Here is a 288,358-nt window from a genome sequence, read left to right as displayed (position 1 = left end):
TGAACAGAAACTTTTCAAAATAAGACAGAATAATGGCCAGCAAACATAAACACTGCTCAACATCTCTAATCATTACAGAAATGCAAATCAAAACCACAATGAGATATTACCTAACCCCAGTGAGACTGGCCTTTATCAAAAAATCCCAAAACAATAAATGCTGGAGAAGATGTGGAGAGATAGAACACTCTTACACTGCTGGTGAGACTGCAAATTAGTCCAACCTCTGTGGAATAGAATTTGGAGATACCTCAAAGAGCTAAAAATAGAAATACCATTTGATCCAGCAATAGCACTATTAGGCATCTACCCAAAAGAACAAAAGACATTCTCTAATAAAGACATCTGCTCCCGAATGTTTATGGCAGTACAATTCACTATTGCAAGGATGTGGAAACAACCCAAGTGCCCATCAATTCATGAGTGGATTAATAAAATTTGGTATATATATGCAAAGGAATATTACTCAAATTTAAGAACAGACAGTGATATAGCACCTCTTATATTTTCCTGGATAGAACTTGAGTCCATCCTCCGAAGTGAGGTATCACAAGAATGGAAGAATAGGCTCCACATGTACTCTACATCAAATTGGCATTAACTGATCAACCCTACGGTGCTCACATGGTAGTAATATTCTTTGGGGATTGGGGCATTGAGGTTGGGTAAACTCACAACTAGTGGACGTGGTGACAGTTGTAGGGGAGAAAAGGCATGCCTCAAATCATGGTTTGGGTGTGGCAAAGTCATAACATGTACAAAATGTTTGTACCTCCATAATATCCTGAAATACATAAATAAATAAATAAATAGGAAAGATATAAAATTATATGTTCAATCAATTTGAATTAAAATAAAGACAGTTCTTCAGTATGTCCACTTAAAAAAAAAAGTGAGCAAAAGACGTCAACAGAAGATTTTTGAAAGAAGATAGAAAAATGGGCAACAAACATGAAAAACTGCTGAACATTGCTAATCATCAGGGAAATGCAAATTAATACTACAATAACATGCTACCTTATTCCTCTAAGAATGGCCATTATTAAAAAGTCAAAAAACAATAGATGCTAGCATGGATGCAGAGAGAATGGAGCGCTTGTACACTGTTGGTTGGATGGCAGATTAGTGCAACCTCTATGGAAAACAGTAAGGAGATTCCTCCAAGAAATAAATGTAGACCCACCATTTGATTCAGCAATCCCACTGCTGGGTATCTACTCAGTGGAAATGAAGTCATTTTATCAAAAAGATGCCTGCACTTGACTGTTCATTACGGCACAAGTCATAATAGCAAAGATGTGCAATCAACATAAGTGTCCTTCAATTCATGAATAGATAAAAATAAATTTAGTGTGTGTATGTATGTATGTGTGTGTGTGTGTGTGTGTGTGTGTGTATCATAGAGTACTACTCAGCCTTAAAAAAGGAAGGAAATAATGTCATTTGCAGCAACTGGATGGAACTGGAGACCATTTTCCTAAGTGAAGTATCTCAGGAAAGGAAAACACAACACCATATATTCTCACTAATAAGTGGGAGCTAATAAATGGGTACACAAGAGCACAAAGTGATATAAAGGACATGAGAAATGAAGAAGGAGGGAGCATGGGAGGGTGGGTGTGAGATAAAAACTGACCTGTTGGGTGTAATGAAAACTATTCTGGTGATGTGTATACCAAAAGCCCCAACTTAGGAATTATACAAGATATCTATGTAACAAAAACATTTTTAACCCCTTAATTAATATTTTGAAATTTTAAAAAGATAAAAAAGAAAAAAAATGCAGCCACTGATCTTTAGATCATATTTAACATGACTTAACTTTCATTCATTAACCTTTTATACTTTCATTATCCTTCTAAGGTTCTTTCACCTCGTTCATCAATTTGGATGCTCTGAGTTGTTGCAAGACTCACACTCCTAAAAGGTATAAGTTCTTTATTGCATCACCCTTGTCAGCCTATGGATGCTGTAATGTATATTTAAATTTATTGGTAGCCCCCAAAGCCTCAAGAGAATCTGAAGAGAATATCTTGGATGACAGCATATTCCTCTAACATTGTTTAATAGCAATTCTAATCCCTTGTTTTCATTGGAGTCAATTACCCCTGACAGTACAGTAATTCATTTCTTTGCTTGCTGATATAGTGGAATGAAAAGACCAAAGTAAATAGGGGATAGTGTCAATTTTCCATGGAACAAATAGTGTTTCCTCAAACAAAACCATCCTCCCCATCCCCAGGAACCAGGAGGTTTGACTGCAGCAGAGCCTGGCATGGTAGAGACAGAAGATGCACTGCAGTAAAGGCAGGTAAACTCCTGTCTGAAATAGATGTCAGATTTGTAGTTGCTGCCCCTTTTAGGGTGAGATTTGTGCCATAATCCCAAAAGAAAAGAATCACAGACATCATACACTAAATGTTGAAATTCTGAAATACAGAAATCCCTAAAGTCTAAAATCCTGAAAATAACCCCGAAAGATCAAAATCCTGAGAATATAATCCTGGAAAAAAAATTTTAAAAATTCTTTTAAAAACAGTTATTTACATTTCAAAAAGGAGATTTATTTAAGAAACATGAAAACAAGACAGAACATTTCATAGGCCACTTTACACAACAAAATAGCCAACAATAACATACATGCTTTTGTAAACATAAACACTCAGGTATACTAATGACAGTTGCATGAGTATGACAGTTGCATGAGTATAACAGTTATGAACAGATAGAGTCAAAAAGAAATAGATCAAAAAGCAAAATGTACAAATACATATCACTATGGCTGTGCACACAGCTATATAACTATAGTCATCTGAAATAGTGTGATAGACAACCTAAGTCTTTTGAAAAAATAGATCAAAAAGTGCCATGGATCACCCCAATATATACAGAACCCCAAAGAATGGTGATCTCAAGAAATTTTATCTTTCACAAAAGCAGATGTACAAAAAGGACATTTCTTCATTTACTAAGTTTCAACATTTTTCTGTACACATACAAAGCTTATGCACAACATTAATGTTGTGTTGTGATAATGCACTTTGGTGAAGTCAAATTTGCAAAAAATTCATAAAATAAATTCAAACTCTCTAAAAATCTTTACATAATTTATACTTCCAGTGTTGGCAATGATGCACGGATGAAATACATACCACAGTGAATTTTAGAAAATAATGCTGACAATTTAAAATACTGAGAAAAAACTAAAACAGAAAAAGAATAAAAACTAAAAAAATTCAGCATATGAAAAAGTCTATTATGGTGATATATTATGGGCAATTGCACAGAGATAGTCCAAAAGAGATGGCCGACTTTGACAATAATTAACTATATTTTGAAGTATTGATTTGCCATGCATAGCTGCTTTTTTTTCTTTTAAGGCATGGTTCTCCTTGGAGAATACATTCACGTTCACTTTCTACTTGTACAGTTTTTATTGAAATTCTTCTATAATTTTATATACAACAACATGAGCATTACCTATTAAATTTTCCCATCTTTTGTGCCATGTTTCTATGTTGTTTTAGGTGCAGAAATTCATTCCATACACAGTCATAAAAAGACCACAAATTTTGAAGAAACAGTAGTGGTGATTATATAGCAACATCATTGCATAAGTGTTTTTTTATTTGTGCACATAATTATTTTTTAACCAGTCAGTAATCTTTCTGGCTTCTTCAGGAAAATACAGCTTTAATTCACAAAATACTCCTGGAATTTCATCAGCTAGAAGGAATACTGATGCAGGCAAATGACATATTTTTAAGCTAAGATTTTTGCTGTTGCTGTATTACATGGTCAATCCACTCATCTGAATATTCCACTAAATGTAGATAAAAACAATAACAAGGTGATAGTTTCACCGAAAATGATGTAACTATTTGGCATACAATGTAAAATACACTAATCCCTGCCACAGAATACAGCTTTCAGTATTTCAACATTTGGGATTTTAATATTTTGGAATTGTGATTTTAAGGGATGTTAAACTTTAGGATTTTGATCTTCTGTGATTTTGATGTTTCAGAATTTCAACATTTGAGATCATGGAGTTTGGAATTGTGTTTTTCAATATTATGATCAGCACTGTCAAGGATGAAAGAATCTAATGAGATCAATCTGCCATTTAATGGCAGGACGGTGTCCTTGAGGACTGATGTTGTGAGAGCTCAACATCAGTCTCCAGAATGCAGTTTGCACATTCAGTGTGACAGTAGTTATATCAGCCTTGGAGAGAGAGGCACAACTCTGTTCTTATGGCCACTCACACCGATACTGCAGTGACTAAGAAAATAGGCTAATTGCCATCGCTAGGACAGAGTCATACTCTCTACATTGGTGCCCTGCTACTACATGGGGTCTTATATATGGTAGATAATTTTCTTTTGTAGGCATTAACTTGAGACACAAAGATATGGGCAGTTTGTGCCTATCCCAATAAATAGGCGCATGTGTCCCTTCCCAGAATTTCTTTTCCCTGATCTTCTTCTAATCTAACTCCTTTCAGAACTCTGACTGATCTGGCAAGTCATTCGCCTCTTTGCAGAAGTCTGCACATATCAATCCATACTTTAGTCCGTGTTTCATTCTCCAAGTGAAGGACAAAATATGATGCCCGATGCTCTACTAAATGGGAGAATTTCTACTGTCCTTTGGTATACCTGAGAGGGTCTGTGATACGTGTCAATATATCATGCTTTCTCATTTAGGAACCAGACTGATCGTTCCATCAGTTGGTCACAAAGTCTCATGGAGCCCTAAAAACGATCTGAAAAGGGGGGCTTTAGTGTGAATGTAGACTATCTGAGCATTTAATTAATTTGTTTCTTCTGTACCTTTTGGGGCCCAATATTGAATACACCATATTCATTGTAGAATGTATTGTTGTTACATCTGCCTGATCTTATGAAATAATGGATCTAGGTTTTAGGTTTTAGCGACTTAAGTATTTACCCATTATAGCCTTAGGGGAGGGTTTTCTGTTTTACGTAGTGTGTTAGCCTTTAAGTTATATCTGCTGCCTTAAAATAGTAGGCTACTACAATGACTTTTTTTCTTTCATTAGCCATTATTTATAAGAAACAAATTACAGATATGAGTAAGATAACTAAATTTTGTCAAATAATAACTTTGTATCCCATAACTAAGTACTCAGTCTTTACAGTACCCACAACATGACAGGAGCTAATTTTTCCAGTGATACTAATACAGAAGTTATGACTTTCGTACAGAATCCTCAAGGTCTATGCTACAAAGCTTCTATTTTTGTTCACTGAGAATATCTCTAGTTGTGCCTCATTGCCTGTGATTGTACCTCGGATCTCCTGCAGTGCCCTCTCTTTCTCTGGGCCCCACTTAAAACTGACAGTCTCCAGAGTCACTAATATAATGGATTGAACAGTAATAACATATATGTTGCCTCTAAAATCCAGAAAGGCCCATCAAGTTTTTCACAAGGTGAAATAACTTTCTTTTTTATCCTAGAAAACCCCAGTGGATGTTCCAGACCATTGGATTTCTATAAACTTTACAAATGTGGCAGGTAAGAGGGCTCACGCTCTCGTACGCATGTCTTCCTAAGGCTCTTAAGCTACATGACATTTTCCTGCCCTATGTCCAATTAATATGATGTCAAACCAGCATCACGATCTCTGGCATGTCAAGATGATCAAGGTCTGGTGGACTGTACTGTTTAGAGAAGCCTGAAGCAAGAGAATGAACATGCAGGGCTATATGTTCCATGTGCATGTAAATAGCTTTTAATTCACTTTGGTGATAGATGTTATTAAAAATGCTTTGACAAAATAAATATTGGCAAAACAAGTGCCAGGATCTGTGTTGATGTGCTATATTAAAAATACTAAATTAAGTATAGGTGGTACTACTTGATTAAACTTCTAGTAATCCAACCAAATCCATCTGTTTTTACAGGTGACAAACAGGTAGGAGTGGGAACCTGATGACCACCTTCTTTAAATCCTTTAATCTTTGATGGAGGCAGAATGTGGTATGATTTCTGATTTATAATCTTGACTGGGTGGGAAGCAATGAAACTTCTTATGCGAAACTTCCTAGTTAATTCGTTTTATTAGAGTAGGTCAGGAAACCTACCTGAGTGTTCTGCCACATGCTAAGTATATCTATCTTAATTATACATTTGGAAACTGTAGAAGTCACCACACATTTGTTCCACACTCCCATGTTATTCACTGACAGATGGACATAAGCCAGAAATACATTTATCACCTTTCTTCCATTAATCCCTGCTTTAACTAGAAGATCTTAATGGAATTTTTGTGTACCATAGTATTATGTTAAACTTAGATCCCATATCAAACAGTTCACAGAAGAATTTCAGTATTTCCCATTTCCTAGTGTGAAAGTTCTTTAGGGGGAGGATTGGAGAAATGTTCATCACAAATACTTGTCACCTTATTACTAGGTCATCCTTCTTCAGTCATTTAGCTCCAGACTTGTGAAATTAATCATATCTCAAAACCAGGGAAGCACCTATGATTTCCCATTTCAATGGTGGATGTCACACTTCTGCTTGCCAACTCTAAATTTTTTTTTTTTTTTTTTTTTTTGAGACAGAGTCTCGCTTTGTTGCCCGGGCTAGAGTAAGTGCTGTGACATCCGCCTAGCTCACAGCAACCTCAAACTCCTGGGCTTAAGCGATCCTACTGCCTCAGCCTCCCCAGTAGCTGGGACTACAGGCATGCGCCACCATGCCCGGCTAATTTTTTCTATATATATTTTAGTTGGCCAGATAATTTCTTTCTATTTTTAGTAGAGATGGGGTCTCACTCTTGCTCAGGCTGGTATTGAACTCCTGAGCTCAAACGATCCGCCCACCTTGGCCTCCCAGAGTGCTAGGATTACAGGCGTGAGCCACCACGCCCAGCCTAAATATTTTTTATTATACAAATTGAGCAACATATCATTAATGAACCATCTGTGACTAATCTTATAGCAAGAAAACCTGACAATCATTAAAATGTTTACCAAAGAAAATATAGCTGAAGTGCTAGTTCAAAATAAGCAGTGCCATAATATATAGTGTAGTTTGGTCTTCAAATATTGAGAGGCAAGGAGGAATGATTTTGTGTGATTACCTTACAATCTATATGAGCTAATGTGTTCTAATGTATCATATAAAAGTGTATGTGGAAATAACACAAGAAAGAAAAATTAATCCATACTATTGTATAATATTTAAAGTTAAAACTTATAGTTTTTAGGAAACTTTGAGCACCACATTTATTGAATCACATTTGTGCTATGCAATAATATCAAACAATCCCTTTAAGAATTTATAGAAAGCTATGTCTGAAAAGTCTCTTCTGCAATATCTATTGCTTAATAGTAGCTTTTTCAAAATATTAATGCTGAGTTTATTTTATAGTTAAAAAATCCTATTTTGAAAGGAATCTATTCTTAAAAAAAAAGGAAAAAGAAAACATCCTAATGTTAAATTTTAATACCTAAAAACATTTTACTAGTTATGGCTTTCTAATGTATTAATTCTGCATTTAAATACTTAATGCTTTATTAACTGTGGCTTTATATTTCTGAATATTAAAACTTTTAATATTGATCACTGTTGTATATTTTAATAAAACATACAGCATGTTTTATTATAAAAGGAAAAGTACCCAATAATTCATTGTTTATATCTAGAGAGCTTAAAGCATGAGTTTAGTAAGTTATTAAACTGTAACTTCAGAACAGGATCAAACGGGTTTACCACTGAAAGAAGACCTATGAAAATGTGTTTTGACCAAACTTAGTGTTGGGCAGGTATACAGATGAGTTATTTCCATTCTAACCATTCTTGCTGTAATGTACTACATTTGAAGCACCTGGATATGCTATCAAATGAGAAATTTAGCATTATACATTTGAAGCGATGAGAAACATTGGTATTTCATTTCCATTTGTTTCCTCCATCCCTTCCTCTACCCCACAATATGTTATCCATCTGGTTTTAATGCCACACAAATATGCATTGTCTCATGCCTGTTTTGCTTTGGATGTTGTGTGCTGAGCTGTAACCAAATGTTGCTTCTTTTGTTATCTGTATACAGCTGCTTGCTTTAAATTAATAGATTCTGAAATAGCTTTCCTTGCATGTCTAAAATAAAAGTATTGCATGTAAAAAAAAAAAAAAAAAAGAATGAGTACTGTGATGCTACTATTACTTCAGATCCCTGTCAGGCAAGGTAGACTGATTGTCACATTTACCTTTTCACTTTTTACAGTAATTACGTCACTTTATCTCTGAGGTTAAATGCTGCTATTTAGTCTCTGCCTCTACAAAATTCTATCATTCCCACTTATGTTAGGGATCTCAGTAGCATGATAGCCATCTCCCACAGCCAATCCTAGCTTTTAGAAGACAGCCACTAGTGAGCTTCTCAAAGATGCTGTGATATAACTCATCCATTTATTACTTTATGCCTTAGAGGAGGTAGTATTGCCTGGGCCCATTTACAGAATATGTCTTGTGATTGTCCTCTAGTCTTCTGTGATATATCTCATCTAAATTTTTGTTTTTCTAAGTTTTCTTACCCTTTTCCAGTGTTGCAGAATTTTCAGTGATTTTGCTTTTCTTACTAAAGGACATAATCATATTCAAGATTGAAAGAGCCATCCCACCAGAATGTTAACACCAGCTCCAGATGTCCTCACTGGAACACTGAATCCTGAGCATATGGGTGAGTGGCACTAGCTCAAAAAATTATTCCAGATAGAGGCTACTCTCCTGCCCTACCTTCTTGGTCTACCATCTTAAGTATCACTCCCACACATTCCTCTCCATCCTGACGACAAGTAATAGCTAGGCCCTACAATGTATTTGATGTGTAATCATTTTAATCCTGTAATGCAGACTGTATTTCTCCATCACTGTGCTATTAATAAAACATGATTTAGATGACTGGCCTAGAATAATGAGGAATGGCAGGGGTGAAGTTCAAGCATTATACTTGCAAGGCACTGCTTCAGTTGGGGTATTTAAAGGATCTCCAGGAACGGGGAGATACCTTTCCTCTTTCAGAAAGCAGGAGGAGGATATTTTCTTCAACAAATAAAAAGTTAAGGGAAATTTAGTGGTCTGAATTCCACAGAATCACCCACCAAAATGTCCCCATCCCATTCTCAGAATCTTACTCTTCCTACCAAAGCCTTGACCAAGAAGAAGGAGGACAAAAAAACACATGGCAAGGCTATGGATTCACCTTTGCAATTCTGCCTTCCTTGCACTTAGATTTGGGTCTGATATTCAACACAGTCTGTCTTGACACTATAGGAGATGTAGTAATAGAGACACAGTGATCTTCAGATGGTGGTTATATGATTCAGCCTATAATTTTCATTTTTGGAGGATCTGAATTCCAGCCTCTCTATAATCTTTGTAATATTTATTGCCTCCATACCTCCCAAGTATCACAGCCACAATATAGCATAATGCCTTACCTACTATAATACATACACTTCCTCCCAATCCAGCACAGACAAGAATTATAGAAATGGTGAAACTGATCTGAAGACTGGGTTTCTCAGCACTACACTTAACACCAGCAATAGTTTCTTATTGCCATATGGGCAAATTAGTGATCTCCCTCGAAAATTCCAACTGTCTAGGCAACTTTGGATAGCATTGTCTTACCCGGGGATTTATGAAAATCTAAAATGGAAGTTTATGTATAAGTAATTTACCGAGGAGTAAAATCTGGGAAGCAGAAGAGAGGGATGGGGAAAAAAAACAAAACAGAGGGAGAGACAATACAAGAAGGCCCCTGTAAATAGGCCACTGATATGGGTAACTTGTTGCTCAATCTCACAGTGTCATTTTTTTATTTCAAAAAATTTGGGGAGTACGAGTGTTTTTTGTTATGTAGATAAATCGTATAATTCTGAAGTCAGGGCTTTTAGTGTACCCATCACTAGAATAGTGTACGTTGTGCTTGATAGGTAGATTTGCCTTAACGATGTTTCTTAGAGTAGTACATCATAATGAAGAAAAGAGAGAATATGCATCGATTGGTTCCCATCTTCCATTAGTCATTCCATAGAGTATTAAATTCCCACTTCCCAATTTTACATGTGTGAGATCCAAGAGTCCTCTGCCTGTGTCAGCAGGTGCAGGGAGGAGGAAGCTAGAGGTTAATGAAATGAGGCCTGAAACAAGAAACTGCCACGTGGTCACTGTATGAAGCTGTTTGGAGCCCATGCAGAACTAACCACTGCTATGAAGCTGTTTGGAGCCCATGCAGAACTAACCACTGCAGCAGTGACTTTAATGGAAGACAGGGGGAGGCTAAGCAAATCTGAAATGGTACACGAGAAGTGGTTGATACAGGGGAAAGATAAACAAAATAAACAAATAAAATGTACAATATGATAGCTTGTGACACATGCATGGACAAATATATAGCAAGAAAGGAGAATAGAAATACCAGAGAAGGGCGAGTCAATTTAAAATAGGATATGGCTGGGCGCAGTGGCTCACGCCTGTAATCCTAGCAATCTGAGAGGTCGAGGCAGGAGGATCCCTTGAGCTCAGGAGTTTGAGACCAGCCTGAGCATGAGTGAGACCCCCGTCTCCTTTTATTAAAAATGAAATAAAATAAAATAGGATAATTAGAGAATGTCAGAAAGGTAAAATGTGGTCAAATAATGCAGAGCTTTGAGGGCCCTAAGTGACATAGGTAGTCTTTGGAGAATTTTGAGAGGAGCTGCAGTATGTCCTGACCTAAGTTTGTCTGCTGTCTACAGATCAGATTGTATGTAGGGAAAGAGTTAACATGCAGAAATATATCTGAATCTATCACCATAATCTAGTAAGAGAAGATTAAGTCTTAGACCAAGATGGTAGCAGTGGAGGTAGTAAGAAGTGGTCAAATAATGGATATATTTGGAAGGTAGACTTAACATAACTTTCTGATAGATTTTATGTGAGGTATAAGATTATGGGCTTGAACAATTCAAAAAATTGAACCGGAGAAAAGATATATTACATTTATTATAATATACTCCCTGCACAATTGGTGTTATTACTCCCATTTTCTAGATGAGGAAACACATTCAAAAGAGGTGAAGTGAAATGTACAAGGCAAACTAATAAGGGTAAGAGCCGGCAGTTTTAAAAAGCCAGATGATTTTCTCTCCTATATTACAATTTTATTATAAACGTCAGGTCTGAAAATGTGATCAAAGCAGCTATTCTGAGTCTCATAGCTTGAATTAGAGCCCTTTACATCCCTCTTGCTTAAATGCAGGACTTGGGAAGATATAGAATTGTAAAGTATGGATTAAGTGATTTCAATTTTAGTGGGGGTAGGGAGGCCTCATAATTATTTTGACATTATGAAAATTGGAGTATGAAAGTCTAAGGACTGTGAATTCAGTGACCATCTTCACAACCCAAATTTTCTAAGCCAACGGTCATCTCAATAGACACCGGAGTCCTGAAGATGCTGTAGCTGTCAGGTCTGTAATGCTGAGAGTCACACTGATCCATCAAAAGAAGAAGGGAACGCCTCATGCTTCATACTTTAACCAACAGACATTATCCTTTAATGAAAGATGGCACCTTAATGAGCAATCATCTTGAAAGAAAGGAGAGCTACTCTGGGTGTACCAACATTCAATTTATTGGTTTGGCAGGAAAGTAGGAAAAAAGCAATCCCATTGTTTGAAAAATAGATCCCTGGAGATTGTACAGTCTGCCTTTTCTCATTAAATTCACCTAGACACAAGGCTCCCACTGATTTCCAAGGGAATTCTAACCTTGCATGGACATCCGTAAAGGTAAAGAATTACAGGAAAATCTGGCTAGCTCCACACTGAGAATCTGTAGAGATGGAGAATGGTAAATATCTTTCCTTTGGGTTTATGATTCTGTAACTTTAAGAATTCCACAGATGAAATTGATAGCAGGACAGAAATGCAAATGTGAAAATAGAACATGGATTGATATCAAATTAAAATTCTAGAATTAAATTGGCATGTGCCATTAAAGAGATGTAGATGAAATCATAAAGTATTTCAGCAGAAATTCTACTTCCAGCTATGAAAAGGACAAGCACCATTCTACAAAGCTAATGACTTGGTATCCAGTGACTAAAAGTGAATTAAGTAATTAAGTAAAGTATAAAGTAAAATCTTGGCAATGTAAAGTCCTTCATTAATGACTCACCTGAGACATTTAGGTGAAATCATGGTAAAATCCACTATACATTTCCTTCTTGAAAGGAAATCCAAATAAAGAATTTTAAAAGGAGTTCAAATAACATAATATAGCTCTTACTTTATGATTCATTGTCTTTATTAAGTTGTTAGTTATTCTTATGCACTCCAGTGGAGTGTTACATAATGGTTCAGCTGAAAATGGTGTTGTATATAGTGTTAAAAGTTTAGCTACTACAATGGGAACTAAAACTCGATGTCTTAAAAAAGATATCAATCTATTTTTTTGTGATTTTTGTCTTCAAAGTGTTGATTAAAGAATGTTCAGTTTCATGAATTCCTAAGTTTGTAGCATAATTGTGTGTATGTGTTTGTGTTTGCGTGTATATTTATAGTGTCAATTAGATAATCAAAGCCAAAACCATCTTTCTCCAAATGCCTTTGTCAAATGTTTGACCCTTTTAAAAAAATAAAATAAAATAAATTTGATCATGTATATTTAAGGTTTGCAACATGATGTTATGGATACATATCGATAGTAAGGTGGTTATAATCATGAAGCATATCAACACAGCTATCATCTCACAGTTGCTTTTTACATTTTTTGTGACAAGAACAACTGAAATCTACTTATTTAACAAAAATTCCTAATACGGTGTAATTTTATTAACTTTACTCCTCATGTTGTACATTAGATCTCTCAATTTGTTCATTCTACATATCTGTTATCTCGTTCAACTCTTTAGCATCATTTTTATATTAATAGAACACACATGGAAAACTAGCTCTTTCCTCTGAGTCTGCATTTGTCATTCTGGTCGCTTGAAATGTGTCTGACCATGGTTATGAAAAATGGTGACTTTATTATTGCAAGAACTTGTCATAAATTTTCTTAAGAAAAGCATGATCTGAAGTTTATGTTTTTCATCGTCAGAGGTGGACATTTCTGTGTACCTGTTCTTAGATGTCTGAGTCCATTTTGTGCTGCTATAAAAAAATACCTTAGAGTGGGTAATTTATAAAGAACAGAAATTTATTTTCTTATAGTTTTAGAGGTTGGGAAGTCCAAGATCATGGCACTGGCAGGTTCTGTTGTCTGGTGAGGGCTGCTCTCTGTTTCCAAGATGGTACCTCAATGCTGCCTCCTCCAGAGGAGAGGAATGCTGTCTCCACACATGGAAGAAGGCCAAGCTCTCAATTCTGTGTGAAGGATCTTTAATAAAGGCCTTAATCCCATTCATGAAAGAGGAGCCTTCATGGCCTAACTACTTCAAAAAGGCCCTATGGGGGCCTTTTCATATTGTTATATTGCCTACATTTGAGTTTTGGAGGGGGCACATTCAAACCCCAGCCCTAGGTCATAATAATATTCTCTATACTTTCATTTTCAGTTTTAATATAAGTTCAGAAACAAAAGTTTGAAATATTGAAGTTCTTCATTAATATAGAGATGTAAACATGTATTTGTCCCCCAAAACATCAACTTACTCATTCAAAGTTAACAAAGTCCCCTGCTCAGTAGTCCTCTCATTTCTCTTTCTTTAGCCACTCCCTTCATTCAGATTTTCATTATTTTCACTTGGATTATTTTAATTCTTTTCTAATGGATAATCCAATCTTCAATCTCTCCTACCACTAAGGAGTATTCAACAAGATAAGTAAAATACATATCCTAAAATATGTTTCTGACTCTCCTTAGGCTACCTCATATGATGTATCAGTCAAGGTTTAATCAAATTGGTAGATACACACACACACACACACACACACACACACACACACAATTGTGGGAACTACTTATGCAACCCCTGTAAAGAGACTATCTTTGCATGTGATGCTAGAGCTTCAAGTCTGCAGAACAGATAAGCCTGAAGTGGTGATGGGGAGAAAGTAGGAACAATTTAGCATCTAGAAGCATAAGCTGGAACACACATGGATGCTAGACACTGTGTCAGGTCTCAGTTCTTCTGGCCTTGTTTGTATGAGTGCCCTTACGGAAACTGTCACACTTCATCATAGGAGTCGGAGAAGCTGAAAAAGGATTCAAGGAAAGATTGAACAGTTAGAAGACTTGCTATTGCCCCAAACGGATGAAGTGAGCCAGCAGATTGACAAGAACACGTGCATGCGAGAAAAGGCCTGATGCTTCACTTCTTCCTCTAAACCTTGCACAGAATTCTCACTTATGTTATGGCCCACTCTAATTGGAAATATATGCAGAAGGAAATTTTGGGTTATATATTTTGGCTTAGCCATTGGATATGACTTACTACTATCTTAAGCTGATGTTCAAACTCTTTAGCATATGAGGCTTTTAAAAAAATTTTCTGGCCTCTTTTTCTCCAACTTTTATATCCCTACCAAACTATGTCCTCCACCAGAGCTCAAATTTTTCTCTGTAAATATTAAATATTAAACGTTTCAGGCTTTGTGAATCATATGTGCTCTCTGTCACATATTCTTATTTGTTTGTTTGTTTGTTTTACAACCTTAAAAACAATCTTAGCCCAAGAGCCTATAAAAATGGGTCACAGACCAGATTTGGACTGCAGACTGTATTTTGCAACACCATCCTACTCCAACCTACAATATAGAGACTTAAAATTATATGCATTTTCCTCAAATCTCCACATACTTTCAATAAATAAATCTATCCTTCTTTATACAGGCTTTTAAGAGATACGTTTCTCAACTTTCTTTACCTGCAAAACAACTTCTTATCCTACGCTGATTAGACAAAATGTCTTTACTCCTAGGAAAACTTCCCCAAGCAATAAATTACATTCATTTCCCTCTCACAGGACATTGTACATAATCCTAGTATAATGTCTTATGATTATTAATTTTCCATACCTGCCTTCATCATTGAACTAAGAGTTGCATGAAATCAATATTTTCTGCATTTTGATTCCCCAAGGGCCAGGACAATGGCTTGTACCATGTGGGCTCTCACTTGACGTAATTTGAATTGTAATCACATTTATGTCCATCCTGCCTCTTTCCACAAAGAATTTGGGGTATCTTACAACAAAACTATAAGCAATGAAATGACAAAATAGAAATATAAGAACAGAACTATGAGAAAGGAGGATACTGCAGTATTAAAATACATATCAACACAGTTGCTGTGGTGAGTTTCAAATATGGATCTATTATTTTGAGGGAACAAGAAGAGAAACTCAGTTTGTTACACTATATTGTTTGTTTATAAAACAGAAGAAGCCGCATGTAGTTTGCTCATGAGACATATTTGCTTTCTCAGTATGGAATTCTAAACCAATCTCAAAAACAGCATTATAGAGGAGATTTTGGTTGAAAGATATGATTGATGAACAGTGTCCTCCAGATTTTTGTTTTTGTTTTGATTATTTTAGAAATGGTGTCTTGCTATGTTGCCCAGGCTGGCCTGGAACTACTGGGCTCAAGCAGTCCTCCTGCCTAAGCTTCCTGTGTAACTGGAACTACAGGTATGCATGCCATACCAGGCAACACTTTTACAGCAAATGCAATAGTGAATTGTATATAACTATAATTGGGAGCTCAAGGAGGATGGTACCTTCAGACGGAATCAGGAACCTTGGGTAATCTTCCTGTACTGTTTTGGAGTGACTATTTTCCATACAGACACTTCACGGGCAGTTCAAAAACTATCGGCATTCCCTCCAGGAGCACAGCCTGGCCCGTTGAGTTTGATCATGAAGGAAAGAAGACTTATAGGCTGGTTTGAAGGAAATAAAGAATGGAAGAATACATAAGAGGACTGCTCTTCATAGCCCTGCCTAAAATAAGAACTTGTAATAAAAAATGGCAGACTCTTCAATTTATTAATCTGATAACCACTCCTATGTGGAGGAGTGAGTATAAAGAGGCAGAGGAAACTGGCAAATCTTGTTACTTCAAAACTGTTGCTTCAATTCTGAGTGGCTGTGGAAGCTTTCTGGAGGAATACACGGGGACAAGAAAATAACAGCCTACCCAACAGCTACGCCTATAGGAAATAATACCCAAAGTGCATAAGCATAAAAATAAATTGTGTTAGGAGCCAAGTTAATGTGGTTGGTGCATGTAGCCCCCTAGTGATCATATTGATACAAGAATACCTCGAAGTATTCAATTGAATACGTCTAAAAAATATTTTCTAACTATGACTTTTCTCAGTTGGAGTGTGGATGAAAATGGGAAGAAACAATTTTCAGTTGTGTTTTTATGGAGGCAAAAAAAGATGATATTTTATGACACGTCTATATTTCTTATAGATGGTTGAAATGTAGGTGATTCCATCTCTTCTCTTGTCTGTGCCTTTACAACATGTTCTCTTTCCTGCTGCTCGTACTGCTCCTGCTCATGGCTTCCGTCCGTTTCTAACAAATGCTGATGCTGGTGCAGATCCTACTGATGTGTTTAGTAGGAGTCCGATGCCTCATTCAGTGCTTTTCTCTGACTACTTTTCCCAATCATGCTGTCCTACAATTTACTGATATTTATTTTTTTCAGTCTTTTTCATCTCTATATTTGACTTTGAGTAATTTCTACTGCTATATCTTTAAATTCACTGATCTTTTTTTATCTGCCACATCTAATCTATTTAATCTCACCCAGTGTATTTTGAATTTCAGATATTTTATTTGTTCTTCTCTAGAAATTTCATTTGCCCTTTTTTATATCTTCTTTTTTCATCATCTTATTCATGTGTTCCTTCACCTTTTATTAATATAACACACGGAACATATTTACAATACCTGCCTTAACATCCTTGTCTGCTAATTCTGTCATCTCTTTTATTTCTGGGTCTGTTTCTATTGACTGTTTTCACTTTAGGTGTGGATCATATTTTGCTGCTTCTTCCTATGCCTGGTAATTTGGATTTGGTTGCCAGATGTTATAAATTTAGCATTGCTGGATACAGTGCTGTATTCTTTAAAATATTGCCTTTTTTTCCTGGACCTCAGTTTGGTTACTTTAAATCAATTTGAGTCCTTTTCAGGCTTGATTTTAAATTTTATTAGATTATGTCTAAAGTGGCTTTTATTCTATGTCTTGTTCTGACCCCCAATACACAGACAATAGCCTTCTGAAGATTCCATATGAGGCCCTGGTATTACAAGGTATTTACAACCTGGGGGTTGGGAAAACAAACTATCCCCCATCTTATGAGAGCCTTGGGGATTTTGCAACCTACTGTTTTCTGGTGGTTTTTTACCCATCCTTGATCAGTATCCACTCACAACATTACAGTGAATCTCATATCCCAAGATTACAGTGGAACTTTCTGCAGGTCTTCAGAGTTCTCTCTCTGTAACTCCTTCTTCTTTGTACTCAGTTTTCAAGGGGTCCTCAAGGCTTATGTATGTCCCCGCTCCCTGTACCACTGACTGAAAACTTCATCTAGGCAGGAATTTGGAGTAATCATAGGCTTACCTTGTTTGTCTCTCTTTCTTTATTGAGCATAGTCCTGAGCTGCCACCTGCCCAGTCAGTACCTGAGAACTATTGTTTTTCAAATCTCACCAGAGCCTGAAGTAGAAATTCCTATCATAGTGTTTTACACAACATAATAGTACAAAATATTTGTGATATTCCTGTTTTACTGTAATAATTGGTGGTAAAGACATGCTCAGTTGTATGTCTGAATTATTGATTTGGCATCATCTTACCCTTAATGAACCTAAATGCTTTGGCTAAAATTTCCTGCGGGAGGTACAGATGTGAGACCACCTGAAGGGTAAACAGGAAGTGGAGACATGAAGGAGAAGCTAGAGAGAACATATTTGGAAGAAAGTCAAAAAGAATGACTTTCAGATAGATATTACAGTTTATCAGTTCATGAAATGCCCTCATGTTGTCCTCATTGCTTTCATTAGTGTCCTGCAAAGAGAGAAAAAGGAAAAGAAAATAAAGAAATAAGAAAAACAAAAAATCCTGATCTATTGGAAATAGGAAAGAACACTTGGAATAAGTTTTTCTTTGCCACTGTCAAAAGAAATTAAAAGTTGGGTCAGATGGTTTTTGAGGTCTTGAGGCTTCAAAACTCATGCAACACTTATGAGTCTGCCAAATGAATGATAAACAAAGCAGTTCCAAAGAAGTTACTGACCATGCTTTTTCTCTTCTAGTTTATAATTTATGAGTGTATTTCTTTCTGGTTAAATTCTCTAGATTACAGCTTTATAACTTGTCAAATTTCAACCACAACTCCATTTTTCTTTCAAAACCTCAAACATCACAGACATAGAAATAAAGAATAGTGAATAAAGAACATTTTAGAAAGGGCACCAGAATACTACAAACTGCTATGCTGAAATATAGTTCAATCTCAAACTAGACTATAGCAATAAAGACAAATGATTGCAAATCATTAAGGGCTGCTATAAAATCAAAAAGTAAGATTTTTGTGCCTAAAAATTTTATATACTATAAATATAAGTATCTATAATAATATATGCATAGAGCATAATATATAAATATCTTAATAAATTTATAAAAATATAAGCTACCAGCAAAAAAATCAGTTTACAATCATTCTTCCAGGAATATTGAATGCATGTGTTGTTTTACCTAATTCCAAATAACTAGTATACTTTTTACACAAAACTATTCAATCTGTAACACGTGTAGCCTACATATTTTTCTAGATTTTATAGTGACTGATTTGCACTGTTTATTCAATATCTCCTCACTAGTAAAATGATCCTTCATAGACAGAGAAAGAATGAAATCAGCACCCCCACAAAGATTCAATATCAGGACTTTTTGCCAAGGGATGTATATTATGATGACCAGTTGAGTAAATAAGCCACAAGCTAACTTTCAAAAAGAGTTCCAAATAAATGTCTTTTACATCTTTCCATAGTATTTTGTATTTGATTTTCATACAAGTATATAAGCTAGCAGCCATTTACTTTAAACACATCTCAGGAGGTCTCCCTTTAAATCCATGCTGGAAACAGAGTGCTACGAATGCTGTTTTGTCCACTGATTACATTCAATTCAACAAATTTCAACTTGCTAATTTCTTTAATAAACATTGTAAACAATATTATCTCTAAATATGTCTATATTTTTAAAAAACCCATCCCTCAAAAGATGTATTTAAAAATAAACAAAAGATAACTCTTTCTTTTTTTTGGTGAAAAACTATGACTTTATCTAATTAAAAACAACATATAAACAAACCAGAACTAAACAAACTGCATAAATGGATAACTCTTAAGGAGAGAAAATTCCTGTATACTTTACGGTACTTAGCATCTCAAACATATGAGAGCTTCTTCAATATATTACTATTCAAGAAGAAAAATATAATTTTGTTGGGGTGTAATACAAAGTAAAATTTGTGAGTGTTTATATTTTGCAAAAAATAATCTTATTCTTGGGTTTTTTGAATGATCTACTTTGACTCTATATAGCATCTAAAATAATCAATGTAGTTATTATAAAAACCTAATTTCTATCATTGCTTTGATGTGCAAACATAGTTATATTTAGATCGAATTTTAAATAACTTAAATGAAAATGTCAAAGATAAAGATTACCTGTTTAATTAAGTGAATATAATGGAAGACTGATATACTAGAAAAGGGACAACAAAGAGAGGTCATAAGAAAGTTAAAAATATATAGTTAACATTTTAATGTGCTATTTTTAATAAAAAGTGACAACTTAAACATCATTTTGAAGAAAAGCAAAAGGAAAATTGTTCTTCTTCAAAGAAGAATCTTTGATTATTGACTTAAAGAGATATAAATAAGCCATACTACTAGTAAAACCACAAGTCTCCCATGCATTAAATTTTGGACAAAATGTCATTTGCTTGGGATTGAAAATGATTTTCTAAAAAGCAATAAAAACATTATCTACTTGAAATCAGATGCTTGAAGTTATAAAATATTGCACATAAAATTAAAAGGACATATAAATTATTTAAACAAAGGAAGAAATATATTGGAAAAGATAATTAATTTTTCTTGCTTTTTAGACCTTTTGGAAGTTTAACTACTGGACTTGTGTGCCAGCTCATGGTATCATTCAACTCACCCCTCAAAAGATGTATTTTACAAAATACATTTATTCCATCCCCAATGCAAATTGAAAATATAAGAACTATTAAAATTTAAATATAGACAGTAATTTTGTAAATGATGTCTTCTCTTATAGGAATTTGAATATCTAGATATTTGAAATTTTAAAAAAAGTAGGATTTAAACCTCCACTGTGCCACTTGCTACCCATGTGACCTCTTGCCAGTCACTCACTATTCTGAATCTCTGTTTCTACATGTTAAATATGTGTAATATCTACCAGGCTTGCTGCAATAATAATATGAGATGATATACATAAGACACTTGGTGGGGTGATTGGCACTAAGGCCCCACCAAGCTGGTTCCTACTTGTGCTAAAAATTTCCAACAAATATTATTTCAAGAGATATTTCATAATTTATTTCATTACTCTTCTTTTTTAAAAAAATTTAAAAATTTAATCTTTAGAGCAAATGTTTTGTAATAAGAAAACCATTCAAGAGAAAACTGAGTAGTAACTTGTAACATCCTCAAAAATAGCTGAATCTTTATGATACGTTCATAACTGCAAACAGCACTGGATGTGTCAGAGCTGGAACCTCCAAACCCATGCTTCATAATTCCTGAGTAATCCTTAGGAGAGTGGTGGGAGGGCTTGGGGGAGATGGCTGGAGGAGGGGTCAAAATTGTTTAGTCTTCTGAACCTAATAGTTCAGGAGCTGTGGAAGATCCAAACTGCCTTATTGCAAGGCAAGCAAATCTTAACTTCTGAAGAAACACAAAAGTTATTCATTGGGATTGCCTCGCATCATAGTCTTTTCAGCACTACTACTTTTTGCACAACTCAGTCAACGTTTCCACAGGGAAAGGTGTGCCAGAGACAGTAATCTTCCAAAAGCAATGACTTCATCACTAACTACTAATTTCCCTTGCTAATCTCACAATATATATCAAAGGGAAATGAGTATTATGGGATCAGCACCAATTAACATGAACCTCTATTTTCTGCAAATCAGACTTTATTTTATAAAATTGACTTCCCCCCCCATCCAGTTCACATTGCTCTAAATAGAAAGTACTCCTACCCAAGTACTTTGCATGTTCTTTATTCTCTAAGTTTTTTGTAGGCAAAAGAAAATGTAGGAAACAGAAAAGAAACCCAAGCCTTCTCACTGCATAGCAGAAACAAAAAAATCTCTAGCTTTCTTCACATTGCATTGAAAAGTACTGCTAAAGCAGGGATATGGAATACATTTGGAAAGCAATTTAGCAATATGTTTAAAAACTTTAAATATGTTTATAGCTTTTGACACATTAAATCTACTTCTATTAATTTATTCTAAAATATAATACAAAATGCTGGCAAAACTTTTTGCCCTATATTTTTGTTGAAATATTATGCATAATAGTGGCAAATTGAAAATAGCCTAAATATTCAGTAATAAAATTATGGTTAGGGAAACTGTGGCATACTTACATTAATGAATTAAATTACACTAAATACATCAAATTTAGTTGGAAAAGTATTTAAAAAATTGTTTACCTATTGGGTAGAACATACACTATTTTAGTGATGTGTATACTATTCTGGTGACAAGTACACTAAACACCCTGAATTCAGCATTATACAATTCAACCGCATAAACAAAAATGCTTGTATGCCCTAAATCTATTGAAATAAAAGAAAATTGTTTAAACAAGAGAATATAATGTAATTTAAATGGCAGCTCCACACAGGCCCTGGAGCAGGATCTTAATCCCAATTAACTACTAATCAGCTAGATGCTGTTGGGTGGTTGGGTTACTCAATTTCTTAATATCTCATGTTCCTTATCTGTAAAATGATGACAATCATATGATCTATTTCATTGGGTTGTTGTGAACAATGAATGCCATAATGCACATAAAGTAATTACAGCATGTCTGATACATTAATCATTCAGTAATATTAGCTCATATCGTATTATTATTCATAGAAAATAAAGATACCTAAATCTGTGTGCAATGTGACAAGTACTTAGAAATGAGACATATAAATTGCATTTATATGTTAAAAGTAGTAAATTTTGATAATAAGCTTTTGTTCTCTCTTCATAGGACTTTTGCTAGATTTTCTACATTTATTGCTTTTTTCCTGAGAAAAATAAGTAAATTTCCATCATTATTTATGGTTAAATAAAAAATAAATATCTCAGAAAATTTTTGTAGCCAATCTCTACTTCTAAATTAGCAGCACTGTGTCACCAGGAAAATATCAATTGTTTAATTCTGTATTGCTCAACCACAAATTAGAATTATAGGTTATGTTAATCATAATTTGTAAGATGTTAGTATACTTCAAAGATAAAGATACAATTTAATATTCTCAGGTTTTCTCAACTAGGTTAATAGGTGTTTCTTTCTCTCTGTCTCATCTGACTAACAGTGTATAATGTCCATATGGCTAGTCATATAATATCCCAATTGCCATTGTTCAAAGACTACATTTCAGAACTAATCGGTATAAATGAAAGAGGAATTCAAGTACAAAATAACTTGTTACATTTAATAACTCTATGTTTTGACATTCCCTTTGCTATTTTGCAATGAATTTCTTCTTTCTTGGTCTTTGTCATTTTATGTCTATTTCTAATGTCATTTTTGAGAGTCTTAACCACAACTGTCTCTAGAGTTTCCAACTTAATTGGCCCACAGCGAGACTGTTCACTTACAATTACCCTATCCAGTGTTAATAAGTAATCCTTATAATTTCAGCATCAATTGCAACTTTAACTGGCATCGGCAAGAAGGTTTATAATAGCACTTAATTTTCAGAATGTTAAGCTGTAAAAGTCATTTCACCATGCAAAACCAATATCATTTATTATATGTGATACATTATTTTCTTTTTATTTTAATGTAACTGATGTAAAAATACCAAATTCTACCCTGAGAAAAACATGCACACCCAAAACAATGCTATTAATGCTGCTAAGAATCAGAATTAGTGAAAGTCATAAGATCCTAGGAGCAACTGAGGCTGGTTAAGTTTGCCCAATAGCAGGGGACACACTGCCTTTCATGTGCCTGCAGTCTCTTTAAGTTCCCCACAACTCCTGGTGCACCATATAACACTCCACTCACCTGACAGAACGTATTTTTCAAAATTGAAGATTAGTTGGTGAATTGGCGACACTCTTTTAAGCATTCTGCTTCTCAGTGTGGACCTGTTTTGAGATAAATATAGTCATTTTGTTTTTTGTTTCTAAAGATCCTTATTTACCTCTCTTTTGTGTATGACTATCACCACACTTGAAGTGAATCCTTGGGATGCTGTGGTTCAGAAAGGGGAGAAATTTCTAAGAGTCCCCCACCAAGGACACAAACAGAAGATGGCTATGGGACAAAAGCAAACAAAACATGAAAGCAAATCTGGGATAATGAATTGGAATTCAGTGAGTATCTGGAAGTTTACAGAAAGCATGGAACCCGACACCCGTGAACACAAAAAAGAAGCGCTACACACAGGAGTTGTACATCGGTAAAGCGTCCAGCCAGGAGACATGTGGTTGAATGGCAAGCAGAACACAATGGTCTATAGGAACATTAAGAAAATAAATAAATTTAAAAAAAAAAAGAAAGACAAAACAGATAGTGATACTAGAAACAACAGCAGAAGCAAGAAACTAGGGTAATAATGTCAGAAACTTAAACAGGAATATTATAATTAGATGATAAGGAACTCAAGAAACTGAATTCCAGTGAAATGAAATGATGACCTCATTCATAGTTACCCTGATGGTAAATGATCTAGTAAAGAACTGATTTCATAAATGTTTGCCTTGGAAGATCCTACTCTTGAATATCACATATACGGACAACAATCTCACCAGACTTAATACTATTTTTTTAGTGTGTTTATGTTTTCCTTCTACCTTCAGACCATCAATTATCTAAACTTTGGGATTAATTCTGACTCCAACAGAGATTGTATTAGAGAATCACTAGTTGGGCTCAAAGCTTGACTAAGAAATAACTTATTCTTGCCCGCTGGTACCCACAATGTAAATAGTACTGAATTTGAGAAACCCCATATTATAGAATTGGTGGCCCCACAATTGTTCTTATTTAGCAACTGGTACTTCTGAATTATATTTATCATATTGTTGTTTCTCCTAGCAAGGGTCCAGAGAAAGAAAGAAACAGCATGATAGCAGAAGAGGAAGAAGGAAGCCAAAGTCTGTTTTAGACCTGGGTCTCTAAAGCAACACTCCACCACTTTTGCCACATTTTATTTACTAGCATTGAGTCACTAGGCCCAGCTCATACATGTGGGAAAAGGATTACACAAGACAGTGAATACCAGCAAATTAAGATCATTGAGGCCATTTTGTAGGTTGTCTACCACAGTCCTCTTTCTGTCTTTTAACGATTTAATTCCTCCCTTATATAAACTACACTAACTCTCCATAAACCCTCAAATCTTATCCTATTCCAACATCGGCTCAAAACCAGAATCTCATCATCTAAATCAGATTCAAGTATATGAATGAAGCTCCTTGGCCTCAGTTATAGTTAGCATGTCCACATCACACTGTGAGGAGAGGACACATGCAAGTTTGCGCATGGTTTCTCTTGGACTTTGCCTTTTCTTTGACTATACTCACTTTCTATTTGCCGATACTAATCTGTATCCTTTCACTGTAATAAACTGTAATAGTGATTATAATAGCTTTCTCTGATTCCTGTGAGTCCTTCTCATGAAATAACAAACTTGAGGATGAATTTGAAGACCCCCAAAACCCATCTTAAACACTTTGCTTTAAAATATCTTTGGACATATACCCAATTAGACACACTTCCTATTTTTTATTTTCCTGAAGTAGATACTATACTGTCGCTCAGCTCTCTGCCTCTCTATAACAAGTATGTCCTTTCCTACAGTTTCCAGTACCATGCAAGTTATTTCCTGTGGAGGCCTCCCCGGAAAGGTCCTCAACCTCTAGACTTTTACTAACAGTCTTTCAAGACAACTTAGGATTTCTCTAACACTCACTTGAAGTTCCTTCCAGGCTTCACCACCGCCTGCTTCCTAAGCTACTTCCACACACTTAGGTATTTGTTAGAGTGTCATCCCACTCCTAGTACCAAAATCGATATTACTCATCTATAAAAATTTTTCCAAAATTTAGTGGCTTGAAACAATAAGTATTTATTATCACATAGTTTTTGTGGGTTAGGAATCCAGGCATAGCTTAACAAAAGTCCTCTGGCTCAGAGTTTCTCATGAAGTTACAATCTTCATGCTGGCTGGAACTGCCATCTTCCCAAGATTTGTATGTAGGGTGTGCTAACTCACATGGCTGTTAGCAGGCCTCAGATCCTTCATAGGGCTACGCAAACATGTCATTTTCCTTCCTTTAGAATGATGCATAATAGAGTAGGAGCAAGAGAGAGAGAGAGAGAGAGAGAGAGAGAGAGAGAGAAATGGCAAGAGAGGGAGAGCCAGATGGAAGCCAGAGGCTTTTTGTATCCTAATTTTAGAAATGACCTCTCATAACACTTGCTATACTCTATTCATTAGAAAGAAGCCATTAGGCCCAGTGCACACTCAGTGGGAGAAATTTACACAAAGGCATACATACATACAAGGAGGTATTGGTCAATGGGGCCATATTAAGGGCACTCTACCACATCTAACTGGAACAGAAAAAATGAGAGTATACACAATTACCAATATCATAAATGAGAAACTACCATTTTATAGAAATAAAATGATGGCTGGGTGCAGTGGCTCACGCCTATAATCCTGACACTCTGGGAGACTGAGGCAGGAGGACTGCTTGAGGTCAGGAGTTGAGACCAGCCTGAACAAGAGTGAGATACCATCTGTAATAAAAACAGAAAAAATTAGCCAGGCATGGTGGTGCACGCCTGTAGTCCCAGCTGCTCAGGAGGCTGAGGCAGGAGGATTGCTTGAGCCCAGGAGTTTGAGGTTGCTGTGAGATAGGCTGACATCATGGCACTCTAGACCATGTGACTCTGTCTCAAAAAAAAAAATTAAGAAGAAATAAAATGATAATAAGAAAATATTGTGAAAAAATTTATGCCAATATATTTAACAACTTGGGAGAAAAGTACAAAGTTTTTGAAAGACACAAATTACCTCCTATGATCTAAATGTTTGCATCCCCCCAAAATTCATACTTTGAAACCTAATCCCCAATGTGATAATATTAAGAGATGAGGCCTGTGGGAGTTGATTAGGTCATGAGAATGCAGCCTTCATGAATGGGATTAGTGCCCTCATAAAACAGTCCCCCCAAAACTTGCTTGTTCCTTTCATTTTGTGAGGACACAGGAAGCAGGTGACATGCATGAACCAGAAAGTGGGTCCTTATACATGGCCCCCTTCATCTTCAATCCAGCAGTGGCACTTTGAATCCTAGTCATGCTTTAATCTCTCTCATTTTCCCTTGCACTACCAACTGAAAAAAATCTCTACCTTGAAAAGGATTATGTGGTTAGTTTAGATCTGTGCTCTTTTAATTAATTCAAAGTCTTAATTACATTTGCAAAATCTATTTTGGCATACCCTACTCAGGGATATGATATTTCATCATAATCATAGTCTCAGTGATTATTATGGAAATCTTGGGTTGGACATTGAAAAATTCTATCACACTAACTCAAAATTAAACAGATAACATGGATAGCCTCACATTTATTTTTTTTTAAATTGAACTTAGAGTCAAAAACCTTCCCATAAAAAAAACACTAGGCTGTGATGACTTCATTGAAAGTTTGCCAAACACTTAAGAAAGAAATTATACCAAATCTACACAAACACTTCCAGAAAAATTGAAAATGAACAATATTTCCTAATTCATTCTTTGAGGCTAAGATATCAAAACCAAAGACATTAAAAGAAAAAAAACACTGAGCAATATACTTCATGACCATTGAAGCAAAAAAAAAATGGAAATAGAATTTCAACAAATGGAGCCAAACAATATAATAAAAAGTATAATATATCCTAAGTAAAATGGAAGTTTGGTTTAACATTTGAAAATTAATCAATGTAATTCACTCTATTAACAAAGTAAAAGAGGTGATCATATTTTATGATCCATTTTTGATAAAAACCTCCAACAAAGTGAAACTAGAAATAAACTTAAAAGGGCATTTATGAATATCTTAGAGATAAAATCATATTTAATAGTGAAAGGATGAGTTCTTTCCTCCTAAAATCAAAAGTAAGTCAAAATTATCTGCTCTGCTCCTTCTGTGTAACATTATAATAAAGGTTCAAGTCAGGGCAATCAGGCAAGATGAAGAAATAAAAGGCATCCAGATTGGAACAGAAGAATTAAAATTGTCTTTATTCCTAAATGACAAGGTCATCTATAAAAAAATTGCAATGAACTTTTCAAAAAAGCTACTAGAACTAGTAACTGAACATAGCAAAGTTGTTGAAAAAAATGCCAGTAAATAAACATCAATTATATATATGTACTGGTAATGGGAAATCGTACATTGAAAATTAGAAAAAAATAGCATTTAAAACACCTCAAAAATATGAACTACTTATAAATATATCTGACAAATGATGTGAAAGAAGTATACACTAGTATTTACAAAATGTTACTGAGAGATTTAAAGATCCAAATAAATGGAAAGATATGCATCTGAAGATACAATATTCCTAAAATTTCATTTCTTTCCAAATTTCTCTACCTATGCAATGCACCCCAATCAAAATCACAGCAATATTTTTTGCAGAAATTTACAAGAAAATTCTAACATTTATGTAGAAATACAAAGGACCCACTATTTGCTCTCAAGACTTACTTTAAAGCTTCAGTAATCAAGGTAGTATGGTAAATGGTTGAAGACAGATAAGTAGAAAATAGATCAGTAGAACAGAAAAGAGCTGCTAAATATATATTATATATATATATATATATATATATATACACACACACACACATACATGCACACACAACTGATTTTTGACACAAGTGCAAAAGTAGTTCCGTGGAGAAAGAATGAAGTCTTTCAAACAAATGGTGCTGGAATAATTGCACATCTACATACACATAGAAAGAAAAAAGAAAAAACAGAAAGAAAGAGAGAAAGAAAGAAAGAAAAAGAAGGAAAGAAGGAAAGAAGGAAAGAAAGAAAGAAAAGAAAGAAAGAAAGAAAGAAAGAAAGAAAGAAAGAAAGAAAGAAAGAAAGAAAGAAAGAGAGAGAGAGAAGGAAGGGAGGGAAAGAAACCGTGATTCATACCACACAGTTAATTCAAAAATTAACTCAACGTAGTTCATAGGCTTAAATATAAAATATAAAATGATAAAATCTCTAAAAGAAAATATAGGGGAATATGGGTAAACATATCTTAATACTAAAAGTATGATCATTAAAAGAACAAACACATGCATTACATTTTATCAAAACTTAAAAATCCACTCTATTATGGACACTGTTAGGCAAATGATAAGACAAGCTAAAAATTAGAAGAAAATGTTACTACGACACATCCAATTTAAAAAATCATCTAGAATATATAAAGAATACTCAAATTTCAATAATAAGATAATAAACAACTCAATTTAAAAATAGATAAAAGATTCACAGCATTACCAAAAATATGCAGTTATAAACAAGTACATAAATAGATTCTTAGCATTATTAGTCATTAGGGAAATACAAATTAAAACCACAATAATACCACTGCCCATTTAATAGAATATCTAAAATTTAAAATATCTAACCATACCAAGTGTTTGTGAGAACATGGAGGAACTTGCACTTTTATACACTACTCCTGAGAATGGAAAATGGTACAAGCATTTTGGAAAAAAATTGGCACTTTTTTAGACATTAACATACCGTATTACATAACCTCTCCAGATTATCTGCTTCTATGTATTTACTGAGAAAAAATGAAAGCATATGTCTATACATAGACTTGTACACAAATGTTGAAAGTAGTTTTACCGGTAATAAATAAAAACCAGGTAACAGCTCAAATGTCCATCAGCAGGTAAATGAATAAAGAAAGTGTTATATCCATACAATAGGATATTGTTCAGCAATAAGAAGGAACGCGCTATTGAAATATGCTACAACATGGATAAATCTCAAAATAATTATGCTGAGTGAAAGATTACAAAAAAGAGCACATATTATATAATTCCATTTGTATAACACACTAGGATATGTAAATTATTATATAGTGAAGCTTATCAATAGCTACATGTGGAATCACGGGAGGATGGTGATAACTGGCTTAATGGATTACAAAGATTCAGAAGGTAAATTTTAAGGGTGATGTATAAATTCATTACCCTGTTTGTAGTGATGGTGTCATGGGTGTATATTTCTGTCAAAACTTATCAGATTGTACATTTTAAATATGTGTGATTAAATGCATGTGAATTGTTTCTGAAAAATACTAAAAACTATTTTAAAAAATTATTTTAGGCTGGATGTGGTAGCTTACGTCTGTAATCCCAGAACTTTGGGAGGCTGAGGTGGGAGAATCACTTGAGTCCAGGAGTTCAAAACTAGCCTAGGCAAAATAGCAAGACCCTGTCTCTACAAAAAAATTTAAAAAGTAGCCAGGCATGGTGCTGCACACCTGTAGTCCTAGCTACTCAGGAGACTAAGCCCCGGAGTGCGAGGTTACAGTGAGCTATGATCAGGCCACTGCACTCTAACCTGAGCGAAAGAGCAAGACTATGCTTTCTAAAAACACAATATATTCTTCTGTTTAAAAACACAAAATAATATTCCAATTTATACTAACCACCTTGTCAAAATAAAAAACAGACAATATAATAATAATAAAAACTTATATACACTACTGTTGAACAACAGATTGTAAGCTCTGCAAGGGCATAAATATTTTAGTTTGTTTTGTTCACTAATTTTTCCCAAGTTTCTGGGATAGTGGTTGGCACGTAATTTATGGTTGATAAATATTAATTTAACATATGAATAAATAAATGAAGCATATATCAGTACATTTTTACATTATATAGTATTGTTGACAATGCTCATTTCACATGATCCAAAAACTTTATGTATCCTATACTTGTCCAAATACACCAGCAAACATATACAAAAGCATTCACTAGAAACCTTGCAATAACAAAAAAGACACAAGTATCCATCATAGGTGAATGACAACCTGTGACATATTCATGCAATGAAATACCATAAATCAAATAAAATGAATTATTACAGAACCACGCATCAGTCATGGCTGAATCTCAAAAATACAAAAAATGATGAATGAAGAAGACAATAACAAAAGCATATGGGCAGTAAGATGACAATGACATAAAGGCAAGAAAAATGCCTTATACATTTGTTTTACTACTAAAATAGCAAAACAATTGTGAAAAATAGAACTATAACAAGCCAAAATTCAGAATTGTGATTGCCCTTGGAGTAGAGAGGAGGAGGATATATAAAAAAAGCACAGACTCTAATGTTCTGTGTAACTGTGTGTATTTACTTTATGTTATTTTGCAATTCATATATATCAAATAGTCCATTAAGACAAAGTCATTTTGAAAAATAAGAAGGAAATGGGAAAAGTGGGAGTTTCATGTATAAGTAATAGCCCCTTGAGTGAGAATGTGGGGAGCTGAATTCTGGGGTGTGCGTGTGGTCGGGGGAGCTGAGGGATGTGCAGGGCTGGACCGAGGAGGCTGTACTTGCTCTGCCGACAGTACTTGTATTAACTTACCTCTTTCTTTCAGGAAGCTTTTTTGATGTTTAAGAGAGCATCCTTTTTTTGTTTGTTTTTGTCCTAAGGATAATCATTGGGCTTCTTTGCTCAGTGGGCCAGGGATACGTGAGAGGAATAGGCAGCAGGCGGTTCTCTATATAGATCTTTAATTAATCCCCTGTCCTCGCCCACTGCTGGAGTTCCAACAGTAGGACGGGCTTCCTCAGCCAACCTGAGAATGTTTCTGGTTCCCTCTCTTCTAGGCTGTGGTTTTCTCTCCTGTTTTACATTATTAACACACTTTTTAAAAATTCTTATCTTGTACAATTTTATTAAGACCTAATTTCCTTTGACATTCCTGCTCCCCTTTTTAATACAATATTCTTAAAAATTCATACCCTATAGGTTTAAGAGGAACACTAGAGGGAAAAATGAAAAGCTATAAACACATGTTCAGTCTGCCATCTTGAACTAGATTTCTGTAATTGTTTTCCAGTGTAAACACACACACACACACACACACACACACACACACACACACACACACAGGAAAAAATACTACATACAAATAAACTGGTTTTAAATAATTAGCTGTTTTAAATTATTTCCTTTTATTCTTTATTAGACTGTGGAGAATTGACCACAAAAAGCAGCAAGTTTCAGTGATTGCTTTCCACTATGTAGCTTACCTCCAAATAAGAGACATCAAGAGCAGTTTGTTCTAGTTTCTTAAATCAGTGTTTCAGATCATTTATTTCTTAGTTTTGGATGAAGAGTATCTACCTGACTATGATGACTTGTGAGAAAAACTTGATCTTTACCAACTAAGGGAGAGTAAGAAAATATATAAACCAAGTGTACATGGGCGCACAGTAGCTTAAGATTTATAAATGACCAGAACAGGTTCTAGCTGACAAAGAGATGACATTCTTATTCATTTTCAGTGAAGGAGCTACATTTCAGCTGGGTTGCTTTGGATCCGAACATGCAGCAAATCTCACAGGAACGTTAGTTACACCAAGCAAGACTTGAATTGAAATCATGCCCTAAGAAAAATGTAAATATATTTGTATTGGAGATGATATTAAAATAGGATTTTGTTCTCTTTGTTTTTTAAATTAATTTTAAAGTTTTCATTACTGTACTTTCCAATAAAAAACTGAGGCCTTTGATACCGAGGTTATTCATATCCGGGTCTAGTCATATTATTTCCATGGAAATTTTGTAATCAATAATCAAGTATCTTCCTTTTTAATATTCAAATTCAAATTAAAATAATGTTGTATATAGCCCCCCTCCCCAACCCAAGGTCTCCTTAGGAGCAGTGGCAATAGAATAGGCACAATGCTATGGTATTTACTAAAATGCATATTTTGAGTTTTAAGACCTGAATTCAAGTTCTGGCAATATTTTTTAGCTGTATCACAATGAGAATATATATTTATTTGGATTGCTGTGAGGATCAAATTAGACAAAATGTAGAAAAGTAGTAAATAAACTTTGCAAGTGTTATTTATATATAATATGGTATATTGCTTGATAAATGTTTGCTTACTCTAATGGAAAATCCCAGGGTGTTTGTATGGTAACAAGATTGCCAAATTGCATAGTGACTAATAAATTTATGATACATCATATTTCTTGGTAATTAAACATTTCAGTTTATACAAAAGTTCTGCATTCATTCGATCTCCCTGTTCTTTTTCAATTTCTCTGCATCTGCCAGATATCCTCAATAGTTCTTCCCTGTCACAACAATCAAATAATAACTATGCAGATTAATTTATCTTTAAGGCCTCCTTATAATCTCTACATTTTTGAAATGGCTCCAGAAAATTTAAACTTTATTTCCACATGAAATCTCCTGAAGATAATTGCAGAAGTTCAAATAAAATACCTGCAATGAAGTTGGCAATTGCATTCATTTTCTATTGATCCAATAATAAATTACCACGGACAGTAGATTTAAATAACACAAATTTACTATGTCACAGTTCTTAAGGTTAAAAGTTCAACATGGAGCTCACTGTGCTAACATTAAGGTATTTAGAGGACTGTGCTTCTTACTGGAGACTCTGGGGAAGAATTCATGTCTAGGTTCACATAGGTCGTTGGCAGAATTCCAGTCCACACAGCTGCAGGAGTGATGTCCCTGATAACTTGTTGGTTATAGGTCTGATCATTCTCCGCATCTATAGACTTTCTGCTTTCCTTGTCTCATGGTCCCTTTCTCTTCAAAGTCAGCCACAGTGGTTCAAATCTTTCCAACCCTCATCTCTCCTGTCTTCTAATCTTTTGATACGTCTTCTCTGACTGACTCTTCTGATGTTTTCTTCCAGTTTTAAAGGTCCATGTAATAATCCAGAATAATATCCCTATTTAAAATCAGTTTATTAGAACCTTAACTCCATCTGCAAAGTGCCGTTTGCCATATATCATAACATATCCACAGGCATGTGGTATCATTGCAAGAAGATTATGGCTCAAGTTGGCCAAAGATAACAGTATCTAATAGGTAAACCATCAATGAGAAGATAAGGAAAAAAGTAATATCCTACAAAATGATCCTATGAACACTTTTAGATACTCCAGTTCTAAAGAAGACATTTGTCCTAAGAAATACTGAAATAGGGCAATTTTGAAAGACAAACCCATATAATTCTGTTAGTCTTGATATATGTTAAAATAAAACTTTTCAATATAACATGTATACATGTAGTTTATCTTTTTAACTCTATCAACACATTTTGGATTATTTGCTTCCAATTATTTGACTAATGTGAATTATACCAAACTCTAGCAGAATTCAAAGATGCCTTAGACCTTACTTTTATTTGCAAGCAATAACTCAACTAGTTTTCTCCCAAAAGAGAGGAGAAAGACTGCATTTCTTCCATTTTAATTCTTTTGTTAATTACATTTTTATGCCATAGGAGACCAAGTTCCACATGATGGTGATGGAAAGGTAATGATATCAAATACTTAATCATTAAGTAATTAAGATGTTGGTGACTTTGTCAGTAAAATTTCAAATGCCTTTGTTGTTTCCCAGATTACATTTACAAAAAGATATTCACAATTTTTATGATTAGACATTTGAGAATGCCTTCTAAGTGAAATAAATAAAATTTTAAGACACTTGATTCTTTTTCTTCTTTATGAAGTCCCCCTTATCAGATAAAAATTTACCTCTGTCAAGAGTAAAGGTTCAATAGTGAAATATCCATATTTCCACAATTGAAATTCTGAATGTGTTCCTCAGTATCTATATAGATTAAAACATTATATTGCATATCTTAAATTATTTATATCATATCTTTAAAATAAAATGAATCACAACTGAAGACAGCTATGAATATAATACAATCCATTAAAAACCGATTTACTAACATATTTAATCTGAAGTCAGAACTTCATCTCTGTCCTAAATTCAGCACTAACTAGCTGAGTCATTAAGATCATTTGTTTTTCCACATGTGCTTATTTTTTTTTATGCTTTAAAAAATATTGCTGAGTGATCTTTATGCTTTACATATTTCGGGCTAAGTGCTTTAATGGCGGCAAAATAACATCTTGGTTAAGAGCAATAACGCTGGAGAAACCACAGGCTGCCTAGTTCAAATCCTGACTCTATCATTTATGAGTACTGTGACTTTGGGCACATTATTAAACTTCCATATGCCGCATTTTATTTATATGTAAAATGCAGGAAATTACACAAAATGAGTATGTACTTCACAGGATTATTTCAAAGATTTACACCGTATTATTTGTAAAGCATTTAGAAGAAAACTTGGCACATAGAAAATATCATAAAAGGTTAAAAACCATTATATTTTAAAGTGTATTTAAGTTTTGTGACCAGTAATCTTTTGAACATATGGCAATTTGTTTGGGCTTGATTATTAAATTTAGTTTATTATATAATCTAATAGTCTGGTTTATAATGATATCTTACATTTACCAATCATAGATTTCCAAGTGTCAAAGAATAAGAATATTAATATATAAATTTACCTGTATAACTATGCTAAATATGAGTTCCATCTCAGCTGATATTTAAATAATTGAATAATAGCTTGAAAAGTGGTTATTTTAAGCAGAGAAATTTATAAAAAAAAAAGAAAGGGCACAAATATAAAATGGTCTACTGTATTCAAGAAACTGCTAAAATTTTTATAGAAACCTTTGTTCTTTTAGTTATTCATAACAGACACCCAAATAAATCATTATAAGAATATCAGGCTGTTTCATTGAACCCAAAGTCCAAATTGGAGTTAAATAATGACAAGCCCAAAACTAGAACACATCAAGGTTGGGTGCAGTGGCTCATTCCTGTAATCCCAGCACTTTGGGAGCCTGAGGCAGGAGGATCATTTGAGTCTAGGAGTTCAAGTCCAGCCTGGACAACGAGATCTCATCTCTGAAAAAAATTTAAAAAATTAGCCAGACGTGAAGGCTGTAGTTCCACCTACTTGGAAAGCTGAAACATGAGGATCGCTTGAGCCTAGGAGTTTGAGACTGCAGTGAGCTATAATAGTGCCCCTGCACTCCAGCCTGGGTGACAGAGTGAGATCTTGCCTAAAAAAACAAACATATAAAAAAAAAAAAAACTAAAAAAAAAAAAAAAATGTCTACAACACATCAAACTCATTCCATCTGGCATAGCTGGTTTCTTCTTCCTGGCTTCATTTTCCTTTTTTTCTCCACATGACAAAGAAATGTGACCTAAAAAAAATGAAAGACAAAACAAAAGAAATATGGCCAATAAGAATTTGCAAAATGTAAATCTTTACTACTTTAACCAGCTGGAGAGAGCATGGCCTTATTGCTTTGTTTTACCTCTTGAGCTTTTATTATATATTGGTGCTGAGCTTTAGCTTCTGGGTGACTTGACACTGGTAAGTGTCTGTTGTGCTGATCAATGCATAATTCAGATCCGAGTACTTCCTACGGGGCCAGTCTGGTCTTGACAAATTCCCTCAGTGTTTGCTTGTCTGAAAAAGTCTTTTCTTCTCCCTAATATAAGAAACTTAGTTTTTTCAGGAGACAAAATTATAGGCTGGCCATGAATCTTTTTAAGAACACTGAGGATGGGCTCTAATCCCTTCTGGCTTATAAAGTCTCATTTGAGAAGTCTGCAGTTAGCCTGATAGGATTTCCTTTGTAAATTACCTGTTGTTTTTGTCTTACAGCTCACGGGAGTTCCTCCTTTGTACTAACTTTGGCCAGTCTGATGACATATGTCGCTGTTTGCCTGCTTGCAATGAATATCTCAGGTATTCATTGAGCTTCTTGTACCTGAATATATAAATTTTTAGCAAGACCACAGAAGTTTTTTCTAATATTCCCTCAAATAGGTTTTCCAACCCTTGTGTGTTTTCTCCTTCACCCTCAAGGATGCCTATAATTCTTATGTTTGGCCTCTTTACATAATTCCATATTTATTGTAGGCTGTGTTTATTCCTCATATTTTTCTGTTCTTTATCTTTGACTTGTGTGATTCAAAGATGTTGTCTTCAAGCTCTGAGATTCTTTCTTCTGTCTAGTCTAGTCTATTGTTAAAACTTTGGGCTGTGTTTTGTATTTCCTTGAATGAATTTTCATTTCCAGAAGTTCTATATGATTTTTTTAATAATTCAATTTATTTAGTGAATTTTTCATTCATTTCTTGTACTGTTTTTGTGGTTTCTTTGTGTTGATTTTCTACTTTTTCTTGTATTTTATGGAGTTTCTTCATAATAGAAATTTGGAATTTTTTATCTGTCATTTCGGTATTTTCATTTTGGTTGGTATCCATGGGTAAAGAGTTGTTGTTTCCTTTTGGGGGTGTCCTTTTGCTCTGATTTTTCATATTTCTGGAGTTCTTTTGCTGATTCCTTCTCATCTGGCCTCTCAATCGAGTCCTGAGGGTACTGGGTCTGGCTTGCAGGTCTGTTCCCGGGAGCCCAAAGGTCAATCCTTTACAGAGCCAGAGAGAAAAGTGCTGGTCCTGAGTTGCCTATGAGGGGTTCAAGCAGGTTTGATGATCCTCTTGTTTTGCCTCTCTCCTGCTGTCTTCACCTCTTCCCCGCAATGTGAATTGCGTTGGTTTCCCTGCTTAATCTATGACATGGCAGGTGGTACTTGTATGAATCAGTCACACCCTGTTAGCTTGAGTCGAAAGGCACTATGATGAGCTATATAGTTGTTCTTCCCAAAATTGCCATTTCTTGGACCCCCTACACCCTGTATAATTGAATCAGTAAATTCTGTAAAGGGTGTGCAAATTGACCTCCCTCTCAGTTGGTGACCTTTGCCCAATCCTTATTCTCTGCCACAATGGAGACAGGTGGGGGAGTGTGGCTGGCAAGATTTCACTCTTTTCACCAACTTCTCCCTACACATATATATCTTTTTGCTGGTATGACTTTTGTGACACACTAGGTTTATTTTTCACTTCAAAACACCTTTAAAATGTCTGGGTTTGTTTTATTATGGCTTTAGTTATTGTTGCCTACAATACCACCATGAATCGTTCTCCTCAAATTTTTCTACCTATATGATTGTTCTCACCCTGAAAAGCCCTATTCATACCAATAACACAGGTTTTATCATTTCTGATTGCTAAAACCTTTATATCTATCAAATGTGTATACGTTAACAAATGTATATTGTGTTACCTTCAGTATGTCTGTTGCTTCTTGAAAACATTTTCAGCTTCTTTACATTCACCACAACACATTTCTTTACACGAAAATCGAGTTGGCTTACATATTGAACACGGACATTATAATTTAATTGAAATTTGAAATTACTACATTATTGAATTTGATTGTATGCTTCCACTTAAATTAAATTACAGTAGGAAATTGGTGGTTCTCTGCTGTTTCTTTAAAATTTTACAGAATGTATTGTATTCTGTGGTGTGTGTAAACACAAAAGAAAAGAAACTACAGAATATAGCACCAGTTTTTAATGTAACATGGTGAAGACACTTTAAGGCAATGATATCACATTGTTTGTTTAATTTGAGAAATACGAATACATGATGCATCCTGAAATTTGTTCATATAACAAAAATACAATGAAAATTTTTAAATAGTCTTGTAGAAAGTTAAATTGCATTTTGCGAGAGGTTTATAGTGTGTGAGATTTTTTTAAATGCTAGCTTTACTTAATATTTGAAGAGTTGAAATATATTTTCTTCTCTGTAGAAAAAAGGCTTTCACTGTAACTATAAGGTCGCAGAGCAGCTATTTTCTTCGGTCTAAGAATTATTTCATAATGTGAAAGCTTGACTGAACGAGTGGAAGAGTAAATTTACTATTTCTTTACAGATTAGCAAAGATAACAGAATTTTATAAATGAGAGGTGTAAGATTTTATGTTACTGCTGAGCTTTGTTTTGGCAAAAAGAGATATATTTGTTCCCTTCAAGAATGTATAAATCCTTCTCAAAATTAAGCTTATCTTTACCTTTATTTTTCATGGATGCTTTGTTGGATGTAGCATCTGGATTGCAAATCTCTTTTTTAAAAAATTTTGTTCAGTACTTTAAAGATGTTACATTGTCTTCTGAATTATATTCTGATGAGCAATTTGTGTTATTTCTTAATTGTGTTCCCTATCCTATCATTTTTTTTCTTTGCCTGTTACCTCCTATTACACATATGTCGGAGTTCTGGATATTACCCAATGGAAAACTGAAGGACTATTTGTTTTTTCTAGCCTATTTTTGCTCTTGTGCTTCATTTTGGGTAATTCTATCTTCGTCTTCAACTTCACCAATCCTTTTTCAACCTTGTCTAATTTTCACATAAACCTACACTGTGTTTATTTCATTGCAAGTATTGTATATTTTAGGCTCCGGAAGTTCTATTTCTTAAGTTTCCGTAAGTCTCTTTATTATGTTATGCTTTTCTTTAAGTAGTTAAATATGTCAAAATAGTCCTTTTAAAGTCCTTGACTACTTATTCCATCTTCTTTGCCATTTTTTAGTCTGTTTATATTAAGTTTTCTCCTATTCATGGATCATATTTTCTTGCTTCCTCACATGGCTTATAGTTTTTATTAGATGTTAGACATTTTGTATGTTATGTTGTTGAGTATCTGGACTATATGGCTTTCCTATTAAGAATGTTAAATTTTGTTCAGGCAATTACTTGATTTCCTTGTGAATCAGCTCATGCCTTTTGAGGAGAGTTCAAAAACTGTGGAGGTTTAATTATTAGTTCCTTTGTCTAGATGATTATTTTTCTCTTATTTATAGGGTGACTGTAAAATCCTAAGATGTAACACAACCTTAGTAGCATGCATGTAAATGAGATATTTTCAGGAAAAGAATTATCTTCAGATTCTCGATCTTGGCACCGGTGCCTCACAACTGTGTGTGTGTCTGTCTCGTTTGCTTTGATTGTTCATGGTTCCTTCCTGCTTCTCTGTATCTTTGCCCATCTGCCTTGCTTTACTCTTTGAGTGTACTTATGGCTTTTGATGGCCTTCAAAATATTTTATTATTCTGACCGATATGATCTCTGTACATTCTAGACTTTGGATTTCTCAATGGCTTCATGATGTGACATCTCTTTTGACTGTAAATGTTGAGGGTTCTGTGAAAAGCCTGACAACAGATTAGTATTGAATCTTTTCATTTATCCTCCTGAGACCTAGGGAGGGCAGTGAGCATAACCGTCTTCCTTCCCATTTTTTGCTAATAGCATTAATATTTTTGAAAAATAAGAAACAGATTTCAGATGAATATCTGCTTAAAGCAATTTGGGCTCCTTGAAGTAATTGCTGATTCTAGAACACGGGCAGAATGGAAAAAGAGAGCCAAGAATATCTTGTGCCAGTAAGAGGAGGCTTTTCAAAGGCTAATTGGGTCATGTCAAAAGGACATAGGAGCCCAAATAAATAGTATCTCACTGGCCAAATTTGGAACAGTAAGAGGGATTTAAATAATAATTACTCCAATTGGATGAAAAGTTTGAATTAATAAAAAAATCAATTTGTCTGAGTCTACTTAAAGAAGGAAAAGCCCATTATGCTCAAAAAAGAGAAAACAAAATAAAAAAGTATTCCAACTAATGCAATTACAATATTAAAAGCTATTATAATGCTGAAATGTTATTGATGCTTTTATTTTATTTTCCTATAGAAATTCATATTATTTTCTATCCAAAACTATAATTCTTTTGAATTTTTTTAATATTTTCAGCAGCATAAAATGAAACTCTTAATCATCATCAGTAGTTTCTTTTAATTGATTTTCATGTTATAACAAAGAAAAAATTTAGCCAACCTCTTTGTTGGGGATAAACTTGTATTCAGTGACTAATTAGGCAGGTAATTTTTTGGCAAAGAGTAATAAATCTGAACATAAAATCATTGTGATGCTTACTGTACTATTTGAATAAAAGGGTTATCAGAGATACAGAGTAGTAAATGTGTGCTGATATTGTCTTAGAAATAATTTTAATCAGCAGATAGTTTATTCTTTGCTTTGCTTTCTAAATTAGTGTTGGTTTTCATAACTGATAAGCCCTAGTTGCCGGCAATATTTCCGGGAGCTTTCAATGGCATTACGAATATTAACTTAGGAAAGAAAAATATTAAAAATTCAGTTAGTTTGTTGAATTATAACTGCCCAAAACGTCATGATTAGATAAGCTTCTCATCCTTTGCAACTATCCATAAAGTTTTGCTCCCAGATAAACAAGCTATTGTATTTAATGACTATACATTTCCAGATAAGTAGAAGATGAGAGAATTTTGAATGAGCAGAGCAACATGACATGAGCTAAAGAAAAATTTTCAGGCTGAATGATTTATAAAATGGTAAATGTGAGAATAATTAATTTTTGATTTTTAATTTCTTTCAAATAATGGACTATTTAAAGCATAATTGATAAGACTATATTGTTTTAAACTTGTAGGAAAGTAAAATGTATGATAATAATAGCACAAAGGACAAAAAAGGGAAATGAAAGTATATTCTACAGGATTCTTTAATTTATATATAATGCTATAATACCTTCTAAAATCGTTCGTCATAAATAAAGGTATATATTGTAAGTCTAGCAAACATTAAAGCATAAAACAAAGAAATATAGCCAATAAGCCAGCAGAGATGTTTCTCACTCCCCTCATTTAGCTTTCTAAAATCCTTCTACCTGGAATAAATTTTCCTCAGTTTTCTCTCTTCCCCACCCCCTCTATACCTTTAACCCTAGCTTAGAATTTTCAGTCACTATATCATATACAAAATATTTCATATATTCTATCTCCAAGCCCTAGTCATGTAGCCCACCGTACTATGTGCACACACCTATTTATTGGAGTATAACATTATTTATAAGGGTTTTCTTTAATAAGCTAGATACTAAAGTAGGTATTAGAGATGTGTCAGTTTTAACATGAGTTTTGGATGGGACATTCAAACCACAGCAATCAGTGAGCAAGTTAGAAAAATTTCTCTTCTAACAAAGTTCATAGTCCATGGAATATTAAGTGTGTGATAATTATAGCTAAAGATAATTACAATAAATCTTGTTCTCATTTATCTCTGCTGCCCTATTGCCTAGGGAATGCCTGAATCATAGAAAGTGCTCAATAAATAATTATTGGATGAATAAAGAAATGGCATCATGACTTTAATGCTGTTCTCTGATAAGGTCTTCTCTGATTTCTCCAAGAAATATGAGCATCCACAGCTCTTTGTTCATGTCACTTCCTAATAGCATTTATCATCATATTGATAATAACTTATGTGCTTAAATAAGTTTGAATGACTGGAGGGTGAATTTTGCACATTTTCTATGAATAATCTGAATATTTTCACATTAGTAAACATTCTGAAGTCACCCTTTCTTTACTATTGTTCTGAATTCCATTTGACTAATTTTTTTAATGGAAAAACACCCTTGCATTACTGAAATAAAGTCTTCTTATTCATTATATATTACTTTCTATATATTGTTGGATTTCATAATGACTTAGAAATTTTTTCCTCTATTTTATACTACAAGAAAGAGTTTGTGTAAGATTGCTGTTAAATATTTAGAATATTTAAATATTTAGAATATTTAGAATAATTAGAATTATTAATATTTAGAATAATTCACTGGGGAAAGCGTCTGGACCTGGAATTTTATTTTTGTGAATATTTTTATGAAGACTTTCTATTTCTTTCATAGATAGGAGGTTAATCATACTTTTTATTTCTTGTATTAGTTTTGGGAAATTTTGAATTTTGAGGAATTTGTTTATTTCATTTAAATCACAAAATTTATTGTTGCAAATTTGTTCATATTACCTCAGCTTTTTAACAATTGTTGACAGTATTTTCTTTTTGTTCCCACTATTAAAATTTGTGCTTTTTTTCTTTATCATTCTTTCAATAATTTATAAATTTAGTAATTGTTTCAATAAACATAATTTGGGCTTGAAAATATTCTCTATTTCTCTATTAGACATTCATTTTTGTGGCATTAATTTCTGCTTTTCTTTTGTTATTCCTTTATTTTACTTTCTTTGCATTTGATTTACCATGCTTTTTCTAGCTTCTGGGGTTGGAAATTGATATCATTGGTCTTTAAACTTTTTTTTTATGATATGTTCATTTCATTCTTAAAAATGTCTTATTTATGTACGTGAGTTTGATATATATCTTCTTACAATTAGGTTAAAAATATTTTCTAATCTCCATTGTTACACTCTTTTGACCCTTGGGTTATTTAGAAGTGTATTGCTTAAATTCCAAGAAGTTAGGAACTTCATTCTTAATTCTTAGCCAATTTAAAGAAGGTCACAGATGTACTCTGAACTCTTGAAGTGCCCTTTATAATTCAGTATATAATCAATTTTGATAAAAGTTACACATAGTCTTTAAATAATATGGCTTTTGTCATTGTTGGATTCAGTTTCTAAATTTGTCAATTTGGTTAGTTTATAAATTGTGTAGGTTTTTCAAAAAGCCACTGATTTTGTCATTTTATTCTGTTAGCAAATGATAAAGACATGTTAAATTCCCCCATTCTGATTATTCTTTTGTCCATTTCTGTTTTTAGTTGTCAGATTTCGCTTTATATAAAACTGTGCTACTGGGTAATATAGATTTAAATTGCTTTATCTTTCTAGCAAATTGATTGTTTAATACATTTAAAAAGTCCTGTGAATTTGTAGTCATATGTCTTAACTTACATTTTACTTTATCTAATAGCAGTATACCTGCATAAGCCTTCTTGTGATCAAGGTTTACATGGTAACTTTTTAAAAATTATTCTTTTACTTTCAACTTTTCTATGTCTTTTCTCTGGATTTAGAGTTGTAGTTTGATATGAATAGTCTTAAAGCATTTTAGAAACGTCATTTTATTATCATATGGCTCCTATCTTTAGTGTTGAGAAATACTGTTGCTCCTTTGAAAGTAATTTCCTCCTTTTGGTTAAAGATTCTTCTCTTTGGCTTTGGTTATCAGCAGTTTTACTATGATGTGCTTTAGATTCACTGAGCTTCTAGAGTCTATTGGTTGATATTATCTTTCAGTTTGATATAATTTTTTGTTATTTCAAATATTGCATTTGTCACCTTTTTTCTTTCCTACCTTCTTGGACTCCAATATCATATATGTTAAGGATTCCAAATACATGTATAGTTAACTATGTTCTACATGTATCTTAAGATCTCTTTTCTTCCTATCCTTTTTATTTTTGTTTTTCTACCCCAAAATATACATTTTCTATTGAACTGCCTTTCAATTTATGAACATGATTTTTGCTCTTTCCAGTCTATTGTTAATCCCATATAATGAGATCATAATTGTGGGCACAGTAATTTTGAAATTTGAGAATTTCCATTAGATTTTTATATATTCTGTTTTATTATTGATATCTTATATTTTTAAATTCATTTGTAGTCTTTTTTTCCTCTATTTTGTTAAACATGTAAAAGCTATAGTCCCTATCTGCTATTTCTAATAACATAATCATGTACATCTGTTTCTATTATATATTTTTTCTCTTGGCATGTCTAATAATTTTTGATTAACTACTAGGCATAGTGTAAACAGGCGTTACAGGTTCTACATGCTATCGTCCATCAAAATGAGTTCACCTTTCTTCTTCTAAGCAGATAAATTGATAAGCTAATTGCATCCTATTCTAAATAGAGACTGAGATGAATTAAATTCGGTCTGCAACTTTGCTAAAACAAAAAATACTCCTACTTTTCCCCTATTCTTAGATATTGCTCTTCATACTTTCAACTGGTTTCCTGAGCACTATTAGACCATAAGATACTCTATTCTGCTTTTCAGAAGTCTTGAGCTTATCTGATTATCCTACCACCTTGTAGAAGTTCTGAAATGGGCAAATGTCTGGAAGAGGAAATCAGCCCTTTGCTGATTCTACTCAATTCACTTCTGTCATTCCAACTCCATGTAACTGCAAAAAGCTCTACCTTTTGCAGTCTGTTCTAGCATCACATCTGTCCAAGCCCAATTCTTAGTTTTCACAACTGGCAAACATCATCAAGGAAAAAAGAGTTATAGATTATCAACTAGTCTTTAAATATGACTCTCAGATATATTTAAACTGTTGACTTTTGTAGTTTATCAAAACTTTCTAAATGTTCTCAGTGGGGCCATTTGTCTACTGTAAATAACTTCATCCTACCTAAAAGCTGTTTCTCAATATGAAAAGAAAATCACTTCTCTGCTCTTCTCCACTCCACTCTTCTCCACCCAAACAAAATTCCAAAAGGTGCAGCACTCTTCTCAATGTTTCCACAAATCACTAGGTGTGAAATGCAATGAAGGATGCTGCTTTCATTCTCCTTATGTCTACGTGTAATCTCTTTAAATCCCTACACTCTTGGCTCATTTTTTGTCTTCTATTGTTAGCTGCCCATGATTATGCCTGATGTTTCCTTTGGTTAACTTTTTCCCAAAAACACAGAAAGAAAATACAATACACAAAATTAATTTTTCAGTACCAAAATCTCACCAACAAAATGTTGTAGAGTGTTGTGGATGTTTGACTGATGTTTAAGATATGATAGAGTGAAATCATAACATTTAATTTCTTTTTTTTTCCATAGGCACCATCTGGTTTTATTTTTATATGGATTACAACAGGAATAAAAGTCAAATTCCATCTTCTGTCTTCATATCATCATAAACATGCTCAAAAACAACAAAATATCAGTGTGTATGTTTGCATGTGTGTGTATGCACATATATATTTTGAAGTTTCCTAAAGAAGAAAAAAACATTTAATTTCTTTTTAATGAATTCATTAAAATGAATTCATTTTTAATCTCTTCTTCATGATTATAATTTAATTTCTTCCTCATGAATACATACATATGTATATAGGCATATACAAAACACTTTAAATTTAATATTATACATCATGCTTACTGAGTCCATTCACCTTCGATCCCATATAATCCTCCCCTATGTTCTTAATCTCTTAGGTTTTGTCCTTATGACATGTTGCCGGAATCCTCTTCAATCTTTCTAAAGAAAGTCTTAATTTTTTTATCTTCTCTCATTCTTAAGTTTGCCTCTCCCTTACCCCCACCTCTGATGGATATCTTCCCTGTGAGCCACTGGGTAAAAACTGAAAATTTCTCTTTCTATTTGATGTCGAATTATAACTGTGACCCTCTCCCATCACAATCCACATTGGACCTTATCTTTCTTAATCAAAAGACCTAGTAATATCCCAAAGAAAAAGACTCTTTTTCTCCCATTGTTTTTTGTTTTTTAACAATTGGTCAAATGAAGGTCAGTATTTAAAATAGTCTTTTTTGAGATACCTCTATACAAGTGAAGAGAAAAGTAATTATTAATAATATATAATTGTGAAGCTACTGAGTGAGATATGATTGATGTCACCGATATTTGTTATTTATAAACCATTTTTTTTAAATAATGGTTTTAGCTCACCAAACAATGGTATTGCTTTTCTTTCAAAGTCAATGTTCTTTCAATGGCAAAAACTGGGTAATGAGAAATTTATATAGATTTATTTCACTTGGGCATGCATTGAAAAGGAATATTTGTGTGGTAGCATTATTTAAAATCAGAGAGCTTTATTGCAATTTGGTTTTGCCAATCATTGGCTATGTTACCTTAAGTGACAAAAGAAGAGTACTCCTTGTTTTTGAATCTCTCTTTCCTCAAATGTAAAATAAGTTTTTAGACTACCTACTCTGAAGGGTTATTATAAGGTCTAAAGGCAAAATCACGCAACCATTTATCCTTCACTCAGTGCTTACTTCGAGCTCTATGTTGAATGTTGTGGGAAGAGATGTAAAAGATACAGTTCCAGGTCTGAAAGTGATCAGTGTCCAGTGAGAAAAACAAAGACACAGACACATGATTACAACTCTATGTGATAAATGTCATGGCAGAAACAAGCTTAGGATGTAATAGAAAACTCGACAAAGGCCGCCTAAAACAGCCTGAAGGGGATAGAAAAGAAAAAATGGAGATGTTAAACCAAATACAGAAGTTAGGAAAAGAAATTGAAGGTAGAAGGAGCTGATTGTGTAAAGGCCTGTTGCACGAAAGTGCATGGTATTTTGGAAGAGTTACAAGTAAATCAATATAACTACAATATTACCACCTAACAATTAGGAGAATTGATTCTAGAGAGGGTTGGGTCCAAATGCCAAAATGCTTTTGTGCCATGCTAAGGGATTTATATTTTTGTCATGAAGTCAATGGGGAACCACTGAAGGATTTTCAGAAGAATAAGATTTGCATTTTGGGAGGATCTTCACATTCTTGTTAAGTGCTCAGTCCTGATTATATAAATGATAATCTCTTTGCTGAACCTGAATTCATGGATTTGCAAAAGATTAAAGTTAATTAGAGAAAGAACCCATGGCATAGCCTCATTAGCCTAAAAATTTACCAGTCACATTTCTGTCATGTTTGACTAAATACTAAAGGGCTGGGCATTAAACTCCATGAACCATTAAAAATCAATGAATTTTCATGCCATCCGTATGGCAAGCTGCATGGTCTATACCAAACTTCAGCACATTTTATCTTCTTTTAGTACGTCCAAAATATCAAGCTGTGAGTTTCTTTACAAAAATCTATATCAAGGGGCTACCATAGGTTGGAAGAAGATATAAATGTTAAACAGAGCAAAGTGGGTAGGTAAAAAGTACGTTTTTTGATGGGTTCATGGATTTTTCTGCAGCATGCCTAACCTGGATTATCTTTTCTAAATTGATGACTTTGTCATCCAAGCCCAAATTAAAATTCTTCCAAAAATCAAGATTTTATTATGCTTTAATAGGTCCAGAATCCTGCCTTAAGATAAAAATTTTATTGGCTTTACAAGATTTTCTCTGTACACAATGTTGAATATTATCTGATGCCTGTGATCATCAAGGTCTTGTCAAAGTTGATTGATTGTTCATTCTTATATTTTTCTAGGTATCACATGGAAAATGACAGTTCTGTGACTTCAAAAGTTTTAAGAAGCTCATTCTAAAAAGGAAAATAGGGCTGGGTGAGGTGGTTCACGCCTGTAATCCTAGCACTCTGGGAGGCCAAGGCCGGAGGATCGCTCGAGGTCAGGAGTTCGAGACCAGCCTGAGTAAGAGAGAGACCTCGTCTCTACTAAAAATGGAAAGAAATTATCTGGACAGCTAAAAATATATATAGAAAAAATTAGCCAGGCATGGTGGCACATGCCTGTAGTTCCAGCTACTCAGGAGGCTGAGGCAGGAGGATTGCTTGAGGAGTTTGAGGTTGCTGTGAGCTAGACTGACACCACGGGACTCTGGCCAGGGCAACAGAGCGAGACTCTGTTTCAAAAAAAGAAAATAATATGTATTAGTTTTGTCTCTTTCTTGTTTGAAGTGGGGAGGTATTACAATAATTTTCAATTAATGCTCAAAGGTAATAGCAACAGAATTTAAAGACCTTGAAATGCATATTACAGTTCCTATAAATGAAAGGAGTCAGATTATTTTAGAGGAGTAATTTCTCTATTAAGAATGTTTTGGGGCTCAGAAAATGATACCCTAAAGGGAAGGCCTAAGAAGCAGCCTCAGTGGCAAAATCTCTCTCTGACCTCCTGCCCATCTACTTTCACTCCTCATGCTACCCCGTGGCAAGCCATAGAAACTAGAATTCCTCTTCACCAAGGCAGGTTGTAGAAACAAGAACCCATTTTCTCCAAAGCCAGCCATAAAGCCTAAGAATATTACTCTAACCTTCCCCTACCTTTCTGTATACCAGCTGGCCATAAAGAAATTAAAACCCTCATTCCAGAGAGGTCCTATCCCATACCCAGAGGAATGACTACTGCACAGAGAGGCCAAGAAAAATCTGAACAGACGGACTTTGCTGAATTTCTCCATATAGTCTATTAGCATTAGATCATACTCTTTTCGTCCAATCCTATTTCTACACAGCTGTCCATACTTCACTGAACCTAAGCGTAAAAATGAAGTGTTTCCTGTGTTTTGGGGTCTTCATTCTGAAGTTTCCCATGTCATGTAAAAGTATGATCAAATAAATTTTTTATGCCTTTCTCTTGTCAACCTGTCTTTGTTATTAGGGTGTCAGCCATGATTTTTATGAAGGCGAGAAAAGGGAGCACCCCCTTCCTGCCCCTACAAATGAATGCTTCTAAGGACAGACTGGCTCAGATCTGGTTATTTGATACTCGTTGAATTTTATTTGATAAAATTAACACATACAAATAAAGTATTACTAACCTTCATATCTGAGTATCTTCTGACATCAGTTTTCTCACCAACCACCACCGCATACCTCAAATTATCTTATTCTTGATTTATTTGAAGGACATTTTTTTTAAACTTCCATGAAAATAAATGTTTGCTGTTCTTGTTTCTTTGTGCATTTGTTTTTGGTAAAACTATTTCATTGAAAAAAGCCCTTGTTCTAAAAATGTCTAGATTTAATAAAATTATATAAACATTTGGGTCATATTATATAACAACCAAACATGGAAAATAATTTCAAATCAACATGCCATGCCAAGGTTTTTAGAAAGTACTATAGAAATGCTAGGTATCATCAAAAAAATGCATTTCAAACTTTCCTACCATTAAATAGCAGAATTTGGTTAAAATAAAAAAACTATCTTGTTTTAATTTTTTTTCCATTTTACTTATAGTTAAACTAATGCATTAAGCTATATTATGCAGTACCCAGATTTCCTACTGCTCCCTAAGATCAAATATATTTAAGAGATTATAAACCCCAAGTATTTAACACAACCTGAGGATACAAATAAAATAGCAAGTAGAATCCATAAAAAGATAAATTCTAATGTCTACATAGAAATATTTGTCTTATTATTAACAGAATGTATCAGTTTACCTTTGTCTAAGGGCCCCAAATATAAATTTTTCCATTTGATTTGATGTCAAAATCTAAGGATAGCACTTAAAAAATAGCAAGTAGAACATTGAAAGAAAAAACTGTAATTTTTCTATCTAAGTGATAGAGAAAGAAATGGCTGTGTGTGTGTGTGTGTGTGCTTTAAGAATGGTCAGTATAGTCTCTCTCGAGAAGACATTCCCAGTTGATGGTGTGTCAATATTCAGGAGTGTTATGCTTAAATTAAAGAAACTTCATCAGGCTGTTAGTTTTCCTCAAATAGTTTTTCACTCATTTTTTAAATTGTAAAATAAACATAACACAAAATTTTACCATTTAAATCATTTTTAAGGGTACATTTTAGTGGCATTAAGTACATTCAAAATGTACTATCACCACTATTCATTTTCAGAATATTTTCATTGTACCAAACGGGAGCTATGTACTCATCAAACATTCCTGTTTTTCTTAGTCCTGGTTACCTCTATTATAATTTCTGTTTCTATGAATTTGCCTATTGTAGGTACCTCACAAAAGTGGGCTCAAATATTTTTTCCTTTTGTGTCTGGCTTATTTCACATAGCATGTTTTCAAGGTTTATAGATGTTGTAGCATGTAACAGAATTTCATTCCTTTTTAAATCTTAATAATATTCCATTTTATGTATGTACTACATTTTTGTTTATCCTTTAATCTGTTGATGAATATTTGGGTTGTTTCCATCTTTTTTCTGTTGTGAGTAGTGCTGCTATGAACATTGGTGTGCAAGTGTCTGAGTCCTTGATTTCAATTCTTTTGGATACATACCTAAAAGTAGAATTGCTGGATCAAATGGTAATTCTATGTTTAACTTTTTGAGGAACTACCATACTGTTTCCATGGTGTCTACACCATTTTACATTCCCACAGCAGTGCACCAGTGTTCCAATTTTTCCACATCCTTGCACACTTGTTATTTTCTGTTTTATTTTGCTTTGTATGATAACAGCCACCTTAATGGGTGTAAAGTGGTATTTCATCATGGTTTTAATTTTGATGTCCCTAATGATTAGCGCTGTTGAGCACCTTTCCATCTTTTTATTCGCCATTTGTATGTCTTCTTTGGAGAAATGTTATTCAAATCTTTTGCCTATTTTAAATAGAGTTGTTTGTTGTTGTTGACTTGTAGTTCTTCTTATATTCTAAATATCTCTTGTCAGATTTATGATTTAAAAAAAAAACCTTTTCACTCTCTTGATAGGGTACTTTGAAAGGCAAGCATTTTAAATTTTGATGAAGTCTAATTAATCATTTTTGTAGTTGTTGCCTGTGCTTATAACGTCATCTCCAAATAGTTTTGCTTGGAGAAAAATCACACAGTAGCCTTGTGCAATCACATATTGTTAGAAGAGGAGAATAAGTTCAGCTTATTGGAATTCTTATATACTTAAAAGCTGTAAATAAATTTTCTTGAGTTCTTAATTGTTCAATTATTCTTGGGTCTTGGCATTTGGGATTCCATGTCCAGTTAATCCATTAGGTGTCTAAAGTACTATCTACCAGTTGTTAGGTATTGCCTGTCACTGGACATATCTGGGAGTATGTATTCTTAACTCATAAAATATATCAATTTATATAATCAATATAATCAATTTACTTTAACGTTTTAATGTTTTCTCTATGGCTTATTTTTGGTTTTTTTTTTGACAGGATCTTGCTCTATCGCCCAGGCTAGAGCGCAGTGGCATCATCATAGCTCACTGCAACCTCAAACTCCTGGGTTCAAGTGATCCTCTTGCCTCAGCTTCCTGAGTAGCTGGGACTACAGGCACATGTCACCACCTCAGCTAATTTTCCTATTTTTTGTGGAGATGATATCTTGCTCTTCCTCAGGCTAGTCTCAAATTCCTGGCCTCAAGGGATCCTCCCACCTTGGCCTCTCAAAGAGCTAGGATTACAGGCATGAGCCACTACACCCAGCCTGGCATTTTCTAATTCTTATCCATATACCATACATCTTCTAAAGGTCAGACCAAGTCTTTTCAAAATCAATTTAAAAAATTTTTATTCCTCTGAACTCAGAACTCTTATGAGCCAACAATGTATTCAATAATTGATCTTATACAGCACTGGATATATTTGGTTTTGTATGTTACTTAATTTTTCATATATTAATGCCAGTTTTCATATTTTTATCATATATATATCATATATTAATGCTTGTTTTCTCAACATGAGTCTTTATTCCCTAAATATTGGGATCTTTGTATTAAACACAACATAAGACTTTATACAGAATAGGAATTTAAATAAACAGTGATTTGATTCCCTGAATTAATCAATACCCACAATGTCTGAAAAAGCACACAAGTAAATTCATATCGGAAAAAAAAAAATCTTTGTATTAACTAATCACAGAAATACCCAGGGTTCAAAAAATTGTACCAACCCTTTTTTACTCTTCCCTTCAAGTTTATATAGAGTGGAACTCAGTTGACCAAGGATTCCTTTTTGGCTTGCTTTTCTTGAATCGAGTTTAGTCTGTCAACAAAGAATCATGAGGTTCATAAATTTGGAGAGAAGAACTTTATTTCTTATAAGAGGTTGCAGCCTGCAGCCTGGCCATCCGGCTAGGCTGGGAAGCATATCCTCTAGCAGATACTGAAAGGAGACACTTCAAAGGAGGAGAAAAGTGAGATAGGAATGTATGCTCGACAGGCTAAGTATACAAATTCAACAGGTTATAGGTGGAGCTATGAATATTCATTATGGGGGATGTGCACATGTAGCAAACAAACATCCATGTTACATGTGTCTCATGTTCACTTTGGGGTGGAAACTTAACATTAAATGCAGTGAGATTAGGATCTGTATGTCAAAAGGTGAAGCAGAAGACAGGAAGGCACCCCGTGTTCAGCCTCTGTCAACAGGCCAGAACCAGTCCGTGGTCGGCTGTCTCTTATTGGCAGAAAGTTACTGAACTCAGTCTCTTGCCAAAGAAAAGCTGTAGTTATGGCTTGTGGACGGGGGCAGGGGCTGTCAGGCAGCAAATGGCAGTTGGTGAGCTGCAATTGTTTTAATATTGCTTATCTGGAGGCCGCTGCTTGTTTAGCTGCTAGGGAAAGAGAAAAAACCTTGTGACAGTTAGAACATCGTTTATTCTTTAATTGTAGGAGTGCATGACTTAACCTTTGCCCGGTGTGGCCTTAGATCTTGTTTAGTGTTGAGCATCTGATGACCACAGAGAGTCCATTCTGTCAGTCTTATGGTCTCTATTTTAACAAGTACTTTACAAGTTCACTTTGCCCTCTGTCCAGCTCCACCCCTGAAAAGCCTACAAGACCCTTTAGGCTTTTGAGCTTAACTATAAACAAGTGTTTCTCAACATCTTTATTTTTGCTCCTCCCCAGAAGAAAAATTAGGTTAAATTTAAATTCTCATTAATGTAATTGTAATATGAAGGAATAAGATTTTATTGGCTAATGTTGAGTTTGTAAGGCCACAAAATATTGCAATGTCTATAATTTTTTCTTCCCTACAAAATCGAGTTTTTCTCCACTAGGGCAATATTAGCTCTATTGAGAATGCAGGCTGTATACGTTTTCTAAGGTTCCTGGAAGTTTCAATTTCGGGAGGCAAGGCTTTAACTTCTCTTAAAAGTAGAGTGCATGGGAGGACAATAAACCTTTATCACATGACTTAAATTTGACACATACTTATGTTAACTAAGTCCTCCCCTCTGTATCTTATTTATAAAGGACTCTCACCTCAACTTGATAGAGGGAAGGGTGGGAAAGGGAGGGTATAAATAAAGAAAAGTGCTGTCCTTTATCATTGTCATTTTTTAATTTTCTCAGGGTATATTTTTAAACATTTATATGTTTAATCATTTTTAATAGCATGTTTATTTATGAATTTCATTTCTCAAAGAATATGTACAGTACAGATCCTCTCTTTGCACAGTTCTATGTGCACAAATTTCAATTACTGTGCTTTAGCTAAATAACACTAGTCTCCCAACAAAAAATTTCAGCTCCCATGCTGCGATAGCTCTGAGTAATTTTATAAAGAACAAGTCCATTCTGGCTCTTCAGTCCACAAATCACTTTGCAAATAATAGATGCACATTGTGATCAGTGATCAATCACATCATTTCTTTCAAAGTCTGTCAATTATGGGTTGCTGTGCGTTTGTTATTCAGTTCACAGCAAAGAGCGTCATTGTGTTGTCTCCTTTTCTCTTAGTGACAAACTTTAACGAATGGATACTCAAAAGAGGGAATTGGCCGGTGAAGAGGAAAGTGCAGCAAAGAAATAAAAAGTGATAATCCTGGAAGTGAAATTCAAATCCAGTGCAAAGCGAATGCTGGAAGACCCTGGGATTGCAAGCATTATCACAGTTCAAGAGACTCTAGAAAAACAGCCAGAGGAACTTGGTGAAAGTAAACTTATTGACATAAACAAAAACAGTGATTGTGATGAAAAGGAAGTGACAACATCAAAAGTAAAAAGCAAAAACCTTCACATTAAAGGAACTCTGAAAGATATTTCAGGATACTGAAAGTGCCAAGACCAAAAAAATTCTGAAAGCTGTTTCAAAGTTAGAATGTAGTGTGAGAATAACCCAAGGCATAAAAAAGATGCTCATGCTCTATCATGTTCTACCACAAGAAGAAAGGAAGTACTGTTTCAACTACTTTTGATAAATTCTTTACAAACAAATCATTTCAATTCTCATTATTTTTATTTTAAATTACAGCTTACTAAATACATATTAGTTTTACTATTTTTTAAATTCCACTATACACCTACAGCCAGCAATAAGAAAGTTTCAATGTTTTGACAAAAATGTTTAAAGGTGACATAATAATTATAATTTTCTCCATCGACTGTTAGATTGCCCTAAACAGATTTAGCTTGCATATCATTTTTACCATTACACACTACCTAGCAAAGCAAGGACTGCCTATACTCAAGTTCTTTTTATTCAATACAAGGAATTTTGCACATTCATTCACCAAGTTCCAATGTCTGATCCCATACACTTATTTATACTATTTAATTTAAATTAGTTTCATTGTTGGAATGTGTTAGTGGACCTCAGGTATTTTTTAAACCCTGATTTAGGTGTTACGATGCTGATGACTGAAAGAATAAACTATGTTCTAACTGTCACAAGGTTTTTTCTCTTTCCCTAGCAGCTAAACAAGCACCGGCCCCAGATAAGCAATATTAAAACAACTGTAGCTCACCAACTCCCAGATGCTGCCTGACAGCCCCTGCCCCCTTCCACAAGTTACTGGACAAGTAACTACAGGTGTTTCCTGGATTTTTATCTCCTTCTATTTCCTTTGCATATGAATGAACACTAAAATATGACTGGTAGCCCTATAATGTTAGAGAATTTTTTTCCTTCATTCTCTTTCCTCTTACTCTTCTGCTAGTTGATGCTTGTTATGGTTTCCCCACTTAATTCATCTCATCCCTTTTCTTATTGCGAGGCTGATAGAGGTGATAGAACTTTAATAGTAAAGGTCATAGCTATAAGAAAAGAAACAAGAGAGAAATTCTAATGATATTCTAGAAAGATTCTCAAAAGGGAGAGGGTCAGTTACTGTTAAAGAAAAAAAATATTCGATGATACTTATTACAGCACAGTAAGGCAGACTTTATTCAGGACCATTGTGATAGGTACAGAGATCACTGAAATGGGATTTTGCAGAGAGATTGGTCTGAACTCCAAATACAACATGTGCACATTGGAATTTACAGCCAAGGAGCAGGGCAGGGGTCAGTGGATGGAAAATTACTAAGCGGAAACATCAAGGGTAAGGGAGTTTAAACTGACCTGACAGGATTCTTGCTGAAGACAGGTGAGAGTATTTAGCCATCACCTGAGGGAATGGTGAAGGATGAGGAACCTGATCAGATATCAAAGTTGATCATATCTCAAGGGTGGAGGGCTTCTTGCTACAGTGATTAGCAGGGTTCTTTGCTAAAATGGGATTTCACAAGGAAGTATGCAGATGAGTTTAGAAGTTTCAGAAGCCTGACTAAATTTTGGCCAGGCAGAGAATATCAATGCTAGCAATGCCGAATTAGAATTGGATTTCACATCTTCTGTCCCGTTAGTCCTTTTTCAAGCAGAATTTCCAAATTATTTCTTAACTCAACTCAACATTTGTGATAAAATATTTGGCCTAATCTATTTTTCTCCTAAAATATAGATAACTTTTACATATGACCTCTGTGTAAAAAGACAACCCATCAGAATCCAGTGTAATTTTTTCTTTCCCTGTAGGATCAAAGAAAAATGGGAGAAGTCTGTTAGTATGAGTAGGGCAAATTTTTACTCTTAGTCTATGTCCTTTTGGAAAATTTACAGCAAGATGATGTAAAAGACTTAAAAAGAATTGTATGTGTGTGCGTGTGTGTATTTGTATAAAATGCAGCAAAGTCAGACAGCAAAAAGTCTTGCTATGTTAACACTAAAAAAAAAATTTGTTTCCAAAATATTTCTCTCATGGAACCCAAATATTTGTCTGCAACATGTGTATTTCTCTATCTTGGGTTTTATAAAAACAAACTAAGATTACATAAAAGTGCCTGAACTCAATTCCATGATAGCACTATTCTGTTTGGTATACTGAAGCATAATTATTACCAAAAATATTACTAATGTGCATTAGAAATCTAATACTAGCTTTTGGATATATTAATATTAGAATCCTTAATCAGAATTCACTTAAGTGTTTCTCAATCATTAGTATCCATGATTAATATGTGGAGAACTTGTTAAAAGGAGAGATTGCAAGTCCTGACCTGAGGAAATTTGCTCTTTTAAAGTGTCTTGGATAATTCTGGTGCCAGTAAACTGAGGAAATACTTTGAGAAACATTGAAAAAAGAGAACTGTCACTATTCTATTAAGTCCACTGAGAACTGGCAGTCTATGGAGTCAGCTTGCTCAATGTTGACTCCTTGGCTCACTAAATGTGTGACTTTCATTAAGCCAAAAACTTTCTCTGTGCCTTGGATCCCTCATTTGTCAAATAGAAAATAGAATAGCATCTCTTTCAATGGGCTTTGTGAGTATGATATGAGATAATCCTTCCAAAGCGTTTAGCATTGTGCCGGACATGCGGGAAGTACTTAAAAGCGGCTGATTTGAATTGATTTTCTTCTCCTATTTTCTACACAGGTTCTGCGGATCATCTTCATTGTGTTCCCTGAAGTTCTAATTCCATGTGCAAATACACTTTAAGGTGTTCTTTTATCAGGTAGAGCTAATTTCAAATTATTCTCAATGTTTCAAAATTTACTCTGTTTGAATTTTAAAAGTCAGAGACTTTTATTATTGCTTTCTTCCAACTGTAAGGACCAAAGTTCTCTTTGACTCTCTGAAGTTTTATTGAAAAAAATCACTGACAAGATGAAGATTAATTGGAGAAAAGGCACGCAAATTTATTTAACATGTATACATGGAAGCCTTCAGAGTGAAGACCCCAAAGATACAGGGGAAATGTTTATTTTTATGCTTAGGCTTCACAAAGTGTAGACAGTCACATAGAAATATGATTGGATGAGAAGGGCTTGATCTAATGCTAACTTTTGCTGCTGAGGCCTTCATTTTGGAGTACTGTTTTCTAAGCCCCAAAACAATGCAATCTTTTAAATGCCCTTGGTTAACTATTGTGTAGAAAATTGCCCCTATGTAACTGCATACCCCTATATCTTACTGCCATTCTCACTTCTCCCTGTGTTCTGCCACACACGTGGCTTTAGTGTGGGGAGATTATTTTCTCAATGAAGATAGGGCTAAAAGTACTTTTTTCTTTGAGCCAAATCATGTAACTCTATTAAATATTAATATTTCTATTACTGCAAAACCCCATAATTATGTTGGCACACTCTATAGGGAAATGTATATGTTCCTCAGTTGATCCTTTTGGTCCTTGGGTCTTTAAAGCATCCGAGTTTTGATCCAAATAAGAGATCAGTAGAAGAGTAAGGCAGATCTTAAAGAGATGAGAAGAAAGGGGTTAAATAATCATGAATAGTGACATACCCGAAACTCAAAATTCAGATAATTCATTCTTCCTTCCATAGAGGTTAAGTGAATAAGCAGAGTCAGAAGGAACAGTCATGTTTCTGCAAGAAAGTCCTTCTTTATAGAAATGCAAAGAAATGGAATGAGCTGAACTAATTAACATTCAGTTAGGTAATGAGCAACAAGTATACTGGTAGGCAGGGCCCATCAGTTGTTGAACTATTGGACTGAAATGCAAATATTAATGTAACGTAATGGGTCCTAGACAAGGGAGCTGCTGCCTGATACTTAAAGTTCTATGACTGGACTGAGAGGTGGAAACATTCTCCTTCCCATTGCCACCTGAAGATAGATCTTCAGAGTACAAAAAGTGAGCTTAGGAGACACTTTACCTTAGGTATATATTTGTGTATGGTGGCTTATTATATTGCTATTGGCAGAGTATTCTCCTTCAGCAACCTTGGATGACCTGAGATTCTAACAAATTTAAAAATATTTGTAAATGGAAAACTGAAAATCATGATGTTTGAACGTTTTGGTTACTCAAAAATTATAGGATCGTTATGCAATTTTTCTGGTGGTAGTTATAAAAATTTATAAGATTATTGTTTGAGAAGATCATGCCCTAATGTTTTTGACGCTTATTTTTATTTAATTCATACAATTTTTATGTATATTTTCTCCACACACTTATTTTAAAAATGTTTTCAAAATATGCAGAGCGGTACAGAAAATAATACACCTAATACTAACATTTTCCTGTATTATAATAGTTGTTTAAATTTTGTGTACATATCTAACATATATAGAAGAAACATTACTAATCATGTTGAAATCCTTATTTTTTCCCCTCTATTCTCAGGGCAAAATCATAATTATAGCTTTCTACTTTCCAAAAAACTTCATATATATTTATATTTATTAGTGTCTATAAATAATAGTAATATTTTGCATATTTCATTTATATAAATTGTATCATACTTGACATATTATTCAACAGTTTTATCTATATTATGTTGATATATTTAAATCAAGTTTATTTATTTAAGAAATGGATATATGATATTTTCTTTGTTTTATGTTGAGAGGCATTTAGGCAATTTCTCTAATTTTCCTATTACCAGCGATTATACATAGGGCTTCTGAGCAGTTCTTCTTATGCACATGTGTTACAGATTCTCTATAGCTGTGGTCCCCAACCCCTGGGCTGACTGGTACAGGTCCACAGCCTCTTATGAACCGAGCCACACATCAAGAGGCGCTCACATCACCTCCTGAGCTCTGCACCAGCACCCCGCCAACCCCTCCACCCGCCCCCCGCCCCCATCAGTGGAAAAATTGCCTTCCATGAAACTGGTCCCTGGTGCCAAAAAGGTTGGGGACTGCTGCATAGTATCTAGACAATAGAAGTTGTATGTCACAGGCTATGTACGTTTTCAACTTTATATTGCTTAATTATTTTCCCCACTGATTTTTCAGATTGCATTCCCATTAGCCGTATATGAACACCACATTATTCCACATCCTATTCAACATTTCAAACTTTTTCCTTTTTTTCAGATTTAGGAATATAAAATTTCCTCTCATTTTTGTTTTAATTTTCATTTCTCTGTTATTAGTGAGGTTGAATATCTTTTCATTTTTATTGTTTTAGCAGAGCATATAATAAAATAAAATGTTTCTGCTTCCCCATGGGGGGAAAAAGCTATGTAATTAATATTAAGTACTAATTGATATTAAGTATTTTGGGAGAGATTTTAAATCATGAAAATGGAAACTATGATCAGAAGGTGGGATACTTGAGGCTGTAGAAATTGATTGTTCTATGCTATGGACTATAGAAGTTTTCTCTATATGTACATAATTTATATCTTGTTATTTTTTCATAGTCAAATTTTACATTTTAAATCATAACAGATATTTCTGACTCTCTGTCCATCCATTAATTCAAATTCAACCTCATTAAAGACAATAAATATTGTGCCTACTCTCTCAAAGAGAAACAAAAATACAACACAAAAGATTTGCCTTATGATTTTGTTCTTATTGCTGATACATCACTTTGCTCCCAAGATTGAAAACTCAAGTATCCTACAATTATCCACTACCAGTCAGGCACAAAGTTCTGCTGAGTCATTCTTAAAATACGTATAGAAAGAAATAAATACCTACATTAAGAATAGGAAGCCAAAATAGATTACCTCCGTAAGAAGGCTAGGGGTACTAGTAATCTCAGATCATCTTAATACAGTGTCAGAGATAAAGGTGATCGGAAGCTGGTCATAAAAGTCCCTGTGAGGACTGTTCTATTTTGAGTTCACTCTTACAGGCATTTAGCACTTCAACATCTTAATCCAAAGTAGGATGAGGGCAAGGTTCCTACCTTGGCAGCAAAACCTCGAATTCCAATTTGTGTTCCCTTAACTCTGTGAGGTTGTCAGAAGCTCTGATAAGTTTCTTGGTCTTTAGATAGCCTCTTCTGAAGATGGCAGATGATCTTAATAAAAAAGTGGTCTTACCTGCCCGGCTGTCTTCTCTCTATTCCTTTACTCTCCCAGATCTTAATTCCATATTTCATCATTGCCATTGTTGTGCTCTGATGCCTTCAAGTAGTTGTAGTTATATTTTTTCTGGCTCTTCCAGTCACTGTCAGTTAAAGACTTGGTCCAAATCACCTAGTCTTGCATTACTAAAAGCACAAATTTTTTTTTGTAATATTGGCATTTATTTGTAAATATGAAATTCTTCCTTACTGAAATTGTTTCAATTTACACCTGCCAAATTATATGCAAATCAAAATTTACATTGAAAACCCAACTCAGATTAGTGATTGGTAGGGGCACCAAGGGCATTTTTAAGTAAGTGTGAAAAATAATTCCTTTTGTTATATAATTTCAAATATGGCTGTCATCAATTTCTTCCCTCCCTGTATGCACATGCTATGCTTTACATTGAGAGATGAAGTCTAATAATCTGCCCTTTAAATATGGGCTGGTTTTAGTTACTTACTTAAACAAAACAAAACAAAAAAATAAAAACAATAACAAAGAAAACACAACAGAGCTGAATCCTGGGACTTCTGAGTATAGTTCATAAGAATTCTTGCAGTTTTTGCCTAAGTCTTTTAGAATATTGCCATCCCCCCAGAACCTAGTTGTCATGCTGTAAGAAAGCCTAGCCAAATAGAAAGGTAACATGGAGGTGATCCAGTCAGCAATTCTACCTCAGCTCCTAGCTGACAGCCAGCATCAACCGTAGCCATGCAAGCATGTTCTCCTGAATATCCAGTTAAGTTTGGCGTTAAGGTGACTAGTCTCCATCTGACTGCAACTGTATAAGAAATTTCAAGTGGGAATGGTGACAAAAACCATGAGAGTTAATGATATATTTTTATTTTAAGCCACTAAATTTTAGAAGAGTTAGTTATGCAGCAATGACAACCTAAACATATTAAAGAGCTTTACAATCAAATGAAGAAGCAAGACACAAAAGTAGATTCTAACAATCAAGTGTGGTAAATACAAGGATGGGAGTGTACACACGCTATTATGAAACTTGCTGAAAAGAGACACCTTGAGGGAGGGTACGAGGGTCCAGTACAGACCTTCTAGATGAGATGGCATTTGAAGTGAAACTTAAAAGCAGAATAAGAATTATTAAGATATAAGAAAAACTGTTATTGCCATAAAGCAACAGTGTTAAAAGAACTACAAGTATTATTAATAACCTTTTGGTGGATTCAAATTATTGGGTGAAAATGGTTAGAAATGAGGCTGCATTGGAAGACAGGGGCCATGTCATACCAAGTCCTGCATAAACCATTTTAAGGAGTCTACACTTGATCATGTAGAAGATAGGGATCCACGGAAGGGCCTTTAATCTGACAGGCAAGATAATCAAATTAATCTTTAAATAAATCACTTCAATTTATTGTGTGGACCATAAACTGCAGGTTGAAAGTAGCAATAAAAGAAAAACTGGAGAAAAGGCAAAGAGAGAAAAACTATTGTAAAACTTCAAATGATATAAATGAGATCCTGAATTTGGTATGAATGGAGAAGTGAAATGGATTTGGAGATATTCTAGAGATATTACACAATTAACAGTATTTTTGATGCATTGAAGGCAGGAATAAAGATGAAGAAGAAATCAAGTTGGACTTCCATGTTTCTTGCTGTGTCACGGGTAGAAGACTGTGCCACAAATGAATATGATTTAGGAAAGATATTCATTTGAAATATTGAGTTTGAGATGCTTATATGCCTATAAAAATTGAGTAGTGACATCTAGTAAACTTTGGGTATGTAAATATGCATGAAAGACTTAAGGTGGGAAAATTCACTCATTCATTCATTTATTGATTAAATCATTATTGAGTAAGTGACTGCTATGTCCTGGGCACTCTTCTAGGTTCTCGAATTAGAGTAAAACACCAAACAGAAAAAGACCCTTCATAGAATACATTCTTTAAGAGAGACAAACAGTAAATAAATATCATAGAAAACAGATATTAAGTATAGAATTATTGGGTTGTTATTTTTAGACAGGGTAGTTAGGAGAGGTAGGAGATCTAGATGGAAATGTCTTAAAAACAAGCAAGGAAGAAAAGTTACCCCAAGAAAGTAGAGAGCAACAGGTTAAAAAATCAAAGTGTGAAAGTAGTCTGACAGGTCAAGAACATTAGGAAATGAATCAAAGCAATATTTATTTATATAGCAAAAGGTGAAAAATTGCCCATGGGTTTGTATTAGCTGCTGAATTATTCTTATTTTTATTCTAAAATAAATAAGTCTCAAATGTTAAATAATAGATGAAACCAAAGTATGTAACAGCACTTTTTAGCATAATGGAACATCTCTAAAATGCTGAGGATGGGTAAAATATATGAAAAAAGTATAATTGACCCCTTGAGCAACACAAGTTTAAACAGGTCTACTTATGTGCAGATTTTTTTCAATAAATATATTGGAAAATTTTTTGAAGATTTGTGACAATTTGAAAAAATTCAGACCAACCATGTAGCCTAGAAATACCAAAAAATTAAGAAAAAGTGAAATATGTCATGAATTCATAAAATATATGTCGATACTAACCTATCTTATTTACTACCATAAAATATATACATATCTATTATAAAATGTTAAAATTTATCAAAACTTACACACACAAACACAGACTCTACATGGCACCATTTGCAGTTGAGAGAAATGTAAACAACAAAAAGATGCAGTATTAAATCATAAACTGCATAAAATTAACTGTAGTACATACTGTGATATTTTTGTAGCTACCTTTTATTGCTATTGCAGTGAGCTCAAGAGTTGGGAGTATCTACTTGACACTAATCATCTCTGCATGAGCCATTATGCCTCTCCAGCAAATTTTGTATCACAGTAAGAAGTTCTTTCTCATGGTTCTCACATTATTATTCATCATGGTTAGTGCAGTATCATAAACCTAAAATGTCACCGTGGGACCCATATGAAGTGCCACTAGTGATGCTGTAAACTATCTTAAGAAGCAAAGAAAATCCATAGTATTACAAGAAAAATTTGAATTGCTTGATATATTCCAGAGATTGAGGTATCTGTGGGTGCCAGCCATTTCAAGATAAATGAATCTAGAATGAGCACCACTGTGAAAAAGGAAAAGAAAATTCATGAAGCCATCACTATAGCTACACTAGCTGGTGGGAAAGCCTTGAAATTTTTGCAAAATACCTTTTTTATCTCATATTGAAAATGCAGCTTTTAGGTGGGTGCAGGATTGCTATGAGACAGGCAAGCCTACAGACTTTAACATGATTTGAGAAAAAGCAAAGTCATTATATGACGATGTAAAACAAAAGGAATGTGAAGGATTTAAAGTTGGAGAATTTATGCCAGCAAAGGATGGTTTGATAATTTTAGAAAGAGGTTTGACTTAAAAATATCAAGATAACAGGAGAAGCAGCTTAGGCTCACCAAGAGGAAGAAAACAGGCTCCCAGACACCATTAAGAAAGTCATTGAGAAGAAAGGAAGGATAGCTTCCTGAACCAAGTTTTAATGCAGACAAAAGTGCCCTATTCTGGGGGAAAAAATGCCACAAAGGACATTTATTAGTAAGGAAGAGGCGTGAGTACCAGGATATAAGGCAGGTAGGAATAGGCTAACTCTACTGTTTTGTGCAAATGCAGCTGAATTCATGATCAGGACTGACTTTATTCATCAAGCTGCTAACTCTTGAGTCTTGAAGGCAAAAGGTAAACACCAGCTGCCAGTCTTCTGCTTGTACAACAAGAGGGCCTGGACAATGAGAACCCTTTATCTCCATAGATTCCATCAATACTTTTTCCCTGAAGTCAGGAAGTACCTTGCTAGTAAATGACTGTCTTTTAAAGTTCTTTTGATATTGAGCAATGCCCCTGGTTACATAGATCTCCACGAGTTCAACCCCAAAAGGCATGCAAGTGGTTTACTTGCCCCCAAACACAGTGTCTCTAATTCAGCCCCTGGTTCAGGGGATCATACAGACTTTTAATGCTCATTACACACAGTACTCTATAGAAAGGATCATCAACACTATGGAAGAGAACTCTGATAGGGAGAATTTCATGAAAGTCTAGAAGGATTACACCATCATTATTATAGAAAATCTATGAAAGATTTCAAGCCAAAACCAATAAATTTCTGCTGGAGAAAACTGTGTCCAGATGTTGTGTCTGACTTCACAGGATTTACAGCAGAGAGAATAAAGAAAAGCATGAAAGAGATTGTGAATATGGCAAAAAAAAAGGTAGTGGGTGAGGATTTGAAGTCATGGATCTAGGAGAAATTCAAGACCTAATAGGCACCACATCAGAGAAATTAGCATAAGTTGGCTTGATGAAGATGACTGCTTCCAAACCAGTGCCAGATGGTGAGGAAGAGTATGTAGGAGAAGCCGTGCCAGAAAGCAAATTGACATTAGGCAAACTGGGAAAAGTGTTCCAATTATTCAGGATTGGTTTTGATGTCTTTTATAACATGGGTCTTTCTATGATAAGAGCACTGAACTAAAGCAAACAATATAAAAAAAAGGTTAGTATGATATGGAGACATTTTTAGTGAAATGAAAAAGCAGAAAAGTCTGACAGAAATTGCAATGTATTTCTGTCAAGTTATACAGAGAGTACCTGCCTCTCTTGCCTTCCTTTCCATCTCTTCCGTCTTTTCCACCTTGGCTGCCCATGACACACTCCTCTTCCTCCTCCTCCTCAGTCTACTCAACATGAAGATGATGAGCATGAAAACCTTTCTGATAATCCACTTTCACTTAGTGAATAGTAGGTATATTTTCTCTTCTTTATGATTTTCTTAATAACATTTTCCCTTCTCTACCTTACTTTATTGGAAGAATATAGTATACAATGCATATAACATACAAAATATGTGTTAATCAACAGTTTATGTGATTGGCAAGGTTTCCCGTGAACAGTAGGCTATTGATAGTGAAGTTCTGAGGGTGTTAAAAGTTATATGTGTTTCTTGACTTCTCTCTTGATCAAAAAAAAAGTTATGTGTGTATTTTCAACTGCACAGGGGCCTTCACATTGTTCAAGAGTCAACCATATGTCATTCAGTCTCTTATTTAAAGAACACTAAAACACATAAAACATTCAGCTAAGAATATAATCTGCTATATACTTAAGACTTTACTTATTGCACATAAATGTTTTTTAAAAATTTGTATTATTTGTTCTATGTGTTGTACATGTATACAAGTCCTTTTAGGCTTATTTTTATGCATACCTCTGTAGATAATACTGGCTAAAATTTTTATAATGCCTTATAAAATTCAGAGTAATACTAACATAGAAGCTAACTTTGACTAGACACATAAATGTCAAATATTTTCTCATGCTTGCATTGTAGAATGCAAGCTTTTTAAATCTATGCTATGAATCACACTTCATAATTTTGTTATAAGTTACAGTTACCAATTTGAAGTGACAGTGAAAACACAAGCAGATAGATACACCATTTCTTACCTTTAGCAGAACTCTTCTGACTAGCTTGTGTAAGATGCAAGATACAAAGAACTTCATGGACTTTCTTCCTTGCAAGGAGAAATGCCCTATTGACTGCTATGCACAGTAATATATAATATGACCTACAATTTTGTCAAATTGATTGCATAGAAATACATCACAAGAGGGCTTTACTACAAAATAAATGACTAAAAGCAATAGTCATAATCATATTTAAAAGAAACTTTGTAATTTTATTGTACTATTTTCAAAGAGAGATAGAAGAAGTAGTAGAATATTGGTGGATTTGTGTTAATTTGCACCTTTTGTTGTTCAGTTTAATATAGCTTTGATTTATTACTGAACTCAATTGTTCTCTACAAATGACTAAGCTTCTCTTATGGCAAGTATGTTGTAAGTATGCTAAGATCATCCATTTTCATTTGTAACTTAATTACCATACATTACTTACTTTGGATCTCTAAATATTATCATCCTCTTCCATCACATTTTTCTGGCAAGGTTTCATAGAATTTATCTTCTTATTAACTTCTTGTTATACATGATATTCCAATGCCATAAAATATAGAAAAATGGAGAGTTAAAGAAAAAAATATGCCCACATAAGAGTTTTATTCCAATCACTAATATTGTGGAACATCTTTGAGATCAGAATAATTTTATTTCCAAAAAAAGCCACATTATTCCATCATAACAATATCTGTTGACCTTGAAGTGATAAAACTGATATGATTGTGTTTTCATATTACTTTTTGTGTCTGTTAATACAGCTTCCTTCCACTCAAACAAGTATGCTGTACTGCCTGTTAAGAGGTGGAGGTATAAACAAGATGGCAGAAAATAACTTGGGAAGAGAAAAAATCAGTGGGAATACGAATAATTTTTTAAATGTTGTATTTAGAGAATGGATAATAAAAATACACTACTATAATCATTCAGCTACCACATCCAACTTCATTTTCAAACTGTAGTCATATGAAAGATTTAAAAATGGGAACTGAATAAAATTTTTAATAATTTTTATTTAGGAATCATTGAAGAATTATGCTGATTTTAGCCTACAGTGAAAGATAAACGATGGATATAGACAGACAGAAAAAGTTCAGATTAAGAAACAAATGTAAAAAGGGGAAAAAGAAAGTTAGTTGCAAATATCCTCTAGGAAGTTATTCCAAAGAGGGTCAGGCACAACTCTGTGGTTTCATCTTCTACCTCAAAAGGAATTTTTATTTTCTATTTCTGCTAGAAAATAATGGAATTTCTAAAGGTAACTATGGTTGATAGGGATATCATTAAATTAACAACATGCTAAGTAATTCCACCTTCTTTATATTATCCCGCAATCTCTTTTTTATGCATAATCTATCCCTTCAAAAATTTTCAGAATTAGTTTACTTCATGTCATTTATGTTTTGTAGAAAAAGAGGACCTCCAGTAATCATACACACTTGCATACATCTTTATAACATCAGAATAAAAACAGATGCAATATGATCTAAATTCTTGGGGACTATAACTTACAAGAGTATTTAAATCTGAATTGATATTTTCTTATATTAAATAAATGGGGTATTTTTAGTGAAAGATTGGTGGAGATTTTATACAACAGCATGTGTCTGATATCTCAAACAATTCATCTTTTTAATGTGGAAGTAAAAGAAATCAATGTCCATAGCTCCAGTTTGCATATTTTTATCTGTAGGAAACATCATTTCTAGAAACATCAACAGAAGATGGGAGCATTAAAGGCATAATTGTGTGAGAGGGGTGTTTCAGAGTGGTTGCCAACTCCTTCCCACCTTTTTATGTTATTGAGAACACTTGCTTTTTCTAGCTTCAAAAAAAATGACTTTGCTCAAGTATAATTAAATGATGCATGAGAGAGTTAGTTTGCCATTTACCCTTTCTTTGCGCTTGTGAAGCAGCTGTTCTGCCTCTTCTTTTGAGCTCTAGAACACAGAAGTATTTGAAAGCTTAGCAATAACCACTTTTTCCATCCCACTGTCCATCTATCACTGGATTCTTCCTCAAGTGTAAACACAAGTCAGACTGACAGGAAAACTACATTTCTGGGTATGGCCGTGTTTATGAGGGGAGATATTTCACTTAGGGGAGCACTAGTGGATTATACTATTTATAACTAAAGGAAAAAATAATCCTTTTCATTTATTTATGCATACTATTTTCAGATGGCCAACTGCCTTAGATGGATAAATACCCATTAATCCTTAACCAAAAAATATTATTCCAATAGGCTATTCCTAAATGGCCACAAACATCTATTCATTGCCATAAACATCTATCATGGCTAAAAATTGTGTGCCTTGGATAGAGACCATACACCGACACTCCGTGCGGCAAACTTTGTTTAAAACACCCGATACGCTATCAAGTCCTCTGTCAATGACCGCAGAAGGTTCCAGAGCACCATTGGTTTCATAATCCTGTTTCTGGCCGAGTCTCTGCTTCTCTGCAGCTCAAGTTGCCGGCAAACGCCGCACTGGAACACGCGAGTCAATCTTTGTTTGGTGCACACATTCCCCGCAAAATGTTCCCCCCCGAGCCCCCCAGGAGCTGTAGTGATGTCACATCCGTTGTCCAGGGCTCCACACCCCTCTCAGCAGTTACTCCTCGTATCTTTTTCTTAGGCGGAAACTTTTGAGGAGGGCAGGTTCTGCAGCCGCGGGGGGAGGGCGGACCGGGGCGCGGGGTGCGGGCGCTTCAGCACCTCGGCCAGCGCCCACCGCAGCCCGGCCCCTGTCGTGGGCTCCCCGGCTCCCCGCGCGAGAGCGCCCCGGCATGATCGCCCCCCAGGGCGGCTGCCGCTGCTGCCGCCGCCGCTGCTGCTGCTGCCACTGCTGCTACTGCTGCCACCGCTGCCACTGTCACCGCTGCCGCTGCCACCGCCGCCGCCGCCGCCCGTGAGTGACAGGCGGAAAGTGCAACTGACGAGGGAAACGTCCCCGCGGTGAGCGTGGAACGGCCACACGACAGCGAGCGAAGAAGGGGCCACAACCCAGACCAGGATGCAGGCTCCATCCAACCTCCTCAACCTCCTGCTGCTGTCTTTGCTCGCCGGGCTAGATCCCTCCAAGGTACGTGCGATATTCTGACTCTTGGTTGACATCAGTGTGCGATACGTTGCAAACCGACCCCAAAATGCAAATAGATATGCCCGAAACGGCACGGGGAGACACAGCTCTTCCAGGTGCCTGGCGTCCCCCCGCTGTTGGGCGGCTAGCAAGGTGAGCTGCCCGGGCGCGGCTCCTCCGGGGAGAGTCCCGGGGCGACGGGGGGCGGGGGGGGGACCGGGAGAAGATACAATGTGTCCGGGCAGCGGGCACTGCGGCTCTCGGGGGAATGTGCCTGATGCCGCGTCCAGCCGCTTTGTGCTCTCTTCTGAAGTCGGACGGGGAATGCAAAGGAGTTTGCAGCTGCAACGGTGCAATTTATAAGCATGTCTTAGGAGACGGTGAACCGTTTCTTTGTGGAAAGCAGGGGAGCGTTTTCCGGCTGATGCTGGTCAATAATACTCCCATCGCAGACGTGCTGCGGTTTGTGTCCAAAACATTTGGGATGCTGCTTGCTGAACACACACGGCGGAGCAGCATGGCTGAGAGGCGTCGGTGAAAGGGGCTTGTGTTTTCTTCTTTCTTTTTGTTAAGGAAATTAGGGGGCACCGAGGAAGTTCTCATTAATAGTGTTAAGAAACAGGAAGTTAGAAGCCTGTCGAACTACGGAGAGCATTAGGAAGGATGAGTTATCTCAAAGCTGTTGAACTCTAAAAATTAGCCAGTACTGTCAATTAAAGTGACTGCTAAGCTCCTCTGATAAAAAAAAAAAAAAAGACAGAAGAGGGAGAAATATTTTTAGCGAGGTATGAGAAAAGTAGTGATGACAAAGAGAGGTAATTTGAGAGCTTCGTCATTCTAAGAAAATCATAATTATAGGGGGTAAGAGATAAGGCATCTGGTCAAAAAGAGTAAGAGATACAATTTATTTATTTATTAGTTTACTCATTTAATTGGTCAACAGCAATCTAGCACTATAGGGAAATGATACCATGCTATCAAACCCATAAAAACTGTATTTAAAAATATTGTAAAGTTATTTTTAAAGCTTTACATCATCTATGTAGTATAGAGAAATTAAGTTTCCTCTCATAATTAAATAGAACTAAGATGTAACCAAGCATAATATAATACTGTGGTTGTGATATTATGGGCCTAACATAGGATACAGTGAAAACTTATAATCATGTCATATATGCTTGTAATTATTTCTATACACTTTCATATTTAGGGAGACTTGATAAGAAAAAAATTATTTTATTTTAAAGCTATGGTTGTACTGATACTGTGATTGTGAAAGCTTCACACAGTGTATGAATGCTATCTTAATGATCTTAATGTCTTATTTTATATACTAAGGGATAGCTTTAAAGCATTTTAAACCTAAGTAAAAGCGTTGATTTTGTTTTTATATTTTTAAAATCTTTTTTTTTTTCTTTTTGCCTCTGCACCCTGTAGTGATATATTCTATCCACTGCCACTCTCATTATATGATGTTGGTTAAAAGTTTTGAACACATTCTATTATATATCTCATTTGAAATATTTTTAGTAAAACATTTTTAAAAAGCAAAGCTAATCACTGAGTTACTACAGAAAAAGTCACTTGATTTAAAGTGAGTTTTATTTGTCATTCTTTAAAATGAATTCAGAAATGTAGAGCTTCACTAACAATTGTATGTTGATGTGATTGGTCTGATATCTTTAATGCATAAATATCTTGATTGTACCCCTTTCAAAATTAAATATATAAATAATCTTTTGTTAAATATAGAGATAAATTTTCCAAATAAACAACCTATGTTTGGTCAATATGATCTTTTCTAGTTTTGATGAGTTCATTTCTCTATATTCAATGCTATGAAACTTTCTATTTGCTTCAGAATGAACTGTGGATGTACAATTGAGCTGAATGATCCAGGGAGGGCACCCATTAACTTTTCAAACTGTCCATCTCAGCTTCTAGATACTGCAATACGGTGTGCGAAGAATAAAAGATTTTTTTTTTCAAAAGATGATATTTTGTTCTTTACCACAGATGATATTATAGGGAATGTTAAAATGTTCAGAGGAAGTAATTTTAACATTGTAAAAAGTTTTTGGACTTGTAGACAAAATATTACTTTTAAAAAGGTGAATAGAAACTACTTTTGTATATTTTATCAAACTATTTTGATCACTCAGAATATGATAAATGGCATCAATGTTTTCTCAAAATAATTGTCAGTTAGGTTACAAACAATGAATTTAGGGTTTAGAGTTTAAAAAAATCAGAATCCATAAAGCAAAATATGTCTGGTGAAATTGAAATTAAAACCTCAATAATATAGCACAAAAAACACACAGTTTTTGGAAATATAAGTAACAATTTAAGTGATGACACTTAAATAGAAATTCTAACCTTTTTTTTACATACTAATATGTTATGATTGATATATGTCATAATCAAATTTCTAATTAAATGTGTTTAAATATTCTATATTGTTATATTATGTTTATGGCAAATATATATAAAAATATATATATAATCACACATGGATACACAGAAACTGGGAAAATAGGAGAGCTCTTAAAATTGAATTGATTTTTTTTAAGGTACAGAATTTCACATATATCAAATATTGGGTACCTAAATCTTAGAGAGCACTTCTTGCGTATTAATTTACCTGAAGACAAAAAGGTTTTCTAACAGCGCCAATTCTATTTCATGGAAGAGCATTCATGTTTATGTTTATAATGGCTTTTTTTTCCTATGACTGAGGCTTCTAGATTTTATATGACATTTTGTAAAATGCTTAAGTATCGCCATCTTATGGTAAGATAAGTTACTTGAAAGCCAATTTTGTTTTTAAATTAAAAAAAAAAGTGGGAGCTTCATTGTTAATAGGGTGAACTTACTTTCAGCATGCACATACTTTCTTTTCTCTCATTTAATGTATCATAAAATTGAAAAACAGTATTTTTTTTAGAACAAAGGAAGAAAATTCTCTGCTAATTATTTACATTTTTATATAGACAGATTGCCAATTTTCCTCTTAGGAAAATTATTTGGATTATGTTTTCTTCATTAAAGTATAATTAACAGGTTCACAGTCCCTTTTAGAAAAACTCAGGGGTATATCACTTTGCCTTATTTTAAGAGACATCAATTAATTTCATTTGTAATGGAGTGTCTGGATTATAGACAATAAGCCAAATAACATTCAGTAAGTAAAATTTTAAAAACTGAAAGCTTACAGGAAGGCAATTATTGTTCAGTTTTACAGGGAAAGGACTATTTCCATGTGGGAAATTTCTGAGGGCTGCTGCTAGATGGCATCTCTGTGCTTTTATACTGAAGGCATTGAGTTCAGTAATGACCTTGATAGTATGAATGTGGACTTTTATCTTTTACAAGAAAAATTTTTAGCAGATCTTTATTTGAACATTATAACAAAACAGTAAACCCTGTGAATCAGAACCATGAATTTCTCTGCTTTGCAATACTGAAGTCTAAAGATAGGAGGATATAAATATGGCTGTGCAGGTTTCAAACAGCATGTTTACACAGTAGCCAGACACTTGGGGAACAGTAAAACGAGGTAACATGGCCATATCCACATATCCCACTGACTACTCAAGTTTAAAAGAGTCATACTTGTATGATAAATATATCAAAAAATGCCCTAGCAGGAGAATCATGCTTAGACTAAGGAAGCATTCAGTATCTTCCTACCTAGAAATATATTAAACTTGTCACCATGATATTTGCTCACACTACAAACATCAAATATAGCAATGATTCAGCAATAATCTCCAACACCAAACTGTTCTTTCTGTCCAAAACAACCCAGTCATTTAGAACTCTTGCTCTAAATTAGACACTTGCTTTAAAGCCATGAAATCTGATGGAAACCAGGAATATTTCGATAATTATATTGTTGAATGTTTCCAGTGTTATATTCTGTGCCTTGATGTTTTGGCATTGCTAAAGAAAATAACCAGAGACCTAAATTGCCTAAAAGCAGCTTTTGCACATAAATCTTAAGTCCTTGTTATCATTATAAACAAAATTGAGATAAAAGCAAAAACAGTAAGCAAAATAAACTGAGGTTACTATCAATTTGAGCTAAAACCCACCTTAAAAATCTGTCTTCTCCTGTTTCTCCTGTGTGCTACAGACATCCTCTACACTATAAGATCAACTCAAATTAGAACAGAAAGTATGGATCAATGACATTTGGCAAGAACCTATAATTATGCACGAGTAAACCCTGATATGGTAAAAACTAGAGTTCAAGGCAGCCCAGCTATATTTTGAAAGAGCAAATAGCTTCCTGCTCTCATCTTTTCTCATCCTCCTTAACCTAATTAAACTTTTATTATATTTTGGAAAAAGTAAATATTCTTTCTCACTTTTTCTCCTGGCAGCTTGAAAAGGTTAAAATGATACTACTTTTCTCCATTTTTTCTTTTAAAATTCTTATTCCGTATAACTCTGCAACTATTCTCTTTAAAAAGTGACTACTGTGATGATCAATGCTCGGTTGGGAGGGAAAGCAGTAGAGTGAGAAACACAAGGGACAGAATTTGGGCTCCCTCAGTTCTAGTCCCTACTTTGCTGCTGATGATTATCTATCTATCTATCTATCTATCTATCTACCTATCTGTCTGTCTGTCCGTCTATCTATGACTTTGAAGAAGCTGTGATTTCAATGCCCATACCTATAAAAATGAATTGCCTAGATCTTGTTAAAACTTCTTTGTTAAACTCTAGAATGACTCTTTTTAATAATATTTGATCATACATCAAAAATAACCAATTCTTTTGTAGGGCCTAGTTAGTAAGATCATAAACTTTGTGAGATCTGAGAATGAGCCTCCCGAGGTAATATTACGAAGTTTTCATCTTCTGGGTTTGGTATTCAGAGCCTTCGATTTACTACTTCCTGCTACACCACTCTTTTTCTCTCTTGTACCCAAATACATGTTCCATGTGTTCAGGCATCTATCCATTCTCGTATCATAATTTGCTCCTCTAAAAAGATCATTTATCAATCTAATGGGACGAAAAGCCAACATGTTTCCTACTTCAGCCATAAATATTTTATTTAATGAAAAGTTCTCTAGTGAAAAGTAGAGTGAAAACTTATTTCCCCTATAAGAGGAATTGCTCGGTATACTGAAGAGATGTGAGAGGTATTTGGAAGGGCTACTTATAGCACGTATGCTGTTGCAGACTCTTCTAAGCAGGCACATCCTTAAAAATTTTAGATTGGCAATTATTTTTAAAACTTCAATTTTCGTACTACAGAAATGTATAAAGAAAAAAGGATGACTGGATAAACATGCAGCTTAGAAAATAAGACTTGACATCTGATTTACTTAAGTATCAATTAACCATAATTTTACTTAAAAACAAAACAAAATTTAATTGGCAGTAGTGAAAGTAAGGAAGGACATACAAAACCAGACTGTTATCTTGGTAGGTTAGGTAAAATTACAATGAGTTATTGGGATTATCTGTGCATTTGCATATATGTAAATGAAATTATTTCCTGCTGTCATTAAAGTATTGGGGTAATATCAGAGCTATTTAAACACTCAATACTCTGGTTTAAATCTAAAATATGATGTTGAAATGGTGATCTTTGAACATTTTAGTCCACCTCATACTGGTCATCATCAATCTATTCAATCTATGTCATTTATCTTTAATTTTTTATAAAGCTAACACTATCATAACAACATTTTAAATACAATTTTTAAAATTATACTTCCTAACCAGTGTAAAAGCAGAGGCTAGACATGCAGTCATAAGAACTGGCTTTAAGTCCTAACAGTACAACTTTTCAATAGTCAGTTAATCTTCTGAAGCTCCGTTTTCATAACTGTTGAATAATATGATAGCAATGAAACTTACATAATTATTGATGATATTAATACATGTAAAATTTTAATCATAGAATTCTATGCAAATATTCCACTTACATCAATCAACCTATAACCAAACCTAAAGTCTATCGTGGACCATATGTTAAAGATTCATAATAACAAAAAGGGCCTTTCATGTTCCTTTACTTTTGCCATTCCTTCTTCTCTGCTTTGTAATAAGTGGATGCTGTATAAGGTTATCAACATAACTCCAGAGAACCAGCTTATAATGTTGGTCAAAGCTCCAATTTATCACCTTACAAATTTACATCATACTTACCTGAAAAAAAGGTACTTCTTATGAGTTTCTTAGGAAAAAACTTAAGACACAAAAATTGGTTCTATAATTTCAAAGCCAAACCACATCAAGAAAAGAGCTTTTAAACTAATCATGGAAAAGAGATCAGAAGGGATGGTTATATTTAAACAAAGAGTCTACCAACAGATAAAATTGCTTTTTTCCCCAGCATGCAAAGTATGAGCTTCTTGTGTCTTGGCAAAATATGCTAATGAGAAAGTAGTTTAAATTCTCTCAAAGATTGAGAAATAATATTAAAGAAAGAAGGTAAGGAAAGGTATTTTCTCAAGGTACTCAATCTAAAAATCTTCAGGGCAGAGGGTCACAGAGAAAGGACCACACTTAGGAACATAATTTTTCTGTTCTTTTCTCTTGAATGGCTCTTTCAGACCCTCTGCTTATCCTGGTTTTCCTGCTCTTCTCAATAGAAACTTCTACAAAGTCCTCGAAAAGACTCTGACCCTCAATTAGCCACTGTAATCTTTCTGTTGATGTTGCTCATCCAGTAGCAAATCTACCTGAGTAGCTCATGAGTTGACTCGTTTCTCAATTCTACACATGTAGGTAATGTGAAGGTTAAAAAAATACATGAAAGCAAGTGCGTACTATCTAGGATAGACTCTACTCATGAACAACTAATATTTTAAAAAATCTATTAGTTCTAAAATACTTGCACATTATACCATAATGAAATTTAACTTATCTCTGTTACTTACTACAAGAGTTTGCAGATTCTTTGGGGGAACACAAGATACAGGAATAGCATAAGACGGTTTCTATCTACAGTGCCAAGTAATCTGAATGGCACTAATACAAATATTCAAAAATGTTGTTGAAATAATAAAAAATAGAGTTTTCTAAGAATATTGATTTTTTTTTTTGCTTTAAAAATAGGATACTGTAAAGCCTGTATCACAGAGCTATGCCTTCTGTCATTCTCATACCAAAGTTTGCTTCAGAAGAATATAAATAAGTTCAGAGAGACGACTGCAGATGCTGTTGTATTCATGGTTTTGTCTGTCCCTGGAAAGCTCCTTTCCTTTTATCCTTATGGCAAAATTTTACCTATATTTCAAGATGCAACTCAAGTATCACTTCTTCCATAAAATCTTCTGTGACATTCCTCACACTCCAAGAGGAGATAATCCTGATAAACTAAAAACTCCTAGAGGAAAAGAATCATGTTTATTTACCTTTGCATCTTAAGGTAAAGGTACTGTATCTGACACATAATAGTTGTTCATGAACACAGGTTAAATTGGATTTCTTTCTTCCCCATATTTGTGAAACAAGTAATTTCTAACCACTCTTTTTTAAAATTGGTATTTATTGTACACTTTTCTCAGTGCTATTGTACTTTCTTTTATATTGGTATTTATTTTATTGTATCTACCTTACTAAATTGGAAGGTATTTATTGTATTTCATCTCTTCTAATAAATTATAAGTGTGCATTCTTTGTTTTGGATCATTATCTTAATGTTTCCTATCTAGCAACTAGTACAGTGCCTTATTCAGATAAAATATTTAATAAGTCATTTAATAAGTATTTTCGTGTTTTTTTTTTACTTTTCTTTTTTTAAGAGAACAAAGTCTGATACTTTTTTATTCCAATAAATTTAGGGGGTACAAGTGATTTTGTTACATGTATGAATTGTATAGTGGTGAAGTTGGGGCTTTTAGTGAGTGTATCAATACCCCAAATGGTGTATGTTGTACCCAATAGGTAATTTTTGATCCCTCACCCCCACCCCAGCGCACCCTTTCCCTTTCTGATTCTCCAATGTCCATTGTACCACTTGGTATGACCATGTATACCCATTGTTTAGCTCCCACTTACAAGTGAGAGCATGTGGTATTTGTTTTTCCATTACTGAGATACTTCACTTAGGTTAATGGTCTACAGTTCCATCCAAGTTGCAGCAAAAGACATTACTTTATTCTTTTTTACAGCTGAGTAGTATTCCATGGTGTGTGTGTGTGTGTGTGGGGAGAGAGAGAGAGAGAGAGAGAGAGAGAGAGAGAGTTGTGCTGCAATAAACATAAAAGTGTAGGTATCTTTTTCAGATCATTACTTCTTTTCCTCTGGGTAGATACCTAGTAGTGGGGTTGCTGAATTGAATGATAGTCTACTTTTAGTGCCTTGAGAACTCACCATATTGTTTTCCATAGAGGGTGTACTAATTTACATTCCCATCAACAGTGCATAAGCATTCCATTATCACCACATCCATACTAACATCTGTTGTTTTTTGACTTCATAATAGTGGCCATTCTTGACAGGGGTAAGGTAACATCTCATTGTGGTTTTAATTTGCATTTCCCTGATGATTAGTGATGTTGAGCATTTTTTCATGTTTGTTGGCCATTTGTATATCTCCTTTGGAAAAAAAAAATCTGTTCATATTTTTTGCCCACTTTTTAATGGGGTTATTTGTTGGATTTTTTGCCAGTTGGTTTGAGTTCCTTGTAGAATCTGGATATTAGTCCTCTGTCAGATGTATAACTATTTTTTGAATGTGGAAGTGAGTATATGAAGAATAAATAAGTCAAGGAACACCTAATAAACTTTAAATCATTGGTTAAATGATGCATGAATATAATCTGTGTTTTTGCTCCATTCTTCCCTTAGACAAGATATTAGGGACAGGAAACTAAGAATGATTTTAAAAACCTTGAAGGTCTGAGAACTCTTATATCAGGTTATTTATCTTGACTAATGCTAACAAATTATGTTTCTTTAAATTTCTTATTAATTCTCTGCCCTATACCACTACCTTTAGTGCTATTATTGACTTGTGGTAGCTCTCTGGGATGCTACAACCTTAATAATTCTGTGAATTACTTGCTATGTTTCATGATGCTTGGTGGCAAAGTTAGTATATCCTCTTATTCCTTGGTTAATATATCCTCTTATCCCAAAGTGGCCATTTCATTTGCATGGGCTTATAAGTCTAAACATTGTATTCATGTGTGCATAATATTTTGATTATTTTCACAATGTCTTAGCTTTATTTGATAAATTAGTATATTACCTATATTTCTCCATCTCTTTCTAAGGACTGTACTATTTTTTAAAGATCTAAAATATTCTGTTGAAATTATTCTCTTATTATATATTATTATAATGGTACCATATCATATAAAGAAAAGCCATATTACCTCCATATTTCTAGTGCATTACTATATGAGTACAGCACCACCATACAGAATAATTTTTAATGATTAAAAGAAAATGTAGGTATAGTGGAGTTATATTTATCTGAATTGTAACATCTAGATATTATCGGACATTAAATATTTTCATAATTAACTTTTTTAGGTTAAAATACTCTGGAAAAAAGTCCGTAATAAAATTGTTAAACAACACAAATAAACAGTTATCCAGATAACCCCAAAGGCAGGGTATAAATTGAATAGACAATCCTTTTAATTTTTCCGACTAAGTTGAAGGTGATTAAGAAGCATTATCCCATGGTGATTTAAATAGCATTACTAGAGGGACCAATTCCAGATGGCAGGATTTCTTCAAACAGAGAATCAGTATTGGAAATGTTGATTCACTGGCACCAAAATGTCACTGGTGAAATATTGGCTTACAAAGATACCATCACTTCTGGGAATGATCTATGTCTGTGGCTGCATAGGGAATTGTTTACCTGGAATTAGTACATACATGAGTATTTTTATACCTACATATGTTTTGTGGCATAAGGAATATATCTTAGTACAAATCATTGTAGTACAAAACAAACTGAAGTATTATTTGGCTCAAGAAACACTAAAGACTTTTTATTATACTTATTATTTATATAGGGATACAGATATGCTCTACTCTTTACGGGTTGAATCCTACACACGGAGAGAGAATAAAATGACTCTTGTTTGATTCACTTCTTTGCTATCAGAAGACTTTTAAAAGCACTTGATGACAAATTCTTTTTATTGGTTTTGTAATCTACCTTCTTTGGCACTGAAAATACAAATAAATAGGCGGCGATCTATGATTCAGTACAGTGATTCCTATGACCTTTTCTTCTCTTTCATTTTCATCAGTCAAAAATTTGATCTACCAAAGGTACTGACATGTCTTCAGACGAAAGCATTTTGTTTAGAAAACCAATGCATATTACAAAATTAAGAATAGTCAGTTATATGAAGATTGCTTAGTGACAGTCCATAAAATGTAAGCACAATTTTCTCTTTTATGTGCAGTTAAGAAAAAATTTTATGCTGTTGAGTTTGCTTATTTAATTTTAAATAATTGAGATTTGCATTTAGCTTTAAGAAAATTTCTAAAGTGAAGAAAATAATTTGTCCAGAAATGAAAGATTCTCAATAATCTTAATCATCACATGGGATAGAGTAGACCTTTGACATTCATATTATAACCAGTTTTTCAACAAATACTCATGACTGGCATTATTCTAGAAGTTAAACATAAAATATTTTTTAAAAGATACAGTTTCTACGTTTAAACAGTCCTTAACATTTTCTACTGAAGGACACACAGAGGTTTATTAATCATTGTAGTTCTGTATGATTTATCCTACAGCAGAGACTTGTATAGAACACAAGTGGAGGATGGGGGTTGCTATCTACAGCAGAATGGAGCATAAGAGAAAATTCCCTGAGCTAGGGGATACTTAAAGAAAGATTAGCCAGACAATGAAAGGAAGAAAAAAATACTCTATTAAATGGCAACAGCATGTATGAAGTCACAGAGATGCAAAATAGCATACGGAGCACTGCAGAGATTTTTTTTTTTTATGTGACTTGAGTTCTTTTATTCCTAATTATTTGAGAAGCAGGAGAAGCTGATGCAGATGAAAATGAGAGAAATTGGTGGCATTAAAATGGTAGAAAAATTATTACCCAAAGGGTCCAAGACTTGATGTATACCATATTAAAAATATTTCTGGAATTTAGTTATCTTAATACCAAACAACAAAAGGATAAATCGAATAAACAAAACACAATTTAGTTGTACTACTCAGGTTTCTCCATAGAAACAAAACCAATATATAAAGAGTGTGTGTGTGTGTGTGTGTGTGTGTGTGTGTGTGTGTTCACTAGTCTAGTCTAAAACTCTGCAGGATTGAGACCCAGGAAGAACCAATATTTCAGTTCAAGTATGAATGCAAGAAAAAACTGATAGCCTAGCTCAAAAGCAGTCAGAAAGGAGCAATTCTCTCTTAGCATTTTTGTTCTATTCAGGCCTTCACCAGATTGGATAAGGCCCACTCATATTAGGCAGGTCAATCTGCTTTACTCCATCTACTGATTAAAATTTTAATCTGATCCACAAATACCCTCACAGACACCCAGGGTATTGTTTGTCCAAATATCTGGGAACTCTATGACCCACTAAAGTGGACGCATAAAATTAACCACCACAGTAGTAGTAATTTATCTAATAGCTGTATATCTAAGTGTCTCTATATTATCAATCTTTATCTATCTCTCAGCTATCTATATCTACCTACCTACTTAGCTTTGGGACCATCTATTTATTTTAATCATCAAAACAAAAATTATTGAGAAGACCCTCAACACATATCTTACCTTAAGATCTCTATCATTTCATTGTGATTGTTTGTCCCTGTCTTGTTCATGGGGCTCATTGGGCCCCAGGGTCGTCTTATGAAGGTTCTCTGCATTGTGGATTTCATCACCACCACCATGCATAAAAGTTACTATCTTACACAGTTATTAAAGTTATTATAAATCCTTCTACAACAAGTCTGTTGTTGGGATTATTTCTCCCAAACAAAGAATATTCTACTATATTCTCATTTGGTTACAAGATAATTCTGCCCTGATTACATTGGCTTTCAATTTCACGTCACCTAAAACTTTTAGTCTGTTGCATGATTTCAGATTCTATTGACCACTGTTTTCTCATGATTCCAAGTTTATTTGTCTTGGGCTAAGAGGAATTTCTTTATTTTGTCTTTCTTATTCTTCTCTTCTCTCCCTTCCTTCCTTCCTTCCTTTGTTTCTTCCTTCCTTCCTTCTTTCCTTCCTTCCTTCCTTCCTTCCTTCCTTCCTTCCTTCCTTCCTTCCTTCTTCACTTCCTTTCTTTCTTCTATTCATTCAAATATACAATAAAATTCCATCATAATGTTAAAAATGAGGCTCAAAAGCTCAAATCATGCAAAATGGATTGATATTACAGAAAAAATAACAAAACGACCAGGATAAGCCTGCTATAGAAATTTGGAGCCAATCACCAATTACATGATAATTGTGTTCCCAGGGACTTATGCTAAAAATTTTTTAATGTATTGCCATGTACCTGGCACTATCTAAGGATAAAGTAGTGATAAACAAGACACAAATGTCTGCCCCTATAAAGCTTACAGACTAGTTGAAAACAAATAATAAACAAGCAATATATACGTAAGATGATAATGCATCATATGGAGAGAAAACAAAGTACAGAAGAGTGAGATAGAGCCATGTTGCAGGATAGGGACAAGTGGTCAGAATAGGCCCCATGGTAAGGGTGCTACTTGAGCAAAGACATAAACAAGATGAGGGAGTGTTATGTATATATTTGGGAGAAGAAAGTTCTAAGCACAGAAAATTTTAAGTATAAATTCAAAGAAGGGCATATATGGTACGTTTGAGAAAAGAAAAGAAGGCTAGTGAACTTCCACTGGAATGGGCAAGAAAAAGATTAGCAGGAAATGAGATCATTGATTTAGCAGGAGCCCAGATCATGTGAATCCCTGTAGGTGGTTTTAAGGATTCTGAGTGAGATGGGAAGATACCACTTGGTGTTGAGCACAGATGTGACATAATATGATTTATGTCTTAAAAGAACCATTTTTTTGTGCTGTGTGAAGTATTTACTTTTGATTTTAAGGGAAGAAATAAAGAGACCAGGTAGAATAAAATAACAAGATTAATATTGATGTTTGCTAACAGAGAGGCGTCATGGATGACTCCAAGTTTTTTGGCTTGAACAACTGGACGGAAATATGTTTCCTAAGATAAGAAACGCTGGTAGAGGAGAGAGAAGATCCGGAGTTTGATTTTTGATGTGTAAGTTTGAAATGTTTGTCAGTCAACCAAGTGAAGTGTAGAGTAGGCAGTTTGTATGTGAAGTTCAGGGGAGAGGTCTGAACTGAATATATCATCTTGGGAATCTTGAATATGCAGGAAGTCTTTAAACCCGTGAAACTGGAGAAATCCGAGGAGTTTTGCTGTAAAGAGAAAAGAAATGGAGTATACCTAGAGGAACATATAGCATCAGACACGTTTGTTTTTGTTGACGCTTAAAATGGGAGAAATAACACTGTGCAATGTGGCTGAGTGGAATGATCTATGAAAGACTAGTTTTAAATGAGAACACAGAGACTTGCTCCATGGAAACAGGTGAAATGACAAAGTATATGGTGAAAATGCTGCTGGCAGTTTAGAGAAGGGAAGCACATGGAAGCTCTCTTGTAATTGCTTTCATTTTCTCAGTGATATGGGAAGCATGGTCAGCAGCTGAGAGCAAAGATGAGTTTTATCAGTAGAGAGAAGAAAAGGATAATATCCTGAAAGCTGCTCTTAGGAGCAAGGAGGACAGGATTCGCACTGCCAGGCTCGGGAATAGAGGAGTGTGGCAAAGGGCTAGAGCGTGCTTTAGGGGTAGCTGCGTGTTCAGAGGAGAACCAGAGTTCAATAAAAGTAAAAAGGTGAAAAAATGTTTCAGAGAAGTGAGTAGACAGTAGGGAATCTCACTAATGATTGATTGTGAGTTTCTCACATGTTGCAGTCTGCATTAAATCGATAATGAATCATTCATGTACATTGAAAGACAAGTCTAAGTTTTCCTCCAGGAACTAGTTATTTTTTCACTGACCCTATGAAAAGGTTTAGCTAGCCCAATTCTCTTCTGATGTGGAAAATGTACAAAGCCATAGACTAGTTGGAGGGCATCCAACACAAATTATAACACAAAGTGGGAAAATGTATTACTTTTTCCCCCTTCACTTAAGGCCAGATTTATTCTAGATGGTCACATCGTACTCAAGGGAAGACTCATTTATTAAGCCTTGGAAGTGGAAATGATACTATATAACTAAGAAAGAAGGGTAGAGCTGATAGCAGGATGGACTGTACATTTTAGCTACGTTGAGTTAAAACTCTACTCTGAAAATTTCCTTGGAACATTTTTAAAGCAATATAAGAAAGTTGTGTTGCTGAGTGACGTGGGGGCTATCAACTCCAAACAGTGATTACCCCACATCCAAGAGTACACATCGTTTCAGCCTCACCAAACACAGACAGGAGAATTTGGTTCACTTTTGTTTCTTCCATAAATCCTGAGACAAGAAAACAAAAACTAATTTCAACATACTATATTAATAGAAATAAATTTGGAGTTTGTTACATTTAGCAGTTTATTTCTGCTCTAGCATATGCCTAAGGAGACATGGCTCACATATGGCTCTTAATCTATTATACAATGTCGTTCTAATTATCCAACAAACATAAAAGAAGAAAGATGTTAAGTTTAGTTTTATGTGACTAAAACAAGAAAAAAAAAAGATCTATGTGGTATTCTTCTCATCTCCCTTGCTATGAGATAACATTATAATATAGTAAAAGCAGTGCATAAGCCCATATAATGTTATTGAACTGGGAATCTGGAAATGGAAAGATTGAGGTGTTTACCTGTCTGTGTGTTCACATACATGTTTGGTGTAAAAGAGCAAGAGTTTGATCAGGTAACTACTAGAGAGAAAAACCTCAACAATTGAAACTAATTACATTAATTGTAGAAGAACTAAGTTAACAACACAAATTACAAAATATTTTTTTAAATGCAGCTTTATTATTTCCAAATCTCATAATAACCTAAGTTAATCCTACAAATTTCATTTGAGCTGCTGCTTACTAGAGATCTTCAGAGCTAATTGTAAAATTTCTCTTTTAAGATGACTTTCAAGTTATACTATAAATTAAATAAACATAGGTGATTTAAAATTATTTTCTCATATTATTTAAAGTCCTAGTGAAAATTCTGTTTACACTAAGCTCATACCTTTCCTTCTTTGCTTCCTTTTTTCCTTTTATGCAAAGAAAATGTTATCTTTAACCTCTGTTACAGTTATTAGATGTTTCAAATTATAGGAAATTGCAATAAATAACTTTTTTTGTTTGAAATTGCAATAAATAATTTGTCTTGCATGAAGTGTGTTACTTCTCTCCAAATCACACATTTCTCAGTAATACAATGGGGAAAATATCATGGGACTATGTGAACATTAAATAAGATAATGTTTTAAAGCACTGAGTCTGCTGCCTGGCATTTAGTAAGTGCTAGATAAATAGTAGCTTATTTTTTAGTAAATTAGTATTCAAAAAAATACTGCTTGTGCTGTATGTTCTACTTCTTAATTAATATACTAAATCTGTAACCTGACATTATTCATTCAGTTTTTCTTGTCCAACTTTACATGATTTCTAGTATATGTTGTGAGACAAGGACAAAGATCTATTTTCCTGTCATATACCCTCTACCTGTTCCTAGTCCCTCCTTATAAAGTTTAATGTTTTCAGATTATTTTATAAGACAATGGTGTTAAAATGTTTATATTCACAAGACCAAAAGAGAGAAAAGAAGCCACAAAGATCCTCCTAAACAGAAAAGTCTATAAGTATGGGAGTAAATCAAGAAAACAACTATGAAAAGAAAAAAAAAAGATGACAACCAATGATTTGCCATGAGATTGACAAATGAGGGAGAAAGGAGGCAATTTTAACTATTCTTTCTTCACACACAGATCATCTCTGATCCCTTGAGCATTGTTCGCTTCTGGTGTTAAAAATTCTTTTGCATAAAGTAGAATAGAATTGGATTAACAAATGACCCCTAGTGTGGCCCTCAATTCTGAAATGTATTTCAATTTCTCAAATCTTTGCTGAATACATGTTCAGCTCAGTTCTCCAGGATGCTGTGATTTCAGTTTGTTTCCGTTCTCTATGCCTTTTTTGTACTCATGCCCCATTTGGTATTTATTCAGAATCATAGCAAGTGTTCAAGGAAAAAAGAAATGCAAACAGATCTAAATTTCATTTGACTTTGGTCCCATTCTTAAGCAAAGTAGAATCCCTCAGTGAATTCAAAAATTAATTAAAAATGACCAGAATAGAATAAAATCAGTTACTGGATCAGCTGAGAATTTTTTCCAACTGTCACAGTGAAAATGCTGAGAATGAGAAAAGGGTTGATTGTAAACCCAAAATGAATTTTACTTAATTATAAATATGTTTAGACTCTTCTACTTTCATAAAGAATGTTAATTATACCCCTTGTACAAATTGTTAAAACACATAGTTTTTATAACTACCATTGAGATTTCCAAAGAGTAAAATTTCTAGTTTATTATTACCCAATTTTTATTGAAAAATTATTTAGAGAAAATTATTCAGGGAAGTTTTTGAATATACTACTATCTCAAGCCAGATTGTCCACAAGCTAGGGGGAGATATACTGCCATAGCTCACCCTTCCACACTGCATTGTTCCTACAAAAATATACTTTACTATCGTGCCAACTAAATCTACAAATGAATGTGTAAAAAAATTTCAGATCCTCAATAAGGAGGGAAGAATGGAAAAGTTATCTTTCTTAGAGTCCAACAATTGGTAAGGGCTTCATTTTTTTTTTAATTTAGAGAATATACCACAGTGGTTAAAAATTCGTGATAGGGAATTTGAATTTTATTCAGTGTTTACTTATTAGAGGTAGAATCTTGAGAAATTATTAACTTCTTTTTTTTTATTTTTTTCCCTGTTTAGTCTTTTTTTCCCCAGCATATTATGGGAGTACACAAGTTTAGGTTACATATATTGCCCTTGCCCTCCCCCCCAATCAGAGCTTCAAGCATGTCTATCCCCTAGACGGTGCACATCGCACTCATTACGTATGTATACACCCATCCCCTCCCCGCCCCACATCTACCCAATTCCTAAACGTGCTCTTAGGTGATGATCAGTTTACAAGCCTCAGTTTACTTATGTATAAATTCGGGAGAAAATGAAGCATGCCTCATAAGATTATTATGGGTAGTATATGAGAGAATATTTTCTGGCGGGTCCTGAAACACAGCAAGACAGAGACAACTAAAAACACTAACACCGATAATACAGTCTGATAGCTAATTCTGTTACTGGTATTAGTATTTGTATCTGTGTGCAATTGTCTCTTTTTAGGTTACCAATTATGTAAGTCCTCTGTATTTGGTAGAAAAGGCATGGGTGCAGCTAAAAATTAGCAATGGTCTGTCCAGTCCTGGGCATCTGTCCAGTGACCAGATGGTCACTATAGTCCACCTGGATACATGCAATTCTCCTGCAAATAATACCAGGTCAAAGTTCCTTCAGTGGGGCTTAAACACAAAATAAAGTGATTGGAAATTATCTAATCATATATTAGCTAAATATATCTTAATAATTAAAAAAACACAAGTCACTAATTATAACGTGACTGTATTTTTTCATAGTGTTTTGAGGACATTTGTGTCTTAATCTCATGTTCTTTTCTGTCCTTTCCTTATTAATTTTTCAAAGAGTTTAAAATATCCCATTGGAATTTAATAATGTCCACTTAACTACAAAGGATTTATAGAAAATCCTTTAAACTTTGCTTCTTTTGTTCTCCTGCCCTTTCTTTCTTACTTAGCTCTGCTTTTATGCTTTTTCTCTCATTTTTACATATTCTTTGTTGCCTGCTCTTTTCAAGTCTCTCTGCGTGTGTATTCCACTGACTCTACTGTTTTCATCTCCTGAATATTCTTTCCTGAAGATAGCACCCTCTAGGCAATGAGTTATGTTCTGCTGTTTTCCTCATACTTTTGCTATCGCTTCCTTATAAATTTGAGCTGCATGGAAGTACCAATTTCTTTTGAAATCATTGTACAACTTGTGTTGCAAGCATTAATAATAAGTGGCTTACATTTTGTGTGGCAGTGGTCACTTGCAGTTCCAAATGACATTTTGCTGGCTGGAATGAGACTATTTTTATCCTCAAGGAAACATTGATATTTTGGCAGAAAAAACTGGCTGTAAATCAGAAAGCCACCAAAAATCTTTTCCCCTTAGAAAGCACAGCAAATTATGTCATATGTTTTGCAGATTTCTTTACCTACAGCAAAAAATGACAGCAATAAATTTCAAAGGCTGAAAACCTTTGTTTAGTGTTTTTGCTATTAATTCTTTAATATCTACAGGATGTTGCTTGTATTTCTGTAGAGATAAAAGCATTAGCACACAAATAATAAGCTTCATTTCATTTTTAAAACTAAAAGCATGTGTGTGTCTTAGCCAGATAATTACTTTCTATTCACAGAATTATGTAGGTATGTTGCTGTGTCACTTTAAGTGTTAATCTAAATATTTTCTGACAATAGCCACACCACCGTCCCCAAAATGCAATAGTTTGCCAGGGAGACACCAGGATATAAAGTTAATTTTAGATAATTGAAATAAGTTGCTTCCTGTGGAGCAGGGAGAATTACATGATTCACTTTTTTCTGTAAAGCACATCCCTCCTCAGAGCACATGTTGATGACTTCATCTTGGCTTCCCATTGACTGAGTTAAAGTCATAGTCAACTCAGAAGACAAGTTCCATGGTGAAGAGTGACAGCAAGAGCTTTTCTGACATCACCAACAGTGGCATCAACCACACAATAACAAAAACACGAAGTTCCACTGAATCTTCTCTTTTGTGAAAGCTAGAATGAGGGACCCTGAAGAGCAAAAGGAGTTTTGTTTTACACTTCCTATTTAGCCTACACTTTGTTCTAGAGAATATGGTTCAAAAGCATATCATGAACATGCTTCAGAGGTCTTATAATCTAGTTGTGGGCCCAGGACCAAATAAAAGGTAGACAAATAGCAAAACAACATAGTATTTGCAAATTGTTTGTCAAGATACTGATTCAGAGCACAAGCATCAGTAGTCTGTAGGATTATGTGGCATTAGTCAACACTGTCAGAATTAGATTATAGTGTTGCCTTGCATCATTATAGGTTCTTATCACCTAGGTAAGAGGGAATTTATAGCATCTCCACAGTGATATAAAATTATGAAAGAAGAGCCACTTGGAAAGAATTTCCAACACTAAAGAAAGTAAGGGTACACTGGTACACTTGAATTTTCTGAACCCTGAGGCACCACGTTGGTAACTATGAAATTAGAGATCTGGGGAATGATACCAAGATATTTATAGTCTAGTTATGACTCCTAAAAATAGCTATAAGCAGGTTGATTTCCAACAGTACACTTTGTATGAAAATACTAAAAACCCTAGAAAATCAATTTACCCACTTATTAAACCATGCATTTATGCACTAATTTATCCCACAAATATGAATGAGTAAAATGGTAGTCATTCCCAAAGAAACACAGACCCAGCAGTGAGTGAAAATATCTGAGCAATAATTGTTGAATTCGTCAAATTTTTTTGGTACACTGACTATGTTCCAGCCACCAAATTCTTTGTTAGTGGTATAGAACCCCTACAAGTTATGGAATGACTAAAGCTGTCTATTAGAGGATCAAGAAGAACATTATATATATGCAACATAAACTGGGTCTTGAAGCTGAACAAAAAGAAATTTGGCAAGTGAATAAAAACCCTTGGACCATAGTGATCTTTTATTAGGGTGGATGGTCCAAGCTATATGATTTCAAAATTCCTTGGAAAATAGTAAATCACATCAAGTTTATTTTCCATGTTCCTCTTATATAAAAACTTTTAATAATCAGAAATTTCCTTTGGGAAAAAAGTGGCATTCCATGTAAAATCCTTCACACTGTGACCTCAACTTTTTAGTCTTTTTTGACACTTTTTACTGTAGCCCTATTAAAAGATATAATATTCCCACATCTATGCTTTGGAGTTTCTATTCCTTTGCTTTATCATATTTATTTTGCCTAGAGGACCAATCTTTCTACTCTTAAACTCTCAAAGCCTACTGATCTTTCATGGTTTCAGTCAACTATTTCTTCATCTCCCAGACAGAGTTAGCTTTTCCTTCCACTGTCCCTATGATGGTTAATTTTATGTGTCACCTTGACTAGACAGAGGGATACTTAGACAGCTGGTAAAACATTATTTCTCGGTGTGTCAGTGAGTGTTTCTGGAAGAGATTAACATTTGAAGCAGTAGACTGGGTGGGGAAGATCTACCCTCACCAGTGTGGGTGGGCTTCATCCAATCTTTTGAAGGACCCAATAGCACAAAAAAGTGGAGAAAGGGTGAATTCACTCTCTCTTCTTGAGCTGGGACATCCATCTTCTCCTGCCCTTGAACATGGCACATTGAACATCTAAGCTCCTGACTCTCAGGTCTTCGGCTCCCAACAGAATTACACCACTGGCTTTCCTGGTTCTGCAATTGCAGATGACGTGTCATGAGACATTTGGGCTTCCATAATCATGTGAGCCAATTCCCATAATAAATCACCTCTTATATATCTAAATATATCTATTGGTTCTGTTTTTCTAAAGAACTCTGACTCATACAGCCACGTAGCACTTCACTTTTATTTCTGCTGTAACATTTCAACAGCCTGATCTTTTAGGGTCATTTGTGTATATGTCCAATTCCCTCATGAACTCCTCAAGACCAGAAATTCAATCCTCTTAATTTTGCAATTGCCCCAGGGGAGGCGCACTGTAGCTACTCAATAATTGGTTGTTAAAGGAATTGAGATAGATAGATCTGTAAGTTCATTTTCTGTGGTACTTACAGTCTATATTTAATACACCATGCAGCTTCCTCTATAAGTGAGAGGGGTCTAAGCTTTTGACCATAGAGATGGATTTAGAAAACAATTACATTTATAAAGCAGAATGCAGACCTGCCAAGCAAATAAACAAAGCCTTGTTTCTTATAGTTCTGAATCTTTTAGTAACATATCAAGGACCCAACCTGAGAAAAGTACTGGATTGTGCTTCAGAGCACTGAAGTTCTAGCTCTAGGCCCACAATGTTGTCTAAGACATTTATTCCTACGGAGCTCTCAGGACTTCAATGTCCTCATTTGGAAATTGAAGGGGTTAGGCATAATCATCGCTAAAATGCTTTCCAGACCAACATTCTGAAGTCTAACCTCAAGAATTAACCAATGAAAGATATCAGGCATTTCATCCTGACAAGATAATCCACTGGAAAATACTATTGATCAAATAGCCAAAAATGGATGCATTTTTAATGTCAAGATCAATGTACTAATTTTCAGTTTTTGCTACTAAAATGTATAAAGAATAGCAGAGCATACAGGATTATGATAAAGGCATTCACAGAGGCACAATTTCTAACATAAAGAGACATTTTTCATATCCTTCTGGAAATATCACAAAGCCGTCCTCTAATGAGATAGAAACCAACCATCTGCCCAAGGAGCCATAGGTGACGCACCATCATTACTTTCTCAAAGAAAGATGAAAGCAGTAAAATCAAATGTCAGAGACATGAAACAAATTGTATAATAAACTTTAAAAAACACTAATTATGTCACAGTTATGGATCTGCAAAGAGAGAAAAATAAATCTGAAAAAAAAATTTTATTGAACTATGACCTCAAAAGTTGACTTTTAAAAAAATTATCTTAAAGTCAAGTTTATATTTATATATAGCATATACTTATATATAATATGCATAAAATATATAAACACACAGACATATACATCCTAAAATGCTTACAGCAAAACTAAATTATATTATCAACTTATTGTTACATAAAGTACACACACACAAAAAGATATTCCTTTGTTTTTCTTTAGACTACTCCACATAATCCTGACAATTTGCTTGATGATAAATCAAAAAATATAAATAAAAAATTATCTGACCAAATTGAGATTTTCTGTCAGCTCTGGTTCTTTTTTTTTTTTTTGAGACAGAGTCTCACTTTGTTGCCCGGGCTAGAGTGAGTGCTGTGGCGTCAGCCTAGCTCACAGCAACCTCAAACTCCTGGGCTTAAGTGATCCTACTGCCTCAGCCTCCCGAGTAGCTGGGACTACAGGCATGCGCCACCATGCCCAGCTAATTTTTTCTGTATATATTTTTAGTTGTCCAGATAATTTTTATTTCTATTTTTAGTAGAGACGGGGGGGTCTCGATCAGGGTGGTCTCAAACTCCTGACCTTGAGCGATCCACCCGCCTTGGCCTCCCAGAGTGCTAGGATTACAAGCATGAGCCACCACTCCCGGCCTCTGGTTCTTGAACTATTGTATCATTTTGGACACCTTTAGGTCGCTAAAGGCTGCCGTGATTGGGCTTCAAAAAATAACTTTAATATTGAAAACAATACCATATGTTCCAATTAAATCACTTATTTATTTCAATTCAACGTGTTTTTCTGAACTTCATTTTGGGATTTTTGAATCTTTGTAAACCATTAAAAATGCAGTCTGGCCATCAAAAGATCTGTCAACAGGTGGGGCTGTTCTCTAATTTGCAACAAGAAAATGATTTAACCGAAAGAGTTGAAAATGCAATTCTAGCATTCTGAAGTCTTCACAAAATTTTCTGTATAAATCATAATTTCACATTTAGCAGAAAAGAGCTGAAATGAGAAGCCTCAAGCCATCCTAATTCCTAAAGCAAGAGTTATTCCAAATCCCTCTCTCTCCCTAAACCCATATTCAAGCAGTCACCAGTCCCTGTATCTGCACCAATAATCTGAATTAAATCTGCCCTTCCACTCCAATTCTTTTGTCACTGCTCTGGCTCAGAACCTCAGCTCTCACCAGGCCAGCATAACTGATGTTTACTTGTGTCCTATACTATATTTTCATACTATGTCATCAACACTGCTTGCTGTCAGCGTAATCTTTCGAACAGGGGCTAAAAGTGTAATTCTTTCAGAATCCCACTCAAAAGTCTTCAAAACATTTTCATTATCTCATAACAAAATCCAAATTCCTTTACATGGCATGCAAAAGCTTCATAAACTGGGTCTATATTGCTCACCTCCCATCACTCAGCTACTCTACACTTTACGCACAGCAGTAATGTGCTTTAAAATTCAAAACATAATTTTTGTTATGCCACCTTATATTATGTGGGTGCTATTCCTTAGGATGAGAATATCCTCCTCTCCATGTTCATCTACCCTATAAACTCCTTCTCTTGCTTTAGCTCAAACTCTTCTTCTTGTGTGAAACTTACTCCAGCAGAAAATTTGGAGGGTTCCTTTTCTCCCTTTCTATTGGGAAAATCATTGTAAAAGCTAATTTTATTATGATTTTCCTAATTATGTTTGTGTTTGTCTCCCCACTAGAATGTGAGCATCTTAAAAACGTAAATCAGAACCCTGTCTTTATTTATTGTCTAGATTCCCAGAGCCTGGCAGAATGCCTGACAGGAAGTAGGTACTCAGTAAACATTTGTTAAAGGAGTAAGGAAAAAAGGGAGAAAAAGAGAGAGCAAAGAGGAGAGAAAGGAGGAATAGGTGAAAGGGAGAAAGAAAAAAGTAATTCTTTAACAGAGAGTAGTGTTTAGATAAATCACTTTGTCTTCTTTGCACTTCTCAACTGGTACTCCAAGTCTTTTTCCATGTTGACATCTGAAGTAAATAAACACCAAGGATAATCGTAAAATGAAAATAAAAGAAGACTGCCATCACAAAAGGGCAACCTGTAGCCTGAAGGGTGCATGAGAGGACCCAGAGAAAACTGAGAAGCCCACCCACCAACTAATCACTTCAAATCTCCCCACCCCCCTTGATTTGCAGGTAAAGATAAAAGGCTCCCCTTTTTATTCAAATCTCCATTCAGAAAGGCCACTTTCTTTAGCCTAGTCTATACCTTCCCATAGCTCTGAATCACTTATTCTCACTACCATTCTGAGACTGATACCCCTTTCTCTGACATCTACACAAATATATCCTAGTGATGGCATGGAGAAAAAAAACAGCCCAAAGCAGAAAAAAATTCGATAAGAAAGCAAATCCAGAAAAGATTTGTGCTCAAGGATGATACTAAAGATTGCCATACCTAGAAATAGAAAATTCTACCCAACATGTTAGAATTGGCTGCATATTATTGAAGACTGAATAACATGGGAAGGAAATGGATCATTTAAATGAAGAAAAAAAGCCTATATACTTTGACACAATTATTCCATAAACCCTCTTTGAGTATATCCTTATATAGGACATCATGCTTTGGCCCTTTATGAAAACAAAAGTAAATATAAGATATTGTTTATCTACTTTGCAATCCAGCTAAGTAAGATAATAATACAAATAGTCCTGCCATGCAAAGGCCGTTCACTCTGGCTCACTAATGCCATTGCTCATAAAGCAATTGAAAAACTCAGAGAATCTGGAAATACTGAAGTAGGGACAGGAAAAGCATAAAAAGGCAGGAAAAGCCCAGTGGGCATATATCAAGCAGGAATATCCCCACTCTTAATTTCTGGTCTCTGTGTTTCCTGATTTCACTTGACTTCTTTGTTATCCTTACTAAAATTCTATTCATCGAGAAATTTGTGACATTTTACTAATCCACTCATGTATTGATGGGCATTTGTGTTGTTTCCACATCTTTGTGATTGTGAATTGTGCTGCTATAAACATTCGGGTGCAGATGTCTTTGTTTCCCTGATCATCACCTAAGTGCACATTTGGGAATAATACAAATTGGGTGTCGGGCAGATGTGGGGGGGGGGGGGAGGGGCTGGGTGTATACCTACATAATGAGTGTGATGCGCACTGTCTGGGGAACGGACATGATTGAATCTCTGACTCAGGGTGGCGGTGCGGGGCATGGGCAATATACATAACCTGAAATTTTGTACCCCCATAATAAGCTGAAATTAAAAATAAAAGAAATTTGTGACAAAATCATCATCCTTTTACAAACTACAATTATCTCTAAGAATGTTAAGGAGCTATTGCTTTTTCTTCACAGATTAGTGTAGGTTATTCAATCACATAACATTCTATCAAACTGAAGTCATGGAGAGATTATGGCAATTTGATACAGCAGGAGTAGCTAATTTGAGGGGAATGTGAAAACTCAATAGTGGAGTAGGAATTAGTTTTCTTTTTCCTTTTCCATATAAGTGGCCTTAAAACAGCAAGAGTATATGGAATACCTCTGGGATATATGTGGAGATAAGAAAGGGGTATTGCAGACATTGTTTTTTCCCTGAGCAAAAAACAAAAAAGAAGTATTCTTTCATCTAAGTTTCTTTTACTCAATGATACCCTATTACTAAAATCCAGAATTGAAATGAGTGCCACAAGTTATCTATGCTACTGATTACATATGATTCTGTGGGTTGATAAGAAAACCTAAGCTCTCTTTGGAACATTATTTCTATGAAAGCTATGTTCCCTGAGTTCCAAGCAACTAACTTGGATCTCTTAAAACATAACTCTTCATGATGAGGAGTTTTCCTCTAGATAAGGAAAGAAATTGCAGAAAGAATGTTATGAGACCATTGAAATGAGTGCCAAATGTATAATGTAGATAGAGAACTCACAGGAATAGGAGGTTTTAAAAATATATGGAATCACACAAAGGTATGTGTCATCGTTTCCAGTACACAGGCTCGTAGGGAATAGGCAGCATGGCAAGCCACTTGCTGTTGCTTCTGCCACTTTGTTAAAACCAAGGCACCATGAGACTCCTGTCACATGAGCAAAATAAACCAACTGACTAGTTGGCTTCCCGAAACTTGAAACATGCAAGAGGAGAAGTTAAGAGCTTTCTTAGTATGCTTAACCCAAAGGTAACAGGCAACCAACCTTTAAGGAAAAGAAACTGTGGTAGAAGGGAAAAGACTGAGAGCAGACCCTGATGACTGAAGACTACTCTGAAAAGTGACTTCTACACAGCCTCCCCGCAAACTTCTCTAAAGGAAAAAGGGTTAGACTTATATTAATCTTGCTTCTCAGGATATATCAGAATGAAGAAAGGCAGCCCAGGGTGGGAAGAGGGTCTGTATCTTCATTACTATAACTGTATCACACAATTCCCAAGCACCTTCCTTTTCTATTGCTAAGTTGTTCCACTTCCGGGCCATGTCCCTAAAATGGTTGGTGTGCACTCCTCTTGTCCTTTTTTTTCTTTTTTTTTTTTTAAATTGACTAGGATGCAAATGAGAAGGCAAAACCTTGCACGGCCACCTTGGGTCCCCAAATGGAAGCAGTGTGTGAGGAGTTAGCAAAACCCTGTCACCAACCCTGAATAATTAATCTTTTGACTGCTACATAAAGGAGGGATAAACTTCTGTCTTGCTTAAGACAGTGTTTTTTTTTTATTTCATTTTATTTATTTATTTATTTTTATCTTTTTGCTACAGCGGCTTAGCCTGTACCCCAACACAGGAAAGCAGAAGGCAAATTATATATTGCCATAAAGGCCATGGTATTTGTGTGGGGTTTTTTTTGCCAAAATGAAATGAGAAATTGTCAGAGTTTTAAATAGGGAAGACGTTTAGGCGTAGACACCAGTATACAAATGGACGGCAACTCAGAGATATAACAAAGAAATTCAAATTACTGAACGATTTGAATATAGGTAATTATTGAAATCCTGGGTATGTAATAAATCCCAAAGGAGGTAGGTAGTATAGAAGACAAAAAGATGGAGGTCAGTATGTAGCCTGGAGGAACTTTCATATGAATAGCAGCTGGTGGAGATTAATGAGCAAACATGACAGACAAGGGGGAGCCAGAGAGGTAGAGAATAAAATGCTACTGAAATAACCACAGTTACCCTAATTTTCATAGTAGACATTCAAACTATTTCCCTTTGGGGAACTTACATTTTACCCTTTTTTTTAATATGTGAATTTTATGCAATTATCTGGTATAAGAAATGTAGTAAATTCAAACTAGGCTAAGGAAAAGTATTTGCAATATACATAGTCACCCCAAATTTCAGAAAGCTTCCAAAATTAAGCTTTATATGAAAGAATTAACTAGAAATAGGAGAAAGTCATGCCAATATCTCAGTAAAAACCTCTCCAGATGCTTTGGAAAGCATAAAATAGAATGTCAGGGCTTACGCCCTGTTGGGCGTAACCAATTGCTCTGACCAATTGGTTTTCTGTCATCTGTGTGTTTTCCCCACACAGATCAGCACATCACATGAAAATATTTCCCCACAAGCTAAGCCTTTTACCTTTCAGTAAGTGGATGCCTATCAATCAATGTCCTGGAAGGGAACAAATGGCAAATTCAAACAAGGAACTTTAATGAAGGATTCATTTCTCAAGTATGAGAAGGTTAAGGAAAATCAATGAGAAATGGTCCAATACCTTGGTGCTGGTAGCAGAAGAGAACCACTACTGCCCTAAGCCTAGAGAGAGAAGGGGAATTAGCAGCTTCCTAAACTGAAGAGACACATACCTGTAGGAAAAGCTCACCCAAAATAAACTTGGACTTTTGGTAAAGGTGGAGAGTTAAGGGAATAAGCATATGAACTTCATTTTCTTCCATGTCCTACCAGTAACTCCCATTGGCCAAATCCAGCCAAAAGCCAGACATCAGTCCCTTCCTCCCAAACACAGTGCAGGAGGTAAAGAGTAGAGAGAGGATATGGAGATGCAAATTAAAAATATATTTTTCTTTAGTATATATTCAGAAAATATATAACTTCTCCAGTTTGGTTATAGTGGAGTGACTACTATAAATAAATATGTTGTGTTATTTGAACTCATGATAAAGAGTGAATTTAACCTATGAACAATATCTTAGCTTTTCCCCAGAATGATATATTTATGGTTCTTGGTTTGATATCCAGTGACTCTAAACTATGCATAAAGACATAGGACATCTGGGCTTGTATGTGTCTGCCAGATGGTGTGGGATGCTCAAAGATCTGGATAGCTAATTTTACACAATAACTGCTTCTAATAGGAGTTTTATATTGAAACCTCTGACATGCTTTACCATCAGTTGTACTGCCAAGTCTGGCTATAATAAATGTGCATGATTTAATAGCTAATTTTCCAGAAATACCACTTTTTTTTCTTTCTTCAAAATATTTGCCCTGTTCAGCAGTCCACATTTTAATTCTACAACATTCATTGTTCTTCTGATCCTTTTCTGCCCCAAAGTGGTAGTCCCCATTAGCCTGCATGTTAGTGTACTACTGTGCATTCATTCAGGGGACTTCAAGATAATTTTTGCCATAAATAACAAAAGTACCATTTCCTAAGTACTGAGGAAATTCCAATTACTACTTCTGTATTTTCCTAAGGTCCTTTAGTGGCCTGTAAACAATTGCTGCTTCTCTAAGAGTTGCTGTTGGTGTAATTTTCACAGCTTTTAAACTTCATCACAATTTAAAGAGCTTTGAATGATCTTCCCACTCTGAGCCAGAACATAGATTTTATTCTCTTGCACTGACTAATTTGCTATCTCCAAAATGCTACTTGATACCTAACCCACATGACAGGGCACACCCTCACAGAAATGAGAGGGAATATAGCAAAATGCCAGTCACCTTGCAGTTTTGCTTTTTATCTTATGAAGATTCTACTTTTCTCTCTTGTTTTCTATCAACTTGTTTAAAATAAAAATGAATTTCTCCTGTATACTTGCATGCTGATGTTCCTCTATTGAGTTTTACTTCTTTTCACTCAGTATTAAGAGAGTGCTTGTGGAAAGAATTAGTTTGCAAGGAGTAAAGAGCACAATTCCCAGATCCTTCCCTTCATGGTTGTGAGGTGAAAACAGCAATAACTTCCATAGTTTAAGCAACTACTTTTTTTTCTAAAAATGGAAGTCAGAAATTTACAACTGCTTGATAATGGTGAAGGTGATTTAAAATTTTACATACCTAATCAACAGAAACATGATGCTTTATTGATGAATGTTTCAAAACACATTGTATTTTCAATTAATAAATTTTCTACTTTCAGTTTTTATATTTCAATTCATAAAAAACTTATTCTATTCTCAACTAATGTGTTTTCTACTATAATACTTCACAAGTCCTTCATTATCCTAAAGACAAAATGCAAACCCTTTTATGTGATATATAAAATCCCTATGCTGTTTTCTAATCTAATCTCTTGCCTTTCTCATTCTACCATACATTCCAGCAAAATTCAAGGTTTCCCAACATGCTCTTCCTCACACCCCCATGTTTTAGCACTTGCTGTTCTCTTGGCCATGCTTCCCCAAAACTTTCTTCCACATATATTTACAACCACCACTACCACCTACAATCTGCTCAAGACTAATTTAGGAATCCCTTCTATTATATAAAGTCTTGCTCAGTGTTAACTGAACTGAGAAGACAAACAATGATCAAACTTGTATTAATGAAAGTGAAAGCCATGCAATATAAGCATAAATTTTGTTTTTACTACTATTTATTGAGTATCCATATGCTCCAGGCACTGTACTAGTTACTGGCAATATAAACATGAGTAAGAAGAGCCCATACCCTATAGGACATGGTTATCCTCAGTCGAATAAATTTATTTATAAATCAATATTTACAACACATTTAATAAATGTTACGTTGATCGTGTAAAAGCATGCTCCAGTGAAACTCTACTTCCTCACTTTCTACTGAGAAACCAGCAAGACAGATTACAGGGTAGATCTCTAATCTCATATGCAGAATTTATAAAAGGGATGAATTAAAATCTCCTCTCGGCTCTTGGTACCCTTATCAAAATTGAGGATCACAGAAGAATATAAAAGAATTCACAAAGGAGTGAAAAAAAAAACTTGCTTGCATCTTTTGGACCTCTTATTAAACTCAAGGACATAGAAAGAGTCTGAGAGGGAATTTTTTAAAACAAAAAAAAACAAAATAACAATGAGAAAAGGAAACTGGTAGAGATATTTCTCCTGAGAGGCAAGCCGGGCTGTGATCTTCAGCCTACCTCCCTCCCCGTATGTTTGTGATGCTACTTTCTAATACAAATCCTAGTGAAGAGCATTTCAAAAGGACCACTTGCAGAACTGTGAAATGGATATTCTCCAGTTAGACATATAAAACTGACACTGGACCCTGGAGTAGCTGACTGTGGACTGGGGTTGGCCCCTCACCTGAAAAGAATTTAAAGGACAAAGAAAAAGCTAATTATCTGCTTTGGAAGTAGAATAAGAAGAATAACAGAATTTGCCTATACTCCTAGAGTTTTTCAGGAGAGGGGATACTTGAGAATTTCCTACATACTATGTGTGATGATGGGAAAGAAATGCATTATGGTTCTTGGGTCCTGCCCAGTAGGATGTCCCAGAAGCACTGAAGAGCCCTTAGCAGAAAGAGTCTGCAAGTGTACTGCCAGCTGTCCAGGGCTGAGAAAGGAGCTATCTCCCTTCTGCACATGGTGCATCCACTAATATCAGCTGAACTGCAGGAAACACCCTACTTGTGAAGATCCCAAAAAGTTACACAATGAGACAGTCAGCTTCAGTCAACTGCAGCTCCACATAGGGGTACTAAATTTAACTAGCAGCCCAGTGAGAATACTACTACTCAAGTAAGTAAGCACTAGCTTTTGCCTACCTCTGCTCCGTGTCTATGCACGACCCCCAACCTTCAACTTTGGCAGTAAGTTAACTATTGAGGAAGAGTGGAGAGGAGCAGATTGAAAGGTTGAAGAAAAGTTGCCAACCATGCTACAGGATTCCACTTTGAATCCAGATTGAGATGGGAGATGGGAGGATATTTAACACAGAACATCTTCTGTTCTTTGATCATTACAAGCAACATCAAAATTTCTGAATCAAGACTATGTTTGTCTCATCCTTCTTAATGGTGCAAAAAATAAAAGAAAAAAAAAAAAGACCATATTTGTTATTTGAAGTAACTTAAGAGATGTTTTGTTACTTTTGTCAAAATGTAGGGCTTTTTGCCCTAGGAACTCCAAGAACTTTCATTTAGGGCCAGGGAAACTCACCCCATTGGATAAAGTATCAAGGATCAATAAAAGCCAAGAAGTTGCATTTGGTCATAATCTATGCATCATTTATGCTCAACAAATCAGTTAGAAAATAAAACCCAATTTATTCTAAAATAATTACAGATGATTTTTTAATTTTATTTGGTGTTTCTGTATTTAAAATAATAAAGGAAACAAAAGAGCCTATTTTATTAATTAATATTTATATTAATTCATCATTTGTCAAAGTCCCTTCTAGAAAAAAGGTGTTTTGCTAGATACTCCAGACCAAAAGGGGTTGGGATGTATAATATCCAGTCAAAGCTCCATACAGGTGTATGACATTGAATTATAGATTCAAACATCAACTGCAAACTACAACTTCAACAAACTATAAACTTCATAATTTTGATAGTTCTGACCAGCATTCCTTCCCTTTGTAACACTGAACCCTGCTTTAAAAAAAAAAAAAAAAAAGAATATGCTGATGATCGATGAGACATGAAGAGTAAACGTTTTATTTAGGGTCACTAAACACCTCTACATCTATAGTATTACATAGAAGGCAAAAATAGTGCTTAACAAAAGTGGGTAATATAATAACCTTGGTGAATAAAATGAAAAATGTTGACAGGGGTGTTAATCAATGAAAGTGAAGCTGTCGTGGGTGTTAGAAAAGAAGCCAAGAAGAGAGAGGAAAGGAAGCTGAGACACTGAACCCCAAGATCCTCTCAGAGTTCCCCATATCCCTCAATATACACATTGCTATATAATTTTCTTTCTTTAGATTTTTTAAAACCTATTGGCTCTAGAAAACTCACCTCTTGTCTGAACTTCATGCCCAGTGTCCTGGATCACTTTATAAGTTATTTCTTTCAGTCCTGAAAATATATTGGTTACCCTGCAGCCTATTATGGGAATTTGCTTTTTACTAACGCGTGGTCTCCCCTCACTGTCTGCAGTAAATCTCTCTCTCCGCTATTGTGAAACACTGCAAGGTTATAAATCAGATCAACAACATTAATGGCTTTTTATTACATAGTCCTTTAGTCTGTCAGGGATCAGTATCATTAAGAAAAGGATTTCTATAGGTATTTTCTTCTATCTCTAATTTTATTTTAATTTTAGACTTTAAAATTTAAAAAAAAATTCTTTTTTAGCAAAGCTATTGTCTAATTTTAAGAAAAATGATTTCTTATAGGCTCTGTTCTTTTTGATTAACAAAGAAGGCTTGGCACGGGTATATAATCGGTTCTAGGAATAAAGCATAAAATGCAAAATTTAATAGATTGCTAAATACAATATTCATCTTAAATATGTTACTATAATTTACAAAAGACTTAAATCATCTGGTTTACTGGATTTAATTCCCCCATTTTCAAATTATATGTAAAATTATATCTGATTATAAATTAGTTTCTCCTCTAGATTCTTTATGTAAAATCTATCATTAACTGCTTGAGAAATTTACAAAAGACATTAATCCTTTAAAAATACACTGCAGAGAAATTTTTATTGTCCTCATTGCCTTCTTTGTCAATTGTATCTATAGGCCTTCCTATGATAAGTTGCCACATCCAAAATGTATATAGGATGTCTCCTATAGCTATTGAACTTGCTATGTGTGTTATACAAATAATCTCATCATAGTATCCTAATAATTAGAATCACAATCTTCTTTCTGTTCAATTTATTCTTAAACTTAAGACTTATTTAAATAGATGATGCCTTCTTCAAACACTCAAAATATTAGAAATATCATGATCATATGTGTTTTTATAAGAAGATCGAAAAATGGACCAACTTAGGGTCAATGAACTCCCCATCTCTGTCAGAATTCAAGCAAAAACTGGTTAGTGTGGACTATGGATGCCGTGGTGGGGTTTCCTCAGTTGGACTAGCAGAGCTATAACGTTCTAGTTAGCGGTAATCCTTTCTCTCTGTATAGGTGACAATGAGATACCCTGACTGAAGATATCATTACATAGCTTACAAATGTGTCAATCAAATGTGTTCAGTCTGTATAAATACAAAAGGAGAATCACTCAGGCAGTTGGGCAATGCTTACCCAAGAACTGCACGTAGTGAAGGGTGCTCCATGAGGCCAACACAGACAAGACTGCTCTGTTCCAACATTTCCTCTGTGACACTAAGTAACTCATATATTGGCAAATACAGTAGTAATGCTAATAAAGAAGAAAAATCATGGAAGTTTACAGATCTTTCTTCTATGAAAGTGAAGCTAGAAGAGTGAGAATAAAATGATAATGAACCACTGACTTAAATCGCCCTTTCCAGTAGGACACACTCCCAGCCTTGCTCTAGGGTTGTGGCATGTTACACTTATTTCTGTGTCCATCTAAAAAGCAGCCACAATGGTTCTGAATTCTGCTTCTTTCTGCATTGTCCCAGAACCCCAAAATCGGCATTTCCACTCAGTTGCTTTCAGCATTTATGATATTTCATGGTGCAAAGTTTTCTTGAGCTGACTCCCCAAGTTATTCAAGTAATCTCTTGAGGTACCAATAATTGTTTTTGTTAGTGCTCTGGGTATACAATTATGTAGGTATTGAGCAGTTTGCCCTCACCACATTTCCCCCATAAGCCCTGTTATTTTATTATTACACAGTTTTGCAGAATACAGGGTTTTCAAAAATGCAAGTGTTTTGTTTCAACAGAAACACTTGTACCCTCTGTAAAGAGATGTAAGCGTACAGACATTGGTGTTATTTGACTTTTATGACTAAGTCTTCTCACAGAGATTTTCTTTTCTGATAATTATGGGTTAGTCTAATGAAAACATCCAAGCAACTTGTCATAATTCTCAGGGGGAATCATAAACTTGAGTTTTTATTATGTATGTCAATCTCTTATCAGCTTGGTTGACATATATCAGCAACCCACAGTTCAGTCAAGTCCAATCACTGACAGATACTGACCTTGAAGGAACTAACAGAGATTAATGCCACCTTGTTAGATCTTGACTCAGCAGCTATCTAGCCTCATTCCAGATGGGGCCACCTTTTTATCTTGCTGTATAACATTTTTAAATGTCTAATTTTTGCATTGCAACACAATGGAGACAGATCTTTATTCAAACTCCAACTCTGGATAAATCAGTTAACATCTCTAAGACTAATTTTCTGCATTAAGAAATGATAATATTCATATACCTATTGCATAGGGTTGTTGTGAATGTTCTATAAGCCTAGCACAATGCATGTCATGTATAAGTGCTCAATGAAGTATGCCCATTATTATCATTATTATTATTATTCGTGGTGAGCAATGCACCCAGGTTGTGCCAGTCCTTTTCCACCTTTATGCCTCCAGATTCAAAAGAGATTTTAAAAAGTAAAAGAAAAAGAAAAGCACGGAGATGGAAGGAAGAATGTAATGGGATTTTAGAAGTATTTTGTTTTGAGGTCTGAAACCTATCTAGTTCAGCTTTATATTTCTCACCTTTAGAATATTTAACAGTAAAAAAAAATTATTCTGTAGTATCGCTAAAGAAGAAAGCAGTAGAAATTACATGCCTATATGCATTATAGCCTCAGATGTAATTCTTAGGTGGTCCAGAGCGCCTCTTGAGGCCATCTCATTGGTAGAAAGTTTTATAACTATATTATCTAAAATTGCAGGCTAATACCAGGGGCTGGGGCTGAGGGGTGGGGGAAATGGGGAGTTGTTGGTCAAAGGACACAAAGTTTCAGTTAGGAGAAATAAGTTCTGGAGATCTATCGTACAGTGTGGCAACTGTAGTTAATGATATATTGAATCCTTGAGAATTGCTAAGAAAGTAGATTTTAAATGTTCTCATCACAAAGATATGATAAATATATGAGGTGACAGATATGGCAATTACTTTGATTTAATCAGGCATACATATATGCAAGCATCACATTGGACCCCATAAATATATACAATTTGTATTTCTCAATTAAAAATAAATAATTTTTTAAAAAATGAAGTCACTTAAAAGACTATGCCACTTTATCCTAGGAGAAAAATACCACTTTACCTTGAGAATCCACTTTCATGCTCAGACATTTTATCCAAGATATCCTTCCTGTGTCTTCTCCAAATCTCCTCTTCATCTTCTGTTTGGAGATAGCAAACACAGGCACACTCTAAAATTATGATGATAAAAAGCCTACCTGCCCTGAAGAAAACTTAAGATGCAGCTTATCCTTATGTTCTGCTAGCCCCCAAATCTACAATGTAGTATTGCAGAAAGAATTCTCAATTAGTGAAATAATCTGGACTTGAACACTAATGAATTGCATGAATTGGGAAAACCATTAGACATCTCTGAATCTATATTCTCCCAGTAAAATGGTAACAATAACATCAGCCATGCCTATCACCTCAAAATAACTGCTAAATGACTTAGTTGAAAAATTTATGGTGGGCTACATAGATGAAAGGTCTATAACACTCTAAAATTGCAATTATTTTTAGACGTGGATATTTAATAAAACCTTCCAAGCTAATAAAAGCAGTGGACACAATTAATATATAATTCAAACTGTCAGTATTAAGTAAAGCATACATGTTTTTTTTTTTTCACCATACTTTGAAAAGCTTGATGTTTCAGGGAAATCAGGTTGTCTACTGCAGGCTCGGAAATTAGAGACAGAATAAGTCAGCTAAACCATTCACCTGCCTATGCCTTCTTCAGAATGCAATAGCATCTCTACAGTTCATTTATTTAGCCACATAAATCATTGTACAATCCCCTAATCATGGCATCCCTTCCTGTTTTACTCATAGGTTTTGCTCTGTTTGCCACTTAAATGCAAACATTATTTTATCATTCTCCCTATCCTTTGGGATATTTTCTGAATTAAATACACTTAGGAAGAAAATATAGTCTAAAGTTTCTCTAATTTCCATTCTCACTTCCTTACTATTCCTTGATAAATGATGTTTGGAACTGGTGATTTGTCAATTTTAATAGTCTCTAATCTTTTAAAAACCCACAATGTTATCCTTTTACTTCCTAATTATTCAGTTTCTTCCCAGAGAGACCTCATTGATGTGACATCTAGTTTTTATAATTTTCTTAAATTTCAAGGAAGGAAAACAAAGTGCATGTAACTTATTACCCATTATTTAATTCCTGTAACCATTCTTTGGTGCAATAACCAATCATAAACATTATCATTTCAGACATATTTGTCAATAAAATTAGTAACAATCAGATTTTCAGGTTATGTTTTAACAGATCATTGTGCTGGATTTTTTATTTTTAATCTGAATGCCTCCAGGTGCTTTACCATGAAGGTGAAGATGTTTCTCATTTATATTCAGTTTGCTATGTAGCTTTCATACTGTCCCTTTAGTGTTTCTTAATCTGCTTTCTTTTTGATCTTCATTGTCTCGGGCACTCTGTTGGAGTACATTACATGAGCATTCAGCCTCAGTGTTCTTGAAACATCTTCCATTTTTCCCAAATCAAAACACCACGTAAAAGGCTTTGCTCACTGTACTTTGAGTAGTAACTCAGAGATAATCCCCAAGCCTGTCACAGCAGCAATAAAATTACCTTGTTCTTATCAGGCAGCAATTAGTCCCGGTACCATTCTTTGAATGCACACCTACATATTTTATATTATTGGAAGTACATGGATTCCCTGCTGAAAATCATGCACTGTGATAACAAGTCTCCCAAAGCACTACATAAGCATTTGTATTGGATGCAATCAAGCTGCCTAAAACCACAGAATATTCACAAAGACATAGTACAGGCATGAAAGGATATAATTGAGCCTAGAAGTTTATCAACCTAATTTTGTTATCATGAGAGAATTGGTTGAATTACAAAATCATGATTATCAGAAAAAGAAGAATTTATGAGTAGTGCTTTCAAAGATTCCTCTTCCCAGAAATTAGAGATGCAGGGAAAGCTCACTCACCTGACTATATTCCTCTCACAAAGGACCATTTGCTGATTTCAAGTACGTTATGAAGTTTGCTGCCTCTGAGAATTAACTCATTCTGTTCAATTATGAATGACATTGCTCAATATTCCTATAAGATCCAGCAAAAATTTCATACTTTCTGTTACATTTTATCATCCTTATACTCCAGAATCATTCACTAAACAGAATTATTTGCTTCCTTATGTATGGCCTCATGGCATTTGGCTTCTCCCTCTAGTATGGCCCTTATGGTATGGCTAAGAAATACTTGTATATTTTGTATTATATACACCTGTCTCTCTGAATAGGTTGTGAGCTCTTAGAAAGATAGAATTGTGTTAGCCACCTTTGTACCTTCAACACTGGCAAAGTTTCACAAATTATCAATATAAATCATTTATCAGTAAATTAATTCAAATGTCATAATCCTATTTTTGATTAGTTAGCTATCTAGCTAATTAATTAGTTATATTTGCCGAACCTACTCTGAACACTAAACCAATGTTTACATTATTGACATCTCCTTGTAGATGTGTCAAAAGTACATTATATTTATTATGTCTAAAAATAAATTCATGGACATCCAGTCCCCAACATTAACATTTATTTAGCCTAATATTTTCTGTTTTTTTTTTTTTTTTTTTGAGACAGAGTCTCACTTTGTTGCCCGGGCTAGAGTGAGTGCCGTGGCATCAGCCTAGCTCACAGCAACCTCAGACTCCTGGGCTTAAGCGATCCTCCTGCCTCAGCCTCCCGAGTAGCTGGGACTACAGGCATGAGCCACCATGCCCGGCTAATTTTTTTGTATATATATTTTTAGTTGGCCAGATAATTTCTTTCTATTTTTAGTAGAGACGGGGTCTCACTCTTGCTCAGGCTGGTCTCGAACTCCTGACCTTGAGCGATCCACCCGCCTCGGCCTCCCAGAGCTAGGATTACAGGCGTGAGCCACCGCGCCCGGCCTTAATATTTTCTGTTTCAGTGAGTATTACCATCTATCCAGTGGTACAAAACAGAATCCCTGAAGTCACTCTTGACATCTTCTCCTTTACCATCTCCCTTTCCATTTCATTTCCATTTCTCTTTATTTTGCCTGCTAAATATCTTGAGTATTTCTAGTTTTTCCCCATTTTTACTACCCCATTATAATCTAAAACACCACCACAAATGTGTTTAGGGATGGTGAGCTAAAGGTAATAATTAAAAGATAAGTGGAATATGACTAGATGAAGGGTTTTTGCTAATCAAAAGAGAAAAAGAAACCCCCCAAAAAGACAGTATGTTAAACAATCACAGAATCCTCACCCATTAGCATTACCTTATAAAGATATGAAACTGGCCTCCAAGACTATATCCCTCATCATAGCCCCTACCAAATGATATCTTCAGAATGACAGTTGTGCAATTGGCTTTATTTAGCCTCTCAAAGAACACTGAATACCAATCATAGAATGTATTATTGTTTAGAGAAGGAGAAAGATGCCTATATGCATCATGGCAGGACAGATTTTATGGAACTAAAAGAAGGGTTGAGATTTTAGCACTCCTGAGTTTTTCCTCTAATGATTCTCCTTTAATATTATCAAGTTCTTTTACCTTTAGTTTGAGCCATGGCCACATTTCCCATTGTCAGAGGAACTGGGATGGACAATCTCTAGTGGAGATCTCCATCCCATGGGGAAGACAGAGCCATAAAGCATTAGCTATTATACCACATCATAGGATTATGTATGCACAAGGAGTTAAGATAGTCAAAGATCAAACATATCCCAAAATACCTTCTCTCTTCCCTCCATTTGCTATAGATTGTGTTTGGGGAAATCCGTCCATTTGTAGATGCATTCCATTTTTCCTAAATCATCAAAATAGGCATTTGAAAAACTACTAAGGGCCATTCAAATTATCAGGACTTTCCATTGACATTAGTCTGGGTAGAATAAATAAGTTACTATCTGTTGACTCCAAATTTTCAAAGCCAAATTTATATTTAATGTTAAATGGATTCACTAGCCCATAGAAGATAGAGCTCTGGCAAGGGTGTGCAAAAAATAATGCTTGGATACTGAAAGGTAAATAGACGTTTCTGAAGATGAGAAATAGAGGGTAGAGGATCACCAGCAACAAAATAGAATGAGAAAAGGAATGGCTTTTTAAACAGGTGATGTTTGAGGGTTCAGTGGAAAGTGTGCTGTAGATGGGCCCAAAGACAAATGGCTCTAGGGACCAGAGTGAATAATGAGAGATGGGATTGACTGACTGAGTAAATCAGGACCAGATTATAATATAAAGGTCTTTATATGACATATTAGAGAGTTTTAATTTCATCTTGTAATCAAAGAGCTAAAAGAGGCTTTTAAACAGATTTTGTTTTTAGTAAGATTGCTATGGTAGCACTGTAAACTTTAGATTGGAATGGAAAAAGACTCGTAACAGAAAAGAGAGAAAATTCTAAGAAAATCCTGAAAGGGTATGTTTGTAAAACTGTGATCATGCTGAATTGAGAGATGGCAGATATAAAAAGAATCATGAAGTAAAATTGACAGAAGTTGGTGACTGGTATGTGTAAACTGAGAAATACAAAAGATTAATAACTGTGTGATTTGTAGCTTGATGGTGGATGGTGAGACCATTAATTGAGATAAAAAATACCAGAATAGAAATAGACTTTGGAGGTGGAGGTGGTGGGAAATCATGAAATTTTCCTTTGGTACCTATAATATCTGAAGAATCTGAGGTATGTTCAAGAAACAATTAGATATAAATATGTACAGAGTTCAAGCCTGAAGCCATCAATCTGAGAAACATTGACACAGTGAAGGTAGTTGAAAACATTGGGTAAATAGTATTATCCCAAAATATATACAATTAGAAGTGAAAAATAAAGAACCCAAACCTGCGGAACTCTAATGGGTAAGGAGAAGACTTCAGTTAAGGGAACTGAGCACTAAGGGCCAGAGAAATAAGAAAAAAGTCAGAAGAGAGAATTGTCTTAGAAACCACAAGTGGAAAAAATTTAAAAAATAAAGAATGAGCAATAGTAGTAAAAACTGTACACAGATGTCAAGTAGTGCTGAAAGTTATCAAATATGGTAATCCTGAGTTTGTGAGAAACTTCAAAGTGTTTCCATAAAGCAGCAGAGAAAGGTTAAAGAATAGATGTCAAATAAGTGTGACAATCTATTAGAATCTTATTTGTACAAGGAACTAATGATATAGTATCATAATTTTAGTTGGAAATAGCCCAGAGTGAAACGGTTTTGGATAAGAGAGATTATTTTTTATAAATTAGGTTAGCATCTATCTCCCAATACCAGAACAGCTGAAGTGGCACCATGATGATGTTTAGCAAACCTAGGGATGCCTGAATCCTGCCTTAAATCCAATCTCTTCTTTTCCCCTTTGGATCCCAGCAGAGATATAGGTACCATAGCAGAAAAACAATTTAACATTTTAAATCATATAAGCTAAGATTGCAATGTAGAATTTTAGCATGCCAAAATGAACCATATGGAGAACTTACTTTATATAATACTTGATCTACTGAAATAGTCTCACAATGAAACAGGAGATATGATCGGCTCAGCCTCCCCCCGCCCCCAGCACTGAAACTGCTGGAACTGAATTTGGTATGCAGAAAAGTCACACATCTCTATGATGCAGTGTATTTTGACCCAAAGCATGACTGGGAGGAGGGCAAACTTGCATAAGGGAACAACCTTGAATATAGTCATACTTAGCTGTCTGAGATCACCTGAATATGTCACTTATTAGCACAGTAGCCAATAAAATGTGTTAAATTTGGCCAAACCCAGATCACCACTCCTTTTCCTTTATGATAGAATGAAAGAAGATTCATTTCCTTGTTGAGAAAAGGAATTTATTGATAAAACTTTAGAAACAATGTTATTTACCTTTTAATTTGATTTATCTTCATGTTTAGGTGACACATTTAGTTTGAAATGTTGAAAGTAGAGTTGATGCTTTAATGAAATCATTTTTGGCATTCAAGGTTAGAACTCATCTTAGGAAAGCCGTAAAATAATCAAGGGATGTTTTAAGCCTAAATTAAAACACTTTAGGGGACATGTTCATTACAAGCAAGAAACAGTGTGTCATGTCTCCAGAAATAGAATGGAATTCACTTTGATTTCACAATAGTTATATATATTCATCTGTACTATCAAATTTTGCACATTTACTCATGTTATTTCTAAAATAAAACTTATAAGGTAGAAGAAATGATACATTCCTACATCTAAATTTAAAATAAGTATTCTTACAATGAAAGTTGACAAGTTAATTTATGTAATTCTGTAACAGAAGATAGAAAAGCAATTTGCTTTGAGACTACAATTCTATTCAAATGAATGGGACAGTTCTTAATTAGAAAAGAACTGGTGGTATCATTAAAATAATTTTAAATAGATAATCTAAAGTTCATTTTAAATTTATGTTAGAATGCATATTTTAATACTTATACTCAAATATGAATGTATCCTAGGAATAAACCCCATTTTAAATAAAATATCAGCACTACAATTTATGAAGATCAAAGTAGGAAGAAGTCAGAAAGCAGAATAATTTCCCCTGCTTTCTTATCTGTCGACCAATCCTCTCTCTTGCTTCAAAACTTTCTGTTAAAGACTATCCCCCATAACCCAGATTCTGAGCTAGTTGAGTCCTATTATATGTATCTATATTTGTCACTCTCCTTAGTACCTTTTTTACCCAGGGACTAACATAGGGCTAAATGTACTGGGCACATAAGTCACAGAACCTGCCGGGTCTGGCATCCTGTTCTGTCTGCTCACAGAAATCTGTGAAGGGTAAAAATATTAGGTTGCTTTTTTTACCCAGGGTTAGACATTTGTTGGACTGAACTGAGTATTTGATCTGTGGGTTGGATAAAATGGCCTGGCCAAAAATACTCTGACAAAATAGGATTAATGGTAATTGGATAAACCAAAAGGTCTGTTCTCTTCTAGAATTTAGAAATCTAGAATTGAGAAATTATATATTCATAGCAACAAGGGGCAGAATGAGCACATAAGGAGAAACAGAGATATCATGAAAAATGACCCTCTAGAGCAGGGATCTCAAAATTTTTCTGGAAAGGGCCAGATGGTAAAGATTTTAGTCTTTGTGGGCCATATAGTATCTGTAACAGCTACTCAACTATGCCATTATAGCAAAAAATCAGGCATGAACAATATGTAAACAAATGAGTGTGGCTATATTCCAATGACATTTTATTTGCAAAAAGAAGTGGTAGGCCAAATTTGGCCCACGAGCCATAGTTTGCCAATCTTTGTCTCCAGAGTACTCCTGTCGATTAGAAATATGATGTGAGCCACAGATATAATTTAACATCCTAGTAACAACATTAAAAAGATAAAAGAAGCAAGTGAAATTAATTTTATTAGTATATTTTATTTAAACCAATGTGTCCAAAATTCTATCATTTCAATGTGTCATTAATAAAAAAATTATTGAGAAGATATACATTCTTTTTTTTTTTTAATTTCAAAATATTCTGGGGGTACAAATGTTTTTGGTTACATGGATTGCTTTGTTATGCTTGAGTCAGGGCTGTAAGTGTGCCCATCACCCAGATAGTGTTCATCGTACCTGTTAGGTAGGTTTTCACCCACTCCCTCCTCCCACTCCCTCCTCCCACTCCTTCCTCCCACTCCCACCTCCCACTCCCTCCTCGCACTCCCACCTGCTTGATTTCCACTGAGTTTTACTTCCCTCTGTGCCCACGTGTGCTCATCTGTTAGTTCCTATTTAATAGCAAGTATATGTGGTGTTTGTTTTCCTTCATTTAGGATAATGGTCTCCAGTTCTATCCAAATTGTTGCAAAAGGCCTTAATTCATCCTTCATGGCTGAATAGTATTCCACAGTATACATGTACCACATTTTGTTAATCCACTCATGAATTGATGGGCATTTGGGTGAATTCCTTATCTTTGCAACTGTGAGTTATGCTTCAATAAACATTCAAGTGCAGGTATCTTTTTAATAAAATAACTTCATTTTCTTTAGGTAAATATCCAGTAGTAGGATAGCTAGATCAAATGGTAGGTCTTCTTTTCATTCTTTGAGGTATCTTTTTACTTTTTCCCATACAGGTTGTACTAATTTTCAGTCCCACCAACAATGTATAAGCATTACTTTCTGTAACCATGTAGTATCTATTGTTTTTGGACTTTTTAATAAAAGATATTCTAACTTAGGAAAGGTGATATCTCATTGTGGTTTTAATTTGTATTTCCCTGATGATGAATTACATTGACCATTTTTTTCATATGTTCATTGGCCATTTATCTATTTTCTTTTGTAAAGATTCTGTTCATATCTTTTCCACACTTCTTAATGGGATTATTTGTTTTTATTCTTGCTGATTTGCTTGAGTTCTTTGTAGATTCTGGTTATTAGCCCTTCTCCCATTCCATAGGTTGTCTATAAACTCTGTTGGCTATTTTCTTAGCTATGCAGAAGTGTTTAACCAAGTCAAGTCCTATATGTATTTTTGTTGTTGCTGTGATTGCCATTGGTGTCTTCTTCAGAAATTCTTGCCTAGGCCAATATCTAAAAGAGTTTTTCCAACATTTTCTTTCAGCATTCTTATGGTTTCATGCCTTACATTTAACTTTTTCATTCATCTTGAATTAATTTTTGTGAATAGTGAGGGATATGAATTCTGTTCCATTCTTCTGCATGTGGCTATCCAATTCTCCCAGCACCATTTACTGAACAGGGCTTCTTTTCCCCAGTATATATTGTTGTCTGCTTAGTCAAAGATCAGTTGGCTGTATGTGGATGGTTTCATATTTGGGTTCTCTGTTTCATTGGTCTTTGTCTCTATTTTTGAGCCAGTATCATGCTGTTTGGGTCACTATAGCCTTATATTACAGTTTTAAAGTCTTGTAATGTGTTGCCTCCAGATTTGTTCTTTTTTGTTTTAGATTGCTTTAACTATTTGGGCTCTTTTCTGTTTCCAAACAAAGTGTAGAATTATTTTTTCTAGATCTGTGAATTACCAACATCATATTTCACAGATCTAGATAAAATAATTGTACATTCTTTTTTAATAATAAGTCTTGGTAACCTCGTGTCTGTTTTATACTTAACAGCACCACTCAATTTAGACTAGACACTTTTCAAATGCTGAATAGCCACCAATGACTAGTGGCTATCATATTGAACTATGTAGATCCAGAGTATAAAAGAGATTATGAGAGTAGTACCTATGATTTTTAGTTGCATTATATTTTAAAGATAGCCTGAGAAGATCTTGTTATTCAAAGCCCTAAATGCCTAACCTAAAGTATGAATAAATAAATGAGTGAATGAACAATAAAACAAATGCTAATTGGTAAGTAGTTATCATCTCCCACTATATATATTTAATTTAACTTAACATTTTCATTATTTTTAGAAAAAAATTTTTAAGGAAAGGGGTTCTGTCTTGCATATATTTGTAATTCTATGTCTCCTTTATACTCTTTTCTCTATTTTATTCAATAGAGATGCTCAAAAATTATTTATTGAGTAGTATTGAATGTATTCATCATTATATCTACCATGTACTCACAAAAAATGTTTGTGTTGCTTTAAAATAAATCATTAAACCCTAATATAGAACTGTGTTAAGTAGTAGGTAATTGAGACAAGAGATGAAATAACTCAAGGATTCTATAAATTAGCCAAGAAGACCAATGTGTAAACAAGACAGTCTAGCAAAGCAGGAAAGAAGCAATCATATTTTCTTCAGAGAGGCAGTCTTTCTTTAGCTAAGTCCTGAAGGCTAGATAAATGTATTTTAGGCAGATCAATCTTTTTATGGTGGTAAACAGCGAAGCCAGGATACTGTTCATAAACACTGACTTCTGATCAAGAGTACTAAGGAGAAAGTAAAAGAGAAAAAAAAAGTAACTATAAACTAGCTAAATATTGGGCATTTAAAGTCTTTGCAGGTCATTTTAAGAACTTCAAATATTTACATATTTTAGTTTTACTTAAAAGAAACAATTATCCAAATCAACATCTCTCAACTTAGAATCTGTCTTCTCTGTAAGGATGGAAAAAAGAGAAATTACTATCTCCACAAAGTTTCTATATCCATTTCAGCAATGGCAATCCTTTTACTATTTGAGACAAAGTAAGTTGAGTTTGAATGGTTTCGCTGACTCAAGTTCAAAATATGATTAAAGATTGGAAGATCTTATAATTTACAATCCTGATGAAACCTTTATAGATGTAAAACATTTCAAAATCTGTCAAGAATAGAGCATGTTTGCTGAGGAAATGACATCTTTGAAATCTTGAATCTGGCTGACCTTTCCCTTTTTTTGGCTTATTCAAGATAAATGGCTACAAAGAATGACTAAGTGGGGGGGGGGGGGGGCAAAAAAGAAAAGAACCTAAGAACCTTCAGAATTCGGAGACACTTACAGACAGTAGATCATTTCCTTTTATTGCAGGAACACCTGCCAACATCTGATCACTCTGATGATTATTTCAAACTAATCATGAATGATTCATTAAGTCAGTCTTTAGTTTATAATGAGGTGTAAGCTTCATATATCTGGGATATTGAGATAGGAAAAAGACTATTGTGTTTTACTTAAAATATTTGCCATAAGTGTAGGTTAATGCCTCAGATTTCCTTATGTATCTCATGGTATAAACAAACATAAGTGAAAAACATGTTATCAATTCTCATAGGGCATTCACAATCATTAATTCAACAATATTTCACTTGTCCCATTTGATCTTTCAAAATATATATTTGTGGCAGTCATTATTAATTTTTCAGGTGAAATTGACTCATAAGCAAATTACAATAGGAAAACTCAGGTGCTAAAACACCATGCTAATCCAAATAGTTCCTGGCTAGACTGTCATAGCAATATAAATTATTTGTTAAGACTTACTATATGCTCAAGTATCCCCATAGCATATAGTGCTGTTTAACCTTAAATAGATTCTGTAAGTTAGATTTTCTTTCTTTTTGCTAGGCAAATAAAGAAACTGGGACATGGAAAGTTTACATAACTTGCCCATATTTTCAGTAAGTGGCAGATCTGGAATTCATTTATTTGTTCAATCAATAAATATTTATTGAATTTCTTTTGTGAGGTTGGCACCATTCTAAGGAATATAGCAATGAACAAGACAGACAAAGCCCTTATTCTAATAAAGGATACTAGTAGACATAGTGCATTTTTTTAAAAATACAAATAAATATATCACTAGCAATATGGGTGTAGTAAGGTGAGAAATCCATCTGCATGAAGGGATAAAGGGTAAGGGGTTGATCTGGCCTGTGATTTTACATATGGAGGTCATGCCTGGCCTCTCTGTTAAAATGACATTTGAACAGAAATGTGAAGGAAGCAAGAGAGTGTTCCAGGATGGAAAAGGGTAAAAGGGCTTCATGGTGAACCAGGAAAGTGTGGCTTGCTCTAAACTTTTGCTGTAAAAAGATTACTCTTGCTACTCCGTAGAGAATAGAGTTATGTTTGAGATGTAGGGAGTCAAAAAATAGAAATATATATAAATGTAGATTCATCCAAATGGATAGAAATCAAAGTGTAAAAAGGATTCTGATTTTGAACGTAACACCAATATCATTTGTGACCTATCATGGGATGAGGTGTGTGAGATAATTTTGTGAAACCTTAGCATGTACATGATATTTACATGATAGGGCTGAATGAACTCATGTCAGGAGTGAGTATAGGCAGGTGGGAAACATCTACCTGCCTTTCGTGGCCTAAGGACTGAGCACTACAACAGTCAGAAGTCAAGAAGATGAAAAGAACCAGCAAAGAAGGGTGTGGATGAGTGGGCAGTAAAGTAAGCAGGAACAGAAAGGGTGGCGTCTTGGAAACAATGAAACAAAAGTGTTTTAGAAAGACTAAGTTCTGAATTTTTACCATAAATTATTGATTCAGATGTGATTATAATAGTGTTATTATGTATTATAAAATTATGTGTTACATTATACCATTATATATATTATTATATTTTATAAAATTAAACACAGCCAAAATAAAAGAGAAAGAGAATTTTCTTTTGTATAAGTGACATTAAAAGGTATAATTAGAAATCACTTTTTCATATCCTAATTTCCTGCATAGTTTGTGTTAAAATGGCAGGCATGCTTTTATTGTTGTTGTTAGTTTTATTATTTTTATATATATTCACAGAACTGCTAAAAGAAAAGACTCATTTCCTTCATACTAAAGATAACTAGAGATATGAAATCAGTATTTATGCAGAAGTGGGGGGAAAAAAAGAAAACCCTGAATGTTTTGACATCAAGTTCTTTCAGTACCTGAATTGATGGAACAGAGAATGGAGGTGTGTGCATGCAAATGTATTTCAGTGAAACTTATTTACACAAAAGTTTAGAAAATTCTAAAGTGAAATGTGAACATGGAAAAGTTAAGAGGAATAGTAAATAATGTGAGGAATCAAGTAACATTTATTTAGCACTAAACTGAGAACTAATTGACCAAAAAACTACCTTAAAAAATACGACTCAAGTCTTAAGTTTAAAAAAAGAAAAAAAAAAAAAACACAAAAAAACCCTCACACAAGTCTTAACATAGGTTTTCAGAATAAAAACAAAGTGCAACCTATTCCCTGAAGTCTTCACTGATAATGGATATAGAAAGAAAAGGAATGAAGGGAGAATGGGTATCTGAAATTTCTCCTTCTTGCACAGACGCTCTGGCTAGTGGAGTTTCTCGTCTACCATTCGAGACACGCTTGTAGCTCTGATTCGGGCAGGGCAAAGGCAATATATGTAACCTAAACATTTGTACCCCTGTAATATGCTGAAATAAAAATAATAAATAAATAAAAGGCATTGGGCAGTGAGTATACCTAGAGAGAGAGAGAGAGAGAGAGAATGGAAAGAAAACTTACTTTATAAAAGTCTTTCTATACATTTTCCATCTAATCAGTATAATGTAATTTCATAGGTTAAAAAACAGGCTGAAACGATTTAGATCATTTATTATCAACCTCATAGATAAAAAAGGGCAGAACTGAAATTGAAATACAGGACAACTTAATTCTAAATTCTTTCTTTCTGTTTTACTAATAAATATATGTTTTTTCAAGTATCAGAACCTTGTTTCAATGTTTAAAAGGTTTGCATATGCCATATCTTAATAATTTTGCTCATAATCTTTAGACTTCAGTTATCATTTGGTTTGCAGTTGAATTTTCAGATCCACTGTGATAACTCATGTGCCTCTACGATTCCCCAAACACACAGGTGGCAAACCTTGGCTCTGTCACCTTCCTTCCCACCAAATAGCTCATTGATAACAGTGAGCACTTACTTGTGCCAGGGACTGTTCTAAGTATTAATAACTTTTATACAGAAATCTAATTAATTCCCTAGACGATACTATGTGCTAGCGACTATTACCAGACTGTTATTATCTATATTCTACGTAAAGAGACATGGAGTGGTTAAATTGCTCACCCCCATCACACACCTATTAAGTGACAGTACTGGGATTTGAACCCAGCTCTTGACCACATCATCTCACTTTGAGCAATTACTAGAAATCTCTAAGCAATTTTATACCTTTGCCACTTCTATTGAAACTTAATTCTATACTATATTTTATCTTTACTTTTAGAAACAATTTTGTGTATAAAATGTTACTTTTTTATCTCCCCAATTGAAATATGGACTTTTACAAACTATGTCATAATTTAAACTTTGCTTATATATACCCTTTGATTATGGATATGGTGAATGCTATGTTTATAGTGAAGACTTGATACCACTGCAAAAAGGGAATGCAATTATTTTCATATTCAAGTTGGTTTTCTCCTGGTAAAATTCAAATCATATAATAAAATTTTAAAATTATATTAAACTAGCAAAGCCTTCTAAGGCAATAGAATGAATGACCTAAACATTTTTTACCGTGATTCATAAGAATTATAATTTTCCGTCTTTGAGAATACGCTTAAAACTGAAATAGAGACTCTTAGGAAAGTATACCAAAAAATTAGCAAATCATTTCAAGGAAAAATGAAACCATGCAATTGTTCAGGTGCTGAATATTCAAATAGCCATGAATTTCTCACTTAAAAATCAGTTATTTAACATTAAGGAAAACACTTAATTTATCTTCCTGTAATAATGTGTTGTTTTTCATTTCCCTATGGGCAATAAACAAGAATTGCATTTTTAATTCCACTCTGTGCTATATACTTACATTTTAGTAGTTCAATCATTATATATGTCACTACAATATGATGTAATAGAGCTTATTGGCTTATTTATATATTATAGATTCCACTTTACCTACCAAATAAAGTTTATAAGGTTCAATTGAACCATCTGCAATCTCAGTTCTTCCTAGCACTGCTTAACATACTATGTAATAGTAAATATTCAGTATAATGGTTGTTGAATTAATACCTAAATGGCTGAATAAGAATACTTAATTAATTGCATAGAGAATTGCTACTTGTGATCTTTGTAACTTTGCTTTCCCAATTATAGCTACTATAAAAATATAGGTTGAATGACTCTACCAAGTAAATCTGAAAAGAAGTTTTAAATTATGTATGTACTTACCTGCTTGCTTATTTAAAGGTATGAAAATAAATAAAGTCCTAACATTACTGACTTGCTTAACAACTTTGCAAACTTCTGTTATTTATACAAGTTATATCTCTTAATCTCTGGGGTTCTCAGAAAATATGTGCATCTTTCTATCTCCCTTATGTTCATCACATTCACCAAATTCCTTCTTTGTAACACATACATATATTTCACAGAGGAATCACATCCTCACATCCACCTTTTTCTCTTTTTCTTTTGGAAGACAATTGGATACTCAAAATAACAATACCAATTTGATTAACTTGTATCCACCAGAAAACAAAAACCTTAGTAATTAAGAATGATGAGTATGGATGTGGACCATCTAAGTCCAATTCTCAGTCCTTATTAGCTTTTGGACTATGGACAAGTTACCTAACTTTTGTGCTCCTCTGTTTCCTCATCTGTCAAATTGTGTTGCAATTGTACTATTTTTCTCAAAGGATCCTTGTGAGAATCAAAAAATCACATCCAACACATAAGTATTATTTGTATCATGAACATCTTCACATTTGCAGAAAAAATTAATTCATTACTTTTCATGATAGGCATCTGGATAAATGTTGAATCAAATTGGGTTATGATTAAGGGAATGTCTAAGCAGACATTCATGCACTGATTTTCTCTTCTACCTTCTGCAGTACTTATCAGTGGTCTGCAAAGTTTAAGAATGGTGTTGATCAAGGCACCAAGCTGAGATTTGATGATAGTCCCAGGAATACACTGGCCTCAACAGTTTTCTGAAAAAAGGATAGTATCAGTAATGTCACTCCCAGAAGACAAAATTTTTGGCACATGATTCTATTTGAATAACATTCAGACTCTTGCCATGTCCCTGCCTCAATGTTATCAACAGGAAATACATTCCCTCCATTATACTCCTGATCAATATTTCTTTATGCTCTTCTTTTTTATTTGTTGCTACTGTGTTTATGGTTTTCTTTTCAAAAGAACTTTATTGGGATATAGTTGACATACAATTACATATTTTTAAATGTACAGTTTTATAAGTTGTATAAATTTTGACATGTGTATTAACTCCTAAAACTATCACCACAATCAAGATAAAGAATACATCTATCACCCCCCCCCAAATTTCCTAGAGCCTCTTTATAATTCCTCCCTCAATACCTTCCTCCTGATCCTCCCTCCACAAAAAACACTGATCTGCTTCCTGTAAATATAGATTAGTGTGAATTTTCTAAAATCTTATATAAATGGAATCATACTGTATATACTCCTTATGTCTGGCTTTCTTTATTCAGCATTACGATTTTGAGATTCACTGATGTTTGTGTATCAATAGTTCATTCCTTTGTATTGCTGAATAATACTCCATTGCACGGACACACATTTGTTTATCCATTTACCTTTTGATGAACAGTTGTATTGTTTCCAGTTATTAGCCATTACAAATAAAGCTGTTATGAACATTCATGTACATATCTTTGTATTGGACTTATGATTTCATTTCTCTTAAATAAATACCTATGAGTAATAGCTAGATAATATGGTATGTATATGTTTATTTTTTCCAGAAACTTCCAAACTGTTTCCAAAGTTGCACCATTTACATTTTCACCAGCAAGTGTATAATTGTTTTTTTCATATTCTTATAAATACTTGGTTTTGTACATCTTTGTAATTTCATGCATTCTACTAGGTGTACAGTGGTATCTTATTGTGGTTTTAATTTGGTCTTCCCAATGACAAATGATACTGAGCATCTTATCTGGCCTCTGGTAATTTCCTCCCATGAGTGTGCCGATCCACATCTGGTGAGTACTTGAGGGACACACATTGCAGATCTCCAGATGTCTCTCTCTGTGTGGCTCTCTCCTTTCTGTCATCTGCCCTAATAACTCTGGTCTTCCATGACTCTCAGTTTCCTCTACTCAGCTCAGGGAGTTCACTGCAGTCTGGAAAATTTTCAAGCCAATAAGCTGGGGCAATTTTAGGCTTCATCTTGATTGTTTCCTCTCTTCCTCTGGGATTATGGTGTTTTACTGCTTAGTGCCCAATATCACAAAGCCATTGTTTCACATATTTTGTTCAATTTTAAAACTTTTCAGAAGAGAGTTAATCTGTTTCCTAGGATTCCAACTTGATCAGAAGCAGAATTTCCCTTGTATGGTCTTATGGTTCACTGTTTATATATCTATTAGGTCCTATATCACAATAGGACTTGCATTATTATGTGCATTTATATCTTTTCACTATCAGCACTGGATTTAGACAAAGTTTCAAATGCCAGATAACCTATCAGCTATGTGATCTTAAGCAAGTAACTTCTCTGAATCTCTATTTTAATCGTGAATTTAAGATAATAATATTTATCTCACGGTGGAATGAACTTTAAATTTGACATTCATACACAGTGCTTTGCACAATGACCAGAACATAGCTAACAATAGACTAGCACATATTTTAATACATGATCATCAGCAGCACATGTCCCAGATACTATTAATGGTAGATTGGAAAGTCTCAGGAGAAGAAATGGAGGAAGATGGACAGATACACATGTTGAATCAAAATAAATGGAGTTAGATTCATCCACATCTAGATTAGAAATGTTTTTCTCCATGAGTTAGGCTCCTTCTCTAAACAACACTTGAGCAGGCACTGCCTGAATTTGTCTGGGTCCTTTCCTTTATCTCTCTTGACCAACCATCACCACCTCCTCCTTTCATTTTCCATATCCTTCCTTTGGATTACTAATACAAGAAAAGTGTGTGCAATTCTTGCAGGAATAATAGCCTTAATGTGTTAATTTTTGAGTATATGTTGAGATCCATGATAAGTTGACCCTAATGCTTAATTTTCAGAGTGCATTTTTTTAGGTATGGTAACAATTAAATATAATTCATATGCAATAATAAAATATAAAATAAAAGTGTCCATAGATTATTTAAAGTCACTGATACATCAGTAATCCAGTCACTGTCATATTATTAATAGTAAAAGTAGTGGCAATATAACTTTTAATAAAATATTATATTGGGGTACTTTAACAGAAATTATTAAGCAATGTTGTGGGAAAAAATTTCTCAATCAGAAAACTCAGAATAGTAATATGAGGCAAATGGATTGTATTTCTAAGGTTTTATGAATTTAACCAGATATAGGGTTATTAAATATACCAATATTCAATAATTTAGTGATTCCTCTTTGAATATCCATGTATAAATACATGTTTAGGGCATTAGATATAAATATAGAAATATGATAGATGGTATATAAATATATAGATGCATACCTCTATATATTTTTACTTAAGAAATCATTCCAACTAAGACAGACAATATATTGGCAAATTAATTTAGAATAATAGATAACAGTATAATCTAGAATAACAACTTTCAGATTCAGACCCATTCAATACTTTGAATTCTTCAAGAGTATTATCACATTTTTATCTAACTCAGGGTCACTTCTTATGTTGAGCTTATAAATTTTTTGAGAAGTAAAGAGATACCTAAAAGTATTGCTTTGCCTCAATTGACATTTGCATGTGTGATCGTCTCAATAAAAGTTCAACCAGAGAAGGAGAACCAATAGGAGGCCTATAAAAAATTTATTGCCAATAATTTCCTTACAAAAATGTAGGGCTGGCTAGGCAAGTTCAAAATGTGTAAGACAGGCTGTCAGGAAGGGGAGGCTGAAACACACAGCTCGGGCTGAAGGTGCTATCCACAGGGGGAATTTCCTCTTCTTGAGGGAAACTTCATCTGTGATTTTTAAGGTCTTTCAATCAATTGATTCAGTTCATCCAGATTATCTAAGATAGTGTCCCTTACTAAATGTCAATTGATTTTGAGCTTTCATCACATCTACAAAATATCTTCACAGGAACATCTAGATGCATGTTCGAATGACTAGCTGAGGACAGTTACCTAGCCAAGTTGACACAACTGAAAGACCATCACAAAGCTCCAGCGTCCTGTCAATGGGACAAGAGACCAGAAAGCCAAGGGTTTTGTCAGTCCTGTATGTCTGAGCTCAGACATCCACCGATCATTCAACCCTAAGGTAATATAAAAGAGTCAAAGTTATAAATAGCTGCTCTCAGCAGTCACAATACTTAGCCAAAGAGGAAATTATGATCTAATTGCTAAAAGGGTAAGGGTCATTCTTAATTTTTCCCTCTGTTTTTGTAAGAACAAAGCAAGAATGGAAATTTGGCTCCTCTTAATGCAATGCTATTATTCAAAGATTACTCTCCAGTAACTTATTCATTAACTGTGGGAGGAAAATAATTTAAGAGTCCTCATATTGTACCACATGCATCAAAGATCAGTTCACCCTATGGCTACCAATTATGACGGGCAATTGTCTAGTAGTAATTGGAAAAACCATAGCAGGTACATAAAATAATGGAACTATAAAGTACGGTTCTATATAACAATGATGTGGATTACTGCTATAGGAACAGAGAAATACAAAAAAGTATCTCAGGGACACATAGAAGGGAAATAAGAACTCTAATATATATAAAAGGAAAATCCCTTTCCCCAGTATGAATATATAAATTACATTAGAAGAAAACATTTAGTAACATCACCATGGAACTCAAGATATGAGACTGCAATTACAAAATTAAATGTCGTGAGTTTGTTTTGCTTTTTCACATAAACTCCCTGCTTATTTAACCTAACTGTTTAGCATGCCAATATACCACTAGCATTCAACTCGAGTTTTTTACGCTGAGGTCTTTTGGTATGTAGGGTATCCCTGAATATGCTTCAGAAGTGTTTCTGAAAGAATATTACAATTTTGCATATGTGTGTATCTGTATTGTTTTCTAGAGAGAGGGCTTACCATTTTTCTTTAGATGCTCAAATACTCCATTACCCTAAAATGATTAAGATGTACTTTGTGCTTATATACTCATAGCTAGGCAGTTGTAATTGGAATCCAAATAATTAAGTTCAAAATCCCTGTGTCCTAGGGTGCATTTTTATCTCTCTGAACCTTGCTTTCTCATCTACACAAGTGGGGTAAAAATATTTTCTGAAAAGGGCTATTGTGAATAATAAATGAGATGATGAATAAATGAAGTTTGCAGATTATGAAGTGTTTTACATAAATTAGTTTTACTGGACTATTTTTAAGAGTAAAGGAGCATAGAACTGGTCTTCTATCTGAGAACTCTGACAGCCTGGAAATACCATGCAGCTTCCTCGTGGAAGCAGCTGATATCAACGCCTCACTTGTTTGCACTGAGGCTGTGCCTCAGTTTTAGCAAATGTTACTTCTGTTTCAACTCAGGCATTTCTTTACCCTCCTTAGTAGATTATAACTTCTGAAATGTCATATGCTTTTTAAAATGGCGTTTCCTTCCTTTTATTACCTCATTATTAAGTAACAGCATAAATAAGTGAGGTAACAGAGATAACTTAAATTCACACTGGCCTTACCAGCCTCAGTTATGGCCATGAATGAGGTCACATGCATGAAGCTGTTGTCCCCAAACAATATGACTACAATCTCTCAGCTCTCTCTTTAAAATTCTCTCTCTGCTGGCAACAGCCAGGAGACCTCAGTGCAATTCTCACATTCAGCATGTCCACGTGGAAGGCCAACTGCTCTACCCTCCCTGCTGAACCACACCCCGGGCCACTATTTGTCAATATCATGCCCCTGTGGGTATGAATATCCATTTTTAGTCTCCCTGCCACAATGCCGTGATCAGAGCCTTGTCTTACCACCCACAGCCACCATTCTGCCAACAACTCTGCTATTGCTGTGGTTGATCTTCATTGCTCTGCTCTGAGGGAGACACCAGGCAAACCCTTAGAGACCTGGGCTCTCAGTCTGCTGGTCCCTTCATCCTTCACAGTTTTCTGTGAAGTGAAATGGAAAACAGCACGTTTCTTTCTATTATGATATTCCACAGAAGGGCTCCTTGAGCCTCATAGTGCTGCACAATGTAACGAGGCAACTCTTTGCACTTGACTTACTGCCTATTGTTCCACAGAGTAAGAACAATAGAAAGAACAGATTCAGAAAACAGATACCGGGGTGTAACCCCAAACACCGCTTTTGATTGCCAATTCCTTAGGCTGGGATGGTGAAATAGGTAGATTTAGATAAAAGAGAGCAGATTAGGTATGAGTATGGATAAGGATATGGACATAGCTATATAGATGGCTATAGCTATAGCTATACATATACATACGCAAATCCATAACCATAAACATATCTAGGTAGTTACTGGTGTTTGGGGAATGTCAAGGGATCTGTGCCTCCTGACTCCTCCCACCTACCAAACCTGCATTGGCTTCCATTAGCTAGGACTTGCTGTAGCACAAAAGTAGGTAGATGATGGATGGATGGATATGTAATATATAGGTAGATGACAGATATAGATAGATCAGATAGATAATAGATAGATGGATAGATAGATGTCTATAAATAGATAAAACTTTTTTAAATATCAAAATTTTTTTCAAACTTCAAGAAGAGAGGAATGTGAGAAAGACTTGAGTGCAGAATCAGAAAATAATGTTCCAAGACATATCCATAGACCATAGATCCTGAGAATAGTACAGCTGTACTGTAGTTCTGTCAAATGAGTCAAACCCAAGAAACAAAAGAAAATCACAAAGTTCCACGTTTTGTTTTTCATTCAGTCTTTTATTGACCCAGGTCTCACTGCCCTATGTGACTGGCTGGTTACCTTTCTATCACTTCTTGTTTCCGAAGATGACAGAGAACACACACAATTGCCTGTCACAGATGCACTCCATCATACTCGTTTGTCCCATATGAATTCCCACGCCTATGGGTAAATAAATGCTTATTTCATCCTAAATAAAATTAGGATCAAAATGTGAAGCAGATTATACATTTTTCACTGATGCTGTTGCTTGATTCTTGCCAATTTCATAGACTATGAATTAATGCTCTTTTTCATGACTGATTTACAAACTAGAGGAAAACAATGTAACAGAAAATAAGCACTATATGGATAGAGGCTGTGATAACATCTGATTGTCATGAAGTTTGATCATCTAAAATACCCTAAAGGTCATTTAAGTACAACCTCTCGCCAATACAAAACAAAACAACGAAAGACTTCTATCACAACGTTGTTTGAAGACTTCCACTAGGAAGCTTTCTTCTGAAGGAAGCCCATCTTATCGAAACAGTCTACTTGATTTACCTTCTTCTCAGTGGTCTCTACCCTGCCTCTTTTTAATTTTTCCTCTGAAGCCACCCACATCAAGTCCACTGTTTTGTCCACATGACAGCCTTTCAAGTACTTGCAGAGAGATACCCTGTGCCTCCTGAGTTTTTATCTTCTCCCTCTACTGTTCCAAACAGCCTCAGCAGTATTGTCACAGTCAAGAAGATACACGGATACACTCGTTTGTCAATAAGCCTTTTAACATGTGTGATTTAGATTTATTAATATATATCTGCTACGTGGGTCTGCGAGGGCACAGACTGTGTATATTCATCTCTGTAGACCCGACATGTCTGACCACTAATGAGCAATGAACACATTTGTTGGATGAACACATGAATGGAAGAAGCACCTTTCAAAATATCTTTTTAATATTAGTTATGTTTAGCCATTTACTTTTCTATATGTTATCATTTCTTCACCTAATTTTAGTTTCCTGATAAGACTGTAAACAAACCAAAAAAGTGAAGTTAGTTTCTTGGGAATAAAAATTATGAGATTTAATATAGGAGCTGCAATCTCTCTCTTTACGTGACTGTAGCCCTGGATGGTGTTTGTGATAGTTGTGAAATGGCATATTTTCTAAAAAAGGATTTTCTGTGTTTATTTTTTTTAAAGCAATCCAGGGATTTTACAAAACGAAGCCTACCTTAGCATTATAATTTGTAAGAAGTACTGAAATTAAGACTATGGAACAAAACAGGGACAGAAAGAGCCACCTTCTCACTTCAGTACCAGTCTCTGAACGAGGACTCCAGGTGGGTGAGAAATTTACCCTAGATAGAGAGAGACAAGCCATCTGGAATTTATCCTGACAAATATGCTGATTCTCAGCATGGGAGGATGATTTGGGTGAATACTTGATGGAGACATTCCAATTCTCTCAAACCTCAGGGGAACTTGTCACAAATACCTTGAGAGAGGCAGCTGTAAGAAACGAAGAGAGTGAGATTAATAGTTTTTCTCTAATACATGCCAGGGAGCAATATACAAAACTGAGTGAATGGCAAAACTCAGCAGGGACCCCAATAACCTTTAACACAAGTGGGCCAAAGCTTCTCCCCTCTGTAGCAAAAGCAGCCTGTGCTGTGGTGCATATAACATTAAGGAACATTTCCACTGATGATCTTGATGGGAATAGCAATAATCACGTCACCACCTAGTGGCCAGATAAAGGCTGGGTTACACGGCAGACCATCAGAAAGGCTAAAGGGGAAAATACGTTGTTAATGGTCACTTAACGATTCACATTTCAGGGGAAGAGGAAAACTTGGTAGATCATCAGTTATTCAGCTGGATAGAGAAACTCAGAGGTAAAGGACTGTTTTAGTTTACACTGGCCATTCTAGTCATGGACTGTGCTGGAGTTGGCTTAGTACCAAGAAAAATACAAGCAGCAATAGGTCGTATATTAATAGAGAGCTCAGTGAAATAAAAGGCACAATAAGCCCTATTCGTTTAAGAATCATTTCAATGATAAAGGATGCGATACAAGTACTGGGGAAAGAAAGCACAAAGCACGAATCAGTGAAGAGTGTTTGAGTAATTTGTTAACAAGTTGCAATGAAAAATATTTAATTTCTACATTCAAGTTTTTACATCTCACAATGGAAACCAAGAAAAAAGCCATAAGTGTTCATTTACACAATAAATATTTATTGAGCAATTACTAAGGATCAAGCACTGTTCAGAAAGCTCAGGAGAAAGCAGCAAATAGAGCTCATAAAATCCTGCCCCTGGGGAGTGCATGTTTTAGTAGGGAGAAGCAGCCATAAAAAAGTAAATAAGCAAAATACATAATATGTCAGATATTAATAAATGCCTATAAGAAACTTGATGCCAATAGGGAGAAAAAGATATTGTGTATGTAGGAGGTGGTCAGGAGGCACCTTTCATAAGGAAATATTTGAGATATAGAGGAAGTGTGAAAGTGAACGTTGGTATCTCTGAGATAGAGCATTTCAGGAAAAGACAACAGAAAAACAAAAAGACCCAACATGGGAGAATTTCTGTACTGTTTTAGGAACAGCAAAGAGGCCATCTCAGCTGGAATGGTTGGACGCAGGGGTAGACTGGTAAGAAATGCAGTTGGCAATATACGAGTGGGTGGGGTGAAAAGCAAGGCCCCCTCCAGGCCGGATAAGGATGCTGGGGACTACTCGGAGTGGTACGGGCAGACACAGAAGTTGTACGACTGAGAAGCCGCAATGAGGTAGAAGAACAAAGACAGAGTGGTGTCTTATAAATCAAATGGAGCAAATGTTTCAAGGAGAGACTTAAACGTACAAATATAGTCAGAGGAAAAACTGACATAAAATAGAAGAAAGTGTTTATCAACTCCATGGGAAAAAATGATAGCTTTCTTACCTCTGAAGTAATAGAATGAATCATACACTTAGTTTTAATCGTATAACCATTTGAAACTTCTAGAGAGGCCATTAAAATAAAATGTGAAAAATGGTTACATTAAATACAACCAAGGAGTCATAAATAATAGCATACAATTTACTAGTTCAAAATAAAAGAAAAAACATTGAGACCCAACAAAGGATGGGTAACATAGGTTAATAAGAAGTAATGTGAATTGAGGTAAAATGTGTTGGAAATCTATTCATGATTTCTAGATAGTAGAGATTAAAAGTCACCGAAAAAAAAAAAAAAAACTCTTGTTCTTGAGGAGGTCACTGAATAATGATTTAGAGATTTTAGTTCAGGGAATATTTTCTAAATGTCTGTAAATGTGCCATATATTATATTAGATGATGAGGTTAAAGAAACAAAGAAACAGAAAAGAAAAACTACATAAGAACTACTAATTGTCAACAACCATACAGAAAATATTTTAACTCATTAATTAAAAAACTTACTAAATTTTCTTTTTTTTCCTATAAAATTCACATCCATTTTCTCATGTTAGGCAATATGATACAGTAAATACAAGCTCCAATTCTAGAGTCTGATTACCTGGCTTTGGATCCAAATTTTTTGCCAATTACTATTCTTATGACCTGGGAAGAATTAATTAACCCCTTTGTGTTTGTTTCCTCATGTACATAATGGGATAAGATGTTGCCAACATCAGAGCGTTGTGATGAAAATAAGGGAGATATAACATGTAAAGTGCTCACAACTTGACTGGAACACATTAATCACTTAACATAGTACTAAATGTGGGCTACTATGAATATTATATTACTCTCTGATTTTTCTTCAATCATTCTGTGAAATGTGGTGATAATATAATGAAACTTCATGAGTAAGAAACTGAACCTCATGGAAATTCAGTGTTTTACTCAAGGACATGCAGCTAATAGGTAGCAACACTAGGAGTCAAATCTGAGTCTTCTGACTCAAGATCCTATTTTAAAATGCATCCTTCTGGGTCTCACTACAATCTTGCTGAATTAGGATGTCTGGAGGTGAACCCATCAATCTTCAATTTAAGCATGATTCCAGGAGGTACTTGTGCATAGTAAAGTTTGAAAACCACAGAAACTAGTAAATAGAGAGAATGTAATATTTCCACAAAAGAAAAATTAAAAATCAAGCTTTTTTTTTTGAAAGCTTTACACTACAGCAGGGGAAAAAATCACTGTATGCATCTTTCATATTCATCATAAGTAAAATAATTCAGAGCCATGCTGATCTTGCCATGAGATTCCCCAAATCCTTTAATACATTCATGCCCTATGAAAAACAATTGTTCCATGATTGTAGATCACCATTAATTGACCATGTGAGAACAAGAAGATAAGCCTGCCCGAGGTGATAGGCTACCCTGTTGCTTTTTTGCAAAGATAAATTGCCCTAAGTATTTTAATTCTATTTATCTGGCTGCCCACAAAGCTACAAAAATATTCTTGTGCCTGCATTACAGGGACAGAAAACTCAGGTAATCCCAGTGGACTGAGAGTTATTATTCGGAGATGCTACTGTTAAGCTCCCCACAAGCTATATTAGGGGCACCAGTCAAAGCACCTGTGGATTCTAGTGAGCATGCGCAGACTTTGATCTTTTCCCACCTCTCATTAAAAACCAGGCAACTGCTCAATAGAGCTGTGGGCACCCGTATCTCATTTTCTCTGTGAACTCTTAACTTGGAATCTATTGTACATACTACTTGTGATTGCTAGTACGGTAATGCATGAACCATTATCACATCGACAATGGAAGCAAAGGGAGGAAGACAATGAGAGAGGCACTTACCAAGGAACACTTACAGTAAGATCAATTCTAGCAGTTCCTCAGCAGCTCTGCCATAGGCTAGTAGCTGCCTCCAAATGGCAGGGGAAAGTGTCACCAGCATTTTCAACACTGTGTGAGAGCAATGAGAAAGGGCAGAAGGAGAAGAAGGTACAGGATAGATTTCTCCCCACTGAGAGAATTGATTTGTATGAATGTCCTAAGCAATGGAGGAAAAAAAAAAAAAAAGAACAATTGTGTTTTGGCCTTATGCATCTGTATAAAATCATAGTCCCTTAACATAAGATAAAAGTGTGAATTTCATGGAAGTCATGAGAGCTTACTATTTACACACTGGAGAGAGTTTATTTCATTTTCACTGAGATGGTCTGGAGATGTAAACTCTTTGAAATTAACCTAAAACCTGAGAGCCTTTAAATACTTCCATATACTATTTAAAAACTTGATTTGCATGGCAGTTATTGAAATGAGTATATTTCACCATTAATTATGAAAAGCAATTGCAAAACAAATTATCACTATATCTGAAATCCTCTGTGAGACTACAATACACACTCCCATCGATATAAATTATTCCTTTAGGTCCCATTATTTTGATAATCCTTCTCAAAGCTAACACAGAATTGATTTCCTCATGTAAAAATGCAAGAGCCCTGGCTCCTGGCTCAGCCACTTGCTAATAACTGTAAGTGGACAGTTGGGAAAATTAATCAAATGTTCTTCTCTACAAAGAGAGGATTGTAATGGCAGTCTCCTCTATATGAGATACTGGATCTTCCTTGAGTGATATTGACTATAGTTTTTTTAAAGCCCTACTAAAACCTGCATGTCCTTTTTGTCATAGCACTTACCAACTTACCGTACTTTCTGCTACTCACTCATAGTATACACTGTATAGCTGTACAACCAGGCAAACAGTGTACACTCAGTATATTCTTGCGTATGGAATTAATGAATGGATGAATCAGAGAATCTGGTGCAAAACACTTATGAAGTACATTATCACCATTTAATAGAAAAAGAAGCTAAAGCTACAAAACTTTAAATAATTTGCCTAGGACTGAAAACTATAATAGAAGGTAGAAAAGCCAGGATTTATACCTCAGTTATACATCTTCTCATTCTGCAACGCAGAGTTCAACATGATGTAGTTTCCCTTCAGAAAACTCACAGAACATTTTATGCTTTGCCTGCGGCCACTATTATATTCTTCCTTACATTGTAAGATGCTAGTACTTGCCTCATCTATTAACTAAACTGTAGATTCCTTAAGGACAGGACCACACATTACTGACCTTTATATTTGAATTCATAATGCCTCGTTTAATAAATATTTGTGGCAGTAAAAATTTAGCTTCTAAAGAGACTCTGGCAGTCCCCTTGATTGGTTTAAGTCTAGCTCTATGTGTGGCAAAGGAAAGGATTAAATGGTTTTCAGCAGTAGGATTATTATGCTTCTTTTACAGCAAATGCAAGGTCCCTTTCATTCTCTTACGTCCATCATAGAGTTTGTGGTTTCTGCACAAGCACCATTCTTTCTCCTCCATAGTCTGTATTCTATATTGAATCATCATTTTCATAGAATTATTATTAATGGAAATTATAAAGTAATTTCTTATAAGTTTATCACATGCTAAAGGTCTTTCAGTATGTACTTGATAATATGTAAGCAATCTTTAATTAAGACCTTAGAACATTTACAACAAACCAAACAAGAAAACATTATTGGGATTAATTGTTTTGTAAGACTTAAAAAAAATCTGTCCTCTCTAACTTTCTGCTAATTTTTGGACAATTCAAATAAAGTACATTTATTTTTTGTGGCAGAAAGTTTGACTGGGTGATTATTTTTTTATTTCAGAATATTATGGGCATACAAAGGTTTTGGCTACATGGATTGCTTTTGTACTGCTTGAGACAAAATTATAATTGTGCCCATCACCAAAATAGTGTTAGGCATCACCCAGATTGTACTGGTTAGGTATGTTTCCACTCATCCACTCCTTCCTCCTCCCTTGCTTGATTTCCACTGAGTTTTACTTCCACCTATGCACGAGTGCTCTTAGTTAGTTCCAATTTAATAGTGAGTATAGGTGGTGGTTGTTTTTCCATTCTTGCAAGACTTCACTAAGGAGAATAGTCTCCAGTTCCATCCAGATTTTTACAAAAAGAATTAATTCATTTTTTATGGCTGAGTAGTGGTATACATATACCACATTTTATTAGTCCATTCATGAATTGATTGGCATTTGGGTTGATTCCACATCTTTGCAATTGTGAATTGTGCTGCAATAAAAAATTGAGTGCAAGGGTTTCTTTGATAAAATGATTTTATTTCCTTTGGATAAATACCCAGTAGTGGGATTGCTGGGTCAAATGGGAGGTCTACTTTTGGTTCTTTGAAGAATCTTCATACTATTTTCCATAGAGGATGTACTAGTTTGCAGTCCCACCAACACTGTATAAGTGTTCCTTTCTCTCCACATCCACACCAGCATCTATTGTTTCAGGGCATTTTGATAAAAGCCATTTTCACTGAAGTTTGGTAATATCTCAGTGTGGTTTTTGGTTGCATTCCCCTTAGAATTAATGGTGTTGAGCATTTTTTTATATGGTTACTGGCCATAAGTCTATCTTCTTCTGAAAAGCTTCTGTTCATGTCTTTTGCCCACTTTTGAATAGGGTTAATTAATTTTTCTTGCTGATTTGCTTAAATTCATTGTAGATTCTGGTTATTAGCCCTCTATTGGATGTATAGCATGTGAATATTTTCTCCCATTCTGTAGGTTGTCTGTTTACTCTCATAATAGTTTCCTTGGCTGTGCAGAAGCTTTTTACAGTGATCAGATCCCATTTATTTATTTTTGTTGTTGCTGTGGTTGTCATTCTGGCCTTCTTCATAAATTCCTTGCCTAGGCCAATATCTAGAATGGTTTTTCCAACATTTTCTTGCAGCATTCTTATGGTTTCATGTCTTAGGTTTAAGTCTGTTATCCATCTTGATTTAATTTTAGTGAGAGGTGAGAGATATGGATCCTGTTTCAATCTTCTACATGTGGCCATCCAATTTTCCCAGCACCATTTATTAAAAAGGGATTCTTTTCCCCAGTGTATATTGTTGTCTGCTTTGTCAAAGATCAGATGGCAATATGTGGATGGTTTTATGTCTGGGTTCTCTGTTCTATTCCATTGGTCTATGTATCTATTTTTGTGCTAATACCATGCTGTTTTGGTTACTACAGCCTTGTAGGATAGCTTAAAGTCTGGTAATCTGATGCCTCCAGATTTGTTCCTTTCATTTAAGGTTGCTTTGGCTATTCAGGCTGTTTTCAGGTTCCAAAAGAAGCATAGAATTATTTTTTCTAGATCTGTGAAAAAAGACACTGGTATATTGATGGGGATTTCATTGAATCTGTAAATCACTTTGAGTAATATGGACAATTTAACAATGTTGATTCTGCCAATCCATGAGCATAATATGTTTTTCCATTTGTTTACATCATCTACAACTTCCTTCATCAGTAATTTGTAGTTGTCTTTATAGAGATCTTTCCCCTTCTTGGTTAAATATGTTGCCGGGTATTTTATTTTCTTTGTAGCTATTATGAAAGGTATTGAGTCTTTGATTAGGTTCTCAGCTTGACTGTTGTTGGTATATAGGAATGCTACTTATTGTGTACATTGATTTTGTAATCTGAGACTTTGCTGAATTTATTTATCAATTCCAGGAGTCTCTTTTCAGAATCTTTGGGGTTTTCCAGATATAAGATTGTATCATCTGCAAACAGCAATACTTTGACCTCCTCTTTCCCAATTTGGGTATCCTTAATTTTCTTCTCTTTTCTGATTGCTCTGGCTAGGACTTTCAACACTATGTTGAATAGAAGTGGTGACAATGGGCATCCTTGTCTTGTTCCAATTCTAAATGAAAATGCTTTCAACTTTTCCCTATTCAGTATGACATTGGATGTGGGTTTGTCATATATGGCTTTTATAATTTTGAGATAAGTTCCATCTATGCTTATGTTGTTAAGAGTTTTTTATCATAAAAGTGTGCTGAATTTTGTCCAATGCCTTTGCTGCATCTATTAAGATGATCATATGGACTTTGTTTTTGTTTCTGTTTATATAGTGAATCACATTAATGGATTTGCAAATGTTGAACAATCCTTGCATCCCTAGGATGAAGCCCACATGGTTGTGTAGATTATTTTTTTGATATGCTGCTGAATTAGGTTGCTAGAATTTTGTTGAGAATTTTTGCATCTATATTCATAAGGGATATTGGTCCATAGTTTTATTTTTTTTGTTATGTCCTCTCCTGATTTTGGTATTAAAGTGATACTGGCTTCATAGAATGAGTTAGGAAGGATTTATTCCTTATTGATGTTATGAAATAATTTCCATAGTATGGGTACCAATTATGCCTTTAGGTCTGATAAAATTTGGCTGTGAAACCATCTGTTCCAGGACTTTTTTTTTTTTTTTGAAAGATTTTTTATTACTGCTTCAATTTTGTTCCTCATTATTGGTCAGCTGAGGAGTCCTATTTCCTCCTGATGGAGCCTTGGGAGGTTGTGTGTTTCCAGGAATTTGTCCATTTCATTAATGTTTTTGAGTTTATGTGCAGAGAGATTTTCATAGTATTCACAGATGATATTTTGTATTTCTTTGGTATCACTTGTATTATCTCCTTTTTCATTTCTGATTGAGATTATTTAGTTCCTTTCTTTTCTATTTCTGGTTAATCTCATGAGAGATCTATCAATTTTGTCTCTTTTCAAAGAACCAACATTTTGTTTCATTAATCTTCTGTATTTTTTCTGTTTTGTTTTCAATTTCATTTAGTTCTACTCTGGCCTTAGTTATTTCTTTTCTTCTGCTGGTTTTGAGTTTTGTTTGCTTTTCCTTTTCTAGTTACTTGAGATGATTCATTAGATTGTTGATTTGTGGTCTATCTGTTTGATGTAGGCATTTAAAGCTATGAATTTTCCCCTTTGGACTGCTTTTTTGAATCTCATAGAGTTTGATAGCTTGTGTCCTCTTTTTCATTTAGTTCAATGCATCTTTTAATTGCCATCTTAATTTCCTCCTTGCCCAATAATTGCTGGGCAATAGGTTGTCTAATTTCCATGACTTTGTGTAGAATTAAGTGTTTCTGTTGAAGTTGGTTTCTAATTTTATTCCACTGTGGTCTAAGAAGATACATGGCATAATTTCTATCTTTTTGAATTTGTTGATACATGTTTTGTGGCCTAACATGTGATCAATCTTAGAGAATGTTCCATGTGCTGATGAGAAGAATGTATATTCTGTAGACTTTGGGTAGTATGTTCTGTAAATGTCTGCTAAGCCCATGTGCTCTAGAGTCCCATTTAAGTCCGGTGTTTCTTTGTTTATTTTCTGCCTAGAGAATATGTTCAGTTTTTTCAGTGGGGTGTTGATGTTTCCAACTATTACACTGCTGTTGTTTACCACTTTGCTTAGATCTAGTAGAGTTTACTTTATGAATCTGGGCCCACCAGTGTTAGATGCATAATTATTTAGTATTGTTAAGTCTTCTTGTTGAATTTCTCCCTTTACCATTATATAATGACCATCTTTGTCTTTCTTTACTATTGTTGATTTGAAGTCTTATGTTATCTGATATGAGAATGGCTGCACCTGCTTTCTTTTTATTTCCATTTGCATGGAATATTTGTTTTCATTCCTTCACCTTGAGTCTAAATGAGTCCTTGTGGCTTAGATGGATTTCCTGCAGACAGCAGATACTTGGCTTGTTTTTTTTATACATTCAGCCAGCCTATGTCTCTTCAGTGGGGAATTCAAGCCGTTCACATTTATTGAAAGAATTGGGAAATGGGATACATGTCTGTTCATTCTGTTGGCTAGAACATTATTGTTTTGTTTTACCTCTTGAGATATTATTATATATGGTCTCAAGCTTTTGTTCTGGGTAATTTTACACCCATGGGTGTCTATTATGCTGATCGATGTATAATGCATATCTGAGTACTTCCTGCAGGGCTGGTCCGATCTTGACAAATTCCCTCAGTATTTGCTTATCTGAAAAAGTCTTTATTTCTCCCTCATATAAGAAACTTAGTTTTGGAATATACAAAATTCTAGGCTGGCTATTATTTTGTTTAAGAGTAGGAAAAATACCCCAATCCTTTCTGGCTAGCAAGGTCTTAGTTGAGAAGTCTACAGTTAACCTGATGGGTTTTCCTTTGTAAGTCACCTGATGTTTTTGCCTTATGATTCACAGGAGTTCCTCCTTCGTGTTAAGTTTGGCCAGTCTAATGACTATGTGTCATGGTGATTGCCCTTTTAAAATGATCTCCCAGGTCTTCGTCAAGCTTCTTGTACCTGGATAACTAAATGTCTGGCAAGACCAGGGAAACTTTCCTCAATTATTCCCTCAAATAGTTTTTCCAGCCCTTGGGTGTTTGTTTTTTTTTTCTTCACCCTCAGGGATGCCTGTGATTCTTATGTTTCACCTCTTTACATAATCCCATATTTGTTGTCGACTTTGTTCATTCCTCTTATTTCTCTGTTGTTTATCTTTGACTGATCTGTTTAATTCGAAGATATTGTCTTCAAGCTCTGAGATCCTTTATTCTGCCTGGTCTAGTCTATTCTTAAAACTTCCCACTGTGTTTTGTATTTCTTTAAAGGAATTTTTCATCTCCAGAAGTTCTATTTAATTTTCTTAATAATTCAATTTCTTTAGTGAATTTTTCATTCATTTCCTGTATTGTTCTTACGGTTTCTTTGTGTTGGTTTTTCCATTTTCTCTTGCATTTGATTGAGCTTCCTTATAATCCATATTTGGAATTCTTTATCTGTCATTTCGATATTTTCATTTTGGTTGGTATCCATTAATAAAGAGTTGTTTTTTCCTTTTGGAGGTGACCTTTCACTCTGATTTTTCGTACTTCTGGAGTTCTTTCACTGATTCCTTCTCATCTGGCCTATTGATCCAGTCCTGCAGATACTGGGCCTGGCTTCCAGGTCTGCACTCGGGTCCCGGAAGATCAATCCCTGACCGTGCCCAGGAGAAGAGTGCTGGTGCCGAGTTACCTATGGGGTGTTCAGACAGGTTTGATGATCCTCTCGGGTTGTCTCTGTCCTCCTGTCTTCACCTCTTCCAAGCAGTGAGAATTGTGTTTGGTTCCTTAGCTTAATCTCCAATATGGGTGGTGGTACTTGCAATTATGAATCAGCCACACCCTGTTTGCTTGAGTTGGGTGTCATTGTGATGAGCTATAGAGTTTTTCTCCTTGTTGTTGGTTGATGCTTGTATGAAAGAGCCAGCTGCGGAGATGTTCTTTTGTGTCCGTGGCAGACTCTGGTCCTCCAGGTGGTGTGCTTGAATGCCCCAAGCTTTAGGAGAGACCGTGCAGCTGTCAAGGGGTCGCTTGATCTCCACCACCACCGAGGTGAAGGAGGAGCAAAGCAGTTTGTGGCTAGGTTGCAGGAGCCCGAAGGGCTTTGCAAAACCTTGGTGATGATCAGGAAGTTTCTTTTCCAGCCACTAGGATGCACCACTGGTATGAGGGTCAGGACAGCTCTCCAAACCGTGAAGACTGTTCACAGGGCAGGGGCCTAAATGCTTGAATGTTAAGGCCCTGCACTGGGCTCCTTCTGCCTTTATCTGGTAGCACAGTTTTTCTGGGGGTGGAGTGGGCACTCCTCCAAAATGCCACTCCTTGGACCCCCACGGCACACTCCCACCGATTCAGTCCATGCGTGCTCCTCACAACCCGAGCCCAGTTCTCAAATCTCCCTGGTCTGTGTGTCTGACCCACTAGCCTGCATCCCCATAAAATGCCTGCGGGCAGGGAGTTCTAAAATCGTTCACCCCTGTTCTACTTGCAGTCCTTGGAGGAAGAGGGGTGGGACCCAGTATCTGTGGGGACCTCTGCCTGTGGCACATGTCCACCAGAGAGGAACAGCTGCTCAAGAACGTCTGGTCTCCATCTGCTGTCCCTGTTGTAAGGAGTGGGAGAGGGGCCGCAGCACCTGGTCACCCGCAGTGCCTGAGTGACAGGCATCCAGTGGCCATGGAACCGGTGTCAGGCTTTTCCTTCCCACATGCCACACCCTTAGCCTGGATGGAGGTTCTCCAGAGGCGGGAGATGGGCAAACTCCCGATCCCCTTTCCTCAGCACGGCACCACACTCCCCCGTGGGGTATGTCCCCGCAGGCGTCCTTGTCCCCGAGCCCAGCTCCCGGACTCTTCTCCTGCAGCCCCTGCACCCCTCTCACTGGGGTGCGCTGGGACCGGCATGCTGGTCTGAGCCCGCGGGTGGGAATTTCCCAAATTGTACCCACCGGGTCCACCACAAGGCCTCAAGGGGAAGAAGCGTGGGTCCCCCTCTCCGAGGACATCTCGGCCCAGGATGTGGCCTGCTGGAGAGAAGAGGCCATTTGCAAACCTCTCGGCTCAAACTATGCTAGCAGTCCTGGCGGGTGGGGTGGCGGTGAAGGTCCCGGTCACCCCGAGCTCAGACTGCTTTCCCAGGTGCAGCAGGTGGGGACGTGCCGGGGAGGAAAAGTCTGTGCATGCGCTTCCCAAGCGAGCCCAGGGGGAGTGCGAGCCTGGGTGGGGGAGAGCTGGTACCCTGGCCCCGCGTGGCCCTCTCCCGGGTGCGCCCCTCAAGGGCAGCCCAAACTCCCGGGGCTTGCTGGCTTGCCCCACTGTCCCAGATTTGCCACCGTGCCTGGGCTCCTGGAGGGTGGGAAAGCCTTCAGTAAACTCAGGGTCCCGCTCTTCGCCCAGGGCACGCATCAGGGGGAAGGGAATCTCCCCCCCCCCCCCAAGCCTTTCGGTGAGCTCTGAGTCTCTCTGGGTTTGATCCTTGCCAATAGTGTCTCCTCTTTATTTTCTTCCTTCTCGGCTTTGCAATTTTCTCCGTGGGATCCCGAACATCTCTGACTTCTCTCTCTGTGATTCACACCTGAGCTGCCACTCTTGTCGCCTCTCCTCTGTCCCCTATCCTGCCTTCCGGCTAGTACAGTCCAACAAGCCATGTCTCCAGTTGGCCATCTGGGATGTCTCCAGCCTCGACTGGGCTAGTATGACCTCTGCGTGTAGTATTTTAAATTTGATTTTATAGAACCCTAAATGGTTTCCTAAGTTCTTTTTAATTCATGTGAATTACCTGAACTGGAGGTCCGTTAACTTTCATTATGCTGTCTCAGGAGCTGACTGGGTGGCAAAGTTCCAAACTCCTCGGCCTGGGGGGTGGAGGTGGATACGGGACTGCTGGAGTGGGGAGAAAGGAAATACAGGGGTACCTCCACCAAGAGCTGAGTCCCTTTACTCTTCTGCATTCAAATGAATGACTGCAATCCAACTAGCACTTTGGGCTTTAAATAGCCAGGATCCAGGAAAGCTTAGTGTAACACAAGAAGCAGGTTTCCCAAAATGCCTCTGTGTTTGGCCTATACTTTTCGTAGGACTTGGCATTATTTTAATGCTTCCTGATTTTACTCATCCAAATGTAGCAAAGAAACGAAAAGATGATTACACTGGGAGCACTTATGACATTTTACAGTGCCAGAATGATTGAGTATCTGCTTAGTTAAGAAGTTTTACCTGTGCAGTTGCTGTGGCTAGGAATCCATCACTAATGAGTTCAGGCCCATTTATCATAGCTAGAAAGCATGTGACAGTTTGAGTATAATCCAAATCCTGGCATTTCAGGATTGTACTCTAATTTCCGTTGGAATTTCTCAGGGTATGTACGTTCTTTACATAGACGCGGCAGCTGGCAAGTGAAACCATAAGAATAATGGATTATAGTAAAGTTGCAAAACAAAACAGCAATAGCAATAAACATCTTTAGATGCAGAGCTACCAGAATTTGAATCTCAGGTGACTCTTTTCCATACAAGCCTTGTGGGAGTAAATTTAATATTTCTGAGGTTCAGTTTCACTATCTAAAAAAGGGGGGAATAATATCTACCTTACAGTGTTTTTAGAAGAATTAAATTAGAAAATGTGTATAGTGCCAAGCATGTAATAGGCCTTCAGAACACAGTAGTTGCTGCTGCCTCTGCTGTTACTGTAGACATATCCAAACAAAGTGCCACTCCTTATCATACCTTTAGAGTCTGTGTGCCAGAAGAAACCACCAGGAATGACTGTGAAATTCTAAGACTCAGTGGACTTTCCAAGTTCTCCTTGTTGGATAGTGGAAAACGCTGATGAATTTAAGTAAAAGAAAACATGTATCCTGTGCAAGTGTTACTGAGTAGATTTGCCAGTAAAATATTCTCCCAGAGAAGGAAGATACACATAGATGAGGAGGAGACAGGATCTATTCCTTTCATTCAGTAGATCTTGCCAAATTTTATGTGTATTAAATCATGCACAATAAACCTCTGTATTCCTGCTAAGAGAGCCAGTCTAGCATACATAGAGAACATGTTATTTGTTTGTTTATTTTTCCCCCACTGAATTACCGCATTTCCAAAGGCATGAACCTGTAAGTATTTTGAAGGCATTTATTTCCCATGGCAATGGCCAAAGATGTATTATTCTAGTCTAACAATGTAAATGTTCCCATATGAAGCAAAGATTTCATGTGGTCTCTAAAGACAGCTTCTAAATTAGTTGTGGCAGCTTCTTTAATGTTTTCATTTATGCATGCAAGAAATATTTATTAACTGCCTTCTGTGAGGTGGGCCCTGTGAAACACAAGAGTGAACAAGATAGAAGCAGAGCCTGTCTTTATGGGGTTTACACCCTCTCCTTTACATCTCACTCTCTTCTTATGTTCACCTCTACTAATTTTTAATGACATCTTTTCTAATTACTGAAAACACGTATATTCTCACACAAAATTCAAAAGATATAGCATAGAGAGAAAACTTCCTCTATCATGTCATCTATTCTCTGTGAAACCATCACCATCACTATTCTGGTATGTGTTTTTCCATATATATATATTGCTTTTGCAAAAACGTTATATAATAAAAATCATTGTTTTTTAGCATAATGACTCAGCCATAGTAGTTACTCAATATATTTACTTTTAATAAAGTTTTCAGCCTCTAAATGAACTTAATTTAAAATAAAGGGTGTTGGGAACAAGACTATAGGCTTTAGAAAAGCCAAATAGCCCTTATAGACTCATGAAAGGAAATTTTCTACAGTGCCGCTATACTAGCTTTCACCTGATTATCCTCTTGCCAGATACTCATTATTCTCCAAATCTTAAAAATTGACTGACTGTATCAGACAGGGCTTCTTAGAGAAAATTTCTCATGACATGACAAGCCTTCCTCCATATTGCCAAGAAATGTTTGAATGGACTATTTTTCAGAGAAGGATTAAAAAAGCAGTCTAGATGAATAGAAAGCTGGTTCTTTTCTATTTCATTCAAAAAAATTGAAAGACAAGTCAGAAACATTTTAGAAAAAAAATGCCATTTTATTTCAAATCATTTCAGGCAGTTTTTACTTATTTTCTCACAATTCTCCTCTAGGCCTTTACACCATAGAGTTATAGAAGACTGTAACTTTCAGTCTCCTCTATTTTTATAAAAAACGAAAGTGGTTATACGTAAAAAATGAAAACCCCTCTTCCTTAGAAGTAAGGCTAAGTAATTTTTAAAAGATTTCAAGCTTAGTGTGGCTCTCAAACGCTTTTTTAATTCCAACGAATGCTGTGTCATTCATTTATCAATAGACAAAAGCGATTGCATTATTTTTCTAATTCTCTTATTGTTGCTATTCTTTCTCAGAAGGCAACGCTAGTATTAAAGAAATTCTTTTTAGAAATGCATTAAAAGTAGTAAATCTTTTTTTAAATCTGCTATAAAGCTTTTCAGTTTTTATTTTTGTGTTCTGCCGTAGTTGAGAGATAATCATCTACCATATCTGAAATGTAAACAACTAGTTTTATAATCCATGTTTGTAGAATTTTACACTCATGACAACATTAGAAACGATCACAACTAACTCTCCTGCTTTAGTAAGTGAAGAAACTCAGGGAGGTGACCGGGGAGGGGCCCAACACCTCCAATGTGTCAGTTACTCTACTAGATGATTTATATACATACATTAACGCACTTAAATACAGTAACCAACTTGAAATCAGAGCCGTTAGCTCCAGACTATGATGACTTGCCCGAAGTCACAAACCAGTTTAATTGCAAGGCTGAGACTTTTGCTGAAGACTTCTATTTCAATGCAGGGCTCTTCCTGCTATACCAGACTTCCCTGTACCATTGGTCTACCAAAGGCTTGCATGAATACAGCGAGAGCCTGAATGAATAAAAATAACTTAGGATACTGAATCTCACAGTCAAATCTAAGGGATTTATGACAAGACATGACAAACATGACTTTGTCCGTGATACAGACTACCCTGTTAGACATAAATTCAATGTCATCCATATGTTAGTACCATCTCTATTGCCATAGAAAAAAAAATTATGACCAAATAATTTAATGTGGTTGGTTGCATACTGCTTAATTGGCTTAAGCCTATTGTCAGAAAATTTTAATATTTTAATGATCTAGTTCTATTATTCACCTAAGAGTTTACACATTGTGCTGTTTATTAGGAACAAGAGCATAGCATACTGATGACGCTGCACTTTAAAATAATCTCTCAGGTTCAAATCCAGACTTTGCCACCTTCCTTGACCACTGTCTCACCTTACTTTTCTGCATTCTTGACACTTGTGTCAGACATCTTATTTTAAAAATGTAATTAATATATTTACTAAATATTTTCTAAGCATCCACCATAAGCTAAGCCAAGTGCTAGCTACTGAGAATACAGCAGAGAATAAAGGATATCAGAGTCCTCCAGAAGCTTATAGTTTAAGATACACTACAGATATATATATACAATTACAAAAATTTTTAAAAAGTACTATGGTAGAACTAAGTTCAGCATACTATGGGATATGGGAATACATGTGTAGGTACCTAATTTAGGGGTGGAGAATATGGTAAGGCTTCTTAAAGAAAGTGATATTCAGTTTTAAAGGAAGTGATATTTAGTTTTATTTAAACCCTCTAATTTAGTATAGATTAATACCTATCCATTTCCTACAAGGTAAATACAAATATCTAAGAAAACAATTGAAAGAAATATTTAGACCCTTCCCAGTCTGACTGCATTCCATCTTTCTAACATTATCTTCCATTGTTTCCTCTCCTGCACTCTGTAACCATATACCACCATTCTACTCTCCTTCCTAAGCGTGTTCCGTGATAACCCGTAATCTGGTCTTATGCCCTGTTTCCTCACCCTTACTCACCAGAATAAATCTATTAATCTACTGAATCACAAATTGAATGTTTCATATTCTATTTAAAATCTCTCTTTTTTTTTAATTCAGGACATTATGGGGCTACAAACATTTTGATTACATGAAATGTGTTTGCCTCACCCAAGCCAGGGCTACAAACTCTATTCAATATCTCTTAACCTCATTCCATCCCAGGATGTTTATTCATTTTCCTGCAATCCACAGCACTCTGTATATATCCATACTATAGCGTTTCTCACACAGCAGTGTAAAAATTGACTTCAGATTTCTTGAGCATCTTATTTGTCTTTGAATTCCCAGCTTCTTATCACTTTCTTTAATCTATACCAGAAACCAAATAAATATTTATTGAATTTGTAATAGTTGACTCTTGGTTGAAGAGCTTTGATTTGACTGGAGATACTACCTTTACAGAGCTATAATGAAGTGAATAAATACAAGAATTTAAAATTAACCATCATGGGAATTAAATTTAGAGTCTCAAAAAGTAGGCTTTTAAGTATGACTTATGGGTGCGACAGAAATATTTCACCAGATTTGAATGACAGTGTTACAAAGAATTGACAGACAGATGAGAATTAATGAGAAAAACAAGTATCCTTTGTGAAAAATATATATTGTTGTAATATACAAATAGGATCTGGTACAATGTGGTTAATTTTCCAGAATCCAAACCAGTAATGTTACATTGCACATCCATAATACATCTGAGATCCATTTTAAGTTCTATGTCACTCTTGCTTCATCACTTCTTTGTTAGTACTGATTGAATGTTGAAACAAAAGGAATGTACTTGATTACTCAGAATCAAGAATAAAAAGTAAAGCTATAAGAATTGTGAGTTCCTCTCTGGTTTTGGTAGTAGGCTTTTTGCTTCCATGTGTATCTGCTGAAAAGACCACAAAGCCAGTCTGTATTAACTATTATTCAAAGACCTCACTATAAACACTTTGATAATCAGTGCAAAATTGATAGAATCATGTCTTTTTATGTTTAAATTTAACAAAGCTTGTTGTTGACTTTCTAAGCCAAATATACATAATAAAAACATGTCCATTAAAGATTGTAGACAGAAGGTTTATGATTTACCTCTAGTAACATTTCTTAACTAATATAAATAATTTTCAGTTCTGAACAATGGTTTACTGCACTTGGGCCAATATTCAGGCCTCACAGGTAGTGTTAACATTAAAGAGATGAAGTGGCAAATTTCAATTCTCAGTAAATTAAACTCAATTATTATTTTTCAAACTTCTATTATTATAGTTTTATCTTTACGTGGAGAAAAGGAAAGGAAAAATTTGAGGAATGTTAAGAGATAAAATATTTTAGAATAAAACCACCAGGTAACACAATCCCAACCTACATTGAAAGGAAACCACTGTAACTCTAGCTGCCTAAGTGCTGTACTTACATACATAAACTGAATTAGAAAATCAAAGAAACTAACCAGAGAATAGTAAGTCAAGAAGATCAGATAAGTAAAGAAATTTAAGAAATTTAGATCTTTCTGATAATTGATTCAATTTTTCTTTTCAAAGTTTGTGCATAAGTAAAAAATATACATTTTATTTGTTAGATTTAAATAGAACTTTTCCCCCAAGCTTTGCTAATTACATGAAACTTTAAACAGACTTTACCCATGCTTTAATTACTCCACTGGCAAGATGAGGCTAAGAATATACTTGAGACATCCCTATTTCCAGGTTGTTCAGAATTCAGAAATGCTGAAGTGTTTTGAAATTTCCCTGTAGAATTTGATGCAAAAAATATAAGTTAAAAATAAGCAATTGGATTGGGATTATAAATGTACTGATTTAAAAGGACATGGCCACAGGAGAATCTTAAAATATTTATAAATTCTACCATATCTCCTTATATTATATTCAGGAGCAAATATTCAAAAGCAAAGGAATAGTCACATAGGAAGGAATATATCCTTGTGTAAATTTTAAAATTAGCATTCACTGGGGCAATCAGGTTAAAGTCAGTCATTCTACAGAAATATGCCTACAAAATAAAGGGCATTGTCTGCAGCATAAGACCACCTGGCATCCAGAAAATATGTGAGCACAATCCTCTAAGGTTCACGGTTAAGCCATGAGGCCCTGTAGTCAGACTGTCTGAATAATATTCAGACTCTACGACTTTGCTAGTTTGGGCTAGTTACCTTCTGAGCTGCAGTTTTATTATCTGCAAATTGGGAGAAATAATAGCAACTATTTTATAGGGTTTCTGTGAGGACTAAATGAATTACTGAACGTGATGTGTTTAGGACAGTTCCTCCCTCATCATAAATTCTAAATATGTTAGCCATTATTTTTGTTTAATTTCACAAGTTACTCTTCACCTTTTTACGGGTGTTGGTTTAAAAGACTGGTTTACATATTCATAGAAACATTTGATACCTCTGCGGTAAAAATATTCTAGGTAACAACACATTTACAAGAATTTTAATAAATCTGACTCCAGAGAGGACAAATACAAGAGATCTCTGGCAGGTGTTCATAGGAACAATTGGTTCTAAATGGCTTCATCCACAGAAAGGATGAAGAAATGAGGAGGTAAAGTCAAGCAGAAGACAATCCTTATGAAAGAAAAGACTGACCCGCCAGCTTGAACCTCAACCAGCCCTGCTTAGCTAGAATCACGGAGATGCTATTCTTGAAGGTCCATGTTCTCTCCTTCCTCTCCAATCGTTATAATAAGGAGATCAACTGGGGACGGGACTCGTGTTCAAAGCATAAGCTGAAGTCTGAGGAGCCTCAGTTTAACTCCTAATTCTGTTACCTAATCAATTAAGAGCCAAAATTTATTAAGCACTTACTGATTCAAGCATTTTACATGTATTAACTCATTTAATCCTAATAAGAATCATATTAAACAGCTATGATTGTTAACATTAGCAATGAAGAAACAGGCACAGAGGCACTAAGTAACTTCTGGAAGGCACACAGCTGATAGGCAATGGAGTCTGGATGAACATGCAGGCAGTCTGACTTGGAGACCACAGTCCCTCAAGTGGTACAATTTCAGGCAGGTTTCTTAAATTCTCTCAATCTCAGTTGCCTCATCAGTTCATACAGAGTTGTTACAGACATAAATAATGTAACATCTTTAATGCATTTATCATGCTCAACAAATAGTGACATTATTTATTATGGATCATTTATCCCCCTGTAGTTGAATGACAGAACTCTAAGACTTGCTAACTCTTGGTTCCAAATGGAAAAGAGCCCAGGCGTCCTCTGTTCAAGATGGCCCAAGCATCTCTGGGGATTTTAGCATCACTCCTCCTCACAAGGGGCCTAGTGTGAGCCTGTTCTCAAAAATACTAGTTTTAACTACAATTCCCTACTAAGTAAGGTTCCTCTCTTTCCAGCCCAGGGAAGCTTAATATTGGGAGGGGATGAAGACACTTGCAGCAGCCTCTGTTCTTCCAAATATGTTTCTTTTGCATCTATTTGCAAAATCAGATTTTAAACCTCAAAGTCAATCATTTGACTCCTTTACTCTTGTTCAGCTGTAAGAACCTTGCTCTAATCAAGGGATCATCATGACCACTAGCCTTAGAAGATGCTGATGGAATAAAAGGAATATTAGTATAAATATATGTAATTTTACATATTTGTATATAATCTTATATATATAATTTAATTTATTAAGAATAGGTTAGTATAAACTATCTGATAATTTAATGAAAGTGTATCTAATTGAAAAGATTATCAGACATTTTACTATATTTTATTATCAACTCTTACCCTATACTTCCACTCACCACTGAGCATCTCTAAAACAGTGAGTGACGTGGTGGGAATGAGAAAGCTGTCAAAGCATTTCCATTTGGGCATATGGAGAATCCTTAATGGAGAGAGTAGAAAGTGAATAGCAGGAAAATCTGATTAATAGAGCATTGTACCTGTAATACTAGAAGTAAAGAAAACACAAAGAAGAAAGCAAACCTCTGAGAAAAACTCATAAGGTAAATGCAATGGTTTTGAGATGTTTAAGAAATTAAGTACACACAGAAAACAAACAAACAAACAAAAATTAGGACCCACCTCCAATGCTGTTCGCAGCAGCCAGACTGACAGTGAAAAAGAACTGGGAAAGGGTCTCTGTTGTTTACTAGGGCACCAGAGCAACTCTGCGGGTTGGCTGATGGGAGAGCTCTGGCAGGAGAGGAAATGTACTTAACCCCGTCGTACCTCCATCACTTGTCAAGTGGACCCTGATTGGAAAAGTATAGGCGAGTCACTGGCTGCCCACCATTGCCCAGCCTATGAACTCCCTTGGAATCAGATGCTGAACACAGCAGGAAAAATAAACCCTCTGTGTTTTTGCTGTCATCAGATTTTCTAAATAGAAGAGTGAGTAGTGAATACATTTTACTTCACATTAAGTTTTGGACTAGCTATGTTCATCCATTTAATAAACATTCACAGAATATCTTTACTGTGCCACAGTCCATTCTTGAAACTGAAAATATAAAACTGAAAAATACCCCTGCCTCATGGGGTTTACCTTCTAGAGAGAGAAGGCCCATCAAAAAAATAAATAATTGCAATAAATGTAGAATACTATGTTGTATTGATTGCTATAAAGACAATTAAATCATAGAAGAATAGGAAATACTGGATTCATGAGGGAAAGGTCATGATTATCAGGAAAGATTTTATATTGAGACTGACATTTGAGCAAGGGCCTTAAAAATACTAGGGACCAAGCCATGAAGATATCTAGGAGAAAAATATTCCAGAAGAAGAAAAAATATATGAAAAGCCATGAGTTGAGCTCTGGTAGGTAACAAAGAGCCAAGAAATGCACGAGTTTATAGGCCACTATAATGACTGGATTTTGCTCAGAATGAGTTAGGAAAATTCTATAAGACTGTGCACAGATCAATTAAATTATTTGACTTCCATTTTTCAAGGTTCCACTCTGCTGTGTTTGACGACACACTGTAAGGAAGAAAGACAAATGGGGAAAATAGTTAAGAGATCAAAAATTATCTAAGTGAGAGAAAAACGGTGGTAATGGATGTGGTGAGAAGTGTTCATATTCTGGAAACTATGGCTAACATAGAGGTAGCAGGATTTGCTGATGGATTGGATGTGAAGTGTGAGGAAAAGGAAGGTGTCAAGACTGATACCTGTGAAGATCCAACCGGAAATACTAAATAGCGTGTTTAGGTAAAGGAATTTGGAGCTCAGGGAAGAGATCTAGACTGGAGATAAAATTTTAGGCATAGACAACTTGTAGGTAATATTAAAGTCCTGAGGCTGGATAATCTCACATAGGCACAGGCAGAAGAGATACACAAAAATAAAAATCCAAAGACTGACCCTGAACCAAGCCATCATCAGAGGTCAGGGTTTTAGGAGGAGCAGCAAAGGTGGCTAAGGATTGGTTGGTGAGATAGCAGGAAAATCAAGAGAGCTGGGGTTCTGCATGTCAAATTGAGAAAGTTTTTCAAGAAGAAGAGAATGATCATTGCTTTGAATGCTGCTGAGAGATCCAATAAAATGAGGACTGAGATTTGACCTTTGATCTAGCAGTGTGGTGATCACTGGTGACGTTAACTAAAACAGTTTCTGTGGAGTAGTGGGAAATGGGTTAAGAGTAGAATGGGAAGAGGGAAATTGTACATAGAAACTTTAGAAACTCAGGGCATTTTGGTTTTGATAAAAGCAGAGAAATGAGGTGACAGATATGTGAAATCAAAAGATCTTTATAAAGTTGTTTAAAGATTTATCATTAAATTATTTAATCATTAAAGTCTCTTTCAAATCTAGTATTTCATTGTTTTACAAGTCATCACAAGGAATTTCTGAAGGGCTTTCTAATGATAAAATTTTGCAAATAAAAATTAAGATAAATTTAGGTAGTTGACATGTGACAGTGAACTGAAAATACACATGTAAATTCATTAGCTAAGACTTGGTCTGTACATTAGCAACAGATTTGCTGCCTTCTTTTGAAACCTGAGATAGAAAATTTTCCTTGCCTACTTAATTGAATATGTTAAACTTTTGGCCTTATAATCTCCCCTGTTAATATTTAAATGTTTGTAATAGGAATAGATTAAAGCAACTTACATGGTGAATTTTTCAGTACATCGATGTCTACATCTAAAATATAAGGTATTCATCTATTCACCATAGTCAAGTGTCATAGGCAGAAAATAATGCTCCCTGCCCCCCCCAAAAAAGTGATTTCTATACCCTAATTCTCAGAATCTGTGAATACATTACCTGATATGGAATAAAAGACTTTGCAGGTATGGTTAAGTTAAGGATTTGCGATGGTGAGACTATCCTGGAATATCTAAGTGGGCCCAGTGTAACCACAAGGGTCCTTATAAATAAAAATTAACCAAAAAAAAAAATGAGGCAGGAGAGTCAGAGTCAGAGATGGGAGGCGGAAACAGAGGTGGGAGTGATGCAATTGCTGGCTTTGAAGACCGAAGGGGCCACAGACCAAGGAATGCAAGCAGCCTCTAGAAGCCGGAAAGGGCAAGGATCTGGAGCCTTCCCTAGAGCTTCCAAAAGGAACACAGCCCTGTCAGTACCTTGATTTTAGCCTCATGAGTGCCATTTCAGACTTCTGATCTAAAGAAATATGAGATAATAAATGTGTGTTGTTTTAAGTCACTACATTTGTGGTGATTTGTTACAGTAGCAATAGAAAACTAACACACTATTTGCTAAGATAATTGCTGTGTTTATCTAGATCCCTTTAGTAAATTGAACTCCTGGAAGACAGGTTCTGGTTTTGATCATCTGTTTATTTCCTATAGATCTCCACAGTACCTCGCTTATAGTAGTTGTCTAAAAAATGGTTATTGATAGGTCTACTTAAGCTTAGTTCCTTGAGGAGTCTCTATACTGTTTTCCATAGAGGTTGTACTAATTTACATTCCCACCAACAGTGAATAAGCATTCCCTGTTCACCACATCTGCCCCAACATCTGTTGTTTTTTTGACTTTTCAATAAAGGCCACTCTGACAGGGGCAAAGCAGTGTGTCATTTTGGTTTTAATTCGCATTGCCAACCATTTGGACCCCTAAATCTATTAAAATAAAGTAAAAAATAAATGGTTGTTGAATTTCTTTGAATAAATTAATTAATATTTAAATACTGTATAAAAACCAGAACAGAAATTATAAAAATGTCTGTGCAGAAGGAATTCCTAAAGGGAAGAATGATAAATGTGGTATTTATTATCAATATTCTTTCCAGAATAAATGAATTTATCAACATAAATAAAAGCTATCTTGGGTAATTAGAAATTATGTACCCTTTTCTGCTCAGGAGAATGCTACTATAATGCCTGAACATTAGAAGAAATACATTATTTCTACAAGTTTGTCATATAATTGCATTCTAGGATTTATATATTTTTAACCAAGGGAGAATAATAAGGTAATTCATTATTTTTTAAAACTTCAACAATAGTAATTATGATTTTTAAAACATGATATATTTATTATTTTTTATTTTTGGTATGATGCCCAAAACAAGAAGAGTAATAACAATATATATAAAATATATAAATATATAAAACAATATATATAAAAATATAAAAATTAGTTTTTTTCTGAAAACGACTTACTTATTCTACAAAAAAATAATTTGTAGCTATTTTCATAAACCATGCCCTATTCCATTTCAACATTCACTACAACAGATGATATTGCAATTTAGGAATAGTATTAAAAATATTGACATCTTAACTCTTGATTCAACTCTAAAATATGCTAACTTTTCCTCTCAGCACACAAAACAAAATATTACACTCTCAAATAATAAATAACATGAATATCCCAAAATAAAGTTGTCCAAATGATTATTTTACATTTAACAAAGAATGTAAATGTATTGAGCTGCTCTCCTATTTGTGATTCCTTTATACCCATGATGGAATATTAAATTATTTTTAGCTTAGCAAAGGATTTTTCCTCATAGTGAGCTTAAAATGCATTAAAGATTTAATTTGATTTTGTTCAGAACTCTGATGCTCCCAGTATCATAAAATCTAATGTATATGTTTTGTTTGCTCATGTGCCTATTCCCTTTGCTATAGGTATACGCAGTATATGGCTTAGTATCTGGATCATAATAGGTGCATAATAATAAACCAATTATCTAGATCTCTCAAAAAATCATAAAAACTCTTCAACATTAACGATTTATTTTTAAAAACAATATTCAATCATGTATGACTGTCAGGACAGATTCAAGCCAATCTACTACTTTCAATATCTACACAAAAATTTTGTAAAGTAAGAATAAAAATAATAGACCTTAGGAATTGAAAGATAGCCATCTTCAACAAGAACTCCAATTGTTCTCGATATATTCTATTTAGTAAGGCAGGAAATTTAACCGTATATTTTAAAAGTATTGTCAAAAATCATGAAAATTGAAAATTCAGCCAGCCAGAATGATGATTCCCCAGTGAGTCTCTCCTTGTAATATTAACTCTCTGGGATCATCTCTAAGACTATAAAAGAGAAGAGACTACTTCATAGGGATAGTGTGAGAATTAAATGAAGTAATATCGCAGAGGGAAAAGCTTAAACTTCTAAGTCAGATAGACATGAGTTTAAAACTCATCATGTCACCTCTCTGGGCTTTTGTATCCTCACCTAGAAGAGGAGGATGACAATATCTGTTTTTGAAAGTTTACTTAGATTTTTAAAGATAGAGTATGTTAAATTATCTGACACAAAGTAAATACACAGTACACAATAACTATTATTAAGAGGAGAGAGTGATTGCCCGTAATAAATGTTTAATAAATATCTCTAGTACTTTTTTTTTATTCTTATTTCAGCATATTGTGGGGGTACAAAAGTTTAGGTTATGAATATTGCCCTTCCCCCCAACCCCCTTTTTATTGGAAAGATTCTTGATCTATGAATCACAATTTCCAGTTTAGTCTTTTTGACTCAGTTTCCCACACATACAATGAGGACGATAATACCAGTCCTTTATACTTCTTAGAGTTGCTGAAAGAATGAAATAAAGCAAGACAAATAAAAGCTGTTCGAAAATTACAATGTGGTGTTATTAATAGCTGTGCTAATACTCATAATAATTTTAACAGCACAGATAAATCTGGCATTAATTCAACAATAGGCCTTCTAACCGAGGACATTACAATGATCTATTTTCAGGATAGAAAGTTCCCAGTGAATTGGCAAGTATATAGAAATAGACTTCTGAATGGATGCCAAAGCTGGAATATCTTCAATTCTGTGCCATTTCCAGCTATAGGATGTGAAACCATTCTACCTTGCAAAGATGGTTATTACTTTATTTTAACATTCATCAATTTCTCCATATTTTGAATATTTGCCACATTATTTTCTAGAAGTTTTGAACTATTTCTACTAAGAGAAGAAATTTATTGTATTTTTAGCTCTAGCAAATGATTATCATTATCTTTAAGATCTTCAAGAGTAGACAATCAAGCTTTTAAAAATAAGCATGAATTGTAAGATAAAGTGCTTCATTGTTTCAATGGCATGATTCTTCATTTATCTTAAAATAATAGAACCTTCTTTATCAGTGCCCTTTACTTGTTTTAAAAATGTTTTCTTTGACCAGATCAAATCCTAATAGAATTATAGTCTAAAAATTATTTACAGCAAATTTTCAATAAGCTAAGAGATATCATTTTAAAAATAATAATTAAAGTTGGTTAAATGAAAGATGCCGAAAGAATTCAAATAGTTTCTGTACCCTGACAGCATAGTGGTTAAATTGTACATAAAATATTGATATTCGTCTACCTATCTTGCCACTTAAAAATAAAATTGGCTATTGACTCTTTTGTGTACATTAAATGTACACAATGTACAATGTATATAAACCTAGATTACATAATGTTGGTACCTGCGTAATTTCTGGAGATCTTGGAATTGTTAATGTTTGCTGATTTTACTTGAACTATACCAAGTGAGTAACGAAATGGAGACAAAAAGAGATGTAGTCTCCTCAAGTACCAAGTGATGAATAATACAAACCTTAGCCAAACTGTCAAACATTTAAATTGCTATTCTATAGAGAAATTTTCCAACTTGTTCTTTCTGTCAAATATGTTTTCATAGCTGGACTCCATGAGTATGCGTGCATATGACTTCAATGATTTTGCTTCAGACCACTGAAAAAACTCTATTGTTTTGACTGTGGCAGCAGATTAAAGGCTGGAAAGAAAGCCACACAGACTTCTCCCGCGTCATCTATACCCACTTAGTATTAAATCCTGCTACTCGATCCCCATTTCATTATGTTCTCGTCCTTGAGTGATTTCCAGCATCACAGCATGATTAGATGTGATACCTATGGTGGCACAGGACACTGGACTATCACCCCGTGCAATGAGCTAGTTTAATTCTATTGAAATAGTATTCTAAAAATTGGGAAATCAGGGTGGAGACTCAGTCAGGCTAAATTCTGAACTTGTGACCCAGTCCATTTTAACAATTGTTGTTGGATGCCAGACACTGCCATCCAATAAGCAATACAGGTACAGCAGAGTATTACCAACTTGTGTACAATATGATCACTACCCTCAGTGATGCTCCCGGTCTACTGGAGGACATTTAAACAGACAATTTCAAAAACAATATGGTAAATCCGAAGAAATTGGATATGAACAGCGTGACATGGGAGCTAAGAGATGAGAACTCAGTTCAAACAAAGGCATCCAGAATGACTTCAAGATGATGTGTCAGCAAGGCACACTTGCAGGATGACTGAGAACTATTTGATGTTAGTTCACGACAACATATAATAAGCAATTTTAGCTTTATTTAATTAATTACACATTATCCCAATTCATTCTGAAAAGGCAATGATACAGGTAATGTACAGCCTATTTGGAAAATATTGACAAAAAATAATTAATTTTTTTATAAGCCTCACTGTAAATATTTAGTTTTATATGTTTGATTTTCAGTTTTGCACCTCAAGTATTTAAGTCAATATACAGGGACTATATTAATATTTGGAGTTTCACAAGGAGTTCTATGAGCAAAGTCTATATTTAGTAATACATTGATCTTTCCTTTTTCCTTTTATTAATATTTCATATTTACTTACCTAAGTCATTTCTTCTCCTGAAGCATTTAAATAATTTTATTTAGTTGATAAATTTTTAGACGATTTCCAATCCTGGTGGTGATGGGAGTTATTGCTTTCTATTGCTACTTAATGGCCTTGGAATATCAGTATTTTTGACAATTGAATAGTGAGTATCGATCTTTTGTTCTGTAGGACTTTTGAGATTAAGGATTGAACTCTTAACCTCTGGATGCCAATAGTTACTATATGATCATCCTGACATCATCTTCTTCACCTGAATATCCTAAATGTCAGCATCAATGTCAATGTCAGCAAAAATAATGTCAGCTGTAAAGTAGCAGTAGGGTCTGGTATAGTCTACATCACAAACTATCAGCAAAAACAAATAATGGCAGAACGTTTTGATTCATAAGCTAAGGTTATATGAAGTTCATGTCTTTTATTTCAGTGAAGGCTTTAAACATTTTCTGTTGAATGGTAATAGTAATACTCCTTTTCCAAGAATTGAAATCTTTCTTATAAAATTACTGGCCTCTTGTCTGTTGAAGAAGTTTAAGTCTCAAATTATTTAATGCAGAATTAGTAACCTCAAACTTCGCTGATCCAGCTTCCTCTTAACCTTTCAATTAAAATGTCTAATGCGGAAAATCAATAGCTGCAGTTACATAATCTGCATGTAGCCTTTCATGAGAGGGAAGATGGTGCAATTATGACTAAGCCAGATATATAATTATTTCTTTATATCCTAACTAAAGTTAGAAAGCTAAACTTGGAGCACTGCTTTAGAAATTGCTTTCCTCCTTAAACACTTTCAAGACTATTCAAATAAGAAGGCTTTCCTACTAATTAATCTTCTTTGCTTTGAAATTTCATTCTCCTTATAGTCACTAGTAGGACAAACCTTAAGGAAAATAAATAAAAGTGAAATTTGACTTGTAGCTCCTTTACCTCTTCTAGTTTCAGTTCCTTCTCTGTGTTTTTGGTAACCAGGCACCAGATTCTACCCTTTCAAAGCTATTACTATCAGATAGCTGACCACTAGCTTTTTTTGAATTTAATTTATAATGATTTTCCAAAAGGTACTTGCATTTGAATAGATCATGAAGAGCTAATAAATATCTAATGGAGGAAATTTAGATTATCATGGATGGGGGCAAATTAAAAATTGTGAGTAGAAGGCATTACCTGGATGTTCTTCAAATGATACCAAATTGGAAGACACCAGATTGGATGTACAAGTGTGTGATTCTCTCTTTCTTCCTTCAGGCATCCCTGTGGCTTTCTCTACCTCTGTCCTATAGACCTATAGCCAGCGGAGTCAGCCCTATTGCGTTCTGCAGTAAATAAAAGCGTAATTCAAGCTCCAATTTCTCCATTAAGAAACTGTGACTTTGAGCATTTTGCATTACATCTATAAACTTCAGTTTTCCCTTTTTTTTTGAGACAGAGTCTCACTCTGTTTCCCAGGCTAGAGTGCTGGGACGTCACCCTAGCTCACAGCAACCTCAAACTCAAGCCATTCTCCTGCCTCAGCTTCCCGAGTAGCTGGGACTACAAGCATGCGCCACCATGCCCAGCTAATTTTATATATACATATTTTTTTAGTTGTTCAACTAATTTCTTTCTATTTTATTTTTTTAGTAAAGATGGAGTTTTGCTCTTGCTCAGGCTGGTCTGTAACTCCTGAGCTCAAACAATCTGCCTGCCTCGGCCTCCCCGAGTGCTAGGATTACAGGTGTGAGCCACCACGCCCAGCCAGTTTTCTCATCTTTAACGTAGAGATAATAATGGAATTCATGTCCTAGATATGTTTTAAAAGTTCAATGGATGGTAAATGGGGCTCAATATTGCTGAAGCACCTTTGAGAAGCCATGTTGAATGCAGCTCAGACTGCTTACACTAGAAATTGAAAGGCAGTGTTTATCCTTTGCCTCAGGACTCCCACTGGTTGAGATTTGCAACATTACACTCCTTGCACTTCCAGATTTGCAGGTACATGAGTCCATATGTGTGAGTAGATTCTCACAGGCATTCCAAAATATAGCTATAGAGACCCTAAAAGGCATGGGATACAGCCAAGAAAAGGTGCTATCAGGTTATACCTGCACGGGTCACTGCCAGAGAAATAACTCGAATAAACATGGGGGCCAAGAGACTGCCAGGCAGAGGCAAGAGGTGTCCAGTAAACCCTCTTCTCCTCCTGGCTGAGAGTTGTCATACCTCGTTGCCAAATCTTCACTGCTTGCAATATTTTTAATATTAGTAACTTACATATTAATATAAAAATTATAATACAACTTGAACTTTTAACTAAACGCCTTTTGGAATTATCTAGTTAAGTAAGGTTAGAGAGTCAAGATAGGGGTGAGAGTTCAAAGAAGTAATTTGAAATCTTATAAGTTTAAGGTAAAGTGAAGACTCAAATAAATGTCTAGATGCAAAGGAAAAATCTTCCGTCTGTAATTCACAAACTGGAGGTTTGGTTTTGGCTTCTTAATCTGACTTAACCTGGATTTCTTTCTCTCTAAGAACTGGGAAATTACATTTTTTGAGTGAGTGTCAGCTCCTTAAAACAATAACTGTGTCTGTATAGCTCATCACTGTCTCTTTACCATAACTGTTCAATTGGTATTTGTTGTCTTCCTGACAACCTTAAAGGAATGTTGTGTTAAAATTGGATAAATTGTAAAAGTAGAGATGCAAAGCATGTTAATTTCACTTATTTTTCTTCCAGTGGATCACAGCTAAATAGGTAGCCATATCATCAGAGTCCTTTTCTACCTACCAAAAACTAGTAAGGGGCCCATGCAATTCCAGTCATTTATCTGTTTTATCACAGAGCCTGAATTTGCCATGGGGCCTCAACTCAGAGTCTAGGTATGGTTGTTGCTCTTCTGTTATTGTCTCTCCTTTTAAATAATTATTAATTTTCTCAGTTTATATTAAAAATCTCATTCTAATATCCTACTAGCCTTTCCTTTTATCTCCTATTGTCATTTTCCAAATATAACCGTATTTACTTTACCTGGTTTTATCTTGCAGGAGATTATGTCTTTGCCTCACCAGATATTTGCTTCCATTTTGTTCAAAGAATACCCACTGAGTTCCCCAGTAAATCATTGACTAGATTTATGATGCCTTTACTCAGAGGGCAGCTATGCATGAAATAATAACGAGATTCATAAAATATTAGCCTGTGAGTCACTACTCCATTGTGCTGTTTTCCTTTCAAATATTTTAACACTACAATGCTAATAACTCTATTGAGTAAACATCCTTTCTAGATTGTGACTAAAAAAAAAATGCTTGGAATTCTAAGTTTCCCAAAGGCATGACTAAATCTTAGTTTTTACTAATTGCTCTATTTCAGAATCTTTAAGTATAGCCATTATGTAATTTGGAAATAGTAGTGATTTCTATCAGGGATTTAGGCATAACTTCACTACCTCATCAAAAAGAATTTTAAAGTACTAATTCTGCATTGTGCTATTTTAGGGTCTGTACAAACAGAATTATTTAAATATGATCCCAACCCCTCAGGACTTCACAATCTAAGAAAATACTGGCAAGAAAAAATATAAAAAGACATGCAAACTACTAACCATAGAAAAAAGCCAGGAAATTGAGACAGCTGACCATGATTTTAAGTCTAGTTTATGTGTATAGTACATATTTTGCACTGTGCTGTTGACAAACTTTTGAGTTCAGAAGACTGAGTTTATACTTTTTATAGTCCATTTGGAATGTACTTTTATACATGATATATACACAATAAATATCCGGTGATGACGAAGATTATTTAACTGTAGAGTTGAAGATTCTTTGAGATAAGAGAGAAGAAGAAGAAAAAGACGAAGAGCAAGGAAGTGAGGAGGGAGGAAGAAGGGGAGGGGGGAGGAAAAAGGGGAAGATGAATAAGAAGAACCTTGATATTACAAATCAAGGTCAGATGTGGTCTAGTTATACTTACATGGTGCAAAGAACATTACTGGATGATTTTCTACCATTTACGTGGACATCAAGTCTGCTTTACAGACATCTATCAACTCAGGGAATATTAATATTTTTCAGACATATATATATACACACACACCTTTTTTATTTCAAACATTTTACCACCCCCAAAGCAATTCTTTAAATTATAACCTATCAGCCTACACCCAAAATAATATAACCTATCAACATTAATATTTAAAACTCAATATAATTACTTAACTATAATATAATTGAAATATACAAGACAAGCAATTATAATGAAATAATATGTATTTCAATATTAAGAAGACATAATTAAGTAATTAGGTGCTTGTACCTATATGTAGAATGAACGTAAGTGTGAGAGTTACAAATGAAGATTAATCAAGTGTGTGGCAGGGGTAATTTACATATTGTTGCCAACAAAACACACTTGATTAGTTAGGGGGCAATTTTAAAAGTGTTTAACTAGTCTTGGTTAAGTTCCAGACCAAACAAAATACAATCATTCCTCAATTTACACATGGTGAATATATTCCTAGAAAACTCAGTGCATATTCTAAGCATGCCAAAATACTTTTCATTCATATTAAAAAAAACTGTTATTTCTAGAACCATTCATTACAGGTAGGATTTGTGCTTATATGAATGTCTATTAAAGCACTTGAATGTCTTGAGGGATCCAGGAGATTTTTGTTTTTTAATTATCTAGGACCGTCCTTGGATCTGCGAGACCCATGTCCTCTCTGTTGGTTAGCCACTCCAAGCTACCAGAATGACTGAGTGGTTTCTCACAGATGTACCTCAGGTGGCAGCAGAGAGGCGCCAGGGCAAAGTGAGAAATGTGTGTCCAGCTGAGAGGAGGCAGCAAATTCATAGCAACAGCTAAGGAAAGAAGCTGAGCAATGTGGAAGGGGGGACTCAAAAATTGCCCGATCCACTTCTATATTAGTTTCCCATGGCTGCTGTAATGAATTACCACAAACCTGGTGTCTTAAAATAACAGAAATTTAATCTCTCACAGTTCTGGAGGCCAAAAGTCTGCAATCCAGGAGACTGCAGAGCCTGTGAGGCCTGTGGGGGAAACTTCATTTCTTGGCTGTTCCAGCTCCAGGCATTCCTTGGCTTGTGGCGAAATCACTCCAATCAATCTCTGCTTCCAGTCACAGTACCTCAAGTTCTGTATGTCTCTTCTAAGAATTCTTGTCATTGGATTTAGAGCCCATCTGGATAATCTGGGTTGGTCTCATCTCTAGATCTTTATCTTAATTACATGCAAAATAGGATCCAAAGATCCTTTTTCCAAACAAGGCAACATGAACAGGTTGTAGGGTTTAGGACAAGGACATGCCTTTTAAGAGGTCACCATTCAACCCACCACAGCTCATTTCCATCCCATGCTGTGGCTCTGTCATGCCTCATTGTGACAACACAAAACACACCTACAAATATTCAAAATGCAGCTATGTGTGCAGTGTTGCCTCATTGACCACCTAGTCTACCTAGTTTTTCTGTCTACATCCTCTCTGTCTAACAAAAGGTGCAAAGCTATTAACAAGCTTCTAGCACACATCATTTACTCTCTCCCACTATTTACTGATTTAGTCTGGACTGTTCCTCGTAATGCTTTGCCTTCATTGTTTCAGTTATAGACATTTTTCTGGTGTTGACACATGGCATAATCAAGAACAATAAGGCAATTAAGAAAGGATTTAATTCTACCTATTTTTCTGGTCTAATCATTTAAACTTCCTAAGACTCATTTTTCACAACTGTAAAATAAGAATAAAAGTTTTTCCTCACAGGCATATGCTATTATTAAATGAAATTATAGAGGCAAATGTGTTTATAACATGTATAATAGAACAAAATGTAAAAATAAATTGTATGTGAGTGTTAGATTTTGAATTTAGTGTTAGTATCTAAATATTTGGTAAGGCAAATAAATTCTAATTAGATTATTTTTCAAATATTAAATGTTGTGTCTCCATCTAACACCTTTTTACAATTTAGTGCATTTGTTGTTGTATACAGAGAAAACAATATGTGAATGGACGCTGATAGGAATGTAGAAAATTTAATCTGAACTGGGAAAAAAGTATAAATATTTTACTACTACTTGCAAGAACTTTTATTTTCTAAGGAAAATAGAACTTTCCAAAAATCCCAAGTACTGTCCACCTTTTGCAAAAAGAACCTTGTGAACTCAAAAGAGGTAACCACAAAATCTCCCAGATTGATCAGGAACTTTTGCCTCTTTTCATTAGAAGTTAGCCTTAGAGCAGACAACGTCCAGCAGAGCTTGGCACTGCAGTAATGTTAGTGATGTGTGATATAAAAATGCTTTAAAATGAATATTTAGAAATGTGTGATTTGGAACCCACACGAAGACCTTCCTTCTCCCCCCTTTGCTAACTCTACTTGGTGGCCTGAGTCACTTCTGCAATTCCGTTAATTAAAACACAGAAAGAACAGTCAAAGTCAGAGTGACCTGGGTTATTTTCCTATATATTCTACACAAATAAGAAAAAGTAAAGGCAAGCAGTCAGCAGGAATAAGGCAGATTTTTAAAACCAGCATCCCATTGTCTGTATTTAATACCACCTGGGCAGAGAATACCATTGTCCCCAAGATGATTTTGCATTTAGGACATACATAAATATAGTCCTAATAATTGATAAGTAATTGATGTTTGTGTATGTGGTTGGGTGTATTTTAACTATATTCTCTGCAGAGATGGAAAACTTAAAATTCATTTTAGGATATTTAAGTGATTGTCCAAATATCTCAATCAGTATTTAATTGTATCTGAATCCCACAGCAAAATTTTAAAAAAAGGCATGTCAAAAATCTTCAGTTGCTAGTATAATGGGAACCTGGTCTAAGATCACACATCAGATAGTAACATTTCTATTTTAGTTCAATTTTAATCCTTTTTTTATTTGTCACAGAGAACAGTTAGAAAACTGAACATTTTTATTTCAAAATTAAGGGCTTAAAATATGAAAAATATAAAATGTGAATACTGAAATATAACATGTGACAAATAATGTATATCATCCTAATCAAACACTTCTCCTAGTTTAGTTTAAAAATAATGTATATGTATGCATGTATGTATACATATGTGTGAATATATGTTTTCATATATGTCATATTCTAAGCACATGTATGTAAATGATTCATATATATGTATGTACATCATATTCAAAATCTGGTCACTGATGATGATGATGGTGATTGTTGGAAGTCAAGTGAATGAGTGTAGCTGTCAGATTTCCAAATGATTATGGTAGATTACCATTTCATCTTTCAAAATCTTAGCTTTTGTGAAGAGGACTATGTAATCTCCATGTACAAGCTCCCATTGCTTAGGATAAGAGATTTATTCTTGCTCTAGCTTTGTGAGCCCTGGAAGGTCTTACGTTTGTCCACGGTTTATTGTTTTGTTTTAAAACATGACATGACTCACGTATAATTATGAAAAAATTTAGTAAGCTAGAATCAAAAGAAGCTAAGTCCTTGACCCAGCTTTTCCTTTGTCTTTCTAATCATGGAAATCTGCTTAACTTCATTGGTCCTCAGTTTTCTTATGTGTATAAGGACAGCATTAAAATAAATTATCTCTAAATTGATCTCTGGTAATATAAAACACATGAGATAAAATATGAGAATATTTATCAGACAATACACACTGGGAAATGTTGAGGCATACCATTTGTATTCAGATATTTGAATTTTCTCACTATTCTAGGCTTTAAATTAAACTTAGACCCATGTCATTTGTAAATAAATGCTTGTTTCTATTCAATAATTTAGCAGAGATATAAGAAATCGGATGTATTTTATAAGTACATTTAACAGCAAAGAATTTAAGGAACTGTGGCTATAAAAGTCATTTCTCTAAGAGAGTCTGCACCCTGGTTTCTATGGAATTGATTTACTAGTCAAGGAAACACCTCCAATTTATGGGGGAAAAGATAGCTATTTCTCCCCTGCCTCTTAAAGGAGAAGTTGTTCAAAATTCAGCCCTATTCTTGCTCTACTTAGAAAATGGAAGAAATGTGAGAAGATGAGTTTTCCCTGAGCCTCGCTGGTTACTACTGATTTAACCAGATAATAAAGGTAAAAGATGCCCATACAAAAAGTTAGTATGATGAGAGTAGATCATTCTCTGGTTACACTGCTGAGAATTGTGGTCCTCTGCTCTAAGTCAGAGGTAGATTATTTCTAGTTTTGAATTATTCATTCAACCTTAAGGGTAAATTTGGGCCAATCCTTGTTTGTTCTCATAGTTCCTTGCTGCTGCCAGTAACTCTGCCCTGAAAACAATGACTGCAGCTGTGATTTTAGCCATTAATGGCCAATCACAATTCTGAAAGCCAGTGATCACAATTTCTACAGTGCCTTCTCCTTGTCATGTAGTCATCACAGTTCCAGAGGCTTTATTTACTCCCTGGAAACCGGCTGTTAGCTTGATGATCACTCCCCACTGAGAAATTTACTTTACAACTTTCTTAAATCTGCAGGGGAACCCTTACAGAGTAAATTGTAGGCTTCCTCCAAGAAGTAAATAGATCTAAAGTAAAATAACTCTTTTGGCAATCTAACACCAGCATGAGTTAACAGTTTCTCACAACCAGTCTGGATACAGAGTATTAAATTACATTTGGCCTGGGTCCATCCTTGAGTGTATCTTAAGTGATATTCTTATTCAATGGCTGCTTCTAATGAGATTTTGATATTTTAGGAAGTTTAGTTGAGTCAATTGCAATCCAATAAATGTTTCCTTGTCTTCAGGTTACTTTCACTGTTTTGAAACTGGAGGAGATGCTTTCTTGCTCAGTTGCGTTAGAGTTTTGTGGTATGGAAGGAAGCATGGTATGGAGAGTAGAAGAATGTACACAAGAGTAAGGAGTGATTGATTGAAGGCTTACTAGCAGAAAAACAAAAACACAGAAATATGCAAAAAATATACTCTGACAAGAACGCAACATCAAATTCCTTGTTGTCACAACCTCACTACCAAAACCTTCTGTTGGAAATCTTTGGAAAGTTTCCTTTTATCTTACCCTAGAAGAATTTTTGACAAATATTTCCTCTGGCCTTATATTGTACCCAAAGATTACAAGTTTTGTCTGTCTACTACATGCTGAAAGGAGGTATTTGAGACATTAGCTGGGTGGTGTTACTGTGAGGAGTGGAGGTAAACAGGTGGGAGGAGAATTGATCTCAGCAATTTTATTTTTTCTGGATGGCTGCTTTCCATAATTGTAGGAGTTATTTTCAGCAATAAGGAGAAAGTTGCTTGCCTTGATTTGTTTGCCATCAATTTTCACCTTGCAGGAAGGAAATCTCTTAGGAAAACAGTCATTTGTCATCACTGAATTGTATTACTGGCCACCAGCTTTTTACAATTCTGTTCACAGCTTGGTGTATTGCAGTTTTCATGTATTTATCAACCATTTATTCAAGTGCTAAAACAGATTTAGCTTTCCTCCACATATTAAAGGATAAACAATATATTCCAAGTTACTTAAAAGTTAGATATTGACAAACACATTCCCATCCATTCTTTCTATAGAACTATGGACCATGTGTCAGGCTAGCACTGGCAGCTGCATCTTCAGAAATGAAAAATGGAACTTCCCTCTCTTCTTCCACCCTGCTAAATGTTACAAATAACTTCTGACTAGTTCCTAAAATAAAGTCAAGATATTTTTTCCTCCTGCCTGACATGATTAGTTTTGAAATTCTGTTCCAACTTGCCCTGACCGTACCCTCTCCCATCTTCAATCACTCAGGAACATTTCCTTTTAACTTCTTCCATTTATTTTTTGATGATCTTAAATAGTTTCTTCAAGGAAGTATGTGATGGTGGGCTATTCAATATAAAGAACTATAACTTGGCAAACTATGATAACTGAGCCAACAGAAAAAAATTCCCCACAATTTCCCATATTCTCTAGTAAATAATGGTTGTTTTAGAAAGGGGAAGATTTGAAAAAGTTTGATGCTGTTGCAATAAACAGATATCTTCTTCCTGTATCCAGAGCCCTCGGCATAACAAAGTAATTTAATCCAGCAAAAGTGAAGTAATGTGTAGAGGTGTCCAGCATCATGTTAATAAATATAATATATAATGTTTCATTATTCTCATCAAAATCATTTCAAAATAACAACTAAAATTAATTTATTGCAATGCATAATTATTATTATTATGAAAAAAACCTTTTTATCTGTTTAAACTATATTTTGTTTCAAGGAGTTTTTGGGATATCAAATTCCCTTGAGAATAACATATATTGAAATATATAAACTACATGTTCACAAATGATTTTTTAAGGATTGTTTTCCCATGATAGGGCATGCAAGAAGTCATAGATTTAAGCAGCAACTATAAGCAAAAAGTTCATAAGTATCATTAATCATAAAGTACAAAACAACAAAAGTAAAAGATATATAGTGTAGAACCTTTCTAATGTCAGTATTATCGGCCTTACCAACTCAAGAGTTGACATAATGCACAGACTAAAATTTTTGCCTATTTTTGGCCTCATGTTCCTTAATTCCATGACTGTATTAACTCCCATTTCCACTTGATTTCAGCCATGTTACATCTTTTCTTTCAGGCAGAACTATGTCTAATTAAACTTTGTCTATCCTGGGCTTATCACAGTGGTACCTATTTGGCACATATATATCTCTGAACGAAAGCAATTCCTCTCTTAACACAAATTTCCATTCTGTCAACCTAATAACTGTCCCTTTTCTTCTTGTGTTGCCCAGATCTGCACTTATCCCCTGCACTTTCAGTTAGCCAGTCTTTGAGCTTCCCTTCTTTCCCATCCAGACTGGACTCCAACGTCAGTCATTTCAAACATACGTCAACCCTCACCTCTAAATTTCCTACCCTTTATCCTTTTGCAATACTTGTATGCAATTCCTGAAATTGTCTACTTACTGTCTTCTTTGTCAAATTCTGCTGGAAGAAGTCAAAAACCACACTCAATACAAGATATACCAAAGCCATGCTCTCAAATGGATTACTACTGCTGCTTGGAAATTCCTTTCATCCTCCACACTGTGGTGAATCCCTATCTCCATCATCCTCACCTTCTCAACCCGCCTACCTAGCAAGTTGTCAAGAGTATAGGCTTTGGAGTCAATCTTAGGTTTGACTCACAGACCTAACTCTCACTGAGAGCCTTGAACAAGTTACATTATCTAAAAATTCAGTTTCCTACATTTAAAATGAGAGTATTTATAGTACATATTCAAAGAACTGTTGGAAAGATTAAATGAGTGAGTACATGTAAACAAATAAGCACTGTTCCTGGCAAATAGTAACCCCTAAACAAATAGTAGCTATTTTTTAATTGGTTACTACAATTAGAACCAACCAACTGGTGTTTCCTTAACACATCAATTATTTCCAGAACTTCCGCTTCTTTTTTTGTATAACTAATAACTGAGACCTTCTTTCTTGCAAACATTCCTCTTTTCATCTGTACTTTTGGCCCCTGCCTATTCTAAATTTTCTAGTTCCTCTTAGTTTCATTTCTGTGTTCAATCTCACCCTCTCTACTACATAGTTCCTTCTTTTTTGGGTGGAAAACATGCTCAATTTCTTCATTTCCTCCATGTGATGCTACTATTCCAAGCTTCCACACCATCTGTCCCCCTGCCTTGCTGCCAAACTTATGGAAATAGATTTATCTTGATGTCACTGCTTTCTCAGAATTACTTACTTCTCAATTTTAACACTTATAATCAGGGTTCCACATGAACTTATTCTGTCAAGTAGGTTTATTAAATACTATATTGAAATTATCCTCTCTAAACTACAACTGACCTCCTAATCAACAACCATACCTTTCTTCTACTCTTTCCCCATTTGGCTTCCAGGTTGTACCATTGTTATTTACCTCTCTTCTTTCCAGCCATTCCTTGGCTGTTTCTCATTCTTCCTTCAACCTTCCAATAATAATCTCTCTTATCAAAGATGGGTTCTTTGTTTTAGCCCTCTCTGTTCTTCTCTTTGCTAATTGGTAATTTCATTCATTCTGAAAGTTTTGACTGGCATCTCTATTCAGATGACTCCTGAATTTGAAATTCTAATCATAGGTTCATTTCTGAATTCCTAGCTCAAAATTCAAATTGAATATTGTACCTCCCCACTCTGATTTACTGGTAGCGTTTTAAATTAAATTGGAAAATATCAAATTCATATTGCCTATTACTTTTCCACTGACTTTCCTATTTCTGTTAAAGCACCACTATTCTCCCAGATGAAATCTGGGAGTCATTTTTTACGTCCTTCTCTCCAATTGCCCCTGCAGTCAAACATCTATCAGGTCTACAAATCACCATATATTTCTCAAATCCACATGCTCCTCCACTCATGCTTTCATTATTATTAGTCTTTGCTGACTGTTGCAATGTTCTTACTGTTTCCTTATCCATTTCACATTTTGCTGATAATGTCACTAGACATCTTGAAAACTTTCATGAAATCATTAAGTCTAAATTCATATTCCTATAGCCCAATTCTCTATGTATCCCACCTTTTCAGCTCTATATATCTGTAACTCATATATAAGGACATCCGATGCTCCATGTGAACTGCTCATTCTTTCCCAAATTCCTGCCTCATTTGATTGTCTCTACTGCTTTCTCTCAAGTTTTTATGTCCTTCTGAAACTTTACTGCACCCTATGTGATTAGTGAAATTCTTTGTTTTTTTTCAAGATCCCACCCAGGCATAATTTATCATGATGTCTTCCCTGGTTCTTCCAACTATTGTGACAACTGTTTATTTTGCACGCCCCCAACAATGTAAATCTCTTATAATGTTGCTTGCCTGTCTTAACCAGTAGTAGTCTTAATCAGTTTATTAAATGAAGAGATTTAATTTTTTATCTTTGTATACCTTATATCAGAAAATAGGCTATAAGGAATAATAATAAATTGAATTGTTGAATTGGACTTATATACAGAAATACAATCAAAGATAAATAGAAGTGAAGATCATAGAGAACCCCAAAATGTCATGACCAATCACTGAATTTCACCTTGTTTTTGAAATATGTTTAACAATTTATCTAAATATAGGCATCCACTTCTGAAAGGGATCCCTAAATTTTCACTAAGTCTATAAAGTTAATATTTTAGAATGTTCCCAAAATAGATTCTGTTAACCTTCATCTCCAACTCACCTTAGCCACCCTCATCCGCGTCCCATTCTGGCTTTGTCACCACAAATATCCTCCACATCTCAATCATAATATCCAAAATTCAACTCTCTCTCACCTATTCTTTTGACTTTTTTGAGCTTTCCAATCTACCAACCTTATCATTTTTTTCCATATTATCAACCTGTTCCTGGATTCACTTCTTTTAGCAACTAACTCTGACCCCATGATTTGCCCATGCCAGACACTTTCTTGCCTTTACACTCAATTAGTTTGCTTCCCCATTTTTATCTCCAGTAGCAAATCGCAAGCCACTGAATACCTTTTCCATGCCACTCAGATCATGAGCTGCTATGCAAGATCAAATATATGTACAGACTTATATCTCTATTGTTTTAGGGAAGCCTTCCCTTTCTCTAACTCCATCTTGTTTTAACTCAAGCATTACTTCCTCTGGGGAAATTTTCCTAATCAAACAGGCCAAGGGCTTGCAGGATGGTTAGCTACATTTCTCCTATATTCCTGTAAGAAATTCACGTGCATTTCATTCATTTCTTTGGTAAGTATCATATTTCTTAAATCTATGTCCATAGATGTGGGATGATTGATACACAAGCATAAATAAACAAACTTCCTGCCATCTTGAAACTTACATACTAGTGAGGGAAATATCAGACGTATAAGTAAATTTTTGGATAGTATAAAGCAGACTATGATAAGTGATAGAAAAAAATTAGAGTAAGGGAATATTCTATTTCAAATGAGGATTTTAAAATTTCTTGAGACAATTCAATTTCTATGACCTAACTATGATTCTAGGGTCATGAGATGATAGAGAAATCTTCTTTAAGAAGGTAATATTGGAACAAAGACTGGGATAAAGTTAATTTAAAAATTGCTATATTAAATGTTAAATTAAATATATAATATATAAATAAATTTCCAGAATTAAATTATTTATTTATATATTATACCTATAAATATATTTATTCAATCAATTTTATTGAAAATTCAAATTGTTTCTTCAACGTTTTGCAATTCAAAATTATTCTTGGCTAAGTATGTTTAGAAAATTTTCTTTTTCATCTTTGTAGTTATTTCCTCTATAGAAGAGATTCCTATAGATTAAATTTTATAAGAGTCTTAATTCATATGTCAAATGTTTACCAGCAACTAACACATTTTTATTATAACAATAATTGCTGGGGTAGGCAGTTTCTACATTATCCCCCCAAATCCCTACCTCCTGCTATTTATTGCCATTGTGTAATTCTACTTGCTTGAATATGGGGCCCCATCTAATGACTCCCTTTTAATGAGTAGAATATGCAAAAGTGATAGGATTACACTTTCAATATGAGTTACAAAGAGACTGACTACAGTCTTGCCCTTCCTCTCTTTCTTTCACCCACTCTTGTTCTCTCCCTTGCTTGCCAGGAGGGAATCCAGCTATTATGTTGTAAGCTGCCCTAGGGAGAGGTCTATACAGCAAAGAACTAAGGCAACCTCTGGCCAATAGCCAGTGAAAAATTGACACCTTCAATCCAACAATTTGTGAAGACCTGAATCCTGCCAATAACCACATAAGTGAGCTTAAAAGCAGATCTTCCCCCATTTGAATATTCAGATGTGATCACAAACCCAGTTTTGACTGTACCCTTGTAAGAGACCTTGAGACCCAGGCACTCAGCTGAGCTGTACCCAGATTTCTGACACAGAAACTGAACTATTAGGTCATTAAATATGAAATGTCCGATTTTGAATCAAAAATGTAGTTTATTGTCTCTCAAACAAGAAACAGTACAATATATCAAAGTATCTGTCTAAACTATCAACACAGTATTGCCACCTTAACGGTAGTAGCTTGTTTATGCCATCAACGAAGAAGCCTGGAGAGCCAGTGGTGAAGAAATCGTGAAAGGCATTTTACACAGCTTGTTGAGAATTGAATATTTTTTCTTGTACGAAGTGGTACAAAGTCTGGAAGAAGTGGTAGTCAGTTGTTGTAAGGTCTGGTGAATATGGTAGATGACAAAGTGTTTCTAAGTCCAGTATCTGTAGTGTGAGCAGCGTTGTTTGTGCAGTATGTGGTCAAGTGTTGTCTTGCAAGAGGATTGTCCTGTCTCTCGACCAATCTCGGCTGTTTAATCTCAAGCATCCTCATCATTTCATCCAGCTGGTTGCAGTAGACATCTGCTGTAATCGACTGACTAGGTTTTGTGACGCTGTAGTGGATAATACCACTGCTGGACCACCAGACATCATTACCTTTTTTTGATGAATATTTGGTTCAGGACTGTGTTTCAGCATTTTATCTTTATCCAGTCATTGTGCTGAACGTTTGTGATTGTCAAAAAGAATCTATTTTTTTATCACACTTAAAATATGGTGTAGAAATGATTCACACTTATGTTATGACAGCAAAGACAGGCAAGATTTGGGATGATTTCTTTTGATGTTTGTTTAATTTATGTAGTACCTATCTATCCAGCTTCTTTACCTTGTCAATTTGTTTTATTTATTTTTTTTTTTTGTCAATCTGTTTTAAATGATCTACTATTATTGGAATAGTAACGTCAAACCTTGTTGTTAATTTATGTGTAGGTTGAGATGAATTCACTTCCACACAATTTTTAGTTTATCATTATCCACCTTGGTCTCGGGTCATCCATGTGACTCATTTTTAAGATTAAAGTTATCAGACCAGAACTTTTTAAATCATCGGCGTACCATGTGTTCATTAGTCACATCCTTTCCAAATACTTTGTTGATATTTTGAATTGTCTGTATTGTATTGGTTTTATGACGGAGCTCATATTTGAAAATAATATGAATTTGTGACCTATCTATGGCTATACAAAAATTGTTCTATTAATAAAAAAAATTTGAAAGATAGGTGGCCGGGCGCGGTGGCTCACGCCTGTAATCCTAGCCCTCTGGGAGGCCGAGGCGGGTGGATCGCTCGAGGTCAGGAGTTCGAGACCAGCCTGAGCGAGACCCCGTCTCTACTAAAAATAGAAATAAAAACTATCTGGCCAACTAAAAATATATATAGAAAAAATTAGCCAGCCATGGTGGCGCATGCCTGTAGTCCCAGCTACTCGGGAGGCTGAGGCAGGAGGATCGCTTAAGCCCAGGAGTGTGAGGTTGCTGTGAGCTAGGCTGATGCCGTGGCACTCACTCTAGCCCGGGCAACAAAGTGACACTCTGTCTCAAAAAAAAAAAAAAAGAAAGAAAGAAAGATAATCACAAGTCAAAATGTGTGTTTGAAAGAATGAGGATGTACCTTCATAATAAAAATAATAAAAGAAATGTCAAAGGGAAATGTCACAGATATAAACCGTCAAGCTTAGTGCTTACGGAAATCAGACACTTCATACTTAATAATCTAATATTAAATGTTGTTTAAAGCAAATAAATTTTAGGTACTTTGTTACATGACAATGAATACTATAAACTGCCTTTTTAAAATTTGAATACTCTATGGCACCTGTATAATGAAGGACTGAATTGTTGAATGAGTGAATTAAATACATGTTCAGGATTTTCTGTCTTTTATTTCATTGGAAATGCATACTTGCTGATATAAATTAGTTCCCCAGATTGCTCAGTATTAAATAGAATCACCTAAACATGGAGGAGTCAATTCTGAACACCATTTAGAAATATATTTAATCACCCATTATAATTGCAAATCTTCTAATCACTTCATAAATAAAGCCGCATGTATTTGGAATTAGTGAAAAATCAAATCCTGGATCTGCCACTTACTAGTTATGGGATGTTGGTGAGATTCTCAACCTAATTAAATTTCCTCAGTTTCTTAATGTGTCAAAAAGAGATTATATTACCCACCCCAGAAGGTTTTTATGAAGATTAAATTCAACAATATTTTAAAGCAATTGGCACAGTGTTTGACCAAAAGTCAGCAAAAATGTAGCTGTTATAATTAGGCTCCAAAAAGACATCCTGGAAAAAAAAATCTTTTTTGCATAACCCTGAAACTTAGAGTACATTTTCCTATTTATGCTGCACTCTGAAGTGTATTTGACCCAGGTCATATAATTTCTATTTGAAAAAAAATCACAACTCAAGAGTCTGTAACTTAGATTAGAATATAGAGGTTAAATTGTCACAAAAAATTTTACACCTATTCATTGTAAGTGTGTTATTTGTTTGTTTGCTTATGGGCCCTGAAGCTTTAAGAAATAGGAAAACAAATTTGTTTTTGTCTAGCTTGCAGAAATGCCAAAGCTCACAGAATTACTATTAATTTTCCCCAACTGGAATGTCCTTAACCATCAAGTTCTTCATTTAAAGGGTCATTTTGAAATTGTGATACAGTTTGAAAATGCCCAGCAACTATTTTTTTAGGTCCTCTGTGATTTTCCCTGTATCCTGGAATAGTCTAAAAACATATTACCTAGTTAAGAAGTGCTTTTATCTTGGTCCGGTGCTCTGTATTTCTAAACTATAAACATAAGGGGAAAATCCTACTTGTGAAGTAGGAATGCTCTTCTCCAAGTAAAATCACACGAAGGAAGTAATACAATCTCTAACAAAGAAGGAAATGAGATATTTCACCCAACATTATCTCCTACATAATAGTTGCTCAAAAATATGAAATATTTAAAAGTTATCCTCCTAAAACTGAAAATATGTGATAAATTCTCCAAAACATTTTTGTACTTTTTAGTAAGCTAAGGACATTTCTAATATAAGTAACTATTAGGAGAGAGTGAATCATTTCTTTCAAAAATGTTCTTATCCTAAAACAAATAAGTAAATGTCTAGAAGAAAATAAAAAGAAATTTTGCCTTCAGACATATAATAGTTTCTCAAGCTAAGAGTCAATACTCATTTGAAACATATTAATTGTTAATGTGACATAAGAAATTTCAAAAAATGGCCTTAGAAACAAGAGGGTAAAAAAAACCCTCTTGTTTGATGATCTTATAAACTATACTCCTAATCAAAATCACAAAAGTTGCATTTGCTTTAGAAATGATGATTTTCCACCTAACATCAGATGGGTTGCCTGGATTATGTTAATTGATATCCTCATCTATGTATTCCAGACTTAATCAACAATAGATTAATTTAATATTTTAATATACAATAATCTTTCTTACTTCTCTAAAGGCTGATAAATATACAACTGTTTCTAATATTATTATGTAAACTTTTAATGCTGTGTTTCCTGATGTATACCTCACCACCCACGTGGATTGCTGTGGTTGCAAACTGATTTTTTAAAAATACACACTCTAGTACCATAAACTTCCCACTGGTGTTGACTTTCAATTTCACTTGAGGGCTACACTAGTAACTTGCTAAAAGAGTAAATAGAGATTATTATAATTTGGCATTCACAAACCATAATTAGGGAGTAGAGTTTACTTAGCATTATAATTTAGTGTTCTCCTGCATTTCATATTCAACCATTTTACAAAGCTCGTGTGTACATATGTAAATACAAATAATTGGAATTCTAATAAGTTTTAGAAAGAACATTTTGTTATAAGTACATTATAATTGCTATTTTGTGTTGGTAATGATGTCTATTTTTTAATATTTTATAGTCATTTATATATTTCTAAGGTAACTGATAGTATAAATTTTGAACATGGATAATTCCTGTATAAACATTTTGTTTCTTTCAGTATTTTTGTTATCACAGATTATTTTTCAGTAGTTGGTTGGGGCATGTGAAACACACACACACACACACACACACACACACACACGCACACACACACATCTGCGGTAACAGAAGTTGGGGAAATTCTCTACAGCAGATTTTCCACATTGAGGTCTGTAGATCTTCAGAGCTCCATGCATACATTCTGGAAAGTTCTATGACAGGTTTTTAAATTTTATATTCTTTCTTTCAAAGATAAGCTAAAAAGAAATTAATCCAAGCATGTATTGGATCATTCTGTGACTGTCTTTTGTCCTAGTATTGACCCAGGATTTTATTGCTGGTATATACCTTTGTTACTGTTTTCTACTGCATTTGCTCTCAGTAAGGGTCAAATGCATTCAAGAAATGACATAAAACAAAAGTTTTGCATCAGTTCAGATTTTAAAAAGTGATCAGAGAATGGGGATATTGTATGGCCATAGAGTGTGGGAGTATGTTAAATCACACACACACACATGCACACAAATCCCTGCACAACTGCAGGATCGTGTGTAAATTGTGAGTGCACAAACTGTGCCCACTCTTAGAACATGCCAGCTTATAGCAGTTCTTTAATGATGAGTATCATGGTAAGTGTGCAAAATAACTACAATGACTTTGATGGTGATTCAAAGGATGACACAACATTCTCAAAATTAAAAGATAAAATCAATATCAACTGAAAATTAAAAGATGCTAATGTATCTTTATATTATTAAACCCAATCTGGTCATTTAAATTCAGGAAAGCAGGTACATATGCCACATTAAGTATATTAATTAAAATTTTTTTATTTTAGTTTTAAAATTTAACATAATTGGTTGGTTTTTTAGCTATATAAGGTAAAATGAATAATAATTTTATTGCTAATCTTTATGCACATTTGTTGTATATGTGTGTATATGTGTGTTTTATTACAAGATTATTCTAAGTAAACAATATTATTTACATTTTATTACTATTATTATCTATATATATGTTATTACCTATATATTATTATCTATCTATATTATCTATATCAAATGGGTCATTTGACAACTCTTGCACCTGCTCTAGGCTTTAAAGCTTTTCATTGTTTATAGAGTCTTATGGGTTTTTTAAAAAAATTTTGTTTCAGAATATTATAGGGATACACAAATTTTGGTTACATAATTTGCTTTGGTACAGTTTGAGTCAAAGTTTAAGTATGCCATTTACCAAGTAGTGTGTATTGTACCTGTTAGATGTGAATTTACCCATCCACGCCTCCCCCCTCCCACCTGCTTGATTTTCATTGAGTTTCACTTCCATATGTGCACATAAGTGTTGATAGATTAATTCCAATTTAGTATTGAGTTTATGTGGTGTTTGTTTTTCCATTCTTACTATACTTCACTTAGAAGAACGGTATCCAGTTCCATGCAGGTTATTACAAAAGATACTAGGTCACCATTTTTTATGGCTGAGTAGTACTCTGTAGTATACATATATCACATTTTATTGATCCATTCATGTATTAATGGGCACTTGGGTTGTTTCCACATCTTTGTGATTTTGAATTGTGCTGCAATGAACATTCAAGTACAAGTGTCGTTTTTATAAAATGCCTTTTTGTCCTTTGGATAAATACCTAGTAGTGGGACTGCTGAATCAAATGGTAGGTCTACTTTTAGTTCTTCTCCCTACTACTTTCCATAGAAATTGTACTTACTAATTTTCAGTCCCACCAACAGTGTGTAAGTGTTCCTTTCTCTTCATATCCATGCCAGCATCTGTTGTTTTGGGACTTTTTTTTTTTTTTTTTTTTTGAGACAGAGTCTCACTCTGTTGGCCAGGCTAGAGTGAGTGCCGTGGCATCAGCCTAGCTCACAGCAACCTCAAACTCCTGGGCTCAAGCGATCCTTCTGCCTCAGCCTCCCGAGTAGCTGGGACTACAGGCATGCACCACCATGCCCGGCTAATTTTTTCTATATATATTTTTAGTTGTCCAGATAATTTGTATTTCTATTTTTAGTAGAGACGGGGTCTCTCTCAGGCTGGTTGTTTTGGGACTTTTTGATAATAGCCATTCTCACTGGAGTTAGGTGATATCTCATTGTGGTTTTGATTTGCATTTCCCTGATGATTAGAGATGTTGAGCATTTTTTTCATGTATTTATTGGCCCTTAGTCTAACTTTATTCAAAAAGTTTCTGTTCATGTCTTTTGCCCACTTTTTAATGGGGTTGATTTTTTTCTTGCTGATTTGCTTGAGTTCTTTGTAAGTTCTGGTTATTAACCTTTTGTAGGATGTATAGCATGCAAATATTTTCTCCCATTCTATGGGTTGTCTATTTGCTCTATTAATTGTGTCTTTGACTGTGAAGAAGCTTTTTAATTTGATCAGGTCCCATTTATTTATTTCTGTTGTTGCTGCAATTGCCTTTGGGTTCTTCTTCATAAATTCTTTGCCTATGCCAGTATCTAGAAGAGTTTTTCCAACATTTTTTTCTAGAATTCTTATAGTTTCAAGTCTAGGTTTAAGTCGGTTATCCATCTTGAATTAATTTTGTGAGTAGTAAGAAGTGAGGGTCCTGTTTCAGTCTTCTACATGTTGCTATCCAGTTTTCCCAGCACCATTTATTGAATAGGGCTTCTTTTCCCCCCGTGTATGTTTTTGTCTACTTTGTGAAAGATCAGATGGCAATATGAGGAGGGTTTCATATTTTTAAAACTTTCCAGCACAAACCAGAGTAAGTAATATAAGTACTATCTTTACCAGAAGCCAAATATATACATACACACATACAATGAAAAGTTCACAGGTTTTACATTTATATTGTAATGTAAAATTATGGAATTTAATCTGATATATTCTATTCTATTTCATTTCAATTTCAAAATCTGTTCATGACCCACTAAATTAATTTAACAGTCTTGTAATTGTGAAACCACACAATTTTTAAACCACTGCTTCAAGTGCCTTTCCAAACTGTTCAACTGTCAAGAGGTACCTTGACATGAATCAAAGGTCCAGAAATGGGCTAAATAAGAGGAGATAGAGATTTCAATAGAGGAAAAGGAAATTGTTAAGAGATCTAATTAATGTATGGGATTAATATAAGATTCTTGGAAAATGGAGCATGTAATATAGGGGTGATTTAATATAAGCCCCCCAAAATCTCCTTGAGATTTACCAACTTAGAAAAGTGCACAAGTCCAAGGTCAAAATCCTAGCTTGAATAAAGAGTAATGTTGTAAGAATGTGCTGATATGCATAACTTATCTCTAACGACTGAATTGGAGGTTTGAGGTTCTAGTAAAATCCAACAGAAGCAAGACAATAAGTTGTAAATCAATAAAGGAATTTAGTCCAGGTCTATGGTAAAACTGATGAAGAAATAAATCCTACTGAGGTTAGAAATAAAGGTTATACAGCATGTCCAAGGGCATAATGTTTCTCAGAAAAGTGTCTAAAAATAAAGATGTTAAAACCTTGAGGGTATTCATCTTTAGTCACTCCACCCACAGTTGAACTGAAAGTAAACAGGGTGTTTACATCTATTGGTATTAAATTTATTCTCTCTACACAAGATAAGCAGTTCAATACTGGCATCATGTCCTCTGTATTGTGAGTACTATGAAAAAAAGAAGTCTCTCAGGTGTTTCCACACTATATATAATTATTTCAGCTCCATTCTTTTCCAAATATGCTAATGGCAAGCTTACAGAAGGCACCTGTCCTTTCAATACATATGATTTTTCTCTTAGTCTGGCTAAAGATTTGTTAATTTTGTTTATCCTTTCAAAAAAACAACTTTTCATTTTGTTGATTTTTCATATTTTTGTTTCAATTTTATTTATTTCTGTTCTGATCTTTATTATTTCTTTTATTCTACTAATCTGGGCTTTGGTTTGCTCTTATTTTTCTAGTTCTTTGAGATGCATTGTTTGTTTATTTGAAACTTTTCTACTTTTTTGATGTAAGCACTTATTTCTACAAACTTTCCTCTTAGTACTGCTTTTACTATATCCCATAGGTTTTGATAGGTTGTGTTTTCAGTTCCATTTGTTTTGAGAAATTTTTTAATTTCTTTCTTAATCTCTTCATTGACCCGGCACTGGTCATCCAGAAACACATCGTTTAATTTCCATGTGTTTGTATAGTTTCCAATGTTCCTCTTGTTATTAATTTCTAGGTTTTTTTTTTCATTGCGATGAGAGAAAATACTTATGATTTCAATCTTTTTGAATTTTTTAGTACTTGTTTTGTGGCCTAATATATGGCCTATGCTTGGTAATGATCCATGAGCTGAGGAGAATGACATGAATTCTGCAGCTGTTAGAGGAAGCATCCTGTCAATGTCTGTTAGGTCCGTTTGGCCTAGAGCACAGATTGAGTCCAATGTTTCTTTGCTGGCGTTCTGTCTCGATGACCTGTCCAACGTTGAACATGGGATGTAGGCTGGAAAGGGTGGCAGGGAGGGTGGGATAAAGTGGAGTGGTTAATGGTGAAAAAATATAATTAGATAGATAGAATGAAGAAAATTTGATAACACAACAAAGTGACTATAATCAACAATAAGTTACGGTATACTTTATTTTTTTATTATTATTTCAGCATATTGTGGGGGTACAAAAGTTTAGGTTACGTATATTGCCCTTGCCCCCCCCTGCCCCCCGCCCCCCGTCAGAGCTTCAAGCGTGTCCATTCCCTAGACAGTGCGCACTGCACTCATTATGTATGTATACACCCATCCCCTCCCCACCCACATCTGCCCGACACCAGATCAATGTTATTCCTAAATGTGCTCTTAGGTGATGATCAGTGAAACCAATTTGATGGTGAGTACATGTGGTGCTTATTTTTCCATTCTTGGGGTACTTCAGTTAGTAGAATGAGTTCCAGCTCTATCCAGGAAAATACAAAGAGTGGAATTGGGATGTTCCCAAACAAAGAAATGATAAATGCCTGAAGTGATGCCAATTACCTGGATTTAATTAATATACATTGTATGCCTGTATCAAAACATCATATATACCCATGAATGTACACAACTATTATGTGTCCATAATAATTAAAACTGAAAAATTTTAAATGTGAAAAATATATGTGATTTTCATTAAAGATGCTTGAAGTTACATTGTTATGGAACAAATAGTTTAAATTGTTGAAAGCCACTTACAATTTGCAGTATTGTTCCATTCACTGGACTGTGAAACACATTTAAAATAAATTTTAGGTGGAAAATTCACATATGACATATAGACAAATACTAAACTGGGCATTCATTATACTATATGTGCTATTTCTCTTTAAAATTGAAAATATAAATGACAGCCTGAGAAAGCACAATTCTCTTAGAGTTTATACGGCAAAAATATACATATGAAAGCCAGTCTACCTGAAAAATTATTCTTAGGGTTTAAATTATCTGCACTAAATATCATCAGTGATTTAATAAATGAGATAGTTTATATACCTACCATTTTATGGGTCCCAGTATATATTTATTAATAATACCTCAAAAGATATTGCTTTACAAAATATCAAATTAGAAATAACCATTTCCCTCCTAACATCTCACTAGCAGAGTTCTGAGTTCATATTTCTGGTTATCTGTGATGTATCTTCTATTAACTTACTCTGGAAACCAAATTTAAAGCTATTTGAGGCCAAAGTGAAGAGAGCTTTGTTGACCATGTTCAACCTTGTCAGTTTGACAGTTTACTTAGAGACAAAAAATTGCCTCACACAGACATTTAAGAATCCTTTCACCGAGTGGAATAACAAACACTGGAGACTCAGAAAGGTGGGAGAGTGGGGAGGGGGCGAGGGATGAGAAATTACCTCTTAGGCACAGTGTACATTATTTAGGTGGTGGTAATATGAAAAGCCCAGACTTTGCCACTAATGATATATTCACATAACAAAACTTCCCTTGTACCCCCTAAATCTATAAAAAAGAAATTAAATTTAAAGAGGCTTCATTAAGAAAACAAAGAAAGAATCCTTTCACCTATAGGAGAGATCAAGGATGCAGGGATTGAAGTTCATTAGTAGAATGAAGGAATGAAGGAATGAAAAATTTACTATACAATCTACTTGGAAAAACTCAAATCCTATTTCTCTGTTAGCCTTCACCAAAAATATTAAGAGCAAAAATTATAGCAAAGTATGCCTACAATTACCGTTGATTTGTTGAATAATAAAAACTTGAATTGAGAAGACAAATATTTGTGTATAAACAGACTTTCTTTTTTAGAGTTCACCAGCCCCTGTGGGTTCTTGGCTGAGGCTGTGATCATGGGAGCTACTCATAGGTGTTAGAAAAGAAGGTTTGGACATTAGTAAAAATAGTCACCACACTTTGCGTTCAATGTAAATTTTTTGATCATTTTTAAAGTGTGAGTAGACAAAATTATTTAGTTTCTTCCAATAATCTTGGACATTAAAATGAAAAACGGAGGGGAGGGAGAGATGAGTGAGAATTAGGAGGGCAGGGGAGGGCAGGGAAGAGAAGGGGAAAGAAAGCACGCCGTAAACCAAATTTTTCCAAGTAAAATTTTCTGATTTTCTAGAGTAAAGAGTGACTACTCTTTTCTACAAAGGTTATATTTTTGACAAAGAAATTGGGGGAAGAATGATTGTCAGATAAATGTGCAAATTTCAGTTGAAAATCTGCGGTTTAGTTGTTGCTGCTCATAAGCTTCTGTAGATGAAGTCTTTGAATGGAAGCATAAGGTTGACCAGTTATCTGCCTGAGTCTCATGTTCACCAGCCTGTTATTAATATCACAATGGCCTGTGGGGGATGCAAACACTTTGATCACCTCCAAGGCTGTTCTAGCTGTTCTGCTGCAGAGCTGAGGCCAGAACTTATGCAGTTACTGTCTTGCTTGGCACATCTGTATAGAGTTTAGGTAGTAAACATAAATTTCAGAATCATTTATTATCAAAATTAATAGAGTCAAACAGGGCAGAGTTTGATCTGTGTCCAGCGGGGCCATAGAAAATATAAGACTTGAAATAATGAAGAGCTGCAAGGTTTACATGATTAAAATTACTCATTAAAAAAAAGAAGTATTGTCCCAAGTACGCCTAATTCTCTGATCTGTAATTCACTTAAAGGCAAATTTAACATTTAGGGAGAAATAATTATTAGGTTAAACCATATCAAATCTGCCATATTTAACATTTATATCTCTTAAAAATGGCAGTTTCATATGGTTCTAATACATACACAGTAAAATATAACTACATTTCATGATTTTCATGGTAGACAATGTCCATGCCAAACCTGAAATTTTAAACATTAGTAATGAATATTAAATGCACACACTTATTGGAAATTTGGCTACTAACACCTATTTTCTTTAATAGCTAAGTACCAGGGTTGGCTTTACAGAAATGAAATCGATATTACTGTAGAGGATCTAAGGCATATAAATACTAGTCTTTATTGTTTATCACATCATGAAATATTCAGTGGTCTTGTGAACCTAAGTGAAAAAATAAGACTTTCCATCTAACATGAGATACTATACAAGAAACTGCTCCAAATGTCAGAAAAAAAAAAAAAAAAACTGTGCTCCATATGAGTAACAGTAGTAGGTGCCTCATCATTTTTGCTTTTTTCCTCTGGTGCTTACATTTTATTACTTTTGTTTTAATATTCGTCTAGTAATAACTAACCTGTTAGTCATATAGTATCTGTATTCTTTATATGGAATGCTTGATAAAGTATACTACTATTAATATTTCTTTCAAAACTAATGACCATTTTAAGTTTCCTCTTTGAATCTCTGCAAAAGATTTAAATTGCTGTGCTTAACCCAACCCACTGCATATTTGTCATACTAAGTTAGATTAATGGTTGGGTTAACTAGTATAAATTTAAAGTCTCTAGCTAAATCCTTTGAGACTCTGAGGCCTAGAGAGAAGTAATATGCTCTCCCACCAAGAGCTATCTGCAGGGTGCTGACATTAGTTCAACCAGAATAATTAGAAAGATAAATTTGTTAAATCACAGTGGAAACTAATGTTACTAATAACTTATTGGAAGAGAGGCTGTTTCATTAAATCAAATTCCAAGATTATTCAAATATTTGGTTAGGCTAAAATTAGGCTATATTAGACAAGTCCTGAAAGACCCGTGAAATCAGCTGGAAAATGGAAATATCTGCTGTTTGAAGATTAATTAAAGGTTAACAAATGTTAACCTGTTCTGTTGTCTTGAATCTGATGAACCGCTACCTCTTTTTATTAGTATAGAAATTCAAATCTTGACATATTATTTCTTGAACTGCATTTTATAATGATTGAAACAGTGAATCAAGTAATTCTTTCTTCACTGAGTTTTATGATCCAGGATTTTCTCCATATTTAGTACAACTTCATGGGATTGTTTCTGTTTGTTTAATTTTGTTTTCTGCATAATGGGCAGGGTAAATAAGCATGTGAAAAAAATAAGTCTTTTATTACAAGGTAACAAAATTTTACCTTGTTGGAAGGATAATAAATCCTCATTTAAATAATTTGCAAAATTCCTGACTCATTCCAATATTTTCAGGTTGGCTGTGATATATTCTTTTGGAGAATTATGAAATCACTAGATGCTTATTATAAAAATTGCAGAAATTAGAGGAAAGTTTAAAAAGTAACATGAAAATAATACTTATAATCTTAGTGAGATTTCATCATAATAGTTGTCTTCTAGATTGTTTTTCTTTCTGCGTGTTTGTGTGTGTGTCTATGAGCATAATTGCATAAGGATGGGTATGTTTTAAGGTTGTTAAGATTATTACTTGTATGCAATTGCTATCCTCCTTTTCCCACTTTATACTACACCATAACTACTTTTCAAGATAATTAAAAGCTCTTTGAGAGATCCAATTTTAATATTCATGACTATCAAATTTAGGACTGCAACACGATTTACTTAATCAGTTCCCCTGTGATTGAATTTTTAGGATGTTTTCAACTTAGTTGTCTTATGTAATATGGATAACAATATTTGCTCTACACTTTTTTTCTGGCTTTTCAATTATTTCCTTATGATGGTTTCTGAGAAGTGGAATTGTAGGTTCAAATAATATTGAAAAACTAACATTTAAAATTAGAAAAATATATTTAGTTATCACAGATATATAGAGAAAAATAATAACTGTCTTATTCTAATCTTTTGCCTCTTAATTAATGCTAGCAATTTTATGTATATTTTTACATAAATTTCCTAGATCAGTATATCTTAACTTACAGATTTATTACATGTACATTTTTCCTTTATTTCTCTTCAATTTTTAATCAATAAATGACTTATACCATAATTAATGACATCACAATTTAATTTTTCCCTTTTTTAGTGGGTGGTGCAAGGTAGGGTTTCACTCTGTCACCCAGGCTGCGCTGTAGTGGCATGATCATAGCTCACTACAGCCTCAAACTCCTGAGCTCAAGCAATCCTCCTGCCTCAGCCTCCCAAAGCATTGGGATTATAGATGTGAGCCACTGTACCTGGCCTAATTTTTCCCATTTAATATATAAATATTTTTCCAAGTCAATAATTATGGGTAAAACACACACATGTTAATAGCTGCATACTCCCACACAGTTTAGATATGTGATAATTTATTGATTGCCATTCATGTTGTTCCAAACAATGCAGCAGTAAACATAATACCTATATCCTTATATACTGTTTTTTTTTCTCTATAATAGACTGAACTGTGCAATTGGTAGAAGTTTAATAGACACTGCTGAATTTACAAAAGATTTTAGCAGTTCATATGCTTTCTTCCCTCCCTACCCCTTACAATTCAAGCTGTATTAGAGACTGCCAGTTTCTCTAATTAAATTAATGTAAAGATGTTCTGGATCTTATTATTTTAATAAGATAAGAATTTTTTTCAAATTTTCTTTTTCCTATTAGTGAGTTTAAATATGTTATCATGTGTTTATTTCTAATTTTCATTTCTTATTCCATAAATGGTATTTGCATATTTCTTGCCTATTTTTGACTGGATTATTTGACATTTTATTATAAAAAATATAGGAGCTGTTTAAATATTAAAGATTATAACATTTATAATAGATGTACATTTCTTTTTTCAGTGTATCATTTGTGGTTTTATTCTGTTTATTGTGTTTTCTGTCACAATAAAGTTTTTTTTTTCATTATATGGTTTACAAATCTTTAAATTTTTTGATTTATAGTTCATAGTTTTGTGATTAGTAAAGCCTCAGACACTAGGAAAAAATATAAATATTTGACCTATATCTATATTTTAAAAACACTATTGTTTATTTTTAAAAAGTTAAACTTTTCTGTAGATAATTTGAAAAAAAAGAGTCTAAGTTAACTTATTGCAGAATACTAGGTAATTGTGCTAATACGAAATGCTAAAATATTTGTTAATTTACACTCTTAGGGTTCCTTAAGCAACTAAATTATATAATTGAGGGTAAATTGTGTATAACCCATTGGAGGAAAATATGATATTTTATTTACCTTATTATACCCAGAGCCTGTTGCAGTATATGACAATTAATAAATGTTTGCTGAATAATTTGGAAAGAAGCAACAAAGAGAAAATATGATCTCATTAGTAATCTGGTAAAGAAGTTTGTTGCAATTATTTATTGCTGTTTAACAAACCCTGCTAAAATTTAGTGGCTTCACACAGTGATTTCTTATTGTCTCTCACAGCGGGTTTATTTGGGATCTCTCATGCAGTTGCAGTCAGATGGTGCCTGGAGTCATCTGAACCGGCTTCTCCATTCAGGTGCCCAATGTCGCATCTGGAATGGTTGCAGCAGCCAGGGGCTGGTTCCCCCACGCCAACACGCCATCCCCCGGAACACATTTCTTCCCTCTCCAGTCTCACTCACTTTTTGCTTTGCCTTGGCACTGAACCAGATATAAAGCAACAGCACTTTATTTGATGTACATGGAAAAATTATCACCTTCCACATAGATACCATCCAGTCTTTTCCTTTCCCAAGACTTTTATGTGCCGTAGCATAGTGTTTGAGTCAAAAGTTGTGTTGCAAGCTTACAAAACACACAACTTAAGATTGAATATTTGTTAGCCTTTTCTTTTACCTTTCTTTCTCGTGCCTTTTGTCTTTCTTTCTCCCTCACCTCTCTTCTCTCCTCTGATACATTCCAAATCTCAGGGAAAAAATTAAAAAATCTTCCCATTTTTGTATACACTCTCTCTTGCCCACATACCAAAGTAAGCTCCAGTTTGAATATTCAAAAATTCAACTGAAGGTTTTATATTACGTATTACAAGAAATCAGTTGAGTGTTTAGACAACCTCTTTCTTTGTCACTAAAACTACAATTGACCCTCGAACAATGTGAAGATTAGGGGCACTGACTCCCTCACATGTAACTTTTGACTACTCAAAAATGTAACTTCTAATAGATACTGTTGGCCAAAAGCCTTATCAATAGCATAAACAATCAATTAATACATATTTTGTATGTTATATGTATTATATGCTAAATTCTTACAATAACATAAGGAAAAGAAAATATTATTAGGAAAATCATAAGGAAGAAATAATGTATTACCTATCACGCAGAAGTGGATCATCATAAAAGGTCTTCATCCTCACTGTCTTCACATTGAGTACGCTAAGGAGAAAGAGGAAAGGCTGGTCTTGCTGTCTCAGGGGCGACAGAGGAGGAAAAGGAAGAGAAACTGAAAGAAGCAACAGAAGGTGCAGGCACAGCCAGTTTAACTTTATGGAAATATATTGTAATTTCTCTCTTCTTTTTGCTTTTTCATTTCTCAAAAAATGAATGGTATCTACACGATACTGATCCATCTCTGACCATCTGCTTTAGTTCCATTGCTTGTATCATGGAAGGATCCACGTCATAAAAGAAGTCAAAGGCAGTCTTAAGAATCAGAATCCTTCTGCCAGATGGTCTAATGTCAGTTTGCTTTTTGGTGCTGCTTCTTCTGCATCTTCCTCATCATCTGGCACTGGTTGGGAAGCACTCATCTCCATCAAGTGGTCTTCTGTTAATTCCTCTGGTGTGGTGTCCATTCGTCCTTTTTTATTTTTATTTCACAACACTACAAGGGTAAACACATTTTGCTTTTGTACAGTTTGAGTCAGAGTTATAGGTGTGCCCTTCACCCAGACAGTGTGCATTCACATTGTTAGGTGTGAATTAACCCATCCTCTCGTCCCCCCTCCCACTTGCATGATTTCCGTTGATGTCTATTAGTTCTTGATTTCTTCAATATCTTGAAACTCTTCACCACCACCACCACCTTTTTGGCCATATCCACCACCTCTTTCATAATTTTCTTGATTGTCTCTGTCATAAATCCCGTGAAGTTATGCACAACATCTGGACACAGTTTACTCCAGCAGGAATTTATTATTTCAGGTTTGACGGCTTTCATGGCTTTTTCTATAACAATGTTGGCATTTTCAATGGTGTAATTCTTCCAGACCTCCATGCTGTTCTTTCCATCAGGGTTCTCTTCCATAACACTGATGATCCTTTAGCCATAGAGTACCATATGTAATAAGCCTTATAGGTCCTCATGACCTCCTAACCTAGAGACTAAATTAGAGATGTGTTTGGGGGTAAGTAGACCACTTGGATACCTTTGATGTTGAACTCATGGGGTTCTGGGTGCCACAGGCATTGTCCATAATCAAAAGGACTTTAAAAATCAGTCTTTTACTGGCAAGGTACTTCCTGACTTCAGGGACAAAGCATCAATGGCAGCACTCCAGAGAAAGTGTTCTCATTGTCCAGGCTTTCTCATTATACAACCAAAGACTGACAGCTGGTGTTTAGCTATTTCCTTCAAGTCTTGAAGGTTAGCAGCTTTATAGATAAGGGAAGTCCTGATCATAAACCAAGTATATTTGCACAAAACAGTAGATTTAGCCTATTTCTGTCTGCCTTAAATCCTACTATTTGCTTCTCTTCCATACTAATAAATGTCCATTGTGGCATGTTTTTTCCAGAATAGAGCACTTTGCATTAAAAGCATTTGTAGGAAGATATCCTTTCTTCTCAGTGATTTTCTTAATGGTAACTAGGAAATTGTTTGCTGCCTCTTCATTGGCAGAAGCTATTTCTCGTGTAATCTTGATATCTTTAAAGTCAAACCGCTTTCTAAAATTATCATCCTATCCTTTGCTGGCATAAATTCTCCAGCTTTAGATCCTTCTTCACCTTCCTTTTGCTTTAGTTTGTCATAAAATGACTTTGCTTTTTTTCAAATCCTATGAGTCTATAGGTATGTCCTTCTTATAGCAATTGTTTCACCCACATAAAAGCTGCATTTTCAACATGATATAAAAAGGTATTTCGCAAAAAGCACAAGGTTTTTGCCTTTGCTGGCGTACTTGTAGTGACAACTTCACAAATTTACTTTCCTTTTTTTACAGTGGTCCTTATGCTGGATTCATTTATCTTGAAATGATGGGTAACCACAGCCACAGACCTCAATCTATGGTACATACCACGCAATTCAACTTTTTCTTGTAATACATGACTTTTCTCTGCTTCTTCGAACCACTTCCCCACCACCAGTGGCACATAATATGGGTTCCATGGTGTTATTCGAGGTTTACAGCATTGCACCAAACACAATGAAAAATACATGAGAACCACAAGAGATCACTTTTTATTGCCATACGAATTTACTGGAGAAAACTGCTCACTCAAAGATGATTAGAGTCACGTGGCATTTAGAGTGGGTATTCACGATGCTTGAGCTCACCACAATAGCAACAGGAGGTGGCTATAAAATTATTAAAGTACTACAATATCTGCTACAGTTACTTTTATGTGGTTATAATTTAACACTGCATCTTTCTGTTTATTTACATTTCTGTCAACTGCAAATGGCACTATGTGCAATCTGTAAGTGGGTGTGTAAGTTTTTATAAATTTTAACTTTTTGTAATAGATTTGTGCATATTTTATAGGAGTAAATGATACAATAGAGTAGTAACGACATATATTTTGTTTATTCCTGACATACCTAATCTTTTAATTTTTTCAATATTTCTAGGTTACATGGTTCACCTATGAATTTTTTCAAATTTTTTTAAATCTCCAAAAATATTTCTAACACATCTATTTTGAAAATATGTTTGTAAGTGGACCTGCAGAGTCCAAACCTGTATTGCTTAAGGGTCAACTGTATTGAAGGGAAATTATTTGCTTCTTCTAATTATCCACAAAACAAAGAGCATAAAGAACGTCATTGATATACAGGGAGAGAAACATGAAGAAAGTAAATAAATAAAGAGGAAAATCTCAAGGGCACCAGAAGAAAAGAAAGGATCTTGGAAGAGGTTTGGGCATCCAGAAAGTCCATGGGTGGGCATAGAAAACCAAAGATCTAAGAAGTCAAGGAAAGTGCAGATTCGTGAAGATCATTGATGGCACTGTGAATATGCACTGATGAATAAACCTAAGCTTTCTGCTTATTTGTGCTTGGTGATAGTGGCTCCAAAGATGGGAGCAGCAGTGGAGATCAGGGTAAATTAAAAAAAAAAGATTGCAATTTTGGGGAGGCCAAATAGAACCTCCTCCCTTCCCTTTACTCTTTTGATGTTTTGTTTCTAAATATTATTGATGTCATGGATGTATTTAACTCTGAAGATTTTTGTCTCTCACACTTGTAACCTGTACTCTAAAAGTGTGCATTCTTAAGAATGCAAACAAGCAATTATATATGTAAATATATTTACAAATATATATATATTATATTAATTGCACATCACTTATTCATACTGTTCTGCCAAAAAAAAAAAAAAGTAAGAAAAGAAAAGAAGGGCAGGTTGTTATACTAAAACTGGTGTTTTTCCTAGGTAGAAAAGCCAAGTAACTAGAACATGCCTTAGAAAAGTGACACAGTGAAAGACAAAATTGGACATTGTCAAGAATATTAAGGGTATTTCCCTGACATACACTAGTAAGGGAGAAAGGAATTTTGAAATGTACAATAGGATGTACTCTTCCTACCACTTAGACAAGGAGCTTACACACCACAGTGGAGTAAGAAATGGCTTAACATTTTTTTGACTATAATATGTTAACTAGCAGCAGAAATCTGAAAGAATTTCTTTTTCTGTGACTTATATATATATATATATATCTTTTTTTTTTCTCTAAAACAGATACAGCATGTGAACATTCAGGTTTGAGCCCAGCTAGGTTCCTCTAGGGTTAAGGTAAAAACATTGATCAGTTTCTTTTTTAATTTTTAATTGGAATACAGTTTCATTCATCTCGTGTTGCACTGGAATGATGACAGCCACCTGGAACACTTACTGCAGCATAGGACTGGCTGCTAGGAATAATCTTAGGCTCACTTGATCTTCATCGTTCTTGTCTTAGTTCCTTAGCATCTTAGCTCAAGAAAGTATTTGGTTAACAAGCCACTACCAAAAGTCTTCAACTAGGGAACCATGCCCAGAGGCATTCTGAATAGATGCTTTAAAGAAAGTAGACATAAAAGACAAAATTGTCAAAATGGGAAAGAAATGAGAATGTGAGCCTCTACTCTCCCATCTGCAGCTACGACTTGAGATTCTTACATATCAAGTGTGGTCAATGTGATCTCAAAAGGAAGAGACATGAAGGGTAGTGAGTGCGTAAGGGGAAATTTTTATTAGTGTTCTTCTGATTCCTTCACTTTTTCACTTTGTCCTGAGGAGCTACAGTGACCCTGGCCATACCCACAGTCTCTTGGTGCCCCAGGAAGTCCATGGGTTTGATGGATTTCAAGTCCATGTCCAATTTATAGAAAATTGGTATGGCAGCAGGTAATTTCAGCTCCATCATGGTTTCTACAGAGAGACATTCCAGATATTCGACAGTTTCCTAAAGACTTTTGTCATAATCTACAATCAGTACCCAGTTCACCTTTTTATTTGTGAACTATTTACTCATTCCAAGAGGGCAAGATTGGGCATTGGTGCTATTTAATCTTTCACACAAGGATAGTTGATCTATGTAGTGATGATCCTCACTGTTGTTGCTGTAGAAGGAGTGATCAGACTCCTTTACAGGAGATTGGACTTCATAAAACCAACAGATATTTTCCTGAACTTCACCATTCTGGCAGCTGCCCCTGCTTTGTTGAGATTAATCAAAGCTTCATAAATCTGACCTTCAGCACTCACTACTGGCAACCATATTTGGTCAGTGTCATTCAGCACTGCCCAAAGGGTCTAGATTGCTGTCTTCTGCAACAAAACAAAGCAAACATGAAACTCATAGCCAGAATCCTGTACTTTGCCTCCTCATGCCCTGCCAGATTTACATCAGTGTTGTCCTGGTAGATGGAGCAGTTCTCCAGGTTCCAGGAGTTCTCATGGTGTAGATCAGTACTACCTGATAGGCAGTCATGGCTGCAGGATTGGGAGCCTGTACTTCCTGGGACTTTCATAGACATGCAAAGTCTTCTGATCCTTTTACTCTTTGGATTTGTTGGAAGGCTTTCTTGGTATTTTTCAGTTACCCTAATTCAATATATGTATGATAGCATAACAATATCAGAACTGGCTCCTCTAATCTTAAAATCTACATGTGCACCAATTCTAAGGGTAGAAATATATAGTGCTATTTTTGTTGATGTTAATATACACATATTTTTGGATATAACATTTCTAAAAATTAGATAATTATACAATCAACAATTATGCTTAATAGAGTAGTTTCCCAAAACACTATTAATCTTAATGTTGCATATTATATAGTATAGTCAATGGTATCTTAAAATCAAATAAATCGTAAATAAATCATATATTTTACATATATATTTCATGACTAAATTTCCATGCTCTGTATATGAGGTAAAAACTAATGAAACCATATTATGTGGCATGAATTTTGTTGAGGTTCATGACTGAAGTTGTAATCAGTTAAGAAATAGGTAATTTTTACATGTTTTTATCAGAAAGCTAGATATGACATCAAATACTTAGGCAAAAGTAGAGAAAAACATGAGATTTCTGACAGTAAAAGGTCTGAAGGCTTGTATCAGCTACTCTTTTTTAAATCAAAGATTGTAGGAGATGGGGGCAGGGAGAACATTTTGTGAGTTTTTTTCATCTACTACACACTATTTTTCCTTACTATAAGAATGTAATTTAGGAGAAACTTGATTTTTAGGAGTTGTTCAGCCTCATAAATTCATGGAGGAGTGACTGCTGACTGCATGGATATTTAAGAAATTCAAAAAATGCATTTACCAAGTAATCTTTGTATCACCCTTCTGTAAATTAAAATTTTCTGAATACAGAAGAAAAGATATTTGGATACTTGCTATTCAGAATTGTATTTATCAAAATGGCATTCAATCAATCCATAGCTAAATCTAAGCTTCTACATAAACTCACTTTTATTATGTAAATTAGTATTATTCTATCCATGATAAAAGAGAGAAAAAAAGGATTTTTGACCCAGACTTAATGTATTGCATCAAAAAGCAAAACAGTCCATTAAATCCAGGTGACACATAAAATATCTAACAAATATCAAATAAAATATTTTACAAAGAGAAAATGAAATGCTATAGAGCACAGCATCAAATAATTTAAGAGGCAGCAAAACAGATAAAATATTGAATTGAGAGAAGATTATTATTTTAACGAATAGCTTCTCATTTATGTAAGATAAAGGTATCATCAAGATAGGAAGAATTATGAATAAATTTGAAAATTCACCATTCAAACTATGTTAAGCAGCCATAGCACACATAAATAATACCATAAAACTTACATTGAAAGAAAAATATAGTTATTAATAGATAAACTGCAAGCCATACTTTCTGCGTTTTCTCATTAGTCCTTGACAAAAGGGTGGTACATGATCCACTGAGACCCCATTGCATCCTCTGAAGAAGTTTCACAGTTCTCCCTTAACTTTATTGGAATCTCAAGGCTGAAGTGATAATTTAGCTCATTCCAAATTATCCCTTCTCCACACTTCCCTCCCTTAGTAATATTTCTTAGAACTTTCACAAGTGTTGGTGGTTAATATGTCAACAAATATGGTTCAGTCATGTATACTTTGCAGCTCATATGATTTCTCTGAGAGGCAATGATTGATTAAAGTCCATGATGAGGTCCACCTAAAAGCTGTTTCCATAACTACTTTCTGTTAATTTGAACAAAGGCTAATTCTGAAACAGTTTTAAGGGACAGTGGTTGCCTTTTTTTTCTCTTTTTCTTTTTGAGACAGAGTCTCGCTTTGTTGCCCAGGCTAGAGTGAGTGCCGTGGCATCAGACTAGCTCACAGCAACCTCAAACTCCTGGGCTCAAGTGATCCTCCTACCTCAGCCTCCCGAGTAGCTGGGACTACAAGCATGTGCCACCATGTCTGGCTAATATTTTCTCTATATATTTTTAGTTGGCCAGATAATTTCTGTCTATTTTTAGTAGAGACGGGGTCTTGCTCTTGCTCAGGCTGGTCTTGAACTCCTGAGCTCAAGAGATCCTCCCACCTTAGCCTCCCAGAGTGCTAGGATTACAGGCATGAGCCACCATGCCTAGCCTGTTTTCTAAAACTCTGTAGTAAGATCTTCTGCTACCATCATGAGCTTGCTTCCTAGAACTCCACTACCATTGTTCAAACGATTGACCCAGAAGATGCATTGCTACCGAGGATGTTGCTACCTCACAGGTAAAGGCTTTTGGCTTGAGCCCAGGTGTATATGGGAATCTTGCCTCTCTTATTTCCACCCACACTTCTACCTATAACCACCAATCTCTAGCCAGTGTTAGAACCTCAGTGCTACAGATAGCAATATTATTCATCATTGTACTTGATGTAGGACACAAATTTATCTGCTTTTTAAAACCCACCTTCCCTCTGATGTGATTAGTTTAATAGGTTGTCCCAACATATATGAATGCCTAGGTGCTTTGTGGGTATTTAAATGGTAATTTGTGGGTACTTACATGGTAATCTGTTTCCTCTGGGACTGATGAGGTTCATACAGAACAGTGGAAAAGTTCACTCAGGTGTGTTGTACCGCCATTGCTTACCACCCACTACCCCAAAATGAAGCATGTAACCATTAGCACAATAATTTAGAATAAACAATTCTCCACATCATCCCTTTAACTAAAAATAGTACCTCAACTCTGATGAATGTCCCTTTCTAAAGCATAAAATGCACCTTCAGGTCTTTCCAAACACTTGTCAACTTCCAGAGCCTCGTGGTCTTGCATTGGAATGAAATTTTTGGTGCCAGTTTTAGCTTCTCTGGGACATGCAGTTTGGCAAGACATTTAAATTCCCACTGTACCTCAAGAGCATGATCATCACTGAAGGCCCTGATATATCAATGTTGCAAAATTGTGCTTGTGCCCTATGAATATATAAAAATAAATAGAAAAAAAAGAGTATGCTCATGAAGTCCTCTCACTTCCTGAGCTGCCTCTAAATCAATGCCACCTGCCTCACATATCCTAAGCCAGTTTCATAATTATCAAATAGAGAAAACTTGTCCAGCAAACTCTGAGGGAATCAGAACAGTACTAAGACTTTATTACAATGAAATTAAAGTTACAAATAAGCTTTAATTTAAAAAGTTATTGTGTAAATTAAATCTGAGAAAAGATGTAGTCCATTGAAGTCTAGATATTTAAATGCCATGTTACCAAGTAATTTACTGTAAAATATTCAAACTAAGATCATGTATTAGTAAGATTGTATATATAAAAAATTATTTTTCGCATTTAATTTAAAAAAAAACAGGTTGTCATTGAAAGTAACAGTGAACACTAAAAGCCCAGCATAGATTTTATCTATTTATCATTCTCTCCTCCTTCTCATATTCCAAAATGGTCATCAATGTTTCCTAACAAATATTGAAATATACAAAAGTAACTTCTAATGATGCTATTTATTTTATGGAGTAATATTGTTTTAGAAATATAGCTCTTGGGAAAACTAATTTCTAATATGTAATAATGGTGTCAATAAAATTGAAATATCTTTAATCAAAACAAAATACGTGTTCTGTATTTTGATCTCCTGATCTCTGGCTTATAAAGTAGAGGTCAAGGGGCCAGGAATGAGGAGGAAGTATGGAAAAAGGGGAATCTGGTTTTCTCCATGGAGTACTGATGATGTCACTCTTAAAGATTTATCTTAAATGAACAGGAGGGTTGAAATTTTCAAGGTTCTAGCTCGATTTTAGGCTTTTTCAAATTATCAACAAATTAGAAATAACCATGGTTTGTATCATTTATTACTAGTAATATATAACAATTTTCTGAATATTTTATAACTTATCTTTGCATATTATAATACTTTATTGTTCACAAAGAAACTTTCGTATGTAAGCTCATTTGTTCAAAACAGCTTGATGAAGGATCCAATGACCAACAAATATGTTTTAGGTATAGTATTACTAAGTTGTACTCTCCTTTTCTAGTTGCCAAACTGAAATTTTAACCCAAGTCATACACCTAAGAGGGTGACAGAGCTAGATAAGTAGCTGAGATAAGATGATTGTATACCTTGTTTACGTCCCGTTTCAGGACACTGATGTTTACAAGGCGATATGAACACAATTATGTGACACAGTGATTTGTTACACCCTATACTGAAACCCTGGGACAAACCATACCGTCTCCTAAAATATTTTAACATACAGAAGTAAGGTAGGATGATTATTATAAAAAATGAAAAATTGAAATATGAAAAAGCTTAATACACTAGATGAATGACAATATTTAATTTGGAATTTTAATGTCAAAACGATCTCTTATATTGGCCAGACTTGAACTTGTTTTCATCCTAAACAAGCAAACACAAACAAAACGACAAACCTAAAGCTATTTCATTGACAGCCCTAAACTTCTGAATATAACATTTATTTTTTTAGCCACTCTTCCTTCCAGAGATACAGAAAATGCTTTAGTAAATGTAAATTTCTGAGAGCATTTTAGGGAGCACAGCAATGCGTAGTGGTCCAGCAGCCATCATTTCCCTCAGTGTTCTTGCCCAGGTGCTTTGGGACTTGCCATGTGGGGCAGAGAGCTTGAGCAGCTGTCCAGCACTTGGCACCACGGCCTTCCGGCATGTGCCAAACTCCCTCCAATACACTTTGCACTCTAAGGCTGCTCAGAGCAGGTGGCTCCTGCTGTAGGAAGAGAGTTGTGGGAAGATATTCACGAAATGAATATTTATGAACAATCTCTCTCTTCATTTTAAGCGAAAGGGAAAAATAAATTTTAAACAGAGAGAACCTTAGGAATTGCTGATCTAAGCCACCGTCTTTTAAATATTTACAACATTCTTGTGTTGTGAAATCCTTTAATCTGAAGTACGGTAAATAAATTAAGAGTGCAAAACTGAATCTGCCAGAGAATTCTGATCAATTCTCTTTTACCATGAGAAAACCAGTCATTTAGGTAGTTCCTCGTTTTTGTGCAAACTGAAAAGCAAAGTTAAATCATTTTGTTCTTTAAGTTAAATCTGGTTTGTGCCACTCACTTAAATTATTTCATTGAAGTCTTTCCTTCTAGTTGTTTGAAAATTGCTACAGCCATTCTGACTAGATGACTGGAAGTTAGGTATAAGACTTGACATTTCCCAATGTGATTCCACATAAACATCTTGGGGACTCTTGTTATGGCTTCAAAATGGGGACAAATGGTCTGATGACAGACAAAACAGAATATTTTTAAAATATTCTTTTATAAAATTCAGTATAGGGACTACAGATGACCACTTCTTTTATACCCATTATATTTGTTTGTTTAATGCACCCTGTGTTCTGTAATGTGTATTTTAATTTTTTAAATTAATAGAATTTATTTTTTAAAGAAGTTTAAAGTTTACAGAAAAATTGAGCAGAAAGTACAGTGGCCTCATACACTCCTTCCACCCCACACACATGTACACAGTTTCACCTGTTACTGACATCTTGCATTAATGTGCTACATTTGTTACAATTCATAAGCCAATATTAATATATTATTGTTAACTAAATTCCATGGCTTACATTACAGTTCGCTATTTGTATTACATATTCTATGGATTTTGACAAATGTATGATGACATGTATCCACCATTACAGTATCATACAAAATAATTTCATTGCTCCAGTAGAATATGTATTTTAATTCCTTTTCCTGATTGCTCACTAATTGTCGTCTCAGTATTTTTTCTTCCAGTCTAGAGGAAATTATCTATTTTAAAATTCTGGTGTTTAAGAGTCATTCCATTTTTCTTCATTAATAGTGAATTTAATTACTTTTCTTCATAAACTACTATCTTTAAATGGATTTTACTCAGGACTGTGAGGTCAGAAATAATTCTACTTAATGAAATTGTTAGTCATGAGGGAATTCACAACCATTGTGACTCAAAAAGTCTAATCCACAAATAAGAGAAGTTGGGATTTAGAGGTCTGCAATGATTTTCAGTATAATGTCTGCTCATTACTTAAATTAGCACAGAAAAATTCCAACTGGCTGGTTGAAAACCACTTAGGCAGTTGGGGAAAATGAGACCAGATCTCTGTCCCTATTTCTTAAAGTTAGATTTGCAGAATATTTGCCTTCTCTTTCTACTCAGTACCTCATAGAGTATCACAACACAGTTTGGACAACAGTTCTAAAACTGGAGGTAAAATATTATCATTTATACTGGGTGACCCTGGATGAGAGATTTAATGTACCTGAGCCTCAAATTCCTCATTTGAAACAATCAAATATCAATAGAAAGCTGACACTTGCCTCACTTAATTTCTGTAATGATCAAATTATTTAGCATATATCAAAATTCCTTACAGAGTGCCTGGCCTTTAATAGATGCTCAAAAAATATTTGTAACTGTGGTCATCATTATTATTATATTATTAGAATTTTTATTATATAATGTAGATACAAGAAAGAAATTGACCATAGCAAGAGCTGACTGCAATTTAGGCAAAAATGATCAAGAGACATATCAGACCTTCCACCATCCCAGACATGGATAGCTCTAGCTGTACAGCCAATGTAAATTAGCAAATTGTTGGTGGGGACAACATTCATTTCAACAAATATTCATTGGAATTTCTTCTGGTTTCCCTCTGGGTTAGTTCAGCATGTGTCTATTTGCTATCTAATGGTGGAATCATTCAGAATATATTTTTTTTTCCTTTTTCAGTAAATATGCTGAATTTCTGGATAATTCATTCAAAATATAATGCCTTAAAAAAAACCACAAGGTCAACAGGCAAAAAAGAAGACATTTTCAAAAACTGCCATTGATAGCAAAGGTATACTGGAAACAGTTCCAAATCTATTTTTCCAATTTATACAATTAGAAGACTGCAAAGCTATGGTGATTGATTATTTCTGCTCTTAGGCCACCCTACACATAATAATCAATGTAAATGGGAAGAAGACATAACTAAATATGGAAGAAGATACATTACATTTTAATAGTCAGGATATAAATAAAATGTAAATTGTGAATAATAATTAATATTTGTTAGTGTTTAATTGGTCTGGCAAAATTTAAATACTGAGCCGCTATTACATCATTTAATTCAAACAGTAGCTCTCTTGAACCATAATTTTCTTCATTCTACATCAGAGAAAACTGAAAGAAGATCTACTAGTAACTTGACTAAGCCAGTAAATGGTGGAAACAATTGAACCCAGGCCATCTGGTTATGAAGATATTGCATTCATCTCTTCCATCAAAGTAGGGAAGAAAAAAATACATTAGGAATAGGAATTGAATTTAAAACTCAGATCTATCATGTACTATTCATAGCTATTGAAAAGTTACATGTTCACCACCCCACCCACTTACCTTTCTTTAAATTAAGGTCCTATAGACCTCATAGGCTTACTCAAAGAATTAAGCAAGAGGGCTTGAAAGCTGCAAGAAGAAATGTAAGATATTAAAATTACTATTTTTTAATCAAGGGTCCCCATGTGGTGCTATAGCTCTTTTCCTGGTTCTCTTTTGGGCTAGTCTGACATGTGTCTATTTTTTAGCATATAGCAGGCTAGAAAATTATTGTGAGTAGCATCTGTTCACATATGGATGTTTATGTGTGTGTATGTATGTATTTGTGTGTCTACAGTTGACTCTAGGAATTAATCCTTTTGAACATGTAAATAGAAGCTTGAAAAGTTTCCAGTTTGGCATTCATCATTAAAATATCTTCCTGTGATACAGAATACAAGTTCCACAAGTGACTTACATGATTATAATATAATATTTACATTTTTCTTTTACTTTTAATAAAAAAGCTTGCATTTTTATTAGCCTATTCTTTTATGAGCCGGAACTTTACATATAAAAGACAATTTCCCCTCTACAAATTAAATTGTGATATATAAAACAACAGGACTACGGTGTTAAGTCACTTTGGGAATTTTCTTGCAGTTTTTTCTTGCTTGCATCCTTGTAAATGAATACACATTTGCAGAAAGAAGAGCAACTGAAGGGAAACTTGGCATGGGATGTCAAGGGACATGGGGCACTCTTCTCTCGCTCATATTTTTATTATCGCATTCTAGGAAGCCATTCAGTCCTACTTCACGTTTACTCATACTAAGATACCTCTATTTTATGGTAATGTTTTGAGAAACAATCTTATTTTAGCAATCCTTTCGGTTTGTGAAAATCTAAATTTTATATTCTGATTTTTCTAAGTATTCAGTGACACATAACTTTACAGCTGATATCAGCTTTTAAATGTCCTACCATCATGTAACTCACATACTCATTCAGCCGTGAAACCTGTGGCTCTCTTGTAATTAAAATTAGCCTGTTTTTTAAAAAAGGATTCTGAAAATCAATACTTTTTCCACTTTTCTCTGAAACATTTAATTTTTGTGTTGTTCTCATTAAGATATAGCGTGAGAAACAATCTTCAGTAGAGTTGCCATAAAAGCAAAACTGACAGAACAAGGCTTTTGGAGTCTAAAAAGTATCAAAATGTTCATCTTCATTACTAAAATATAGTAATTAGATACAACATTTTTATCCCCATCGCATGCTGCCTTGCTTGTTGATGCCAAGTTGAGGTTTCATTACAGAATAATTATCATTCATCATCATTTTACTTGGAAAGTCCGACTTCTGAGGAAATGAGATTAAACTAGAACAATTGAGATCTTTCCAAGAAAAAGAGATAAATAGCTTTCTCAGACACTATTTTTAAAAGTTAAAAACAAGCTGTACTTTTTATTTAACAAAACAAATTCCCTCTAAGGCAAAGCATAGCATTTACTTCAGGCAGACATATATGTATTAAAACTCAATGAACTACCAGGGTAACAAAATTTGTTGAAGAATCTCTCATTTGGGAATCACTCAAAACTCTATTATTTATCAAAAGAATATCCCATATAAAATTTAACATCATCTCACTTTTCCTATGACTTCCTTCATGGCCAAACTTCTGAAAATTAAAAACAAAAACTTGAAGCTGCTGTTCACATTCCAGTGCTCCAATTGGCTAGTCAGTCTGCACAAATTATAGATGACTGGCCATACAAATCTCCCAAAGGAGATCAAACCGATGCCTGGCTTCTACACTTTTTGATGGAGTAAGCATTTCTCTACTCCATTTCTCTGCAACATGTCACACTGTTGATACCTTGACACTCTGTCCTTGGCACACAGGACAATACCCTCCCCTATTCCTCTTCTGACCTTTCCAGCATTACTTCTTTTTCACCTTTGTTCACCTATTTTCTCTCCTCATCCATAAAGTAATGCTATTTCTCAGAGCTCTGTCTCTGATCATCTTTTTTGTTTTTATTCCTTATGTCCTTTCCAGTGGTGATCATCTACTCTCATGAGTGACAGTGATCAAATATGAATCTCCTGCTCCAACAGCTTTCCAGACCTGGGGCTCATGCTTCTGCTCATGCAGCATTTCCGCTTGGAAGTCCACTGTCATTTCATTCACCCTTTGCATGTTCAAGGCTGCACTTGTTACTTTCTGCCCAAACGTGTGCCTCGTATTGATTTCCCCAGGTCTGTTAGGCGGTCATCGTCAGTACTTCCACTTATCTCTTAATTTTCTCCAATCCAGTCATTCCTAAGTATCTTTTTAGCATATTATTTCTCTTTAGCCTTTTTTCAAACCTTTAAAAATACTTTTCTTGAATTCTTGCCATGACCACCAAACTGGTCAGTTTACCAAATCCACTCATCCACTTGAGTTCTCTGACTAAAACAAACATACAAATCTCATCATACCACTACCTTGATTAAAAACAAACAAAAAACCTTTGTAACTCCCAGTTGCCCATACTGTTGATTCAGTTACCCTCAAAACAGTCTATGAGTCTTTCCATCTCTTTTCTACACCTCCCAACTCATCGATAATCCTCATCGCCGTATGCTTCAAGGACATTGAACATCTCACCTTCCTCCCAATTACTCCAAGCTCTCTTTTTGAGCTTCTGCTTTCACCCCTGTTAAACTGCTACCCATTCTTTCAGACCTAACTCAATTATTATCTCTCTAATGTATTTGATGAGTCTTCAACTCCAAGTGAGTAGCTCCCTTTGTGATGCCACAGTAATACTTCATTCTTCTATGACATTTATTACCTGACATTATGCACACATGCCTATGTCACTTCTTTGTGTTCTATTCAAATTCTAGCACATAGAGAGCTAAAATATGTATGTTTTAAATATTTTTTAATGTAAGTTCTATGTGTAGTCAATGTACATCAATGCATATTCATGTGCATTCTATTTTCAATGTATTTTAATCTATTATAAACAACTTAACCTTTTTGATACAATGTAGAATGATTGTGAATAAGCATTTGTCTTGTTTCTGTTGTGCCTGAGTGACACATCTATGGAGATGTTTGTTGTTAAATTAAAACACACTAAAGTTCTCAACTGTTTTAGGATTTATGTCTATTTCAGGGTTTGTGTCTACTGTTAGCCTGTCAGTCTATCAATTCTTATTGAGGATAGTACATCTTTCCACATAAGATGTCAACCAAAACCACTCAATTTTTTTACTCAATTTACATTGAGGATACTAGAAGACTAACCTTATTATATACAATAAAAGTGGATGATTACCTGGGGGCTTTCTTACAAAACAAAATATTTGAACTTTAATGCTTAGACTCTGTTTTCTCTATTTGGTTCTAAAAGATTAATATTCATTTTGTTATTCTATTTGAGGTTTCTATTTAAGTGAAAATAAAATAAGTAGTATGGTCTTAAAATATTTCATTCATGTATCAGTATAAAAACACACTTATTGATTTCCATCGGGTGGGTATTTAACCTGTACTTTCTTAGGATTAAAAAGGTGAAAAGCCCCTGCCCTTGAGGAGTTTGGTGGGGGGGAGAAATATAGAAATAAACAATTATAAAACAATGTGACTGCACAGGAACCAGGTATGTATAAGAAGTATAAATCAAGAATCCATGTTTCCCTATAGGGTCATAGGAAAAGGAAGTAGTGGATGTTTTATTACAGGTACCTGGGAAAATTTTTATATTATACCTTTTTGCACTCTTTCCCACGGCATTAGGGGAAGGAAAGCCCCAGAATATAGGTATTTTTTTCAAAAACCTCTCTAGGTAATTCTGGCCTTTTCTACCTGTACCTTTACAGGGAACCACTGTGAGAAAGAAAACACCCTCTCTCTCCTCTCAGTTTACTTGAGGCTAGAAGTTTGGGAATCCTTCTGAGAAGAAATAAACTTTGAGTTGAATTTTGATGAGTTAGTACTCTATTAGCATTCTGTACAGAGGAAATAATATCAGAGAACATAGAGGCATCAGAAAGTTAGTAACTGGGGCAAGCCTTCCATTGGATGTTTGAGGAAGAAGTGGAACAAACAGTTGGAAAGGTAGACAGAGATTACACATGCTTTATGAAAAATTGAGAGCCTCATATACCTATATGATGAGACAACTATGTCTTCTGTAGCGAATTCAAGGGTAGATAATTTCATATTCACTATTCTCGGTGATATCAGTGGGAAAAAGTATGACTCCAGAGGTCATTGTCACACACTGAAGCTAAAACCCTGTGTCAGGGAATATTGTGAGGGACAAAGGTAGGCATGGCATTGTTGATGAATTATAGGAGACAATGAACAACATCCCTGGAGCTACAGATGTCTCAGAGATCTTTTATATTTCCAGGTACAAAGAGATAATATCCACATTATAAGTGGAAGGTGGAGCAATTGTTTAGTAATTACCAAGTTAATTTTTCTGAGTTATCCATTGATGACATGTTATTTTGGGGGAATATTTACCAAAAAAAATATGATGGGAATGTTAATATTGGTAAAGTTAATATTTTTTAATACTATGTTAATATATTTCAGGTACTACACTAAGTACTTTAGCTGGTCAATTATTCCATAGTAACCCTCATGAAAACTTTATGAGGCAAGTTCTATGATTTGCTGCTATTACAAACATAGGGTAATTAAGATTATAATAGATTAAATAACTTGCTTAGATTCAAACAATTGTTAGGTAGTATAGGCAGAATTCACACCCAGGTCTGGTTGACTCTTGAGAACAAGATCTTCATCACTGAGTTATACTGACCTGGTGGGATAAATAATTATGAACCTCCCACTGCTTCAAGAAACAGAGCACTTCCTAACATGAAAACAATGGGATAGGGGAATGATATTCTAGTCTAAATTGGCTTTATAATCAGTGTGTGGCTGCCAAGCAGGGTAACGATCCTTCAGGAGCATTCTCCTTTTTAAGAGCATTAAGATACTGAGAACTTGACCCCTTTGTAATGTTGAAATGGTAATCTATCATTTTTAGGTTAGTGATGAGGTTCTTACAGTGACATTTTAGTCCTAGAAGATCATAAAGAATATCAGTAACGATAATCTCTAGATTTGATCAATCAAAGAGTCAACTTTTTCTGCTTATGTTGCTATGTAATAGTGGTCATATTTTTCACCTTTCTTGGTGATACGGTTTGGATGCTTGGCTTCTCCAGATCTTATGTTGAAATTCGATCTCTGGTACTGGAAGTGGAGCCTAGTAGGTAGGTGTTTGGGTTTTAGGGGCAGATCCTTCATGAATGGCTTAGTGCCCTCCCTGTAATAGTGAGTGTGTTCTCACTTTATTAGTTCATGCCAGAACTGGTTGTTTAAGGAGGCTGGCTCTTCTCTCTCTGGTTCCCTCTGTCTGGTTCCCTCTCTCACCATTTGACACGCCTGCTCCCCCTTCACATTCCACCTTGACTGGGAGCTCCCAGAAGCCCTCACCAAAAGCAGGTGCTGGTGTGATGCTTCTTGTACAGTCTGCAGAACCAAATAAACCCCTTTTCTTTATAAGTTACCCAGCGTCAGCTATTCCTTTATTATAGTGCAAAACAGACTAACAAACTTGGGATCCAGTTACTTATCATTAAAATAGGTAAAATAATATAAATTGACAATAAAAGCTTGTTTAAAGTATAGGCAATATAACTGCTCATAAAGGCTTATAAAAGGCTGTTTAAATGTAATGTCCTATGTTGTCCCCATTGACTGCATGAAGGTGCAGACCAGTAAGTCACCATTGTCCATGCCAGCAATGAGCAGAGTGCTTGAGTTTTAAAGAATGGCTTTATCCTCTGTCTCCATTAAAATGTAATATTTCTGCTTGTTTTCTCTGAGCACAACATGTAGTAAAATCAAATAAATATTTTAAATCACATACACACAAAACTTGAAATTAGAGAAGCTACACTCCATTACTGAACTATGCTTATTATTTATTTTAAAAAATTTCAAATATTTGAGTGAAGGATAAGTGATCATTACATATTGTACTTCAAGTATTACCTAACTTGCAAAAAAATTTATGCAGAAAACATATACAAAATCATTAATATGAATAGATTGATGTTTATGTACATAATTTGCTGAGTTTACATTAAGTACTATTAAATGTTCCTTAATTTTCAATGTTCTTTTATAGCTATTTTTAAAGTTAACATTAACCAGATTTTAAAATGCAGATTGGATTCCTAATATACTCTGACATTTAACAAACTACTTATGATTTTATGAAGGCAAGCATTTCAATTAAGGTACTAATCACTGTGAGCTAAAAAAGATATGGCATTCTGTACTTTTTTTTATTTTTATCATCTATTGATTCAACATGTAAATTACAATCTTTGAGCAATAATATTGAAAGTGTTTTTTTATTTTGGTAAAATGTAAATAGAATAGATACATTGAAAGCAGTTTGATTTGATTTAGTAGCAGCACAAAAATATGTTTTAATCAAAAATGATTCAACTGACTAAAAGTAGGAATCTTCTAATTCCAACAGAGCAATTCCATTTTTAAAGTGAAAATAATTATATCATCTTTATTTATGTTTACCAAATATAGTGTTTCCTTAAATACATTTGGCTGAAGAACCAACTTTCTAGAAGTTAGAGACATTTTATTTCCTCTGGCTATATTTTAAACATACAAATGAATGGTCATTAGTGCTCTACATATTGATATATTCCTTCAGCTGATGAAATATGATTGCTGTTTTCTCTTTTGTACGCATTTGGAAAGGCAAACAGCTTTGTTGCATATAATGGCAAATCAGTGGACTAAGTTCCTCTTTGAGAAAGATTTTGACCAAATAAAAATAAACACCCAACCAAATAGAAATATTGTGTGAATTCTTAAAGATGTTATTAAAAACTGTTTATTTTCTTTGGTAAAACAAATCCTGTAGAGTTAAATGTTATAAAATTTCACGGTTACATAATTTCAACCTAGCAGTCCTTGAACTTGCCAACTCTGAGTCAATGTGGGCATTACCTGCCTTGGACTGATGGCACCGAAGCCAGTGTCTCCCAGGATTTGTCCAAGCTGTGACTTTATGGGGCTGTTGGACATGCTAGGATAAATCCTAATGATTACAGAGTAAGAAGTTGTTATGAAGTGCATTGGCACAAAAAACTCCTGAATGACCTGCCACTGATTTGAAGGAATTAACGTGCCTTTACTTTCTACACTAGAGTCCACCCATGTGCAGAGTAATATCATGTACTTGAAGAAGCTACAAGAATATAAAATAACATTTAAAAAAAAACATTATGAATAAAGAAGCAAAGACCTAGAGGTCTGCAGCGTAGATTGAATTCCACTCTGGGCTTGTGCTAATAGATAGATTGCTTTTGCAGATATGAAGATTGAAAAGGCATAGCTTTATTGCAAAGTAAAGTGACTTTGAAAGTAAGCTTGCAGAATCAAAAATGCCATTATGTGCTCCCATGGCAGTCTTATTAAATCAACTTCATCTGAAGGATCGGCCAGGGCTGTTCCAATGAGGAACACTGCTGAGAAATCAGCCTGGTGAAGGGGGCTCCATAGCGCTCAGAACAGGAGCAAGGAAGATAGAATAAACGAGAAACCACATGGAAAGTCCCTGGTGCAAATGCCTAAGGAGAGCCAAAGTGAATTCCACGTAAGGAGGGGACAGAAGTACTGATCAACTTTGGGGATCTGAGCCAAGAAATTGGAGCCAAAGAATTAAGATCAAGCAAAATCATACTGGATGAAAGTGAGTGGAATGGATAGAGGTCATTGAAATAGGAGCAGAAATGGGGGGATCCTGAGAAATCATTGGCATGAGCCAGCGTCTGTGTGTGGAGTCAAGTAACTTAAAAGTCCTGGCCTGGGAGATAAAAATGTCAGCTATACAGCCATTAATTTTTCACACTCAGTGAGGCATATTAGCACGGATATTGAAGTTGGCCACAAATGTTTGAGATAAAAGAGGTACAGGCATCAAGTGGAGTGAGCTTTAGAGGAGCCCAGCCTCACAAAGCTTCTCAACCACGCCGTCTCTCAGTCTGTTTGGGTTAAGAGAATCCTCATCACCCTGCAAATAAAATGCAAAATATGCATTCCTGAAGAAAACCTCATTATTTTTTAAAATCATGCATTAAAAACAAGAAGGGTTATAAGAAAATGGGTTATGGCGGACCATTCAAACTGATACAATGTGGTTAGAAAATAAACAAAAACAATAACTGTGTTAGCATGCGAGCAGAGATTAAAAAAATCTTAGATTTCTCATAAATAAGAAAATTCTTCGGTAAATACTGTGTAGAGTTTTCACTTTCAAGAAAAGTTGAAGAACACTGGGTGGAAGGAGATGGAAGGATAGATTGAGGCAGCTGAGCTACAGAGACAAGAGCAAAGGCACAATCAGGGAGGACCACACACAAAATAGACAAAATGCATGTCCAGACCAGGTCAGGAATGTAACTACAGGTAGATTGTGAGAATGCACTGCAGCATGCTGGGTTCAGCTATAATAATACATGTTGTTTCTGCTGTTTTGGGTATAAAATATTAATGACTTGGAAAAAAAAGGTGTATGAACCCATGTAAATTTGAATTATGCTGACACCATTCCCCCAATTAACCAATTGCATATGAGCTAATTCAATAATGCCTGAAGTTGTTAGGAGCATAAGGAGAAGGGGGAGAGGGCTAATTTTTTTTTTTTTTTTTTTTTTTTTGAGACAGAGTCTCGCTTAGTTGCCCAGCTAGAGGGAGTGCCGTGGAGTCAGCCTAGCTCACAGCAACCTCAAACTCCTGGGCTCAAGCGATCCTTCTGCCTCAGCCTCCCCAGTAGCTGGGACTACAGGCATGCGCCACCATGCCCGGCTAATTTTTTCTGTATATATTTTTAGTTGTCCATATAATTTCTTGCTATTTTTAGTAGAGATGGGATCTCGCTCTTGCTCAGGTTGGTCTCGAACTCCTGACCTCGAGTGATCCACCCGCCTCGGCCTCCCAGAGTGCTGGGATTACAGGCGTGAGCCACCGTGCCCAACCAGAGAGGGCTAAATTTGAAACTGAGGTTCAAAGCCCTAAGGAGGAACAGAGGAGACACTGGTGGCCGTTAAGCTGTTCTTCCCACTAAGTCTTACCCACTTGTGAAGCAGCAAGTTGCTCAGAGACCCTAATACTAGAAGACTGAAATTCTCTGGATGCCAATAGCCATTTGGGAAACCCTGGCATAGTGAATCTTCAGTGGGATTTAAAAATACAATGTACCTTAAATCACCCTATGCAGTGATGAGAAAATTTTTAACCCAATTTATCACTGAGATATATAAATGCAAAATTACCGTGTTCTCTGCAACTAGACCTCATTTACAGATAGCATTTGTTGGTTGGATTGGAAAAGAACTGTTTTCTTTGTGTCAGTTATAATCACAATTCTTTGTGGAAAGAATAACATATTTAAATTGTGATAATTTTCATTAATCCCATAAGGGAAAAAGTACATTGCTATTAATATCTTTATACATAAGCCTCTTTACTTCCCTGATCTAAGATTATCATACCAACTTGGAATGTTTCAGGGTATTTCATTCTGTTCTGAGCATGATAATATCCATCCACAAGTGTGTGTTCAGATGAGCAAACCAGCAAGGTAGAGGCACTGAAAGCATTTCATAACAGAAATGATCAAAAGTCTGGGCATGTTCTTCACAGAAACAGACAAGTTTAAGGAGCTTAATATTTGAAGGGCCACTAAGTAACAGAGAGAAGTAGACTTCTTGGTTGATACATCAAAAAGCAGAACTAGGACAGTGAATGAAGCATAAGTGTCACAAGAACTTACTCATGATTGGAAATGTCCAACATCAGAGCATCTAGTTGCATAGGATTGATTTTTATCAGCACTGTATTCAAGTATCAACAAAGTATTCAAGTCAAAAAATCAATGTATCAGGGATGCTGCAATGGGCATTCCAACACTGAGGGAAATCTGAACTAGATAACAGTTGAGCCATATTCTTTGATGGGCTCTAAACCTGCAGCTCCCAACCCCCATCCTTGTCCGGGTCTGTTAGGAACCAGGCTGCACCGTTGCCTGAGCTCTGCCACCCCCACAACCCCGGCCCATGGAAAAATTGTTTTTCGTGAAACTTAGGAACCGGGCAGCACAGCAGGAGGTGAGCGGCAGGCCTGTGAATGAAGCTTCAAAGCTTCATCTGTATTTACAGCCGCTCCCCAACCTCACATCACCATCTGAGCCCCACTCCCCCCCACCCGAATCCCCCACCCCCATCTGTGGAAAAATTGTCTTCCATGAAACCAGTCCCTGGTGCCAAAAAGTTTGGGGACCGCTGCTCTAAACCTTTACTCGTAACCATTTGGGAACAACGTATATACTGTGATGCTTCCCCATGCTCATTTTGCTATATGAGCATTTCTAAATTTTGGTTGCACATCAAAATCAGGAGCTTTGGAAAAGGGCAAACACGTGTTCCCTCCCCAAGTCTATTTATTAAATAGCACTTCTGGTGAAGTGGAGCCTGAAAATCTGTATTAACAAAAACTACAGGTGATTGTGCTGCATCCAGACCACTGTTCAAAGCATGGAGCACCTAAGGCCATCCCTTTACTGGCTGGTTTGGTTTTTGAAATAGTGCTTTTCAGTGATTAAAGACTGGGCACTTCAAGTTAGCAGCAAATTTTATTATGGGAGGTTTATTCGTGAAAGGAAAGCTAAGCAATAATAATAATAGTAGTAACTATTGTTTATAAGACAGACACTGTGCTTAGCAATTCATATATTAATACATTGCCTCATTTTACTTGTACAAGCCTATGAGGTCATCCTCTAAATACTGCTTTTGTTACTTTACCAAACACTGAGACACTTTGTTCTTTAAAATCATAGACTATTAAAAACTTTGCCATTTAAAATCAGATCAGTAAAAATGGAACTACCTTCTCTCGCCTGGAGGATTTCAGTCACTGACACTGAGAAGCAGCCTCAATTTTCAACCCAGGTGCAGAGCTTCAGATAAGGGTTTTTCAGACGCAATATTCGACATCTGTCTTAACTTTGTAGTTTCCAAGGAAACAGAATCCAGAGTCTACTTTTCAACTCAGGCCTGATGTTAACCTCTTTACATAGTGCATTGCTCTTCTTTTTTGGCACTATCAAGATTCTGCTTTATTTAAATATTATCTAAACTCCATCTTTCTCTCATCCTATTTTCAACCCTGTTTCTTCCTTTGCTTGATAAGATGCTTGATAGTTCCTCTGCTATGCAATCTTGCTTGACACAAGTTAATAAACCTAACTTCGTTTAACTATAGGTATGTCCTTACTGATCCTTATCAGATGGGCTTCATCAGTAGATATTTTATTCCCTAATTTAAAGGTCAGTAACATGAGGTTCAGAAAAATACTTACTTAGGATCACACAGTAAATGACAAAACTGGGCTTCCAATCAAGCTCTACATGATTTCAAAGCCCATGCTCTTAACACTATGCACACAGTCAGAGGATGATTTGTACAAATAAAATCCTGAGAGAATGTTGAAGTTTTAAAGGAAACTGAAGTTTTAAAGGAAACTGAAGCATGCCATACTGCTAACTGTAAATGGAAAATTAGGACTAGAATTCAGGTATCCTGACCTCCCCACCTACTGCCACATGGACATAGCTTTGTGTTTGTTCAACTGCCAATCACAATTTTGCAGGCTTTCCCTTCTTCCAGAACCTTCTGTAGACTCAGTTTGTTCATGGGGCTTTCTGAATACCTGGAGCCTTCACTGAGACTCTAGTACGAGTAACCTCTAGGCAGCACCCATCAATACAGATATTTCCTGATTATCTTCTTCCTGACAGATGGGAGTATAATTAAATCAAACTAATGCATTTCAAATTTCTGTAGCTGCTGAGAACACGATGCATTAACCCTTGTACATATAGTTAATAGAATTCTTTCCTAAAATGAGTGAATTATGTGAAAGCATCATCTTTCTCTCTCTTTTCTGTCCATATGCAAAAATCAGAGTACATGGTGACTGTCTTTTCTGTTTAAACCTCTAGCTGACCCTGCATTATAGTTATCCAAGTATGTGTTACCAAAGTCCTGCCTTTCTGAAACTGTGTGAGGCAGCAAGAGCCATCAAAACATAGAAATATTCACTAATTATATGGTCACTTATTTAATGAATCACTCTAAATCCCACTAAAATAGCCCTCACTGTTTTGCAGTGGAATCTATCTTGAGCCACTGATTTTTGGATATTGTAACTATCTCATGCCATTCATTACAAATATAATGGAAGTTAATACCATGTAAAAGACATACAATTTTATGAAATTCATGAAAGTTTTCTAAGAGAACTGGTCTGACCAAATGCAAAGAAATTACTAAAGAGTAGCTGGCAGATTCATGTCCTTTAACAATTAAAGAACTTATGGGAAGAGCTCTTCCAAAGACAGTGATTTGAATATCAAAGGAATAAAAGTGCCTCTAAAAAAAAAAATAAGGAAGTCCTTGAAGAGTTTTGTAAAAACTAATTTCTTTATCATTGTGGTGTGAAACCGAATGATGTGGTTTTAAAAATAAGAGTTACATAAACACACATACAAATTAATACTTCTTTATTCAGGCTGAATTAATGCATAGTTGCAAATATATCCTCTCAATTTTAAGATAATTTATTTTTTCATTCATCTTTTCTTCAAGATAAAATTTCAACTACAGCTTTTCTTCTAAGAAATTTTAGTACCCATTTGAAGTGGATTACTATTGTATTAAATGTCTGCTTTCTTCTAAAAATTATTGCTGGATGACAAAAACTCCAAAACCCCTTTCTTGGTAAGAAGCATGTACATGTTTGGGCAATCCTCACTCTCATTTCTCCTGTAGAGCTGGCCTCCCCCAACCCCACTACCATCCTCCCTTCACTTTGGTTTTGCCTCCTTCTTACTGTCTGCACACCTTAGCACTTCCCTTGATTCCACACTCTCCCAGCTGACTTACGTGGATCCTTCTACTTAAAACATGCTTTGTTTGCCAGCTCCTTCAGCATCCACTGTTAAGACTGTTAACAATGTAGCATCTCCAACTCTATTCCCAACTTTTCAACCAAACTCTATATTTTCACAAGATTTCCAAGTGATTCATATGCACCTTAATGTTTAAGAAGCACCGCTCTACACAATTCTCACACACTTTTTTTCTGCAAGACAGGTTGAGTATTCCTAATCTGAAATCCGGAATGCTCCCAAATCCAAAACATTTTGAGTACCGACATGACACTCAAAGAAAATGATCATTGGAGCATTTTGGATTTCAGATTTTTTGGATTAGAGATGCCCAACCAGTAAGAATAATGCAAATGTCCCAAAAGTCAAAAAAAAAAAAAAATCTGTAACACAAGACACTTCTGGTCCCAAGCATTTCAGATAAGGGATATTTAACATGTACTGTATTTTGCGAAATCTAGAGGACACTCTTGTCTTATCCCTTTTGCCTCCACATCTAATCATTCAAATGCACAAATTCCTGTACCATGTGCTTAGCCAATCTTATTCTTTCCCAGTGTTTTTTTCTTAATTCTTACCCAGCACTGAAATAGACCCCTAACTGCTCTCCCAGCTGTCATTCTCACTCCTCACCCATCCCTTAATATTTTTTGCATTTTTTTCCAAATATGACCTTCCTCTAAATAACAAACTAGTCTAATATCATCAGTTTCTTCCTGAAACTCTTCAAAGACATTGATGCATCGATATCTGATCTCCTCAGAAAGCCACATATTCCTGCTGGTTCCTGCTACCTCTGGTTCCTGCTACCTCTCCAACCCTATCTCCTCCCTCCCCTGATCTCAGCATTCACTCTTCACTGCCCCTACTCCAGGCTACTCAGATCTCCTAAACGGGATCTTTCACGCCTCAGTGGTGAATGCTCACATACTGTTGCCAATGATGAATGGCCTTTCCTTCCCAATCTACTTAGAAACATTTACTGAATTCACCCAAACCCACTGTCCCTCTGAATCTTCTTCTCTCCCACCCAAACAGAATTAAATTGCTAACCTGTTTGTGACCCCTTGCACATTGTACACACCATGCATCACGTTATAGTGAAATTATTTTTACAGGTATAATTTCCCCTTGTTCCTTTCAGTGCCCCACTAGAATGAGAGATCTTGAAGGAGAGTGAGTTTTATTAATCTCTGATCTCTGGCATTTAGTGTCTAGCACATATAAAGGATGATCAATAAATCCCTATTGAATGCATAAATGATTCACCACAAAACAGACCTTGCTCCTCAAATAATTCTAAAGGTAATTTTTGTAGAAAAACATTGACTAACTGTTTTGTGTATTTTGATAACTGTTAAAACATACATTATTAAAAGAGAAAATATACGAAAGAAAGGTTATTTTATCACTGATATATTTATTAAACAACCCTAATAGAAAAAGCTATTAATGAGGTTCACATGAGTGGTAGACCACCATTATTGAATCGCAATTATAAGCAGCTCCCAGTTTTAAATTTAACCATGTTTTGAAAACCTTATGGATTTCAGTGAAAGGTAAATTACAAACTAAGCCTGCATGTTCCAATGTTAAGATGAGGGAAGATTTGTTTGTTTTTGTTTGATGTTGTTTTAAAACAATGTTGAATGAGTGGACAGGTCAAACAGAACTTCCAAATATGAAGTACAATATATGCAAATTGTGCTTAAATTGCAGCCATATGGCGTAGGCAATAGTTAAAAATAGGAACACACCACAATCCCTTGGGGAACTCATGCAAACCATACTCAGATCCTACTTCAGTGCAGGACATCTAGAAAAGACCCCAGCAAATCTGGGGAAAGTGAAGGGAAAAAGAAGAAAAGGAAGGAAAAAAGAAAGACAAGGAGACAGGAAGAAAAGAAGGAAAGAAGTGTGAAAGGGAGGGTGTAAGACGGGGGTGGGGAACCTGTGATCTTCGGGCCACATGTGCCCTTCGGGCCACATGTGCCCTTCTAGGGCCTTAAGTGCGGCCTTTTGACTGAATCCAAATTTTACAGAACAAATCCTTTTATTTTTATTAATACATTTTTGGTCATCTTTTATATTTTCATTTTATTTTTAAAATGAACTTATTTAAAATACCAAAGAATAAAATAAGTTTCAATGAAATAATCTTCCCTGATTGACTGGCACGATTAGAACGTTAGTAAGCCATAAGGGCTAAATTGGCAGCTCCTATGCTCATGCTTTAGTTCTAACTTCCCCTGCCTTAATAGAGTGACTACTGCAGGAGGCTGGTTGGTGAGAGTTTATGGAGGTCAAGTACACCAGTCTGTTATCAGCTTTTGACAATGGTGTACTGTGTTTCTGTTTGAAGTGGAATTTGTGAGTAGTTGCTCAGCTCCACAGTATCTTTTAATTCTGTCTGCTTAACAGCCCATGATGTCAAAGAAGATCAAGAGAATGCTGAAGGAGGAAAACAGATTTTTTAAATGAGGATTGAGAATTGAAATATTATCTTGGTTCTGTTAAAGATAAGATGATTTGCTTGCTTTGTGATACAGCAATATCTATATTAAAGAAATTCAGTGCTCACCAGTAGTATAAAACTCATAAGGACCACAAATACTTTAAATTAGAGAGAGAGGTGTGAAAGGTTGTATTGCAGATGAAAAGCAAAAGCAAAGACAATTCTCTCAAGCAGCAATACGACCTAGAAATGATGCCACTGAAGCAACTTATAAAGTAGCTTTTAACTTGTGCAAAAAAGGGAAGCCATTCAGTGATATGGAAATTGTGACAGAATGCATTGTTGAAGTTGTAGGATGCTTAGACCCCAATAGCAATTCAAAGTACAAACAACTACCTCTTTCAAGGAGAATCATAACGGATCGACAGCATGAATTATCCTTCAACTTCACAGAACAACTCCATGCAATACTTCAAGAGAGATATTCAAAGCTTTGGATGACTAATGATACTACTGACTTGGTGCAAGTTTTATACTTCATTCAGGTCAGAACAAAAGATTTTCTTTGCTACAAACAGTTACCCACTTTTGGTACTCTTGGGAAGAGAGCACAACTTTCAAGATAAATGTCATGAAATTGGGCTGAATTTGGTAAATTTAGTGAGTGTATGTGCAGATGGGGCACCTCCCGTGACAGGAACACATGAAGGGTTTATTGCACAGATAAAAAAAAAAAGTATTAACGCATGCAGATGCTCTCCTTCTTTGCACTGTAACTTGCATTGGCAAAATCTCTGTGCTGATGCTACTGTTTTAAGTGACACTTTGCAACAAGTTATAAGTATTATTAACTATATTTGTGCAAATGCAACATGCCATGGTCAGTTTCATAACATGCTAAAGTTGAACAATGAGGTATTCGGTGTGGATTTGCCATTTCATTCCAAAGTGCATTGGCTATCGCAGGGCAAATGTTAGCCAAAATTTTATGTCTGTGAGAACAGATAGTTAACTTTTATGAAGAACAGAATCAGCAATGTGAATTAGTGAAAGACGATTTCTATGGGAATGCAGCATTTCTGTGACATCACATCAAATTAAAATGATTTGAATATTTCTTTTCAAGGTAAAACTAAGACTATATATAATACGTGGCAAAAAGTCCAAGCATTTTGAAAACAACTATCTTTTTTCAAAATACTTTTTCAAAAGGAAATTTTGGATGAACATTTTCCCCAGTTAGCAAAGGTCACTGATGAGCAGGCTGATATATGCCAATCATTTGAAGAATGCGTAGCTATTATAGACCTATTAATTGGAGAATACAATGAAAGGTTCACTGACTTTGAGAATCATGACATAACACTCAAATTAGCATTTCAGCCTCACCTAGTTGATGTCACCAAGGCACCTAAAGAACTACAGATGGAATTGATTGAGCCCTCAGTAGATGACATTTTAAAGTCATTGTTTGATGCTAAGAAAGATCTGATTGGAATAAGGAAACATGCAGAATATCCATGCCTTCGGCAACATGCCCAAAAAATGCTTTCTTGCTTTTCCTCTTATTGCTGTGAATCTACATTGTCCTACCTAACCCAGATCAAGACACTCTCAAAGTCACAGGTGACAAGATACCCATCTAGCAGATCAACTGAAACTGTGAGTCTCCATGATGCAACCAAATATTCAAATACTTTCCAACAAAAAGCAGATACAAGAAAGTCATTAAAAGGTTGCTCAAGTTTAAAATTAACAAACAGTTTTCATGTTTTGAAATTATTAATTACATAGTAGTTAGATTTTTACAAAATAATGTACATCTTTAAGTATATCTAATTGAAGGTTCTTGAATGCAGCCTTATTTGATTACAGCTAAGTTAATGCTGCCTTCCAACACGAAAAGGTTCCCCACCCTTGGTGTAAGAGAAGACAGGAAGGAAGAGATGAGGGGGAAGAGAGGAGAAGGAGAGCTTGGTGAGGGGATGCTTTGCAAAGTCAATCCATTTTCAATAATGGCAAATATCTCGACACCCCTCATGTTACAATCTGTCTGTACATCTTTTTGCAGAGAACTGACAAGAAGCTTCTATGCTAGAATTATAGTTTTGGCATTGTACCTTATGACTCAGTATGTAGAAATGGTAAAATTCAAACTACTCTTTGTTGATGTCTGAATATAATTTTGAAACTATTTTCTTGGTAATTCAAGGCCCTCCAAGAGCTTGATACCGGCCCAGACTACCTCCTGCTCTGGAGGAGACATTTCTTGCCTTCCGTACAGAAAGTAACTCAAGCACAGGGACACCAGTGAGAGAAGAGAGAGCAGAGATATGAGCAAAAGCAGAGAGGTTTATTGAAGGCAGAGTACACTCCTAAGAAAAGGAAAAAGGGTGGACTGAGCCAAGGAGGAACAGTGCCATCCCAGGGTTAGGGTCTGTCCTTTGATGCTAATCCCTAACAATATGCTAAATTGGGAATGGAATATTTATGAGTTTTCTGGGAAAGGGGTGTAGACTTCCTACAAGGAACCCTCCCCTTTCTTGGCCTTAAAGTGTAACTTCTGGGAGTTGCCATGGCATTTGTAAACTGTCGTGGCACTGGTGGGTGTGATTTTTCCTTGGTTAATGAGATAGTCATTTAGGAACACTGTCACCTCAACTGGGCTTTGCAAAGTCAACCCACTTTCAATAATGGCATATATTGAAACACGCCCCAATTAAAGGAACTTCTCCTGTTACCTTGCATAGAGATGTTACGGCTAAAGTAAAATAACTAAAGGGTCCCTCTTGGTTATATTTATCTTAGCTAAGCATATTCACATTTTTGTGACTTTCTTATCCTGTTGGCCTTCTTCTTCTGACCCTTCCCCTAACTGCCTCCAGGGTAGCTGACGCCTGTCCCAAGCTCAGATATCTCTATTTGTCTGCCGTACTTCTCAAGGAAAATACTGTTTTCATAACAATGATGACTTGCTTTTCATAGTCTCTTTGCACCAGCATTCCTACATTATGGTCTAGATAAATATCACAATTTTATTTTATTTGTGAAAAGAGAGCTCAAAATGTAAAGTATGAGGGCAAAAGATGTGTATTGACAAAGAAGGGGCTGGCATATATTATATAAACCTCTACTATTTGTAGCATAGGACCAAATTCCTTATGACTTACATTTTGTCTTACCAAGGGCTCATAGTAAATTTGACTGTCAGTTTCCCTGAGTGAATTCGAAATTAAGAGCTGAAACTCTTAAAACTAGCTCAAGCATTATATTTTGCCCTGAAGTCTTTCCTGACCATTTCACCACATGGCAGTAATCCCCACTTCTCTTAGTCCTGTGTTGTATCCCTATAGGTACTTGCAAGTTTGGAAGTAGTTAGCTCCAAAGAGCATAATCACTTGTACTCTGTTACGTTTTCAGATTGGAAAATTACTCAAAAAAAGAAACTGTATCATACTAATCTTGTAATTTTCAATATAGTACAGTTCCTGGCCCAAAGAATGCACTTAATAAATGTTTAATAGATCAGTGCCTTTAAAGGTCAATAGGAGAATAATAACAGACTCCTGCTTATTTTTCTCTGACAACAGAAAATAATACATAATTAAGCTGCAAAATGTGAAGAGAACAAAAGAATTAAACCGAAAAAATAATCAACTATTCAATTTCAAAAGCAAGAGAGAACATTTGTGAACAGCTTTTCCTTTACTTATCTACTGTTAACTTTTAGACTTCCATATGTCATTGGGCACCTTCTAAGAGAGGGAGTCTTGCTCTGTCGCCCAGGCTGGAGTGCAATGTGAACACCATTTCGATGAGTATTCACAAAGGGAGTTGTTTCTAAGTCAAGTTACTGAAGTCTTCCTAAAACCGTTTTTATAAGGTTGATAGTTTCTAATTGCCTTGAGACAAAAAAGGGCAATTTAATGAGGTAAAGAGTTTGAACAGCTTCATCTATGCGGTGGTTATTTTAATGACCCAGCCTTAACTGCTTTTGCGAACTCCTTTTATAAAACCATACAACTCTCATGACATTTTCAATGGCAAAGTGTGTCTAACTTATTTCAAGTCCAGATCTTTCGATGTTTATATTTAACTATGTTTGTCTGCCCAGAGCTTTCAAATCACAAAACAACCTTGACTACTTGATGAAAGGACAATGATGAGAAACAGGACAGCTAACGTGACTATATAAAAACTCACTCTGCATATCTCCTGCTATTGATGTGAATTTGTTAAAAAGCAGACTACAAATGTAATCTTATTTTATACTTGTTGTTCGGGGTTGTTTCCTACCGCCACATTCCGGGTACCTGCTAAACACACATGTCTAATTCTATGAGGGAGACAAGCTTTATGAAACAACTTGTAACAACTTTTCAGAAAATTGCACATCGGAAGATCCAATTTTGTCCTTTCACGCTACCACTGGAACAGTCTCCTTTCTGATCACCAGGCAATTTCCCAACCTCTTTGAGATTTCTCTCCCTCCACAATTTCTTCCAGAAAAGCTTTTGGCAATAATTTAGCACTTCTGTCTGCCCTGGTGAGTTGGGTGAATTAGAAAAAAATCTGAAAATAGATTCCAATGAAAATGAAGCAGGGACCAAACAAACCCTTACCTGAGCCCCAGTGTCTCCCCCGTGGGAGCTTTGCTCCGTTACATTCAAAGATGAACTCAGTAAGTAAAGACATGTTGATTTTAATTGTTTTGCGTTCGGCTTTAAGTACTCATGTAAGAAGAGCATGCAAATGACTAAACTGTAATATTTCACCCAAATAATTCCAATTATTTAAAAAAGACAAGGTTTGAAGCCAATATTAGTTGTAATACTGTTATTGTGTGGGAGTGAGAGTGTGAATGTGCAAGTGAGACAGCGTCACTAAGAACACACTACCTAGAATGCGACAATAGGGGTTCCTATATTGGCCTTGCCATTTATTAACTGTGTGACCTCGGCTTAGGTATTTAACCTGTCAATGCCTCAGTCCCTTGTCGATAAACGGGCTATAATAACAATACCTACCTCAACCGGTTTGTGTGCGGATAAGATGAGTTCATACATATAAACTTCTTAGAACAGTGCCTGGCAGACAGGCTTAAATAGGAAGCTCCTCCTCAAGGCAAGCCTATGGGATGAGCATGTTTTGTACACTTTCTACTGGAACTCAATCCCTATTCTACTGGAATAGGGATTCTACTGGAACTCAATCCCTATGAACAAATCATATTAGAAAGATGAACATGTTGCACTTTTAAAACTCTAACAACAAGACTTTATATTGTTTATTTACCCCGAAGTTTGACGACCTTTACTTCTTTTATCACTAACAATCTGTCCCTGTTCTTCCTTCCATGAATATGGGGAAAGATATATAAGTATCCTTTGCCCTGGCATAATAGTGGCAAACACTGACTGAGAGCCGACCGGGTGCCAGGCCCTGGGATAAGGGCATCATATGAAGCAGTTTATTTTATCCTCACAGATACCAAAAGAGTTAGGTTTTCTTATTATGCTCAATTTACATTTGTAAACACTGCCGCTCTGGGAGGTGACATAGCTAGTCATCTGGTAGTGCCAGTAGAGGGAGTGATGAGTCCTATGTGAAACCATGGCGACAGAGACGGAGTTCTTAAGTGTCGCTATACTCTGGAAGGGACTATATAGGAAATCCAGTTTAGTATCTTCATTTCCCACTTGAAGAACATTAGACCCAGAGCAAGGCAGTGACTAAGCTGACAGTATCTCTCACACCACCCTGCCTCCTCCCCTTTCCTCTGGCCTAAACCTGGATTTACATTTTCCCACATCTTCAATTTTGAGTAGAAATTCAGGAGAAAAAAAAAAAAAAAAAAAACAAGTTCTCCCTGAATACATTCCTCCCCCACACATCCATTTTTTCCTCCTTTGAAGTAGCAACAGCAGCTGCCAACAGAGAATCCCCCGGGCTTATAGAGCATCAGTCAGCTTCACAGATGAAGGCAAAGATGAGAAGACAGAAATCCCTTTTTTAAAGAACTTTGCTAATACTTCCCATTCTGAATTCATTCTTTCATTAGTGAGCACTTTTAAAACAATGCTGAAGCCTCAAGGCAAGAATGGCAAAGCACTGAATTCTAGGAGCTACCAGTGGTCCCTAATTGATTGCCAAGGGCCAAATTGAAGGAAAGTTGGGTGAATGGACACTAAGATCTCTATCTTCTCTAATCCATTTTCTAAAAATATGTTTTAAAATATTTTTATTATACACATTTAAGGTGTACAACATAACATTTAATATACATATGGGTAGTGAAATGGTTTTTCAAAACTTGTTCTTGTCATACCCTACAGTCTCTCCCCTATGCTATTAGAGACACTTGATTAGCCAAAGGCAAGAGAAAGAGAAGATTGCTTCCATATTTATTTAGAGTTGCAATGACCCTTTGAGGCTTATCAAGAGAAGACAGAATCAGAGTTGGAACCAGTACTTCTCAGCTTAGACCAAAAGTGCTTGCATTCTACGTCTGAAAATTGGAAGGAAAAAAAATTTGTAACCATAAGCTCAACATTTCAATACTTTATCTATTCATTACCCACATATACATCTTTCATGCACATGTAAAACATACATGCAAAACACAATATTTGAATATATTATACTGGCTTGTTTTGTAAGAATAGAATCTACTGTAAATTCACATTAAAAATAGTCTCCTTTTTAAATTTAGAGAAGACCAGAACTAATTAATACAATATTCATTCATTTAATAAATGTTTATTGTGAAACTATTATGTTCTAGGCCCTCTTCTAGGCACTGAGAATACTCCAACGAGCAAAACAGGCAACATTCCTCTCTCATGGAGCTTGATGTCTAGGGAATAAAGCAGATAATGAACAAGATGAATAAATAAAATATATAGCATGCTAACTAGTTCTAAGGAGAAAAAAAAAAAGTAACACAGAAAAAGACAAGATGAAGCAACCAGATGAGAAGAATAGAAATCTTAGGTGATGTGGTCATCAAAGACCTTATGAGATGATATTCGAATTTAAAAAAAAGAATGAGAAGATATTTAGGAAATTGGAATTCCACTAGAGAAGAGCAAGTGCAAAGGCCTTGAGGTAGAAGATTATTTGCATCTCTGAGGAACAACCAGGAGGCCAGAGTGGCTCCAGTGGAGTGAACAAAGGAGAGAGTTGGAAGAAATGAGATCAGAGAGATAAGAGGAGGCGGCCAGATTATCTAGAACAGTGCAAGCTAAATGACTTTTACATGAGTGAGAAGAGAATGTGAGCATTGGAATAACATAATCTGATTTCTGTTTTACAGGATGACTTTGGTTGGGTCTTAAAAATGTACTGACATGGTAAAAGGTCATTAATTAAGTGGGGCTTTTATAATACAGATGAGAGATGATGGTGGCTTGAATATAACATGGTGGCAATGAAGGTGGTGCAAAATAGTTGAATGCTGGATATATTTTGAAAGGAGAGACTAGACAGCTTGCTGATGAAAATTGATAAGAGATGTAATGAGGGGGAAGTTAAGGTTAAACCCCAACTTTTTGGTCTGAGCAACTTAACCATGGAATTGCCAATTAACTGAAATGGGGAAGATTGCAGGAATGGCTGCATGTGTGTGTGTTTTTGTTTAATTGTTTGAGGGTTTTTTTTGTTTTTTTTTCCTTTGCTGTGGGTGGGGAACCATATCAGGAGCTCATTTTCTAATATGCTCAATTTAGATGTCTATTAAACATCGAAGTGGAGATGTCAAGTAGATAATTGGATATGCAGGTCTAAATTGATAGGAGAAGTCTGCCAGGAAGAAATGAATTTGGGAGTCATTAGCATATAAATGAAGAAGAATCAGCAAAAGAGACTGAGAAAGAGAGGTCAAAAAGTTGGAGGAAAACTAGGTGAGTGTGGTATCCTGGAAGCCAAGTGAAGAAACGTTGTCAACGAGGAGAAAGTAAAACTGATGAATGACACTTGTAGGTCAAGGAAATTGAGCACCGAGAATTGACTGCTAGATTTAGCAGTGTGGTGTCATTGATAGCCTTGACAAAAGCAGTGTTTGTGAAGTGGAGAAGTGTGGACTAAAACCTAATTAGGAAGAAAGAAACTCAAGATGGTAAATATAAACAACTCTTTCAAGAAAGTATGCTATGAAGTGAAGGTGAGAAATAAGGGAAAGATCGGAGAGAAAGTAGGATCAGGAAAGTTTTGTTGTTTTGTACTTAAAATAGAGATAGGAAGTGGTGTTAGCTTGTTAGAAATGAAAATTATTTTGTTCTATGTTGGTGCTATGTCAGATTCTTTGGTTCAGCCTAAGGACCTGGGTCTTTTGAAGCTTGTCAGTGATTCTTACGTGAAATAATCTGGAAGGTACTGATCTAGTGCACAGAGGTGAGATCAGTCTTACCTAGAAACATAGTCAATTTATCTATGATAACAGGAGGGAAGGTAGAATATTTGGGGACAGGTGAGGAAGTAGGGAGAGATGGCAGTGGGACCTTATGGAAGTCTTCGTGCAATTGCGTCAACTTCTCCTTGAATGAGGAGGCAAAAATATAAATCAGTCCCTTTACTCTGCTTTGAGTTGGACTCTTAATCCCAGAGCCCCAGAGTGATGGTGTCATGCAGCAAAATTGTATTATTCTCTTCACCCATGATGGGTGATTGAATTTGACTGAATTGCAAGCAGTATATACTCTAACCTCCACCCAGCTACCTTTTTGCAAAGTTGCAAAACTTTCTACCTGTTCTAGACCTAATTGTTCCTTGAGCTAATCTACTTGTTGGCCTGTCCCAGAAATGGCATTTCTTACCAAAAATAGGCCTGCGATTGATTCAACATTTGATGTGCCATAGGCACTTTCAAATATGTGATCTCATTCAGTCTTTTAAATGACCATTCCACATAGATAATTTTATTCCTATTTTACAGATGATAAATGGAGACTCAGAGAGATTAACTTAGTCAATATTACCTTGCTAGTAAGTTGAAGAACTTGGAGAACTACCCAGTAAAGTGCCTTTAAGGTGCCATAGCAGGTGGAGAGCTGTTTATTTACCTGGTCATTCTCACACCACACCCCCATCCATGATATCCAGCATTCCCAAAGTGATTTCCACACAAGCACTTGGTCTCCCACCTTCTTCTATTTTATGCTACTTTTCCTATTTTTCCTATATAACTTGCTGACAAGAATCCACCGTTTTCTCTAGAGGTCACTCTGGTTTATCTGTTCCCTTAAAGAATCAAAACAATTCATCTTTTGGGGTTCTACCCAATTGCTATCCTCCCCCTCTTCTCGTTTTTCTTCTCCTCTTCCTCTTCCTCCTCCTTCAGTAATTTCTCCAGCCCCTATAGTTACATCTTCATATCTACATCTAATAACCCATTTTCCTCTCTGTCTGAAACCATCCACAAATTTAAAATGTGTTTTAAGTCATAAAAATAAAGTGCATGTCAACTATTCCTTCTTAAATTTTCTGTTGTTTGACAAACAATCTTAATCTTTATTCTCATTTTGCCAAAAAAAAAAAAGAAAAAAAAAACCTTTTAGGCCACAATTACCTTATTAACTGGTTGGTTTTTTTACCATGTTTTATGTGACTCTCAGGTTTTTTCTTATATTTGACTTTCCGAATGTGTTCCCCAGAAACCCACACACACCTAACATAAACAGCCCCCAAAATACGAAGTATATATGGAGCATTAAAGCAACATTTAACTTTTGTGCTACAAAGTAAAAGAAAAAAATAAAATTCTAATGACACCACATGCCAATATTATATAAAGTTACCTACAGGTCTTTTATTTAGTATATAAGTCTATCAAGAAATACTCTGGGCAACAATAAACACAGGCTACCATAAAAAATCTAATGAATAAGTACATTAATCAATAGCTTCCAATATTCTATGAGCAATGATGCACAATTGTAGATTTTAGAGTTATTGATCCACTAGGAGATGCTAAAAAGAAAGTAAGTGTGTAGTCAGGTCACGTTTTCTGTGAGATTACTAGATTTACTAATACATGCACTGTTTACATTTGTTATTTTTTTAAAAAGACTGCATAGGTAATTAAATCTAAAGATTATTTTGAATTAAAGTCTAAATAAAATTATGGTAGTTTTAAGACTGTTGTGCTAAGTTAACTGATTTTGTCATATAAGGGATGTATGTTATTTTTACAGGCCATTAAGGCTTCGTGGCCTAGGGGAAGTCACTCTTTTCTGAACTCCAGGTGTGGGTACATTATCATCCAGTGACCCTCTATACCATGGGCCACTCACATCAAGTACATGACAGTAAATTCTCTTTTCTCCCTAAAGTTATGCTCCTACCTGTATTTCTTTTCCTGATGAATGACGCTCATCACCCACCCCTCCCTAAAGCTGGAAGTTCTTCCAAGTAACTTTCTCTCTCTCACCTCTCACATCTATTCAGTCACCAAGGGCTGCCAATTCTCCTGCAAACCTTTGGGAATCCATTGTTTTTAATCCACTCCCAATTTCTTAATTCAGGACCTCACCATCTCTTGCCCAAACCATGAGAACATACCTCTATGTTCTAATAAGCCTTGTTCTCCCTGCACCCCCTTGTGTCTCTCCTACATCATAAAAATGCCAAAGTAATAATCCATAACATAAACTGATCTCACTGCTTTGCTTTAAACCCTTGAATTATATACAAAATAAAGTCCAGGCACTTCTGAGTGGCCCTGAAGCCCTCGAGCTGCTGGCAGCCAGTATTTCCAGCCTCATCTAATTGCCAGTGGTAATTCCATCACCACTCACACTGTGCTCCTGGAACTTCTGCAACCAGCGGGTCTCCTGCCCCGAACACAGCCTGCTGTTCCTATACAGAATAATCCTTTCCCCTATTTGCAAACTAGGACTCAATTTTGAATATGGAAATCACTTTAGTGGATTGTAAGAGTGCTACGAACTATTTAGCTCTTTGCAAAGTATAGTTATTTTTATTTCCCACAACTAATAATCATTATAATTTGAGTTTTTCCACTTTAATGTGTGCCATTTAAACCTGTTCTAAAAACAACACATTAAGCTTATGTGTTTATAAACATCACCAAATCATAAACTTTCACCACTGTTCTATTTCAGTTTTTTAGTGTAGTAATTTGCAACGCTAGGAAATTGCAAGAAGCATTTCCTTTGTATGTTTATCTTTATTTCTTCCTTTCTTTTTAATTTGCAAATAAGAGCATTGTTTTCCCCTGACAGTCAATCTTATATTCTTCTAAAGATGCTATTATTTTGTTGACTGGTAGTTCATTAATAAGTATAATTGCCATCTGCCACCTTGTTTCTTAAATTATCCAGTAATTGTATGTATTTTAATTTTCAATTTTGGAAGTTAAGGTCTCGAAGAGACACCACGCACGCTCTTTTATTAAAGTCAGATAAGGTTCCAGATGCATTTTTCAAGCATTTAAATTAGTAAATCCACTTTGCTTTTTATCATTACTACATTATATCATAGTACTAATATAAAATTTCACAATCCTTTCTACGAATGCTCTGTTACTGCTAAGTTTACTGAATAAACTATTGTGCTTTTATCCTTATTGGTTTCTCACGTAGCATGATTTTTAAAAGACTAAAACATTAATAATATTTGGTTTCTGGGTACTGTGGTTAAAATGTAAGGGTCAGCTGAAATCATGTGGATGTATTTTCAAAGAAAAAAAAAAAAAGCCTGGATTCCAAGCTAATAGATAAAAAGAAGAGAAGTGTCTTAGCATCCACCCCTGTTTAAATTTTTTTTTTGAGAACAAAATACACACAGACTAAAAATATGTATTTTTTTTTTCAATTTTATTAAAGACATTGTCTTTACTTCTCCTGCCAAAACTACCTAAGAAAAGTATGTATCTTTGACTGAAAATTCCATGTACCAAGAATTCCAGAATTCTCCTAAGGTATCAAGGAATATTTTTCCTTTTTATAGCTGATTTATTTTCATTCAGCTATATTTCCTTTTGTGTCTTCTGTCTATATTTTTATTTTAAAACACAATATTGTACAAGACAATGTCTTCTGATTTCTTTCGTTTGGGACCTGAGATTTGGATGTGGGCAGTTTGTAGTATTTGTAAAAAGTGTATAAAAAAATTACCCATAAGCCCTGGATTCTATATACCACATTTGCTAATGGAGCTCTCATAAGCAGATCATTGAATCTGAGCGCTGGAGGGGCCTTGGAGAGTGTGGAATCCAACCCCCGCACATTATAGGAAAAAACTGAAGACAAGGAATATTAAGTCACTGGCCAGTCACACAGCTACCCAGAGGAGAACAAGGACTAAACCCTCAGACTTTCTGAGTTCAAATCCTGTGCCCTTTTTAATTCTTTCAAGATATAGACTTTCAGTATCAGTCTGTCCTTCCCACAAAGTGAAAACAGAGTTAACTGAGTGTCCTGTGTGACTGAACACCTATGAAGCAAAGCCTTCATTCTCAAAAGCAAAACTGGAAACATAAAATGTCTCTACCAGAAGATTTTCTCCAAGGCTGCTTTTTCTGTCTGTTCCAGTATAAGGTGCCTAGAGGTAATGTTTGCCACAGGCAGTAGTTATCAATCTTTGACTATAGTTTTAAAGCAACAATGCTAATTTTAGATTGCTCTTGAAAAAAAAAAAATGATCTCCTACTCTTTGTTTTCATGCTTTTCCTAAAAGCACTCTGTCCTTGCCCAGAGAAATCTGTAGATATTAGGTTTGGTGTTTGAAATGTGCACTTTGGCAGACCTCCATTTAAAGGTGTATTTTTTAATGAGGGATAAAGAGCAGCTGATTATACTCAGGCAAACCCCAGAGGAAATGGACTCTGTTGATGGTAACTGACTGTAGTGGAGCTGGGAAAGCTCATGTGTCCCCCTCCCTCCAACCTCTGCTCTGATCGTTACCAACCAGGCTCTATCAAGAATATTTCGTTTGATGACCCAGCAAAGTGTCTTGTAAGGGAGAAACAGGAAGGGCTGGGCACTTCCCAGGAGAGTGGGGAAAGGAGGTTCTGTAAGCTTTCCCCGCTGATGAGAGCTGGGGAAGTTGATCTCTTTTCATGCTGTAGATGTGCTGTGCTGCAGTCACGCCTCCTGCTGCCAGCCCAGCACCGGGATCCTAATCAGTCACTATGAAAACTCATTAGCTCCACAGCAATGAGTCCTCCACTGCTGAAGCTTGGCGCTGTGCTCAGCACCATGGCAATGATTTCAAACTGGATGTCCCAAACCCTCCCATCCTTGGTAGGACTGAACACCACCACGAGGCTGTCCACGCCAGATACCTTAGTAAGTTACTTTCTCCTGTGGGTTTGTCCATCTCGGGAAGTAAGTGCACTAAACCGGTGGGCTTTGTTTTGTAAATGGCAAAGGCTGAAATTTTGCTTCTTCATTTACAGGTCGGCTTCAAAGATGTAATATCTATGTGGTGACTGTAGTCGTGGATATTTATTTGTGAACACTTTAAAGTTACACTAAAAAGAATAGACTGCTTAAGAAATCAGCTATGAAAGAGAATACTAGACTCCTTAAATCCTTAAGGATGAAAAGGTTTAATTTATCTATGTTAATTTGAGGTTCAGAAAGCTTCTTGAAGAAATTTGTTTCTTATTCTTTTATTTCTTTTAATGTCTGTAAAATCACCATAATTTTTTTCTGCAGAGTAAGTTACAAGGTATAGTCTATCTAATCTAGTTTTGTGACAGCAGGTTCTTCCTTGGAATGCAATGCCTGTGACTGTTTGCAATGAATTCAGCCAGAGAAACCAACATCTTTTAAACATAAATGAATAAAAAATTCTCAGCAATTTAAAGCCTACCAAAAAGAAATTTAAGAAAGCTAAGAAACATGAACAGTAGAAAGGTTATTTGATAAAAATAGCTTCCTATATTGTTTAATATTTTATAAAGACTCTCTCATAAGTCTATCTCATGTAGTCCTCATTAACCTAAAATTAATGACTTTTTAATTCTCCACACAGTCTATCCAAGTCTTTTCTGATAGTTTGAAGCAAAGTTCAGTTAGCAACAAGCTGGAACTTTTCAAAAGAAGAATGAAAATTTTTGATTTTTAAAATAAAAATTTACAAGCTCAAATAAAAGGAATATCACGGAAAAATAATTCCCCTGCAATTAAATAAAAGGTACAAAAACAATTAGGGAGTTTTTACCTGTATATTTTTACTTTTATATGGATTTTACTCCAGTGGATCAGAGAAAGTCGGATATGAAAACAAGTAGCCCTCTATTTTCAAGAGTTGTTTGCTGTTACTAATAATAATCTATCAATCAATGTGTAATTAACTGAGTGGTCTGGCCAAGTTAATTACATAATTTGCCAGATTCTCCCAGCGCTTAAGGCACCAGCAGAGCACGTGTGAGGCACACTTTGACCTGCTTCTACATTTTCATCTCCTTGGATCACTCATGGTACCTCAGCCCCTCCATTACTGGGGAGATTCTCTTCCCTATCTGCATGACATGGCCTGGCAGGAGGGATGCGAAAGAGATCTGTAGTTATAAAGAAAGCAATACATGACATCAATAAACAATTACAAAACAAATAAATTTACATTATTTAATTTTCACTAGGCCAATTTTGTCAATGTCCAAGTACCTGATTGTTTTCAACAACACAGTGAATGAATTAACTCTGAGAAAAATGAATCTAAACTAAGGAACTAATGAATGAGTTATATTTCAAACTTAGTACCTTGGTCCTGAGATGCATATGTTTTGTCTATATTTGATTTCATTATTTTCTACTGTTATTAAATGAGGAGAATCAAATTTCCCAAATTATGCATTATTCTTTTAGGACTTCTAGTTATCTTGTAAGTTTAAAGTGAATTAATTCTCTTTCCTTTCTGATTAATAATTTGTTGATTGAAAAATATGAAGCATTGCTATAGGTCCATGTATCTTCTGTCTCAGTTAAGTCTTACTTTTGATGTCTCCTTTTTGGGAAAAAAAAAAAACAGAAAGTTTAGGAAAGTTTTCACTATAGCTAATTACAATAGATCAGTAAGTGATATTCTCTGGAATAAAGAGGTTGCGGGTTACAAAATCTTGCTTTTTTTTTTTTGATATGCTTTACAGAATTACAATGTCTATGACATTTCCCTAATTATTCAAGATGATTGCTCATACCTTAGGATTCCCATGGTGAAGAATGAATGAATCTGTAGTTCTTAGATTAGGATCATAAAGTATTAATGCTGGAAAGGTGGAAAGGATCTTAATCCATCCGGCTAGCTATCTTCATGCTATTTTTAGCAGCAGAAATTCTTTTGATGACAAATTAAACCTTTTATCATACGTGCTGAATAAATATTTTTTCAGTAAAGTTTGAAATGAAAATCCAAAGTAAAGCAGGCCATGGGTCAAATCACAAATGGTGGGGAGAGGCATATACTGGGCCTCTACCATCTGCTCCGACCCCACACAATCAGCCTCATGCCTCGGTCAAGATATCTGTACCACCACAGACACCTTAAAGCTCTCAAGAGTTTAGTCGGAAACATGACTGACCCAATCCACCCTCTTTATTCTGCAAGTGGGATGGCTGACCTAGAAAGTATGAGTGACTGAAAATCAGATTTCCTCCAGCTGGTTAATTACAGAGCCAAGTGACCACAACCCACCAGCCCCATCCACCACCTCCTTTATTAGTGCCCCTCCCCTCCCCCCGGCCCCTGGAGTCCCACCAGGTCCTCTCTGCCCTGTTCAGATTGTTTCCTTTGTCTCTGGATTCTTCTCTCTTTTACCCTCCTATACACCAACACCCCCATCCTTTAAAGTATCTTTCCTCCTCTCCCTGCCCTCACAGAGTCAGAGAAAAGCGATAAACTGAATTATATATAATGGTCACAACAATTCTCGAAGTTTTTGCATTTATGAAGAGGAAAAAAATCTTCCTCTGTTGGCATTTTAGGTATTATGGCAAAGCAGTGAAGGAGGTTTTTCTGGATAGGGGATTCTTCCTGCTGCCTCTTAAATAATTCCATAAGGGACCTTTGCTGCTGCTTTCACATAGAGGGCTGGCAAAACTGTTTCCTTAGATGAAAGAGTTAACGCTCACTGGCCCAGTGGGTATAGCTGTAAAGTAGTAAGCCAGCTCTTCTCCATCTTATTACCCTATGTTCTCACTCTAAACAGTATGAATGGGATGAGCCTGCACTTGTGTGTATACACACACACACACACACACACACATGTAGGTGTTAAAATTTGCCTTGTGAGTGTTCATGGAACGTGCAGATGGCAAATAAACACAGATTTACACAAACATGAGAATGGTAGTTTCAAATGACCTGCAAAACCAAAAATAAAAGCAAGAAAGATAAGATTTAAGTCATTAAAAATCAATTAAATCTGTTTCTGGAAGAGGTGCCTGTGAAAGAAGCAGGGTTCATTTGATTAGCTCAAAACCTGAAAGAGGTTTTTTAAATTTCCAGGATATTCTTATCAGTAAGTAGTTAAGTACAGCTCCTTGTTAGGGGAATGAGCTCGCTCCTGTCTTTCTTAGAATCTTAAAACATTCCTTTATCCTGGTTGGCCCTGTTTTCTTTCTTTTTTTTTCCCTCCTAATCTATCCACTGGGCCCATCAGCTTTGGAGAAACCGGTGTGAGGAGAGGAAGCCTCAGCTCTCAGAAGGCCCAGGCTCCTCCTGGCACTTCTCTCAGGATGCAGAGTAACTTCCCCTTGAGGCTGAGCTTCTGAGAAGTCCCCCATGCTGTGGACTTCACACTGGCAAGAACCTGGGAAAGAGCAATTAAAAAGAGCAGAGGACATCCAGCGACCCGGCTGTTCTCAAACAGTCAGCCCTACTGCTGTGGCGGGAAGAGGCCTCCAGGGGACCCGTGGGCATAAGCCATTTGTTTGCTACATTTCAAACATCTGACTGGCTTCTCCTCATAAATAACTATTTTGATGAGTTAGTCGATTTAAAGTTCTGCAAAATGAGTAGAATACTCTGAAATGAACTGTAAACAACCTCTAAGTTTCTTATCCTCAACTAACGAATGTGTTTTTAGTTCTGGATGAAGATATTCGACTTCACTCTTTTGTATATGACTTTTTCTTCCCCAGATCTTTAGGCAAAGTCCATTTTTGTGATAGGGCAACTGAACAAATTAAGGAGGGGAGATGGGTGAGAAAACAGAATGGCGATTCTTTTTATTTTTTTCAATTATTTTTATTTCAGGATATTATGGGGGTGCAAACATTTAGGTTACAGATATTGCCTTTTCCTCACCAGAGTCAAAGCTTCAAGAATGTTCATCCCCCAGACGGTGTGCACCGTACTCATTAGGTGTGAATATACCCATCCCCTCCTCCCCCATCCCATCTGCCTGACACCTGATAAATGTTACTACCATATGGGAACTTAAGTGTTGATCAGTTAATACCAATTTGATAGTACATGTGGTGCTTGTTTTTCCATTCTTGGGATACTTCACTTAGTGGAATGGGCTCCAGCTCTATCCAGGATAATATAAGAGGTGCTATGTCACCATTGTTTCTTATAGCTGAGTAGAACTCTATGGTGTACATATTCCACATTTTGTTAATCCACTCGTATTGATGGGCACTTGGGTGGTTTCCACATCTTTGCAATTGTGAATTGTACTGCTATAAACATTCCAGTGCAGATGTCTTTTTTATAGAATGTCTTTTTTTCCTTTGGGTAGAGGCCCAGTAATGGAATTGCTGGATCAAATGGTAGTTCTACTTTTAGTTCTTTGAGATCTCCATATTACTTTCCATAGAGGTTGTACTAGTTTGCAGTCCCACCAGCAGTGTATGAGTGTTCCTGTCTCTCTGCATCCATGCCAACATTTGTGGTTTGGGGACTTTTTGACAGAGGCCATTCTCACTGGAGATAAGTGATATCTCACACTGTGGTTTTGATTTGCATTTCCCTGATGATTAGAGAGGTTGAGCATTTCTTCATGTTTATTGGCCATTAGTCTATCTTCTTTTGAAAAGTTTCTGCTCATGTCCTTTGCCCACTTTTTGATAGGGGTGTTTGATCGGAATGGCAAATCTTGAGAATGACGGAGAATATGATTTTGTGTTTTTACAGAAGAATTGTCACATGGATAAGAAGTAGATTTATTCTTGTTTAAGTGCCTAAAGCAAAAGTAGGGCCAAAGCGGGGAAATTACAAAGAGAGGATGCCTCTCCACTTTCATCAATGGAAGGGGCTGCCTATGAAGCAGTGAAATCCCTTCCATGCCGAGGTCAATGGAAACACAAGGAGAATATATAGCATTTCACTGAGTGGAAAGACATGGGACTAACTCTGAATAAGGTCCTTCCCAACTCTAAGTCATTGTGTTTTCCAAAGGGTATGAGTAGAGGTGACCAACCTAAATTTTATGATGTCTTTAGTCTTTTGTTTGTTATTTGTTTTTATAATCGTATTTTCTTAAAGCCCAGTGGTTTCCTTGAGCAAAGAATGTGCATTTCTTATTTCAATCCCAAGTATTCTGATAAGTAATAGCAAGAAAACAGCTACACAGTGACATCTTTATTAACACATCCTCCAGAACACAGATTCTTTTAGTGTGGTCTGTCAACATCTCTCTAATTCCTGTCCTCACATTTCTCGTCTCTCTGCAACTGAAGCCATTAGCATGCTAAACCATATTTCACTCTCTGGGACCAAACCTATCCTTAGACGGAATATTTATAAGGGGTTTTCCTCACTCAGGTATCTCCATTCTAAATCAAATAGGTTTTAATAAATATATTTCTTTCTGCTTACGTCCCCCACCTTCACACCACTTTCAGTAGCTAGATTCCTTTTTGCCTCAGTCTATACTTTGATGAACTACCCAGAAAATCAGTATAACACATAAAATCTCGCTGTGTTCAACTGGTTGATTTTCTTCCATTCATAGGATCAGAATTCTCTGCCTTTACCTGCCCCTCCATCTAGGCCCTTATTAATGACTGCAGTGCCTTCCACGAGAATATCTGGCTGTGTATTGCTCAGTCTTCACTAACTGCTCCTCTGGGGTGCCAATGGCTGCTTGTCTCCAAGCTGCTGGATGAGGCCTTCTGCCTGCCTGGGTGCATCTCCGCCCATTACCTGCAGAGGGCTCTGCCTCCTCTAAAGCACTGCTGATGGTTACCGTTAAATGGATGCAGATGGTCCATCTACATTGATCTGAAGCCAATGAGCATAAAGAGCTCTGGGCTAAAAGTTGTGGAAAATTAGTATAAGTCCCGTAAGTGACATGAACTAGATATGTGACTTGGAAAAAATTGCTTAATTTTTTTAGTTTTAATTTCTTCATAAATAAAGTAAGATATTGTCTATTTCTAAGGGTACTTGGTTCAAAAGAAGTGATGAAATGAAAAGGATTCTGATTAATTTTTACTTTTACCTCTTAGGCCTCAGGATTCTTCTTTTCTGGTGCAAAGCCCCCTAAAGTTTTTAGGCAAACTCTCAGAGAGCAGCTTTATATTTATAAAGCATAGCCTTATAATTAACTTATAAGCGAAAAACCCAGGCTTGAAATACAATTGTTAAAATTATCATTTTAACTCTCCTATTTAGAACATTCTTAAATATTTCATGAGTTTTGTAATATTAAAAACTGCTAAATACTTCATTTAGTTCTTCTAATTAACACCAAAGGTTCAAAGAGAGCTGAATCAGTAATCACTGCGATTAGTAACACTTCGGATAGTAACAAACTACATACACACTCCAGGTCCAAGTACTGGGCTTCATGGTAGCTCAGAAAATGCTGCTAGGGTTATCATCATCATGTATGACAGGGCCTTAAAGTATTCTAATTGGTGGTGCCGTGTGGTGGTTAAACTCCTGGCTCTGAAATAAGACTGTGTGCGTACAAATCACAGTTCTACTCACTACTGCCTGTGTGTCTCTAAGTCTCAGTTTTGTCATCTATAAACTTGGCAAAATAACATTACCTAGTCTATGGGGATATTTGTGACATTCACAGACAATAGCACATATGAACTGCCAAGTACTAGACAGCGCTCCATAAATGATTGCTATTACTATTGTATGAGTTTCATTGACACCTGAATAATCGCTCTTATTAGTTAAAATTGGAGCAGGTCTTTTCTCATGGGAATTCAAAAAACATCTGTGTCCTTCCACCCGAGATCTTGGTTTTTATCTGGATCCTCTTTTCAATGCCAGCATGGGTGTCCTAAAAGAGAATACTAGAAATGCTGATAAAGTTTCCTCCATTTTTTACTGACCCCAACACAGAGGTCTCTATCAAAAACCACAGGACTGTCAGTCACTCTTCCTTTCTATTAGGTTTTTACTCTTTCAAGTTACCTTTATTCTTGTCAAAAAGGTGACTTTTTATAGTTTAGATCATTCAAACTAGCTCTGTAGTAGAGCAGGTCATGATTCTTTTCGGTGGTTCTTACAAGAAGACAATTGGAAGTACAAACAAGGCTGGAGTCTTTGCTTTTATTAACCTGACACTTCAGGGGGAATGTTAAATGAACGCTAAAGCCTATTCACCTTTCCCACTTGCCTCATTCTAGAGAGCAACTGACACTTAGCCCCGTCATGACAAGCTCCACACTAGTTAGCCAAACACTTGGCAAGTGCACATCAATATTAATGCCGCCAGGTATAATAATCAGTGTCTGGACTGCTGTAAAAATATTTTAGTATTTTAATTGGGTAGCCCCTGGTTCTTTATTCAAAAGCTAAATTTATTCTAGTGACAAGTTTAATTTTTCTGACATATTTGAGATTTGTGTCCAATGTCAGGAGAAGCCTAGCTAAAACCATAGGGTCTATGTCCAGATATATTAATCACATACTAATACTCAGCTTAAACCTTTAATTATATCATTGAAACTATTCCGCTAAGCTGTTTCTATCTCCATTCTGTAGGAAGTCTCTGCATTTTTTTCTAGAATACCAAAAGGATAAACCAATAATCTTTAAGATCTTATTAGATTTTAATCAGGTATAATCCTAAGTACATCTTTCTATCCTAACTGAATATTCAGGCATAAATGCTAGAAAGAAAGAGTATGGGGAACGTTAATGAGTCTGACTCCCAGAAATAAAAAGCAACCTGGAAGACTTATATGAACTCTAAAAAAGGAGTTAGAAAAGGGGAAACTCAAAAGGTAGGTCTGGCATCATTTGCTTTTCATAATAGACCAAGGAAAATGGATATGATATCTTTATGAGTTTCTTGGGTTTATAATATTTAGCTTCCCCAATGTTTGTTCACAATTGTTGTTGCAATACCTGATAGCACCCTGTAGTGATTATCATCAAAGCCTCAAAAGAAAGAGACTGGTGTGTTGGTTTATGGTACATGGTGAGCTGGGGCCTGACACAGAATAAACAGGAGGTTGTGTCTGTTCTGCTGTGAATTCTGGAGACAGAAGACCCCATGGTAGATCTGTGGAGAGAAAAGTTGGCCGGGTTCAGCCCCTTTAAGAATTTGCTCCCAACCTAGCAAAGCTCTCTAGTCTATAGGTAAACAGACCAGCCCAGTAACACTGAGAATTCTGCAAAGTAGTTCTCTACTGGCTTCTGTCACCAACCCATTCCTAGCCCCATCCCAGCTCCTGACACTCAGCCCTTCTCTCATCCTTCCTTGACTTGGCCCCTCCAGCCTGTTCATTAAATGCAAGTTGAACATTCCTAATCCAAAAATCTGAAATCCAAAATGCTTCAAAATCTGACATTTTGTGAGTGCTGACATGATGCCACAAGTAGAAAATTTCACATCTGACCTCATGTGATGGGTTACAGTTAAAACAGAGTCAAAACTTTGTTTCACACACAAAATTATTTAAAATATTCTACAAAATCACCTTCAGGCTATATATATCAGTTGTATGTGAAACATAAATGAATTTTATGTTTAGACTTGGGTCCCATCCCAAAGATAATCTCATTATATATATGCAATATTCCAAAATCTGAAAAAAAAAAAAAAATTCAACATCCAAAGCACTTCTAGTCCCAGACATTTTGGATGAGGGATACTCAAACTGTACCTTTTTTCCTAGACTCTGAATTCATCTCCCTCTTCTCCTGATTATACAAGAGATACCTCCTTATCTGCTGAATCCCAGAAAATTATAGAAGGAAAGATCGAGGAAGGCTGAGGAATTCAGATCCTGGCTGTAGGAGTAAGCTCAGCAGAGAGCCAGAGAGAGACCCACTGATTTAATTGTCTCATATTTCCATAGGAAAAACAAATTCAGAGTTCACATGTATAGTTTATCTGTGTAACGTCTGTTAGGTAGTTTTCTCAATATCTATATTATTAATCTTTAAAAACAATTATCTGGATATTTTGCTTTCTATTGATATGGCCATAGTATAGGAATTAAGAACCTGACTCTAGATTTGTACTGTCTAAGAAGGAAGCCAGATGTGGCTACTGAGTACTTAAGATGTGGCGAGTGCAAACTGAGATGTGTCAGAAGTGTAAAACAAACACTTAATTTCAAAGATCTAATACCAAAAAAAATTCGCCCAAAATGTAAAGTATCTCATGAATAATTTTTTATATTGATTACATGTTGAAATAACATTGTGGATGAATTGTATTAAATACAATATATTATTAAAATTAATTCCACTTGCTTCTTTTCATTTCTTAAAATCCGGTTATTAGAAAATTTAAAAATCACACACGTGCCTCTCATTATTTACAAGCTGCGTGCTCTCAAGCAGGTTAACTAATTTTCTCTTCTGTGAAATGGGAATAATAATAGTTCCTCCTTCTCAGAGAGCTTCTTTGGACCCTTATATCAGCAAGTCAATGGATATGAGCCGTCCCCTGGAATAGAACCTGAACTTGAGCTAGGCAGCATTCAGCAGCCACCGCAATCCCTAAAGAAACTCAACCTAGAACCAAGCCACCAATATTCCCAACAGCTGGAGGAATGAGTGCCATCCACAACAACTTCTGTTTGTATAGGTGTAAGAAACTGTTTCTGGAAAGTTAAGAGAAACTAGAAAAATGAAAGCATTAAGTTTGTTAATTCGGACACTTCTAGTTTACACAATTTCAAATATAGCCATGGTAACTTTCTTCCACAGTCATATAATAAAAATAAATTTCCTCTTTGTACATTATTTGGAAGTCTATTAATATTCTTTCTTTGAAATAATTAGACAAAACGTAAGGGTGCTTATCTTTGTACTTGACAGAGTGTATTTGATAGGGCAGTTAGAAATTATCCACACGTCTGACAGCTGGATATGAGCAAATTGTTGAAATAAGACATATGAAAGGCCAATAACAAAACTAGATAATATATAGTAAATGCCTGATGAATAGGACAGACAATTTTTCGGAACAGGTAGAAATGACAAGGGCTGAATAAATTGATGGTTTACAAAAGAGGCATTCCAAGCAGAAGTAAAATGAGCAATACAAAGATATGAATCAACATGGCACGCTTGCATGACACACACAGACCAATTTGGCTAGAGTGAAAGTTCCTGTCGGACAGTGTAGGAGATAAATCTAGAAGCATAAATTGGAGGCAGACTGCAAGAGACCAGGAATGTCACCACTTCTAGGCAGGTAGGGTGATAAGTGCACAGAAGTTATTTGGGAAGATCAATTTAGCAGACACTGCCAGAAAACTCTAGCTCCTCTGAGACTGCATCCTCTGCAAAACAGTGCTGACCTAATTATTTTTATCCTATATCATCAATGATATCTTTCCCACTTTATTAATAATTGGGCCTTCAATACATGGAAACCTCCTTGGGACAGGGATTTGTTTCATAATGTCCCACATGAAAAATAATCAGAAAAGAATATACTAGTAATTGCCATTTCCTGTTGAGGACTAGCTAGCAGATCTCATGTAGAAAGTCTAGTCATATGTGATTATGTGGTTTTTAGATGCTTCTAAAGTTGAATTAAAATGTCAAAATAGGACAGAAAGCATCAGGAAGTGGTATGAGATCAACAAACAATAATACGACATCTAAAGAAGAAAGAGGATCTCCTCTTGGATACTGATAGGGAAGGTGTAATTGAATGAAGCTGTGCTGCCTGTATAAATTGTTTAATCTCTGCTAACTTTAAAGAATGAAAACACAAACTTGAATTATCAAAGAACATGTTTCATGTAAAATGCCACAAACCCACATTCTCTTTATCCTGTAACGGGGTCTGTGTTTTGTGTGTTTGCCGTTGATTTTCTCAGACTCAGATTAGTCCCAAGGAAGGGTGGCAAGTGTACAGCTCAGCACAGGATCCTGATGGGCGATGCATTTGCACAGTGGTTGCTCCAGAACAAAACCTGTGTTCCCGGGATGCCAAAAGCAGGCAGCTTCGTCAACTGCTGGAAAAGGTAAGTCTTCCATGTCCCCTGTGCATAATTTTACAAAGTCGACCATTCTTGGAAAAGGAAATGCAGTAGAGCAGATAACAGTGAAGAGGGCCCTTCTGATTTTGTGCCCCTTCTCAACTAAGCTTTTTCCTGCTCCTTGAGAGGCAGTACCTCAAGCTTCCAGCCATATTGTCTTATTCCTATGACTTTTTTACTTTTCCCAATTTTGCCTTTTTAAGACTGGCTCTCCATCATATATCTTAATATCTAGTCAGTCTCTCCTTAAGGGGAAAAAAAAAAAAAAAAAGCAAGTCTTATTCTGATGCCAGAAATTCAGCCTCAACTCTCAGGATCACATTAGGCTCTTTGAGCTCCTACTTTTGGAACCCATTAGCAACCTTGCAAGGAAGTTAAAATAATGGCATACAATGTGAAAGCTATCTGGACAGATAATAAATAATTTCAAGTATTTATCATCATTCTCAAAGTCATTCCTTTGAACATTAAGCTCTTCAATTTCATTCAGTATCATTTTCTCCATAATTTACATGAGCTGGATTCATAACAATCAAAGACAGAATGCTCTTAATTTATTCTCTTTTACAGATAAAAGTCAGCTCATGAAAGCTTATTTATGTTTACTTGGTGGGGGAGGGGGGGTGGTATACAGGGGTAGGGGCGAACCAATGAATGGTTCTTTCAATTATCCTCATTCAGACTTTCACTGTGCTGGGTTCTCAATGGAGGAGGACAGCTGGGGTGGCCAGACTGATGGAAGGATGACAACATGTTTGAATTGTAAATATCATCAGGGATAATAAGATAAATTAGGTAGTATTTGTTTTAGAGGACATCATGCTCAACAATTCACTTCGTGCAATATCATCCCCATGATCACCCACACATCTATGGCACTGAATAGAAAATTTCTAACAGAAAATTAGGAGAAGCTGGAAACATGAAAACATCAAGTTTGTTAATGTAACTCCTACTTTACACATTTTCAAGTCTGCCATGATAACTTTCTTCCACTGCCATATAATGAAAATAAGTTTCCCCTGTGTACATTGTTTGGAAATATATTGATGTTCTAAGATTGCAAGAAGTTTTTTTTCATGTTTTTATACAAAGCTTAGTGTGTTTCTCCTTCCCCTCTCTTTGGAGCCATCATCACCTATTGGTTCTCTCTTCTTAAGCCTCCTTTTATGTAAGATCCCATCCTCCCTGCTCCCTAAATATCCGTCGCCAGACAAGAGCATATGTCATTTTCATTCAAATTAATGGATCTAGTTAATGGGCCTCTTACCTGTTAGAAATCATGACATATGAATTATGTTTATTTTGGGGTAATGTTTTCCAATCTTGATTTCCTTTATTCCTATAAAAAGTTCGAATACATCATTTAATTTTATTTGATTACTGGTAAAATTAATTGTGTTAGTAAAATGTTTTAATATTTTACATCCAGCCCAGTATGGTGGCTCATGCCTGTAATCCTAGTGCTTTGAGAGGCCAAGGCAGGAGGATGACTTGAGCCCAGGAATTGGAGACCATCCTGAGCAACATAGCAAGAATCCATCTCTACAAAAAATAGAAAAATTAATCGGGCATGGTGGTACAAGCCTGTAGTCCCAGCTGCTCAGGAGGCTGAAGCAGGAGAATTGCTTGAGCCCAGGAGTTTGAGGTTGCTGTGAGCTATGATTATGCCACTACACTCTAACCTGGGCAACAGAATGAGACCTTGGCTCAAAAAAATTTTTTTTTATATCCAATTTTGCTTGTCCTATTAAATTTTATTTCCTCTCATATTACTGACATTTTGCATCAATCATCTTTTCTAAAAAAAAATATTTTTTCTGCATCAACTATGGTGAGAAACACTTTAACTTTATCTTTTTCAACATAGTATTGCATGCACACACACAGAGATTCAAACATTTCTTCAAAAATCAGTTGAAAAAATTCAAATAAAGTATAAATGTCAGGAAGTGGCTAACTCCCTCTACAGGTTCAAAGTAAAACATATTTCAGAGATTTGATAAAATTAGGAATTAGTGAGGGATGAATTAGGCAAAAAAAATATGAACATGATGTTAGTTGAAAGCAATGATAGAAATTAATATGACCACTCCATCCAATATGTAATTTGTCTGAATGTTTTGAAGACATTCTAGAAAATCACACCGTTAAAAATTCATTAATACTTAAATGACAAAAAACAAAATTTATCAACAAAACTGAGGTCACCACAAGTTAGATTTATTAAATTTACCATATGATAGTTTTATGCCAACAGAGGGGCAGTAAATTGGGTGCACTATTTTACAGTGGCCTGAGGGAGGTAATTAGCCCTGGTTTGCTACACTGATGCAAAGAAAAGACATCTGAAATGAGCATTCTGTTTCAGACTGACCCAGGCCCTTGCTGACTTCTCTAGAGTTCCACATGTATCCAGGGTACCAGAGGGTAAGCAGGGGTGTGACTTTTAAATAGCCCATTCACTGTTAATCAAAAGAATTGATTTATTCATATATAAGGAAATATTAATAAAAACAACATTAATAATAATAATTTCCATTATCATATTTTATATTACATTTTTATCTATTCCAGTCATTCCTCACAGAAGAGATAGTTATCTAAGTTTGCATAAAAAGGACACTGGTGCTTTTTGAGGTTAAAAACTTTCTAATGTCACTCAACCAGTAAGTTGTGGGCTATATCAGATCGGTTTGCATTTCTCGACACCACACCAGTGTCATACAAAATGCCACTGGTGGTACCCACACTTACATAAGTGATGCTCTGTCCAAAACTCTTCACAAGTATTTGTATTACTGAATATTAGAAAAAATACAGTTGGTTTCACAGTATTTCAGGTCTTAGCATGCCAAAACTAACATTGTTCACCTGAAAACATATCTGTTAACTATATAACTTCTCTGTACAGTTGAAGATGTCCTTCATTGCCTAGGTGAGTACTTCCTAAAGTATGATTTTTGGAATTACAAACTGGCAACATCCTCACCAATAAAACAAGTTTAAAAGAAACACCATACATGATACTTCACTCTTGAAATTTTTTTTTTTTTTTTTTTTTTGAGACAGTCTCACTCTGTCACCCTGGCTAGAGTGCCGTGGCGTCAGCCTAGCTCACAGCAACCTCAAACTCCTGGGCTCAGGCAATCCTCCTGCCTCAGCCTCCCCAGGAGCTGGGACTACAGGCATGCGCCACCATGCCCAGCTAATTTTTCTATATATATTTTTAGCTGTCCAGATAAGTTCTTTCTATTTTTAGTAGAGACGGGGTCTTGCTCTTGCTCAGGCTGGTCTTGAACTCCTGAGCTCAAACAATCCACCTGCCTCGGCCTTCCAGAGTGCTAGGATTACAGGTGTGAGCTACCACACCCGGCCTCTTGAAAATTTTTAACATGCAATTTAATACTAAAGGTTCTGTGGGCTCCCCCAGTCAAGAAATCTGTTTATTTTTGTTAAACCAAGGCTATCTAAACATATTGAACCATAGAACTTTTTTTCAATCATCCTTCACACTGATTATGAATGAGAGTGAAAATCTAAGCTAATTTGTGTTTAAGTTCAGAAAGGCCTCACATATTTTATTTGTACAAAGAACCAGGATAAATAAAGAGTTACAAAGAATTATCAGTGAAGGGGACAAGTTTGCCAAACTAGGCAGAGAGGGTCTAAGCACAGGGACAGGTATGGAAATCTAAATTGCAGAATATCAGAGGCAAGCAGATTAGAAGGGAAAGCACAGATGGCAGGTCTCCTTCTACAAGCGTTAACAATGGGTATACAGTCTCACAAAGCATCAGGAAACTGTTGTTCAGTGGGTCTCTATCACCAGCGGGAAACTAAACAATCTGGCTACAGCCAACAGGAAAAGCTTAAGACATCCCAGAGTCCAATTAGCTCTATCTCTAGCCACAACCCCAAACGTAGCTCTGATAGTTACACATGATTCTGTGATATGGAAGCTCACAATGAAGTCCCAGCAAAAATTCTCTTGGTGCATTTTCCCACAGCACAAATGAAGTTGAAAATTATCTTGATAAGGTGAGTCAGAGGCAAAAATAAGAGAGAGGCTATTTTAACTTTATCCAGAATACCTTCTCCCACCCATCATTTTCTAATTGTATGAACTCTGCCTAGGTACATGGAATTATTAGGAGGCTATCGCCCACGCTAATGATGGGTGGCTTTACAGACAAATGCCACGTTTAAATAGGTAGATGGTTTCCTTAACACTAATGGCTTTTCTTTACTCATGCTTAACCATAAATGAAGTTAGACAATTATTTTGAAAGCACTGCATTTATCTATGATGGAGTTATCATGCTTTCAATGTTGTCTCAGTAATTTTGGGCTGCACTAAAGATTAAAAGAAGGAAGCTTGGCTAGGCGCAGTGGCTCACGCCTGTAATCCTAGCACTCTGGGAGGCTGTGGTGGGAGGATCGTTTGAGCTCAGGAGTTCGAGACCAGCCTGAGCAAGAGCGAGACCCTGTCTCTACCAAAAAAATAGAAAGAAATTGTCTGGACAAATAAAAATACGTAGAAAAAATTACCCAGGCATGGTGACACATGCCTGTAGTCCCAGCCACTCGGGAGGCTGAGGCAGGAGGATAGCTTGAGCCCAGGAGTTGGAGGTTGCTGTGAGCTAGGCTGACGCCACGGCACTCTAGCCAGGGTGACAGAGTGAGACTCTGTGTCAAAAAAAAAAAAAAAAAAAAGGAAGCTTTCTGAATGTCAGAATGATAGCAAATTAAAACACATTTGATTGTCATATATGCTATAGCCTAACCAGTAACAGGAGAGGGAAAACTCTTTGTAAAATATTAAAGTTCTGTTTACTCATTATACTATTAGAAACCCAAGATAATTTTACTCAATAAAAATATTTATCGAGCTCCTATCTGTGCCTGCTTCTGTGTATGGTCTTGGAAATGAAAGATGTGAGTAAGACATAGCTACACAGCTTCTAACCCCATGGAGCTTACAGAGGGAGAACCACTTCCTTGCTCCTACCTCGAACCCTCATTACACGGTTAGTTTTAAGATAAACCAGGCTGTGATATGTCCCAACAAGATGGGATTTATGGAGGGCAGGTCTATGGATCATGACAGCAGAGGAAAAAGAAAAAGGGAAATTGACCTTGTCTGGCAAAAAAAGTGGAGGAACGGGAGCACGCTGAGGCACCTACCTTTGCTGAATGTTACTGTTCTAAGGAATGTGACAACCAGGGGTTCTTTACAGCTGCTGGTTCACTAAGTTTTGTGACTTTACGTGATGATAAAAACATGTCTCTGAACAAATCATCCCTTTGTAATTCACAATTTTTTCAATGAAAATAACTTTTTACTGATTACATAAATACGTTCATTAAAAAATAAATAGAATAACATTAAAATATATGAAACAAAATAAAACTCACCTGAAATTCTACCACCATTCTTTGTGTTCATGCTTTCACATATTCATTTATGCAAATAAAATATGTAATTCTATGCAAATGATTTATACATATACTACGTATATATACATATATCCGGGAATCTTTTTCTGTAATATTTATTTCTTACCTCCCCCTAGAAAACTAATATTAACAACCTAGTATGTATTCCTCTGATCCTTCCATAGCTTTCTTCATGATTTTTTGCTTATATACTCTATATTCTTTTATATGTGTGTGCCTGTGTGTGTGTTTGATTTAGACTAAAAGGATCAAATTATATAAAGATCTTTGCGTTTGCTTCTCTCATGGAAATCTTTCCACATTGAGCAGTGCTTCTCAAACTTTAACAGACATAGGAATCACTTGGGGATCTTGATAAAATGCAGATTTTGATTCAGTAGCTCTGAGTGCGTCCTGAGATTGTGCATTTCTGACAAGCTCCAAGGTGATGCCAAAGTTGTTTCTTAAAGACAATACTTTGAGTACCAATGGTATAGAGATCTATCTTACTCTTTATAATGGCTCATTCAGATTCCATTCCTCAATTCATTTCACAGCTCCCCCATTATTAGAAGCTTTCACTTTGTTTTCAGATTTTTGCTGCCACAAAAATTAAAGCTGCCTTTTTTCCTCTTGTTTTTGCATGCTTTGTAGAGTAACTTCTTTTCAACTTCTAAATAGCCCAGGGTTCAATGAACCCGGGATAGTGCCATCAACTTAATGTGTGTTTGTGGCCTATCTATCAGGTATTTGACACAGTTGCCCTTTTCCAGGCCCCTTTAAACAGTAGGCTGTCCAATTTCGGAGGTGTTCCAGTACTGCCACCACTTATCTTGGTCAATTCGGTCTTACCCCTGGGAGTACTTTAAACTCATCATGAAGTAACTGTACTGGAAAGAATGCAGTCTAGGTCTATTGGGCACTTCGCTACTATCCACAATTGCTAAGCATCCCAGATCTTTAAGAAGTCAGAATCAGTACTTACAGAGGCAACCTCTTTTGACATTTTACAGCATGGAGTGTCATAAGCTTACAAAGCCTTGAAATGAAAATTCTATTTATAAAATTTATTTTTCTAACATATCAAACTCATTTGTATTCAGTCATTTCCAATGCTAGAAGGCCCATTTTTAAATTTCCTGCCCAGGTATAATTTTCACTTGCTGAATTCTTTGAATGTTCATCATGAAGAATTGTTCTTCTGAAAATGTGCCATGCAGGAATGAAATTTTGGATTTGCACTTCTGGTTCTTTATGTTAATGCTATTTTTGCTACTTTTGTACTGATTGCATATAGCTGTAAACAGACAGTAATGTACAGCCAATGGTCTTGTTTAACAGGTTCAGAACATGTCCCAGTCTATTGAAGTCTTAAACTTGAGAACTCAGAGAGATTTCCAATATGTTTTAAAAATGGAAACGCAAATGAAAGGGCTGAAGGCCAAGTTTCGGCAGATCGAAGATGATCGGAAGACGCTAATGACCAAACATTTTCAAGTAGGTCTGACTTCTGCAATTTTGTCAATCCAAATGAGACACTGAGTGGGATGGACAGCCAGAAGGGCACTCAGCTAGAAATAACTGTGCATTGGCCCATATGTGCAAGGTTAAAGACTCATGGGGGATTTAATCATCTCTCCACTGAAACTGACCATTAGCTGGCGGGAATGCATAGAAGCCTTCCTATAAAAAGAGTCTCATCCTCCTAGGACTAGGTAGAATTTTAGGGTAGTTTTACAGGTACTTCAATGTCTAAGACAAAGGGAACTCCTGAAAAAAATTAATAATTAAATTATCAAAGTCTCTCTGATGATTTTATGCCCTGCTAATACAAGGAGAAATGTAGAAGATATGAATTATTAAAAGAGGCAAAAATACCACTAATAAGAGCATGTAAAGAGAGTTGCTTCATAATTTTATACAAATAAAATCTTTTTCTAGAGTTTATGTGTTTCCTGGGCAATTATCTAGAAACACTGAAAATGGAGGGAAAAAGCATGCTATGTTGAATTTTATTAACCATGGATGAAAAAGTTATGAATTTTAAGAAAAAATCTTGGGCTGAAAATGCCATTTGAGCCTCTTAATTAAAAATAAATTATCTGCATTTCAAAGGCACAGCGCACAATTTATAAGGCAGATTATGGTTGCCCGCTCAGCCTCTGGTTTCCCTGCCAATTAGGAAGCGAGATTCACTGCTGAGGTTGCGGAAGTGGACCTGAATTCAGGCGTTTGGTCAAGGAAAGAAGTGCTTTGTGTACATAATGGTGACAGGTGGGGAGCTGGCCAGGAACACGCAGCAGGGTCTCCGCATAACACATTGTAATGTAGCAGAAAGCTTCATGGTTTCGTAATTTTTCTTAATGGTGCTCAGGAGACTGAGTAGCAAGGTCTAGAGGCAAGTAAAGCGCTTAACCCATTTTAAAATTTTACCAGAAGGTCACAACAGAAGGAAAAAGGGCAAGAAAGCTTAGGGTATTGACAGGAGAGGGGACAGAAGTGAAGAATCAGGAGCATTAAGTTGAAGAGAGAGGTAACCAAAGCCAGGAGGTTAAAAACTTAAAACCAATTAGAGCAAGACCTGGAAGATACAATAAATTTAAAGAATATTGGAAATGGGAGAATGAATGAACTGTATAAATAGAGACTTTATGGGGAAATGGTAAACAACAACAACAAAAAAAGAATATAAGGCAGAGGAGCAAAAGAATTAATTTTAACCAGTATTTATTGAGCACCTACCATGAGCAAAGTAGCGCTAGATGCATACTATGTAATCTCTCTTCTGTGAAAGACAGCTAACAGGCAAGTGAAATTGATGAATAGAGGCATAAGCATTACTTAAGAGAGCACAAAGGGAGGAGTGATTAATTTTGTTGAAAAATACCAAGGGAAGGGTTATGATATGAAATTCAGCACTATTTAAGAAAGCAGTTTTGAACTAGTACCCTCCTCAGTCCTGAATTACGGGTGGGGTGGGGGAGAATCAAGATACCCAAAAGATTTTCAACGTCAGTTTTCAGTGCTCAGGGTTAGGGTGGATGGTAAAGCAATAATGTGGAACCCAATGCTGAGGTCACCAACAAAGTAGGATGTGGTAAGCTGGTACTTCAGGTGCAGGGAAAGTGTCCCCAGGAGGAACGGGCAGAGGAGGAGAGGAGCTCGGGCTGCCTGGTGCAGATGGATGGTGTAGTAAGAATTCTGTGAAGCCAAGGGCCAGCTTGAGCATGCCAGGGTTGGCAGGGCTGGGGACGTATCATGAAGCCTGTGCATGTTTGGGAACTCTTGGGAGAAGATCAGGAAACAAACATCATACAAAGCTGAGAGAAACCAAAAGAAATAATTTGCCTAGACTGTAAATTGCCTAGTAGCAGCCAGGCTACCTAATAAAGAAAAATTAATGTTCAGGCAATATCATGTGACATAATGATTTGATTTTCCTAGTTCATGTAATCCAAGTATATGCTGAAGTTGTCTGTCAAAGTCCAAATAACAATAATGATAATAAAAATATTCTGAACAATTACATATATCCAAGGCCCAGGTCTGAGGACTTTAAATACCTTAACTAATTTAACCCTCAGAATAGTGTAAGGTAGGCACTACTTTTATCCCTATTTTGCAGATAAAGAAACTGATGCAGAAAGAGGTTGAGTGATTTGTCCAGGGTCATATATCTAATATGTACGGGAAACAAGATTCAAACCCACAAAGTCCAGCTCCAGACTTACACCTCCCATTGCCAATGCTACACTGCCTATCCAGGTGGATTTAAGCTCTCTGAATTAAAAATAACCATAATAGTTATCTACTCAACGTATATTTGTTGAATTTATTTATTTATCAAGTCCTACTGTGAGTCAGATTTTACTCTAGGTGCTGAGGTACCGTATTTGAGAAGAAAAAATGGAACATTCCAAAATTTAACATTGAAGAATACCTTAAAATCTCTGATACACAGTTTTCATCTAATCAGAAACACTAATTAGGTTTTGTCCTCCACACTCTTTCAGATGGAAAGTTTATGCTAGCTATCATATTTGAGGCTCTCATTCTTTTATGAAGAGATTGTTTTTGGGCAAGATATTCTAGCTGCAACTTTTGTAAGAGCAACATAGTACAAGGTGAAATCATAGAAGGGCTTAACAAACACAGATTATGCTCTCCTACTTTAACCTTTTAGGTATTTTATCTGCTCACTGGTTGGACTTTCTACTGCTCTCTGACAAGTTTCTAGAGTTTCAAAATTGATTGCCAATAATAAATAATAGATTTGAAAAGATTAAAAAGAAACCCTAATTTTTAATTGAAGGGAAAAAAATCTACCAAAATTTTGACATTGAATTGTTCCCTTTTAAATATGTCCATAGTAGAATATAAAACCTTTCATTGTTACATTTAATATAATATTAATATGTAGCAAATGATATCAACGGAACTCTTCTCATTAAAACGCTAATGAAACAATTGTGTCTTCCTTTAGGGATGCCAAAAGATGCTCAAACTAATAAATTTATTTCAAAATAAGCCCCCCACAATGAGCAAAGCTCTGAGATTCTGCCTTTTGACTGTGATATTTATTTATGAATGTTTCTCATTATTAAGACTCTCTGTAGCCTCCCACTCTACATGCACATGTGGACAGATTCAAAGATTTCCAAACTCACAGAGCAAGTAGAAATTTCCCCGCAAGAAACACAAGCCCATTAATAAGGACAGCAATGAGAGCTCCTGCTATTTTAATGCATTTATAATAACATCTTCTGAATGTAATTTAAAAATGCAACTTTCAGCTCCTTAAGTTAGTTAGTGTACAACGTGGTTTCTGACAACACCTATGGATTATTCTCAAATAATCATGAGAGGGACAGCTCTTTCCACAAATGATATCATCTGCAATAAATTCACAATTGAATCAAAGTCCTGGAATACCTTTGTTGGCCACTACTACTAAGTTAGAGGGAAAGAAGTAAAGGTGGCACGTCTAGAAACTGCAGGTGAAACTGCAGGTGAAACTGCAGGTGTGTCTAAGTCCTGGGATGAGTAGGAATAAGGAATGCTGCTTGACAACATTTACTTCTTATTCTCCTGACTAAAATCAACATTTCAGTTTTAAACAACTGTGCAACCGGCTCATCTGTTACAAAAACTATGCACATTGGCTTCTTAAAGAGTTAATTCACTACACGAGTAAGCAATTCTGCCTTACATAATGACCTCTAAATTATCTATGCTAAAACAAATGGAGTCAGAGAATAGGTAATAATTCAAAATGGTAAACATCAACATGCATTTCTTTGAGCTTTGGGAAGCTTTGCCTGATTTATTATACTTACTGAAGTTACTTTGCTAATGAAGTAGTGCTAAGATGGATATTGAAAAGAGGTAGGAATACCTGAGCACAATAGAAAAACAAAGCAGTGGATGGCTGTGATTGGAAAAATTTTGAGTGTTAGGAAAAAGCTCATCCATACTCAAAAATTTCCTGTATGCACCCCTATAACATAGACATTTAGTAGGTGGGTAATTAGAATTAACTCAACAGTCATAGGGTATTTGATCTATTTTCAATCACTTTCATAATTCATAATTAGAAGATGAACCCTGCTTATATTTCCTAACTAAATAATGCATTGTTCACTTGATGAAATGCTACCAGAAAGTGAGATAATACCCAAAATTACTACCATAGGAAGTTTTTCTAATTATGTTAAAGACCAATTTGTTTTATTTAAAAAGCCTGTAACCATCTAAAGAGAGAGTCTTGTATGGAAAAGCTGGAATAAGTGGTTCTACTACTAATGATCATGTGGCCACTTGTATTTTCACAAACACCTAATTTCAACCAAAAATCAATAAGGAATTCCAAAGCTGTTTTAATAATCTCTTTTAAGTATCATAATAAAAAGAACATTGCTGCTTAATTTGTTTTAAATGACTCTCAGGAACGATTGGCTGCTTTTCACAGGAATTGAAAGAGAAGATGGACGAGCTCCTGCCCTTGATCCCTGTGCTGGAACAGTACAAAACGGACGCCAAGTTAATCACCCAGTTCAAGGAGGAAATCCGGAATCTGTCCGCCGTCCTCACTGGGATTCAGGAAGAAATTGGTGCCTATGACTATGAGGAACTGCATCAAAGGGTGCTGAGCTTGGAAACCAGACTTCGTGACTGCATGAAAAAGCTAAGTGAGTAGAAAATTGTCATTTGCCTAAGTTGCATTTTTAAGTAGTTTCAATGCAAACTGAATGCTGATGTTTTGCAAATAGTCATAAAGTACCTAATTATCAGGAAACCAGTGCCTGTTTTCTAAGTGTAAAGTGTTCCTTAATAACTTAAGCATATGTGGGCACTCAGTGCTTGATTAAAAAGTTTCCTGATTTTTAGATAACTGTGTTACCATTTAGTGGCTTGACATTAGTAGTCTGGTAAATACAACCAGCTCGATTGGCTAGGTTAGTGAAAATAAATTTTATTTTTAAATATGTGAGGGCCAATTATTGCTTGGCTAGGGGAGAGGGGAAGCATTTTTGGTAATGGAGAAAGTTAGAGGCTAGGGAAAAGGAAGTTACCCAGGGACCAAACGTGAAACAGCAATGATTGAAACAAACCAAAACAATTTCTCCACTATGTAGAATTGCCATCAACTGCTCTGATCTACTCAAGAAACCTACTTAAATAGATAGTCACCACTGTGCAAGCGGTCAAGCATGTAACATAGGGTTATGGACTGTAGTTCTTGCCTCCTAAAATACATGGTTCAATCTGGTCTGAGTTTACAAACTCTTCCAGCACATCCATGAACTAATTATTCAATTGAAGTCACCATGGGAGCAGTATGCAACTTAAATGCAAAATAAGCAAGTAGCCATGAATTGGATAAGAAGGGACTGTATGTCCATTTCGAAGTAATCCTTCAGTTGTTGACATGAAGTGACATGACTGGGAAGGCAGCTCAATAACCACAGACAAGTGCTCTTTCAAGGTAAAGAAATTATTTTCTGGAATGAGAAACGAACTGGGAAGAGGAGCATTTGGAAAAAAAAATGATTCATCAGTTTCTAATAAAGAAAACGTCAGTGAATAAATGTGAAATTTAAAATAAAATTTGAATGGCTTACAAAAATAATTTAAAGATTATTTTACAAATGTGCTTCAAATGTTAAAAAGAGAGCCCAAAATACAAAATGTTGCATTCAGTTAACTCCGCCTCAAGGCCATGTGGGAAATCACCACCTCTAAGTCTCCACTGTAGTCATCGCAGGGTTTCCGAGAGAATTTAACAAAATTAAACAGAAGGATATAGAGTTCACCTGAGGGCAACACATGGGCAGGAATCTCAGCTCCTTTCTCCTCGTCAGGCAAGGTCCACACCTTTTCATTTATACCTGGTCTGCTAACCATCAACTGAGTAGGTTCCATGCCTGTAGCTCTTGCTTCTCTCCAAGCCATTGTCCACATTATTGCCAAAGGCATTTTTTTCTGAAGTATAAATCTGAAATTATTTTGCTCTGCTTAAAATCTCCCATTAATTTCTTGTGTCATAAGATACAGTCCATGGCTATTGACGTCCTTCATGTGTGGCCCTCCCTACTTCTCCAGTCTCAGGTTTTGCCACTTCTTCCTTCACACACTAAGTCCCTGCCATGTGTGCCTTGCACTCTCTCACCATGGGGCTGTTATGAGATGCTGTTTGTTCCTGCTCCTGCAACACTCTTTCCCCTATGTGCTTTCTCTATCAACACATTTTCAGCTGCCATGTGTGACGGACTCCTAGTCATTCTTCAAGTCTCAGCTTAAATGTTATATCTTGCCAGAATCCTTCATTACCTTGTATGTCTGGCTAGGTACTCACAATCCCTGACATTTCACTAATTATTGGACTTTTCATGTTTTGTTATCATTGCATGTGTAATTGAATGTCTCTTGCTAGACTTTTCTTCCATGAGGACAAAAGTAATATTTATTGTGTTCACTCTACATTCTGTATCTCCCAGTGCCTAGTAAACTACCTGGCAAAGAAAAATTACTCAATAAATATTTGCTGATAAATTAATTCTGTAAGGAAGCATAGGAATAATCTCTAAACTTTTCAGCATAGTATTAGCATTTTCGAGGGAAGGGAATGATCTGTTTTACTTGTAGAAAAAATGCATCCTTTTAGCCACATAATCTTTAAGTCAAAAATAACATAGGCGTGATTAAGACTAGACAAGGTAAAGTTATTTATTTGACATGGTATTTAAATACCTCTTTCATAATGCTCTGCTTTTATAAATCAAGTTCTGGAGTTTATGGTCAATGTACAATACATAAACATTACTGACATAAAGAAATTCTGCTGTTGTATTTTATTCTTTTTTAATCAAGGAATAGCTTTAGTTCAATGCTCATATTAGTTACATAGCTTGCCAGATGATGTCTCCACCAAATAAGAAAATCTCAAACCAAGAATTAAATAGTGGCCTCCATATCCACATTACTTTGGAAGTTACAAAGAAGCATCCAGATGCATATTTTATTACCTCATAAAATATCTGGTTAAAGATTTTCTGTTAATGAAGCATACAAGACTGGTCTGTATAGAGCTTTGACTCTCTTTGGCAGAGGTCCATTTGTTATAGATGAATGATTCCAGATCCTGAGAATCAATTCACTCTTTTATTCTTAGCATGTCACAATAAGCCTGAGCACACAGGCATTGCATGCTGAGACTGGGCATCTGCTAAGTACAGGTGGACTCTACTAAATGCAAGGAGAGGCGATAGGATGATTCTAGCTAGTAAACTCCTTGAACCTTACATTGTGTGAGATATGTTTTTGAATGATTAACAGAGAAAGCTCTTGGGATTTGCTCAAATTTAGAAATGAACTTTACTTCTATATATATTGTCTGGAGTTTATTTAGCTGGCAATAATTTCTACTGCAGTTGGGTAATTCCACACTCTCCTCAGCTCTTTCATAACCCTGTTTGTTTGTTTTTTCTAATCCACATATAACTCCCCACATACAACCTCCTTCAATGCAGAAGTTGTTGAAATAATATTTTGGACCAAGAGTGTTAATCTAAGTGGACATGAATTCGTCCTTTTCATTCTACTTACTGTGCCTTGGATAATATTTCTATGGTGCTCTTAAACTTTAGGACTTGATTTATAATTATATATATATTTAACATCACAGACCCTTTTTTATAACTTTCCCTCAGGGACCACAAAGTTTGAAAAATGTGACTGTCAAATAAACTGCATTAATTAACATTGGTTTTTATTTTAACTAATCTAAAACACAAAATCTAGCAAGCAACATAATATAAATATCAGACAGCAATAAAATCGGTATTCAACTTTCTTATTTAATGACATGGTTGCTAGACGAATTCATTGACGTGACTCTATAAAATACTGAAAATAGTTCTTACATTTCATAAATGTTTTCCTAGATTATTAGCACCCATTGGCTCCTTATCCATTCAGTAGAGAGCCCAGTGCCACAAATAATGAAGTGAACTCTTTTATGCTTTTTGTCTCAAGAACTGGGTAGTTTTGTCCGTTCCACCAAGTTTGTCAATTAACTACTTACTAAGCACCCCCGGAGCAGAGAGAATATTTATCACCTGGACCACAACAGTTAATTTCAGTTTAAAACAATGTCGAAGCAGAGATATTCTAATTATGTGAAGTAGAGAGCCACATGGTCCCTGAAAAAATAAGTAAATAAATCTTCATATTTTAAAAAACAAACCAATCCAATTGAAAGAATGTGTCTGGTAGTACATATTTACACACATACATACATACAGTGGCAGAAGAAATCAGACGTAATTTCTAGTGTGGAACACTAGGTCATAGTGCTACACTTCTTAGCATTTGCATTTCCTGGCAATTGGCACAGGTATTTACATTTCCTGGCAATTGGCACAGGTTGGATCAATTCATCTCTGAGAATCCTTTTAACTCCAAGCCTAGTATTATCTCATAATTAAGTGCTCAAATATCAAAATATCAGAACACATGGTCTTGGGGGAGAAAAAAGACATTTGTCAACATCAGCACCATTAACGGAAAGAGTGAAAAGAAAAACATATCAGAGGTTCAATGTTCCAAAAAGGTCTAAAATCCAGTTGCTATGCTGCTCATATCTAGAGTGGGACACTGGATAATTATAGGATCAGCAATGTAGTAACAGGAGCAAGAAGACTCATTCATCAATGGCATCTTTGCTCTTCACAAGCACCTCTCAACCCACACAGCCAATTAGCAGAGGGTAGAAATGGATTGAGGAGAGACAATAAAATTGCAACAATGATGGATGCATTTCCCCTCACTTTTTCAGTGTGGCTTTGCTTTTAAGTAAATGTTACAGAGTACATCACATGAATTTTAAAATACTAAAAAACAAACCAGTTTTATTGCCTGTAACGTCTAAGTTACTCCCAAATCATAAGTAAGGCCCTGAGGGAATCACATGTCATTGAGACCACTAGGGCACCATTTACCTTATTTCTACTAGAGAATTAAAGGTTTGGAGAAAATAGAAGTTAGCAAAATGCTTCAACAGCAATGCACCCTCGTGGCCTGCGTGAGGTACAGTAATTAATGCCCTTTCCGAAGTGCTTAATTTTCTCCTATGAGAGATTGAATAGAATAAAATCCCCTGTGCTTAATTAAATCATATCACATTCCTAGATGTGAGAATATAATTATATATATGTGAGAATTTGACTGTAAAAGCATGGTTAAAGCTCATACACCCCCCTGAGATCACCAAAAGATATTTAATGGAGATTATAATCAGGCTTTCCGGCTTTCTAGTTCTCTGCCCCCCACTCCTTCTTGTTAGTTCTATTTTAGGGCAATGGTTCAGTGCCATCTAGTGAAGCAAAGCACTGGCTGCATCCTTCTATTAACACAATTGGTTTCGAGACTTCATTTTTAAGTATCAGTAGCATTAGAAACTTGAGGTCACAAGTGGTAAGACTTGGGTTACTGTCTTTGCTGTTTATGCCAAATTAGTTTTTAAAAGGGAAGCCAAATTATTTGCTAAATGTTCTTACTTGCACATTTGACAAATATTTATTAACTCCCTAATGCTGGCACTTTACTAGGTATTAGCAGATGCAAAGATGTATAGGAGACCATTTCCCCCTACTGTCAAGATGCTTACATTTTAGTGGGGACAACAAGCACATAAACAGATAACTACAGCAATATTGAGTGCCTACCACTCACTTAACAGGCATTGTGCCTGCTGTTTTACATGTGCTAGTTCTAATCTGTGCAGAGCTCTGAGTTAGGCATTTAGTATTGGTCATTTAATTAAAACAGATGCTCAAAAATTTTAAATTAACTTGCCAAAGATCCATGTTAAAGCCAGTAACTTTAAATCCTAGTACTAAGTTCAGGGGCTGAGATTTTTTTGTGGGGTGCATGCAATAATAGAGAAATTTCCTAGATGCTCAATAAGTTTAATTTAATGAATAGAAAAACCATCCACCCAATTCTTGTAGAAAAGAAGCCACAGACCCATTCTTGGTTCTTTGTTGAACCTCATTCCCCCAACACAATCGCCAAATCTTTTTTCTCCCCTCTCACAGATCTTTCAAAACTGCCTCTTTTCTGCATCCTCACTTCCAACACCCTAATCCAAAGCATCGGTCATCATTTTTCAAATGGATTATGGCAATGGCCTCCTAACCATAAGTTTTAGCTGCAGTTATTCCCTCTCCTTCACACTAAGTATTGAGTGTAATCCTTCCCAAATGCAAAGCTTGTCGTGTTAAACCTCTATTTAAGTGGTTTACCTTGTGCTCGCTTCGGCAGCACATACACTAAATTTGGAACGATACAGAGAAGATTAGCATGGCCCCTGCACAAGGATGACAAGCAAAATCCTGAAGCGTTCCATATTAAAAAAAAAAAAAAGTGGTTTACCTTTAAAATTGAATCCAAACACCTTTGCATGCTTTGTCCTGATGAAATGGCCTCTGTCTGATTCTCCAGGTCTTCAGTTCTTCTCTCATGTGCTCATGATGCACTCACTCTAAGCTTCAGTCATTTTAATCTTTCAGTTCCTCAACTGTGCATGCTTTCTTTACCTCCTGAACATTGAATTTTGTCTCCTTTTTCCTGGAACACTTTTCCTCCCCACCTTACATGTTCCCTGAGTGTCCCTTAATGTCGTTGTATTCCCCTGCCATGGGCTTCCACAGCGCTCTCTCTGCTCCTGCATGACACTTAGTACATTAACACATTTTACAGAGAATGCCCATTTGCTTTTTTTAAAAAATCGTTACCTGCTTTTAGATGAGTTGTCTCTGAACTGAGAGGTTGGGAACCATCCATGTCCTCTTCTAGTTGAATCCTTGGAGACTCTCCCAATACACCTGAAATGGAGCAGACAAAAGTTAGCATCTGCAGAATGTTTAAGATCAAATTTTATTTTTAAAATAAAAAGTTCTAACTTGCTTTCAAGAAATAAATCAGTATATGTAAAATATAAAACATATCTGTATCTTTTATAAAACCAAAAAGCTTTGGAGGAAAAAAAAAACAACAAACACACAACATTTTTCCACCCTTGTTTTCATTGCTTTCTTCAATGGCAATGCAGTATTTCATCCCAAAACAATCTGACATTTTGCTCTACTTAGCATTTAAGCAAGAGACACTGAACATCTCAGTGAAAGCAAGAATTAACAGAAAAGTCAAACTGTGTGCCTGAGGTGGAAAGGAGTGAGATTTAACTCAGAAATGTAACAGGGGAAATTTATGAGAATATTCCCTCAAATTCAATTGAGGAGATCTCTGAATAAATCATTTACCAAAGATAGTCCTACTCTCCCCAAAATTCTAGGTTGTAAAATAGAATGGCAATTTCTCCATTGTCTATACACTCAATGACTCATTCTTCTGGAATCCTGGAACCCTTGTTACAGTTTAGCTTCATTTTGGGGTGGTTGGTAAATTTTACTATAAATTGATTTATCATTAACTTTCCTCTTTTTTTTTTTAAATTTAGAAACCTCCTTCATACCATCAACTTTCCTCTTTTTATGTCCTACATTTTGAACTAAATTATGACTAAATTATGAGCCTTTTAAGGATATAAAACCTGTATTTCCAGAGGCAAGCATGAATTGTCAAATTAATTGAGATTTTTATAACAGAGTTCTCCGTTAAGTTTAGATGCTAGGTAGGCTTCTCCTTAAAGATATGTTCAAAATATAAGCTTTATCTCAGAAAAGGTAAAAGGAAGAGACAATTTTTAAATAATTAAATGGGTAAAATTGTATTAATTTCGGGAAAAGGAGGTTATTTAGACACACTCATATTATTCTCGATCCAATGAACCAGATAACACTGGAAACCATCTAGTGAGGGCTATATCCAATGTGTCCATTCTTATCTTTCCCTTTCCCTTAGTAGCATGATCAGTAAGACTAGACAGGAAAATAAACGCTTAAATGATATAAATATATTTTACTACCAAAGGTATGATAGAGAAAAACTTAAGTAGCTTTAATAGATAGATTTTAAAGATCAAATCATATGTATTTTTTATGACATGAATTCTCTGATGGCCTTAAGTAAAAAGAAATACCTTTCTGCCCATAAATTTATTCACTACTCCATTTAATTTGGTTATATGGGTACGACTGTTAAGATTAAAATCCAGAAGCTGTTAGTCCGGGATATTACAAGTTACAATTATATATTGAAGAAATAAACAAAATAGAGGACAGATGTTTTTTATGCTTTGTTGATCCAAACAACTGATCTTCTTGCTGAATCCCAAATGATATCTTTTCCTGATCTAGTGATTAATAAATATGGATTGTAACAGATTTAAAAAGTTGAATCTCTAAAAGTCACCAGAAAAATAAAATGATCACTTTCTTCAATTACTACTGATTCAGTATATTTTCAGACTATACACAATGTACACGGGCAATATATTATAAATGCTAATATTTTCATGTGTCTTACTGTAGACAGAAAGCACAGCAGGAGAAAATCAATGAAGCAAGATTCTTAACTTCCTTCTTTTCTGTCCACCTTTGCAGCAACATTTGTCTTCCAGGCATTTGGGAAAATTATCCTTTCTGTCTGGCTTCCTTTGTCCTCATAAAAAGTGAGAGTAAAGTGAGAAAGATAGTGATTTATTGGAACAAGAGCTAGTTTTGAGAAGCTAAGAAATAAAAAAAAAAGTGACTTTTATTGTTCATTTCATTTTACTTTATTTTTACAATTTCTGGGCTCCAAGAGAATCTGAGGGTCCCTGTGCTTACTTAACACTAAGGTGCACAAAATTATAACTAAAAATGCAGCCAGGTTTATAAATTCCTGTAACTTTAATTTTACTAATTTCATTTGGCAAGATGGATTTTGGATTAGAAAATCAATAACCATTTGTAATGGAAGCTTCTACTGAGCAGAAATCCACATTGAGAGAACTTTCTGTGTTTTGCTTCCCAGGAATAAGGTAGACAATGATGATGGTGACCGTCATCACACCGAGGGGGGGTGTGTGTGTGTGTTTAACCACAGCCACAAATACCACCTTCCCCCCATCAGCACATAAAAGTTTGTTGAACCAGTATCTATTCCATGTCTCCTGAGTTAAAATGACAATATGTCAGGCTTCAGAACTGTCATTTTTATGGATGAAGAAACTCCACCTCAGGGAATAAGCGTATTATCTAACATTGTATGATGATTTAATGTTGTGGCCTAGATTAGAGACCAGATTTCCTAACTAACTCCCACCTCAGCATTCAAACCTGGATAAAAAAAATATACTACACAAAGAACATTTCCTTGGAAATTAGTGCAAGTTAGAACACACGCACATGCGCACACACACGCGTATGAAAGGATAGAGGCAAGATTACTCATGGTTACTAAATAGGTTAAACTACCATCTGCTCATGGGCTTCATTTATTTAATTATTGTCTTTCACGTCACCAGTTTCTTGCTCTCTACTACTTGATTCCTATAGACAAACAAGCGTTTCCTAAACAGAAATAACATCAGTACAGCAATAAAAACTTTCCAGGATCTCATATTTCCCTATCCCTATCTCCTAACTTTTTTTCCTTTGAAAGAATCTTCGTAGCTGCTGCTTCAGTTTATTAGTCTTTTCAAACTGACTCCAGTCCAATTTCTAGTCTGACCACTCTCTTCATTTGAGTCTTGTCATCACCAATGACTCATTGTTACCAAATTCCACAGACATGTCTTTGATCCTGTCTTGCTAGACCTCTCAGTGATAAGAGCCACAGGTCAGCATTACATTCTTCTTAAAACACTTTCTTCTTTTGGATTTCTTAACACCACACTATTTTTTCTATCCCACTTACATACAGCTTATTCTTACGTTCCTTCGCTAGGTCCCATAAATATTGTGATTTGCAGGGCTCTGTTCTGGTTGCCTTTCTCTTTTCTGCGTATGCCCTCTCTCTAAGGCAGTATGTAGCCCCTGGCTTTCACTGTCGTCATTGTGCTGATGAAAGTCAAAACTGCATAGCAAAAGAGTGTCTGCTCCCTAGATTTACCTGCTATTCCCACTGGCAGGTATAATAGTCATGAAGAACATAAAATAACTCATGCTGGATTCTTGATTTTTCCTCCCAAACCTATTCCTCCTTCAGTCGTTCCATCTGAGTAAATGACACTACAACCTGACCAGCTAAACAAGCCAAAAATATACATATTATCCTAGATTACTTTTTCTTTTCTTTTCTTTTTTTTTTTTTTTTGAGACAGAGTCTCACTTCCTTTCCCCTGGCTAGAGTGCTGTGGCATCAGCCTAGCTCACAGCACCCTCAAACTCCTGGGCTCAAGCGATCCTCCTTCCTCAGCCTCCCAAGTAGCTGGGACTACAGTGCACACGCCTCAACATCCAGCTATTTTTTATATTTTTTTGTAGAGACGGGGTCTCACTCTTGCTCAGGCTGACCTTGAATTCCTGAGGTCAAGTGATCCTCCCCCTTGAGCCTCCCAGAGTGGTAAGATTACAGGTGTTTGCCACCGTGCCTGGCCCTAGATTACTATATTTTTTGTAATTTTTTTTTTTTTTTTTTTTTTTTTTTTTTTGAGACAGAGTCCTGCTCTGTTGTCCAGGCTAAAGTGCCGTGGCATCAGCCTAGCTCACAGCAACCTCAAACTCCTGGGCTCAAGCAATCCTCCTGCCTCAGCCTCCCGAGTAGCTGGGACGACAGGCATGTGCCACCATGCCCGGCTAATTTTTCTATATATATTTTTAGCTGTCCAGATAATTTCTTTCTATATTTAGTAGAGATGGGGTATGGCTCTTGCTCAGGCTGACTTTGAACTCCTCAGGTCAAGTGATCCTCCTGCCGTGGCCTCCCAGAGTGCTAGGATTACAGGCGTGAGCACCACACCCGGCCTAGATTACTTTTTCATTTGAGATTTTTATTCCCCTTTTTGCTTTCCATCCTTGCATCTAATCCAACACCAAGTCCTGTCAGCTTTAGCCTGAAAACATACCACAAATTCATTTACTTTTCTCCATCTCCATCGCGGTTCCCATCAACTCTCACCTGAACCAGTGTGATAACCTCTTAATCGTACTTTCTGACTACACTCTATCCCCTCTACAATTAATTTTCCAAACAGTAACAAGATTTATCTTTTTAGAATACAGCTCATATTCTGTTATCCTCCCCCTCTTTAAAATTCTTCAATGGCTTTTAATCATGCCTAGAATAAAATCCAAATATAGTATTCATTCTGATTTTACAAACTTTACGATCTGGACTATTCATCTCTCCAACCTCTTCTGCTTTTCCGGGTGTGTCCTACACACACTGGTCTTCTTTCTGTTTCTTTTTGTTTCTCTTAACTCAGCAAGCATATCCAGATTTAGGGCCTTTGCAATAACAACAATAGTAGCTAATATTTCTTAAGAATTTAACTATGTACCAAACACTATTCTAAACACTTAGCCTGTATTTCTTATTGAATCTTGTCGATAACATTTAAGATAGATATTATTACTGTTCTTACCCATGAGACACTGAGAGGTGAGAAATTGTTCACAGTCCCCAGAAAGTAAGGGGGTAAAATCAGGATCCAGGTCTAGGCAGACTCTTTAACATGGTGCCTTCCCTTAAGCTGATCCACAAAATGGCCAAATCCACTAACTGGCTGCAGCACTAAACAAACTAAATGCATAACTGTCCTTCCCTTCAACTTATGAGTCCATGGCTGACCTTTGTCAATCAGATCTCATATTAAATATCACACTCTGGGAGGTCTTGCCTACTGCCCCAACCTAAAGTAGCTCCCCAGTCACTCTTTATAAAATTTCCCTGCTTAAATACCTGCATTAAATTTATTCCTACCAGATAGTTTGCCTATTTATTTATTCTTTCTCTCTTCCCCCCCCAAAATGTAAGCTTCACCAGAACAGAGGTATCATGTCTTCCTCATCATTGTAACTCTAGTATCTAGAACAATGCTTGCTGCCCAATAAATGTTAGCTGGATGAATGGATAAATGAATAAATGAGTGAACGAAGCACCCCTGTTTGAAAGCCACATCCGAAAGCCCCTCTTTTAAGCACCTAAGGGTTTCCTTTCTGAAGTCACCCAATACGAAGAAATTTTATGCAAAGCACTTTGCCTACTACTCATTGCAAAGTAAAGGATATCTCCATCCATAATTATTAAATGCTTATCAGGGGTTTTAAGCAAGGTTATTGCTATGGACTCCACAATTTTTAATGTGCTCACTAGTTCAGATTAAGAAACTGAAGGACTCATTTAAGATGCATATATTTTTAAATTGTTAATACTCTGGGTTGTTAGTTCTTCACTTCAAGTATACTTCTTAGATGAATACTATGAAAATTGGTTTATTCGAAGATATGACTCCAGGATGAAAAGCTGTGGTGGACTGAGGTCAAGTACAAGGTGGTGCTAGGAAGACAAACCCTGGCTTTGCACACTGTGAGTCCCTGGGCAGATGGGAGATAGCTAATGGCTGACAGACATGGAGGAAAATGATGGGGAGATGATTACACATAGGAGAATCAAAGAATGCAAAACACAAAGTTCATAAATGCAAAACACAAAGTTCATAGTATCTTCCCTGGCCAAGTAGTAGATATCTTTATTTGGAGCCAGAGCTCACATAGTTTCACGTGCATAATTTGAAAATGGTTTGCATCTATTTTAAAAGCCATTCACTGAAAGCTCACAGTTAAAGTTTGTAAAACTGTATTGATTTATTGATTATAGGAACAAGTTTCAATCGTATGGACAATTACCATTAAGACACAGGTGTAGGACCAAATCAGTGAGACTTGATAAGAAATGTAACTGTATTCAATTTGCTTTTTCTAGACCCTTGCATTCATTTTTCATAGAAAACTAAACATAGATTAGTTGAAATTTGCTTGTTCTATGTTTAACAGTTTATGGGCATGTTTTGTGGAAAAAGAGAAAAGGTAAATGTGGCTTAAAATAAGATATATTTTACTTATCTAAGAAGGCTGTCTTCATGGAATTAGTGTTAGCATGTTACAGTCCCCAGGCTGAATTTCTATTTTTTATTTAACATCAACAGATATTCAGTGAATTCATTGCCACATCTTTTTCTTCTCAATACATATTTGGTCTGAAACAACTTCTTCATTTAACTTTCCTTGCTAGTTGATTCAAAAAAGAAAAAAAAGAATAAAAAAGGAAACGGAAAAGATAGGCATAAGTAGTGGTATTTTGAGAAGCTGTCACATACGACTTGTCTCCCTGTTTGCCTTTAGACCCCCAGCACCTAGAACAGTCCTGGTACAAAATAAAGTCTCGGTAAATGGTTGCTAAATGCATACATTAATTATTTAATCTTTAAATAGCAACTAGTCTTTTTACCCTCTAACATATTTTAGAAAAAATGCCTATTGCCACAAGAAGAAAGTGAAGTCATTTTTAGCTTAAGATTGTGGTCCCTAATCCTGGACTGTGGACTGGTACCGGTCAGTGGCCTGTTAGGAGCCAGGCCACACAGCAGGAGGGGAAGCCAGCAAAGCTTCATTTGTATTTACAGCCACTCCTCATCGCTCCCATCACCACCTGAGCTCCGCCTCCTCTCAGATCAGCAGCAGCATTAGATTCTCATAGGAGCACAACCCCCACTGTAAACTGTGCATGCGAGGGATCTAGGTTTTGAGCTCCTTATGAGAATCTAATGCCTGAGGATCTGAGGTGGAGCTGAGGCAGTGATGCTAGCGCTGGGGAGCGGCTGCAAATACAGATTATCATTAGCAGAGAAGTCTGACTGCACAGAGACCATAATAAATCAATTGCTTGCAGACTCATATCAAAACCCTATCAGTGAGTGGCAAGTGACAATGTAGTAATAATAAAGTTCACAATACATGTGATGCACTTGAATCATTCCAAAACCATCTCCCTATCTGCACCTCTGCCCCTCATCCCCCCGCCCGCTGCAGTCTGTGGAAAAATTGTCATCCATGAAACCAGTCTCTGGTGCCAAAAAGGTTGGTGACTGCTGGTTTAAGAGTCAGAAGCTTTTAACCCCTGGTATAAATTCTTTCCTAATTCCTGGTCTAAACGACCTAAGGCTCAGCAGTGTCCCTTTGCCACGTAGGTGCAATGCTGGGTTAGATCCAAATGCCACCGAAGCCAAGACAACCCAACCCACTGATATGCTGTGGGTTGTTTACAGATGCTGATTAGCTGAAATTCATAGAACGAATATGAGACCCAAGGACCGTTCTTATTCAGGTTTCAACTAATCACATCTGATTACGCATACCTCAGCATCTAAAATATGCATACCTCTCGGGCAAATACGAGGTTCGTGTCTTCTTGCTTTGTCCAAACCATGCTTCAGTCTGGTGATAAAGGTTATCTACGGCAAAGAGGACAATTTTGCTAATAAAGCAGTTTAAAAATCTCACTTTGAAGTTTAATTGTGTAGTTTGACCATTTTAAATGTGAAGTCAAACTCCGTAACTGCAAAATCGATATTCACTTTCAGTATAGAAACAACTTGAAGTCACCGTAATGTCTTACTGGTTATGTTTCCACGTGGTTATTTCCTCTGGGAACTAGTGGGAATGGACATTTCATTATATTTATGTTTCATATTTGGGACATCATATTGATCTATATCCAGAACAAATTTTGATTCAACTGACTTCTGAAATTCTGTGTATGTTTTTTTTCAAATGATAATGAAAGATCATTCTTCTTTAAAAAATATTTTCAAGAAATTTTAGACTAATTTTCTCCCTTTAATTAGTGGGTCTTCAACAGGAGCACATTTTTTCAAGGTCACAATGCCTTAACTACTTTGAAATAAGACATATATCGTTTCTACTTGACTCATATGTACAGCATCTCTTAGTATAGCTCCTGCACATATACTAACCACTGTAGTCTCTGTAGTCACTTGTTAGCCTTTCTTAACATCTATATAAAGTAAGTGATAAATATTATAATTCATAATAAGGATTCTAATTTTTTAAGGTTGAAAGAATTAAAGAGAGAGAAATTGCCATGTCAATTGTAAGACAGAGCTAAAAGTTTAAAGAACACAATTTCAATCTAGTCCTCCCAGGAAAAAACCCAAATTAAAATGCAGAATGTTCACAGCTTCCGTATCTGCAGACTATTTACATCTTCCATTTCTACCTACTTCCTAGCCCCAAGGAACCATGGCATATAGAACCTGGAAATGATTTTTCAATAGGCAATATATAAATGTGACTTTTGCTTTATGAAATTAATGGCTCCTAAATTTTTGCAGCTATTTTAACTTTTTACATTGTAACCTAAATATTGTATGCACATGGCTAGAAAATTGTATGCTTTGAAAGCTTAGAATAAAAAGCAACAGTCTCCTTCATCAGCTCTGCTTCCCAGAGGCAACCACATTTAACACTTTAATTTTAGGGCTTTTGGTGGTTTTATTCCTATTTCTAATAATATGCTTTTCTCCTACTTTTTTTGATTTATCAATTTTAGACTTTTTTTCTCTGCAAGATGAGGATTTAGACCACATGGCCAACTTCACTTACTGTCATGTCTCCTCCTAATATGCTTTTATGACTATTCATAGTTTGATTCTTATCGATTTTGTAACGTCAAGTCTTAAATTTAAATCTTTATTATTTTTTCATCAAGTATAAGAAAAAATCTCCTATCATATTTTTGAATATGAAGACAGTTATACTCTCATCTTTCTTTCTATTTCTTGTCTCAATTTTTAATTCCCTAACAATGTGAACTTTACCTGTTCTTCTATGTTATCATGGTTGGAAACATTTGGTCTTTTCTGTAATCACAGAGCAGATGAAACATCTGTCAGGTATTCTGTAATTAGCTTATCTGCTGATTCTACAAGGTAGCCATGAGTGTTTACATTATTATAACAATGCTTGTATTGTTCCTTGGGAGCTAAATGGTAGACTCAGACATATTCCCTTCCTCTCCAAGTACAACATCATGTTCCATTTAAAGGAGAATATTACTAGAGTTAAGTTCCAGTGAATAATTGTCTTCACCATGCCCAGTTTTTCCTAGAGGGTCTCATACAATCTATCTATATATCAATTCCACTTATATCGGAGACATCCCATTGGAGCTGTGTTTCCATTCTGGACTAAATATACTTAATGCCTACTGCACAGTTACCATTCAGGAACAGGAAGTCACAGTTTTTCTGATCTCATGTCTTTGCTTTGTCTTGATTTACTCACTTATTTTGCTGCAATAGACCCTTCTTAAGAAAGAGTGCATTGTAGGTAAACTCTTGGGAAGTTTGCATATCAGAAAATAGAAAATATCTTTATTCTATCTTTCTCTGATTTCTCTTCCTAAATATAAAGGCCCTGACCACTGTCTTCTAGCATCTAGTACGGGTGATGAGAAGCCCAACTCCAATCTAATTCCTCTCTCTTTTCATGTGACCAACTCATGCTCTTTCTCCGAAAAGTTTCAATTTCAATTTATTCTTCATCTTCTAACATTTCACAGTAATTTTTTTAGAAGTAGGTATTCTTTCATTCATTATAGTGTGTCCTTTTCATCAGAATATTTAGGTTTTACAACTAGGGAGATTCCTGTTTAACTTCTTTGATTATTTTTTCCACTCGTTTTCTCTCTCCTCTCTTTCTAGAAACCTCACTCTTCAGACGTTGGAGTTTCTGGATTGATCCTATATGTCTCCATATTTTTCTTCCTAATTTCTTCTTTTTTGTTTTAGTTTTGAAGACAACTCTTTTTAACTTCCAACCTATTCATTTTTTAAAATTATACTTTTAATCTCCAATAGTTCTTTGTGTTTTCCTTTCACAGTGCAGACCATACAGGATACAAAACTCTCTGAAGATACTAGGGTCTCTTCAACTCTCTGAATTCTCTCTCTTTTATTGGGGCCCCGGTTTTATGCACATTTACTTTCATCCTTCTTACTGTAAACTTTTAAAAAATATATGGTCACCCTTGGTTATCCATTCATTTTGAAAGATGTGAACAACAAATCTGCTTGGAAACTCTGTGTATTTAGCTAGGGCTTGACACTTCTTTCTCTGGAGAGTAGAAAGGGAGACTACCAATGTCATTATGCAGGGGCCTGGCTCTGGACCTCCACTAACTACATTTGTGCCCTGTAACTTTTCAGGTAAGTAACACAGTTTTATGTTTTTTGTTGTTGTTGTTGTTGTTGTTTTTAACCTGCCTTCTGGGGTCCTGCATCTACAGATGATGATGGGATCAATTGCTCTTAAGGCTTGCTTAAAGTGGTGTCTTTGTTGTCAGAGTCCTATCTCACCCTCAACATCCTTCCTACTTAGGTTTCTGAGTCCTTTACTTCTCTTCTTTAAGGCAGATCATCTCCCTCCTCAGCTCTCACCTCTTCTTCAGATACACTGATGTGTTTTATTCCATCCTACCTCTCCATCACCTCTGCCTTCTAGAGATTTGTTTAAACTTCTTCTCCAGTAAGGACTCATATGCCATTCTCTTTGTATGGAGTTTTTGTTTTTGTTTGTTTGTCCTCCATGTTTTACTCCTTTCTTATCATTTTAATGAGATCATGGAAAAGAAAGGAGATGGAATCATATATTACTTCATCAACTTGAGTCAAAATTACTTTCCTATGTTTAAGGGGAAAAAAATCACATATTTTTTTTGGTCATGTTTTTCCGGGCAGGAGGATGTCTTTCTATTTATTTCACTCTACTTACACTTGAAATTTTCATGCTCTTATCAACTGTTCATTTTTAAACATCTAGGACATCATTAAAAATCATATTACTTTCACTTATTGTATATTCAAAGGATATACTCAACTAGATCCATTCAGAATATGATTAATTTTTCTCTAGTTCAAATTGATACTACTTTACTCATATATTGTTCATGTGTTTATAGCAAGTAAAACTGATATATTCCAAATAGGTTTTAACCCAGGATCTTGCTATTCAGCATAGATAATGCCATAAAGTCTTCTGAATTATTGGCCTGGTTTTTCAGGTTTAAGGAAATCATAAAGTAATTTACTATACAGGTATAATGATGCCATCACAGTTAGCTTTTATCATGAAAGGGGGAAAATGTATTCAATTCAGGTTTCATAGAATGCTAGAGATTACTAAATTCATAGCTATCACTGAAATAATAATGCAAAACATAATGTTATCAGGCATCCTCTTCCTAACTGCAAGGCTTAGTATCTGCCAATTGCAAATTATTTTTATGAGGAGCATATACAGGAAAAAAAAAAAGAGCAAAAATAAGCTCCAAGCTAGAATTAGTTTTGTCCTTGATTTCCTTTGAGTATCTGTTCCTTTCCTTCCAAATACATAGGAACCAACAAGAACTAACTAGAAATTTCTCAATTCTAAAGATAGGCAGAGGAGGATAGAAGATATGTGAAACAAATAGGACCCCCCCAAAAAAAAAAATAACAGAAAGGAAAAAGATGATATAAATGGACAGGAAAGAGGATTTCTTAAAGCTCAACATTTATAGGCAGCCATAAAGCCTTTTACACTGTGTATAATAAATCACAAGTTTTGCTGTTTAAAAATCTCATAAAAATGCCTAGGTTTCTGTTTGGTTTTGGTTTGGGCATTTATGAAGTCCACACTATTCCCAAGGTCTTATTCACAGCTAGGATGATAAAAATATGACAACGTTTTCATGAAGTCATTAATTTTTGATGATATCTTACATCTCTTCACCTTTCACAGCATGTGACTTTGGGGTCTGAGGGCTTGAGTTTTTGGGGTTTTGTTCCTTGGGTATTCATGAATGCCATACCAGGCCCTATTATCTGTACAAGACATTCACCCTTCAAAACACCACCTCTTTCAGGTAGACTGCACTTGAAGTTTTTGTTATAGTCTATAAGGATATCTTTCTCAAGAGCTACTCACTCACCAATACAAATTGAAAATCAGTTGGTGGAGTTCCTTCTGGCTGTTATAAGTTATCCATAGTCACAAAGCCTGGTGGGGAGGGGGAGGTTTGCTGGTGATCAAGTAAACGGTCCATGAGCAATTTGTTTAATTTTTCTGACTTCTTTACTTAGAAAAAGCAGCCATGGAATTGGTATAATGATAATGACTTTCCTCATTTATTTATTTCTGGGTTAGACAAATCATTTCTGAGTTTAAAATTTCACACTTTAGATTTAGAGCATTGAAAAAGCAACTACTCATAGTTCAAATTATGGTTAAATGCATAGCACCCAATATGAACAATCATCCATTCAGAATATGAGATATTAATCCCATGGATTTGCTTTGTTTTATGATCCCTTTCTTTGCACTTGATATGAGTATGTGTGTTGGAATTACTGGCCATGTTCACCCAACATGTTTCTGTTGCTCTATTTCAGCATGTGGCAAGTTGATGAAAATCACAGGCCCAATTACTGTCAAGACTTCTGGAACCCGATTTGGTGCTTGGATGACAGATCCTTTAGCATCTGAAAAAAATAACAGAGTATGTTGCTCCCATAAACACCTTTGTTTAGAATTGGGTTTTGTTTACACATTTTCTCCACTGGGCTATTCATTTTCTTCAGGGATATTAGTTCCAACTTGAAAAATGTTGCATTTGTTTGCAAATATTTTCTGTTTGATAATATTAATATATCTAAAGATAGGGCAAACCTATTTTAGTAAAATGTTCCATCCTCTAATTCAACCATATAATAAGACTAATTTTTATTGGTTTTAGTCATGTTTTATGCTTGAAAAGGTCTAATTATAAGCATACAAAATTTTCTGTATATTCTTTCTAATACCTGTTCTTTTCTATGAAAAAAAGAAAGCATTAAATAAGTGAAAATCTCAAGGGCTAACCAATTCGCTAAATAGGCTAAAATATCCCTGGAGTCTAGAGGTAATTTTAAAAGAAATAGCACTGAAACTTTTGGGGGTATTTTCATAAGTTGCCAATGCCTGTATTATGTAAATCAATATAGTGGAAACTTGTCATAGCTCTATTTATGTTCTGTTACAGAACTCAGTATAAATTAAGATTCTCAAGGGTTCCATCCAAACAACATTAGTTATTAAATTAGTAAAATTGTTTCATTAAAAGGTAGTTGTACCTACAAGCTGATCCAATAAACAAGTGTTACTAGAATATTTTGTAGAACCCATAAAGGAGAAGTAATTTGAATATGCAAAATTAGACCATACATTTTTTTCAGAGCAAAGGATGGAATAAATATAATTTGCTGACGGTTATATTTTTTGCAGTTATTACTGATTGTATTGATCTATCAGATGATGTGATTTGCATTGACATATGTTTGGTTCACTCAGTGGTATGCCCTAAATGGTCAAAACTAAAGAACAAAGAAAGAAAAAGCAAAAAGCAAGTTAACATCAAGGCAGTAAATTCAGTTATTTCTTTTCCACATAAACAATGCCAATATTTTTACAAAAGCCTAAAATACTATCACGTTTCAGCAGGTGGGGCAGTAAGATAATGTGGCTTCCATCCAGAGCCTGAGAATTATGACATTAATATGTGTTGTCTCTCAGTCTTTATTTTGGAATTCTCAGAAAAATACAGAACTTAGTCACTTCATTTTTTTTTTTCCTTTCTTCTCAGGTCTGGTACATGGACAGTTATACTAACAATAAAATTGTCCGTGAATACAAATCACTTGCAGACTTTGTCAGTGGGGCTGAATCAAGGACATACAACCTCCCTTTCAAGTGGGCAGGAACTAACCATGTTGTCTACAATGGCTCACTCTATTTTAACAAGTATCAAAGTAATATCATCATCAAATACAGCTTTGATATGGGGAGAGTGCTTGCCCAACGAAGCCTGGAGTATGCTGGTTTTCACAATGTTTACCCCTACACATGGGGTGGATTCTCTGACATCGACCTAATGGCTGATGAAATCGGACTGTGGGCCGTGTATGCCACCAACCAGAATGCAGGCAATATTGTCATCAGCCAACTTAACCAAGACACCTTGGAGGTGACAAAGAGCTGGAGCACCGGGTACCCCAAGAGAAGTGCAGGGGAATCTTTCATGATCTGTGGGACACTGTATGTCACCAACTCCCACTTAACTGGAGCCAAGGTGTATTATTCCTATTCCACAAAAACCTCCACATATGAGTACACAGACATTCCCTTCCATAACCAATATTTTCACATATCCATGCTTGACTATAATGCGAGAGATAGAGCTCTTTATGCCTGGAACAATGGCCACCAGGTCCTGTTCAATGTTACCCTTTTCCACATCATTAAGACTGAGGATGACACATAGGCAAATGTGATTTGTTTTCACTGATTTAAACAGTGTCATTTGTGAGAAACTCCATAGGACCCCTTCTGTTTTTTCTTTATTACTGCTTTTCATCATTTCTCCAAAGCAAAGCATTTTTTTATTGTAAAGTTGGTGTTTCAAAAAACAGCTGAGCTTGTCTAAGTTAACGTGTTGGAAACACATCTTAACTCCTAAATTTACAAGGCCTATCATGTCCTTGTCATGAAAAGCACTAAAAAGAGTTTAAGTGGCTAAAGTCATAGTTTTGCAAAAGATTAACGATCTGCCTTATATTAGAGTCAGAGACTAATGGTGGCTTAAATGCATGAATGTCTTTTTTTTTTTTAACTGTCATTTTTTACTGTCTTTTGCTCCACATCAGGAAATATTTTGGTAGGAATTAGAAGGAAAAAAAAAGCGCTTTCCCCCCATTTATTTCTTTAAGAATATTTAAGGATTTCATTTATATGGAAAAATCATTATTTTGCTGTTAACACAATTCTCTGATGCGGTGCTGTACAGTCATTTTTAAATCTCTTGCTAACGTTTTATTGGCAATATGTATTTCTACCATTGTAACCACCATTGTGCAATTGTATCTCTTCACTTCTGTGAAAGTAAGTAATATTTTTTATAAAATACACTGAAATTTAATCTTAGTAAAATTATTCGAGTCAATTTTCAAGTGTGGTCAAGAAGGACCTTCTTGGCTTACCCCTTTACATGAGCATTATAAACTAAATAGAAAATCAAACCAGATACCTTACATAGTCTTTGTTTTACCCCAAGTCTACTGGACCACTAACACTGAAAGGTGATTCAGTACACCTGAGTTGCTCTGGTCACTCTACTGAATGCAACCCATATAGTTGCTTGCAACCAGTGCAGCTGAGTCAAAAAAAAACATTGGCTTTGAGTTGATTCCACTCATTTGTTATACATCAAACAAATTTTGATTTTTGTAATTAAATATATTAGTATTTTAACTTATAATATTTTATGCACAACTCACAGTAGTGTAATTTCTTGTATCAGAACTCTAAAAATATATGAAGCACACATGAAAACTCTTAAAAAATTTTTTTGTGTGCTGTCCTCTAGGTTTAGATTATGAGCCCTGGAGAGCTATGGCTAAGATTTGTGCAAAAGAAAATGATGGGTGGACTTGGGAGTTATATGTGTGGTTTCGAAAGTGTAAATAACCAATTCAGAAAACAAGATGGAAAGGTGACTCCTTGTTATTCTGATCTGATGTATGTGTAGAAATAATGTAACAAAAAAGAAAAGCTTTAATAATATTTATGTTAATAACTTCACAAAACATATAATCAATCTATATATGAAACATGTCATTGAGTTTAAATGTATTTTCCATATACTAAAAAAGTTCCCTAAGGCAGCTTTATGGAAACTATTATGGGTTGGTTTTACAATTTTAAAAGTATATTCCATAATAAATAATATATAACTTAAATTGTTGTAAATGTTTAGTTTCACAAATACATGGCACCACCATTTTCTTTGAAAGATAAAGATATAATAATTTAGATAAAGCATTGTGTAAAGAGATGCTAATATTTAAGGGTAATTAATTTCAAATGTCACAAGTAAAACATCATACTCAAATATCTCACTGTCAAAATTGTAGGATTAAATAATCCAATCTTGAAATTGTTAATATTTTAAGAACATTTTTTGTTTGTTTGTTTGTTTGTTTTTTGCCTACGAAAAGTAAGCATGGTTTAATGACCACTCTAGGTCCTATTACAATGGTGTGTTCTCTTTTAGAAAGTTTATATATGTTTTCCTCTGCTATTGAGAGTTGGAAAATTTAGGAGATTCACTAGTCATTGTACACACATCACAAAAATAATGTCAATATTTTGTATATCAAGAGTTTGTATGAGGAAAGAAAGTCACATCAATTTCAGATATGAATGGATTTTTAAGTTGATGGCCTATAATAGATATCTAGGTCTTCATTACTTTTTTTCCATGATGTTATATAGTATCACATACATTCAAAATTTGGATGATCACAGCTTATTTGTGAGATGTGCAGCTTGTAAAGCACTTTATTGTTTTCTATGTCAGGTTTCATCACCATATCCAATTTATAGTGTATGTGCTGCTAGAGCAAGCACAGATTTTATTATTGTCACTAGACGTGGGGGTAACATGAGTTTAAAAATGTGATTTGCATTAAACACCTACAGTATAAAAGCATTTTTCTTAATAAATCATCAGTTTGTGCCTGAAATAAATAAGAACTTACTCTAATCACTGTTTTTTTTTTACATCCCTAGCAAATAAACTTTATGAGGGAAATAATGACTATTTTTAAATCATCTGCAAAATCCAAGCAGTGAAGCACTCCAAGCTCAGAAAGTCTTAATCCTAAATAATGTAACTGATATTTCCTGAATTAACCAGATCATTACCAAACTTTCATGTCACTCAAATAATAATACGTTCATGGTCTGATTGTGTTTGTGTGTTATTTGTGTTCATGGCACTTGAATCACGATGCTTACTACTTGCAACTAAACTTATATCTATGAGTTCAGAAAATGGTAGTATTTCACTGCATTACCAATATGTAGAGATAAAAGCGAAAATAACAACAGATACATTATGTACATGAAATTATGAGTTAGTTAAAATTTCTCATAAACTCAGAATCTCTGATTCTTGCCTCTATACTCATAGTCACTTCACCTTTATAATCAGTAGTATTCTCTCTGATGAAATCTCATCTTCAGAAAATATTATGAATTTCTGATTCTTATTCCTAACAAGAAACAGATTTTCATATCTGAAAATCACTACCAAACTTATGAGTACAAACTTTTCAACCAGAAAAATTATTTTAAAAATGTAACTATATAAAATTGTGTTTATTTTTATTCAAAATAAAACCAGTTATTTCCCTAGTAAGTTTTACATGTAATAATCTTTTAGTGGGATTCTCCTTAAAAAATAAATTATCTTTTTTAAAACCAAACTTTATCTGATGAGTTTAGCAATTCCAGAGTTTCTACAAGATAAACTTTGTCTAATAGTGCACTTTTGAAAACAGAATAAAAAATGTCATTTTGCTCATTTGACGGGGTACGTATTATCATATTCTTTGTCATACCCCATGTGGTAAAGTTCCTGTGACATGATAAGGAATGGACATTTAGAGACAAAGTGTACTTGCTTTCTCCATCATTATATGGAAAATGGACCATGAGAAGAGCTACTACAAAGTGATCTATCTAGTACTATAGGCAAGGAGCATGAATGAAAATTTGGATGCTATAGGATGATGCAAAACCTTAATCACTGACTGCTCATAGCTATAAACAGTTATTTCTAGAAAAAGCCAGAGTCACTGAATATCATTCATTTTAGCAAGCTGTATCCATACTGAAATCAAGATCAGGGAATGGTTTCTGTTTCTAAAAGTTAGCTAAACTCAGCATAAAACTGTTAGCTAATAGTTTGTCATTATCAATAACTTCAGAGAAGGTCTGGCCAGGGCTTAATAAAATCTGTTCTTTTGAATTGTTGAAGTTTTACTAGAAAAAATGAAATGTTTTACTAGAAAAAATGCAATGAAAACATTAGCTTATGAAAGAAAAACCGACTTCACTAATTATTTTTCTAAGAAATGATGAATTCAATTCTTGGAAATTTCATGAGTAAAGAATAGAAAACTATTTGCTCTCCTGCTTAGCCAATTAGAAAGAAATGCTTCCCCACACTGACTTTACCAAGCTCATTTATCTGACTCGCATCTTGAAATTATGTTATGTAGTTTATCCCTTTTGGTTGATATATTTCATCAAGCTTAGAGGAATGTTAATCCTATTTGGAGTCTGCATTGTCTCCAAAATGTCAAACTGATTGGTATAGAACTTATCCCCTTTGAAGCTCAGTTCATCAAGTGCCAAATAGGTTTTACAAATATAAATCATTATTCAACATGACTTGAAAATGATATAAGAGAAGGGCATAAAATTGTACCTTTTCAAGAGTACACAACAACTTTCATGTCTATGACCATCTTAAAACATTATCCCTAGTTAGAGATGTGAAGCAGTACGGTGAATATGGAAGAGTTCTCAGGAACATATTAGCGCTGCAAGAAGTTTGCTGATAGTCCATACACATTTGCAGTTCAGTATCAAGCTGCATCCCTACCAAAACTATATATCGTGCCTGGCAAAGCTTGCACCTATTTTTCAAGTGATTAAAATGTTGCCATGATAGATATCATTTCCTACCACAATTCAGACTTGGAAATATTACATTTAAGCAGAGACTTCCAGAAAATAAATATTATATGACAAAAGTCTTGAAAATGGAGCAAGAAATGGGTTGAATGAAAGAAACACTGGCCATTTTAAGTTTCAGCATGTTATGAAAGTTTAGCATACTGCAGTAATGCATATCCAGCTAATTGTTTGTCTCTATTGTTCTTGACTTCGCCTGTACTCATATACATTACCAATCGGTACTTTACAGACTTCAAAACTAGATAATGCTGCATTATTAATTCAAAAAACAAACACTAAACAAAACTATATACTAGAAGACCTTCTAGATGCTAGGGACATAGATGTCAACAGATAAATAAGGTCTTCCTGTGCTTACATTCTAATGGGAACAGGCTGCAACAATAAAAACAATAATGAGAAATAAGTTCTGACTGTATTAATTGTTGTGAAAGAATAAAAAACCTATGTGATAAAAAGGGATCAGGTGTTTGCTAGGAGCAAGGTTGAGTAGGAGATGATGTTTACAGAGGACAGTCAAGGGCGGTTTCCCAAGCAGCAGGCTGCCACGGTAAATTCATTCAAAGAATGGAATGTCACCACCTGATCCACGTAAAAAAATTGAGCTCTTTCTTTCTATGTCTAGAAATCCATGGACCAAATATTCCAAATATTTATTGCAGAAGTTTTTTTTTTTTTTTAAACTTAGAGTTCAAGAATGTACTTTTGGGGATGGCTGAATCCCCAAACTTTTTTGCTAAATTTAATGTGTATACATGGTTGTGTATTCTTTCTGGTAGAGGATTTCCAGTTTTCCTCAGATTCTTAAAGAAAGCCATGACTCAAAATACCACTACTATGTCAATTCAATCTATTAATAATTTAAACCCAAATTTATGAAGTATGTTTGTAACAAGCACTGAATGTCTGCTATCTTTCTTGCAATCCTCAAGAATTTCAGTTTGCTTCAGAGAGGAAGGAAATCTGCATCCCAGCATTATCAGTAAGGGTTTTTTTTTTGTTGTTGTTGTTTTGTTTTGTTTTGTTTCCAGAAGAACTAAAACTTCTGGATAGAAATTTTTATATTTGGACTGAATTGAGTTATTTTTCTGTAATCAAGCCTTTCAAGCACATTCGTGCCAGATTCAGTGACCGAAGAGTCTCTGTCATGAGAGGCCTGTCCTACATCTATTTGAGTCTAGCGAACATTCTCTTATAATTCTAACACAGCCTTTTGGCAGCACCGTTAGGATCTGACTGGAATTGAACAGATGCAGTGTGTTCCATCAAATTTAACTGCAAACTCTTCTTCAGAAATTAGCTACTGCAGCAGCACATAAACAGAACAAAAACAGAAAAAAAGAAAGGTTTTTCAACACTTGCTTTGGTTTAGAAACTATTGTAGTTGACATGCATGTAATCTACAGCTTCAGAAAAATGGTTTAAAGTTTTTGTTATTAAAAAAAAAAAAACTCCAGTCACACGTATACAGATAAAGTCATGCTGAGCAGAGAATTGACGTTATTTCTGTTAGTGATGCTTACTTTGATTTTTCCCCCCGAAGGACTGAAGAAGATTTACCCACTATTTTCCACTCCAATGTAAACGAAAAATAATAAAAATAAGTATTTTCATTCTCTCTCTGGTGTCTTTATTAAACTCCACTAGAAACTACTCTTGGAATATGAAGTATGCATTGAAAAAGAAATTGAACAATATCCTACATTATCAGATTTTTATGAAAAGATAAAAAACCTAATCATGGAAATCAATGACTGTTCCAGGTATTTGCTCTTAGCAATTATCTTCCAACTTGCTCAGTTAGGACTGTTTTCAGCTCTCATTCAATCAACTCTCTGATTTCCATCTCTATGCCCAGAATCTGGTGCCTTGTTTTGAAATGCTTCTTTTGTTTACTGACCTCTCTTTCCTCTCCTGCATAATCAGTTTTTCTTTTTTGTTTGGTCAAGGACCAATTCCATCAGCTGTGGCTTTATGGAATGCTTCCTAAGCAAGCAAGCCTTTATTTTCCAAGTCAGATGAAAGGGTGGAGTGTATACTTTCCCTCATCATTTAAGATTGACTTCTAACTCTTTCCAGGAGAACATAAGAGATTCTATATCACCGTTATTTCTTGTAGCTGAGTAATACTCCATGGTATACATATACCACATGTTACTAATCCACTCATGTATTGATGGGCATTTGGGTTGTTTCCACATCTTTGCGATTGTGAATTGTGCTGCTATAAACATTCGGGTGCAGATGTCTTTGTTATAGAATGTCTTTTGTTCCCATTCTAAGCGAAGTATCCCAAGAATGGAAAAATAAGCACCACATGTACTCACCATCAAATTGGTTTCCCTGATCATCACCTAAATGCACATTTGGGAATAACACTGATTGGGTGTCGGGCAGATGTGGGGGGGTGGGGGGAGGGGATGGGTGCATACCTACATAATGAGTGTGATGCGCACTGTCTGGGGAATGGACACGCTTGAAGCTCTGACTCGGCGGGGTGGGGGGACATGGGCAATATACATAACCTAAACTTTTGTACCCCCATAATAAGCTGAAATTTTAAAAAAAGATTGACTTCTAACTTCCTTTCATTGCATTTCTATGTATCTTTCATAATTCACTTAAAATATCATCTTATTTCTCTGATGCATATAAAATAGGCATTCTTTTGTGTTCCCATAGTATTGATTTTATATTGCCAAAAGTATCACATCACATTGCAATGATTTGTTTTCTTCAAGTTAGTGTAGACTCCTCAAGAGTCTGGACAATAAGTTAATTTTTTAATATGCCAGTCCCTGGCACAGTGTCTGACATGGAATAATACCACAGTACATGTTGATAACCAAAGATGTACAAGGTTAAGTAATTCCCTTACCATGTCTAAAAACATTAAAATCTTTGTTCCATTCTGGGAACATCATGAGAAATTAATTATTCCAAATTTGTTGCAAATAAATTTCTATGTCTTATTAAGGTAAGATTTTAAATATAAATATCAAGAAGGTAAAACTAGTCTTAATTTACTCTGTTGGGTAAGTTGGTTTCTTTCTAAAACAGTAAATTTTATTACAGGACGAAGTACCTTAAAAGAGCTCCCCTGGTTATGTGAATTATTTTTCTCTTTAATGCCCATTTTTAAAAAGAAAAATAACATTAACTTTTCATGCACACAACTTTTGAATCCCTATTTTGCCTTTTTTCCCCATGTGCTACCAGGCCAGGGAAAGGGAAAGGAGCCATCTCTCCCCTCACGTTGTTCCTCTCCCTTCCTTAGCCTGTATTTTCAAGGGGTGCACCACAAGAAGTCTGATAGTCATTGATCACTCAGTGATTCTAGGTGGATGCATCTGGTAATGTCTTTTAAGTAACATCAGTTAAGAATAGTTCTTCATATAGTGCAAGCAACTCTTCCAGAGGGTGGAATGTTTATTCTAAAATTAGGTCTAATGATATGTCTTTGAGCAAGTTTCTTGTTTTCTGTTAATGAAACCATTAGGCGCTATTGGTAGTTTTCAAAAGCTGCCCTTCAGAGCTTGATGTTTCTAGAGGCCTCCCTCAGAGTCTACCATAAAGGGATAGACGGACTTTTTGAGGAGAGGAGTGGCACAATAAATCACAAACTCTCACCACTTTCAATAAAAGCAACTTTACTTTTGTTTACTTTTAAAAATGCTTCTGTGTTAAGCTTTGATTGTCAGAAATAGTTTGTTGGTTTTTTTTTTAAAAAAAAAAAAAGTACGAAACCTACCTACTTAACTAGATTGTCTCCAAAGTTTCTTTCAGCTCTAACCTTCTACTGATCTGTGATTCTAAAAGACCCACAAAGGTTGTACATGAACTGGGACTCGGGCTTGTATAGTTCAGATTGAAAGGAAAAACAGGGTAGGGAAGGGAGAGATAAAAATGAACGTTTACTAATTCAGTTTCCGAAAGTTTTCATGTAGTTTCTACAGATTTACCTATATTATGTTAAAACTAAGACAAACATTTCATATGGTTATTATTTGACTGAAACTTGCTACTTAACTAGAGATAATCGCCCCCTACCTCAGTTCAAAATCTATAGTTCTTTCCTCTTCGCACTACTTTTTAAGAACTCATCCTCTCACATGCTTCAACTGTCACTGAATGATTTCCATATCCATCTCACACCTGCAAGTTCAGAATACCTAGCTATCTAAATGACACCTAAATGCAAATGCTCTATCCATTTAAAGGCAGCATTTCCATAAACGAACTAATATCTCTCTCACACTCGCTTCCTAGCGGATGAGGTATAATCTTAAAACAGTAGACACAGCCCTCAACCATCCTCAACAAATAAAAATTCAGGTTTCGCTCCTCATCACTCTTCCTCATCTATCTCTTTTACCTACTGCACGATCTGTCATGTCTTTCTTAACTGGGTACTTGCCTCCATTTCAAAGCTTAGTTTAGACTTTTGTTCTTCTAGGAAGCTTTCCTAACTATGCCCTCAGCTGTGCCATTTTCTCCTTTTTTTTTTTTTTTTGTGCTTTCATATCACTTTGTACTTACCTCTATCACAGCACTTTTATTACAAATAGGTATCTTTCTACCTATCTGCCTCTCACCCAAGACTATGAGCCTCCTGGATTGAAGAATAGAATCTATATTAACAGTAATTCCTGGTAAACTCTAGGTTCTATATGCCACTGGCCTGACTAGGCAAATCACTAAATCTCATCAATAATATCACTATTCTTCCGGACATGTTTAACATCTTCATTTCTTATGCTCAAACTCTCACTGAAATACAAAAATCTGTTATTTCTGCTTCCAAAAGATTTTCTCCTCCATCTTCCTGACTCACACAAATGCCAAAAGTGATACAAGGTCTCACCACCTTCTACCTATAAAAGGCTGCTGCTGGCAGCTGTCTCTACCTCCAGACTCTCCATAAAAAAAAAAAAAAAAAAAAATCTAACCTGTATTCTTCCATCAGTTTCATCTCCATAAAGTATTATGACAGAGTCCTGCTCATTAACAAACCATAGCTTTCTGTTTTCCATTCCATCAATTTCAAGCTGCTCTTACTGAATCCACCTGACATATACAACTTCGTTTCTATTATTCCCCAACATACTTCCTCTAGTCCAGTGATAAAATCCTCATCCTTATCTACAAATGCATAATATAAGCCTACGTACCTCTAAGCTTACCTGGTGTCCACACTCTGAATGTCCTCTTTCCTTTCTTGTTATCAAAATCTTTATTAATATTTCTTGGCCCAGTGTAAAGCCCACTGAGTCCAAATAATTCTGTATAGAGCATCAACATTAAAAAAGTAACATAGAACAGGAGTCAGAAAAATTTGTAAGAAAACATATTTTTTTTAAACCCTACAGGAAAATATGGTGATTTTGGTGAAATGATTTTCAGGAAACGGCAAGTTCACATGTTTATAAAACAGACATAAAACCTTGCCCTGGATCTTATAGTCCAATTAATTATTTTCCCAAATATGTATGAGCTGTTTTGTTAGACCAAACTCTGTCCGAAGCTAGCTAATGATGCAATAAATTCTAATCAAATAAACCTTGTGTTTGAACCAAGATTTCACAACATCAACTCATGTGGTATATATTACTATGGAGAAATGATACAATTTCCAGTGGTTCTAAGAAGTAGAGGGAAAGCCCTCTCTAATGAATTCCTAAAGAAAACTAGAATATTTATTATCATATAAACATGTTTGGACTATACTGAAATTCCTCCTTGGGCCCTTACACTGGGGCTTTGTTTAGGCTAATTTTGAAACTTCTTGTATCCAGTGGAAGCTTGTTGAAACCTTAATGTTTCAGTTTCACAAATCAAGGGAGATCCCCAAAACCAGTTTAGATCAGAATGAGTAATAAAGGAAGACAAGAAACCAGGCAATGCAAGAAGATAAAGTAAGCTTTCAGTAAGAATTAAATTATGAAGATTTGGTTATACACCTACTGATTCTGAATTGAGACAATCCATTCCTTCATTCAGCAAATATTTATGGTGTATTTATGAAATGCCAGGTGTACCTATTAAATAAACTAGATACTAGCTAGTGTGGACACAAAAACTAATTAAAGGCAGAGTTAGGGACTACATTTATGAGCTTTGCAGACCACAGTATTTCATTAGGTGTGTCTTGAATTTCATAAGATCAGGCAGTAGCCACTGACAAACAATGAGAACACCTCTGCTTCTCACTATGTGCTTTGTAGGTTTATTTTCCCTATTGGTCACTTTGTTAAATACTTCTTGATCAGACTCATCTGTAAAACTCAATTTCATATCACTGAATCTACTTATTTTCTCTAATTTTCATACACTGCCAAACAGAGAGTAAGTTCTATCATGGCAGAGACCACTGCAGTTGCAGTGTCTAAATTAGTGCCTATAGATACAGGGAGGAAAAATGGCAGAATAGAGGTGACCTCCTGGCTCCCTGTTCCCAGAGAAAGAGGTGGAAAAGCTCTGCCTGCTACGCACAAGAGGATCCCTCCCCCGCAAGAACAGCATGGTGAAACTGCAGACAAACAGCGTGAGACACACAAAACAGAGGGGGGAAAGGGTGAATGGGAGATAGGATCATGACGTCTAGAGTGTGAGATAAACAAAAGAGAATAGAGCTGGGATGGCTGTGCCCGCCTGGCCAGCGAGTGCAGAGGGATCTGACCCCCAGGAGAATGTCCTGGTTCCCCACTGTCCTCCACACCCACTCAGACAGGGATTTGCCTGAAGTCGGTGTGAAATCCCGGCAAGAGACGTTGGGCTTTACGAGAGGAGACAATAGCAGGAAGCACCTTGAACTCCCCCGGAGCTCTGTGCTAGCACTGGGTGGGGGAGGGACTGGTCCGAGCTAGTGCTCAGGGCACTTAGGGGACAGGCACCTGGCCTCTGGCGGTCAGCGGGACCAGAACAACGGAGGTAAATACTGAAAAGGGGTCTCCACCCTGGAAACCACTGTGGGCGATTAGGCCGGCTCAGGGTGGGTCAGAAAGAGCAAAACCTACTGCTGCTGGACAGGTGCAAGATTGCTGGACGGTGACACAAAAGAGACAACAGGGCATCCTGATGACTTCACTCCCCAATCCGGCATCTGCCAACTCCGGAACAGTCACCCCCGGTGCTAGCGCTCTGCAGGTGGGCGGCCAACAGTTTTGGGGTCCACAACCCAGACGCTGTAGTGCGCTCCTGTTTTGGGTGACACCCTTCCCCCAGCCTGGGGACTCTCCGACAAGCTCCGCCCTTCCAAGACCAATTGTCAATTAGCCTGCCCATTTTGATGGGTGAATTTTGAGTGCTTCCCCAGTCGTGGAAGGTTAACACCCATGGGATTCACAGGCGCTGGGGCGCTGGGCAGACTGGACACCACCCTCCCGCTAGCGCAGCAACTTTCATGCCAAAAGCGGTGAGCTCCACCCCTGGAGGTTGGGAGAAGCAAGAAAAGCCACTTTTTCTGTGTAACTGGCATGAATCTGTGGGGCCTTGGCGCAGATCAATAGTTGACAGCCCAGTGACTCTGCTTGTCAGACCAGCTTAGGTCATCCAGTAGGATCATAACTCTGGGGCCTTATGTCTGCATCCGGTTGCCTGCCAACAGTGGGGTTCCCAGTCAGGGAAGGAAAATCCTGGCCAGAGGCCACAGCAGGTTCACCAAGTAACCCCTCCTATCAGGAGCAGCCTCCCAAGTGTGGTAGAAGAACCCTGAATCACATATTAGTGGCCCCCCCTTAGTGGCAGAGCAAGCAACCATAGAGGCACACACATCCAGGCTGGTAGGCAGCAGCTATGATCTATCTGCCTTGCTCCTACCACCACTTTAAGGGAGAATAGGGTCCAAGTAACCCTTGGGAGTGGCAAGATCTTTCCTAAAGAGTGGGGCACTAGTATTCCTCACCTGGGGACCAGAAACCAACACAGGCATCAAGTTACCTCGATAACTGGCTCCTCCACACAATCTACAGCCAAGGACATGGACGGTAACCCCACAGCTCAACACGGTGCCCTCCATTTCAAGCTATTAGAGGGCAGTGGAGTTATACACGCGGGTCTGATTCACCACATGGGAGCTTAAGCTGGGGGACCAATCTCACTAATCTCCACTGGCAAGAGGTGAAGACAACAGGTCATAGGTAACGCACCTTGCCAAAATACCTCTAAGGCAATACAAGAACAGCGCGCCTCCTCCCACCACAGTTAAAGAATGTCCTTGGGGCTTGAAGTTCAGGGCAAAAACCAGTCCTAGCACTCCCACTTCTTAATAAATTACCCCGATGAGAAAGAATCAGAGAACACAGGGAATATGAAAGAACAGAGAGAAAAGTCACCCCCAAAAGAAATCATGAAACCCTCAAAATCAGATATTAATCTAAATGAAATGATTAAATTTATGGAGGAAGAATTCCAAATATAGACTGTAAGGAAACTCAATGGAATTGAAGAGAAAATAGAAACCTAACACAAAGAAATCATCAGAACAATACAGGAAATGAATGAAAAATTCTCTAAAGAAATTGAAATACTACAAAAAAAAAAAACAGAAATCTTGGAAATGAAGGAGGCATTCAAGGAACTTCAAAATACAGTGGAAACCCTTAAAAATAGAATGGATCGTGCAGAGGAGAGAATCTCAGAGCTTGAAGATAATGCCTACGTGCTAAACAGATCAGATGAAAAAAAAGAACACAGAAGCAAGAGACAAGAGCAGAATATACAAGAAATGTGGGATTATGTAAAGAAACCAAATATAAGAATTGTAGGCATCCCAGAGAGAGAAAAAGAAAATACACAAGGGCTAGAAAATCTATTTCTTGGAATATTGGAGGAAAATATGCCTGGCCTGGCCAGAAACCTAGATATCCAGATACAAGAAGCACAGAGAACTCCTGGGAGACTCAACGTGAAGAGGCAAACACCATATCACATAATAATCAGACTGGCCAAGTAAACACAAAAGAGGAAATTCTTCACACAGTAACATGAAAAAAACAGATAATCTACAAAGGAAAACCTATCAGAGTAACTGCAGACTTCTCAAATGAAACCCAGAAGAGACTGGGTACCCATACTCAATCTTCTTATACAGAACAATGGCCAACCTAGAATTCTTTGCCCAGCAAAACCAAGCTTCTCTACGAGCGAGAAATAAAGACTGTCCCAGACTAGCAATCACTGATGGAATTTGCGAAGACCAGACCTGCTCTGCAGGAAGTACTCAGACCTGCATTATACACTGAAAAATGCAATAGATACCCACCAACTTAACAACACTCAAGAGTTAAAGCCCAGAACCTGAATTCCACAAAAGCTCCAGAGGTAAAATAAAACAATAAGAACTTACCCAACAATATGAACAGAAATCTACCCCAAATATCAATTCTCTCAATAAATGTGAGTGGCTTGAATTATCCTTTGAAGAGACATAGAGTGGCTGAGTGGATAAAACATTATAAACCAAGTATCTGCTGTTTCCAGGAAATGCATCTAGCCCACAGAGACACTTACAGACTCAAGGTCAAGGGGTGGAAAACAAATTATCAGGCAAAGAGAAACCAAAAGAGAGAGGCAGTAGCGATTCTGATTTCAGACAGCATAAATTTTAAAATAGCAAAAGTAAAGAAAGACAAAGATGGTCACTATATAATGGTGAAAGGAAAAATCCAACAAGAAAACTTCACAATTCTTAATATCTATGCACCAAACACAGGAGCACCCACATATATAAAGCAAATCCTGTATGAACTAAATAGCATGTAAACAGTAATGCCATAATAGAAGGGGATTTCAATACCCCACTGTCTGAAATGGACAGATCCTCCAAACACAAAATAAATAAAGAAATAAGGGACCTAAACAGGGCTCTAAAACAAATGGTTCTAACAGACAGCTTCAGAACATTCCATCCAAATAAAGCTGAATATACATTTTTCTCATCAGCTCATGGAACCTTCTCCAAAATCAACCACATCCTAGGCCACATATCAGACCTCAACAAATTTAAAAAAAATAGAAATTGTACCATGTATCTTCTCAGACCATAGTGGTATAAAACTAGAGATCAATTCCAACAGAAATGCTCACTGTTTCACAAAGTCATGAAAATTAAACAATCTATTACTAAATGACTGCTGGGTGAAGAAAAAGATTCAAATGGAGATCAAAAAATTCTTTGAATTAAATGATAATGGAGACACAACCTATCAAAACCTGTGGGATACAGCAAAAGCATTCCTGAGAGGAAAACCAATAGCATTAAATGCTCACATCGAAAAGACAGAAAGCTCACAAATCAACAAACTAATAAACTATCTCAAGGAACTAGAAAAGGAAGAGCAAATTAATTCTAAACCTAATAAAAGAAAGGAAATAACTAAGATTAGAGCAGAACTAAATGAAATGGAGAATAAAAGAGCTATACAGAAGATCAACAAAACAAAAAGCTGGTTTTTCAAAAAAATAAAAAAAAACTGATGGCCCTCTTGCTAGATTGACAAGAACTAGAAAGGAAAGTAATTTAATAAACTCAATCAGAAATGAAAAAGGAGAGCTCACTACAGACATCATGGAAACATAAGAATACTATAAAAATCTATATGCCCCAAAACTACAAAATGTTGAGGAAATTGACAAATTCTTGGAAATACACGACCTCCTTAAACTTAATCAGGAGGAAATAGATCTCCTGAACAGACAATATCAAGCACAGAAATTGGAGTAGCAATAAAAAATCTTCCAAAAAAAAAAAGTTCTGGACCAGATGGGTTCACACCCAAGTTTTACCAAACATACCAAGAAGAACTCATACCTATACTGCATAAATTATTCCAAAACATTGAGAAGGACAGTTTCCTCCCCAACTCATTGTACAAAGCCAATATCATCTTGATATCAAAGCCAGGAAAGGATGTAGCGAAAAAAGAAAACTACAGACCAATATCCCTCATGAAGATAGATGCAAAAATTCTCAATAAAATTTTAGCACACCAAATCCAACAGCACATCAAAAAAATAATTCACCATAACCAGGTGTGCTTCATCCCAGGGATGCAAGGCTGGTTGAACATAAACAAATCTATAAATGTAATTCACCACATAAAGAAAAGCAAGAAAGAAGATCATATGATTCTCTGAATAGATGCAGAAAAACCATTTGACAAAATCCAGCACACTTTTATGATAAAAACTCTCAACAAAATAGGCATAGATGGGACATTCCTTAAAATTATAAAGGCCATATATGATAAACCCACAGTCGATATCATATTGAATGGGAAAAACTGAAAGCATTCCCATTTAGAACTAGAACCAGAACCAGACAGGGCTGCCCACTATCCCCATTGCTATTCAATATAGTGCTGGAAGTCCTTGCCAGAGCAATCAGACAAGAGAAGGGAATTAAGGGTGCCCAAATGGGGGCAAAAGAGGTCAAACTCTCACTCTTTGCGGATGATATGCTATTATACCTAGAAAATCCCAAGAATTCAGCCAAAAGACTCCTGAAATTGATAAATGAATTCAGTAAAGTCTCAGGATACAAAATTAATGCTCACAAATCAGTGGCATTCATATACGCCAGTAAGAGTCAAGCCAAAAATTAAATCAAAGATGCAACACCCTTCACGATAGCATCAAAGAAATTTAAATATTTAGGAATATATTTAACAAAGGAGGTGAGAGATATTTATAGGGAGAATTATGAAACACTGAGAAAAGAAATTGTAAATACGTATGTACACAGATGGAAATCTCTACCATGCTCATGGATTCGTGGAATCAATATTGTTAAAATGTCCATTCTACCTAAAGTGATCTACAGAATTAATGCAATTCCTCTCAAAATTCCACCATCATTCTTTTCAGATTTAGAAAAAATAATTCTATGCTTTGTCTGAAACCACAGAAGACCTCGTATGGACAAAGCAATCTTAAGCAAAAAGAACAAATTGGGAGGTATCAGTCTGCCAGACTTCCATCTTTACTATTAGGCTATAGTAACCAAAACAGCATGGTACTTGCTCAAGAACAGAGATTTAGAACTTTGGAATATGACGGAGATCCCAGATATAAAACCATCCTCATATTGTCATCTAATCTTTGACAAAGCAGACAAAAGTACACATTGGAGAAAAGAATTTCTATTCAATAAATGATGCTTGGAAAACTGGATATCCACATGCAGAAGAATGAAACTGGATCCCCACCTCTCACCTTGCACAAAAATCAACTCACATTGGATAACAGACTTAAACCTAAGGTGTGAAACCTTAAGAATTCTGGAAGAAAATGTGGGGAGGGGTGGTCAGGTAGGAGCATGGGAGGGTGGGTGGTAGAGATGGTGGGGTGGGTAAACCTACAGCTAATGGAGACGGGGCACACTGTTTGTGGGAACGACACGCTTGTGGTCCTGGCTCTAACAAGGCAAATGCATTTCATGTAACCAAAATATTTGTACCCCCATGATATCCTGAATTAAATAAATAAATAGATAAATAAATGAATAAATAATTTAGTGCCTAGAATATAGTAGTTTCCCAATAAATGTTGAATGAATGAAGAAATGAAGCAATTAATTTTTTAAAAAATAAATTATCTCCAAGTAAGAATTCAAGATTGTATATCTCAATGCCTGGTATGGTTTAGTTGTTTATTTCCTTGTTTAATTTCTTTGGATTTTATGTTTATGTACCTAAAAAGATTAAATATTTGTTTGTTTAAACACAGTGATTAAGTGCTATGTTAAAGGACATCCCATCTTGAGTCTGTAATAACACGAGCTAAATGGCGTAGTTATTTTTACCTGTCAAGTGGTAACACTATGCTTATCATAAGAATTTCCACAACTACTGCTACAACTGCTCTACTACCACTAATACCAATAATAACACTAAACTAACAACATGGGGAAGATTAATTAATGGCATATGTTTGCAATTCTGAGGTCAGCTTTTTTTTTAAATTAGATTTAAATATACATGAGTATTTTGGAATGTAGGGTTAAATTTCTTTTGGCCTTATCACTTAATCATATCTGTGTAGACAAAAACCAATGAATGAACTATTGAGAGAGAAATTTTCTAACTCTCTAATAAAAACCAAGATGAGTCTTCTCTGCTATTTTTTTTTCTTTGTCAGAATTTTAGTGTTCTGCTTTTATAGCTAGGCAGTTTAGCCCTTCTGTTCTTATAGCTACAGGCAATTGGAAGTTCCTTATTTTTCCCTAAGAGAGGTAGAGATTCACAATATAAAGTCAGCATTTCCCTAAAAATCATCAACATCTGTTGCAGTCATAAGTAACTTGCCTTTGGAGTCTCCCCAGAACATCCTGCAGAGCTTTGCCTATACCCACTGCTTCAGCCAGAAAAATATAATAAATGCCTCGTAAGAGTGATGTAATGGTCTAAGGAAATAGAATACAGTTGAGAAAAGAAGGCATAAAGTTTGCGGTGCTATATATGACATAGGCATTGATTCTGCTTAAATTAGATGTACTGGGCCATTTGCCCATGTTCCCATTCTGTATGTGTTCTGTTTTCCCTGAAAGCCACAGAAGTACCATAGTATAAAAAAGAATAAGAAAAGTTAAGTCCAAAATGTCATCTTCTACATCTGAAAACTATGTTCACTTTATTGACTTCCCAAATTCTTAAATCAAGTCACATAGTCTTCAGTTCATGTTGACATTGTACATTTTTCTTTTCTATTACTTAGACCCTCAGAACCACAGGAGCTATAAAGTCTCATTTTACCAGCAACTTTCAGATAGTCAAGTGGCCAGACTACAGAATTTAATCCTGGGAGAATCATGCCGAGTTTTAGTCCCCGGCAGAGAAACCTGCTTCTACCTTTCCTGCCATTAACAGGCAGGCTGTGTTAGGATGATTTCTCCTTTATTGAATGTCACGTATAAACTGGCTAGTACTGAATCCCTCATTTGTCAAAGCCTAAGGGATACAGGTTTGCATGAGATACAGGTTTTCTAAGCATGAGAAATGACCATGAAACAAGAATTCACAATACTTTATAAGGTATATTAATCAAAGCTATTTTTAAAAAACAGAGATACACATTAAGGCTGGTATTTTGATTCTCTACCAAAAAAATGAAAAATAAAGCAAACCAAAAACAGGTATTTGGATTTTGGTTTATACTTATCACTGATCCCTAATGGTGAGGGTCAAAAGAAGGCCTTGTTGCTAAGAATGAAGTCTTCCCTCTCCTCTCCTCGTATGTCTCTTGGTAAAGAATAAAAGCAAAGCAAGATAACTCTGTGTATTCCTGGTGACAATCTTTTGTCTTCCCACCCCACTGCCCCAGTCCACAGCCTGAGGTGACCAGGTCCTACCTATCTATGGTCCAAGAAGCCTAGGATCAGAGTTCACTCTAATTCCCAATGGCATTGTACATCCACTTTCAGACTTTTGGCTCCCAACTGGAGTGTCCACTGGAACTCAAAATGGATCATAAACAATGTCTCCTATCTTTCTAACCTCTGTTTCCTATGCTTCCTTCACGTTGATCTAACTGAAATCTACTTACAGTAGTAGTTCTTAAACCTAACTCAATTTCCTAGAGAGGTGTTTGTTGGATTTTTTTTTGGGGGGGGGCCTTACTTTTTAAAAATAGACTTTATGTTTTAGAGCAGTATTTGGCTCAAAGCAAAATTGCATAGATGGTACAGAGATTTCCCATACACCCCCTGTCCCCACACATGCATGGTCTGCCCTTTATCAACATCCCAACCAGAGTGGTTTATTTTTTACAACTGGTAAACTGACATTGATGTATCTTTATCACCTAGAGTTCATAGTTTATATTAGAGTTCACTTTTAGTGTTGTACATTCTATGGGGTTAGAGGACAAATGTATAATGACATGTATCTTTCATTATTGTATCCTAGAGAGTAATTTTACTGCTCTATAAATCTTCTGTTTTCCCTCCCTCTCTCTTAACCCCTGGCAACCACAGATCTTTTCATTGTCTCCATTGTTTTGCCTTTTTCAGAATGTGTTATTGTTGGAATCATACAGTATGGTCTTCTCAGATTGGCTTCTTTCACTTAGTAATATGCACTTAAGTTTACTTTGTGTGTTTTCATAGCTTGATGGTTCGTTTCTTTTTAGTACTGAATAATATTCCATTGTCTGAAGGCACAACAGTTTATTTATCCATTCATCTACTGAAAGACATTGTGATTACATCTAAGTTTTGACAATATAAATGGAGCTGTTATAAACATCTGTATCAGGGTTTTGTGTTGATGTAATTTCAGTCTTTAGGTAAATACCAAGGAAGCCTATTGCTAGATCGCATGGTAAGAGTATGTTTATATGTAGTATATGGGAAGAGTATGTTTAGTTTTGCCAAACTGCCAAACTGTCTTCCAAAGTGGCTGTATCATTTTGCTTTCCCACCAGCAATGAATGAGAGTTCCTGTTGCTTCACATCCTCACCAGCACTTGATGTTGTCATTGTTTTGGATTTTGGCCATTCTAATAGCTTAGTGATATTTCA

General features: G+C 35.5%; 1 protein-coding gene and 1 non-coding gene across 3 annotated transcripts; both read left to right on the top strand.

Moving 5' to 3' along the window:
* Positions 1-68,245: 68,245 nt before the first annotated feature.
* On the top strand, positions 68,246-269,210 carry OLFM3 (olfactomedin 3). Of its 2 annotated transcripts, none has more exons than XM_045546316.1 (6): positions 68,246-68,418; positions 236,153-236,299; positions 243,095-243,250; positions 247,722-247,941; positions 266,652-266,758; positions 267,881-269,210. In XM_045546316.1, exons 1-6 carry the CDS (start codon positions 68,350-68,352, stop codon positions 268,556-268,558), a joined length of 1,377 nt encoding a protein of 458 aa, XP_045402272.1. In that variant the 5' UTR covers positions 68,246-68,349; the 3' UTR covers positions 268,559-269,210. The 2 variants fall into 2 exon arrangements, with proteins under 2 accessions (XP_045402272.1, XP_045402271.1); XM_045546315.1 differs by lacking the exon at positions 68,246-68,418 and adding an exon at positions 224,997-225,235.
* Positions 253,561-253,667, top strand: LOC123636137. Its single transcript, XR_006734348.1, has one exon. It is a non-coding gene; the product is annotated as a U6 spliceosomal RNA (small nuclear RNA).
* Positions 269,211-288,358: the final 19,148 nt, after the last annotated feature.

Source organism: Lemur catta, chromosome 3 (genome assembly GCF_020740605.2).
Source record: "Lemur catta isolate mLemCat1 chromosome 3, mLemCat1.pri, whole genome shotgun sequence".
In the NCBI taxonomy this organism is placed as follows: domain Eukaryota; kingdom Metazoa; phylum Chordata; class Mammalia; order Primates; family Lemuridae; genus Lemur; species Lemur catta.
Note: the sequence above shows the minus strand (reverse complement) of the source record. Positions and strands in the feature narration are given on the sequence as shown.

Coding starts and splice junctions, on each gene's coding strand:
- OLFM3 (XM_045546315.1), top strand. CDS start 225,104: ATGAGTCCTCCACTGCTGAAGCTTGGCGCTGTGCTCAGCACCATGGCA. Junction 225,236..236,152: donor TGTCCACGCCAGATACCTTA/GTAAGTTACTTT, acceptor TGATTTTCTCAG/ACTCAGATTAGTCCCAAGGA. Junction 247,942..266,651: donor TGACTGCATGAAAAAGCTAA/GTGAGTAGAAAA, acceptor GCTCTATTTCAG/CATGTGGCAAGTTGATGAAA.